A 288,358-nucleotide genomic window follows, 5' to 3' on the forward strand; every position below is an offset into this window, starting at 1 on the left:
CGTGGGATGATCGATTTACTCAACCAACTTCCACCCTAAGCCCAGAAAAGGATTCATTTATAATGTGATTATCAATTTTGGAAAATTTTTGAAAGTTTTTCTCAGATTTTACCCTTGATGTGTCATTGAAAAATCCAAACTTCCAAAGCATCATCTAAAGGACCAGAAGTGTCTCAGAAGGCATTCTTTCTGAGTAATGCCCTCAGAAGCATTCCTGCTCACATTACAGATGAGGAAACTGAGGCCCAGGGAGGGAAAGGGACTTGTCCAAGGTCACCCATAAGAATGATGGTAGCAACAATACAAACATTAACAATAGTTTGGAATTTATATAGTTCCAAATTAGAGTTTACAAAGTGATGTAAGTTATATTAACACATTTGTTCCTCACAACAACCTTAGGAGGTGGGCACTATTATTATCCCCATGTTAGAGATGAAGAAACTGAGAGACGAAAGTAGTTAAGTGACTTGTCCAGGATCTCATACAAGTAGCAAGTGTCTGAAACTGGATTTGAACTGAGGCTCTTGACTCAGTCAAGCTCCAGAGCTAGAAGGAACCTCAGAGCTCATCTCATCCCTGCCCCCTTGGTTTTACCAAGGAGGAAACTGAGCCCCAAAGAGTGGAAAGGACTTATCCAAGGTCATCCATAATAATGAGAACAATAGTTGCATTTTCATAGTGCTTTAAGATTTACAAAATGATTCATATTACATTAATTCATTTGATCCTCACAACAACCTTGGAATATGGGCACTAATATTAGCTCCATTTTCAAGATGAGAAAACTGAGAAAAAAACAAAAAAGAAACCCAAAGAGTTAAGTAATTTGCCCAAAGTCTCACACAGCTAATAAGCATCTGCAGTTGAATTTGATCTCAAGTTTTTCTGACTCAACTCTCTCCAAGTAAGATCCTAAGTCTAGCGGGAGAAGACTATCTAGCTCCACCATTCCACTTTACAGAAGGGAGGCCCAAGGAGAGGGAGGGACTTGTCTAAGGCTACACAGGTGGGAGAGACTGGATTTCAGCCCAGGTCCTCTGACTACAAATGCAGTACCTGAAGCACTAAATAAATTCGAGCTAGACCTCATTCTTTGCCCCACCCCACCTCTCAATACACTTTGGCAGCTTGGCCTAGTGGATAGAAAGTCAGCTGTGGGTTCAAGTCCTGACATCCTGGCTGTGTGACCCTAGGCAAGTCACTTAATCGAACAGTGCTTCAGGCACTTCTTTTTCTTTCTTTTTCTTTTTCTTTGTTTCTTTGCTCATGCTGAAGAAGTCAGCAAAGTTTCCTGTGATTCTTCCCTCACTCCTCCATGGACTACCTTTTGAGACCATAAATCTGATTCCGTTATGTTGCAGGTTAACTCATGTTCAAGTATTAAGGATGCAGCCTATTGTTGAATTTGAAGTTTCTTTAACGCCTTGGAAATTGGTAAACATTACATATCAAAGAGTGATTGATTGTGTTGAGTTGTCCAAATTTGAGAAAGGGATGGAGAAAATATGAATGATGCAGATGAAACTGAAAATGTATCAGGCATATATATATATATATATATGTATGTATGTATATGTTTATACACACACACATATATTTCCAGAGAGCTGGTTGTTAAATATTTTTGAATGAATGCCACATAGAAAGAACACTGGTGAAAAAGAAAAGTCAGGAGAAATGGTTCTAGTCCTGTATCTGACATGGAAGTGTTGTGTAACATTGAGCAATTCCCTCTCTTAGGGCTGCAATTTTCTTTCCTATTAGATGAAAATGCTAGATTTTATTTTCCCTAAGGTCTCCTTCAGCCATAATATTCTACATCCTAAAGTTGCTTCTGTCTTTTAATGTTCTGTGTTCTAAAGTCCTTTCCAAATTTACATTTCCTGTTCTAAGAACCCCACCAGCTCTGCTTTTTTCTGTAGTTATGTTCTAAGGTTGCATTGGTCTCTGACATTTTGTATTCTAGGTTCTAGGGTCTCCTCCAGCTCTGACATTCTGCGTTCTATATTCTAAGAGCCTCTCTAGTACTGATATTAGTAGGACACAAGCTCTTCCAGGATTGGGGCGGTGGTGGCGTATTGAAATGTTTCCTAAATGTTATTCAACATTCTTTGATTCTTTGATCTTGTCCTGGGTCTCCTGCCTGCCTTCTTCTTGGCTGAGGAGACGACTTTTTAAACTTCCAAATATCCAGAGGATTTTGAACTCCCATAGTCCCATTGTTATTCTAGCATCATCCCTCAGGACAGCAGACACTAGTGGCAGCATCTGCATCTGGATCGGAGAATGGGCTGGATGTGATTGGGGAAGACAGATTCACTGCTCCTCTAGGAGTCCAGTAGAAAAACTATACTCTGCCTAAGGGGAGCCCCTCGAGCACCTCAGACATCAGAGAAAAGGACTTTTATCAAAGCGTGAGCCCTCAAAGCCTGAACCCTCGCGCCCCAGTATATTCCCCTGAATATCCTAGTGGAAAAGTATACCACAGATTTTTCAGGGGATGATTGGTACCAATTTTTCTAACTGTTGCACCTTAGTAAATACCCCTTTCTGAAAGCTAAGTTATTGGTAATCAACTGACATTTATAACGGGAAGCACAATCATGAGGGTCCGATCTGAGTTCACAGAACCCCTGAAATCACAGATCCTGTCTTGTGTGTCCATGGATCCCAGATTAAGAACTCCTGGTCTAAAATATTTGATTGAATAAATGCTAAAGAAGGAAGTTCTTACCTTGTATCACTTTCTTTAAATGGAGACAGTTGACTGATTTGCTCAACAAGTCTCACCTTTACACCTATATAAGCAGTCCCCTATAAGATGATTCTTCAATCCTCTAACCAAAGGGGAGGGACTCTGAAACAGACTAAAAGTACACCTCTACTGATTCATTGAGAACTGAGACAATTTGTCTTTCTCATCTGCTGAGGGTTTTTCTTTCCATTGCATTTCTCAACTTATTACTGAAGCCTCGTTCTTTTAAAAAACTACCCCAAACCTTCATAAAGACAGAAATGAGGGGACTATACATGTATAACCTATATGAAACAGCTTGCCTTCTCAATGGGGGTGGGAGGTGGGGAGGGAGGAAGGGAGAGAATTTGGAACTTCAGGTTTTAAAAAGGAATGTTAAAAACTATTTTTACATGTAACTGGGGAAATTTCTTTAAAATAAATACATAAATAAATATATATTTTTTTTTAAAAAAAGTGAGATAAGCCCAGAAACCAGACTCCTAGACAGGGGCAGGCAGAGGCTGTCCATAGAAATCTCATGGCCAATATTTTCCAAAAGGGCAGCTCATTCTGCCTTTGATAGGTAGGGAGTTAAACTTTTCTTGTTCAGAAAAGACTGTAAGAATACTTATAAGAAGAGGGCCCTGAAATTCCTAGCAAAAATCTGTCACTCCAACTACATTACCCAGGCTCTGTAACTGGGTGAAGCTGGATTTTTGTGTAGGACATTTCTTGGTTCCACTAGTAACTAGATGTGGACAATGAGGGGATTGAAGTTCATTGCTTCCCTGTTTTAAGATTCCTCCCAGCTCTGATGACCTATATTGTAAAACGAGTGTTCAAGTCAATTAGAAACGGGGGCCACTAATAGCACATAAGGATCCCTTCCAGCCTTATATTGACTTAGAAAACCACATATTAACATTATCTATGTTCTATTATATTTTATTTATTTTCTTAAATATTTCCTATTTACATTTTCATCCGGTTTGGGTAGCACTCAGGAATGTTGTGGATCACTTATGGCCTCAGAGTATTTGCCACCATTGTTCTGAGGGCATTCTCAGCTCTGACACTCTGTTCTAAGAGTCATTCCCAGATCTGACATTCTACATTTGGAAGACCCTTTGAGTTCTGACATACTATGCTAAACAAGGTCCATTGTTCTAAGGTCCCACCCGTTTCTAATATTCTGTGTTCTAAGGTCTCTTCCTAGATCCATATTCTTGTTCTATTTTATGTTCTAAGGCCCTTCTCAGCTCTGAGATCTCATATTTTAAGAATCCACCCACCTCTGACATTCAGTTCTAATATCCTTCCCAGCTCTGACATTCTATGCTTTAAAGTCCCCACCAGTTCAGACATTCCATGTTCTAAGGTCCCTCCCATCTGGGAATTCCCTCTTCTAACATCTCTCCAGCTGTGACTTTCTAAAGCCTCTACCATGTTAATTTGAGGAACCAATCTTTTTTTTTTTCTTTTTCCAGAAACAACGCGAGAGAGGGTGGTGGTGGTTGTTTTCTCTTTTAGAAACAACAATTGGTAGCCTTGTTACCTGGGATTCATACTCTGCTCCAGACACTTCCCACTCTACCTTATCTAAAGTTGATGCTTTAATCTGTCATTCCCCTTCCGAAATAAAAGTGCCCCGTCTTTCCTACAAAGACGAAGTTCTGGGTGAGTTGTATACTACTGCATTCAATACGATTAGAGCAGATACTTTTAAGTGTGTGTGTGTGTGTGTGTGTGTGTGTGTGTGTGTGTGTGTAAAAAGGAGGGGTGAATAAATAAGCAAGGGCCTTTGTGCAAGTGTGTGGTGGGGATAACTTATTTTCAGGTCTAATTGGATGAGTTTGGGCAAAACACACAGACACAGACACAGACACATGAAGACAAGACACACATACTCACTTCACTTATTAAATGAAGCGGTTAGATTTCATGAGCACCAAGGCTCTTTCCTGGGTTCTTATAACATGGACAATGCTTTAGTGACCTGTCTGGCCCCAGTTGGGTTGAGATCTGAACCAAATTCTTTCTGGTTCTAAGGCAGTCAGAGCTCACAGAGCCATCTTACTCCTATCCCTCTCTGGCTCACCTTTGGCCCATAGTGGCTATTGCTTCTGGGCACGTACTTACCCTCTATAAGACAACCCTCTGAGACCAAACATTGCAGTAGTTACTTGTATTGGGGGTAGGAGTTTTCTCATCTGGGATTCCCTAGATAAGTGAAATGGTTGATCCAGTCCCCATTCAGGTCCAGTGTTCTACATTTTAAGGTCTCTTCCAGCTTGTTTCAACGTTCTTTTGAGTAGCTCCTTCCCCACTCTCATAGAGTTAAGGGACTAAGATTAATGGTCTGAGACCCAACAGACAGGGAAAATTGCAGTGAGGGTGGTGGTAGTTTCTAATGTGGCTATTAGCCAGACTATCAGTTACTTGAGGACTGACTGCTCACTTGATAGATTTCTCCTGACATTTTGCTTCTCCTCTAAGTCCCTTCAGCTCCCTGCTTGCACCACCTTTCTTTATTCTTGAGTACTCTACTGTGTTTGGGTGTATGTGCTAGTTGAGGGGAATGGGGAGGGAGAGGAGGGATGTAAAGGTAAAGATGTGAAACTCATTGCATTTGATGCAGTCCCCCATGGAGGTTTGCTGAAGAGAGAGGGTAAAATAAGTGTCCAAATAACATGCAAATCTTCTCTGTACTTCAGCTCCTCCTCCCTCCCTCACACACACACACACACACACACACACACACACACACACACACACACACACACACACACATACACACACTCCTCATCCTTCCGTGTCAGTGGATAACCGAGAATGTGGCTATATTATCATTTGTGTGACATCAAGATAAGCATATTGGGTTGGGAGCTCCAAGGCCTGGATCCAAATACAGCTTTGGCTCTTGACTGCCTGGCCTGGCCTAGCAAAGGCCTCTGATCCCACTAGGCTTTCCTCTTCTGGAAGAATGGATAGGTTTAAATCACTTATCTCTAACGTACCATGAAGCTGGCATCTCCTGCTGCCCCTAAATGAGGCTCTGTGAGGTTTTACCACACTAGATAGTGACAGTCCTTAACAACTGAAGGGATGTTCTCCCAAATCTACAGTCAGCCAGTAAACATTTGTTAAGAACCTACTGTGTGCCAGGCACTCTGCTAACTGTTAAGGATACAAAGAAAGGCAAAAGACAGTCCCTGTCAGAATGCTAAAAATAAATAATCATTAAAAAAATAAAGTCAGGTTCTGCCCTCAAAGGGGAGGGAAGCTCATTCCTTAGGACCTGAAAAGCCCCATGTAGTTTTTCCTCAATGTAATATGCAATATCAAACCACATATTTTATAGATTCCCATTGCTTAGGGAATGAATGATTCTAGCCTATGTAGTGCTAGGCTGGAGAACATTAACATAGATTCCAAATAATCTAGAAGTAATCCAACTGTGTGACCCTGGGCACCTGTTCACCTCTTTGTGCCTTAGTTTTGTTCCCTGTAAAATGACTAGGTGGCCTCTAACGTTCCTCCCACCTCTAGATCTGGGACCCCACGTGTGACTCTGGACAAGTTAACCTTTCTGGGCTTTAGTTTCCCCATTTGTAAAATGAAGAGGTTGGATCACATGACCTCTGAAGTGCTAATCCAGCTTTAAATCTACATCTACCACACTTCCTCCAAGCCAAAGTTCATCTATTTCTTGCTGTTTTCAAGCCTCGCTCAAATAAATGGTCTCTTCTTCTGGAAAGTCTTCCCAGATCCCCTCCTGTCACAAATGCCATCAGATACTCTTGTCTATTATGGTTATCTATCGAGTATCTTCCGGAAATACTTCACAATCTATGAGAGCAGGCGTTCAGTCTTGTCTAAATGGTTACATTCCCCTATTTTTCAGGGCTTTGAACAGAATAGGCTCTTCATAATGTTTGTTGAATTGAATTGACTGGTCCACCTCCACATAGCAATACAGGCAAATTCCCATGATGCCAGTCTTCTCCCCAGGCAATGGTCCAGGGGCGGCAGTCCAGTGCTCTCCCCTCCCCTTTGGAAAACTGCAAAAAGTGGAAAGTAGACCCTGGAACCAATGCCCAACTGCCCTGGGGCAGCCAGATCCTGCCTCCTTCAAGGAGATAAAGTGAGAGTAAAAGATAATGAAAATCAGGGCCCCCTGCTGGCTTAAAGGCTGGCTGTGCTTCCCTCCGCCATCCAATACACAGACGTCTTAGCCCCTAGAAAAAATGCATGGTAATTGGTACACCTTGGCTTTCGCCAAGTGTCACAGACAGGTTTTGGTCCCTAGAAGGGTCGTAATTAGTGAACTCAGTTTATACAAAAGCACTTTTTCGTTCTCATGCTCTGGCAAAACTCCTTTCTGAAATCGGCCGGCTAGCCCTGGTCGCAATCCTAGGGCTGGTCAATTTCTGATTTTGCTGTTTGTGAGAGCAGGACTCTCTTGGAACCCGGAGAGCCAAGTTCCAAAGCAGAGCATTAAGACAGTGACCCTGGAGAAAGCATCTTGCCCCTCTGAGCCTATCTCCTCACCTAGAAAATGGGAATAGTTAAAGGAAAGTCCTTTGGAAGAGGCAAAGCCCTATAGATAGGGAAATCATGATCATCAGTATCATTTACTCATCGGATCTTTACATGCTTCGCACTTACGGGCGTTTGTCTAAGCGGAGTTTGGAGGGGGGGATGGGGACTGCTCAAGAGTCTTATAGGTCTAGGCTCCTCAGGAGAGAAGGACTCCCCTCACTGAGGTTCAATCCAGCCATAAGTTGTGTATCTCACGGGTTCCAGGTAGAGCGTTGCACTTTGCTGCGCTTTCGTTTGCTTCCCCTCCTTCTCCCCCCTCCCCTCCCCCGCCCCATCTAAGTGCTACCCTAGCTGTCGCCGACCCAGCGCCGGCTCAGTTCAAACAACAAGGCCAAGGGCTTGCTCGCCTAGGGGTCATAGGGCGTGGGAGTCAGAGGTCCTGAGTGGAGCGGCCAGATTTGCGCTTCCAGACCCCCAGCCCCGGCCAAAGCAGAGGTTTCTCCTTGGGTCCTTCCGAGACTGCAGCACCCTCCCGGCACCACATCCCACCCCCCAACCTAGGAGGAAGGCTAGAGCTAAGAAGGTCAGAGGGCGAGCGGTCGCGGCTATCACTTGTTGCTCCCCTGTGTCTCAGTCTTTGTGCTCGGGAGAGGAGGGGAGACTAGAAGGAAGCGAGGGGAAGAGAGAAGAGGAGAGGGAGGCTGGCCTGGCGGGGGCTAGACCCAGCTAACAAACTGTTGCATTTGCTCCCAACCTCCCAGTTTCCCCTCTGAGCTCCTGCGGAGCCAGCTTGCCGGGTGACTAGAAGGAGAAGGAGAAAGAGGAAGAGGAAGAGGAGAAGGAGGAGGAATAGAAGGAAAAGAAGAAGAAGAAGAAGAAGAAGAAGAAGAAGAAGAAGAAGAAGAAGAAGAAGAAGAAGAAGAAGAAGAAGAAGAAGGAGGAGGAGGAGGAGGAGGAGGAGGAGGAGGAAGAGGAGGAGGAGGAGAAGAAGAAGAAGAAAGAGGAGAGGGAGGAGAAGGAGGGAGAAGAGGAGGAGGGAGAAGAGGAGGAGGGAGAAGAGGAGGAGGAAGAAACGGCAGCAGCTAGCAGAAAAGCAAACCTGGCGTGAGGCAGGCAGGCAGGCAGGCGGGCTCACCAGGCAGGAGCACCGGGGGCCACGGCCCGTGGAGTCTTCCACCCCCTCCCCCCTCCCCGCACTCCCGCCCGCCCCGTCCCCTCCCCTCCACCCAGCTCCGGTCTCGGCCAACGCCTCTTGCAGTGCAGCGGCGGCGGCAGGGGCGGCGGTGACGCCCGGGAGCTGCCCTTTCGTCTTCGGTGAAGTTTGAGCAAAGCGTCGGAGACCTCGGAGGAAGCGAGCAAAGTGCCGGGGAGGGAGGACCGACTGCAGGCTCGGTGCTCCCACTCACCAGCCGCCACCGCCTCCTAATCGCGGTGAGCGCCCGGTCGGTCACCTCTGCCGGCGGCCGCCCCCAGCCCGAGTTTGCAGAGAGGTAACTCCCTTTGGCTGCGAGAGAGGAGCGAGGGAAGGAAGGAAAGAAGGGAGGCAAGAAAGAAGGAAGGAAGGAAAGAAGGAAAGAAGGGAGGCAGAGCGAGTTAGCGCCGGGCAGGCGAGCTGCACGCAGGCAGCGCAGCCCGAGCCGAGTCGGAGCGGGAGCCGGGCTCCCGGACACCGCGAGCCTAACTGGGGGACCCGACCCGGGACTTGGCTAGCCAGCCAGCCAGCCCGCCGGCCGGCGCAGGGCGGGCCCCCTCCAGCTCATCCCCTCCCCCCGCCTTCCCCCGCGTCCTACCCCTCCTCCCCGCTCCTCGCCAGCGTCCCCCGGCCTCGCCTCGCCTGGCCTGGCCTCGCCTCCTCCCCGCCTCGCCTCCTCCCTCTGCCCCTTCACCCCGGGAGCTCGGGGCCAGAGATCAAAAGATGAGCCAGCAGCCGCAGCTCGCCCCAGTAGTGTAGAGAGCCAGCACCGGCTGGCACCTGCTTCCGTGGGCTCAGACTTTGCCAGGAGCCTGGGGGCCTTGGGGCTGTTGGGGGGTGCCTGTGTGTGCAGAGGGGGAGTGTTTTTGTTTTGCTTCTGCAACAACTGAGCATCTCTTGCACACAACCGAGTGCCCAGGGACTGTCAACTGAGGAGGGCAGACTCGGGAGTCCCCCGCGTGCGCCCGGGAGAAGAACCTCACAGACACACACATCTACACACATACACACACACACACACGCACGCACGCACACATACACACGCACACACACTCACACAGCCAGAGCTATTTCTGGCCGCTGAGCGGGCTCGTGCATGGTGGCCTCTGCAAGTTTCCTCCCCTGGAGGTTCCCGCAGGTGGGCAGTAGCCGCAACTGCCGCAGAGGCGCCCACTGAAGAACTCTGCGAACCGAGCCAGCCTCAGAGCAGCCGGACTGGGCCGGGGAAGGGACCGCTGAAGGAGTCCCAGAGCAGCGGAGACCATGGAAGTGCAGCTGGGCTTGGGGAGGGTCTATCCCCGGCCGCCGGCCAAAACCTTTCGGGGAGCGTTTCCAGAACCTGTTCCAGAGCGTGCGCGAAGTGATCCAGAACCCGGGCGCCCGGCACCCCGGTGCAGTCGCGGGCGCAGCACCCCCCGGCGCTCGTCTGCAGCAGCACCACCACCACCAGCAGCACCACCAGCACCACCAACAACAGCAGGCACCCCACCAGCCTCAGCATCAGCAAAGCAGCCCACGGCAGCCGCAGCCACCGGGACAGCATCAGGCGCCCGACGATGGCTCTCCCTGTACCCCGAGCCGAGGCCCGGCCGGCTACCTGGCTCTGGAGGAGGACTCTCCATCGCAACCTTCCCAGTCTTCGGCCGAGGGCTGCCCGGAGAACGGTTGCGTCCCGGAGCCTGGACCGACCGCGTCCGCCGGCAAGGGGCTGCAGCAGCAGGCAGTCGTGGTGGTGGCGGCGGCAGCGCCAGACGACGATGACTCAGCTGCCCCGTCCACTCTGTCCCTGCTGGGCCCCAGCTTTCCGGGCTTGAGCAGCTGCTCTGCCGACCTGAAGGACATCCTGGCGGAGGCCGGTACCATGCAGCTCCTGCAGCAGCAGCAGCAGGAGGCAGCGGTGGCGGCTGATGGAGGCAGCGGCATCCGGGCGCGGGAAGGAGTCGGGGGCTCCGCCTCCTCCAAAGACAACTACCTGGGGGTTACATCGACCATCTCGGACAGCGCCAAAGAGCTGTGCAAAGCCGTGTCCGCGTCCATGGGCTTAGGCGTGGAGGCTCTCGAACACCTGAGTGCCAGCGACCAACTGCGCGGAGACTGCATGTACGCCCAGCTGTTGGGGGGCCCGTCGGCGTCGCGCCCTGCGCCTCCCTGTGCCCCACTGACCGACTGCAAGGGCTCTCTGCTGGACGACTGCTCGGCTAAGGGCGCCGAAGAAGCCGCGGAGTACGCGGCTTTCAAGGGCACCTACGCCAAGGCACTGGACGGTGAGAGCCTGGGCTGCTGCGGGGGCAGCGGCGGCGGCGGCGGCGGTGGGGAGGTTGCGGGCGCCGGAGCGCTTGAGATGCAGTCCGCTCTGACCCTGTACAAAGCCGGCCCCCTCGACGAAGTGACCACCTACCAGAACCGTGATTACTTCAACTTTCAGCTGTCCCTGACCGGGCCGCCGCCCCCACCGCCGCCTCCACACCACCAGCACGCCCGCGTCAAGCTGGAGAACCCGCTGGACTATGGCAGCACCTGGGCCGCGGCCGCGGCTCAGTGCCGCTACGGGGACATGGCCAACCTGGGCCACAGTGGAGCCGCCGCCGCGGGCCCGGGTTCGGGCTCTCCGTCCGCTGCCGCAGCCGCTGCAGCAGCCGCTGCCGCCGCCGCAGCTGCAGCTGCCTCGTCTTCTTCCTCGTCTTCTTCCTCTTCCTCCTCCTGGCATAATCTCTTCGCCTCGGAGGAGAGTCAGATGTATGGGCAGTGCGGTGGCGCCTCCGCAGCCGGTGAGCCAGCCCCCGTAGCCCCCTACGGCTACCGGGCAGCTCAGGGGCTGGCGGGCCAAGAGGCCGACTTCCCTCCTGCGGAGGTGTGGTACCCCAGCGGCGTGGTGAGCAGGGTGCCCTATCCGGGCCCGGGCTGTGTCAAGAGCGAGCTGGGTCCTTGGATGGAGGGCTACTCGGGGGCTTACGGAGACATGCGGTAAGTGAAACTTGAGGGGCTCGCTCCCTTCCTTCCTTCCTTCCTTCCTTCCTTCCTTCCTTCCTTCCTTCCTTCCTTCCTTCCTTCCTTCCTTCCTTCCTTCCTTCCTTCCTTCCTTCATTCATTCTTTCCATCCTTTCCATCACCACCACCACCACCATCCCGCCCAGCCAGCAGGCCTCCTCCGGACTCTGTAGCAAACCCTCGGCTGTGCCTGTCTTCACCACCACACCCATGCCTCCCGCTCCCTCACTCACCCACATTCCAGCTGGCACATACAGTTTCCTCTCCCGGGGAAGAGGCTGTTGGTTGCAGGGTTTGCCTGGCACCCCAATCCTGTAGCTCCTTTCAAGCTCGAAGCTCTGATCTATCCATGTTACTGGGCAACTACGATTGTCCTCTCTACTCTGTGTTTGTGTGGGGTGGGGACAGAAGGGCACCAGTGCACACCCCTCACTTTCCGACCACCCAAAGCAGCCCCCTTCCCCAATTCAGAATCTCCTCAGGCTCCCACGGAGTGTCTGGCCCTTGTCCTTTCTTGCTTCAGGGGAAGCCTGGCTGGCTCCTCCGGATCCCCAAAGAAGCATGCTGAGACCTTGCCTGTGGTCTCGGGGGCCTGCAGAAATCCAGATTGGCAACTATGCCCTTTAGCGTCTCTCTCTCGTCCCTTCTTTCCTTAGCCCACAGCCTCCTCCTTGCCTGAAAAAGGTAAACAAAAGTGCTGGACTGGTAAGGGAAAAGTGTTATCTTCTCGCTCCCCCTTCGGGTTTCCCCCTGCAGCCTGCCAACGAAGCCTGGAGCCCATCCCATCGTAGCCCAAGCTGGCGGGGCTGGCCCCTCACCGAACTTGTCGAGTGGGAGTTGGAAGGGTTCGGCAGATGGTCAATGCCCAAATGTTCCCTCCTGCCTGGTGTACACCAGGTTTAAGGATGTGTGGGCCTCCCCAATAGAAAGAAGGGGTGAGGGAATTTTCCTAGGGCGTTTTGGGGTTTGGATTTGTTTTAAGAAAAGGCAGATTTGGGACTCAAAACAGGGGAAACTTTCGACACCCCCTCCCCAGATCAGTTAGAAGAAGTGGGTGACCCGCGGTGCCTGTCTGTGGAACGTATTTGTCTCCTCTGTCTATGCTTCGGATCTCTTCGAAAATCCCTGTTGGTCCTGGGTTTCCTTCATCCTGACAAAGAGAGAAATGGTCCTTTAGGATGACAATTGTTACTGTCTTCTTGATGGTGTCAGTGACTGATTCAGAGAAGGCTTTGTAATCTCTCCTCAATCACCTGTGAAGCCAGGCATCTCCTCTCCTCCCAAATGTTGCAGCTGCCACCCTCCCTCCACCCGAAGGTCGGAGAATTCCCTTCATTTCTTCATTACTTGAAGCTAGTAAGTGAAAAAGCCCCCCTGGGGGGTAAGGCAAGGGGACAGATTTAGGGGTGAGGGGAGCCCAAGTGTCTTAATGAGATTCCGTAGGGCATCCAACATTTGCCTCTAGGCTCCGATCACGGGAGAGTTGCCTTATTCCATGGTCTCTGTCTTCCCACCCCTTATTTCCTGCTGTATGGGGCATCAACCACATGGCTTTAGGAAATTACCTCGAAACCCCCAGTTTGTAAGGCCATGTCTGAAAAGACAAATGTGCACAAAGACAGAAAGAAGGAAATATGATGTGGGGAGCCTGGGGACCCCTGACGGAGTGGTTACTTGTAAGTTCTTGGTCCTTAGTGGGTCTTTGGGTCTCTAAAGCCTAATGTTGTTCTCGAGGCTTTCCTTATGGGTAGATCTCCCTTGGGCCTGAGTCTGACAATTTCAGCTTGGCCCTTTGCATTCTTGCTTTTTTGCTTTTGCTGGTGACTCTATTTGGAGGGCATTAAGGAAAAAAAGAATACAGTTGTTTCCCTAAAATGATTGCATTTCAGGGTGGGAAGCTACAGAGTGTTGACTAGGAAACAGTTTTCACTAGGCCTGACTTTGGACTGATACATTTCAAGACAATTCATTTATTTTGTAGCAAGAGACCTCACCAGTTAATTACAGGGAGCCTTGGATCATTTTTTTTGCCTTAAGGGTATAATTTCTTTCCCTTTAGAATTTCCCCCCCCCCCCCCCCCCCCAAGTCTTAATAAGAACAAATTTACTAGGTAAGGTTAGAATCTTTCTAGGATCATTTGTATCTGTTTTTAGCTCCAGGAAAACAAAATAAATCCAAACAAAATCTAAGATAAGTGGCTATTCTTGTAGCAACGATCCTAAAACTAAACTCTCCAGAGTCTGGGGCTTACAATGGCTCATGCCCTAGACTGGTTAGCTTTTTCTTTGATTTACACGGTTAATGGCAGGAAAGCAGTCGTCTATCCAGGCATTTGTTCGGCGATCTGTAGCTTTGCTCAGAACAAAAGCTCTTCCCACTAGGCATTGGGAAAGGACTGGGTTTGCCTATCCACCCTGTGCCCATCTTAGTCCTAATGGAGACAGGCTCTAGGTTAGAAAAAGTGTTACCTTGAACACTTTCCAGTGCCCAAGTTTAGTCAATATTCCCAGCCGTGAAGTGGAGACTGGAGGAGGATTTGGAGAAAGTTGCAGGAGGATTCTCACCATCCCCAAGATCTACTTTGTAGATCAGTGTTGAAGGGGGCAAGATCCCAGTCACTTTCGATAGACCTGACCATTTCCTAGAAATAGACTAAAATTTTCATCTCTAAATATACCCTGATCTCTCTCTTTCTCCTCTCTCTTCTTCTCTGCCTCTCTCTTTCCTTCTCTTTCTTCTCTCCTCTCCTCTTCTCCCCACCCAGAAGGGTTCAAATTGGCAGAAGACAAAGAGAGCTTCATCTCTTCTTTGGGACCTTTGGTGGCACTGAGGAAAATTGGGATGGGAGGTATTTGGGCTAAAAGTGGCAAGGTATCTCTCCCCCCCCCCCCCCCATGTTTGTTCTAGATCCATAGCTAGAGCTTAAAGCCCTGCAGTGATATGGGGTGGGAGGGGCAGGATTTTGGTAACTCAAGCAGTTTGGTCTAACTCTTTAGACCCATGAAGAGTGCCTCTCAAGATACTTTTTAAAACTGTCTCTGCAAAATAATGGAGGGAGGCTCAAGGTGACTGTACTCCAGCGAGCTCAGCATGTGGTTTTAATAGAAAGATAAAAAGCCCCAACAACACAAAACCAAAATGAAGGGCAGGGAGATTTGGCAGAGGGGCACTCTCTAGCTGACTTTGTTGATTTCCCTATGGTTCACCCAGGAGGACAACTCAGTCCAGGCAAGTAAAATCAGTAAGGGTAGGATGGGGTGATTTGACAGGTAGGGCTTTGGGTGGCGTCTTTGGAAATGTCTGTTTGGGATGGGGGCGGGGTCGGCTAGATGCCTTCGTGACTTAGCTTGATGTAAAAGATCGATTTTAACTCTTCTTGAAAATAAGCTATCATTGAAAGTTTAATTTTGCAAACTAGCTCAGCTGGGGACCTGGAAGGGTGAGAAGCAAGAAGAGCATTCTTCCCCCATATATATTAGTTATTCATAGAGAACCCCTTGACTGCCCCTCCCCTCTTCAGTCGACTACTAGGCTTTTTTTTTAACAGACAAGACTTTCCGAGTTTTTGTGGAAGCAAGACTCGATGAGCTCCTCCAGGCAAGGGGTTTGAATCCTCAGGAGCTGGGCAGTTCAACCTTGGCAGGTGAGCTGTCCTCCATTTTAACCTGTTGAAATGGTTCAGATCCGTCCAGGTCTCAGCACACAGGTGTTCTTTCCCTGTGATTCAAGGGGCAGTTTGGCATCCTCAAAGGATTGACTTCCAGCCTGGCTTCTCACTGTGGTCCTATGGTGCAGTCTAGGAGAAACTTGAAGCTTGTTTGTAGAGAAATATTCAACAACAACAAAAAAAAAATGTGCAAGATGGGATAGGGAGCTGCTACTTCCACCCTGTGGAAAATATACCTCCTACTGCTTCCCCATATGCATTACCCTTGGAATACAGGTTTTATTTTCCTGGCTAAATGCTTTTTTAACATAGATGCGACCTTTTGTTTGGAGGTGGTGGTCTGTGACTTTATCAATCTAAGGATCTCCTGGTGAGGAAACTCCTTTGCCTGAGACAGGTTACTAATTGGCTGAATCTTAGTTCCCAGTGAGGATGAGGGCCTAGGACCACCCCTCCCCAGCCAAATAGTATATGTGAGAGGCAGGTCTTCCTAGCCACCTGTCTACTGCTGATCATACATAATTGATATAAAAATCTATTTTCAAACCTTCGAAATAAATTGGCTGTTTCTGGATATCTTTCTGTGTGTTCTAGTTGATTATGATGGAGCTGGGATTTTGAGATCGGGTCACAATCATGTTCAATAGTCCTTCTGGGGACTGTAGCCTGTCAAATGACTGGGTTGGACTAGAGGATCCCCAATCTCCCACCAGTGTCAACATTATAAACTCTAAAGTCCTTCCTTTCAGCTCTCATACTCTGATTCTTTGCTGATCCATCTCAAGACCATCAGTTTCTGTTCCTAACTGATCCTAACCAAACAGAAAAAAGCTGACTGGGTGTGGCAGAGTCCACAGTTTTTTCTACAGGCCAGAAATCACAAGAGAAAACAATCATTTTCTCTTTTTTTCTTTCGTTCTTTCTTTCATTCTTTTCTTTTAAGAATGGAAAGAAGGAAAGGAGAGGTGAGCATCCACCCCACTCCTTCCGCCTCCCTTCTGTTGGTAATTTGTTCAGGTAAGCCTCTGCTGCTTTTCCTTATGTTTGCTCTTCTTTTGTGCTTTCGGGAGTTGAAATACAGACACTGCTTTCCATTTTGAAGGCTATTTTTCTCATTACATCTATCTGTGTCGCAGTTCTAAGCATTTTTTCCCTCTGAATAGCTGTGTATCAGATCAACCCTGGCATCTCTTGACAGATTAGTTGACTAACCTTGGGTCCGAACAGCCTGATTGGACTTAGCTGTTTAATGTTGCACATCCCAGGCTAATGGGGCATCTCCTCCTGGCTCTTGATCCGGGACAGGTGTCTGCTGTTCCAAGTGTGGGAACCTGTGAGGGGAGCCAGGAATGAGAGCAAGCTGCCTTCGTCTCACCTCGTCTCAGCAGCCAGCCTCACCCCACCAGGCTTGGAGAAGCTTCCCACCTCAGGTTATTTGCAAGTGAATGACGGAACTAAATTGGGTCTGGCTATTAGAGCATTTTGTCCCAAGACCAATTCACCAATTAAAATCGTTCAGTTATTTCTATTGTGTGTGTATACATAAATATATATATATACATATATATACACACACATACATACATATACACACACATGCACACAATGCACATATACATATATATGTAGATAAATATTTCTGTTGTATAAGGGTAGCCAGTCCCTTTATTTTCCTACTATTTTACTAAATGACAATAATAATAAAAATAAAGCATTAATATGGTGCTTTAAGGTTTGCAAAACACTTTATAAATATTTCACTTTATCCTTGCAACCTTTAAGAGGTGGATACTATTATTTTATAGATTGAGGAAACTGAGGCAGGCAGGTTAAGTATATGCCCAGGGTCACATGGCTAAGCTTCTGAGGTCACACTTGAACTCAGATCTTCCAGATTTCAAGTCCTGTTCTCTATCCACTCAGCTGATAGGGAAACTGAATTGCCAAGACAGGAAAGGACTTGCTCACGTTGTAAGGAACAGCATCTGGATGTGAACCCACATTCCCTGAAAGAGCTGTATTTGGCACCAGAGGACCCAGATCTGTCACTTACCACTTGGGTGACCCTGGGAAATCACTTCCCCTCCCTAGGCCCATGTTTCCTCATCTGTAAAATAAGAGCCTCTGAGGTCCCTTCCAGCTGGAGAGCAGAGAGATGATTTCAGATCCATTGTTCTTAGTGCAAGCTAGCCTTCTCATTATAATGGGAATAATAGTCTTTAATGAGGAGAGGCTTTTGATTTATTGACAGTTTGTCCCATCCTCATCAGTGGCTAGGATCTAGAACTTTTTTTAGAAATATTCATCTTTAATTTTTCCTTTCCTTCCCTCCCCCCTTCCTTCTCCTTTGTTTCTTTTTCTTTTCTTTCCTCCTTTCCTTCCTCCATCTCTTTCTCCTTCTTTCTTCCTTCCCTCCTTTTCTTTTTTCCTTTCTTTTTTCTTCCCTCCTTTCTTCCTTCCTCCCTTCCTTCCTTCTTTCCTTTCTTTATTCCTTTCCTTCCTTCCTTCCTTCCTTCCTTCCTTCCTTCCTTCCTTCCTTCCTTCCTTCTTTCTTTCTTTCTTTCTTTCTTTCTGTCTTTCTTTTTCTTTCTTTCTTTCTTCTTCTCTCTCCTCCTTCCTCCCTTCTCTCCTTCCTACTTTATTTCCTTTTCCTGAGGTCTCTTTATTATAGGGAATCCCTAGCATGGCAATTCCCTCCACAATTCAAGGCAACAAGTGCTACAAGTCTTGTAGCCTTGGAGAGCTGCCCAGGGTCACGGAGAGGGGAAATATAATCTGCTGTGTGTCAGAGGCAGGAACTGAACCTATGGCTTCCATAGTTTGGTCCCTCTATCTCTACCTAACCCTACCTAGACATAGGATATGTATCTACAATATAACATTTCATATCTATTCATTCTTATCTGAATATAGGTTTTCTTGGAGTCCCTACTTAACTATCTCCTTGTGGCTTCTTAAAGGTTGTGCTAACAGATTATAAACTCAAAAAGGCCATCGAATTTGACCTCTAAAGTTGTTTGGGACCTCGGAGGCCCATTTTACAGAAGAGGAAACTGTGGCCCAGAAAGGGAAAGTAACTTATCCAAGGTCATGTACAGGGTTTTAGATCTTGAGATGTATAGGGAGATCTCGGAGGCTTTTTAGTCTACCCCCTCGCTTTATAGAGGAGGAAACTGAGGCCCAAGGAGGGAAAGCAATTTAATAAATGCTTATGGATCAATTAAAGTTTTAATTTTGTCCTTAGTGATAGACTAGATTCCTATTGTTTAAGGACCATTCAAAACAGGATTTGGGCTCTTATTAGAGATCTCTGAAATGTGAATAATATGAACTATCTTGAACTATAAAAGTTGAAGGAGAGGGCCTCAGTCTTCCCATATGTGAAATGGGACTTGGAAGCCTATGTCTCTTCTGCTTCTCTTCTTGGGGAAGAGGTAGACAAGATGATGAACTCATGGAGTCACATCAGACAAGAAACATTAGGATTGAGCACTGAAAGTGCCTATCAAACTATCAAACAAAGAGTGCTGAGGAAAGAAGAATGAGTCATCCTGTAGAAATGCTAATTTTTTCAGACAACTAGAATGGAGAGACCACAGCCACATGACATGAGCCCTGAATTTGGAGTCCAAGGACTGGGTTCTGCCACTTACTACCTGTGGGACCTTGAGCAAGTCCTTTCCCCTTTGTGAACCTCAGTTCCATCTCTATAAAATGAGAGTGCTGAACTAGCTGACCTTGCAGTTCCAGATCTAGTTCTCTCTTTCTGACTCCATACTCTGGTGGGTGAGGGAAAACTGGAGTCAAGGCCTGGAATGATCCTAAATGGGCCCTACAGCCTTGACCTCACCAACAGCACTAATTAGCCGCAAACCATAATATTTGATACCAAAGGTGACATGCAAACCTGATCCTTGATATGCTTTCATAACCCCTGAGGGCTGCATCTTGGAGAGATGGAAATAGAATCTGTGAATTCAGTAAGCATTCACTAAACTCCTTGGATGAGGGAAAAAACAGAGTTTTGATATGAAAAAGTGGATCTTTGCCTAGAACTTTATGGTCTCCCAGGGAAAAAAAACCACACGCTCACCTAAGCAACAGGCATGAACAAGGTGCAATATTATATCATATAAATATATGATATATAAAGATGATATACAAATAATATCAATAAATACATAGGAGATGTATCCTAACAGGAGAACCAAAACCTGTACTAAGGCCTAAGAGCAGACTTCCTAGAGGAGGAGACATTTAAGGTAGATTTTTAAAATTTTATTCATTTTCAGTGGTCTATAATCACTACCATACAACTTAGATTTTTTTCCCCTCCTTCACTCCTTCCTCCCCCCTCCCTCCCCGAGACAGCATATAATTTTATATAGGTTCTACACATACATTTCTAAAATGAATGGGAGAAATCATATAACAAACCAAAACGTAATACACACAAAAAATGGTCTGCTACATTCTGCAATTGAATTCCATAGTTCTTTCTCTGGATGTGGAAGGCATTTTGCCTTAAAAGACAATTTTTTTAAGACCTTGCATTGCAATGAAGTTCCAAGTCTACCAGAAAAAACTCTCTCACACTGTAGTCGTTGCTGTGTACAAAATTCTCCTGGTTCTGCTCCTTTCACTCAGCATCAGATCATATAAGTCTTTCCAGGCCTCTCTGAAGTCTTCCTGTTCATCATTTCTTATAGCACAATAGTATTCCATTACATTCATATACCATAATTTATTCAGCCATTCCCCAATTGACAGGCATCCCCTTGATTTCCAGTTTTTGGCCACCACAAAGAGGGCTGCTATAAATATTTTTGCACATATGAGACCCTTTCCCATTTTTATGATCTCTTGGGAATACAGTCCTAGAAGCAGTGTTGCTGGGTCAAAGGGTATGCATATTTTTGTAGCCCTTTGGGCATAGTTCCAAATTGCTCTCCAGAAGGGTTGGCTCAGCTTGCAGTTCCACTAACAATGAATTAGTGTTCCAACTCTCCCATGTCCTCTCCAACATTTATCATCTTCCTGTTTTGTCATGTTAGCCAATCTGATAGGTGTGATATGGTACCTCAGAGTTGTTTTGATTTGCATCTCTCTAATCAATGGTGATTTAGAGCATTTTATCTTATGACTATAGATATCTTTAATTTCTTCCTCTGAAAACTGCCTGTTCATATCCTTTGACCATTTATCAATTGGGGAATGAGGAGGTAGATTTTAAGGATAAATAGGGGTTCCCCAGTCAGAAACCTGTGAGGGCCTTACCTTCTTTAGTATATGAATGAGGTCAGAGGAGAAGCATCATAGTCACTTTGAATAGACAAGAGGAGGCAAATATCTTAGATCTGGAACAGAAGGGACCTCAGAAAGCCAAAGAAGGAAACTGAGGCTGGGAGGGAGAGGCAAGTGACTTGGCCAAGGTCACAGGTATGATCATAATTTTAGAACTGGAGAAGACCCTCAAGGCTGGCTAGTCCAGTCCACTCATTTAATTTCATTCATTAATTAACTAATCAATTCTTTCTGTTTTAAAGTATTCATTGTATTGATTAGAGTTCTCAAGTCTTTTAAAGTTGCTGGTTTTCCCAACATGACTGTCCCTGTAGAAATTGTTCTGGATCTGCTTGCTTCACTTGGAGACAGTTTATATGACCCAGGATTCTCTCTTTCATCTTTTCTTATGATGCACTATTATTCCATTACATTCATATAGCACAATTTGTTCCTCAATTGAACGAACATCTTCATTTTAGAGGAAATGGATGGTCAAAAGGTGAAATGATTTGCCCATGGTCATGTAGCTGCTAAGTGTATAAGGCAGAATTCAAACCCTGGTTTTCCTGACTCCAAATCCAGTGCCCAATTCACTACAACAATTACACTGACAGAATTGGAGCCATGGGATCATCCTGGCTGCTTAAAAAAAAAAAGTTATTTTAAAATGCATTTACTTATTTTACATGCATTTGTAATCTGCACCTCGCACTCTCTCTAAAAAAAAAAATCCTCACCTTAAACTCTGGTCGTCTGGACAAATAAATTCCCTCATTGGCCATGCCCCCAAATATCTGTATGGAATATCCCCTTTCTGGCAGGTGGAGGATTAGTAGGTTTCCTCTTGGCTCCTCTGGCCTGCCAGCCTTATCTCAGTCTGGATCAGAGTTCTAAGATCTTCCAAAGTTGATTTTTTCTATAATGGAGTCATTGTATCAACTGATCTCCTATCTTTGTTCACTTAGTTCTGCATCCATTCAGAGGTCTTTTCAGTTTTTCTTGAAAGAAAAATTTCTTCATTTTTTTATGGCACAACAATATTCTATTACATTCACACCAGTAGAAGGGTACCCCTTAGTTCTAAATTCTGCCTATGCTGAAAAGAGCTGCTAGAAAAAAATATATAGGCCCTTTTCCTGTTTCTTTGTTCTCCTTGGGTATGGGCATACAAGTCTGGGTATGGGTCAAAGGATGCCCAAGACTTCCAGTGACTCAGTGACTTTTTGTCCATAATTTCCAATAGTTTTCCAGAATGGCTGGCCCAATGGTGGGTCAAGCTCCCCCCAGGATACCTGTTTTCTTGTCCCTCTCCTAACGTTTGCCATTTTCCTCTCTTGTCATCTTTATAACATGAATGCTTATACTAATCACCAGTCAAACTAAGTGACCTAGAGTTTTCATTTCTACACATCAGAAATGAAAATCCTCCTAGCACAAAACCCTTAGAAAACCCATCTAGTACACTCTGTCTCCCTGCCCAAACCTGAAACCAGGTATGGTAATGGAATGAAATTGTGAGGAAAAACCCAGAACAAATCACATGGTTGATTTCTAGGTGTTTTTTGGGTTCCTTTTATTGAGCTATGAAGTACTTTAATTCTTCTTGCCACCCCAAATACTTAGCAAACCAGGCTTATCCAGAACTTCTCCTCCTGGGGTCTCAGTTTCTCTATCTGTTAAAAGAAAGAGTTGAACTAGATAACTGACCTCTGAGGTCTCATCTGACCCTAGATTTAGAATCCTAGGATACTGACTGTGCCACTTACTAACTGCATAACCTTATTGAAGTCCCTGACTCATTTCAAACCTCAGTTGTCTGAGGGGAGATGTTGGCCCAGAGCAGGAGTTCCTAACTTTATTTTCTTGGACCATGGACCCTCTGAATAGTCAGTCTGGGGAAGTTTGTGGCCCACTTCTTAAAAATCATGTTTTTAGATGCATAAAATAAAATACATAGGAAAGACTATAAATATATATATATGTGTATATATATATATATATATATATATATATATATATATATATATATATAGCAAATGAAACACATGGCAAAGGAAATAAATTTTATTGAAATACAGTGATCAAAATAATTTTTAAAAATAGTAAAACTAAAAATAGTTTTAAAAAAACCCAAGTTTACAGACCCTAGGGTGGAGGGAATCTCTTGGTTTATAGACTACATTTAGGGTTCTTCTAGCTCTAAAATTTTCCATTTTAAGTAGCTCTAAAGGTATGCAAGCAATCATATAAACACTGCCTTCAGAGTTAAAAATCTTGGATTAAAATTAGAGTTAAAAATGAGAATTCAGTTTAGAATGGAAAGTCCTCTGTCTGGTCAAGTCATTTACCTTTATCAAGCTTCAGTTTTCTCCTATATAAAATGTAGGGTTGGATTAGATGGCTTCAAGGGTCCCCTAGACTAGTTTTTTGTTTCTGAAACTATCCATTTCTTTTGGAAAATAATGTTACATTACATTTTATTTGTCCATTCCCCAATAGAAGGGAACCCACCCACCCCCCTGCTTAGTTTTTAAATTCTGCCTAGAATGAACAGAGCTGCTATAGCTGTTTTTATCCTCTTTCTGGATCTCTGTGGTCCTTGGTCTATGGGTCCTCTATCTAGCTCTAACATTGTATATTCAAGATTTGAAGATCCTTCCCCCCACCACATTTTATATTCAAGATTCTCTGCTTGTCCAGCTCTGATATCTTTTTATCAGCTTTATATCTGGAAGGAACTTTAGAGGCTGTCTAGTTTAAGCTGTTCATTTTACAGAGGAGAAAACTGAGGCCCACAAGAGAATAAATGGCTTACCCTCCAGATTGTAAGGGGCTGAGCTTGGGTTGGAACTCATAGTCCTCTGCCACACTGCACTGCACCATGGTTAAATGGCTGACTCTAGGGTCCCTTCCAGTTCTGACACTCTGTGATGGAGGTGCTACTTTTTTGTAGAAGGGACTTCTCCACCTGCTAGAAGAGACGATCATCTTCATTATTTAAATAAAGCAGTTTCAGTGATCTAACACTCAGACAAACTGAGAAGAGATAACTATCCCAAAAATATTTCTTTTGAAGCCTGTAGGTCTCTTGAAGGTACTGTTTCCAAATTTGTCATTTCAGACCCTCTTTCTGAAACACTATCCCAGGCACTGTTATTTGGAGGAAACTGAGGGAGCTGGGAGTTTTTAGTAATTATGTAAATGGCTGAATTTTGGGGGGAGGCTCCAAGACTTGGTTGGAATTATTTTTACTCTGCCTATCCCCCTTTCCCCACCAAGTTTATTTTAAAATGCTCAGTGTTAGCCAGTAGGTGTTTTGGTTGGTCCATTTAATAATCAAGTTTGATCAATCAGGGTCCCATTTTCCCTAGGTAGTTACTATTTTTTTAAAAAAAAAGCTCAAATCTGCAGCAATATTTCAGTCACCAGCTATCTAATAATAGTCCATAAAGACCCAACCATGTTTATATTTTTGAGAAGTTCTGTTGTTTGCTTTGGAAACTTGCTGGTCCTCTCAGAAGGCCCAGGCTGGCCCTGACCCCATCAGGTCTAAAGCAGAATTGACCTCAATGGACCCTTTCCTGAGGACTTCTCTCCTTTCTACTTCCTGCTTTTCAGAGATCTCGGCATCCCAGGCAGGAAGAGTTCAAGCCCTAGATGTCTAGGAAATAGCTCAGCCAGAGGTCCTTTGGTCACGGTGGGCCAGTCAGGGCTAGAGTTTCTCACTCACACCTTCCACAATGTAGCTATGGTCAGTGGACCAGTTCAGGCTCTCAAGTACCTCCTGTTTAGTCTTCTTGCTTTCTGACTCTTAATAGGATCATAGGAACTTAGATTTAGAGCTGAAAGGGACCTTTGAGGCTAGCTACCAAGTCCAGCCCCCCAGTTTTACAGATGAGGAATCTGAGGCAGAGACAGAGGTTAAGGGACTTGCCCAGGGTCACACAGCTCATAAGTTTTTCAGACTGGCTTTGAACTAAGGTCTCCCTGACTCCAGGTCTAGCAATTGATCTCCTAGCACTTTCCTTAGAACAACCTTTTAAGCTGAGTAGTATTGAAGTTGCCACCCTCATTTTACAGATGATAAAACAAAGGCACAGAAATGGAACTTGATTTGCCCAGGACCCATAGCTAGCAAGTGTTGTTGTACCAGGACATTCCACTAAGAATACCCAATTTCCATCGATGCCTACTGAAATTCTACCCATTGCCTGAGGCCCAGCTCACATGCTACCTACTCTGACAAAACACTTGGTCCATGCCACAGAAATGTCACTTAGTTGATCCTGTGCTTTAATTATTTGTGTACATGTTTTCTTTCTCACTGTACAGTAAACTTCTTGATGGTTGGGGCTGTTGGATTGATCTTCTTGCTGTTCCTGAGTTGTTTTCAATCGCATCTGACTCTCTGTGACTCCATTCAGGGGTTTTCTTGGCAGAGATACTGGAGTGGTTTGCCATTTCCTTCCTCAGATCATTTTACAGGTGAGAAATCTGAGGCAGACAGAGGTTAAGTGACTTGCCCAGGGTCACACAGCTAGTAAGTATTTGAGGCTGGATTTGAACTCAGGCCTTCCTGACTCCAGACCTGGAACTTCATTCACTGCATCACTTAGCTGCCTCAGCATTCATCTTTACCCCTTCTTCAACACTCAGTGTACCATCTGGTAAGTAGTGACTGCTTAGTAAGTAGTGACTGCTCACGGCGTGATTGCACATGTATAGCCTAAGTCAAATACTAGTCTGCCATCTCAGAAAAAGGAGGGAGAGAATATGGAACTCAAAATTTTTAAAAAGCGAATTTAAAAAATTGTTTCTACATGCAATTGGAAAAAGATAAAGATTTTCTTCTGGAGACAAAGAAGATCTCTTGGTAAATTGTAAATTGCACTGGTTTTGGAAAGAGATGGTCTGGGCTGGAGTCAGGCTTTTTACCAGCTGTGTGACCTTTGGTGAGTTGTTTTTTCAACCTCAGTTTCCTCCTCTGTGGAATGAGGGACTTGGATGATATGGCCTCCAAAGTCCCCACTGGCTCTAAATCTCAGATCTTAGGAGCCTAGTCCCTCCAGTTTTGACTTCTCTGTTTTAAGGTCCTTCCCACCTGAAGTGTTCTGTGGTCCCTTCTAGCTCGGACATTCTACACTCTCCATTCTGTGGTCTGTTCTAATTTTGAGACTCAGTGTTCTGAGCTTTACAATCCATTCTAGCCCAGATATCCTGAATTCTTTGTTCCAAGTCCCATCCCACCTCCGATAATGCCCCTTATAGCTGAGATGTTCTCTGTTCTATCTTCTGTGGTCTCTGAGAGCTCCAACTTGGACCATTCTGTAGCTTAAACATCGTCACCACCCTGTGTGCTCTTTGCATGCGCTTTGATCAGAAAAGAATAAACACAGATTGTTGTCAGCCCTGGTCCTTGTCTATTTCTTTTTCCTCAGGGTCCACTAGGGAAACCTGGGAGCATTCTTGGTGGGCCATGCCACCTAGTTCCAAATACCAGGCACCAAAGCACTACATTGCAACATCCATGTGAGGGAATTGGAGATAATGGCTCATATCACTGACTTTAGTCATGGACATTCTTATTTCCCTTAGGACGGGCATGAAGTCTCTGCCAGTTGTTGCTTGTTTCAAAGAATTATGGTCAAAGCAAACCTGACCAAGTCTCAAGGGAGTTGAAGAAGCTAGAGACCCTTTTTTCTGGCTCTTCTTGGAAGGGAGTGGGCTACTCACCTCCATAACCAAAAATTACTTCTCTGCATCACTTTGAAAGCTCCCAGGAATGTGGGCCTCCGCTCTCTCTCCCATCGTGTCCAGGACTGTCAACCTGTCAGTTCTCTCTCTTTGTCTCTCTGTCTCTTTCTCTCCCTTCCTCTCTCTCTTCCCCCATCTCTCTCTGTCTCTGTCTATGTCTCTGTCTCTTTCTCTCTCTCCTCCATCTCTCTCTGTCTCTCTGTCTGTCTGTCTCTGTCTCTGTCTCCCTCCCTCTCTTTTCCTCCATCTCTATCTATATCTCTGTGTGTGTGTCTCTCTCTCCCCATCTCTCTGTCTCTCTGTGCATCTGTCTGTCTCTCTCTCTCTGTCTTTCTCTGTCTGTCTTGTCTGTGTCTCTTTCTCTCCCTCCGTCTTTTCTCCCTCTCTCTCTGTCTCTGTCTCTTTCCCTCCCTCTCTCTTCCTCCATCTGTGTGTGTGTCTGTCTCCTTCTGTTTTTCTGTCTTTCTTTGTCTGTCTCCTTCTCTCTCTCCCTCTTTTTCTTCTCTCTCTTTTTTCTCTCTCTCTCCCATCTCTTTCTATCTCTGTCTCTCTCTCTCTCTCCCATCTCTATCTTTCTCTCTGTCTCTCTTTCTCTTTTTGTCAATTTTCCTCTCCCTCTCTCTCTTTGTCTCTCCTTCCCTCCACCCCACCCCCCTCACTTTTGCCAAACAGGGCAGAACCTCTCTCACCCAATTGCAGCTTTGCCCCATGGCCTGTGATTCACCCAGATGGCAAAGGAAGAAGGCCTGGCCTCTTCCTCTGCAGTGAGAGTGTGTGGTTGTGATGGCAGCTGAGTTTTCCCAGGAACCTCCCATTAACAGAAGCCCTTCTGATCAGGCTTTAAACACCCCAAATTGAGCCCTCCCCATACCCCTTTTCCTTTTCGAAAGCAAGCCACATTTCAGAGCAGCTCCTTGCCTGGGTATATTTAAAGACGTGCTGAGTCATTTCAGGAGGCAGCGGCTACACCCCAGTCTAGGGGGGAGTAAGTTGATAGGTGAAATCTCCCTGGCTTCCTCTGGAGGGAACAGACAAGGTGACCCATTTCCAACCCCTGTGCCTCCCCAGCGCATTCTCTACAAACTCAATTCTCCTCTTTCCTGGATTTCTTCCCAGGCCATAAAGGAGGGATCTGTCATTGGACTGCGGGGTATTCATACCAGCTGGATTCCAGGGGATTGGAATGACCCCTCTCTTTCCTTCTCTCTACCTCTCTTTTTCCCACTCTTCCTTTCTCCTCTCCTTCCCTCTCTCTTCCTCTCCCCTTGTCTCCCTTTGTTTTCTTCTGTCTCCTCTCCTTTTCCCTCTCCTTCCCCTCTCTCTTTCTCTCTCTTCCTCTTTCCCTTTCTCATTCCTCTCTCCCTCCCTCTTTCTCTTCCTCTCCTCTCTCTCTCTTTCTTCCTTTCCTTCTTCTTCTCACCCCCACTCCCTCCATCTTTCCCTTTCTCTCTCCCTCCTTCTTTCCCTTTCTCTCTTCCTCCCTCCCTCTTTCCTTTTCTCTCTCCTCTCTCCCTCCTTCTCTTCCTATCCTCTCTCTTTCCTCATTTCCATCTTCCTCTCCCTCTCACTCCCTTTCTCTCTCCTCTCCCTCTCAGACTAAGTACCAGAGAGCAGAAGCAAAGTGGCAGCTCACTGAACGGTGCCCCCTCCTCCCTTTTCCAGTGGTCCATGTGACTTAAATTGTTACCATGGTACATACCAATTGCTGTAAAGTGATACCTATTTCTTTCTCTTCAAGGTACTTCTGCCTTTATTAGTGGGAAGTGAGCAGTCAGTAAGACCTATTCGGGTGTGTGCAGATAGAAGTTTCCTCATAGCCTGAATGTCAGCACTGGAAGGGGACTTTAGACATGGGCTAATCCAAAGTCTCCTTTTATAGCAGAAGAAACTGAGGCCATCCCACACATTCCTCCTTGGGCTCCTGGCCACATCCCACCCAAGCTATTTTCAGTTGCCTTTGAAACCCCAGCAGGCCCTGGGCCGGCTGGGCCCTTTCCCTGCCGGCCTTGGCTCTGCCTTCAACTCTGGCCCAGGCTAAGCTAAGCTTTTCTCCCTGTGCCTTCATCTTCCCCTCTCTCCCCCATTCAGAGATAGTGCTTTTCTCCTATTTCCACCTCCTTCCCTCCACTCTTACGTTGCCCATAATTTTCTACATCTTCCCTAAAATTGGAGCCAAAGTGGAGCATCCTCCCCTCCCCCCAATTCCCCAGAGGAAGGGAGCATGGGATTTAAGACATCAAGAGATGAGGACAGTAAGTGAAGGGAGCCTGGAAAATAAGCACAATCCACAGATTTATCATCAGAGCTAGAAGGAGTTGGAGAACACAGAACCTGGGAGGTCAGAGGTGGGAGGACCCTTAGAACAGGGACTGTCAGAGCTGGGAGGGGCTTTAGAATAGGGACTGTCAGTGCTAGAAGGAGCTAGAGAACATAGAACCCTGGAGGTCAGAACTGGGAGGGATCTTAGATTAGGGCATGTCAGAGCTCAGAGGGACCTTAGAACAGAGAACATCAGAGCTGGGAGGAGCCTTAGAACCCAGAATGTCAGAACTGGGAGGACCCTTAGAACACAGAATGTCAGAGCTGGGAGGGCCCTTAGAACACAGAATGTCAGAGCTGGGAGGGCCCTTAGAACACAGAATGGCTGAGCTGGGAGGGCCCTTAGAACACAGAATGTCAGAGCTGGGAGGGCCCTTAGAACACAGAATGTCAGAGCTGGGAGGGCCCTTAGAACACAGAATGGCTGAGCGGGCCTGTAAACATGTGAAGTTAGAGCTGAAGAGACTTTCAGTAAGAATCTAGGATGCCAGAGGTGGAAGGTGCCTGGCACATGGTAATCACTTACTAAATGCCTGTTTCCTTCCTTTAAAGTCTAGTCTAACATGCTCATTTTCCAGCTTGGGTGAGTGAGCCTCAGGAAGTTTAGGGGACTTGGCCCAGCCACCCAGCTTGGATCTCCTGTTTCCCAATGGGACCAGAATCCAGGGCTCCTACCTGGTGAGGCCCCTCCCTCAGCAGCTCTGGCCCCCAGGGCCCTCATTTTCCAACCCCAAATAGCCACTTTCCCTCAGACCTCCTCCAAATGGGGCATGCCAAGGGTAATCCAAGTGAGTCAGGTAGCAGACATAATTATGAGCAGTCGGCGGCCAAGTCTCCACCTCCTACACATTTCAAGCTTGTGATTTAGCACTGGTAATCTGGGTGGGGATTGGAGTAGTGACAACCATAGGAAAAGCAACTCATGTATATCTATTGCTTAGAGGCTTGCTCTGGCCTCCTGGCAGAGTAAGTGTCATGATTATGATGGCGATTTCACAGAAGAGGAAACTGAGGCTGGGGAGGTAGGAAATTGAGTGACTTTTCCAAGGTCACCCAAGGAGCAAGTATCAGAACTGGGACTCAGACCTCAGTTGCTCCCCAGTTCTCTGTCATGTTCTAGGTTGGGATTCATCCCATGCAAATGAGAATGAGACTGAGGTGAAAGGAGAGGAGTCTGGGTACATGCTCTGGAAAGAAGGGACCTCAGAGGTTCTGTGGCTTATGGGACTTTGAAGGAGGCCTTCCACTGAGTCTGACTGCCTCATTTCCCAAGTGAGAAAACTGAGGCACAAAGAACTTGCTCCATGCCACACAGGTAGTGCTTTAGAGAGGCAGGCTTGGAACCCAACCATTGAGCTTTTGTACCATTCAGGCTTGGGTTTCTTTGCCCATGCTCCCTCTCCTACCCAGCACTTGGCTTTTTTATTGACGTTATCAGTGGAGAAAAAGTCAGGGTACCTCGCTGGGTCATTGTTGCCAGGCCCAGCAAACGGAGTCGCTATCTTGTATTGGAGGCCAGGAGGGAAGTGGAGGTGAGTGAGGAATTAAATAGGCATTCAGACTGGTTCTTCCTTATTCATAACAGAAGTGAAAGGTTTTAACTGATGTATGTGTGAGTGTGTGTTTGCACGTGTGTGTACATATATGTATGCATTGTGTGAGTGTGTGTTGTGTACATGTATGTATGCACATTGTGTATGTGTGAGTATGTATGTGCGTGCGTGTGTTTACATGTGTGTGCAATGTGAGCGTGCACGTACATCTGTGTGCATTCATGTGCATGTGTGCTGCATGGCATGTGTGCGCATTCATGTGTGTGCTGTGTGTGTGTGTGTGTGTGTGTGTGTGTGTGTGTGTGTGTGTGTGTGTGTGTAGAGGAAAGATAATTCCAGGTAGAGCTCTGCTGAGGCCTTCCTGGGGAGTTCCAAGCCCATACCCAACATTCTCAAGCATCTCCCTTCCATTTACTTAGCGGGGTGTCTGGCCCTGGCTGAGAGCAGACTGAGCCCTGATTCTCCTTCCTCTTAGGAACCCAGTAGTTGAACAGGGGCATCTGTGGTGGTGTGGCAAGAACTTTGGCTTTGGGGTTGGGGTATCTGCTGCCTTCCTACCTGTGAGACCTTGGAAAAATCACTTCCTCTCTAGGCCTCAGTTTCCTTTTCTGTAAAAGGACTAAATCTTGAAGGTCCCTTCTAGTTCTGAGATGGTTCTTATAATCTTCTTAGCTCTGACCCTTTGAGGCTAAGAGGCTGTCTAGGACCATTTATAGGTTTCATAAAACTTCAAGCTCGGAAGTCCTGTTAAAACCTAGGCTCCAAGTATGTTTGAGCTGACAGAAGCCACAGAGAGTTGAGCAGGGACTTTGATGACCCCCTCATTTTAAAAGTGGTCCCCTGCCTGGTACAGTAGAAAAGGGTACCATATGTCAAGAAACCCTAGGTTCAAATTCAGCCTCATATACTTACTAGCTGTGTGACTGTGGACCAATCACTTATCCTTTCTGAGCCTCAGTTTCCTCTTCTGTAAAATGGGGATAATAATAACGTCTACTTCACAAGGTTGTTTTTGTAAAGTGCTTAACAGAATCTTAGAGCAGTATATATATTACAGGCTAGATGAGGAAACGGGCTCCAAAAGAGAAAGTAACTTGCTCAACTTTTTCCACCCAAGCCAATTCCCCCTTTACCTACCCAAAGATATGGTGGGAGTCAGGATACCTTGTGTTCTAGGTATTTCTAGGTTTCTCTGCCATCCATGAGCTATGTGACCTTCAGCAAGTCACCCCTCTTCCTCCCTTTCCTCCAGCCTCAGTTTCCTCATCTGTAAAATGATGACCAGAAGAATTTGGAATTCTCTGGCATTATTACCTTAATCTTTGGAGATGTTGCCCATTTCTTTGGTACCCCATTTTTTTAGCCTCAGATTCTGGATCAGGGGTGGGGAACATTTGGCCTCAAGGCCACCTGTGGCCCTCTAGGTCTTCAAGTGCAGCCCTTTGACTGAATCCAAACTTCATAAAACCAATCCGTTCTAGGTCCTCAAGTGCAGCCTTTTGAATCCAAACTTCGCAGAACAATTCTGTTTTAGGTCCTCAAGTATGGCCCTTTGACTGAATTCAAACTTCATAGAACAAATCCCCTCTAGGTCCTCAAGTGCAGTCCTTTGACTGAGTCCAAACTTCTCAGAACAAATCCCCTTAAGAAAAGGATTGGTTCTGTAAAACTTGGACTCAGTCAATAGGCTGCACCCAAGGACTTAGAAGGCCTCCAGGCCACAGGTTCCCCATTCTTGGTCTAGATGCTGCCAAAGGTTGAGATCTTTCTTCTATAGACATAGTCACTCCACTTGACCTCCCTCTGTCTCTGCCTCTGTCTCTCTGTCCCCCCTCCCTCATAGCTGAGGGGTTCCAATGAATTTTTCAAAACATTTCCTAATTGTCAGATGATCTCAGGCTAAGTGAATGCTACTCTGTTCTCTGCCAAGGGCCATGTGTCTTACAGGACAAGAAGGAGGTTCCTGATCTTTTCACCCAGTTCAGGGGCTAGGCTTCTAAGCGTAGCCCAGCTCTTATCATTTGGCAGAGGGGTTTGTGGTCACTGAGCTGCTGAGGGGGCTGCATTCTGGGTGAGCTCCCAGACTTACCAAGGCTTGACCCTAGAGCTCCCTCCGAAGCCAGCATGGCTCTCTATGGACTTTGGTTTCTCATGTTGCACCTGAGTTATTTGTTGTCTTGGTAAAAAGTCCCACTCACTTCATTTCCCATGCTCAGTCATGGCTCTTCTCCCTGCCTCTCTGCTCTCTTGGTGTAGCTAGACCACATCCTTTGGCTTTTAGCCCGGAGCCATGGTTTAAGATTAAGCAAGCTTACATCAGGAACTCAGAGAATGGTAGAGCCTCAAGGGACCCCCAAATGTACTGTGTGAGGATGTATAGTATCAGAACTGGAAGGAACTCGAGATATAGAATGTTAGGACAAAAAACCTCAGAGCTGGTGGGTAGGGGGGTTGGGGAGAGGAGGTACTTAGAACCAAGAATGTCAGGCTGGGAAGAGCCTTAGAACAGAGAATATCAGAGCTGGGAGGGGCCTTAGAACAGGGAATGTCAGAGTTGGGAGAGGCCTTAGAACAGGGAATGTCAGAACTGGGAGGGGCCTTAGAACCCAGACTGTAACACCTGGAAGGTACCTCAAAGCACAGAATGGCAGAGCTGGAAGGAATCTTCACACATGACATGTTACAACTATGAAGGCCCTTAGACCTATTATCACTTAGGCTGAGCCGGAAAGGACCCCAGATGCTACCTGGTCAAACTTCATTATTTCAGGTGACGTGGCATGACTTTTGCCCAGGGCCACACATGAGATCGTAAGGTTGTAAAATTCCAGTTCTCCAGCTGAAGGGAATTCCAGAGAAGGTCATCAAGTCCAGTGCCCTCTTTTTCCAGAAGGTTAATCTGGCCATCCATGCCAAGGCCCTCCAATAAGTAAATATCTATCTGAAGCAGGATCCAGACTTTACTCTTTCTGACTTCAAGTTCAGCCCTTAGCACCATACTGCGAAACCACAACAAACCTATATTAACATATATCATATGTAGTGTATGCGGAACACTTTGCTAGACTCTAGGAGACAGTGGAGCAGCTAGGTGGCACTGCAGTGGATCGGATGCTGAGCCTGGAATTAGGAGGGCTCATCTTCCTGAGTTTAAATCTGGCTTCAGACACTAGCTGTGTGACCCTAAGCAAGTCACTTCACCCTGTTTGCCTCAGTTTCCTCATCTGTAAAATGAGTTGGAGAAGAAAATGGCAAACCACTCCACTACCTTTGACAAGAAAACCCCAAATGGGGTCACAAAAAATCAGACATGACTGAATAACAACAAGGAAAGATAAGAAGCTTATAAAGGTCCCAGCCCTGGTGAAATTTAAAATCTAGTATAGCGTAGGCCCAAATACTAGCAGTATATGATCATATATGCTAATGGCATCAGAAACATGTGAGCAAAGTACTATAGAAATTCAACAGGGAAGGTGAATGCTGTGGAAGGTCTGAATTAGATTTTCTAATACATAAGAAGAAGGAGGAGGAAGAGGAAAGAATATGTGGCAGGCCCAGAGAATAAAGGCATGTGGTTAGGAAAACTCAAGGATGGTAGTGAGGCCAGTTGGGCTGCGACCCAAAGGGAGCTGAGGTTTGAGACATGAGCTGAAGCTGCAGAGGAAGGTTGGGTAGCACCACATGGTACAGGGTCTTGGATGCCAGGTGGAAGAAATGGAGCCTTCCTCTGTGGTTCTCTAGCTCCCCTCAGAGATCCTCCTCTTTTGTCTCCTTCAGCTTCCTGTAGCCCTGATGTCCACCGCCCATGCTCCAGTTTCCTAGATTTAAACTATAGTGGCCAGTTCCAAAATTTAGAGCCAGGAAGGACTTTGGAGGCCAGATCTCATAACTGATCGAAGATGAAACTCAGGTTCAAGAGGGAAAGTAACTTATCTGAGATCACCCATAAGATACTAGATATAGGACTGGAAGAATAGGACCACAGAGGCTGATTCCAAACCTCTCATTTGACTGATAAGGGACCTGAGTTTCAGAGAGATGAAAACACTTATTCCAATTCCCATAGGTAGTTAATTGTCAGAGGTGTGATTTTGAAGTCAAGTTCAAGGTTTTTCATCTTTCCATGGTAACACTTTGCTTCCCACATCCCTTATGCATCTCAAACTCAACATGTCCCAAATGGAACTCCTGTCTCTCTCAATGCCTAGATCTCTCTATGTCGGTTGAGGGCACTGCCATCTTTGTATTCACCTGCCTTTTTGTCATCCTCAATTCCTCACTCCCTCAACTCCCTAAGCTAATCAGTTACCAAGGCTTGTTGTTCCTACTTCTACCCTAACATCTCTCCTCTCACCCAGATTCTAGCTTGGAGTCCTTATCACCTTTGTCTAATGTATGGCGATCATTTTCTCATTGGTCTCCTGGCCACCAGTCTAATTCCTCTCCAATCCAGCTTCCACACAATTGCCCTAGTGATGTTCCTAAAGCACATGTGACCACATAACCCCCTGCTCAGAAGTTTTCAATGATTCATGATTCCCACTGCTCCCAACATCAAATATGAATTCTTTATCTTGGCATTGACAGCCTTCCCAGTCTGGCTCCCACCTACCTTTCTTGGCTTACTATACAGTGCTCACTTCAGGAGCTCTCCATTCTGGTCAAGCTGGCCCATTGGCTATTCCCTGCATGTGCTGTTCCTTCTCCTGGACCCACGCTCTCTTCTCCCCACCTCCACCCTGTGGAATTCCTAGCTTTCTTCAGGCCTCAGCTTGAGTGCCATCCAATTCCCACACTGCCTCCATTCCTAGCTATTATTCAGTACTCTCTCCCTCATGAAATTATTCTGTATTTCTTTGTTCATATATTGCATTTGTGTGTGTGTGTGTGTGTGTGTGTGTGTGTGTGGTATTCCCCTATAGAATGTGGCTCAGTAGATAAGAGTGCTGGGCCTGACCTCAGTTCAAATATGGCCTCAGACACTCACTAACTCTGTGACCCTGGGCAAGTCCCTTCACCTCTGTTTGCCTTAATCCATTGGAGAAGGAAATAGCAAACTACTCCAGTATCTTTGCCAAAAACATCCCATTGGGTTATGGTCCATGGGGTCAAAAAGAGTGGGACATGATAACCACTGAATGACTGGATAACAACAACATAGAATGTAAACTCTTGATGAGAACAGGGACTGTTTTGGTTTGGACTCTGTATCCCTGGTAGTTACTTCAAATTTCTTAATTGCATTCGGTTGAATCTATTCCTTTATCCAAGTTATTATTGGAACTTTCAACAGAACAGGGCCAATCAGATTTATGTATCACTCCGAGAGAGACTGTCTAACCTCACTTGGGTCCCATCATTCAGCCAATTTGAAGTCCATCAAATAGGGTAATCTCCTAGTCCATGATTCTCCATCTTTTCTACAAGTGGTACATAAGAGCCATTGTCAAATAATTGGCTATAACCTAGCTAAATTATACATATTGAGAGCATTTTCCTGAATCACAGTCTAGTAACCCCTTCTAGAAGAAGAAATGAGGCTACTCTAATGTGACCTGTGCTTAACAAAGCCAGGCTGATTCTTCATGATTATCACTAACCATCTCTCTGATACTTCATTCTGGACCATTTCCAGGAAATCGAGTCAGGCTCACTATCGGATGTCTATTTTCTTCCCTGTTTTCAGGGAAGGAAACTTCAGGAAGGGTAGTTGTCCATCTTCAGCTTCTGCCATTCTCTCCTCCTCTCCACTACCTTTCTGAGGTCACCAATAGCAGTCATGACCCGTTTCTAGTTCTTGCAGTTCACTAGGGTAGGGTTCATCTGAACATAGCGACTTGAACTTTTCAAGGATAGCAAAGGAATCTTTGACTATTACCCTGCTTGCTGTGGGGGATAGTAACTCCCTAGTAGCCTTCATTCTCTTGGGTGGATGAAACAAGCAAGAGAAGAATTGGGCCTCTCTGGCTTCTCTCCATTATTCCCCTTCTAGCCTTTCCTTGAGTCTTCTCTTTGACCCTGTGTAGTCACTCCCATCACCCTCCTTAGCTTACCTCCACAGCCTCAGATCACTCAAAGTTTTAGCCCTGAATAGCCCAATATGCCAATACAGCCAGGTCTAGACTGTGTTTTATATTCATCCTTATCTATGCATCCTTCCTTCCATCTCCTGTACATATTTTTCCAAAATCCCTGAGTTAGTTGGGCAGTTCTCTGCATGTCTACATTGGTCTCTGGAGAGCCTGGCCCAGTGGCTACAGTGCTAAGCAGGAAATCAGGCAGACCTAGACTCAAACCGATTGATTGTGTTGCTGTGCGGTCAACTCTCTGAGCCTCAGTTTTCTTATCTGAAAAAACAGGGGTAATAACACCTCCATTTCCCACCTCACTGAATGGCTGTAAGGCTCAAATATGATAAGGTATATAAAGTACCTTGCAAAGCATTATATAAAGGTCAGTTGGTACTAGAATTATAGATTTGGAGCAGGTTATCGTTCAGTCGTGTTTGACTCTCTGTAACCCAATTTGGGGTTTTGGCTTGCCATTTCCTTTTCCAGCTCATTTTACAAATAATGAGGCAAATAGGGTTAAGCGACTTGCCCAGAGTCACACAGCTACTAAGTGTCTAAGCCCAGATTTGAACTTATGAAACTGAGTCTTCCAGATTCCAATCCGAGAGCTCTATCCACTTTGCCAGCTAGCTGGCCCCTAGAAAGGGACTTTAGAGGCCATCAAATAGCCTGCATTTTACAAATGAGGAAACAGACTGAAAGAAGTTAAGTGACTCACTTAGAGTCACACAGGTAATAAGTGTCAGAGCCAGGATTTGAACTCAGGTCTTCTCAGCTCCATGATGCATATCCTCACCATACCAGCTAGCCACCTATTGCCTGCTTTTCCTCCTTACTGGAATTATGTGTGTGTGTGTGTGTGTGTGTGTGTCTTCAAATTTTACTCTTGAAAGCTTTTCATTCCTCCGGCACTGCCTGCTTTTCTCTATAGAATTTTAGTTTTTCTCCAAACCCTTCAAAATCTATTTTCTCCAAGTCAAGGCTGCATGTCAGACTTCCCTCCCCTCTACCATAAATTCCATGTCAAGATGGAGTGTGGTCATTTCCCCATGGTGTCCAAAGAGCCTCACCATTTCTATTTCAGTAATCAGTTCTGCCTTTTTGTTGAGAGTTAGGGACAGAATACTGATCTTCCCCAATTCTCCGCTGTTCTGTCTCCACCCTCTTCCTTCCCTCTCCCCTTTTGAAGAAAAGGAAGCCCCAAGCAGGTGTCTGAAAGTCTCAAATCTCTTCATCATTATTGTAACTTGTCTTCTATACAAGATAGTAATGTATCTTACAACGTCTACCAAATTATTTCCTGTTTCTGTCCAGGTCAGCCTAAGCAAACTCTAATTGTCAACAAGCATTTACTGAGCCTGCAAAGCACTATGGATACAGTGAAAGAAAATAACACAGTTTCCAGCCTCAAGTAGGAGAAATACATTTCACTGTTCAAATGTTGCTCAATCATGTCCGACTCTTTGTGACTCCATTTGAGGTTTTCTTGCCAGACATACCGGAGTGGTTTGCCATTTCCTTCTCCAGCTCATTTGCCAGATGAGGAAATTGAGGCAAACAGGGTGAAGTGACTTGCCCAGAGTCACACAGCTAGTCAGTGTCTGAGGCTGGATTTGAACTCAGGGAGAATGTTTCTACCCCCCTTGATTATTATATTGCTTCTACTCTCTCGAATTTGTTCACATGAGCATTCTACAGTGTTCCTCCACCCTCCCCTTTTACCTCTTCTATTTGCCTTTGAATCCTGAGCCACATTCCAGCTGTGGCTCCCATCTCACTCATTCTCAGAAATACTTCCGAAGTCCTATTTGCCTCCTTACATCGGGGACTGCTGTGTGTCTTTCTTGTTACCTGGATTTTGTGCTTTTGGGGGTATAGACTCTTGCAGCTTTGACTTTAATTACTGACTCTCCTGTGAATTTCTGGGTATCTCTCGCTGTTTTTCTTCCTCCTTTGTGGTTCCTTTCTAGCTTGGTTCATCTATGTAGGCAGTTTTCTCTCCCCTCTTCCTTTGCAGATGAAAGCCTTTTGATCAAATCTGTCAGATTCGAAACAAATACGTCATCTTCCTTTTGTCTCATTTTTATTGATATCTTTTGTTTTTATATCCCCTTCATTTCTGAATACATGCCTGTCCCCCCACCCCTCCCCCACTTAGCGAACCATCCCTCCTAACGAAGATTTAAATAGAAAAGAGGGGAGAGGAACAGTTCAAAACATAACAGCCATGTCTGACCAAGCATGCAATATTAAATGCCCATAGTCCCCTACCACCAAAGGAGGAAGTGCTTCCCTCCAGGCCAAGCTTGGTCATTATAATTATATAACAATTGTCGTCTTCTTCTTCTTCTTCTTCTTCTTCTTCTTCTTCTTCTTCTTCTCCTTCTCCTTCTCCTTCTCCTTTTTTCTTCTCCTTGTTCTTCTTCTCCTTTTCTTTTTTCTTCTCCTCTTTCTCTTCCTCTCCTCCTCCTCCTCCATCTTCATCATCATCATCTTCTTCATCTCTTTCTTCTTCTTCTCCTTCTTCTTCATTCTTATCATGTACATTGTTTAGGCGTTATATATATTGTTTTTCTGGTTCCGTTTGATTTGCTGCATGCCAATTTATTGAAATTTAACCATGTTTCTCTGACTTCTTCATATTCATATTTTCTTAAGGCTCAGTAATATTCCATTATATTCACATGCCACATTTTGTTTGGCTCTTCTCCAATCGATGGACATTCATTTTGTTTCCAGTTCTTTGTAACCACAAAAAGTGCTGCTATAAATATCTCTGTGCATATAGGGCCTTTCTTTTAATCATTGATTTCCTTGGGGTAGACACCTAGCAGTAGGATCCTTGGGTCAAATGGTAGGGGCATTTTAGTCACTTTCTTTGCATAATTCCAAATTGCTTTACAGAATGGCTAGACCAATTCACAGTGTACGATTGCTTTCCCGTTAGGATCTCCACCACCTAGCCCCTCACATTCTTCCACATGGATGATTTCTGTCTTTTGTCACCTTTTACCAATTTTTCTGGGTGTATGGTGAAACCCTAGAAATACTTTGACTGGATTTTCTCTTAACGGTAATTTGGAACGGTGTTTCACATGGTCATTAGTACTTTTGTCCTTTAGAATTGTTTGATCATATCTTTGCTATCAGACTCTTGTCAAAGATATTTGATATAAATATTTTCTTCCGGTTGACATATCTCCTTCTTATTCTTATTTTAGCTGCATTGATTTTGTTGGTACAAATGCTTTGCAATTTCATATACTTGAAATTGTGTATTTTATCTATTGTGACTGGCTCTAGGCAAATACATTTTGATCAACCCCTTGTTGAATGCCTGTCACCCCTGCACAGAAGGCTGTAATTTCTATATTTGAAACCGTGGCTTCGATTCTGAGACACTGTCATTTCAACCAGCTGTTTGCTTCCCAATTCTGTCTTTCTCCTCTCAATCCCTTTCTTTCTATGAGTGGCAGTAATAAAAATATCTCTTGGTTTCAGTTTCTTGCCTAGGACTCAATTATCTTTAGCAATGCTTTTCATATTCTTTCTGGCAATAGCACTTGTGCCCAGGTGAATCGCCAGAGGTGGGTAAAGTCTTATTTACCACCAGGCTTTCTAGAGCACGCTGACCTGGCTCCCTTGCCCTGAAGACAGCTGGCAGAGATTCACACTTAGTGTTCTTTCATTTTCGGGTTACAGCCTGTACACATCCTCTGTGTTTATGTGTGGCCTTGTCTGAGTTTCTGTCTTGTTCTGTGTCCCTTTCTCTCTGAATTCCCATGTCTCTGTTCACTGGAGTTGCTGGCATCATTTGTGGCCATTTGTGTTTCTGGACCTGCCCAAAGTCTCTTGGTAAGTTCCCTTCTTCTGTTGAGACCACTGCCGCTTCAGAAACTGCCACTTCCAGAAACCCACGTTCCCAATTTTGGAGTGACTCTTGCTTTTCAGTTCTGCCTGGGACACATCTCTGCTCACACCACAACCACTCCGATCTCTCTCCTCTCTCCCATCTGTCCTCCACACAGCTGCCAAATTGTTATTCCTAAAGTCCAAGTCTTACCATGTCACTCTCTCACTCCAGAAGGTAGCTGCAGGGCCACCCCATGCCTGTAGGTTCAGATAGAAACTTTTAAAGCCCTTTCCAATCTGGCCTTTGTCTGCCTTTCCAGGATGATTGCATATTTTCCTTCCTCCTCTTCTCTACACTCTAACCAAACTGGTTTACTTGTTGCTCTTTGTACATGATGTTTCATGTCCAGACTCCATACTTTTGCCTGGGCTGTCCCTCATGCCTAAAATGCCCTCCCTTCTCACTTTCCCATCTTGGAACCCCAAACTCCCTTCAAGGCTCAGCTCATGTGCCATGAATTCTTTTTTTTTTTTCTTGAGAGGAAAACTGAAGCCCAGGGAAAGGAAGTGACTATTCTAAGGTTAACCACAGGCTTCTAGAGCTAGAGCTGGGTGGGTCCTCAAGTACACCTAGTCCAACCCCTCTCACTTTACAGAAAAGGAAACTGAGGCCCAGGGAGAACTGACTTGCTCAAAGTCATACAGAATAGTCAGTCAAATTGCTAAGACTTCCAGTTTATATTTGGCCTGTGGGTGCCTTGAAGGCCATAATGTTGGTAGGTAAAGATGCCTATGCAGCCATAATCTTAACTCATATGCCATGACTGAGCTTAAAAAGTGAGCTCTTCATTTCTAAATGCTCTCTGACTTCCACAGTAGGTGAGACCTTTCCTCTTGATCTAGTAAGGCCTGGAATCTGCCAGTGTTAGAGCAGGGGAGAAAGAGAGACTGAGACATAACAAGAGATGTGCTTTGCTCTCAGCTCCCCTTGATCTGCTTCTTCAATCAGCTCTCCCTTCTCTTAGCCCCTCCTTTCTCCTCTTTTTCTTCTCCCCATCTTGTGTTCTCTCTTTTCATCATTCCCACCCCTCCATCTTATGCATTCTTCTCTCTCCTTCTTCCCCTGGCCTTTAACCCTATCCAAACACTAGAAGGGATGCCCATCGCATTTCTCCCTTCTTCCCTATCCCTCAGCATATTCCTGGGCCTCAGTTTCCCTACCTATAAAATGTGCAGATTGCACAGTGACAAGATGACCACAGAGGTCCCTTACAGCTATAAATTTATGAATGTATGATCTTATATGTGACCTTAGGGAAGTCACTTCTTTCAGGGCCTCAGTTTCCTCCCCTGTAAGTGAAGCATTGGGCCTAGGTGACCTTGGAGGTACCTGAGCTCCAGGTTATGGAAACATCAATTTAACACTGGCCCAGCCCCGTTGGTTTTATAGTTTATAGTTTCATAGTATGTATACATACATATATGTACATGTATGTGTATGTATATATTCTTTATACATATCCATTTATAGTTTATATATATATGTATTATATATACAGTTTATAGGTAGAAAGAAATATAGATGGATAGATAGATAATGGCGTTACAATATAATTAGTTTCCCCTGTGTCTTATTTTATGCATTTATGCATTTAAAGCCATGATTCTGATAAGGGGTTCATAGACCTCCCCACAATGCCAGTGGCATGTGTCCATGACACAAGAAAGGTTAAGAACCCCTGGGCCTAGGGCAGCATCCCCTCCCTCCCCCCTCCTCTAGTCCTGCATCACTCTGCCACCCAGCTTCTGGGAAGGGTTGGGTAGACTAATTCCTGCCAAGGTGTTCATTCCTACCACTACCCAGCTCTTTGACCATCCTCAGGAGGATTTGTCTTCCACAGAGTCAGTGGCTGTTTTTGAGTTCCAACTCTTCGTGACCTTATTTGGGGTTTTCTATTTGGGCTTTGCCATTGCCTTCTCCAGTTCATTTTGCAGATGTGGAAACTGAGGCAAATGAGGTAAGTGACTTGCCCAGGGTCACACAGCTAATAAATGTTTGAGGTCAGATTGGAATCTTCATATGTGACAAAAGTGGACCTCTGATTTCACTGATATAGGAAAGTTCCTCTATTAATGTACCTTCTATTCAGCTTAGAGTCTGAAAGACTTGCCTGGGGGCATTGAGATGCTAAGTGACTTGCCCAAAGTCATAGGCAGTCTATGTCAGAGGCAGAAATTGAAGACGGGTCTTCCTGAGTTGGAGGCTGAAATACTAATAATAGTATTATTATTATAATGAAAATAAGAAATCAAATTTCTTTAGAAAGCAATCTTTCCCCATTTCATAGGTAAGGAAACTAAGGCCCAGGGAAGATAAATGCTCTTGTCCAAAGTCACACAGCTAGGAAGTACAGCAGTCCAGGCTGGCTCTGCTTCAACCAGGCTTCCAGGCCCACTTAGCTGGGCCCTCCTGGGCCATCACTCCCATACCCAACCATCTGCTCCTCTGAAGAGCCATCAGCCCTGTAGATGTCAAAGGCTAAGTGAACAATAACAAATCCAAGGCTGGGTCAGGTAGAAGGGCCTTGGGAGAGGGACAGACAGTCAGCCCTGGAGAACATGGCCATGTCAAAGTAATCTTTTAGGGTAGAGGAAGACTGCAGAACCTGTTCTGACTTGGGCGGAGATTTGTTTGTCTTGCAACTCTGGAGTTCCAGCCAACATCCCGAATGCTTTTGAATGGCTCTAAATATTTCCCCACTTTGGGGCAGGTCATAGTGGCCCAAATGGATCTGTCTTGTGTTAAGGACTGGCAACCTCATAAAGATGACCCAAAGCTGGTCACTCTCAGTGGGCTGTATGGTCTCAGAGAAGGACGAGAGCTGGAAGGGACGTTAGAACATTGCACATGGACCATTTGAGCTGGAACATGGCTAAGAATGTAGAACACTGACCATCTGAGCTAAAATGGACCTTAGAACATAGAATGCTGACCATCTGAGCTGGAAGGGGTCTCACCCCAGCTAAGGCTTCATTTTTCTCCTTTTCAAATCTTGACCCACTAAAACAGGGGTTATTACCTTTTGGGAGGTCCTAGACCCCTTAAGGATGGACAACCTGTGGCCCCCAAGGCCACATGTGGCTTTCTAGGTCCTTGGGTATGGCCTTTTGACTGAGTCCAAGTTTTACAGACCAAATCCTTTTATTAAGGCGATTTGTTCTGTGAAGTTTAGATTCAGTCAAAGGGCCATACTTGAAGCCCTAGAGGGGATTTGTTCTGTGAAATTTGGATTCAGTCAAAGAGCTGCACTTGAGGACCTAGAGGAGATTTGTTCTGTGAAGTTTGGATTCAGTCAAAGGGCCACATTTGAGGTCCTAGAGGGCCACATGTGGCCCCTGAGACTGCAGGTTCCCCACACCTGCTCTATGCCCACTGCCTTCACCTTTTCTCCTCTCATTGTCTTCCAAACCCTCTGCAATCCAGCTTCTGATCTCATCATTCCACCAAAAGTGTGGTCTCCAAAGTCACCAAGTATCTCTTAACCTCCCAATCCAATGGGCTTTCTCAGTCTTCATGCTTGCCCTTTCTGGACCAGCTGACGACATTGACTGAACTCTCCCCTTGAACACTTTTTCTTCTCTGGGTTTTCATAACATCACCCCTTCTTGGTTCTCCTCCTACCTTTCTGACCATTCCTTTGTTGGGTGATCATCTTTATGAGAGGTAATATGTTGCCTTGGTGCCAGAAAAACCTGGGCTGAAGTCACCGTCTCTGACACCTACTGGCTATATGATCTTGGGCAAGTCACTTAACTTCTGAGTGCTCTAGGCAACTCTCTTCAGACTCTAAGTGGCAAAGAGGGTGGTGATTTGCAGTGGTAGCAGGAGTTTCCTCCTCTAGGAGTTCTTTATACCAAGGAGATCACTGGTCTAGAAGCTATCCTTAACTGTGAGTGTTCCCCAGAGCTCTGACTTGGACCTTCTTCTCCCTTGGTGACCTCATCAACTCCCATGGACTCCATTTTGGAGTCATCCTTGACACCTCCCTTTCCTTTCTCCCCTCATAATTGATCATTTAATAATTGAACTACTCTTCTAGCTTAGGCCAGCATGGCTTCTTGCCTGGTCTATTGCGATAGATTCTTCCTTCATCTCTCTGCCTCCAGTGTTTCCCCCTTCCTAATCCATTTTCTGCTGGGCTACTAGAGTGATGTTCAATAAGCCTACTTCTGACCATGTCATTCCCCTGCTCAATAAACTCCAGTGGCTTCCTATTGCCTCTGGGATAAAATACAAACTCTTGCTTGGCATTTAAAGCCCTTCATAACCTGGTTCCTACTTACCTTTCCAGCCTTATTCCATGTTCCTCTCAATGCCACAATCTATGATTTCACCATAGTGGTCTTCTCACTGTTCCTCAACTTGATATTCCATCTCCCACTTCCGTGCCTTTGCCTAGGCTATACCTTACACCTCACCTCTCCCTCTAGAATCCCTAGCTCCTTTAAGGCTCAGCCAGCCTCCTAAGTGAGATCTTTCCTAATCCCCACAGTATTGAGCTCTCCCTCTGGGTTATTTTGTATTCTGCATTTTTCCTTTCTCTGTGAATATCTTTTCCTCCTAGAGAATATAAGATTCTTCAGGGCGGGGACTGTTTCCTTTGTCTTTGCGTCCTCAGTGCCAGACACAGTAATTCATTAATTCTCATCGATTGACTAATAGACCATGTCAGAAGTGGAAAGGGACTTTGGAGACCACCCAATACAGCTTGATTTTTCTAGGAAACTGAGGTCCCCCAAAGTGAGGTCACACACAATGTTAGTGGAAAACTTGGGCTTTCAGACCAGTCATTGCGCAAGTCTGGTTTGGTAAGAGTATTTGGGCCATTTACAATGTCATTGCCCTAATTACATCCAATAAGATCCCTCTTTGTCATGTGGGAGGGATTTTGCTAAAAGCAGAATTTTCTCTAGATCTCAGCATTTTTTGAAGCTTTTAAAATATATTTTCTTACTATTTCTTCATTCTTACATGGTCTGGGTTTCCCACGGTATTTTCCAAACCCCACCTTAGGTGCCTCTTATTAAAAAATGATTTTTTAAAGGAAAAAAAAGAGGAATAACAAGGGGAAAATCTTCACTAAAATCAATGGAAAAAAAATCTGATATCATATAGTGATTCATATCCATGGACCAGAAGCTATATATTTTTCACTTGGTAATTCTTTGGCATCAGTAATGCATGCCCATGGGCAGCTGTCTTTGGAAGATATTTGAAGCCAACCTCCTTCTTTTCCAATATTTGATCCTGGAGAGGGAAGTGAAGGGTTTGGAATGGGGTGGAGGCTCCCACCCTGGGAACCACATGAAGAAAGGTAGTTCCAGAAGTAACATGTTAGTGAGATTGAGGGAATGCCAGGGCCCCAGTGCATGTTCTGGATTGCTACAGGTCCATGGATCAAAGCAGAGGCCTGGCTTTCTAGAATTCTTTTAGGGACCTTTGGTCCTCCTCCCCTCCACCATCTTGTACAAAGGAGAGTGACAGAACCCATGTAGAAGCTTTTTCTCCATATTCATGTGGCAGCTTCTGGTTTAGAAAAACATTGACTTCCCAGTGAAGTAGGGAACACTAGAATTATCGTGCCCATTTTAAGGGATGAGAAAAGTGAGACTCAGAGGCAAGAAGAGACTTGGCCCCAGGCAACACAGTTAAATAAACAGCAGAACCTACCTAGGTTCTCTGACTCTAAATTCAGGGGTTTTTTTCTTTTCAGAACAATGTTTTAGTTTGCGCATCACCTTCATTTCTACCTTCCTTGACCTACCCAGTGAGCCATCCCTTGGAACAAAGAAGAAAAGAGGAAAGAATAGCTAAGCAAAATGAACATGTCAACTGAGTCCCACAGTCGTCCCCTCCCCATCTGGTGTAAAGAAGGGAGAGGGGGATGTTTTTGATCACTTTCATCTTTCTATCTGGCCCTTCTTGTCATTTACACTGTCGTAGTCATTGCATTGGGTATCTCCCTAGTCTTGCCTAATTCCCTAGGAATTAATCTTCTGGTTTATTTTCCACCCCACCATTCTATCTTCCAAAGGTGGACTCTAAGATTTTTGTAAGGAGACCTAGCACAAGGGCCCTGCCTTTTTTTTTGTAAGGAAAGAAGAGAGGGACAAGAGAGAGAGAGAGAAGAAGAGAGAGAGAGAGAGAGAGAGAGAGAGAGAGAGAGAGAGAGAGAGAAGGTAGAAAAGGAGGGAGGGAAGGAAGGAGGGAGGGAAGGAAGGGAGAAAGGAAGGGAAGAAAGAAGGAAGAAGGGAAGGAAAGCATAAAGGGGAAGAAGGAGAGATAGAAGGGAGGAAGGAAAGGAGGGAGGGAAGGAAGGGAGGAGGGAAGGAAGGATGAGGAAAGAAGGAGGAAAGAGAGGGCAAAAGCAAAGAAGAAACTCACAATGACATGTTTGTTAGTTCTTCCTTCTTTTCAGCTGCCTTGACTGAGCTCAAGTGATCTTGGGGGGAGCTCTGGTTAATCTTTTCACAAAGGTGATGCTAGTGGGAGGAGGGCTTAATTAAAGAAGTAGCCTGCTCATGGCAGGCTTTTGGAGGCTTTAGCCATTGACAACCAACATGATTTGGCAACCAAAGCCTGTCATCAGCCTGAATTCTTTGTGACGTTAATGTGAGATCACAGATTCAAAGACCAGCCAAACTGGAAGGTACTTTAGAACATTGCCTGGTGGGCCTGGAAGAAACATTAAGAAATCAAATGTCAGCACTGGTGATTTGGTTAGACTTTAAGACAGAGTGTCAGAATTGGTGGGACCATAGAACGTATCCTTCAGAGTTGGAAGGAGCTCACACAGAATGAATCTGGTACAACGGACCCTAACTTAAATCTTGACTTTCTAGCTGAGTGGCTTTGGACAAGTCTCTTCCCCTCTCCGAGTCTCATGTATTAAATGAAGGTGTTGGACTCCCTGGCCTCTGAGGGCCCTTACATCTCAACATCTAGAATCAGATCATCCTATCATGAATGTCAGAGCGGGGAGGGTCCTTTGAGCATAGAATGCCAGAGCCAGAAAGGGGTTTAAAACAAGCAACTTGCACCCCAGATTACTGGAGCTGGAGGTAACCTTAACGCTCATTTCTTAATATTAGAAGGAACTGATGGATGATATAATCTGGGGATTCTTAACATCTTTGCTATCATGGTGTCTTTAGTGATCAGTCTAGTGAAGTCCATGGGTCCCTTCATCGAATTAGAGTTCTAAATGCGTAAGCACAGGATCCCAAAGCAACCAATTATGTTGAATTGCAGTTATACTATTTCATTTAAATCTGGTTTAAGTCAAAAGCCCTTTCTCTGTGTTAAACTCTCTTATTTGTTCAATGGGGAAACTGAGGCCAAGAGAGGTTGGGCTTACTTTTCTATAATCATACATAGAATTCATGTCAGAAATGGGGTAAAACCCCAGCTCTCCTGATTTCTAGTTGTGTGTTCTTTGAGTTATCTCATAGTAACCCAGAAGACTATGCTAATATAAAGTAATATTTTAAGGCCACATAAAATAAATGAATGAAATCAAGAAAGTGTTTTTTTTCCTCTCCCCAAAAAAGAAACATAGTGAGCCAATCTGATCAATATCTTTCTTCCCTTTCATTTTTTTTTCCCCCGGTTCTGGGCCGGGCTGCAGAAGGGATGGAGGGGCCAATTGGGCTAAGAATGGTCATTTGTAGACAAGGCCACAAAATTCCCTACTCAGAAGTAGGGAGGATTGGCAGCCATTTGAAAAGGTGGAATAAGAAACAGGAAACAAAAGAGGAAAGACTAAATTATCCATCCCTTGAAAAAAACCTTGAAAAGGAGCCAGAAATCCTTAGAAATCTCTGACTCCCTTAAAGTAATGTGGGATTTGTTTGTTTGTTTGTTTGATTTCTTTTCTAGGGACAGTCACTGAAGGCCACAGAGTTGCCATTCTCTCTTGCAAAACATTAAGGAGGGAGAAGGAGGTAGCCAGGCCCTGGCACTGAGCCTGCCTTGGCACTGTGCCTTGGGAATATATAATACAGTCCCCTGCAGTCAAGATGCCATAAGTTAAAACCCTGTACCAGAGTTTGCATATCAGTAATGGATTTATTTTAAAAGCACCCTAGGTCTGTTTCTCTTTGAGATGTGATCTTGAGGCTTCTCCCTGGGCCTCAGTTTCTCCCTCTGTAAAATGGGGGCACTGGACTCAATCTCCATATTCCCTTCAAATTTGCAATCTTATGATCAAAGATCTATGCTCATTGCCAGGTTCAAGTTCAAGGAACCTACTCTGATGTTATAGACCCAGCCCAGTCAGCCAGTGAAGCCCTTGAAACAGCCTTAAAGAGACTTTCCTCTGGGCAGCTAGGTGGCACAGTGAGTAGAACACAGGCCCTGGAGTCACGAGGACCTGAGTTTAAATGTGACCTCAGACACTTGACACACTTACTAGCTGTGCAACCTTTGGCAAGTCACTTAACCCCGGTTGCCTTGTCTTCCCCCTCAAAAAAAAAAACAGCTTTGCTGGAAGAGACATGAGGTGCTCCAGTCACGTGAGGGCAACTGTGTTATCAGTGCATAAATGCCTACTTTGTGTCTTTTATTTTCATTTCTGCATTCACAACCCCTGAGCAGAGTGCTCTGAATCTGCCAAGTAAGCCTCTAATTAGGTCTTTGTTGAATTGAATAATATCGGATTTTACAACAACATCAACAACACTGGATATATCTGTAGTACTTTCCTACCGTTGGCCCATTTAAACCTCGCAGAAAAGCCTGTGAGGTAAAGAGTCCCAAGTCATCATGCCCATTTTGCAGAAGAGGAAAGTGAGGCTCCAAGGAGAGGGTTGGGGGCGGGAAGCAACTTGCCCAGTCAGATTAAGTCAAAGAAGCTGAACTTAAATACTTCAAGTCTTCTGTCCAGTGCTCTGTTCTCTTGGACTTTCCTGTTTGGAAAGTCTTTTTGGCACCCATCATTTTATTTGAATCTTCACAATAGCTTAAGTGGGAAGTAGAACAGGAACTTTTATCCACATTTGTGTGTGGGGGTGGAGGGAGGCAAACCAGACCTGTACTTTCCTTGGCTTAAGAAACTCCCAGTGTGGGAAGTCCTTGCACCACTGCTAATTGAAACCCACTCTAGAACTCAAAGTCTTAGGGAGTGTCCTAGGGGGGGCACTGAGAGATTGGGGGACTCACTCAGGGTCCCATAATCAATGTGTATCAGAGGAAGACCTTGAACGCAGGTCCTCCTCATCCTGTGGTCAGATGCCTCAGTCTAGCCAGATTGCCTGCATGGGGGCAGTAGAAAGAGCTAAATTTGGAGTCAGAAGACCTGGGTTCATATCTGAGCTCTGCTACTTACTGCCTTTGGTCCCTGAGGCAAAGGACTTCACTGCTCCAGGCAGCCAGTAAGTATCTGAGGTGGGATTTGAACTCAGGTCTTCCCAGATCTAGGTCTCTGTCCACTGTGCCACCTAGCTGACTATTGTATTCAGTTGTTTTTAGTTGTATATGCCTCTCTGTGACTCCATTTGTGGATTTTCTTGGCAAAGATAGTGAAGTGGTTAGCCATTTCCTTCTCCAGTGCTTATGCTGGCACACAGTAGGTGCCTACTAAATGTTTATTGGTGGATCGATTGATTAAATTGTGGTTTTCTATGTCAGCATGTGGCTGTAAGGTTTGGTGGCCCATGTTTCTAGTCAAGCCTTTAGACTGTGCAGTGTTAGAGCTGAGAAGACAATAGAGGAGTTAAAAGAAAACTTGGACATCATTGAGTTTAGTACTCATTTGTCAAAGGAGGAGACTGGAATTTCCAAACAGGAAGTGACTTACTTAAGGTCACCAATTCATCACTTCCAGAGTGGGTAGTACAAGCTAGTCAAGAAAGTTTCCATGTGAGCCCTTCATATTGCTGCCTTGGTGAATGGAAGTCTTCATTGATTCCAAACCAAGTCATTCTTTGAGAGCCTGTCTTTCAGAGGGAGGGGAGCACCATCAGATTCCCTGGAGCTCAGGGTCCTAGGGGAACCTCGTTGGGCCCTCAGAGCTAATGTAAAGACTTCACCTATTGAAGCCCAGTTCCTGGGGCACTTTCCTCCTTATCACCCATCTTGCCATTCCCTCTAAGTTTTTTTTTAACACTTTTGTTCTTTCTTAGAGAAAAGGGGAGCAAGCTCTTCACCCATATAAGGCCTGTTGTTGCCTTTGGAAGGGTAATAATGCTCTCTCCCATTATCTGATGTTTTCCAGCAAACACTTCAACAGTCTGGCTGGGGGTTACATAGTTTAGCTCTATTGGCTTGCCGGGCCTGGTGTGAATGCCAGAAAAAAATTGCAGTGACCTTGGCTTCCCTGCTAAGAAATCAGTTGTGGGAGAGATTGGTTTATATCAGTAATTTACCATGCAAAGCCCCCCTCCCCATCCTGACCCCACTCCCATTCCCCTCTGTCTCCCCTTTATCTGCAACAGAGAGATTTAGAATTTCCATGTGTTCTCAATTTTGGCCAGCTCCAGTTTGGGACAAAATGGGACTTCGACTCAGTGATGTGTGTGTGTGTGTGTGTGTGTGTATGTGTGTGTGTGTGTGTGTGTGTCTATGGGGCCTACATCCACCTACAAATAGAAAGACACCTTAGTTTCGATCATTGATATAATTGACCCTCAGAGATGGACAAGCAAGGGCCAGAGAAATTCCTTCCTTAAGAGCCCTATATAGACACAGATATGTGGGGGGGAGGGGGTTTGTGATTAAAATTGGTTGTCTTGAACTAAATTGTTGTTATTATTTTAGTTGTGTCTGACCCTTCACGACTCCATATAGGTTTTTCTTGGCAGAGATACTGGAATGGGTTGCCATTTCCTTCTCCAGTTCATTTGATCAATGAGGAAACTGAGCAAACAGCATTGAGTGACTTGCCCAGGATCACACAGCTAGTAAGTGTCTGAGATGGGGTTTGAATGTAGGTTTTCCCGTCTCCAAGCCCAGCCCTCTATTCACTGCAGTGCCACCTAGCTGCCCCTTGAATTAAATATAAGGAGTCTAAAAACCTGTGTTCAATCAATAAATAAGCACCTATTGTGCTTATTTCCCCTACTAGGGGAAATGAACATCAACCAACTAATATCCATGAGCATTTATTAAGCACCTATTGTATATCAAACCCTATACTAGGTGCTTGGTAAGCCAGTCAATAAGCATTTATTAAGCACTTATTATGTGCTTAGTAAATGCACTGGTTGGGGCAGCTAGAATGGCTCAGTGGATAGCATGCTGGGCCTTATCATGAAGACTTGAGTTCAAATCCAACCTCAGCTACTTACTAGCTGTGTGACTCTGGGCAAGTCACTTAACCTGTTTGCTTTAATCCAGTGGAGAAGGACATGGCAAACCACTCTAGTGTCTTGGCAAGAAAACCCCACAGATGGCATTGGTGTGATAATGTCCACAGGGTCACAAAGAATTGGACGGGACAGAACAACTGAACACAACAGCAGCACACTGTCCCAGGCCCTGTGCTAAGTGCTGCAAATTCAGAGCAAGATGCAAGATAGTCCCTGCTCTTAAGTAGCTCCCAGTGTAATAGTGAACCCGAAGGCAAAGAAAGCAGCAATCCCTACCTTCAAGGTTATTACCTCCTAATGGCTGACTGCTTCTCCCTAGCAATGGCTGACATGAATCTTAACCATCATAGGTAGTAAGTGTTGGGTAAGTCTAGAATTGGAGGGCTTAGAATCATAGAACATGGGATGCAAATAATTGAAGTTTCCCTCATGATCACCTAGTTCCACCCCCACATTCTGCAAAGAAGAAATTACTTCACCAAGGTCATATAGCTAGGCCCCAAAAGTACCCTTGAGCTTTTCTCTAGCCCCCCAATTTTGTTTTGTTTTTTTTACAGAGGAAGAGAACTTAGGGATGGACTCAACCCCCACTGGCCTCACTCCTGTCTGATGTGCTGGCCAACACACTGGAGCACTGTCCTGTCTGGCTGTCTTCATTCCTATGGGGCTAGGACTGGGGGCCAGAAGCCTTAATTGTGAGCACAAGAAGTAGAACTCAGAGGAAATTTCTTATAGCACTTTTTTACATATTACACAGTGCTTAAGATCTTCAAAACCTTTACTCATTCATTATCCCAATGGATTGTCCCAAAAGCCTCACGAAGCAAGTAAGGTTGGTTGCCTTCTGTCCATTCTTTCCCCATTTTGCACATGAGAGAACTGAGTGAGGCTCAGTAAGGTACAAACTGGTCAGAGCTGGACTGACATACAGCACATGACAGATTGGAGTTCTTTCTTTTCATAACAAAAATGCCATTTTGTTCACATATGTACATATATACATATATGTGTGTGTGTGTGTGTGTATATATATATATATAATATGCACACATACAATTTATTTATTTTCAGTTTTTAACATTCACTTCCACAAGATTTTGAATTTCAGATTTTTTCTCCATCTGTCCCTTCCCCCTAACACAGGACAGCATGTACCCCAACCACCCCTTTCCCCAATCTGCCCTCCCTTCTATCACCCCGCCTTCTCCCATCCCCCTCTCCTCTATTTTTCTGTAGGGCAGGATAGATTTCTATACCTCATTGCCTGCCATTTTGTTCTTTCAAAGTTATTATTTCTTTCTCTTGTTTATTTCATCACCTTCCAAGGAGGTTGATTCTAATCCTGGACCTGACACTTCCTCCCATAGAGTAGTCAGGCAAGCTGCTTCCCTCTCTTCATCCGTAATATGAGGAAGGGCTTTGGTCTAGAAGGTTCCTCTAGGGTGCTATGGTCCTTCCTCCACCCAGTGAGCCATCCTTTGCTTCACCCAGGATGATACTGAGGCCATCACACAGCTAATAAATGACAGAGCTGAAGAGACCTAGTTATGTGAGAGGCACATGACTAAATAGGAGACAGAGAGCAGGCCTTGGAGTGAGGAAGACCTGGGTTCAAGTCCTGCCCCTGCATATACTGTGTCCCAGGGCAGTAAGAAAGTAGAGCAGGTATTGATCTTAACAGAATACCCAGTGCCTAGCACTGTGCCTGGCACGTAGGAAACACTTAATACATGTTCATTGACTTTACTTCATCTCCCATTGGTAAGAGGAGTTTGTTCACTATGGAGTGCCCTCTACCCAAAACAATTCCTTGTATATATTTACATATGCATGTGTTTGATAGAACAGAAACCCCTTGAGGGCAAGGACTCTATTCATTTTTGTCTTTGTAGCCCCAGTGCCTGACACATGGTAGCCATTTTTAAAATGCTTGTGGATTGATTCTAGATAATTCTAGAATGATTCTGGAAGCGTGGGCTGGCCTGAGGAGTCTTTGGTCCATAGTGAAAAGTGGGGGCTGAAGAGACTTCCTTCTGAATCAGTTTTTGATTTCAGAGAGAGCCCATTTCTTGGGGAATCTAGAGAGTAGAAGGCACTGAGAAGGGCTGTAGGAACTTCTCAGGAAAAAAAGAGGCAGTCGATGAGTTGCTTGGATTATTTTTCCTTAACATCCAGAACGCCATCCTTGAAATGCCATTTGAACAGGCTCGGCCTAATGTGGGAGATACTATTACAGATTTCCAGCAAGAAGCTCATAAATCTGTGGTCCGCTGTCGTCCTGGGCACATGAAGGACAATTTATGAGCATCAGGTTTCTATGTAACCATGAAACAAAGTGCCGTTTTTGGGGCTCTGCGCAAAAGGACGTTTGTTTTTCTGCTGATGTAATTCCGATGGCAATTCAGCCACTGGTAGAACAAAATGGAAGCATGGGGTGGGGTGGAGGGGGGGGAGGCTCGAGGGCTGGTACAATAGACAGGTTGGGTCTCTGTGCATTACCACCAACTTGGCCCTTCCCCTTCCCGTGGCTTGGCACCTGATCCTGACACGGAGACACCTGTGCCATCTCGCTCTTTACTCCAATCTTTCCTTGACCCAACCCTGGAAGGTCTCGATCCCCACTGTTCATGGGGCCCTCTTTCCTCCCTTCTTACCCCTCAGAGCCCGTGGTCCCAGCCTAGGACGATCACTGGCCAACTGAGTCATAAAGATTGCTCCTCCCCCCACCCTGGGGTGGAGTCTCTGGGAACTCTCAATCATGCCAGTCAGGAACTCCTTTCTGCTGGCTCCTTCCCCCTCTTTGCCTTTTATCCTATTCTCAGAACATAACAGTAGCCATAATCACACAAGTAGTAATAGCTCTGTCCAAATAAATCCCCAGACCTGGAGTTGTCCTCGTTACGGTATAGCTACTCTTAACTGTGACACAAAGGGGAAAGAGGGAGAACTAATTTTCTAATATTAGGCCTTTTGTTACTGATGGGATTTGGGCAAAAGGTATATAGATGGTTACAGGTGACTTAGGTCACTTTGAAATAATGTTGGAAAGGTATAAGATGGACTCTCAGAAGCTGGGGTGCCCTGGAGAATGTAAGAACGCAATGGCACAGTGGGGTGGGTTGGCACCTAGAGCTGGAAGGGATCTTTGAGGCCAAGTTCAAGCCTCTCATTTTACAGAGGAGGAAACTGAGGCCCAGAAGCAGTTAAGGGACTTCCCTTAGGTTCAACAGGTGGTAAGTGACAACAACAAGAGATCTTAATAGAAGGTCCAGAGGTGGGGAACCTGTGACCTCAAGGCCACATGTGATCCTCTAGGTCCTCAAGGGTAGCCCTTTGACTGAATCTCAACTTCACAGAACAAATCCCCTCTAGGAACTCAAGTGTGGTCCTTTGACTGAATCCTAACTTCACAGAACAAATCCCCTTAATAAAAACATTTGTTCTGTAAAACTTGGACTCAGTCAAAAAGCCACACCCGAGGACCTAGAGGGCCATATGTGGCCTCGAGGCTGCAAGTTCCCCACCCTTGGTAGACCATAGTCTTACCAGGAAGAAAATTTGGAGATAATCCAATTCAATCTCCTCGGTCTTATTGCAGAGGAAGATGCTAAAATTCAGGAAAGGGAAGGGAAGAGACTTGTCCAAGAATATGCCAGTGATTAGTGACTGAGCACAGATTTGAAGCCAGGACCTTTCACTCTAAACTCCATGCTCCTTCTGCTAAAATAATACTTGTTATAATATTATCTCCTAGGGTTGGGATGAGGAAAATGCTACAGATCTCAGAGCACAATGAGGATGGGTGGAGGTGGTATTATTAGCAGCAGTATGCTGGCAGGTGAAAAGAGAGAGAGTCAGATTCGGATCCTACCTCACATTCTGGTCCTGGGTAAATCATTCTGGGCCTCAGTTTCCTTATGTGTATAATTGGGATAATATCTCTGATACTTCATAAGATTGTTAGGATCAGATGAGATAATACCCGGCAAATCCCTTGCAAACCCGAAAGGATTATAGAAATGTCAGATTTAATTAGAGTCTTGGACTAGAAGTCAAGACTTGGGACCTAGCCAATACTTACTAGCTATATGAGCTGTGGCAGAACTCGTTGCCTCTCTGACCTTTTGCTTCCTCATCTGCAAAATGGGGAAGTACACTATTGTCCATCACCAGGAGGTTGACTGTGAGGTGATGCTTTTGGGAGGAGAGGCTGAAACACAGGTGCTACCTTCTACGGGAAACCTACCCTGACCCCTCCCCCCATGCTAATGCTTCCCCTCTTCTCCAGAAATGACCCCATTTATATTCTATATTAATTTATCTGTGCACACATGGTTTTCCCCAGTAGGAGGGAATCATCTTGTTTCATTTTTTTTTGTCTTTGCATCCCAGTACCTAGCCCAGTGTTGGACACATAAGGCAGTGGGAATCTCTGAGAATCTCTTCTGACCTCTTGAGTTGGATTCTGAATGCTGGAGAAGTTCTACTCTTAGATAGATAATGATTGAGTTAAACTCATCCCTCCTCAGGCCTACCCCAGACACACCTGATAATGCTTCCCTGAGAGCTCAAGGTTGCTACGGAGCTTAGAATGAAGGACAAAGAATGAGGAAGGACTTTAGAATACGCAATGTCAGAGCTGGGAAGGGCCCTTAGAGCAAGGGATGTCAGAGCTGGGGGGAGGGCAGGGCCCTTAGAACAGGCAATGTCAGAGCTGGGAGGGCCCTTAAGACAGGGAATGTCAGAACTGGGAGACAATTTAGAGAAGACCCTCATTTTAGAATTCTTATACTTCAGGAAAAGCTTTGTGAGACGTCATCCCATCTCTGCAGAGGTGGGAGGTTATGACTGTGGAGGACTGTATATAGCATCAGATTCAGTTGATGATTGGTTGGTTTTACTGAGTTGGGCTTTTTTCTCTCTTTAAAAAAATTGTTATAAGGGATATATTTGGAAATTAAAATGAAGTAATAAAGCTATTAACTGTTTAAGAGGAAAGTGGCCTTTTTAAGAAAGAAAAAGAGCCTACTCTGTGAGATCTTTGACTAGGTACAGTGAGAATCCAAAGGACACAGAAGGGAACAGCCCTGTCTTCAGAGAGCTCTGTTGGAGATGAAAGGCCCTGGTCATGGACAGTTTTTTGTGCTCCTCTTTCTGAGTTAGGGAACTCATTCCTGAATTGGCCAGAAAATGTTGGAACTACGTAAGATTTGACTTTTGGAGGGAGAGGAGAGAATGGGTGGTGGGGAGAAAAACCTATTAATTTGGTCAAGGAACAAAAGTCCAAGAGGTCTCCCATTCTACAAATGAGGAGACCGAGGCAAAAAGTATAGAAGTGATTTCCCCAAGGACAACGTTGCTAAGGGCCAGAGCCAGACCCCAAGTCCAAGAACTCTTAGCTCACAAGCCACAGTGTCCTGTTGTCTTCAAAGGAGGCAGTTTGATTCAAGCCAACAAATTTTTTGTTTTTTTTTTTAAAGCTCCTCCCACCTCCCAGTCTGTGTTCTAAGGCCCTTCCCATTGTCTATTGTAAGGCCTTTCCTTCTGCTGCCATTCTCTGTTCTAAAATCTCTCCCAGCTCTTACATTCCCTGTTCTAAGGCTCTTCCCAGTTTTGACATTCCCTGTTCTAAAGCCCTTCCATCTCTGACATTCTATGTTCTAAAGCCCCTTCTAGTGCCAACATTCTTGGTTCTAAGTTCTCTTCCAGCTCAGACATTCTGTGTTCCAAGTTCTCTCATACATTTTCTGTTCTATGGTCCTTTCCAGTTCTGATACCTCTGTTCTAAGGGTTCTCCTAGTTCTACATCCTTTGTTCTAAGCCCTGTAGCATCCTTGAATTCTTTGAAAAGCACTATCAGGTGCCTCTGGAATAAGCTGTGGGAGGAACAGGGTTATCTCAATCAATCACTGTCTACCTATGAGTAGAACATCCCACCATTCAAAATGCAACTCCAGAATCCAAAAGGGATTTGGAGAGATTCTCCGCTACCTTAAGCATAGATCTTTAGTCATCTAGATTTTATTTCTTTAGAAATGTCCTGAATTGTTGTTCAGACGGTGCTGTATGTGCTATAAGTGACCTGCGAGTTAGCTGGGCCATACTGGTCAATGAGTATCAGTTACTCAGACAGTTCTCCTTGCTGCTGGGGGCAGCCAACTGCAAAGAAATTCATTCTCCAGATAACCCACCAATCTCCTTTCCTCATAGTCTACTCCCACACTCCCATGCTTCCTAGAGCTAGTAACACATAAGCAAGATAAAGTGATAGCAGGGCCTACTTGCCTCTCTCCCACTTCTCATGTTTTGGCACAGCTGCTAGACTGAATTGAAGCTCTCTTATGTGAACTGCAGGGAAGGACCTTGAACATTAGCCAAGGGGATAGCAAACAATTCATGATCCCTAGTCCCATCACAAGGTGGCTGTGTGCTTGTCAGAATGGGGCAGTGTTGCCAAAAAAGGGGAGCAGACTTTGCTGAGAGGGCATATACCTCAAATGACAGTTAAAAGTACCAGAGAACCTGGGCTCTCCGAGGTCTAGTCATTTGCTCTGTCCATCCATGAGACATAATTGAGATGGACTTCACCTCCTTCTTCCGCCCACCCCCTACCATTTTGGACAAGGCCAGGGAGCTGGTCCTCAGCATGATCTCAGTCCATTTGCTGGGCCCCTAGGCACTGAGAGTCAGGACATCTGAATCAGAAGGAGCACCTGAGGCCTTCTAGGCAATATGTAAGTGCTATAGAGTTCAGTCTCTGATATAGAAAGGATCACGGCGTACATGGTGGTAGGGAAAGAAGGCCCACACCACTTTGGGACAACTCTGCCCAACATCCAACTAAATTGGCCACTTTTGCAATTCCCTTCTCTTTTCCCATTGCTCCTGGCTCTGCTCTCAGGGGGTGAATGGTACAGAACTCATCTGTCTTCCGTATGCCAGCCCTGCCAAACTTTGGAAGTCCAATCCTGTTCCCATGATGCTCCAAGCCACTAGTAGAACTCACCTCACTGGCCCCATTAATTTTTTTCTTGGGGACTCCCATTCTCTTCCTTGGCTGGGCCAAATCTTCAGGTCACTCCTTAAGTAGATACCACCTTATCTCTATCTCAGTAGATCATTTTGTTTCCTACTTTACTGAGAAAATTGAGGCTACCACTCATTTCCTTTACTCCACACCTTCCAATCTATGCATATGCAGCGATTTCACAGGTAGCAAGCAATAGGACTGGGAACATTTAAGTGGAGGGCCACTGACTCTGAATCCAGTGGGCTTTGCCATTGTACCACACTGCCTCAGTGAGCCGATGTGCTTACTCTGGAATCTAGGTGATCTCTAAGCATCCTTCCAGCTCTCAATTCTCAAAGGATGCAGGTGCCAATCCTGCTGTTTACTCTGGAGTCTAGGTGATCTCTAAGCATCTTCCTGGCTCTCAATTCTCAAAGGATGCTGATGCCAATCTTGCCATGATTTCCATTGCTACTTCTCATGACTCCATTTTCTCCACTGTGACCAAGCTTACCCACTTAGTTTATTTGCTGTGCCCTAGATGAGTCTTGTGCATTCCTTTCTCTGGGTCTCACCTCCATCCATACCTTTGCCCAAGCTCTTCCAGCAGTTAACACTTTGACATATCCCTGTGCCTTCCAAGAAGCCTTTTGTTGCCAACTCGGTCCACAATCCACTTTCCTGTTTTGAGGTCTTTAGCACTGACTGACTGAGGTTTCCATTGGGACCTTCTCTTAGAACAAGGTCCCTTGTTTGGTATCTGATCTGCCTCTGTGCCTTAACCCCTTGCTGTGATTGAAATCAACTTGAGGGCAGATACTAGGCCTCCTCCTCCTCCTCCAATGACAGCTAAAAGAAAAGCTCCAAAACTATAGGTTGTTTACAAACACTTTTTCTATTTTGATTCTTTTGATTGACCACAGAAGGCAGGTGATACAAGTATAATTGTCAATATCCAGTGGACTAAGAATAAAGAAAGACCAGCTGAGAATTTTGTTATTGTGGTTTCTGTCATTCAACCACGTGCTGCTGTTTGTGACATCTTGGACCCTACTGTCCATGGGGTTTTCTTGGCAAAGGTACGGGAGTTGTTTGCCATTTCCTTCAGTGGATTAAGGCGAACAGGGTTAAGCGACTTACCCAGTTGCACAGAGCTAGTAAAAGTCTGAGGCTGGATTTGAACTCAGGTCTTCCTGATTCCAAGCCTAAGGCTCTATCCACTGAGCCACCTAGCTGCCATCTGAGCTGCCTCCTGCCAGCTGAGAATAGTAGGTTCCTAATTAATGCTGGTTGGAAATGAAATGAAGAAAATTAGTCTTTAAAAATTAACTTATTAAAATTAATCTCTCAATTCCATCCTAGAGAGATAATACAGTATAGTTTAAAAAAAAAAAAGGCCAGGATTTGGAATCAGAGGAACCAGGGTTTTTCAGCTCTGCTATTTATAAGCCATATCATGTTGGGCAGTGCATTTAGAATCTTCCCTGGGTCTTCGTTTCATCTGTAAAGTGAAGGAATTAGAATAGGTCAAGGTTTCTTAATCTTTTTTGTGTGTGTCATGGACCCCTTCTCGAAGGAATGATTTGAAATGCATAAAATACACAGGACTATGAAAGATACTGATTATATTGAAATATAGTTATTAAAATAGTAAACAAAATCATGGATCCCAAGGTTAAGACCCTCTGAATTGGATAATCTCTAAGATCACTTACTTTCAGCACTAAATCCTCTCATGCATTCAGCTCTGATATTGTGTCCCCTGCCTCTGCTATTCTGTGAAGTTGTTCAGTTGTTTTTCAGTCATGTCTGACTCTCTGTGACTCCATTTGGGGTTTTCTTGACAGAGATATTGGAGCAGCTTACCATTTCCTTCTCCAGCTCATTTTACAGATGAGGAAACTGAGACAAGCAGGGTTAAGTGACTTGCCCAGAGTCACACAGCTAGAAAGCATCTGAGGGCGGATTTGAACTCAGGTCTTTCTGAGTCCAGGCCCAACACCCTATCAACTGCAGTGCCACCTAGCTGCTAAGAAGTACAGAGAAATTGATTGACAGAATCTTTAATACACTGTAAGGTTCATGAGGTCAGGGACAGGAGCTTTTCTTTCCAAATTTTACATCTCCCTTGTACTTTTCTCAGTTCTCTATTCACAGTATTTGTTGAAGGTAATGGAAAGGGCCTGAGACATCACCTTACCTAATCCTCTTGAGAAAAAAAACTAAAGCCAAGAGAAGAAGTGTACTGTCTAGGGTCACACACAGAGTCAGGTGGCAGGGTCAGAACTCCATTCTAGATCTTCAGACTCCAAGTAGAATACTGTTTTCATCGGTTCTCATTAGCCCTCATTAAATACACATTGATTAAATGGAAAAGAGAGATAACATTCATTTTCTCCACTTGGGGACAGGTGAATCTACATGGCTTGTGGGACATTCAGTGAGAAACAGAAAGCAACTGATAATCATGTCATAAACATGAAGGGTACGAGACTAATAGCCATGGCTCTGAGCTAAGCTAAGCCTCAACCAACTGACTCAGCCAGGATTTCAGAAGTAGGGATGAGGGTCCCCTAACTTACAAGACACGCACATCCCGAGTCACATAGCCACAGTATGGAGCTGTGCTATAAAGCTGCTCACCAGTATGCTTTTCCCTAGTCTCACTGGCAACTGGAAGACACCATCAATGAATGACTCGAAATGCTTTCACGTACTACTCAAGCCCTAATTAGCTTCTTTGTGGTTGGAAAATCAATTTGGTGTCTCCCATGTTTCTTCCACAAAGTACATAGGGAATTGAATAGCAGCCTGCATTAGGGGAAAAAAAACCCACCTAAGAAGAAAGAACAGGTTAGTTAGCAGAACAAGCCTGTGAAACCACCAGTCTAAAATAGCCACTTGATTAGACAATGCAACCCTCTCTCTAAGGTCCTGCAATTAGAAGGATGAAAGGCTCTTTCTTAAAGAACAAAGGACAAAACTTAAGATTCAGAGGGAAGCTCTGACATCCGCTCATTTTACAGATGAAAAAATTGACTCTAGAGGTTAAGTGACTTTCCCAAGGTTACTAGGGACTAAATAACTGAGCTAAGATTTGAAGATGGGTCATTTGACCTACTTCATTTCACCTACTTTATGCTCTACTCATACCCAGCAGTGACAGAAGCCCCTGCAAACAGCAGCCTTACCATATGGTTGGTCTCCTGACCTTTACCACCATGTTTTCTTATTTTTTTATATAATGATTAGTCTTGGTAATCATTCTGAAGACTCGTAGCATTTAGTTTTTGTTCTGAACTTTTTTAAAAAAGAAATTTTTATCAATATCTGTTTTTCCTTCCCCCTCTTAGCATAAAGAATTTTAAAAGAGGAAGAAGATGTAAAATAGCAGTTCAGCGAAATTAACTAGTATATTGAAAAAGTCTGACAGTATATGCGATGACCCACAACTATTTCTCCTGGCTTCTGCCAGAGGTGGAGAAGTGCCTTCTATCTCTTCTTTGGGTCATTATAATCTCATAGTGTTCAGTTTCAATTGGTTTGCTGTTTTCCTTCCATTTCCAATATATATTCTCTTTGTTCTGTTTACTTGGTTTTGCATCATAGGGTCGTAAATTAAGAGCTTGAAGAAATCTTTAGAGGTCTCTGAGTCCAACTCTCTCATTTTACGGAGGCTCAGAGATAAGAAATTATTTGCTCAGGGTCACATAGCTCCTAAGTGTCTGAGGCAGGATTCAAACCTAGTTCTTTCTGATTTCAAGTTTAGTGCTCCACTATGCCATCCTCCTCTGGTTAGTATAATTTATATCTTTCTCTGTTCTGAACTTTCACAAAGGAATGTCCCATCTCTTATCTTGGTTGAGTTCTCATTGCTATAATATAGCAAAGGAAATCAAAAAACTCATGGGAAGAACTTCTTCTTTAACTGTTGTTCACAGCTTTTCACTCTCTCTTATCAAGGCAGAAAGGCACAAAGGACTTGGAAAGAGAGGACAAGTTTCAGACCCTGACTCTGACCTTAAAACGTATGTGGTCTTTAGCAATTCACTTCACTTCCCTGGATTTCAGTTTCTTCTTGAACTAGATAGTTTTTAAGGTCCCTTTCAGCTCTAAGTTCAGCCCCCAAGTAGCCTCTGAGGAATCTGTATAAGTTAGAATGAAAGTACAAATTCTTAAGTAGGATATAGTCCATTCAGAAAAAAAGCCGATGCTTGCAGAAACCAGCAAGGACTCTCCTTTAAGTCCAGCATCCTCCCCTCTCTCCAATCCCTTAGATCTCTAGAAATCAGACAACAGGAAATGACCTTAAGAGCCTCCCTCCTCCATTGCTAGCTATAGTCATAGAATAGCAAAGTCAGAAGTGATGTTAAAAAATAGAATGTGGCTTCTGCGCTGAATGGTACCATGAGGATCATCTCTAGTCTGTTCTGCAAAATCGCTGAAGCTCAGTGTGGAAAGAGACCCTGGTGCTTAGCTAGGTTGATGTGAAGCTAAAAAAGAATTCCCTCCACATTTCCTCCTCTCCATATTGTGGACAGTCTCTGTTTGAAGACCTCCAGTGAGGGGAAACCCACCGCCTCCCGAGTCACACTTGGACAACTCCCATTGTGGTGAAAGTTTTTCCTGACATCAAGCCTCAGTTTACCTCTTTGCAACCTTATGGAAGATATCCACAGGTTCATGAAGTTTGACATCCCTAAAAGGGGGTGACTAGGGTCAGGAGGGGCATCTTCTGGAAGAGACAGAAAGAGATGGGACCGCCTCAGAGTAAGGGAGGGGAATAGTGGGGCACAAGGTCAAGGAGTTTTGAAATGTCAGGTAAAGAGAAAGAGGACGCTTGAGGCAAATGGCTCAGATTTTCTCAGTAAAATAAGAGGGGAGGTCCTCTGAGAACAAAGCGGGACAAGGGTGGTTTGGGAAGGGGAAGAGAAAGCTGACTTCTCTGCCCATTATACTTAAGCTATTGTAAACAGAAGATTCTCTTATTCTTAAGCGTCTTTTAAGATGGAGAGTTCATAACAGACTGTGGTGTTTGGACCTAAACACCGTCAAAGGCAAGGAATTCCTTATGTCCCAGCAAATTTTGGGGGGAAGTCAAGCCAATTTCCTTTCTCTGTTCTCTCTCAAAATGGAGTACCCAGGGTGCAACTTGTAATAACAACAGGCTGTCCATCTTGGGCTAGGGGAAGAATTCAAGGTTTCGATTCTAGAAGGCAAGTTCATGAAACACAAATCGAGAGTTGTTAGAGAAGACCTTCAAGATCATATTTCCTTTTTGACAGAGGTGGAAACTGAGACACAAGTACATAATAAGTAGCAGAGTGGGGGTTTGGAATCATGTTTTCTGACACTGAATCCAGTATTCTGTACCAACTTCATTGGTTCTCTGAAATGTTCTAGGTTCTAGGTTCTAGGCAGGGAATTGATTCTCTCTCTGTCTCTTAGCCCATGGAATCCAACAATTTGATTGCCTTGAAATTATTTTTGACCTTCTCTTCCTACCCAGTAACTAGTGATGGAAGGTAGGGGTATGACAAAAGGCAAAACCAAGAATCTGATTTCTTCTCTTGTTCTTGGAGAGCCACGTAGTAGGTACGGTGGAAAGAGCTCTGGACGTGAAGCCAAGGCCTGGACTTGAGGGCTAGCTCTGCCACTGACTAACTTTATGGTCCTGGGTAAGCCTCAGAACCAGTTCTGGTTTCAGTTTCCTTAATTATGAAGGGGTAGGTTTGGGAGGGAAACACTTGCATTCCTTATATCAGTGGTATCAAACTCAAGTAGAAGAAATAAGGACCACCAAATGGTACATAAGGCTCTTCACAGGCTCCATATTGACTTAGAAAATCACAGATGAACATTATCTATATTCTATTGTATTTTTATTTGTTTTGTTAAATATTTTCCAATTACATTTGAATCTGCTTCTGGCCTCACTCTAGAGTGATCAGCTGGCCATGCCAGGGCATTGTTTGACACCTCTGTCCCACACTACAGGGGAGTTCTTTGGACATCCTAGAGCATGAAAGAAATGTCCTAACTAGGATAACAATGAATGAAACAAATGGTGGCCTAGGAAGGCAGGAGGCCTGGGTTCTGAGCCAGGCCTTGTCACTGACCTGTTGAGTGATTTAACCTTGGCCTTTGTTCCCTCCTCCGTAAAAATGAGAAGATTGGACTACAGGATTTCTAAGGGTTAGTTTGTTCCTAATATCCCATGTTCAATGTTCTAAGTACCCTCCCAGCTCTCACCTTCCAAGTTCTAAGGCCCCTCACAGATCTGACATTCTGGGTTCTAAGGGTCCTCCCAGACTTGGGAACTCTGCTCATCATGTTTTCTTCCTTCTTCATCTTTTGTCTGTAAGGCTGGGTTATCCCTTTCTTTAAAGATGAAACAGCTCAGATCTCAATTATTAAACAACAAGCTAGGTGTTAGGCAAAGACAAAGGTGAAACGATCCCTGACCTCAGAGAGCTTATGTTCTAATGGGGGAGCCACCATCCAAACACACACACACATATGTAAATGTACATATATACATACACATTCACACATATATATACACCTACACACAGACATACACACACATATGTGTGTGTGTGCACATACATTACACATACGCACAATATATACATACAAAGGAGATACTTTGTAGCAGCCTTGGCCAGGAAGGCACTGGCTGGGAGAGACCTTGTACTCAGACAGAAGGTAGATTTTAGGTGAGTTCCGAAGGAAGGAGGGGAGGGAGAGCAGATAGCTTCCACAAAGGAATGGAGACAGGAGATGGGTAAGAAGTGTAAGAAGGCCCCTTTGGCCAGACTGCAGAGCTTCTGGCAGGGGATAAAGTGTCATAAGGTCAGAAAGGTGGGATGGGGCCAGATTCTGTGTCAAAGAGAGCAATCCTGGAGATAACAGGGAACCCCTGCAGCTTATGAAGTAGAGGAGGCAGGAAAGAGAGGGAGGAGGAGATGACAGGGTCAGATCTATGTTTTAGGATGATGACTTTGGCAGTTGAGGGGACGATGAGCTAGAATGGGAAGAGACTAGAGAGAAGGGGTCTAATTGGGAGATTGTTGTAATTGTCCATAGAAAGGTCTGAACTAGGGTTTATGTCTGCATGGATGGAGAGAAGGATGGGAGAGAAGTAAAGGTAGAAATTCTTTTTTAAATTTTCTTTTATATATATATATATATATTCATTTTATTTATTTTTAATGTTCTACAATCACTGCCATAAAACTTAGATTTTTTCCCCTACCTATCCCCCACCACCCCATCCCTTCCCAAGACAACATACAATTCTATATAAGTTCTACACATACATTCCTATTGAATACATTTTCACTATAGTCATGCTGTGTAGAAGAACTAAAATAAATGGGAGAAATCATATAAGAAACCAAAACATAATGTACACACACACACACACAAAAATGACCTGCTACATTATGCGATTGAATTCCATAGTTCTTTCTCTGGATGTGGAAGGCATTTTGCCTTAGAAGACTATTGAGAATTTTTTTTTGATGTCCTTGAATTGCTATGAAGATCCAAGTCTACCAGAAAAAACTCTCGCACACTGTGGTCGTTGCTGTGCACAAAGTTCTCCTGGTTCTGCTCCTTTCGCTCAGCATCAGATCATATAAGTCTTTCCAGGCCTCTCTGAAGTCTTCCTGTTCATCATTTCTTATGGCACAATAGTACTCCATTACATTCATATACCACAATTTATTCAGCCATTCCCCAATTGATGGGCATCCCCTTGATTTCCAGTTTTGGCCACCACAAAGAGGGCTGCTGTAAATATTTTTGTACATGTGAGATCCTTTCCCATTTCTATAATCTCTTGGGGATACAGTGCCAGAAGCGATATTGCTGAGCCAAAGGGTATGCACATTTTTGTAGCCCTTTGGGCATAGTTCCAAATTGCTCTCCAGAATGGTTGCATGAGCTCACAGCTCCACCAACAATGAATTAGTGTTCCAACTCTCCCACATCTTCTCCAGCATTTATCATTTTCTTGTTCTGTCATGTTTGCCAATCTGATAGGTGTGATGTGGTACCTCAGAGTTGTTTTGATTTGCATCTCTCTAATAAAAAGTGATTTAGAGCATTTTTTCATATTATTATAGATATCTTTAATTTCTTCCTCTGAAAATTGCCTGTTCATATCCTTTGACCATTTATCAGTTGGAGAATGACTTGTATTGCTGTACATTTGACTCAGTTCTCTATATATTCCAGAAATGAGGCCTTAATCCCTGAGATTAGCTGTCAAAATTCTTTCCCAGTATGCTACATCTCTCTGAATTTTGGCTGCATTGGGTAAAGGTAGAAATTCTAAGATCTGGCAACTGATTGGATCTGGAAAGGGGCAGAGGAGGGGAAGGAGTTGAGGATGACACTCAAGGTGGAAACTGGGTGGTGGCATCTGAAAGAATCCCAGTACCTTGTACAGTAATAAAGGGGGACATGTTTTCAGGGAAAGCTGGCGAATTTCCTTTCTTTCTTTCTGGCCCCTGCTGCTGGTGGGGAGCTCCTTCTCCTCCCTCTCTCTCCCTTTGTAATGACTGGAGTATTTTCTGGAGCTCGTCAGGTATGGGTGAGTGTTTGCTGGAGCATATGGCAGATAATCATCTCTCCTTTCTGGGATCTGACATTTATCTATATAAAATCCTTTTAAAACTGCAGTCACTGAAATCAGACAGCTAGGAATTTAGGGAAATCCAAAAGGAATGCTCCGGATAGAGGACAGAGTTTCACACTGGGCACTAGGAGACCTGGGTTCGGTTTCTGGTTTCACTGACTTACTCCTGAACTGGGGTTTCCTCCTATACTATTTAGAGCTCACTCTATCCATCGCATCTCACTTTAGACATTTATTAGCCATGTGACCCTGGACAAGTTACTTTACCACCCTGGGCCTCAATTCCTTTATTTGTCTAATGATGAGGTTGAAGATTTTTAATGAAGAGCCTCCAGTTCTAGATCTGTGAACCTAGAGGAAAAGAGATGTTTTGTGGAGGCTGGGAAGGTGATCACCAAGTTCATTATCACCCCAGGTCTTGCTGGCCCACCCCAGGTAACACAGTTGTTTCTGGAGTGTGCTGTGTGGCTGGGATGGAAGGTTTGCTGTGCATAGCCCTATTATCTTTAGGCTGATTTGCATGAGCATTGAGATAGAAACCAATGCTTGACAAGTGGAGAAGGGCACAGCTGTAGCAGGGCAGGAAACTCAGGCTTTTCTTCTTTTGTGAGAGTTAGTGGATGCTGTTGGTGCACTGACCAGAACTGAAAATAGATTATGCATGAACCTAGTATGCCAGGGCCAGGTCAGGGAGCAGGTGGAGCCAGGGGTTGATCCAGGCCTCCAAGCCCTCCAAAGGGATAGCTAGCACTTGGAAGGGAGAGAATCAGGTGTCCTGTAGGGTCATTTCCACTCAGGGGAGGCCAAATATCTCAAAAAAGCAAACTGAGATTTCAGCTGAGCCTACTGCTGTTTTGTCAGTGAAAACCTCAGACTACTCCCCATAATCTTGAGGAAAGCTTTATAAACTCAGACAGATCTTCTGAACCACTGGTAACCACAAAGAAGATGACGTACTGAGTCCAGACGACACTGAAGGAGGTGGTCAGTAGGGTGAAAAAGAAACTCTTGACTCCGAGGAACTGGGTTCAAGTTCTGCTTCCAAAACTTATTACCTATGTCACTTTGGACAAGTTACTGTACCTCCCTAGGGCCTCAGTTCCTCTTCTGTAAATAGAAAGGCTTAAACTAGATAGCCTCTGTCTACACTGGCAATTCTATATGTGACCTTAGGTAAGTCATTTTTTCCCCTCCCTGGTCTTCAGTTTCTTCATCTGTAAAATGAGAGAATTGTACTAACTGGCCTCTGACATCCTTTCCAGCCCTAGATCTGAGATCCTAGAGTTCATACAAGTAATTGAAGGAACTAGGGGTATTTAGTTTGTAATACAAAAGATTTGAGGGGAAGGGCAACTGTCTGCAAGTAATTAAAGGGCTATCCTGTGGGAAAGAGATTAGACTTGCCCTGAGAAGCAGGAGCAAGGAGAAAGCTCCGAGGGGTTAACTGAGGCAGATGTCAGATCCCGAAGTGGGATAGGCTACTTCAGGAATTTCCCCCAACCCAGTTTCACCAAAGGCTGGAGGCCCACCTCTGCCATTCTCCATGGCTGAACTGGCTATCTGACAATCAGAATTAATAAATAATAAAGTCAAGTGGACAGTTCATTTCCTATTTAGAGATCATCAGCCAAGAGTGTGGTGGTGGTTGGTTAATATAGTGATGAAGAGATGAAGCTGACATATGGGCCAGTTGGCTCTTTCTTTCCCCTGAGCCAAAGTCTATCTTCCTGTAACATTCTCCCTACCACCTCCACCATGGCCTTGGCTTCCAGAGCCCTGAGCTGCAAAGTTCTTTAGCCATTGGACAAGAGGAAGCCTTGGCCCCACCCCTTGAGTTGGACTTTAAGCTGGCAGGGTCAAGTGATGATGACCTGGCAAAAGGAAAAGGGACAGTTAAGAAGCAAAGATCAGAGAGAAAGGACTGGGCAGGAGGGAAAGCTAGGGCATTGCCATGTGAGGCTGGTCACACTTGTTTGCTGGAAGGAAACAAGGAAGGGAGGGGAAGGGAAGGGAAGGGAGGAAGGAAGGAAGGAAGGAAGGAAGGAAGGAAGGAAGGAAGGAAGGAAGGAAGGAAGGAAGGAAGGAAGGAAAAAAGGAAGGAAGGAAAAAAGGAAGGAAGGAAAAAAGGAAGCAAGCAAATGAGAATTTATTGCGTTCCTGTTGTCAGACACTACACTGAGCACTGTAAAAATGTTATCTCAGTTGATCTTCACAACAACCCTGGGAGATAGGGAGATAGGATAATAATATATTATCGTCATTTCAGAGTTGAGGAAACTAAGACAGACAGTTAAAGTGACTTGCCCAGGGTCACAAAACTAGTAAATGTCTGAGGCTGGATTGGAACCCAGGATCTCTAAGTTGTTCAAATCCTGTGTGACCTCCTCTCTTGGAGCCCCAGTTTATTCATCCCTCAAATGAAGGGGCTAACCTAGGGGATCACAAAAATCTCTTTTGGCTCTGGCATTCTATGACCATAACAGTAATAGCTACCAGGTACTGCTCAGCACTTTATGAATATGATCTCATTGGATCCTCACAACAGTCCTGGGAAGTAGGTGTCACTGTGATCCCCATTTGACAGTCGAGGAAGCAAATGGAGGTGATAGTAACTGTCTGAAGTTGGATTTAGATTCAAGTCTTCCTGACTCCAGAAGACTGTGCACTGGGTCCGGTCACTGCCAAACCCTTACATTTTATTTGTAGAATGAGTACCCACCTCAGACTGGGGGGATCAGGGAAACATTTGGGAATTCAGATTGTTTATGTTTGTCTTTTGAGAGAGCAGCGAGATTTGGAATCTGTGTCTCTTTTCAGTAGCTTCCTCCAGGCCCCTTTCCCCCAGCCTCCAGGCCCCTTTATCCAGGCCCCTTTCCCCCAGCCTCCAGGCCCCTTTATCCAGGCTCCTTTCCCCCAGCCTCCAGGCCCCTTTATCCAGGCCCCTTTCCCCCAGCCTCCAGGCTGCTTGTGATTTTGCCTTCCTAATATTTTGCATACCCATCTCTGGTAGCAGATCAAAACATCTGCCTTCTCCCTTACCTTTCCTAATTTATCTGGGGAACACAGAATATCAGAGCCCGGAGGGATTCTAGAACATGGAATCTAGGAGCTGTAATAGATCTCAGAGCATAGAATGGTAAAGCCAGAAGGAGTCCTAGAACATAGAACATTACATAAGAAGGCAATATTAGAACATAACACCATAGAACCTTACACCTAGAAAGGCCATTAGAACACAGGATATCCAAATTCCATTGATTCCAGTATCTTCCATTGATTCTCTCATTTGACAAGTGTAATAACCAAGGCCCACAGAGGGAAAATTACTTAGCCAAGGTCACACAGTTGAATCAAAACCAGAACCAAGGTCCCCTGAGCCCTGGTGTAGCACTGTGGGGTGAGAGGGGCCCCAGCATCCATCTGTTGACTTCTTCCTCACCTTGAGTATAAGGAGTGAAATGCAGTTTGCGGGGTGGAGGGGAACAGCATGAGCCTGCGTCCTTGCTCAGGGCCAGTAATGATTTATCCTGGACAAGCACTCAATAATGTCAGTTCCATTTGTTCGACTCTCTATATACATCCTAAGGGGGAGAGCAAGCTAGAACAAGTCGGGACAAACGCCTACAAGGTTCGGATACTTCCTTTCTGGGTCCATCCATCTGTTTGACTCTGTATTTCTTGCTATCAGAAGATTACGCTTTGCCATCAATTGCCTTCTGAAGATAACTGGGTATTTCTCACCATTTACTTGGCTGATCCTGGTGACATAGGAGCAGGGGCATCCTCTAGAGAAATCTTTCCCCTTCTTCTGGGGTGGGTGAGATCCCCTGTCCAGATATGTTTCCAAACCAAGCCCTGGCCTTTATCCTAAAATGCAGTCTTGGACTGAAAGACCCATTCTGAGGGGTTCCTGGGATCATCCATTTGAAGTGGGAAAGGATCTCAGTGGGCATCTGGACCAACCCCTTTATTTTACTGATGGGGAGATAGAGGCCCAGGGGTGGAGGTGACTTAGAGCGAGGGAGTATACAAGGCTTAATTTGAATCCAGACCTTACGGATTCCCAGTTCAAAGCTCCTTCACTATTCTAAGCCATGGGAAGGTCTGGGCTGTTCCACCGAACATCAGAAGCCATTGCATCAGTATACCAGGACATTTTCAGGATGGCTCCTTGTATGTGTTCTCTACCCAGCCCGAGTCTGGGTCTGCAAGCCCACGTGTGCATCATGCATTCATTGGAACTTGTACCCGGATCCATCTCAAGGGGCAGGAAGCCAGGCTCAGACTTGCCCAGGAAGCACATTACCCTTCCCCCTTACCCTTTCAAAAAGTTTTAAAAAAAACCATAAACCAACCACACTTTGGGAGACCGGCTTTACATAGACTTGCAGGTAACTGGGTGTTTGCAAGTCCCTCCTATCCACCAGGTATCACTGAATCCTTACTTTGCTGAGCTGCGTGACAAATACTGGGGCTATAGAGGCTAAGGAGGCAGCTGCCACCCTAGGCAGTTGGGCCTGCCCAGCCTGGGCTCATGGCCTGTTTTTATTGGAAGGGAGGGAATGTTGGCTGCTGTTTCCCCCATATACCCTTTGTGAAAGTGCCCTGGGCTCTTCTACATGCACCTGAAAAACCAGTTCTAGGCTGAGCCTGAGAAGGGCCCTGCTGATCTGGGATTCTCCCAGAAGCCAGACTTGATGGTATGGAGTTGACATTTGGCTGAGGTACCCAAAGTTAGGGGTCACAGAGTCAGCCTTTGCCTGGCCCTTCTCCCTCTTTCCATTCCCAAGCTCCACTGTGATCCTTGAAGAGAAAGTTCAGCTGCAAGATGGGATAACATTTCAGAGCAGCTGGCCCATTCAGCTCATCTAGGCTCAGCCTTCAGGCCTTAAGGCCACCTGAGAGAGGAAGTCTTTAAAGTAGAGCCATCTGGAAGTCCATTCAGCCAACATTTACCAGGCCACCTACCACATGCGAGGCACTGAGTTAGGCAGTGGGAATCCAGGCATGGATGACTTGATCCCTGTCCTGAAGAAGCTTTTAGTGTAGTACTGGGACTAAAACAAGGGCCCAATTAACTATGATACACATTAGAATATGGTAATACATCCCATTTCTGAGTTTACATAATGATCTTGCAATGATACTTTGGGGGGCAGTTATAAGTTATATAAGGGGTGCAAGTGACTATTGTCCCCATTATACAGATGAAGGAACAGTCTCAGTGAAATGAAGTGACTCGCTGAGAGTTGCATGACTTGGAAGTGGCTGAACTAGGCTCACTGGCCTCCCATTAGGGTATTGCCTGAATGGTCAAGGGAGAGGGACAAAGTGCCACAAGATGAGATGGGGGAGGGGTTGACTCCGGATGAGTGAGGATCAGGGCAAAAATAAGGAAGGAACTAACTTCGCGAAGCTAGCACCTGATTCAGGCCTTCAAAGGATTTATAGGATGATTCCAACAGGTGGCAATGGGGATGGGTTAGGACTGGGGTCCCATGATAAGACGGGCACAAAGACAAGAGGAAAGTGTTCTATGGCCAGGTATGGAGTTCCATCTGTGATACTTCCTAATCTCCACATCCCCCTCAGCCTCCTCCTAGAACTTGCTTAGAAACTGGGGCCTCCTACTTAAAGGATTATATTTTTATATAAACATTACAAATTATGGGATTTGAAGCTAGAAAGAATTTAGGAATTGAGTAGCCTAAGTCATCACCTTTGGAGAGGAAGTGGTGAGTCAGAGGTAGTAGCCTGGCCAAGTGGAGGGGTTGCAGCCTTTTCTCCGGAGCCCACACCAATGCCATTTGTACACTTGGATTCCAGAATTGCCGAACAGAACGTCAGAGCTGAGAGAACATAGGAGAACCTTCCTTCTGAGAGGCAGTATAGTATAATACAGAGGGTGCTAGCCTTGGAGTCAGGAAGACCTGGGTTCAAATTTTACCTCCTATGAACTGTGTAACCACAGGTAGGCCATTTAATATCCCTGTGCCTTACTTTCCTCCTTTGTCCAGTGAGGCCATTGGCCTAGCTAGTGGGTGAGGCCCCTGCCAGTCCAGATTTATGTTCCTGTGAATGAATGAAAGCATTCAGGATCCTCTAAACATAGGGGATGTCTGAGCTGGCAGGACACTTAGAACATGGAATACAAAATGTCCAAACTGGAAGGTCCCTTCGAGAAAGTATCTATTCCAATTCTCCCCCCTTGCCCCAATTTTTTATTTTGTCATTTTTGTTGGTTTTCATTTTTCTTAGCATACTGCATTTTTAAATCTCCTTTATTTCCAAGTATATCCCTCCCTCTCTCTCCTTGACCCTTGTAACACTTGATACAAAAGGCAGAAAGAGGGAAAAGAATAAAACAAATTGATCAAAATGAATCAAGCCACACCTCCACAGTCTGCCAGTGTGGGCAATGGGTCATGGCTATAGTGGCTTACCTTGGGAAAGAAAGGAAAGAGATTTATTTTCTCCCCTCTTCTTCAGGGTCAGATTTTGTTATTATTATTGTTTTCCATGCTCATTTTACGGTACGCTGAGACCTGATGACCTCGAAGGGCCCTCCCAGCTCTGATTCAGTGGTGTCCTCTTGGGGGAGGTACAGGGCCTAACAACCTTCAGTGTGAGCTTTGGATTTGGGTGGCCCCAGCTTCCTCAGGGTATAGAAGAGGCCGATCTGGTGTTAGTCTAAGGGTTATGTGTCTGGTTTATCTTTACATGCCAAGCCAGTATCCTGATTTGGAAAAAAAAAATCCTCCCAACTCCACTTCAGGACTTGCCCTCTGGTGTGCCTCTATTAATGGCTTTGCTTTCTGGGGTCAATTCCCAGCTCCTTGCTAAAAGGGAATGCTCCAGGCAGGGAGGGCTAAAATTAGCGAGAGCAGCTGGGTTTCTGTGTGCAGGCAGGCAGCCTCAGCAGATGGGCTGCTCAGCTCTCCCCTCGCTTATCCACAAGGCCAAAGGAGCCATCTCTCAAATGAAGGCTGCCACCTTGGCCCATGAGGCAGCCCCCAGACTGTCCTGTCATGCACACAGGGTCATATCTCCAGCCATGGGGCTGAGCACTTACTACAGGTTTGGAAGGGGTTAAATCTAGAAAGGATTCTAGAACTTAGAACACCAGAGCTAGATAGGGGACCTTGGAGATCAGGTGATCTCTAGGAAGAATGATAATAGATTGTTAACATTTGAGAATCTGCTAGCATTTTAAGGTTTCTAAAGCACTTCACAGACATTATCTCATTTGTTGCTGAAAACAGCCCTATCATGTAGTAGGTACATTTTAGAGATGAGAAAACTGAGGCACAGCAAGATCCCATGATTTGACCAGAGACCTGCAGAGCTTAATGTCTGACTTAGCATGGAAAGCAAGATCTCCTAATTCCAGTGACAGTATTTTATCCATTATACAAGAAGATTCAGTAAAGGGCCGCACTTGAAGACCTAGAGGGCCATATGTGGCCTCAAGGCCACAGGTTCCCCACCCCTGCACTATACTCTATACTGTGCCTCGAGTTCCCTCATTTTACGGTTAAGAACTTTGGATTTCATAGAACTTTAGTGACTTTCTCAAAGCCACAGGACAAGAATTCTGATCCAGGGCTTCTGACTCAAAAGCCAATATTTCTTCTCTTGCACCATGTTGCCACCCTTATTTAAAGCCAGAAGGGACTTGAAAACATAAGCAGCAGAATTGGGAGGGCCCTTAGAACCCAGAATATTGGAGCTGGGAGGGGCCTTAGAACACTGAATGCCAGAAGTGAAAGAGACCTCCGGTGGACTAATTTGACCCAAGAAGGAATGTCTGGTTCTTGAGCTCTCATACTAAGTTAGGGGCAGAGTTGTGGTACTGGTAGAGTCCAGGCCTCTCTGCTCAGGTGGCAGTGCCAACCCAGAGATTGGAAGGTGCTTGTGGGCACAGTCCCTGCCTTCCATCAGTCCGCATTGTCCTCGTTATTGACTCCCTCTGCCTTCAGAGCATTCCCACTATGGCCCCGGGGCACATTTGGACAAGATGCCTGGGCAAGCTTCCTCCCAACCTTGGATCCTGCAAGTTCCGCCTTTCCCAGATTATCTAAGGGAAGAAAAGCACCCTTTAAGACCAAGTAGAAATCTGGAACTCATCAGCCATGGTGATGTCTCTTAAAATGTAACCGGAGATAGTGTTCCTCCACTAAGTGCTGGCATCTGATTGTTGTTCAAATAAATAGTAAAAACGAATGGGATGGGAAATTGGCTGAGCCCCGCATCCTATTTTTGCTTAGGGGTAACAATATGTCAGCGATGATCAGTGTGGCCTTGGATTTGTGGCTTCGGCAACCCTATGGGGGCCCTTTTCTTGTGTGGGGTAGGGGAGAGAGGCAATTAGTGCCTGGTAGCAGCAGGGTCTTTGTGTGCCTCAGGCCCAGGTCTTTTGGGTCCCTATGATCCTTCCTTGGAACCCTTAGGCCTTCACTGGCCTTGAGCAAGGATAGTCTCTGCTGTGCTAATAAGTCACTTTGTGACCTTGGACAAATCACTTCACTCTTTGTTCCTCAGTTTCCTCCTCTGTCAAATGAGGCAGATGAACCAGATGATCACTAAGGTCCATGTAGTCATTCATTCGGGAATTCATTCATTCACCATCTGCACTGTGCAGGGAACCCTGTGCTAGGCTCTTGACAGACACCATCAATCAGCAATCAGCAAGTGTTTAAGTACTTAGCATGTGCTAAAGGATGGGGATACAAAGGCAAGATAAAGCCTTACCAAGGTAAAGCAAGCCCTGTCAACAGAGAGCTTATATTCTATCAGAGACATTTCTATTCTACTGAATATCTAACATATCTTGAGTTGGCAGGGCCCTCAGGGGCCAGCTAGTCTAAATCCCTCATTTTACAGAGTGGGAAACTGAGGCCCAGGGAGAGACAGTGACTTGCCCCAGGGTGTTCAAAGATAATATGCATCAGAGATGGGACTCAATCCTAGGTCCTCCAGGGCTCTTGACATAATTATAAAACCCAGTGGCTGGAGGTGGGGAGTGGAGTGGGAAGATTCCTATTGACAGATGAGGGAATTGGCTGAAATGAGGCCCACAGAAGGAAGAGGCTGGCTTGTGGGCACAGAGCTCCTGAACAGGTCTCCCAATTCCAAGGTTGGTATTCTTTCCACTGAGGAGGTGTTTCATCATTTGGGCTTTGAAGGATAGACAGAGGTAACAACATTCTCCAGTCTCATCCCCTCAAAATATATTCTGCTGGCAAGCTGCACTTTGTGTCATGAGAAACGTGGTCCTCCTTTGATCCGTCAGCCATTGAAATCGATTGTTTTCCCTCTGTGCCTTTTTTGTCCTTGTAAAAAAAAAAACCCCTATGGTTGGATTAAATGAACTAGGTCCCCTCTGGTTCTAAAGTCTATGCTTTTCTGACTCAGAAATCTCTTGAAGGCGGGGGCTGGCTGTTTCCCTGCTGTCTTCACCTCAGCACCTAGGACAGTGCCTGGCATATTGTTGTTCAGTCCTGTCTGACTCTTTGTGACCCTGCGGACCATTTCTTTCTCCAGGGGATTAAGGCAAAGAGAAGTGAAGTGACTTGCCCAGGGTCACACAGCTAGTAAGTGTTTGAGGTCAGATTTGAACTCAGGTCTTCTGACTACAGGGCCAGCTCTCTATTCACTGAACCACCCAGCTGCCTGGCATATACTTGATGCTTAATCAATACTTGATGATTAATGGATATTCATGAAATATTAAAAGACCATGAAATATTTAACAGCGCCTGGCACTGTATAATTTATTTAAGCTCCAGCAGTAGGAGTTTAATAAGTGATTGGTGATGAAGATTTTATTAAGCTCCAACTATAGGCCAGGTAGTGTCTAACATTTAATTAACAATAATGTTTTTAAATATTTGATATTTCATAAATAGCAATTAAACATCAAGGAGTTAAGTCCCTCTTATATGTGAAGCACCATTTAATATATCATGGATATCACTCATTCTTAAGCACATACAGTATGCCAGGTGCTGTTCCAGGACAAAAAGACAAAAAAGCAGTGAATATGGAGTCAGGAAGACTTGTTTGAGCTGCACTTCCAACAATCCCTAGTTGTGTGACTGAGCAAATTGCTTTCTCTCTATATAAAATGGAATCCCTTCAAGCTGCACATTTAGGATCATGGGCCTATGAGACTGGGCCGGCCCTCAAGGAGTTTATATTCCATTGGCATAAGACTAGAGCATTCAGACAACCTGTCTTAGAATGGGAGCACAGGATTTAGAGGTGTCGAGAGCCTTTGAATTTGTCTCGTCCAGCCCTGTTAGATTGCAGGTGAGAAAAAGTGAACCCAGAGAAGCCCAGTTAAAAACTCCAAACAACAATAATGACAATCGGCATAACTGTTTTCTGTAGCAAAATGCTTTCTTTACAGAAACCCTGGGAATCAGGGTTTCTTACTCTGATTTGTACAAATGAGAAAACAGACTCCCAAAGAGATGAAATTATTTACCCAGTATTGACCAGCTAATAAATGTTTGAGTCAGTCTTTGAACCTAGGTCTACTGCAAACATAGTGACATGGCAGAAAGTTAGGAAGGAAGGAAGGAAGGAAGGAAGGAAGGAAGGAAGGAAGGAAGGAAGGAAGGAAGGAAGGAAGGAAGGAAGGAAGGAAGGAAGGAAGAAAGGAAGGAAGGAAGGAAGGAAGGAAGGAAGGAAGGAAGGAAGGAAGGAAGGAAGGAAGGAAGGAAGAAAGAAAGGAAGAAGAAAGAAAGAAGAAAGAAAGAAAGAAAGAAAGAAAGAAAGAAAGAAAGAAAGAAAGAAAGAAAGAAAGAAAGAAAGGAAGGAAGGAAGGAAGGAAGGAAGGAAGAAAGAAAGAAAGAATCTCTGGAATCAGAGATAATAGGATCAAGAGATCTCTCTGCAAGACTCAAAAAGGAAAACAACCTGTGATCACTGGAAACCAGAAATGCATTTAGAAATAACAAGATTGCCACATGTTATAGGCTCAGAAAGAAACATGGACTCTTGACCTCCCTTAGTGCTGTTTTGATTAAAGCCTCGATCTCGGTGGACTTGGAATTTGGAGCATGTTTGTTTTGGTTTTTCCCCTTCTGAAGAATAGAAGAAAGTTGAATCCTAAAGATGGCTTTGGCCAGCTGGATAGCCCAAGCCTGTTTGAGGAGGGAGTTTTCTTTGAATCCCTGTTATACAAAAGAGGCAACCTCACACAGCAGTTAACAAGATGGCCTCAGAATTAGGGAGACCTGGGTTTGAGCTTTACGTCTGACACATTCTGGTTGTTTGACCCTGGCCAGTTACTCATCTCTTAATCTCTTAGACTCCAGAGTCTACGCCACAGAGAAAGTGCCCATCTGTATTGTCAGAGAGAATTTGTTCATGAGGATGAAGGTAGGTAGAGTATTAAAGTGCTTAGAGTCAGGAAAACCTGAGTTCGAATCCTGCCTAAATGACTAGGTGTTTGACTCCAGATATGTCACTTCATTTCTCTCAGCCTCAGTTTCCTCATCTGTAAGATGGGAATCATAACAGTACCTACATCCCAGAGTTGGTATGAGGCTCAAATGACATAATATAAAGAAAGCACTTCACAAACTTGAGAATGCTAGAGAAATTTGAGTTATTATTGTTATTATTATCAGTCATCATCATCAGTCAGTGAAATCTATTCCAGCTTTTGTTTTGGCCAAATAAAAGAGAGAAAATGAGACAGAGGAAGATCTTTCCCCCACCACCAGCCCCTTGACTGACCTGCTCCCCAGGATCACGCCTTGAGGGAATGCTAGAAACAAGACCAGGAATGGAGTCTCTTGACTCCCAAATCCATGGCTTGTTGTATGCACCTATGAGGATTCTCACTCCACACCCTGGGTGTTCATCCCCTAGCCTCAAACAATGCTGGCCTTGTACTTAGCGATTTTCTGTCAGGAGAAAGCAAGAAAGGGATCTCCATGGGTCCAAAGAGCAGACAGAAGAGAGGGCAATGCTATACCAGAAGTCAAGTGTAAACACCTCAAGAGAACTCAGTCTATGAGCAGCCAGATTTCCTCCAAAGCTCTGTTAAGGGCTCCTCCTCCTCTTCCTCCTTCTCCTTCTTCTCCTCCTTCTTCTCCTTCTTCTCCTCCTCCTTTTCTTCTCCTCCTTCTTCTTCTCCTCCTTCTTTTCTTCTTCTCCTTCTTCTTTTCCTTCTCCTCCTCCTCCTTCTTCTTTTCCTTCTCATCCTTCTCCTCCTCCTCTTCTTTTTCCCCTTCTTTTCTTTCTTCTCCTTCTTCTCCTAATTCTTCTTCTTCTTCTTTTTCTTCTTCTCTTCCTCCTCTTCCTCCTTTTTCTTTTGAAAATAACTTTATTGTTTAACATTTTTTCTTTCTGTATTTTGAGTTTTAAATTCTGTCCTTCCCTCCCCCATCTGCTGAAAAGGCAAGCAAAGTGATATCAGTTATACACATTATATCATGTAAAATAGATTTCCATATTAGCCATAGCTAAGGGTAATTCTTAAGAAAAGGCACTAAGGACAGCATTTTGTATTTGGAGCTTGTTGATATGAGATGTAGTGGAAAGGAAACTTGAATGAGATTCTGGTGTCCCAAATTTCAACCCACACCATTAACTTGTTGTGTGATCTTGGGCAAGTTCTTTCCATTCTCTGGACCCCAGTTGGGGAACCTTAGGAACCTCTTAGGCACCTCTCCCATCACTGACATTTTTTGAGTCTACAACATAAGGACAACTTTAAGGGATTATCTCTGCAGCGTGTAATAAAGCAGGATTGCCTTGACACTGGACCTGATCTTGCAAAGAACAGGAAAATATAGGCCTCTCTCACTTTATGTGTTAGATTATTTTTAAATGCATAATTTGAAAAAATACATATTTTATTGATGCCTTTTGTCTTCACATGTCATTTCCCACATTCCACTGCCTTAGATTGAACTCACCCTTGTGACAAAGAAAAATATTAAAGACAAATATCCAATAGAGAAACCTGGCTTGACGATGTTAATATAGTTATTCCTCTTCTCTCTGGTTGGGGTGGGAGGAGGAAATATGTCTAATTATCTCTCTTCCAGTATTTTTTGTGGCTTTGTCATTACTCATCATTCAAATTCCTTGCATCATATTCTCTTGGTCCCACTCCTTTGCTCTGTATCAGTTGATACAAATCTTTCCGTGTTTCTCCAAATTCCTCATATTTGTCATTTCTTGCTGCACCATTTGCTACATTCTTGAAAGGTATGCAAAGTGGATGTTTGTATAGCAAATGGTCTTTTCGTGTTTCTAATCCCAAAGAAAACACATTGGCCTGGGCGAGGATGGATTAGTCAGTTTAAATGATGACATAAATCATGAGGCAGAAAGGTTCTCATCACATCCCCAGTGTTCTTAAGATGGAGGTTGGTTCAGAAGGGAATGGGTAGTTCTTAGCTGGATTTCTGAGTGGAAAAGGTCAAAAGTGGCCATGGAACCTTAACTCACACTTGCCAAGCAATGCTCTAGCTTCTACTTAAGACCTCCAGGGAGTGGGGGGACCCATAGCCTCCCTGGGTAGCCCTTCCATTTAGAGACAGCTCTAATTAACTAGTAGGAAGTTTTCTCTGTCATTAATATTAGATTTATTCTGTTATGACTTGTCCCCATTCATTGCTTCTAGTTCTGCCCCTTGAGGCCAAACTGAATGAGTCTACTCCCTTCTTAACATGCTTAGTGACAGCTCTCAGGGGTCTTCTCTTCCCTGGGCTAAGCATCCCCTCTTCCTTCAGCCAGTCTTCAGATGGCCTAAATTGAAGGCCCATCCTTGCTGCCTTCTTCCTCTTCTTGAATGGTGGGGCACAGCTCAGCTGTACCCAGGCACGTTACAGAGGGAGCGTCACCTCCGTATTCCTGGAAGCTAGACCATTGAACCACAGCCCCATCACACTTCACCTTACCTCAGTGTGCTTCTACCATGTTTAGCTATTTTGGGTCTTGGGTAGGTTAAGGACCTATATTAGTTTCACTAAAGTATATTAGTTTCACTAAAGAAACAGCAATATAGTTATTATGAAAAATCACCATGGAGATAAGATATAGAGAACTAAACATTTGTAATTGACTTTCACTATGACTTCACTTCTGTCACGTCCCAACAGAAAGACGAGAGGGAAAAAAGAGAGCTATTAAGTACAGAAAAGGTAAACTGTATAACTTTCACTCTGATATCTGGGTTCCAGCTTCAGGCTTCCCCCAGTTGGCCTAAGATTTGATGAGAAGCATCATTTTATAGTGGGAGAGAGACAGAGATCCAGGGATGGAGAAAGGGAGAGAGGGAGGAGGGAGGGGTGAGACTGGGAGAGATAGGGAAAAAAAGATACAGAGACAGAAACAAACAGAGAGACAGAGATTCAGAGAGAAATAGGGAGACTGAGACAAACAGAGAGAGAGAGAGAGATGGGGGACAAGGAGAGAAACAGAGACAAGAGAGAAAGAGGCAGACAGAGAGACAGATTCAGAGAGGGAGGAGGAGACAGAGACAGACAGAGACAGAGACAAACAGAGAGACAGAGATTCAGAGAGGGAGAGGGAGGGAGACATACAGATACAGAGAGAAAGAGAGAAAGACAGATTCAGAGAGGCAAGGGGAGAGAGAGAGGGGAAGGGGGCAGCATATTAAAGCCATTTTAAAGCCAAAGAACACTGGATTGGGGGCCTGAGGACTTGGAACTGTATGAGGCAAAGAACAACTGCTGAGGAGGCAAGCCTGGATCAGCCTCCACTTGCTTCCGTCTTTGAGCTCCAGTGCTGCCACATGAGCCTGGGTTTTGTCACCAAGTAGACGTCTCAAGCACTCACCTTCTGACTCACTTAGCTCAGAAGGGGCTCGATCTCCTGCCCTCTGGATCCTCAGCTTGCTCCTCCTTGGGAGCCTCAGCGCCTCATGCCAGAAACATGCTCTTCTTTGCAGTGCTCCCTCATTGGAATAGTTGGGCTGCCTTTACTGCTGATATTCTAAGATGTCATTGGGCTGGCCACAGCTGGTTCCATTTAACAGGCTATCTCTAAGGAAAGGTTATAGGATTGTAGGATTTAGAGTTGGAAGAGGCCTGAGACCAACTTGTGCAACCCCCTCATTTTACTGGGGGGAAACTGAGGACCAGGGAAGGGAAGGGACTGACACAAAATTGAACATAGGACCCTAGGTCCAGCTCCCTCATTTTACAGAGGGGGAAAATGAGGCCTAGGGAAGGAAAGGGACTTTTCCAAGGTCACAAATAGGATCCCAGACCTAGAACTGACAGGGACCTCAGAGACCATGGAGTTCAATCTCTTCATTTCACAGAGGGAGAAACTGAGGCCCAGGGAGGGGAAGGGACTTGTTCAAGGTCACACATAGCACCCTAAATCTAGAGTGGGAAGGGTCTTCAGAGACCATGGCATCCAATCTCCTCATTTTACAGAGGGGGAAATTGAGGCCATGGAGGTGAAGGGCCTTGCCTAAGGTGTGTGGTAGAAGCAGGACTCAGACCGGGTGCCTACCTCCCAGGCTCATGATCTTGTCTATTGCATTGGAGCTGCTTCTCCTTTGTACAGGTTCTGAAAGATTTGCCAAGGCCCAGTCAAGTTTGAAAAGAATTTTTTCCCAGTTATTGATTTTTAAAAATCCACTTTGGTGCTCTCTTCTGCAATTAAAATTAAAAAACAAAAAAAAAACCTGACCATACACTTTGGAATGCTAATGTTTCCTTCGAGTAGTACTGGGCTCTTACCAAGCTGGATGTGTGTACAATTCCTTTCTTGGCCCTCATTCCCAGAAGACTCATCTCCCACCACTCTCCATCACCAGAGCTCTCACGCATTAGCTTCCACCGCACATTAAATTCCTTTTCATTGAGCAGTCTTATCCCCTCCCCACTTTACCCCACCCTTGGCCCCCTCCAGTCTTTCCATGTTGGAGCAGCTGCTCTGGCCATGGCATTCATTGCCCCGCATTTTCAGCAGAGCTTAATACCTGGTGTGGGTGCTGGACTTGAAGTCACAGAATCAAAGACGGAGAGCTAGAAGGGGCCTCAAAGGCCATCAGGTCAGATCCCATCATTTTACATAGAGGGAAACTGAGGCCCAGGGAGGGGAAAGGACTTGCCTGAGGTTGCATAGAGCATCATAGATCTAAAGCTAGAAGTGACCTCAGAGTCCAACTGCCTGATTTTACAGATAAGGAAACTGATACCCAGGAAACGAAAGGGATTTCTAGCCCTACACAATGTGGAGAAGTTGGATGTATAAGTTGTGGCCTTCTGTTCAAAGGGGCTGGACTTACCCAAAATTCCAAGACAAATCCAAAGAATTTCATTTATAAGCATGTCAATATCAAACTGTTGCTACTAGTCACAATATCTGTAGCAACTTAGAATCTATATTGAAGGAGCTTCCCAGAAGGGAATGAAGAAAGCTCCTAGTTACAGTGTGGCATGCTGGGAAAGGGGCTAGTTCCAACATTAATGGGCTCTGTGGACTTAAGGCAGATCATTTCTACTCTTTGGGCCTCATTTCCTCATCTCTCAAGCAAGGGCTTTGACCTAGAAGACCTCAGCAGGCCCTGCCAACTCCAGGCTACAAAGTTCAGTGTCATTGTTCCTGCAGGAAAGCAAACTTGTAGCCAATCCAGAAAGATCAGATTGGGCAGGCCCTGAGCTTCCTCATGGAGTCCTGGGTTATTGCTTCAAATCCCAGTATACCTCCTCCCCTCCAGGGGGTTAGCCTTAAAGGAGCTGTCACTTTGAAACAGTAGCAAATCTAACCTTACAACTTGGCCTTCTAGACATCTTAGCAGCAGGACTGCCTAATATGTCTGCTTGTCCCAATGAGCACTGGATGTGAACTTAAAGGACCTGACTTTGAATCCTCGGTCTGCTGCTTTGGGACCTTGGGCTACAGTTCCCTCAATTGTAAAATGAGCCTGTTGAACTACATTATCTTTTATGGCCTTTCCAGCCCTTTGGCTTGTGAACTTCTCCTCTGAACCCGCCTCCTCCCCTCCAGCCTCCAAAGCTGGCAGATTTCTGAAATGGATCAATTCACTCATTCACCAAGCATTTACTAAAGTACCAGGCACTATGCGAAGTTCTAAGGATACAAAGAAAGGCAAAAAAATGCTCCCTGCCCTCAGGGAAAACAAGGGGGTTAGATCAAAAAGGTGACCCTCCCCACCCCCCTCTTAAGAGAGAGGCACCTTCCCATCCCCTTCCAGACTATTCTAATGGGAAAAGACAACCTGAGAATATTTGACATGCAAGATAGATTTAAGTGTAAATGGGAGCTGATCTCAGAGGGAAGGTGGTGGGGGGAGTGGTGACCAGGAAAGGCCTCCTCCAGAAGGTAGGATTGAGAGAACCTTGAAGGAATCCAGAAGGCAGAGGGGAGGAGTGAAAGCATTCCAGGTGTGGGCACCCACCAGGGTAAAAGTGTCTAGTTAGGGGATGCTGAGCTGCGTTCAAGAAATGTAAAGGTCAGTGAGCTGGAGCATGGAGTACATAGATGAGAGCTGAGGGTAAGAAGACTAGAAAGGTAGCAATGAGACAACTGTGAATGGCTTTATGCCAAAGAAAGAACTTTCTATTGAGCAGGGATTGACACAGTATGTAGGCAGCTAAGCAGAGGATGAATTGGAATGGGAAAACATTTGAGGCAGGGAGGCCAATTGGGAGGCTATTGTAATAGTTTTGTCCAGAATCACAGAACAAACAACTTTATATCAAATCATTGAATGTCAGATCTGTAGGGAACCACAGATCATTTGTTACTACATTTGGAACATTAAGACTTGTCCCAAATCACTCTCAGAAATGGGGAAACTGAGGCCTAGTAAGTCAAACAATTGGCCCAAGATCATATAGCTAGTGGGAGACAGAGCCAGGATTCAAACCCAGAGCCTCTTATTCTAAATCCAATACTCTTCCCTCTGCCACTCTTGCATTCAAAATGTCTATACCTATAGAGGGGGGAATCCTCCTGTGGAGCTGAGTATCATCTAGTCAGGACAGAATTTAGATAGTGACTAGCTGGGTGTCCTGTCTGGCACTGGGAAAGCAGCTTGGAATATTCAGTCAATTAGGGCAGAGGGCGTATCATAGGTCTGAATAATTCTAAATAGACAAATACCCCATTCTGACCCTAGGAGAAAAACCAAACGTAACTGAAACTCAGTCTTTCCTTTTTGGAGTTCTCAGTCAAGTAAGGGTGTTAAGACACAGACCCAAGAACCTATCATAATCAGTGAGCATGAAAGTAGGTAAATGACAATTACTGTTTGAGGTTCAGGGATGAACTGATCTGGCTGAGGGGCCTCAAGGAGACTTCATGAAGAAGGTAGTAGCATTAGAACTGGGCCAGGAAAGGGGGAAGTGGGTGGAGAGGACAGGCCAGCTTTGAGTGAACAAAGATGAGGAGAGCGTTTCAGGAATACAGAATGGTGTGAAGAAATGGGGCAGAGGCAGCCAAGCTTGGGATGTACCTGGTGAACCACAAGTAATCCATCTCGGGTCCAGTATAGGCAGAAAGTGACAGGGATATCATCATGGAGGGATTTGTGGTCATGTACAGGTTAGGACTGAGCATGCTTTTTCTGAAGTTCCTTCCAATTCTGAGATTCTCTGATCCAGGAAGTCCTGGAAGTGCCAGTGATTGCTTTTGTGACACTAGGCAAGTCATATTCTCTTGATGGGTCTGTTTCCTCATCTGCAAAAATGGGAACAGGGAAAAGAGGGCTGGCTCTGGAGCAATGGGATTTGGGTCCAAATCCTACCTTTATCATTTGCTCCATGAGTGATCTTGAACAAATCTATTCTGCTGTTAAATAAGGCAGTGGTACTCAGTATAGAATCTTGGAGTTCCCTTCCATCTCTAAATCTCTAGGACCATATGTAGAAGAAAGTAGCTTGGAGCCCAGGGTCAGGAGACCTTTGTGTTAATTGATTAGTTTGAAGCCTAGTTTTGCTCCTTCCTGTCTGGCTGACCTTCTTCCAAATCCAGGCCTCAGCTTCCCTTTTGAAAATCAGACTTCCTGGGTGGCTCCCAACATCCCTTCTAGCTCGAAAGCCTATGAACAGATTAGATAATAAGCTTGAAAACTCGGTAACACATTTTATAAAAAGCTCCTTAGTTGGCATCATCATCATTAATAATATTAATAATTAGACAGCTCCCAATTCCCTTGCCTCCTCCTTTTGGCAGCTTACAGTTTGTCTGTCTTTCTCTTTCCTCACCCCCATCCACTCTTCAAAGACCAGAACTGCTTCTCTCCCTTCCTCCTTCCTCTCTCCCCCCCATCCCCCATTTCTTCCTTTCCCCTAATGTCCTGGGCCCCTCTCTCCTTTGTTGAGCTAGGCTTATCGTCAGACTTGGATTTTCCCTTTATGAGAACAGAGATGAAAACAACAGGAGTCTCAGTGCTGTAAAGGCCCTGAGTGTTGGGGAACAACAAAAGAAAAATAGATCTTTGGAAGGTGGGGGACTTGAAGTCAGAGGACTGGGTTTGAATCACTCATCTGCCATTTTCTAGCTGTGTGATCTTGGACAAGTCACTTCTCCATCTCTAAATTTTTAGGACCATATGTAGAAGAAAGTTGCTTGGAGTCCAGGGTCAGCAGACCTTTGTGTTGATGTTTCCTCATCTGTAAAATCAAGTGATTGACCTTCCCTAAGTACCTTGAAGCTGTAAGTCAATAACCCACTGAATTTCATGGAGCATTGTCCAAAGGATTTAACTCCTTTAGAAGGGAACAGGTCAAGCTGCTATTCCCTAACCAGCCCCTCTTTAAAGGGGCAGAATCTTTTACTCTGAAGCTGCCACTCATCAAGAATGGGTATGTAGCGAGATACCCGTCAATGAGGGTGCTCCAGGAGACCATTTGTCAGAGATGTAGAGACAGTCTTTCACATGGGGGATGAATTCAGTCCTTTCTAAGTTCCCATCTAGCTCTGAAATGGTATTATTGCGTGACCTTGCTACCAAGTATTGAAAATTTTGGCAAGAAGATCTAGAGATAGGACTTGGCCTGCTGTGACCTATTTATATGACTTCTTCAGAAGGATTCCATGATTGGGTTGTCTACAAATACTATATAATTAGAAGGTACGCCTATTGTCTTTTTATATCTTTGCGCTTTGGTATAGCTTAAAACTATCTTTTTGTAGATTTTTCACATTTTAATAGAACGTATCCAATTTGACTAAAATTTTTAAACAACAATTTTTATAAAGTTTGTTTAAGCCTGCCGAAACTTGATCCTCATTCCAAGAGGCACTGTCCTCTTAGTGGAGCATACAATGAATTTGCTATCAGAGGGGCTGGGATTTGAATCTGAGGTCTCTTGCTTACCTGCTATGTGACTTTGAGTACCTCATCTGACCTCTCTGACTTGTGTTTTCCTCTGTAAAATGATACTGTTGGGCTAGAACAGAAGTTCCCACCTTTTTTGGTGACATGGCCCCTTTGGGATAGCCATGATACCTATGACAATCTCAGAATCATATTTGAAAATGTGCAAAATAAAAATGCATAAGATTAACAAAGGAATCCAATCATATATAAATAAAGGTGGGAGAACACATTTAAAAATAAGTTCATGAACCTCTGAGATAGATGATCCATTCCAGCTCTGAACCCCGATGATCTTCTAATTTTTCTGTCCCTCCTTTGACTGGTTTGGGCTTTGACCAGCGACTAGGGTAATTCTGTGCCTCAGTTTTTCCATTAGCTAAATATTTCCTGGGAAATTAGAGTTATCATATATCTGTGAAGTGTTCTGCAGGTATCACATAAATGCATAATATTATATAATGTTATAATGCCCAGGTTATGAAGGCAAACTGAGAGTCCCTCCCTGCCTCCAAGGCACTGCTGTTCTGGCAGGGGGGACAACATTTTATAAAGTGAGACATCAGTTCTCCAACCACCATTTATTAAAGGCCTACTAAGTGCCCTGAACTATGCTAAGTGCTGGGCATACAAAGAAACAACCCTTGACCTCAGGGGACTCATGGGGGAGACACTGTGTGCATAAGTAAATAAGGTAATGCATATCTACATAAGCATTCTTGTCCCAAGCACTCTCTATCCTGTTCTTGTCCCAAGCACTGGCTATCTGTAGACAAGCCCTGTCAGCCCTGATACATAAGGGTTCAGTCTGCTCACTGGCCATTACTGAGAACTATGGAGTGATTACTGGGAGCGTAATATGGGCACTGGAGCTGGGAACCAGGAGGCTTGCAGGGCCTGCCTGACAACAGAGTGCACAAGGATGGAGCAGGAAGGGACCACCTGTCATACATAGTTACACACATGTATGTATTTATAGTATATACTCCATATGTATATGTGTATGAGTATATATATTTTTATATATACACACAAGCTATGCAAATCACAACAAAGCATTTAGAAGGCCTTTACTCTTAATGTTTGAGGGACCTCTCAGGCCCAGGAGAGAGCAAGAACCCCCACACAGAGAGTGCGGCCCCAACCTGTAGGTGTGGACAGCAAGCAGACTGAGCTCTTCCGTGTCTGAGCTGCAGATTGACCACATAGCAGCAGGGGGTGGTTTGGGGGTGGGGGGAGTGGAGCAGCTGCTTGTCTCCAAGTGCTTGGTACTGGAATGGGATAGAGGGTGGGTGAAAATCCCTGCTGTTTACACCTTCAACTGGGAATTCAAGCTGAGGACCAGGAGGCTTTGCCAGGCCTGCCTGACAACAGAATGGACAGGGGTGGGGCAGGAAGAAATCATTTGTCATTCCCAATCCCCGCCCAACCACCCCCTCCACCCAGGTTTGTGCAGCTACCCCCTGGAGTCACCGCCAGGGTCAGGATCCACTGTGTGGGCAATGACAGATCAGAGGGGTGTTTCCTAAGATGAGGCTAAACCCTGGCCTATCATAGGAGCTCATAGCCCCTTCCTGCTCATATGACATGAGCTGGAAAAGGAAGGTGAGAGGTGGAGGGGGAAGGTCCCTAATACTACAGTAAGCTGTCTCTCCAAGTCGGGTAGGAAATACAGAAAGGTTTCAGATAGGCCTGCCCCCAAAGGAGAGCTACAAACAGACACAGCCTCCTGCTTCTTTGCAGAGGTGGGGGGCCATGGGTGTAGAGTACTGCATAGAGCATCAAATGTTTCCAGTATCTCAGTTTTGCTCAACATTTTTGTACTTTCCTCTTTTTTTATTTCTTGTTAAAAGTGATGACTCCCTGGGAGGGGCTGCTTGAGCAAGCTGGTATAATGGACCCTAATGGGAACTCTGGGTGATATGAGAACAAAAAATAGCAATGAAAAGTTGTTCTTTAAAACGTCTGTCAGCCTGCTTCGATGCTGAAGACGGTGACTAAATTCTTTTCCGTTCTTTTCTATCTTGGTGAGGATTTTATATTTATCAAGGAGTTTAGCTTCCAGGTGGCCATGTTCATCCATGTTGTGTCTACCTGAAGAGGAGGGCCCACTATAATAGTGTTCAAACTGCATCGGATGGATTGGGGAACATTTTAGACACTCCTATTATTCTTTTTAAAATTGTCTTCTGTTTTATATCACTTTCATTTCCAAATGTTTCTCCCCCCTCCCCCTAGTGAGCTATCCCTTGTAACAAAAAAGGTGGGGGAACAGTTTATCAAACTGAAATTTGAAATTGAACCAACAAGGCAGTTGAGTCTGACAGTGCATGTAGTGATCTGTATCCACAGGCTATCACCTTTGCAGAGAAGGGAAAGAGGCATTTTCTCGTCTCTTTCCCCAGACCAAGATTAGCCATTATAATCATACCACGTTCAGTTAAAAAAAAAAACAAAAAACTTTTCATTTACATCATAAGTCAGTTAGCATGTATTTATTAAGTGTTTGCTGTATTTATTAAGTGTCTTGGAGATCATCTAGTCTAGTCCCCTCATTTTATAGAGGAGGAACCTGAAGAAACCCCCAAAAGTGAAATGTTTCAACAAAGGTCACACCGTTGGCTGAGTCATGACTTGAACACAGGTCCTCTGACTCCAAATACAGCTCTCTTTCTACAGATACATGGTCTGACACTGCCTAGGGGCAGTCAGAAGAGTTATTCCAGATAATCTTCCAAGACTGTAGTTTATTATTATTATTGTTTTTATTTCCTCTCAAGTTTAGTCTAAACCTGGACTCTTCAGGAAGCAAATGGGACCTCTAGTTGGCTGTTGGGAGGCAGGACTGTGTGCTGAGTGGATAGGTCAGGGCGGCAGCTTATATCTAGTGAACAGAGAGCTGACTTTGAAATCTGGAGACCTCTGTGGTCAGGAGCAAGTCATTTCTACTTCCTCACCTCTAAAGCAGAGCTGATCTTTAGAAAATTTGGCCCACAGCATTATGGGAAGTAAAGCTTTTAAAACCTTAATGCCCCATAGAAAAGGGGAGATAGCATCATTGTTGTTTCCATTCATGGACCATTAATGGGCTGGCGGTCATCACTGATTGAACAAGGACTGAGCCAGGTTCTATTTCCACAACAACACTTCTAGACTGATAAAGTCATTGTCTCATCTGGATATATTTATTTCATTACATTATTTCAACCATCCAAATGTGGATGGCACATAGATATCCCTCTATTAATTTTTCCTAATTAAAATTAGAGTTTTATTGGACTCTTACCAATCTCGGTGAATATCAAAAAAGGGTAGACCAAAGTCTAGTGTAATCAGAATGTTTTATGCTAAAAAGAAAATGCCTCTCCCTCTTATTGAAGGAGACCTATTGAAGGTCTCCAAGTAGCAGCTCAATGAATGATCACTTGTTGATTATTTTACAGTAGGACTTCCTTTGCAAAGTGTAAGAATTGGATCATTGACTGACAGAGGTTCCTAACAACTCTCAAATTCAGGGATAAATGTTTTTGCAAAATAGTAATTATTATTGCTACCAGCTTCCTAGGTTCTCCTGTCTCTCTGATCTCTCTTCTATCAACAGATAGGTATGGTTTTGTTTTGTTTTGTTTTGTTTTTTATGATCACTATTCCTCTAGTTAAATATTCTGCCCTGGGCATTATTCGATCCATCTTTTCATATGACTACCTATTTGCTATTCAGTAAGGTCATGATGCATCATACAGGTGTTTAGCTATTCTCTGGCCATTGGACAACACTGTTTTGTTTCTCAGTTTTCATTGTTACAAATAAGAAGCCTGTTTACTATCTGTTTACCCAAACAGATAAATTTGAGGGGAGGGGACATTTAAATGATATTCTTAGTGTACACTCCTAGGAAAATCTCATTTAATTTTTCCAGGTTGGTCTACAGATATGTAGCAGAAGCAAATGCTTGGTGGGTCTGATTCTTTTTTTTTTTTTAATGTGGCCCTTTTGTAGTTTTCTAAACTGTTATAAAGAGGAATTTGGAGTAGCTTATTCCCCAGGGCCTTTCTATCTCAAATAGTCTATGTTTTAGGATTCTTTGCAGTTCTGACTTCTTCTATCCCCTTGAGAGCTAGCTCCCTCCCAGTTCTGATATCCCAGGTTCTGGAGGGCCACATGTGGACTGAATCCCAACTTCATAGAACAAATCCCCTTAATAAAAGAATTTGTTTTGTATAACTTGGATTCAGCCAAAAAGCCACACTTGAGGACCTAGAAGGCCCTCCCAGATCTGACATTGTGTGTTCTAAGGCCCCTTCTAAAGGTCTCTCCCATTCCTGGAGGTCTGTTCCCTAAAGTCCTGGCCTATTTTATCCCTTGGTTCTTTGGTCCCTTCTAGCCCTGGCATTCCATGAATCTGATCTTAGATCCACTGAAACCTGCTGCTGCGGCCTGAGCACTGCACATGGCGTCCAGGACCTTGGTTTGACTCCTGGTTCTGCCACTTACTCCCCTGTATGACCCTGGGCAAGTCACCTTTTCTGTCTGGGCCTTAGCTTCATATTTTGTAAAATGAGAGGAATGAGATAGAGGCTCCCTAAGGTCTCTTTCAACTCTGGTCCTGGTATTCTTATGACCCATAGCTTTTAAGGTATAGATGGTTCTGCCTCATATGTGATAGTAGGGTCTATGTATGGTCTAGCACACAACTCTCCCAGGAACCCCCAGGTCCCCTTCATGCTAGCTAAATGGGTCAGCCCATGAGACCTGCACTCAGGAGAAACAGAATTTTCATGGCCTGAAACCAGCAGGAAACCAACAGTGAACTGTGAGACTTGTTTCTTACCATTTGTGGTTTATGAACCAACCAAACATAGACAGCTACCATGAGCAACTGATTTGGACTGAACCATTATTTATCTTTTGTGGTTGGATTCTTCAGCCATGGGAAGCTCCAAGCCTCCTCAGTGGAACTTATAATTCAACAAACACCTCCTCAAGCACCCACTGTGTACCAGATAATCTGTTAGGTGCTGGGGATACAGAAACTAAAATGAAATAGTCCCTGCCCTCAAGGAGCTTATATTCTGCTGTACAAAGATAAGATAACAATTTTATGTTGAGAAGGAACCTTACTAGACACTTACTAGCTGGGCATGTCATTTCACCCTGTTTACCTCACTTTCCTCATCTATAAAATGGGTTAGAGAAGGAAATGGCAAACCACTCCAATATCTTTGCCAAGAAAACCCCAAATGGGGTCATGAAGAGTCAGACATGAATGAAAATGACTAAACAATAATATATTTACAAGTATTCACAGTTAGCATGAAGACTCACTGGAAAATCATACCAAACAGATCTGTCATTAAAAAAAATAAGACCCAAGTTCTGCTGAGTATTATAAATACAGCATTGTAAATAATCAGCTACAAAGGACCTATGAAGGAAAATGCTATCTACCTCCAGAGAAACAACTGATAAATAGAAGTATGCCTAGTATGGTTGTGTGTATCTGTGTGTGTCTGTGTGTATTTGTGTCAAATGGTGGTCTTCTCTAGTGCCATGTGGAGAGTGAGAGGAAGAATATTTGGAACTTAAAATGTGAACAACAGCAAAAGAAATTAAATTTTTAAAAATGAAAAAAAGAGAAGGAACCTTAGGGGCCTCCAAATCCAACCTCCTTATTTTACACGTGAGAAAACTGAGGTACAGAGAGGGAAAGTACCTCGCCTAGGCTGTCCACAGCTAGTACATGTCTGAGATGAGTCTAGAACTGAGGTTTTCCTGACTCTAAGTAAAGTACTCTACCCACTACCAGGGGTGGGGAGCTTACAACCCTGAGGCCACATGTGGCCTTCTAGGCGCTCAAGTGCAACCTTTTGGCTGAATCCCAACTTCACAGAACAAATCCCCTTAATAAAAGGATTTGTTCTGTCAAACTTGGACTCAGTCAAAAGGCCACAACTGAGGTCCTAGAAGGCCACATGTGGCCTCAAAGCCAAGATGACATGACATGGCTCAGATTTGTATTTCAGGAATATCACTTTCACAGTAATCTTTGGAGAATGGAGTGGGAAGGGAAGAGATCAGAGCAAAGGCAAATGATTCGAAGGCTGATTAGAAGGTAAGAGGTGATTAGTGTTTGAATTAGCAAATTGGTTCTTAAGGGGGAAAAAAGGGATAGAAGTTAGAGATGTAGAAATAGAGCTGGACCATTCTTGGCAAGTGATTGGAGTGGGGGTTTGTGGGAGAGGAAGAATCAGAGCCATTCTGAGATTTCAGGCCTTGGCCTGTCCCAGGAGCAGCACGACAGTTTGAAGGAGGGGTAGGTTTGGGGGAAATAAGCATCATGACTTTTTAATGCTTATTGGAGAAGGCCAGCAGGCAGTTGGGAATATGTCTGGAGTTTGAGAGAGGAATTAGAGTTGAATATATTAGTAAAGGAGTCACCTTTATGGAAATATTATGTGAACTAATGATATCAGGTGAGATTTCCAAAGATGGGGATATAGAGATAGAAGAGAAGGGGAAAAAGTTGTAAAAAAAATCATAAAAAAGACTCTCTAGCTTTGACATTCTCTGTTCTAAGGTCCCTCTCCGTTCTGACAATCTGGCCTCTTCTTTTAGTTTTAAAATTTATTTATATTTAACTTTAGACATTCATTTCCACAAGATTTTGAGTTCCAAATTTTCTCCCCATCTCTCCCCTCCCTCACCCCAAAACACCGTGCATTCTGTTTACCACTCTTCCCAATCTGCCCTCCCATCTATCACACCCCTCCCTTCCCTCATCCCCATCTTCTCTCTTTTCTTGTAGAGCAAGATACATCTCTATATCCCATTACCTGTATTTCTTATTTCCCAGTTGCATGCAAAAACAATTCTCAACATTCATTCCTAAAATTTTGAGTTCCAACTTCTCTCCCTTCCTCCCTCCCCACCCATCCTCACTGTGAAGGCAAGCAATTCAATACAGGCTATATATGTGTAGTTTTGCAAATGACTTCCGTAATAGTCATGTTGTGTAAGACTAACTACATTTCCCTCCATCTTATCCTGCCCCCCATTTATTCTGTTCTCTCTTTTCTCCTTCCCCAAAAGTGTTTACTTCTAACTACTCCCACCTCCCATTTGCCTTCCCTTCTATCATCCCCCCATACCCCACTTATCCACTTCTCCCTTACTTTCCTGTAGTATAAGATAGATTTTCAATCATTGAGTGTGCATGTTATTCTCTCCTTAAGCCAAATGTGATGAGAGTAAGCTTCACTTTTTCCCTCTCACCTCTTTCCATTTCCCCTCCATTGAAAAAGCTTTTTCTTGCTTCTTTTATGAGAGATAGTTTGCCCCATTCCATTTCTCACTTTCTCCTCCCAATATATTTTTCTCTCACTGCTTAATTTTATTTTTTTAGATATCATTCCTTCCTATTCAACTTACCTTGTGCTTTCTGTTTATATATACATATATATGTATGTATATATATATATATATATATATATATATATATATATATATATATATATATATATATATATATACATGTGTGTGTGTGTGTGTGTGTGTGTGTGTGTGTGTGTAATCCCTCCAACTACCCAAATACTGAGAAAAATTTCAAGAATCACAAATATTACCTTTCCATGCAGGAATGTAAACAGTTCAACTTTAGTCAGTTCCTTATGATTTCTCTTTCCTGTTTACCTTTTCATGCTTCTCTCGATTCTTGTGTTTGAAAGTCAAATTTTTCTATTCAGTTCTGGTCTTTGCATCAAGAATTCTTGAAAGCTTTCTATTTCATTGAAAGACGATTTTTTTTCCCTGAAGTATTATACTCAGTTTTTCTGGATAGGTGATTCTTGGTTTTAATCCTAGTTTCTTTGACTTCTGGAATACCATATTCTAAGCCCTTCAATCTCTTAATATAGAAGCTGTTAGATCTTACTTTATCCTTATTGTATTTCCACAATACTCGAATTGCTTCTTTCTAGCTGTTTGCAATATTTTCTCCTTAACCTAGGACCTCTGGAACTTGGCTACAATATTCCTAGGAGTTTTTCTTTTCAGATCACTTTCAGGAGGTGATCAGTGGATTCTTTCAATATTTATTTTTCCCTCAGCTTCTAGAATATCAGAGCAGTTTTCCTTCATAATTTTCACAAAAGATGATATCTAAGCTCTTTTTTTTTGATCATGGCTTTCAGGTAGTGCCATAATTTTTAAATTGTTTCTCTTGCATCTACTTTCCAGGTCAGTTGTTTTTCCAGTGAGATATTTCACATTATCTCCTACATTTTCATTCTTTTGGTTTTGTCTTGTAATTTCTTGGTTTCTCATAAAGTCATTAGCTTCGATTTGATCCATTCTAATTTTTAAAGAACTATTTTCTTCAGTGAGCTTTTGAACCTCCTTTTCCATTTAGCTAATTCTGCTTTTTAAAACATTCTTCTCCTCATTGGCTTTTTGGACCTCTTTTGCCAATTGAGTTAGCCCATTTTTAAAGGTGTTATTTTCTTCAGTATTTTTTGGGTCTCCTTTAGCAAGCTGTTTCCTTGCTTTTCATGATTTTCTTGCATTGCTCTCATTTCTCTTCCCAATTTTTCCTCCACCTCTCTAAGTTGATTTTCAAAATCCTTTTTGAGCTCTTCCACAGCCTGAGACCATTGCATATTTATTTTGGAGGTTATGGATGGAGAAGCCTTGACTTTTAGGTCTTCCTCTGATGGTATATATTGTTCTTCCTCATCCAAAAGGATGGAAGAAAATACTTGTTCACCAAGAAAGAAGCTTTCTATCATCTTATTTTTTCCCCTTTTTTGGGCATTTTCCCAGCCAGTTACTTGAATTTTGAGTCCTTTGTCAAGAGGAGAGTATACTCTGAGGACCTGTAAGTTCTCAGTTCCTCCAAGTTGGCACAATCAAGGGAGAGGAGTTTACTCCTCTCCTGGCCTGTGCTCTGGTCTGGCAGCAACCACAAGCACTCTTCTGTCCAGGATCTGTGAGTAGGATTCCCTCTCCAGAGCCTCCACCAGTTCCACCATGCCAGTCAGTGCTCCTCCTTCACCCCAGTTTGGCCACTCAGGGCTGAGACTCTGATCAGCCATGAGATTCCCCCAGAGGATTTAGGCATAGGGCTCCAAAAATGGACGCTGTAGCTACAGTGACTGCTGCTGGCAGGTCCAGACCGTGTTCCCTTTTCACCCAGGTGAAAGAGCTTTCTCACTGACCTTTGAAGCTGTCTTTGGCGTTTGTAATTTGAGCAATCTTGGAACCTCTGCTGCTGTTGGTGCCCTGAAGCTTGTTCTGGTCCTGTCCCTTCCCGAGCCACATGACCAAGGCCAGGCTGCTCTCTGCTCCATGCCTGGTCCAATAGAACTTTCCTGTCATCCTTCCAGGCTCTCTTGGGCTGGAAATCTCTTTTATTCTGCCCTTTTGTGGCTTCTGCTGCTCTAGAATTTGTTTAGAGTCATTTTCTACAAGTGATTTCTGGGCTATGGGGGTGGGGAACTTCTATAAGTCTGTCTTTCTACTCTGCCATCTTGGCTCTGCCCTCCACTCTGGCCTCTTCTAACCCTAATTTCCCTATTATCTGTTCTAAGGTCTCTCCCAGCTCTGATATTCTAGATTCTAAGGTCTCTATCAGCTCTCGTCTGAGTTCTAAGATCCTTCTCAGCTCTGATATTCTGGGTTCTAAAGGTCCCTCTCAGCTCTGATACTCTGGGTTCTAAGGTTCCTCCCAGCTTGGATATCCTGCATCTTTAAGATCCAGTCTTTCATTCTCTAACATTTATTTATGGTCAGGGCAGCTGTGCTGAAGGACCCTGGGTATCCTGTGCTCCCTGAACCAAGTCTGACTGCAAACACTCACACTATCATTTGGAGTTTGGTTTCATTCAGGACAGGGTCATGAGCACAGAATTGAATCATCAGGCTTATTGCTAATTCATTCATTAAATAAACATTTGCCAAGTACTTGCAACATGTAAGGGATATTGGAGATCCCAAGATGAAGGTTTATTTCTTGCTCTCAAAAAGTTTGGAAAGCAGGAATTCTCAAATTTTGGAGTTCCTGGTCCCTTTTTGGTAGACTGGTGAAAGAGACAAACCCCTTCTTAGAATTATGATTTTAAGTAATTTGAAGGAAATGCCAACTTTCAATTAGATATCAATGAAAATGAAGATGTTTATCCCATCAAAGTTAATGAATTGCCTGAAACCCGGACCCTTTCATGGTGTAGGCATCCAGGTTAAGATTTAGAAGGAAGGACAGGACATCGTTTTTTTAAAAAAATCATTCAGCATGCAGACCAAATTCATTTGCAAAAATTGTCTGTCTACTGACAATTCATATAGCCAAAACCTAATCCCATTCATTTTAGTGGCAAACGTGATGATATGTTTTGGGATTCTCTCTCCTATCCCGCTCTGGGTTTTCAGGTCCTGGATTTTAGTGCTGACTTTACCACTTGTTACTGGCTTTGTCTGTTTAGGTGAGTCACCCAAGGCACTGAACTTTACTCTCCTCTGTAGAATGAGGGTCTTGGAGAGATTTCTCTAAGGCCCCTCCTTCCTGCAGCTCTAAATGTCAGATCCTCAGAACACTTACTGAAAAGAAGAAGAGACAGCATGTGGGTGCTGAGGTGGTGGGAGAAAGGTCATTTCATTTAAATCAGCACTGTTCAAATCACTTTGCACAAAGATTAGTTTCTGCTATTTAAAAAAAAAATAAAAGCACCAAAGGTTTTCTTTTTATCCGTTGTAACTGTAACACTTGGAATGATGGAGTTTCAGGGCAGGGACTAGAATCAATCAATAAGCAGTTACTAAAGCACCTACTGTGTGCCAGACCACCTACTCTGTGCTAGGTGCTGGATGACACAAAGACAAGAGAGAAACCTTTGCTGGCCTCCAAGAGCTTATATTCTATAGAATCCTAGAATATCGATTAGAAATGGGGTGGGGGTGGCCCTGAGACCTTCCAGTCCAACCAGGCATGAGGTAGTCAATGCAAAGGTATGGAGATGGGAGATGAAATATTATGCATGAGCAACAAAACAGTCAATGTCACTAGTCCAACCTAGATATCTGCTTGAGGACATCTACTGATAGAGAATTCCCCACCTCAGTTCCACTTTTCCAAGCTCCACATGATCGATTTTCAAGCAATGAAATCTTTTAATATTTATTGAGAATAATTGTGACTTTACTGCACAGAATTGATGATATGATTATTGTTCTATTAACTAAAGCTAATCATTGCTAAGAGGCCCTGGGTGGCCTAGTGGAGAAGCAAATGTGTCTTTAGTCAGGAAGGCCTTAGTTTAAATCCTGCCACTGACACTTACTAACTGTGTGACCCTGGGCAAGTCGCTGAACCTCTCTGTGCCTCAGTTTCCTCATCTATTAAATGGGACTCATAGAAGCACTCACCTCTTAGAATTGTTGTGAAGATTAAGTGAGATAATATTTCTACAGTACTCTACAAACCATAAAACACTAAATGAATACTTATTATTATTAATAATAATAATTCTGAGCTATGACTAGTTCAGTTGGTGATTCACAGGCTTAGGGATTATTTCTGCCATATTTACTAGTTGGAAAATAATGTCACCCCCAAAAGACCAAGGATTTGGCATTCGAGAGCTTAGGATGTCATTAAGACTGTACTTTAGAACATAGCCAGAGCTGGGATGGACCTTACACCCTAAACCATTAGCAAGTATTTGTTAAGTACAGTTATCTTGTCCATATTGTGACTTTTCTCATCATGGTTTTGATATATCATGGGTCAGCATAAGAAATTAAATGGGAATTTGAGGAAGCCACAGACAACCTGCAAAGACCAGCAGACAACACTGAAAAAGGTTAGAAACTCAGAAATGCATAAAACATATGTACAGTATTGCATAATACCAATAGACTTCTTCTTTGTATGAAGGGAGTGTCAGATGGATTTTCTACATCGTGGGGATGCTGCACACCTAACCCCTACATTGTGGAAAGGATAACTGTACTTACTGTGTGCCAGGAGCAGGAAACACTAGGATTACAAAAAAAAACCAAAAGACAGCCCCTACCCACAAGGAAGTCTAATGGGAAAGACACATGCAGACAGCTACTATTATGCAGATGACACATGAGTAGATAGGAGGTCATCTCAGAGAAGGGTGAAGAGTGGGTGCTGAGAAAGACCTCCTGCAGAAGGTGAGATTTGAATTGAGTCTTGAGGGAAGCCAAGAGGCAGAGGCAAGGAGAGAGAGCATTCCAGGCATGAGGCACAGTCAGTGCAAAACTATGGAGAGGGGAGATGGAATATCATGCATGAGGAACAAAAAGGTCAACGTTACTAGATCCTAGATTGCACAGGATGTGGAAGGGAGTGAAAGGATTGAAAAAGATAGGAAAGGGCCAGATTGGGCAGCACTTTAAAAGAGAGGATTTGATGTGTGTTCGTCCTTCGTTGCCAAAGAAGACAATGCCATCAGAGAGATAATGACATGACTTGCACTTGACTTTGTTTTGAGTGAGGAAGGGCTGTGCAGGTCACCAGCCTCACTTCTCCTCCAGAGCCATCTGAATCCTGTGACCAGATATTCCTCAGGATAACTGGAGATGACCCAGGATGAGGTATTTATTCCTAGAGGTAATAGGGAGCCACTATAATGAGCAAGCTGGAAGAGACCCTTTCAAATCTAGATGATCAGAGCTGAGGTTATCAGGAGAGAGACAATTGAAAGAAAACTACCTCTTCTCCACATTTCTCTACTGCTTTTAGAATTACAAAGGACTTTTCCTCACTACCAGCCCTTCGAGGGTTGGAGGGTCAACAGGGAAGCATGACTTTACTGAGCATCAAAGCCAGGATTTAGAATTCTAGTCTCCAAGCATAGACCCAAGTGTTAAAGGTTCTTATAAAGTAGAACATCAACCATTGGAGCTCAAGAAGCCTTCATCTTACAGAGAAGATAGCTGAGGCCTAGCAGGAGGTAAGTGGCCCTTGGTTGGTCTCATGATGGCACAGATCAGACTTAAAGTGGTTCCCATTCACCCACATGGTCCTAGAGTCCGTGTTCCATTACACATATTAATCTGTACCAACAAACCTCTAATTATATTAACCAAACAAGCATACGTATTTTTGAATCTATTTTAGAATGTGAATTTTTTTGGCTTTTGAAAGGACAAATTAAATAGACTTTTGGCCCTGGGAGAATTTTTTTATAATAGATTTCACTTTCTCTGTTTATTCACAACCTAAAAAAGGAAAGATGAGATTTTTTGCATTTAAAAAAAAATTCTGAAACTATTTCTCAATTTAGACCAGGGGCAGAAAACCTTCTTTACACCTGCTGATGAAATGAGATTCATATTTTTTGCTTCCAAAGAAACTAGATGCTAAGTGATACCCACCGGATCACTGACTATAGTTTCTTTGAAAGAAGATCTACTCTTGGCCTTAAATCTTCTTAGAGCTGTGATCATAAGAGGCTATCAGTGGGCAACACTTGCCAGAGACTGGGTTCCTCCCGCAGTGGAGAAGAATGCCCAGGCACCCACAATGGAGAAGAGCAAGAAAAGGCTTATCTGGAAATTTTCCCCTAAAAGATGTATTATTTCTGACACCAGAAAATCCAAGGGTATGATTCCTGCCCCAAAGGGAGACTAAAAACTGCTCCATGTGTTGTTTCTGAGGTTGATTGGAGGATCAAATGAGATCATTGTAAAGCACTTAGTACACAGAAAGTCCTAGCTATGATAATGCCAGCATTTCCCACCTCCTTACCTTTTCTCACACCTTATCCTCCCAGTTCCAGGGAATCCTGGCCCTTTTCCATGTTCCCTGGTTGAAATTCTGCCTGACACTTCAAAGCCCAGGTCAAGTACCATCTCCATCCCAGATACTCATTGCTTCACCCCACCGCCTACTAAATGATCTTTCTCCCTCCTCAGAACATCTTGCTCTATTTGGTACTGTAGTGTGTGTATCTGTAATTTGGTACTCAGCTAGATTGAAAACTCCTGGAGCCCAGATTCCATCTCCAGGACATAAGGCCTGTTGAGCAGAATAAGTGCTTAATTGATGCTGTATTGAATAAATGAATGAAGTATGGAAGAATTACACTGGGTGTTCTTTCTACCAAGGTGACCTGGGATGTGGGGCATTTAAGCTCTCTTGGCCTTTCTTTTCTTATTTATAAATTGAAGAGTTTAGACTAGATGGGTACCAAGGGCTCCTCTGGGTACCAACAGTTAATGCTCTCTGAGATTTCTTCTCTCTCTAATACCTGATACTCTTAGCTTCCTTCCACCTCTGATAGTCTATGTTCTAAGGTTCTTTCCACTCCTGAACACACACAGAGCTTATATTTTGGTGGGGGAATTGGGGGATGGAGTTAGAGACCCAGTGTGCTTTCAATATAGGTAAATACAATGTCATTATAAGACTAGTACACCTTAAGTTCTTTGGTGGCAGAATGATCTCCTTTACTTCTGCCTTTTTATCCCCCAGTGGCCCAACACAATATTTGCCTGATACACAGTTGGTGTTCAATTTGTGCTTGTTGATTGAGGAGAAGAGAAATAAGCATTTATTAAGTGCCTACTCTGTGGCCAGGCACTGTTGGTGCTAAAGCACTTTACAAATGTTATCTCCTTTGATCCTCACAGTAACCCTATAGATACTGTAATTATGCCCATTTTTATAGTTGAAGAAATGGAGGCAGCTAGAGGTTGTGACCTGTTGAGTGTCACACAACTAGTAAATTTCTGAGGTTGGATTTGAACTCAGATCCTCCTGATTTTAGGCCCAGACCTCTATCTACTGCTTGAAACAATTGGGAGGTCAGAGGAGGCTTTTACACAGGAGATGGAATGGGAGCTAGGAAGGTAGGAGTCTGAGAAGCAGAGGGGATGGGGGGCCTCAGTTTTGCTCAGGGTTATGTGAGTAGAGAAGGGGGGGGTGGAGCCAAGATGGCAGAGTAGAAGGACACACTTCTAGAAGCTCTGCTACCACAACCTATAAAATAACTGCAAAAAATGACTCTAAACAAATCCTAGAGCAGCAGAAGCCACAAAATGACAAAGTGAAAAAGATTTCTAGCCTAAGGCAGCCTGGAAGGCTGACAGGAAAGGTCTGTCACACCGGGCCTGGAGCAGAATGCAGCCCAGCCTTGGCCACATGGCAGGGACAGGACTGGAATAGGCTTCAAGGCACCACCAGCAGCAGCTGTGGGTCCCAGATTCCTCAACTCACAAATGCCAAAGACAACTTCAATGGCCAGTGACAAAGCTCTTTGTCCTCCTGGGTGAGAAGGAAACACAGTGGTTTAACCCTGGCCCCAGGCAGTGACGGCTTCCATTTTTGGAGTCCTGGCCTAAAGACCCTGGGGGAATTGAGCAGCTGATCTGAATCTCAGCCCTGAGTGGCACCCCTGGGGTGAGGAGGAGCGAGGAGTGCTGGCTGGCGTGGTAGAGCTGGTGGAGACTCTGGAGAGGGAATTCTACTCACAGAAAAGAGTGCTTGTAGTTGCTCCCAGACCAAAGAGCAGGTCAGGAGAGGAGTAAACTCCTCTCCCTTGATTGTGCCACCTTGGAGGAACTGAGAACTTACAAGTTCCCAGAGTATGTGCTCCTCTTGATGAAGGACTCAAAAGTCAAGTAACTGGCTGGGAAAATGCCAAAAAAAGAAAAAGAGGATAACTCTTGGTGAGCAGGTATCTTCTTCCATCCTTTTGGATGAGGAAGAATAATGCATACCATCAGAGGAAGACCTAAAAGTCAAGGCTTCTGCATCAGAAAATTTCAAAATAAATATGAAATGGTCTCAGGTCATGGAAGTGCTCAAAAAGGATTTTGAAAATCAAGTAAGAGAGGTGGAGGAAAAATTGGGAAGAGAAATGAGAGAGATGCAAGAAAATAGTGAAAAGTCAGTCAACAGCTTGCTAAAGGAGAGCCAAAAAAATGCTGAAGAAATTAACACCTTTAAAAATAGACTAACAAACTGCAAAAGAGGCCCAAAATACCAATGAGGAAAAGAATATTTTAAAAAGCAGAATTAGCAAAATGGAAAAGGAGGTTCAAAAGTTCACTGAAGAAAATAGTTCTTTAAAAATTAGAATGGAGCAGATAGAAGCTAATGACTTTATGAGAAACCAAGAAATTACAAAATAAAATCAAAAGAATGAAAAAGTAGAAGACAATGTGAAATATCTCATTGGAAAAACAACTGACCTGCAAGATAGATCCAGGAGAGACAATTTAAAAATTATGGGACTACTTGAAAGCCACGATCAAAAAAAGAGCCTAGACATCATCTTTCATGAAATTATCAAGGAAAACTGCCCTGATATTCTGGAACCAGAGGGTAAAATAAATATTGAAAGAATTCACCAATCACCTCCTGAAAGTGATCTGAAAAGAAAAATTCCAAGGAATATTGTAGCCAAATTCCAGAGTTCCTAGGACAAGGAGAAAATATTGCAAGCAGCCAGAAAGAAACAATTCGAGTATTGTGGAAATACAATAAGGATAAAACGAGATCTAGCAGCTTCTATATATTAAGAGATTGAAGGGCTTGGAATATGATATTTCAGAAGTCAAAGAAACTAGGATCCAAGCCAAGAATCACCTACCCAGCAAAACTGAATATAATACTTCAGGGGAAAAAATGGTCATTCAGTGAAATAGAGGACTTTCAAACATTCATGATGAAAAGGCCAGAACTGAATAGAAAATTTGACTTTCAAACAAATTATCTCTCATAAAAAGTCAAGAAAAAGCTCTTTCAATGGAGGGGAAAAGGGGAAAGTGAGAGGGAAAAAGTGAAGCTTACTCCCATGACATTTAGCTTAAGGAGGGAATAACATGCACACTCCATTTGGTATGAAAATCTATCTTACACTACAGGAAAGCAGGGGAGAAGGGGAGAAGTAGGGTGTGGGGGGAATGATAGAAGGGAGGGCAAATGAGAGGTGGGGGTAATTAGAAGTAAACACTTTTGAGGAGGGTCAAAAGAGAGAATAGAATAAATGGGAGTGGCAGGATAGGATTGAGGGAAATATAGTTAGTCTTTCACAGCGTAACTATTATGAAAATATTTAGCAAAACTACACATATATAGCCTGTATTGAATTGCTTGCCTTTTCAGTGGGGATGGTTGGGGAGGGAGGAAGGGAGGGAAGTTGGAACTCAAGGAACGAATGTTGAGAATTGCTTTTGCATGTAATTGGGAAATAAATACAGATAATGGGGTATAGAAATGTATCTTGCCCTACAAGAAAAGAGAGAAGATGGGGATAAGGGAAGGGAGGGGGGTGATAGATGGGAGGGCAGATTGGGAGGAGTGGTAAACAGAATGCACAGTGTTGTGGGGTGAGGGAGGGGAGAGATGGGGAGAAAATTTGGAACTCAAAATTTGTGGAAATGAATATTGAAAACTAAAAATAAATAAATAAAATTTAAAAAGTATAAAAAGAAGCAAAAAAACGAGAAAAGAGGTGACCCATTTGGGGGTGCTTTTGGAGGTAGCTTTGACAGGTCCTGGCATAGTTGCTAATCTCTTGGATTGGATTGGGGTGTGTGTGAAGGAGAAAGAAGAGGCAAGAGTGCCTCTGGGGTCATAGCTGGTTGAACTTCAGGGGAGGAGGATGAACATCTCAACTGGAATAAGCAAGTCTGGAGGAGGGTCAGGTTTGGGAGAGATGGGAGCAGAGATCCAAGATAATGAGTTTTCTTTCAGATATGTTGAGTCTGAGATACCAGCGGGACATGTGAGCTAAATGGACATCTAACCAGTCTTGGATGCAGTTCTGGAGCTCAAGAGAGAGACTGGGCCAGGGACGAGGAACCTGCAGACTCGAGGCCATATGTGGCCTTCTAGGTCCTCAAGTGCAGCCCTTTGACTGAATCCCAACATTACAGAACAAATCCCTTCTAGGTCCTCAAGACCAGTCCTTTGACTGAATCCCAACATTACAGAACAAATCCCTTCTAGGTCCTCAAATACAGTCCTTTGACCAAATCCTAACTTCACAGAACAAATCCCCTCTAGGTCCTCAAGTGCAGCCCTTTGACTGAATCCCAACATCATAGAACAAATCCCCTCTAGTCCCTCAAGTGCAGCCCTTTGACTGAATCCCAACATCATAGAACAAATCCCCTCTAGGTCCTCAAGACCAGTCCTTTGACTGAATCCCAACATTACAGAACAAATCCCTTCTAGGTCCTCAAATATAGTCCTTTGACCAAATCCCAACTTCACAGAACAAATCCCCTCTAGGTCCTCAAGTACAGCCCTTTGACCGAACCCCAACTTCACAGAACAAATCCCCTTAATAAAAGGATTTATTCTGTCAAACTTGGACTCAGTCAAAAGGTTACACTGAGGACTTGGAAGGTCACCTGTGGCCTAGAGACCACAGGTTCCCCACTCCCAGACTATGCCTTAACTGTGAAGTCAGCTGAGTGGAGATGGCCATTTGAACCCATGGAAACCAATGAACTCATAAAGGAAGAATGCAGAAAGAAAGCCTAGGACAGAGACTCTTAGGACGTGGTTGATACTCAGTCCAGAGCAGTAGTTCTTAGCCTGGGGGTCCATGAGCTGGTTTTTAAAACTATTTTGATAACTTTTTACAATAGCATTATTTTACTTTAGAATCTTCTCTCTTTGGTTTTGTGCATTTTTTACAAAGCAGGATTCTGAGAAAGGGTCCATGGGCTTTCCCAGTGTGCCAAAGGGAGAGGTCATACCACATCAAAGGCTAAGAATCCCTCCTCTAGGCTGAGGGGTGAAGAAGGCTCAGTTCCTTTCTATTCCCTCTTTTACGTTCGAAAGGCCCATCCTGCTCCACTAGTCTGGGAGTCTGTGAATGAATATATCATAGGATTATGTGGAAACTTTCTCATCTCTTAAATTAAAGTGAGCCTAATCTCGATCTTTCTTTTTCACCAAAAGTATGCAAACAATTCAAAACATTCATTTTCATGCAGTTTTTATTGATCTTTGCAGGGCTGTGCATGTAGATTATTGGCTAAGTAGTCCAAGCTGGCCACTGCTCACAGATAGGGCCAAAGAGGTTTACGATCAAGTGTTGGCCTACTGATGATCGGTTACTGGCCTAGGGTAATCCAGTGGGTGACAAAGGGTGGGTAGTTAGGAATAATCTCCAAAATCCATGTCATGTGTACGAATCAGGCAATATGCTTTTAGCAGCCAGTAGGTGTGGATTTGGGGAAATCAAAGGGATAAAACAGGGTAGCTTGTGCTGTTTTCAAAAGACTGTGGACTTGGACTATCCTTGTGAAGACATCTTAGGCCAAGGCAAGTCCTGGGACCCAGACTAGCAGCTGCCTAGTGCTTGTGTTTCCCTGGAGATAGCTTCTTCCTTCATTTGGTTGTTCAAGGGTTAATATAAGGCCTATTCATGCCCTAGGCCTGTGGTCCTGCTCTAACATGCTTGGTGCCTTTCCACAGCTCATCCATATCACTTTGCAAAGGAAACTGATTTCTGGAAAGGTTTATTGACTTGCCCAAGGTCACACAGCCCTGCCATTAGTTTCTGGTGGGGACCTGAGATTTGTAGGTAGATTCATAGAATGTTAGAGCTGGAAGGGACTTTTGAGATGGACCCTACTCAGTTTTACAGAGGAGTAAACTGAGTCTCATAGAGGTGACCTAGTCTTCTAGTCTTGTATTCTTATGTGTACCTGTCAGTTAACCTCTCCCTGCTCTCTTATCTGAGGACCTAGTATGTGGCGAGCCATTTCATACACACTTTAGATGCCCTGAAATTCATACTACTAGAGTTATAAATGAAGAGATGGTATGGATTCATAGCTGGAGAGCTACCCTCCAAGTCAGGAAGACCTAAGTTAGGGGTTTTTAATCTGGACTCTGGGAATCTTCATGGCTTATTTCCAATATTATGAGAACTGTGTTTCAGTATCATTAGAATCCTTGGTAATCTTGTTGTATTGAATTGTGTGCCTTTAAAACCATGATTCTGAAAAGAAATCCCTAGGTTTCACCCTAAGGCTGAAGGACTTCAGGCCACATAACAAAAGGTGATGAGTCTCCCCAACCTATAGTTTTTGAAGAAATGATGAATCTACAAACCTGAGTTTCCTTGTGTGTAAAATGAAGGCAAGGACATAGACTCCTTGCCCCTCAGGTTGTTTGAAGGAAAGTGCTTTGTGTATCATGAGAGGCCTCCTCAAATTTAGCCTTGAGTGACAAAAGTCCCAGTCCTGTGGACCATTTCCATAAGGAGCCTCCCTGAGCCAATGGCTTGCTAGTTGCCTCAGATCTCTGTGTAATAGTCACCTGCCCCCCTCCCTTAGGCCCCCACCAGCTGGGGCAGCTCAGAGAGCAGTGTCTTCCCATATACGAGTTACAATTGTATAAAAGTTGAGTTTTATGAGGATGCGAGTGTCCTTTTGGCTAAGCTGAAGGAAACATCTCTGGGTTTGCTCTCCTGATCAATGGCAGTTCTGGGGGTGACCCTAGGGCCACCAATGCTTCAGTGTGCCTCATATAAAACAATCACAGCTGGGCTGTTGTTCATCAAGGAGAACATACTCTGTCAAGCAGTCCAAAAGGGGTCAAAAATAAAAACTACACCGAACTTCAGATGTTGTCACTAGACCCAGCTGTTATAGGGAAACGAGTGATAAAGAAAGAGAAAAAAATCTGATCACTGCCACAGGATTTGCACCACCCCTTTTCCCAAAGGCCAGGTTTCTTTAGGCCTCAAGAGCTTGAAGACCATCTCATCCATTTTATTTTGCAAAGAAAGAAACCAAGGCCTAGAGGGATTCGGTGACTTGCCCAAGGTCTCGAAGCTAACAAGTAACAGAGTCAAGATTTGAAGCCAGGGCTTGTGACTCCAAATCTAGCACTCTTTCCATTGCACTGCATTCTCTCATGATGGTGAAGAGGGAGAAGCCAAAGCAGTGCCTTTCTGAGCCCCAGTTTCCTCATCCGAAAAATGAAAATGATCCTGGGGCCATTTAACTTATCAAAGTTCAAAGGCTCAGATGAGAGACTGGATATACCCATGGCTCCAGCAACCAAAATGGGCATCAGAACCGCAGCAGTTCCCTTATTCCTTGTTGTGACCAGAGGAGCTTATGCTGCACCAGCTCTGGATGCCCACGAGCCCCCACTTGGGCCTCCTAGGCCCTGCTGAAAAAGATAAGACTGTCCAGGGCATAAGCATACCACGTAGCACACAGCACCAAGCAGATATCTTGGGCCTTAGGAACCCTGGGAAGGGTACTTGAAGGGTGACATGAACCAAGATCTCAGTGAAAGCAACCTGATTAGAACCTTTGAAATTAACCTAATAGCTATTCGTTTGGAGGGAAGAGTTGCAGATTTGCCCACTGAATGTCAGAGCTGAGAGGGAACTTAGAATATGGAACAATAGAACTGGGAAGTGCCTTGACAACATAGAACGTTGGCCAAGGAAGGGACCTTAGAACATTGTGAAAAAGAGATGGAGTCCTTCAAGAGCATCTAATTTAATCCTCTCATTTTACAGAGTTGGAAACTGAGGGCAGAACCCCAGGTCACATGGTAGTAGATGGCAGAGTAGGCCCATCTGACTCAGAACCAGTGCTCTTTGCACTAAATCCTAAGGCAAGCAGTGAATTATCCACCTCTACAAAAGACGTCAAAAGGACTAGTCATAAAGCAGACTCTGTAAAACATGGTCCATGTGTTGGTTTGTTTTGCTTAATTGCTTCTCTTCTTTACATAAGGAGGGCTGAAGGGGAGAGGCAGGAGTGGGAGGTCAAAAATGACATGCCCAACGAGGGCTCAGATACCCAGCCTCTCACCACTAGCTTTCTACATCACTGGGACTAGCCTGGTTGCCAGAGACTGCCCCTCATCCTCCATTTGCTCAGAGAATTAAAGCAGCCACTGAGCTTGGACTCCCATGACCTACTATCTCTTGCTGATGAGAGAGGGTGAAGAAATTGTGCCTACTTCAGCCTTCCATAGTCATCTAGACCCCTCTCCACCAGATCACCTCCTGGGACACAGACCAGTCCAAGTCTAGAGCTCTCCTCTTCCCCACTTTTCTGTCTCCTTCTATTTCCCCAATCTGGGTACCCTCAACTTCTCCCCATCTCCTTTCCCCCCATATGTCCTCTTCTAGCATCCTGTCTGATGCCCTGGGCCTCATTGGTCCCAGGAAGGGCATGACAACCTACTGTCCTCATTGTTCTCACACACTTTAAGGGCTTTCCTCTGTCTCTGTCTCTCTCTTCTCTTGTCCCTCTGTCTCTCTCTGTCTTTCAGTCTCTCATCTCTCTCGTCTCTCTTGTCTCTCTTGTCTCTCTCTGTGTCTTTCTCTCTCTTCTCTTGTCTCTCTGTCTCTCTCTGTCTTTCAGTCTCTCATCTCTCTTGTCTCTCTTGTCTCTCTGTCTCTTTCTCTCACTCTCTCTCATCTCTAGTCTCTCGTCTCTCTCTGTCTCTCTCATCTCTCTTGTCTCTTTCTGTCTCTGTCTCTGTCTGAAAGTTGTTAGGATGTCATAGTAAAAATTCTCTTCCCCTGATAGCATGCCTGTTTCATTCCCATTCTCTTGAGCCCTATCCCTCCTATTCTATTTACCCTTCTATAACCTGCTTCTATTTTTAACTGCCTTCCACCTTCTTACACTCACAGAAACTTGGTTCTCTCAGAACAACCCTGCATCTCTGGGCCACCACTGCAGCCCCGGGGGTTCTCCCCTTCCCCCAACCCAGTGAGCCAGTAAGAGACATCAGAATCCTTCTTGTCATGAGGAAGCCCCTTCCATGCCCCTTTTGGGCCTCCATCCCTCTCTCTGGCTTATCCAGGTCCCAATTGCTCTTCTCAGCTGGCCCTCAAATCTGTCTCCTTTGTTCCAGTCTCTGAGGAGAAGGTGGCCCTTCTCCTTGCCATGGATAGCTCTCCCCCAGATTCCCCTCTCCCTTTCTATCTCTTCCAAGAACTTGCACCTTTGATCAACATCTTTGACTTTCTCATCTTCAATCTCTCTTTATCCACTGCCTCCTTCCACATGGCCATAAACATTCTGAGGCCTCCCTGATCATTAAAAAGACCCCTTTCACATGACCTTCCTATTCCCTCAAATTTATCCTATTTTTCTCCAGTCTTTGATAACCAACCCCACCCCCCAAAAGCTGCCTCCATTCGTTGCCTCCACTTCCCCATATACTTTTGACTACTCATTCTTGTAGTCTGGTTTCATACCCTACCACTTGAAACACCAAGGCTGCCATTGATCTCAAGTGTGAAATCCAATGATCTTTTCAGACTCACACAATCACACGCCTTTTAGTTATAAGGGACATCAGAGACCATCTAGTCAAAGGCAGTTTCTTTCTTCCCAACTCCTTTGCTGTCTCTTGGCAGCTCGCCCAATACACACAAACACTGCCTCCCACTTCTGATGATCCCTTGTCTCTGCCTTCTCCATCTACTTATCAGAATGTTCTTTCTCAGTAACCTCTGCTGAATCAGTATCCATGCCCTGTGATCTCATCAACTTCCATGGGTTCCATTCTCATCTGTTTGCAAATGACTCCCAGCCTCCTTCCTGCTAGGTATTTGTGTCCTTTCGATCTGTCATATACAAAACTCAGCTCCATCACCTTTACCTCCCCTACCACCTGTCAGGCTCCTCCCTACTCCTCGGTTTTCCTTTTCCTGTAGAGGATACCACAAGCCTTCAATCACTCAGTTTTGTGATCTAAAGGTCATCCTCATCTCTTTTCTCTCCTTTGCCCCACAATCCAGTCAGTGGCCACAACTTCTTACTCTCGCTCTACAACACATCTCACATCTATCCTTTTCTCTTCCTTCATACTGCCAATTCAGATTCTCCTCCTCCCTCACTTCAGCTATTACTGTGGTCTTCCATTGAGTCTCTCTGCCACCAGTCTCTCCCCTTTCCAAACCATCCTTCACATGGTTGCTAGTTTCATATTCCTAAAGCAAACATCTGACCATGCTACTCCCTTGCTTAAGAAGCTTTGGAGTAGTTTCCTCTAGGGTAGAAAACAAACTTCTCCATTTGGCAATTAGAACTGGCTCCAACCTATCTTGGAATGGCATAGTGGAAAGAATGCTGAGTTTGGGCACATGCAGAGATCTGAGTTAGAATCTCACCTCACGTGTGGACATCAGCACACTGTACCATCATAGGTGGAAAATTACAGATGGAAATTTGGACATATTTAGCCTGGAGAAGAATCAGTGAGATTGTGATAGCTGTGTTTGAGTATCTGAAGGGTTCTCCTGTGGAAGGACAATAACACTTGTTCTGTTTGGTCTGGGAGGGTGGAACCAGGAACCAGGGATAGAACATAGAACGTCAAAACTGGGAGGGATCGTAAAATAGAGACTGTCAGAGCTGGAAGACACCTTAGAACAGAAAATGTTGGAGCTAGAAGAAACCTCAGAAAACAGAATGTCAGAGCTGAGAAAGACCTTAGAACAAAGTCAGATCTGAGAGGAGACCTTAGAATAGAGACTATCAGACTTGGGAATGACTTTAGAATATAGAATGTCAGAGCTGGAAGGGATCTTAGAACAAAAAATATCAAAAATGGAAAGAACCTAGAACAGAGAATTCCAGGACTCGTAACAGAAAATGTCAGAGCTAGGATGAACTTTAGAACAGAGAATGCCAGAGCTTGGATGGACCTCAGAATAGAGAATGTCAGGGCTGGGAGGGATCTTAGAACAGAGAATGTCAGAACTAAATGGAACCTTAGTATAGAGAATATCAGAGCTGGAGGAGACCTTGGAATACAGAGTACTGAAATTACCATCTGGGAGAGAAATGCCCAGATCATTAGTCCAACCCGTTCTCCTCTTAGAAGGTGACTCTCCTGTCAGACTTACCCATAGGCCCCTGTAGATCTTTATAAGGGGAGCACCAGAGGTTCATGGTCTCAGATTGTGTGGTGGCACTTAGGCCTCAGGGTCAGCCTGCATCAGAAAAAATCAGAGCAGGACTGAGCCCCTCCCTGCCTAGGCCCTGAATCTGTTTGTTTTTCTCATCTGTCTTCCTGCTCTAACCTTGGCCTCCTGGTCCTGAATCAGGCCTGGAATCTCTGGAGCACGTCAGCACTCACCAAGTTGTGTCTGCTCATACTTTGCTATCTTCCTTCTTTGGGTTTGGGGGGCTGTAGGACACTTGCCTTAGCATTTTTCACATTTCTTGAGTGGGACCGTGTGCTTTCTTGTGCAGACTTGGAGGCTGAAAGACTGGAAAGGAATTTAAGATTTGCACGTGTTTGCAGAATCCTGGAAGCACAGGTTTTCTATGTTGGAAGAGATCATCGTGGCCCACCACTATGACAATTCATTTTCTTTTTCTTGGACCACTGAATTAATCAGTATAGGAAATTCCCAGTGAAAAAATTGCCTCTGCCAGTGGAGATCAGCACCAGCTCTTCATTTTCTAGTCTCACAGAGAAGCTACCAGTATAGATCAAAAGGCAGACCTTGCACTTGGGTCTTCCTATTTCCAAGGCTAATTCTGTAACTGCTGGGCCACACTGCTTCTCTGTGGTGCCAGTAATAGTTCATAAAATATGTGTTTTGAAATTCACAAGATACTTTCATCAAGATGGCTCTCAGGTAAATAATATAAATGTCATTGGCCCCATTTTACAAATGAGAAAACTGAGGCACTGAGAAGTTAACTGATTTGCCCCTGAGCGCACAGGTCTGAAATGTCCAAGGTGGGATACCAGCCCACTTCTTTCACATTCCTATCTCTCTCCATTTCGTGCTGCCTATATCGGGCCTGCTTTGTATTGACTAAATTAAAAGCACGATGGGTTTTGAGTCAGGATACTTGGGTTCCAGTCCCATATCTGACCCTTAGGAATAGCCTTGTAACTTTGACTAAGCCACTGTCCTTTCCTGAGCCTTAGTTTCCTTATTTGTAAAACAGAGAGGGAAACATTTAGTGCCACTCAGATCATGGGGCCCTGTTGAAGAATTGGCCTCTGCCAGTGATTGCCATTGTTTGCAGAAGTCTGAGAGCCCCAGGTGGACTCAGTTCTGGGCTGTGCTAGCGGCTTCCGAGGGCTGTGAGTTCCAAACAACTCTGTGTGCCAAGGTATCAGTGGGAGCATCACATAATTTGCACACAGCAAACAAGCTCCATGGTACTTGACCATTTTCCCTGGGGCTGCTTGGGTGTAACTAAGCCAAAGTTCTGTGGCCACAGCTGTCCAGATGGTCAGGATCATAGAGTGTTAGAGACAAAACAGATCTTAGAACATAGAACATTAGTGCTGGAAAGAGCCTCAGATCATGAAACATAGAACGTCAGATCTGGAGGGGACCTCCGGATTATTCTAGGCTAACCTTATCATTTTATGGAAGAGGAAATGAAGGTTCAAATTGGGATAGTGACTTGGATTTGTTATTGTTCAGTCGATTTCAGTCATGTATGTGACTCTTTGTGACCCCATTTGGGATTTTCTTGGCAAAGAGAATGAAATGATTTACAATTTCCTCCTCTAGCTCATTTTACAGATGGGGAAACTGAGACAAACGGAAATTAAGTCACACAGCTAGTAAATGTTTGGGGCCTGGGGCAGCTAGGTGACTCAATGGATAGAATGCCAGTCCTGGAGTCAGAAGGACCTGAGTTCAAATCCTGCCTCAGATACTTAATAGCTATGTGATCCTGGATAAGTCACTTAACCCCAATTGCCTTAAAAAAATAATAAGTGTCTGAGACCAGATTTGAATTCAGGTTTCCTTGACTGAGCTAATGGCTCTATCCACTGTGCTACCCAGCTGCTGACTTGGATTTAAGTGATATTTATCTCAGCTTTCAAAGCCCATGGATAGCTGGGGGTAGGGGATATGTAGACCTGACTTTTTAAAAAATCATTTTAAATTACATTATTTAGATTTTTATTTAAAATTAAAAATGAAACTATATCTGATTGCTTATCTTTCAAGAAGAGGGGAGAGAGAAATAGAATTTGGAACTCAAAACTTTAAAAAAAAGTTATAAGATGTTTTACCATGTAATTAGGAGGAAAATTTATAATATACATATATATAAATTAAATCTTTATTTTATTTTATAAAATGAAATAAATTTAGATAAGAATATATAATATAAAATATAGTATAATTTTATATTTTATAATAAAATACAATAATATAAAATAAAATATTTTATTTAATATTTAATCTAAATATTTATTTTTATTTAAAAATTATATATGTATACATATATGAATTAAGTCTTTATTTTTATTTAAAGGATTACAAAGTTTTAATTATGGTTAGGGTTAGGACATCTCCATATGGCAGCTTCAGTCTCATGACACTTTGACCCCATAGAGCCAGATTGGGAGTGAGCAGATCCACGTTCTATTCCTAGCCTTGTCACTAACTTGCGGTGTGGTCTTCAGTGAGTAACTTGCCCTCTCTGAGCTTCAACTCCCCCTCTTCCCCCACCCCGGTCCTGGAAAATGAGGGATTTGGACAGCTTTAAAGGCATTTTCTATGATTCCCTGTCCTCGCTGCAGGGAGGGTCAAAGGTGGAATGGTGGAGAGAGCAAGATTTCCCTTTGGCCTCCAGCAGACTAGTTTGAGCAGGTAGGAAAAATCGATTTATTTTCTCCTTTCCTCCTTAGATGGCAGGGGTTCCTGGATGTTGGAAGGATGGAAAAAGCTTTCTGTCCACATTTCTGATGATGCTGTACCAAAGAATGCTACTTGGCCTTCCTTTGACTTTGGCCAGAATGAGCAGGCAGCCATAGTAGGGAGTTTGGCCAGCCCAGCTGAGCAGATGTGATCTGGGTGATGCAGAGATGTGAGCAGTCAGCTGAACTCATTCCCAGGCTGTTCTGCCCCATTTTCTAAAGTTGTTCCAGTTAAATCCAGTTATATGAATGCACCAGTTAACACTTTGTCCATTTTGTGGGCAAAGAGCATGAAGCTTGGAGTCAGGAAACTGGCCTTCAAATCTTGACTGTTTGACATTGGGCTCCTCCCTCCCCTTTACCAGCACTCACTTTCCCCATCTGTAAGACAAAGGGGTTGGATGAAATGATCCTTAAGTTGCCTTGCATCTCCCATGTCATGGGAATCCATAATCATGTTGTCATGGCTAGAAAGTGGAAACCCATGATAGGGTTATGATCCCACCTGATGATAGCTAAGCAAAGTTAGGTTGCCTACTTAGGTATTTTTGCTCTCCCATTATGCAAAAGAAATAATAATAATAAAATCCCGACATGTCAGACTTGGAACTTAAGTGTTCAGGAGAGGAGAAGTGAGGCTGAGAGATGAAAAGTGCCTGGCCCAAAGTTTGGTTCATTCCTTCATGATGAAGCTGGGGCCTGTACTCCCATCTTTTAGCTCCAAGCTGAACATTTTTGCCCAAGCTATGACTGTAGGACTACTGTAAGTGTTTTGATTAGCATAAGTGGGGGGAGGGGGACTGTTTGAATTTCGTTCTTCTTTTGTTTTTTCCTCCATATTTGAATATGTTACATTAGAAGGATGGGGATTTCCCTTCACATTTTGAACCAGTTTCACTTTCTGGATTGGTGCTTCTAGTACTTTAGTAGACAAGAATTGAAACAGATTTGTAAAGGGAACAGGGCTTTGGGGGAGCTGGACGGTTTGTGGTTTGGGGGTTGTTGTTTGCATATTTTAAAAGGTGACTAGACAAATAAAATGTTTGAGTTGGAGAAGAGCTTAGAAAGTATACTGGAAGGATTCTTTCAATACAGAATATCAGAGATGAGAGGGACTTTAGAAAAAAAAAAAGTTACATCTAGGTGGGCCCTTAGAACCTAGAACATTGAAAATAGAATGTTATAATTGGGAGGAAACTTAGAACACAGAATGTCAGAACTGGGAGGGACCTTAAGACAGGGGATATCAGAGCTGGAAGGGGCCTTAGAACAAGGGATATCAGAGCTGGGAGGGGGGCTTAGAACAGAGAATGTCAAGGCTGAGGGTGATGCTTAGAACCCAGAATGCCCCATTCTCTAAGAAGCTTTAGAGGTTACCTAGTCCCACCACCTCATGTTACAAATTGGGAAACAGACTCAGAGAGAAGTCATTTGTCCAAGGTCAAGCATCTGAGACTGCAACTGAGGCCTCCCGACCACTAGTCCAGAGGGATTTCCCTACAGTTGTGATTAATTAAAGGAGGCGGCCCAGTTCTGGCAACTTCGGATTGAGCCTCTTTTATCTTTCCCCCACTTGTTGGTCTGACCAAATTTGCAGGCACACAGCTTGTAATAATCTATTTTATATAATTAATTATGAAACTGCTGTAGAATAGAAAATAAAATTATGGGTCTAGAGCTCTCCTCTATTCTCCATTACAGTACATTTACTCCAGAATTATAAAACAACATACCTTACTGAGGCAGGGTGGGTGGAGAGAGGGGAGGAAGAGAGAGGAAGATGAAGAGGAAAAGAATGAGAGACAGAGAAAGGGGGGAGGGAGAGGGAGAGAAACAGGCAGGAACTGAGTCATGTCACGCACACTAATGCCACTCTCCCATTTTCTCCCTAGTCAGTCTTTGCCATGTGAATGATTAGGATTTTCATCCTCAGCACTGCTAGACCCATTCATGAATCAACAATATATCCCAGCCCAGCTTTGTGATCTGCTCTTGGTCCACACTGGGTCAGAGCTTCTAAGAAGGTTGCATTTGGAGTCAGAGGCACTGCTATTTAATAATTGTGTGACTTTGAATGGGTCACTATCTTTTTCTACATTTCAGTTTCCTCTATAAAACTGAGGGGATTGGATCCTTTGACTTCCAAGGTCCCTTCTGGCTCTAAAACTATCATCCTATTATCCTATGAAGACCTTTTGCCTTCCTGTGCCTCAGTTTCTTCATCTGCAAAATGAAAGAATTGAATTAGATGGCCCCTAAGGTCTCTTCCAGCCCTATATCTAAGATCCTATGAAGTTATTTAACCTTGCTAGGCCTAGTTTCCTCCTTTTTAAGATAAGGAGGTTAGACAAGATGACCCTGCTAACTCTTGACCTGTTACTCTACTTATACAACCATGAGCAAATCATTTCCCTTCTCTAGGCCTCAGTTGTCTTGCCCATAAAATTGATGGAATGACCCTATGACCTGGTTGGACTAGACTTAGCTTGAGACAGATGACCACAGGAGACCTCAGTGAGGCCCCAGGGAGAATGAAGGAACTTTGAGAGTTGGCAGTAAAGCAATATGGTGGAATGGGACAGACCTTAGCCTGGCAGTGGAAAAAGTCTTAGTTCAAGTCCCAGCCTCATCCGTTAAATGAGAAGCTTGATTTAAATGATATCTAAGACCCTTCCAGTGCCATCATTTTATGAGTGTAACTCTTGATCTTAGAATGTTTGAGTGGCAAGGGATCATGGGATATAAGACTGAAAGAGAGACCAAAACATCATAATGCTTGAGTTGATATAGCCTTTGGCCATGATCTTATCCAACTGCCTCATTTTTTGGAGGAGGAAACTGAAGCCCAGAAAAGGAAAGCAGCTATCCCAAGATCATTGAAAGCCAGGAAAGTGACCAGAGTAAAGTATAGAACCCAGGTCTTCCTGATCACCAGTTTTCCCATACCATAGTACTGACTCCTAAGCATGCAAAGCTCCATGTTTTGCATGTTCTTATCAAAAGTCTCCTTCATTGGCTTCCTCCCAATTTTCATTGTGCTTCTTGTCAGGTAACTTTCTTGTACTCATACATATGTAGCTTTGTTAAGAGCATTACAGAATACACAGAAAGAATGACCTCCTTGAAAATAGTACAGATAAAGATATGATAATAGACACATTATGCTCCATCCCCTCTTCTCTCCCAAGCCCAATTAGAGTTCTTAAGGGGAGGGACCCAGTCCAACATGGAAGCCAATATATTTCCCCTCAAAGGACATTAATATGATCATGTTAGCTTTCCTTTGGCCAAAGACCAGACTTTACCTCAGTAGATATGCCCAGTCACCAACCACTCACTAGATCCGAGTGACCCCTCTACTCCAATTGGCCTACTTTGGATCCCAGGCAATAGACATGACATTATAGAACCTCATAATTCTTGATCACCTAATGTTCTCGATGGAAGTGACTAGAGCACTTGACCTGGAGTCGGGAAGACCTGAATTCAATATTCAGACACTTACTAGCTGCGTGACCCTTGGCAAGTTACTTTCCTTCTGTCTGCTTCAGTTTTCTCAACTGTAAATTGAGGATAATAGCAGCATCTACCTCCCAATGTTGTTGTGCAGATCAAATTTGTAAACCTTCAAATGATATATAACTGCTGCTTATTATTCTTATTACCTGATCATCTGAGAGTCATTTTGAAACCTTTCTTCTTCCTCAAGTTTGGTTATCCTTGAATTAGATACTCCTTTGCCTAAGGGTTGAGGCCATTCCTCAAAGTCTCACACCTTTGTCCTTTGTCTCACTTCTGCTGAGTACCTGCTAAGGGCAGAATCAGATTTGGTTTTTTGACCTGGGCAAAAATTGTCAGGGTTGTTAATGAGTTGATAGACTTGGGAGGGACCTTAGAGCATAGAATGACTTAGAACATAGAATGTCAGAGGTGGGAGAGGCCTTAGAATACACAGTGCCAGAGCTGGGAGGGGTCTTAGCTCACAGAATGTCAGAGCTGGGAGGAAACTCAGATCATGGAATGTCAGAACTGAGAGGAACCTTAGAACATGCAATGCCAGAGCTGGGAGGGACCTTAGATCATGCAATGTCTTAGAACAGAGACTAGAATGGAGAATATAACAGAAATGGTTGGAACCTTAGAACACACAATGTCAGAGCTGGGAGGGCCCTTAGACATCATCTTGTGTGGGAGCTCTTAGCCTGGGGTCTGTGAATGGTTTCTTAATATTCTGATAACTTTGAATATAATTGGTTTCTTTTGTAATCCTGGATACTTTGTGTTATGCATTTAAACCCATGATTGTGAGAAGGGGGTCCATAGGCTTCCCTAGACTGCTCAGTGCCCTGCATTGTCCAAAATGCAAAAAGCAAAAAAAAAAAAAGTCAGGAACTCTTGATTTAGTGCACCGACTCTTTACGGAGGAGAAAACTGAGGCACGGAATATGAGAGTGACTTATGGGCAGTTAGAGTAGCCTCAAGACTCACTCCTGGTTCTGGTTCTCCTAGTTCTTACTGCCTTTGCAATTGACGAAGCCAACCAGAGCTTCAAAAAGAGAAGGGAAAATCCTGAGCCAGTGAACTTAGGAAGGGGTGTGTGTGTGTGTGTGTGTGTGTGTGTGTGTGTGTGTGTGTGTGTGTGTGTGTGTGTGTGTGTGTGTGTGTGTGTGTGTGCGCGCGCGCACAAAGCACTTATGTGCTTGCATGTGTGTACATATACATAAAACCAGGATGGAACCAGTATGGTCCTATACTGTTTGCCATTTGCCTGGCAGTCCCCAGACCCTGGGCTCTAGATCAGGCTCTGGTATATAGTCATGTTCCCAGAGTATCTAAGGCCACGCTGAAGCTCTGCCTGTCTGTCTGTTGGGTGGTCTGTGCTTCCTGGGAAGGGATCCCTGCCAGAATACTTCTCCACCATTGCATTCTGGCCTTTGGCCAGAGCATTGAGCCCAACATGGTGAAAGTGAAATGGGATAAGGAGACTGGTTTGGTTTTCTCTTTTTCTTAATTTTTGTGGGGGAGGGGTGGGATAGTGATTATTTGATGTCAGGTTCGAGGTCCTTCCTGCTTTATCCCTGCCATTGCTAGTACCTAGTATTGTCACTAAAGATATTGATCAAGCCCGTATCGATTCCCCAGGTTGTGCCTGGATAACTTGGCATAACCAACTGAGTCAAACCAACATGGGATCTGACCTCTAAGGCAGAATGAGACAACCAAGTGAATTCCAAAAGAGACCGTATTGTCTCATCTCATCCAAATCTTTCATTTATACTGAAAAGCAGCTGAGCCCAGAAAGAAGGTAAGTCCTTAGGGAAGACCACTGATTCTGGAGTCACAGAATGTCAGTTCAAATCTTGCCTCTGCAATTTATCCATGTGACCTTGGGCCAGTCATTTCCCTTCCCTGGGCCTCAGTTTCTACCTTTTTAAAATGAAGGGCCTCTGAGGACTCTTCTAGTTCAAGATCTATAATGCTAGTTGTAACCATGAGCAAATCATTTCCCCTCCTTCAGGTCACAGTTTCCTCCTCTGTAAAATAAAGGGGAGGCTTGGACTCCATGAGCTTTGAAGTCTTTTCTAGATCTAGATTTAGGATCTTATGTGTGACCAAGGGCAAATCCCTCCCCCCCCTCCACTGTGCCTTGGTTTCCTGAGAGGTCAAATTAAATGGCCTCTAATATTACTGACATTCTATGCTCCTGTGATCTCTTCTCCTCCCCCAATTCAGCCCCTTCTATATCAGCATCACTTGATTTGTCACCCAGGGAAGGATTCAGTCATACCTGGTTTTGATCTTCAAGGTAAAGTCAACAAATAAGATGATTTGGATTTTCCATTGAGTTCTGACCCTCATCAACTCTCACTTAGACTACTACGATAGTCTCCTACTTGGTCCTTCCTACACATACACACACACACACACACACACACACACACACACACACACACGCCTCCGATCTTTCCATTCTCCAATCCATCCTCCATATAGCTGCCAAATGAAAGCCCAGGTCTGAGCATGCCACCTTCCTGCTCCAGAAATCTCACTGGCGCCCTTTTGCCTCTGGGAGAACATACAGACTCCTCTGCTTGGCATTTTGAACCCTTCATGCTCTGGTTCCATCTTCTCTTTCTGGTCTGACTACATATTCTTCTTTTTGATGCATTCTTTTGCTCCAGTCAAGGAGGCCTCCTTGATCATGACTCATGCCTTTAATACTCTCCCTCCTCATGGCTACTTCTGAGAACCCCTAGGTCCCTTCAAGGCTCAACTCCAGTCCCATCTCCTTCACAAGGCCTTTCTTGACTATTACTCTGTCCCATTCCCCATCCCTCTGGCCTTATTTCATTTATAACTCCTTTTTTCACTTTTTTGTGCATTGGTTATGTCTTTCCCAATGGAATGTGTACTCTTTGAGGACAGGAACTGTCTCCCTTAGTTCTTTGTATCATTGTGCCTGGCACATGAATAGTGGGTACTTTGTAAATGCTTGGTTGTTGAGTCTTGTCCAACTCTCTCATTTTACACATGAATAAGCCATTTAGTTGAAAAAAGTTTTAAGACATTTGAGTTCAGGAAGACCTAGAAAGATATTTGGCCCATGCCTCTTGGGCACAGTACAACTCTAATCGTTTCTTAGATACCTCCCAGAAAGGTCACAGATAGAAAAGTATGGGCCTGGGAGTGATCGGGTGGCTCCCTCTAGACCAGACATGGCTCCTCCTGTTGATCTTTATACTGAACTTGGAGCATTCACCTGGGTGATTGCTTGCCAGGAGTGCCAATTCTGAGGTATGTGAGAGAAGAGGGTGCTTAAACAACCTGATTGGAGAGGGTACCTGGGAGGAAGCATGTGAAGGTTTTGGAGCTAAAAGTTGAGTTCCAGATAATACATTTCTGGCAGGGCTGCCTTCCTCAGAGTCATCTTGACTTTGAGGACTATGCTCCACCCCCACCAGCCCTCACAGTAAGTATGGAAAATGGGGGAGCCAAGTGAAAACCAACTTTGGTCAGGAAGCCTTATTTTAACATGTTGTTATTGATAGATTTTGGTTTTCTGTCACCTACATTTCCCATTTTATCTCCTTCTCCTCTTCCTCACAGAGACCCATTGCTCATTACAGGAATTTGAAAAAGGGAAGGGAAGGGAGAAATAGTTCAGTAAAACTAACCACTGTTTTGGGAAAAGTCCAACTTTCTATGCAGTTCTCCACACCCAGAGTCTGAAAAAAAAATAGGAAGAAAGGTGTCTTCTCATAGATATTCCTTGGAGCCAAGAGTGGCCATTGTAATTTTATAGCATTCTGTTACTCTTTTCGTTTCCATGGTGGTTGTTATTGTTTATGCTGCCAAATTTCTGTCTGGATCACTTGATTTGATCAGGCAGCTCATCTCCAAATCCTTAACATTTGTCATCTCTTGTATTGCAGTAATCTTTCATTTACTTTCATAGACCACAATTATTTAGCCATTCTCCAATCGATGGGTATCTACTTTGACCTTCACAACCACAGAAAATACTGTTGTATTTGGATGCTTTTTGAGCTTTTCTTTTTGTCACTGAATTCCTTGGAAGGAAGTGTAAGGAAGTCTTTTCTCACATCATCATCATCACCATCATCAGACTTACAGTGTACTCTGTGTATGTATGTGTATGTACATGCATGTATGTATACACATGTGTGTATACATGTGTGCATATATACATATGTGTGTAAACACACATATGTTTATATGTGTATATAAATTTTATATTTATAATATAAAGATTTATATGTATATATATACATAAATATATATATATTTCCCACAATAACCCTACCTATAAAGGGTAGGGCTATTATTAACTCTGTTTTGTAGATGAGAAAACTGAGATGATTTGTTCAGATCACCCAGCCAGTAATTATCTGAGACAGGATTTGAATCAGGTCTTCCTGATTCCAAGGCTAAGGCTCTTGTCTATGCACTTGACCATTCAGATAGGGATAGTGATTTCATTTGTATGGGGGACTCCTAAATGTAGCAACCATCTCTCCCATGCAAAGGTCAGCATCTTCTCTGCAACTCAGCCTTAGAGATCTTCCTGGGACAACGCTATGAAGATAACAACAAAAATATAATAATAAAAGCATTTATATAGCACTTATTATGTTCCAGGTGCTGTGCTGTACTAAATGCTTTCCTGGGAGGCAGGTGGCATTATAATCACCATTTTACAGATGAGGAAACTGAGGCACCCAGCGGTTAAGTGACTCACCTAGGGCCACTTAGCTAGTTAGTGTTTGAAGCTGGATTTAGACTCAGACCTTCCTGATCCCAGACCCAGCCTGGGATCATGCAGCCAGAGTGTGTCACATTTGAACTCAGGTCTTCCTGATTCCTAAACCAGTTCTCCCATTACTACTCCATGTCACCACATTTTCAAATATAATTGGAGAGAATTAATACTTTTGGTTCCTGTGGTTGGCAAGATGGCAACTCAAGTTGTTTTTGGCATAATTCCCTTACCTCACAGCTTCCAAATGGCATGAAATTTGCCACATTTGTAGTCGGTAACTTTGCAACAAATAGAGAAGATGCAAAATACTTCCATACAAGTAACATCTTCTGAAATAACAGCGGAGGGTTGATGTGCTTGTAGCTTTTGCTCACCCTAACCGCTGGAGCCCACACATGAGCCACATCTTCAGAGTAAACAACCTGACAGGCTTGTGTTTCACACTCTGGTTGTGGTGGCCTTTCCCCATCTCCTTATACTAGTGATTCAGTCTGATCTTCTGGAACTTTAGTTTTTCAATGAACTAGTGATCTTATCAACTCCGATGCAGATTGCGACCCATCCATATCTGTCCATCCCATGCAACTGTCTCTCATCCATGTTCTCCCATAAGTTTGCCACAAGAGATCTGCTAACTTAGGCCTTCTTCATGTTCCTTTGACATTGAATAGATACCAAGGAAGAACTCTGACTATTCATAAGTTGTTTTTCACTCTTCTCTACGTCACACCACCCCCCTCCCCATATTTTTTCTAATCATCTCTTTCTCTGATGACAATGTAAGCTCCATCACTTCCCTCATGTCCTTCTTTGTTTGTCATGTATTGTAGCCTGCTTATGCCCACTATGTATCTCTTCATGGCCTATCGAATGAGCCTCAGGTTCAGTCTGGGCCTGTTGGTAGTGTTCATACCAGATAGATGGAAATACAGTCTAGCAGTCAGAATATTGGACTTGGAGGCAGGAAGTCTTGGCTTCAAATCTTTCCTCAGAAATTATCTAGCTCTGTGACTCTGGCAATGTCATTTAACTTCTCCAAGACTTACTTTCTTCATCTGTAAAATTGAGATAAGAATAGTACCTTCCTCACAGTCTTTTTTGAAGATTAAATAAGATAATATATATGTAAGATACTTTGGAAATTCTTAAAATGCTATATAAGTATGTTATTGTTATCATTATTGTTGATGATGAACTCTATGTGTTGTCCACATCACTATTTATTTTAGTCTAGACAATAGGGATTCTTCATCCACTTGATTTTTCCTGTGTGGATGGTTAAGCTAATCACTTAAGTGATTTTAAGATGCAATTTAGGAGGTTCTGCAGTGTTCAGACCTGAACATAACGGGCACAATGTCATCCACAGGCAGGAGCATCTTAAGGATCCAGCCATCCACAGGGATTCATTCCCCCATTATGAGCTTGTTGCCTTTCCTCCTCCATTGTAGGGGGAAATTGTTTTTTGTTGAGTATACAGCCAAGACCTAATTAATGCAGATAATGAATCCCTTAATGTGATACCCTTACTTGAACTCACACTGCATATTTCCACTGAGCTGAAACCAATGACCCTATTTTGCATCATTAAAATGTCAAATAGTGTGAAATGAAATACATGTGACTACTTCACAGGATTAATTATTTACACTAATTGGGTCCTAGTGGTACATCGCCCTGTTTTATGCTTCACTGGATTTTAATAATCAGAGAATGAGTTGTATAATGCAAACTAGAAAATACATAAAATACCTACCAAGATGTATCAGTGATTCCTTATTACAAACACAAACACCCCTCTCAGACATTTAAATCCTTTCCCAACCTGACTCCAACTTGCCTTTTCAGCCTTATCACACACCCGTACATTATTCCACTTCACATACTCTACAATCCAACTAGAAAGACTTTCTTGCTGTTCCTTACACATGACACTCCATCTCTCATCTCCAGGCCTTTGCATAGGCTGTACCCCATGCCTGTAATGCCCTCTCTCCTCACCTTCACCTCTTAGAATCCCCAGTTACCTTCAAAGTTCAGCTCATGTGCTACCTCCTCCATGAGGCCTTTCCCCATCCCCCAGTTAATAGCTTTTTTCCATACAAAAAATGCTTTCAATATATTTGTGGACATGTCATTTGCATATGGCAATTCCTCCTAATAGAATGAAAGTTTCTAGAGGTCAGAAACTATCTTTTTCATTGCTTGTTCTTTGCCACTCAGTACCTAGCAACATATCCTGTGTCTAGTAAATATCTGTTGAATTAAATTGAATAATGAGGCAACATGGTATAGCAAATAGGCCTCAGAGCCAGAAAACCAGGGTTCAGTCTCTCCTCTGACACCTATGGTCTGTATGACCCTAGGCAAGTCACTATCTCCTTTAGGGCCCCCAGTCAACTAGCCTAAATCAGAAACTGTAGCACATGTGCCAGTCTCCATTGGTGGAGGGAGTTTACATACTGGGAGTTCCCTGTCCAGATGAAAGAACAGGTCCAGACCAATGTATGTAAATAGGTCCAGAAAGTTTTTGGTAACAGTTCAGATTGCTCATTCAGTTCTCAAAGGCGTTTCCATAGGGAGATTAGAAAAGACCTTGCTTTGAAGATTTGAGGATTCACTCTCTTCTCTAGATACCTCCAGAGCAGGACTTCTTAACTTAGAGTTTGTGAACTTGATTCTTAAAAATAATTCTGATTAGTGTGTTTCAATGTAATTAGTAGTCCTCTGTACTTTATTTTGTGCATTTAAAAATGTTCTTCTGAGAAGGCATCCACAGGCTTCCTCAGACTTCCCTACGTGTCCGTGGGTACCCAAAAGATGAAGAACCCTACATCTGGAATCTTTTAAATTCGATCTTCTGGAGTACAGGCACTCGGACCAAGGGACCATTAGAGCACAAGAACCCTATTCTGTGCTCCAAAAAACAACACCATGATGTGACCTTTCTGGTTCCCAGAATGGCGGCCACTAAGACCAGAGGTTCTTGACAGTTTTGGTCTAAGATCCCATAGAACATAGTCAGTCTGGTGAAGCCTTTGGTTCTTTTCTCAAAATCATGTTTTTCAATGTATGAATTAAAATATATAGAAATACAAAGGAAATCAATTATGTCAAAAAAAGTTATGCAAATATTTTAAAAACAAATTCAACATGGACTATTCCTATTCTTTGTCATCTGTTGCAATTTGTTGAGTGTGAGGTGAATCTTCAGAGTTGTTTCAATTTACCTTTCTCTTGCTGTTAGTAATTTGGAGCATTTTTCATATAATCACTTATGTTTCTTTCGAAAACGTTGTTCTTATATTCTTTGGTTAGTTACTGGGGAATGGATTTGGGGCATCCTATATATGCATCAGTTCACTATATTATGGGTTTCATCAGTGTTTTTTGATATTTTCCCCCTCTGCTATTTCATTTCTAGTTCTGTCTTCATTTTATTTGTGCAAAAGCTTTATATTTCATGTAATCAAAATTGTCTTTTTATCTTTTTGTAATTTTCTGTATTCCTTTTTAGTTAATAATTCTCCCCCTAAACATATAATGACAAGTACCTGATCTCATTCTCTTCTAATTTTTTTAGTGGTGTTACCTTTTGCATTCAAATCCCATATCCATTTTGAGATTATTGTGGTATATGGTGGAAGATGATGAACTAAATCTAATTTCTGCCAAACTGCTTTCTAGTTTTCCCAGAACTTCTTGTCAAAAAAGGAGTCCTTGCTCTAGTAATTTATGTTCTTGAGTCTATGAAACACTCCCTTTCACTCTTGCAAATGAGGTGTCAACTGACCTTGTAATGCTGTTCAGTATTCCAAAACCCAATCCAGCCCTTTGCATGAGCAAATTGCCTGGTTCCTTCATGGCCCACTCCCCTGAGCAGAGAGGAGTGGTCAGGTCATGAAGAGATCCTGGGAGTATTCTGTCTTGACCTTTTTGATTCTGCCATTTTCTGATGTATATCTCCTTGTCTGTGTCCTTCCTTTCCAGACTGGATGCTGCCAGGGATCATGTGTTGCCCATTGACTATTACTTTCCACCACAAAAGACCTGCCTGATCTGTGGCGATGAAGCTTCAGGCTGTCACTATGGGGCACTCACCTGTGGCAGCTGCAAAGTATTCTTCAAGCGAGCAGCAGAAGGTAAAAGGGGCTTCCATCTTTCCCATGTCTTCCTTTTCCATTACTGGTACTGATAGTGACCCTCCTGCTCCAGAATTCTCTGGGTTTCTGAGACCTTGACTGGACCTCTGCTGGAAAGTCACGTCCTCCCAGAACATGGAGGGGTCTCCAGCACTGCTTCACTTGGAGTTGATGGTTGTGGCAGCAGTGGCTTTTCCCTGGCCCAGGCAGAACCCTGTGAAGTACATAGAGAGTTGGAGAAACATACATGGTCCCAGCTACCCTTTTGTACTCTATCACTGAGATGAAAGACAATGGAGGATTGAAAAAGATTTTAATTCCTTTCCACTTGAATTTCTTTCCAGAGCCTTGAGGAAGAAGTCTACTTGTTGGCAGGGTCTGTAGATAGGCTTCTAAGAAGGTTCCCCACCTTCTTCCTCTGATCACGATACACTATCAGGGCCCATATCAATAGCATTGCAAGTTTATAAACATTTTCCTCACCCGTGATTTGGGGTAGTAACCCCATTTTGACAGAGGAGGGAACTGAGGCCCAGGGGGACGAAAGGGACTTGTCCAAGGTCACACATAGGGTCCTTCCTAGATCCAGAGCTAGAAGAGACCTTGGTAGTCATCTGGTCTGGTTCTCTCATGCTACAGAGGGAGAAACTGATGCTCAGAGGTCTTTGGTCCTCAATACATCCTGCTTTTATCATACTAGGCCACATCTCCCTGGTGTCCCAGACTGAGCTTGCAGTCCACTAAGGTCCCCAGGATCTTTTTTTACCATTTGGCTTTTGAGCCAATACAAAGTGCTTTGTCTTTCTATATCTAGCTGGTCTCTGGTTGCTTGAAGGTATTCACTCAAAAAGAATGCTGAGGAAGGAATAGTGGTCCTGTCTTATTAGAGGCTTCTCTATGGAAGAGATAATGGGAGAGGTGGGCTCTGCTTTCTCACTGTCCTCCTCTAAGCTGAGAACCTTCTTCAAAAAGAAGCACAGTTGGCTATCTTCCCAAAAAAGGGAGCCTTCCCTGGGCCCCAACCCAGGTGCCTGATCCAGTCCTTCCTTGGCTTGGCCCAGGCCATTGAGCCTAGAGCCAGAGACAGGGCTTATGTAAGGGTCATAAACAACACTGGTGGGTTCCTGGAATCTGGGACAGAGGCGAGAAGGAGAGATGATGCTCAGCCAGCTCTCTTATGCCCAATGGAAATGCAGAACGGAGACCCAATCTTGCTCCTGAACCACTTTGGTTTTACTTGGTTCACTCAGTGAACACTGTTTCAGTAATCTCTGACTTGAGGTAGCTGTGGTGTAAGGAAAGCCCATCAGGCCTGGAATTGGGAGACCTGGCATCCAGTGCTGACCCTGCCTCTTTCCAAGGGTATCATTTGATCTCTCACATTGGAAAAATGAAACTTAGCTTCCTTAGGTTCTCCCCATCCCAGGACTGCTGGGAAAGTTAAATGGGATGATCAGACCCTAGACCTAGACCTCAGAAGCCAGCTGGTCCAGTTCCCTCATTATACAGGAGAAGAAACTGAGGCCCAGAGAGGGGAAGAAACTTGCCCAAAATTGCACATGGGATCCCAGGTAGAAACCTGAAAGGGATCTCAGAAGCTAGCTAGTCCCCCCTCCCATTTTATAGAGGGGAAAACTGAGGCCCAGGGAAGGGAAGTGTATTGCCCACAATCACACATAGAATCCTAGAGGTAGGCCAAAAGAGATTTCACAGGTCAGTTAGTCCAATTCCTTCATTTTACAGAGGAGGAAACTGAGGCCCAGGGAAGGAAGTGACTTGCCTAAGGTCATATAGAGGATCCTAGTTCTAGAGCTGGAAGGGACCTCAGAAAATTCACAAACACACACCCCATTTAAAAAAGTATATTTACTTATTTATTTTTAGTTTTCAACATTCACTTTTATAAGATTTTGAGTTTTAAATTTTCTCCCTCCCCAAGACAGCATGCAATCTGACAGAGACTAAACAATCATATTAAACATATTTCCACATTAGTTATGTTGTAAAGAAGAATTAGAACTAAAGGGAAAAACCACGAGAAAGAAAAAACAAACAAACAAAAAAAGAAAATAATATGCTTCAATCTGCATTCAGACTCCACAGTTGTTTCTCTGGATGTGGATAACATTTTCCATCATGAGTCTTTCGGAATTAATTGTCTTAGATCCTTGTATTGCTGAGAAGGGCTGTCTATCAAAGTCAGTCATCGCACAATGTAGCTGTTACCGTGTCCAATATTCTACTTATTCTTCTGCTTACTTCACTCAGCATCAGTTTATGTAAGTCTTTCTAGGTTTTTCTGAGGTCTGCCTGCTCATCTTTTCTTATGGAACAATAGTATTCCATTGCACACATATACCACATCTTGTTCAGCCATTCCCCAAGTGATGGGCATCTCCTCAATTTCCAGTTCTTGACCATCACAAAAAGAGCTGCTATAAATATTTTTGCATATGTGGGTTCTTTTCCCATTTTTATGATCCCTTTGGGATACAGACCTAGAAGAAGTCTTTGCTGGGTCGAAGGGTATGCACAGTTTGGTTGCCCTTTGGTCATAGTTCCAAATTGCTCTCCAAAATGATTGGATCCATTCACAACTCCACCAACAATGCATTAGTGTTCTAATCTTCCCACATCTTCTCCAACATTTATCATTTTCCTGTTTTGTCATATTAGCCAATCTGCTGGCATACCCCTGATTTTACAGAGGAGGAAACTGAGGACTTCACTCCAACAATGGACCTCTTAGAAGGAGCTTCAAGGACCTCAAGCTCAGAGGCACCTTAATGTCATTAGCAGACTCTCAGGTGCCTGCTCAGGTCTACTGACCATGTCCCCAGAGTTTTACTTCATGTTCAGGAGCAGCTGTCCCACATACTCATCACACCCTGGCCTCAGCCTTGTTATCAAACAATCAGCTCTCTGGGGGCACAGACTAGATCATGCCTTCTGTAACTTTGAGGCTTGGCCATACCTGATACTGGGGTCCTGAAGAGGCAATGACATACATGTAGGAAGGATGCAGCAGACAACAGCAGCCTCACACCCTGACTAGCTGTGTGACCCTGGGCAAGTCTCTTCGCCCTATTTGCCTCAGTTTCCTCTTCTGTCAAGTGATCTGAGGAAGGCAATGGCAAACCACTCCAGTATCTCTGCCAAGATAAACCCCAGATTGGGTCACAGAGTCATACAGAACTGAAAAACTACTGAACTGAAATGGTCCAGTGTGGGCAGTACTGCCTCTGGAATCAGGGAAGTTGAGTCCAATCCTGTCTCTACCTATGTGGCTTTGTGTAAGTCACTGCTCTTCCCTGGGCTAAGGTTTGGGCTCAGAACCTGGGGTACTCAGGGGGAGCCTCCCATCCTGCCCAGAGGCAGGGTGCCCACCTTTGAGAGAGGCTGAATGAGAGCTTCAGACCAAGCCTATCAAACTTACAAGCTTTATGACCTCAGGTCAGTTGCTTAACCTCTGTGAGCCTCAGTTTCCTCATCTGTAAAATGGGAATAGCAATAGAACCTACCTCATTGCAAGCTAGCTGTATGACCTCAGGCCAGTTGCTTAACTTCTGTAAGAACTTTCCTTGCGAGGTGGTTGTCAAGAAATGCACACTGTAGGAGTCACACTGTTATATTCTTAATCTTTATTATTGTGACAATTTATTGTAATATCACAGATGTGATGGAATGTCCTCCTGGAAGTTTCCTATATTAGGGAAATCACTAATTATAATAACGATAATAAAAAACAAATAATGGAATGGGACTGTTTCTGTGATTTCTTTGGTATAAGGAACTCCCAGATAAGGGAACTCCATCTACCGATGCAGGTTGCCGCCTTCTCTGTCTCTGCTAGTCTTAAAGTAACACCGGGAAGAGTGAGGAGTTGAATATTATATTAATAACAATAATCACAGCTAGCATTTATATAGTGCTTACTACATGACAGTCATTGTGCTAGACACTTTATAAATATTCTTTTTTTTCTTTTTACCCTCACAATAACCCTCACAAACAAGTAATATTATCCCCACTTTGCAGATGAGAAAACTGAGGCAGGCAGATTCAGTAAGTTGCCCAGAGCCCCTGAAACCAGCCTGAGTCAGAAGTAGAGCTTGACCTCAGACCTTTCTGGCTGGCTTTGTGCCAATAAGGCTAAGGATGACTTATGTTTGCTGAGATGTGGTGGGCTTCACTTCCCACTACTCTCTTTCCCTGGTCCCTCTGTCCTGGGCATAGCAGTTATAGAGATCAGACCACCAGGGAGAAAGAGAGCAGGAGGAAACCAGGGAGCGAATTCAAAGGACAGAGACATGAGCAGACCTCCAGGAAGTTTTACAGATCTGGATCAACAAATTGTTGTTTTTGGAAAACAGGGGAAATGATCTCCTGGGCTGGGAAAGCAGAAGACTATCCTGCTGCCCAACTCTGTGCAGGGGAGTTCTCCTGATGGAGAAACTGAGCCAGAGCCAAGGGCAGGGAAGGGGGGGGGGTGAGCCCACAGAGGAGTGTTCACACTAGGCCCTTGGCAGTGAGGACTTTCAAATATGGGGAGAAGTGGTGATTTGGGGATCATCCTTCTTCATGGTGCCTTTGGACGGGGAGTCCCTGGGTGATTCCAGCCCCAGCTGGCCCCAGGTTCCTAAATCGCGACTTGGAAAGGCCTCCAGCAGCTTCATTTTACAGATGAAAAAACTGAGGCCCAAAGAGATGAGGAGATTTGCCAATGACCACATAGAATCATAGATTTCAATCTGGAAAGAACCTCAAGAGCCATCTGGGCTGCCCCACTCCTGTTACAAATGAGAGATCGTGACTTGTCCAAATCCAGGGCTGTTTATGTTGCAGTACAAGTCCCAGAGAGCTACATTAGGGTCCCAACTCTGATCCCAAGCAAGCCATGGGCCCTCTCTGGGTCTCAGTCTCCATATCTGAAAAATGAGAACTATTATTGCATGTCTTCTAGGGATGGTGGAAGGAAAGTAACAGGAACTATCATTATCTTTGTTGTTTTTCTCTTTCCTTCTCCCCCTCCCCCTTCTCCCTTTCCCTCCCCCCTACTTTGCCTCTCCTTTCTCCTCCTCTTCCTCTTCCTCCTCCTCCTCCTTCTTCTCCCTTCTGCTTTCCTCCTTCTATGGAGATAGCACAGGTTCTGGAGTCAGAGTACCTAGGTTCAAATCCCACTTCTAATATTTATGGTCTGTGAGACTTTGAGCAAGTCACTTGCCCTCCCTAGGCCTCAGTTTCCCCTTCTGGAAAAAGAGGAGATTGAACTGAATGGTTTATGAGGGCCCTCCCAGCTCTACATCTCTGATCTAACCAATTTGGGGAACTCCCTTGTGTGGAAACTACCTTCACCGATGCAGATTGCTATCTCTCTCCTCTCTCATCTGTCAGTCTTGGGGAGTTTCTGGGGCACAGAGAGGTTATGTAATCCATTAATCAGTAAACATGTATTCAATGCCTACTGGGTGCCAGGCACTGTACTAGGAACCTAGTAACCTAGCTACTCTCAGTTGGTCTGAAATCCAGACCTTCCTGAATCCAAAACTGTCTACATACCATCCTGCCTCTCCTTCTGTTATTAGCTTTTATCAAATGACGATATTGAACTACATGGTTTCTAAGTCTCTTTCCAGCTTTGAGATTTGCTGTGATTCCTGGGGTGGGGGCAGGTAGAGGACTGGCCATTAAGAAAGCTGGGTTTTACTTGGCTCACTTTTCTTTGTAACCTTGGATAAGTTCCACTCTCTGAACATCACTGAAAAAATAAGGATAGCAACAGGTACTCACAAATGGGATGTGTGAGTATTGAAAGTTAACCCAGTACCTTTGAGGTGGTCATAAAAATGACACTTCACAGATTACAAATGTTATCTTATTCAATACTCATAACAACCCTGGGTGGCTATTATTAGCCTCATTTTATAGTTGAGGAAACTGAGGCAGGTAGACAGGAAGTGACTCGCTTAGGGTCACACAGCTCGTAAAAGTCTAAAGCCAGATTTGAACTTCCTGAGTCCAGGTCCAGCTTTCTATCCACTATGTCACCACAGGTCCAGCCTCGGATCACTATTACATAATATTTTCTATGGCTGCCCTACATTTATATATTATATCATCTCATAATTTGTTTGTTGTGGAAGGCTCCATCTTGGATCTGGGCCTCATTTCCTAGCAGAGGAGCTCAGACACGAAGAGGGAAGTGATTTGTATGCTCTCACCCCACTGATGATAAGGGGCTGAGCTGGGCCTTAAGCCCAGTCTCCAGATTCTGGGCACAGTGTCTGATCTGTTGCTCATCCCACCCACCTACCCCCCACCCCCATCTACCAGATCTGTAAGCTTTATAAGACCAGGCCCAGCCCAGGTTCTCAACTAAACCTGTGTTGCCCCCAGGCTGTAACATACAGTGGGCTCTTAAATCATTGTTTGTAGAAAGGAGAGGAGAGAGGCTGCCAGAACCCTACTAGGTCTATGTCCACCTACCCCCTCCTCAGGCGTGCTGAATCTGGCCCCCAGGCAGCTGCATTTAGGCCTTCAGCTGAAGGGGCTGGGGGAGGAATATGGCTTTGGAAAAAATCGTTATTGGTGTTTTCTTTCTCCTCCCATCTGTAAAGCTGTGTGACTTGTTTTACAGCTCTCATCAGCCCAGCTTGAAAGTGGGGGGGGGCCCTTATTACCTGCCTTGAGCATTTATTGATTTGTTTTTCCCATTTTTACAATATATCTTTTACTACCTGAGAGATTCCGCTGCTGAGGTGCACCGAATTGACTGTCTTGAGATCTTTGAATCCCACCAATTGGAGAAGTAAGAGCCCACCCTCCCACCACCATCTCTCTTCTCTGTCTCTCTCTGTCTTGATATCTCTCTCACTATCTCTCTCTGTCTTTCTTCTTCAATTTCTCTCTCCCTCTCTCCCTAAATATCTCTCTCACTAACTCTTCTTCGACTCTCTCTCCCCCTCAATTTCTCTCTCTCTCTCTCTCTCTCCCTCTCTCTCTCTCTCTCTCTCTCTTTCTCTCTCTCTATCTCCCTCCCTTTTCCTCTCTCCCTCTTCTCTGTCTCCCACTCCATCTCAACTCCTTCCTTGGTCTCCCCATCTTCCTTCCCCTCTTTTCCATGTGTCACCTTCTCTGTCTCCTTGGCTCCTCCCTCTCTCCCTATCTGTCTCCCTCTCCTCACTTTATTCCATCTCATAATAGAAGGTGGTCTTAAATCCCATCCAGCCTCGTTGGAGAAGGAATCCTCTCTTTAGCCTCCCCAACAAAGGGCCATCCAGCTTTGCCTGGGAGCCCATCCCAGCTCAGGACTCTTCTCCCTGGAACAAGTCTGTCCTGCTTCTTCTCCCTTCCACTTGAATTCCCTTTGACATACTCAAACAGTGACCACATCCTCCCCATTCCCAGCCTTCTCTTCCTCATATGGCAGGGCCTCAGTGCCCTTCACTGTGCTGGTCACCCTCCCCTGAGCACTCTGCAGCTCACCAATGATGGGGATAGGGATGTCACCACACTCTGATGCTGCTTGGCGTCTTACAGTCCTGGAGAGTTGCTCAGAGAACGGAGAGGTTCTATCATTTGGCCAGGGTCACCTGACCAGGATGCATCAGATACAGGCCTTGTGCCTCAGTCTAGCTGGCCTGAAAGGCAGCTTTCCAGCTAATTTGCTGCTATTGTCTCCTTCTTGAACTCAGTGGCCCAGATGTGACCCTTGTCCCTCGTCTCTTGGCTTGTCGCCTCCCCGTCTTCTCTGTCTCCCCTTCTGGAAATCTCAAGTGTTGATTACCATTTTACTCATAGTTTCATAGCTGGCAGACTCAACCTGGAATCTCAAATGAGTCTGCTTTTCCACATCCCTTAGAAACTACCCAGGTTTTCCTGTGGAGAGTGAAGGAGGAGGGAGCCCCACATATGATACTGCCTTTATTTCTGTTTGGGGGATCAGAAGGAAGCTACACATTGTGTGGGGGGGAGCATGATACAAGGGCTTGGATGTAAGATTGGCTAATGAAATAGCTTTGATAGAGAAGGAGTCCTGGGTCAAAGAAAACCCTGTCATCAACAAGCCACGTTCTAGTGTCTCCACTTAAGAGCTGGGAAGACTCCTTCAGGTTTCTGAACCTCAGTTTTTTCACCTGTGAAATGGAGATAATAATGCCTGTTCTTACCCAGTCACCAAGGCTTTGTGAAGAAAGCACTTTGGAAGCCATCAATCACTTAACAAGCACATGGACTTCTCTGTGTCCGAGGCATGATGCCCAGGGTTGGGAAGGACAAAGAACAAAACAGTCCCTACCCACAAGGAGATGACATTTTAATGGGGGAGACAACGAAGACATATAGAAGTATATTGATCCGAAGTAGTTCAATACAAGGCAGTTTGGGAGGGAGGGAGGGAGGGAACTAGCAGATGGGGGAATCAGGGAATGCCTTCATATTTCAGTTGCATCTTGAATGAAGACAGGGAGTGTATGAGGCAGAGAAGAGGAGTGATTGCATTCTCAGCATACACTGTGGTCTGAGTAAAGTCAGAGAAATTGGAGATGAAGTCTCACATGTGAGGTACTAAGAAAAGTCCAGTTTGACTGGATCAGAGAGTTAGGACAGATCTCTTCAGCTTGGACATGTGCCACATGCAGCATGGCATAGGCGTCCAAGGACCTGAGTTTAAATCCCACCACTCATACTTACTTACCTGTGCTACCTTGGACAGATCCCTTTGGAATCTCCATTTCCTCTCTGTAAAATGACAGGGTTGGATCTGATAGCCTGTGGGGGTCCTTGCAAATCTAGATTATAATACTCTGGGTGACCTCAAGTAAGTCACTTTAACCTACTTGGGCCTCAGTTTCCTCCTCTGTAAAATCACAGGGTTGAACTAGAGGTCTTCTGAGGTGCCCTTCTGGACTATAGTTCTATGTCCCAAGATTCCTTTGGGCTCTAGCACTCTTGGATTGCCAGGTCTGGATGTCTGTGACCTGGGCTCACTGGGTTTTTCACTGGTGTGCACCATGGCCCTCTTGGAGTAGTGGGCCTAACCCTGCCATTTCCTCTCCTCTACAATGGGTCCAGTGATCCTCCATCCTGATTTCCCTAGGTGAGCTCATCAAATCCATAAGGGGCCCAAGGATTGACTGTCTTTTAAGCATTTACTAGCAAAACGTTGAAGATTTAGTTATTTGCTTATTTTGTACCCAGCTTGGTCCATTTGGGGCACATAATAAAAATGGAACTCTAGCTTGCATGCAGAACTCAGAGGATGACACCATCCTCCCTGGTGTTTCCAGAGCATCCTGAGTTAGTGTTCCTGGCAACTTGCAAGTGTTCCTTTGTCCTTCATTTCCTTCCATCCCCCTCCCCCAAAGACGTAAATGCACATGTCTGTAGTCAAACACCTCTGACCCCTTCATTTCATTCCCTTGGCATGCCACATTCCTGCTTGTCTGGGGCCTTGCAGAGAGCACACGTTGCTGCTTTGGGAATGTCAACTCTTTAGCAAGAGCCATTGGCGAGAAGCTGCTAAGAAAGGGGCCCAGAGCCTCCCAAACATTCCTAGCAGCTTGGCAGCTTAGTGGTTCTTCAGACAGGAATGTAGTTCTGATGGCTTCTCTTACCCAAAATGTACTAGGCTAAGAATGAGGAGACCTCAGTCCTCACTCTGGTTCTGCCACTGAGGAGCAGCCTGACCCGATCCATTCTTCTTGGGGTCTGATATTCTCCTCCATAAAACAAAGGGTTGAACTGAGCTCCTACAGTGGTCATCCAACTCTGCCATTCCATCATTCAGAGCTTGAGATGGAGTTCTGGAAGCCACTGTTCTTTTGCCCCTGTTACTCTCAGTTTCCTGATCTTGAAAATGCAATTCATAATGCCTGTCATCCTACCTAAGAGAGCCAGTAGCAGCAGAGGTGGCCCTAGAGCCCTGAGGACCTGACACTTTCTGGCTGTATGACCCTGGGCAAGTCACTTTATCTCTTAGCACTTCAGGAAATTCTGTAGAGCCACAAGTGGTGGATCTACATTGTTAAAGGAAGTTCCCCAGACGTGAAATCGTATGCTCAATCTGTGACCTTCTGGTCTTTCTTGCTGCCACAGCGTTGCTGTGAAGTGCAAAAGAGAATGAGTAGAGAAAGCTCTTCTATCCCTGAAAGTGCCATATCAAGAGCTACTGCTCTTTTTGTCAATTGTTAATTTTTTTCTGTTGTCCCATGGCCCTGTCTAGTTCTAACATGATGTGAGTTTTTTTCTGGTTTCCTGATGTTTTTCCTACTTATCTGGTCTCTTCCCCACTTTGTCCAAGTTATCCCTCTTTCTAGATTTACAACTTTTGGATAGAAGGGTATGTCTGGCCTAGTGACCTCCCAACCTTGTGCTTTTCTACTAAGATAGAGGATGATCTACACCGATAATTTCACTGGCATAGGGAAATCTCTGGGGAAGAAAAACTCCTTTTACCAATTCAGGTCAATACTTTCTGTGCACCTGACGGTCTCAGGGAATTTCCTGAGATACTAAGAGGCTAAGTGGTTTGCCCATTTGATGCATTGCTAGCATGTGTCAACGGCAGGACTTGAACCTGGGTCTTCTGACTCCAAGGTTGGTCCTCTAAGCCACTGTGCCATTCCCCAACATCTCAGAGAAATGTGGGTTTGGTAGTACAGACTTTTCATCTCCCAAGACCCATTACCTTGATGGTCAATCCATCCCTTGAGTTGGAAGGAGACCTCAGGGATCACCTAGTCAAATCCTTTCATTTTCCAAAGAAGGCTGATAACTCTTTGTCACTTGCTAAGAGCCAAATAAACCCTCCCTTGCTGGTTAACCTTCTGTTGCTAAGTCCCTTCCAGCTCAGCTGAGCTGCTTCTCCAAAGATAGGCACACAAGGCTGGCACTCAGGGTCCCCATTGATGAACATCAGAGATTTCATTGGCTAAAGAGAAACATCTGGAAATGCCGGGAAAAGGTCACTTCCTCTTCTGACGGTGTCAGTCATTGGCCCTAGGAATGTCGCAGTAAAGATACTCAAGACAAATCTCACATATTTTCCAGTCATTTAGTGATCTAAGGATTACAGATTTAGAGTTCGAAGGTACCTGAGAAGTCATCAAATCTAATGTCTTTACAAGTGAGTAAACTGAGACCAAGTGAGGCAGAGTGCCTTTATAGGACCACAGGACCATAGAATTTGAGCTGAACAGGACTTCAGAAGCCAGTAGGTTCAAACCCTTTATTCTACAGATGAGGAAACTGAGACCCGGGGAGGGGGAGGTAACCTGCCCAAGATTGCACATGGGATCATAGCTCTAGAGCTAGAAGGGACCTTGTAAGTCATTTTACAGATCAAGTAACTGAGGATGGGAGAAATAAAGCGACTTGCTTGAGGCCATCCTGGTAGCAAGTGGCCGAATTCAAGACTTGGGAGTCCAAATCAAATATTCTTTCCCAATCCCATTCTACATGCTTGCATAACACTCTAAGGTACATAAAGAAATCACTTTGCTCAGAACTCAGCCCTAAGAAGTAGCCATTTGGACCCAATCTAGAATGTTCTCTGGTATCGATAACTTCAGGTCATAGAGATTTAGTTGCCTAGAGAACTAAGCAGATAAACGATCTGCTGATGGTCACACTGTCGGTAAATGTTTCAGGTGGAATTTGAGACTCAGGAAGAGTCCTAGTGTCCCAGTGTCCCAGCCTCCCTCTCTTCTGTGATCTTTGGTGAATGTGGATAATTATTAAACATGGGAGAATATAGAACATCAGGCACATTTATTTCTATTCAGCAAGCAGGTCTCTGTCCTCTAGGGCCTTACATTCCTATAACAGATGGTGATTAAAACTTGGAGCTCTATTCTTATGAAGCCCTCACTGACTTGTGGCAGGCAGGACCCTATGGGTAGCTGAGTTACAAACCTGACATCTTCTGCTTTCTGCTCTTCTCCACCTCTACATGGGCCACAAGTTTGGGGCTCCATGTACCAAGCCCAGATCAAAGGTCTGTAGAATCTTGCTCATCAATGAGAAAACTGTAATTCACAGTTGGTCCCAACTTTGTCATTTCAGGAGCCATGCCAGGGATGATGTACAAGAAGTCACTGTTAGGAGACATTTAGAAAGGCTCTGTCTGGGTCACTCACAGCATGAGACTCATCCAAACCTATACTTTGACTTGCTAAAAACCCTAGTTACTGTTCTTGACATGGTAGGGAAAGCACTAGATTGAAATCAAAAGGCTTGGGTTTAATTTAATGAAATTCAGTTCAGCAAACATTAGCAAACAGCTACCCCTGAGGCAACTAGGTGGGGCTGCAGTGGATAGACAACTGGGCCTGGAGTCAGGAAGACCTGACTTCAAATAGGGCCTCACACACTTACTAGCTGCTTGACCCTGGGTAAGTCACTTAATCTCTATTTGCCTAAATCCACTGGAGAAGGAAATAGCAAACCACTCGAGTTTCCTTGCCAAGAAAACCCCATGGACAGTAGGATCCACAGACTGATGAGGAGTCAGGCATGACTGAACAACTCTGGGCTAATAAGCCCAGTGAAGTACTTAACTGGGTGGCCCTGGGCAACTCATAGCACTTCCTTAGGACTCAGTTTCTTTACCTGTAAAATGAAGGCATCAAATAAAATTACCTTTAATAGCCCCTTCCAGACCTTGATCACATGATCTTATTGAATTGTGGGTCCTTAAAATATTAAAAAAAAATAAATCAGGGCTGTAAAAGTATCCTTCATTTCCTTTTTTTCTGTTTTTCCCTTCAGAGCAGAAAAAGAGAGGAACAGAGGAGCAGCCTGGAGGCAGCTTCTGCCTTAGCTCAGACTTAAGATTTGTGTGGCCCATTAGTAGAGTTTCCACTCATGTTTCATTTCTCTCAAGGGGAAGTTCATTTTTGGATCCTGAATTTGACTTCATTGTGGTATCTGGACTGCTGCCTAGAAGCTTGTGGGTATCAGACAGATTTGTAAGACAGAGAAAGACATAGAAGTTGCTTTGCACTTGTCTGGGTATGGGTAAAGCCAAAGCCTGGACTAGAGGGGATTGCTATTGGCCCTCCCAAAGGAGTGAGAGCCCCAGACCAGATGATCATAGGCTCACAGATTCAGAACCAAAAGGGATCTTGTAGGTTGTCTTATTCACCCTTCTCATTTAAATCAGGAGAACACTGTGACCCAGAGAGGTTCGAGTCAGTAACTTACCTAAGGTCACACAGGGAGTACATAGCAGATGCAGACACTAAACCCAGGGCCTCTGACCCCAAATCCACATCACTTTCCACTGCCATACTGGTGCATGTAATTCCTGATCGGGATTATGGGAAAACAGTGACCATGATAATATACTATGTTAATATAATGCCTTCTCATCTCTTACTTGTTTGAGCCTGTGCAGACAGTGCAAATAACATCTTCATGTGAGACAGCCAGTGCAAATAACATCTTCATTCTTGCAGATGAGGGAAACCAAGGCCTCTAAGAAGGTTTCCCAAGACTGAGAGACTGTTGAAGTATAGTTCTATTCCAGGTTTTGTCACCTTTCTAGCCTAGCTGAGCTGCTTTTAAAGAAATGAGATCAAGGCTTGAATTGTACCAGGTGCCCAGACAAGTGAACATCATCTTTCACCTTTCTTTGGTCTCTTGGCAGCCATCATGTTCAATTTCTCTCTCTTCCAAAGCATTTCATTAATTGGATCATAGATTTAGAGGTAGAAGATCATCCAGTCAAACCTCATTTTACAGAGGAGGAAATTAAGGTCCCAGGGAGGGGAAGGGACTTGTGATGGTTCCATCATGATTAAGGGAGGAAAGTAGTTTTTAATAGAAATATTGAGGCTATGTTCTCAATTTTTGATCTGTTGTCCTGCTTCATTCTTCAGTGTCTCAGGACAGTCTGATTTAGTTGGGTCTCTCTCCAAATTTTCTGTAAATTTGTTTTTCCCTTTACCGCTTCTTGTTTTTGTGAAGAGACTCCTCATAATTTCCTATTTTCCTCCTATCCAACTGATATTGCCCTAGGCAACCATCTCTCTTCTTTTGGCTAGCTCAAGTATTTTCTGGCTGAGGTGGTTTCTAGACTTTCTGACCTCCTTATTGTGGTGATTGACTTCCATTAGTAAAACTTCCTTTGGGAGTGCTAATAGTCTATGAGTCTATTCTTTTATGCTTTTGAGTAGGTCATGTGAGAAGTACCTTTCTTATATACTGCATCTCTGCATTTTTATACCTTCTTCTGAGTTGGGACTAATTTTGATCTTTGCTCTAAACCCCATTTATGGGCTGATTATCTACAAAGAGCTGATTCAGAAATAACTCTCATATAGGTAACCAGTTATTTCCTGCCTGTTAGAGTATCAATTTAATCACCTGGTAGCACTGAGGATCCTAACCTCATCCCGTTCACAGCATTTAGGAGTCCCATGAAGCCAAAATTTTCTTCTCTGCATGTCAAATTTCACATCATTCATGATATAGATGCATGGTCTTGCTTCTCCCTCCCCCTAAACCGTGGTGGTAGTGTGTTCATGGCTGTGGTTGTGGTGGTGATTTTGTTGTTTAACGATTGAGCCTCCTCATCTTACCTGGGCTAGAAGTGCAGGGACTATCTGTGGGTTCATTCCCAATACTAAATGGCACCTACTCCATTTTTCAATCTGAGGAAACTTACCCCTCCTTACACAGCCTGATGGTTTTCCATAATGGTGCTGAATTTAGCTTGTACAGCTGGCACATATAGCCCACTGCAGCTCAGAACTCCTGTGCTCAACAGATCTGTCAGCCTTAGCCTACCTGGTAGCTGAGATTACAGCCGTGTGCATCCCATACCCGGTTTAAACCATATTTGCCAACACACTTGTCACAGTCCTCCCTTAGCCTCATTGGAGTCAATGAGTATTAAAGTTTATGTTGATTTCATCAAGAAAGTCTTATCAGTTTCTTTATAGAATCTGCTTTCTCATCATCTACGACAAATGTAGGCAATTCATTATAGCTGTCTTTATGCTGGACTTCTACTTATCCCAAGCAATACAATCGGAGATGACCTAAGTTTTCCAAGGAACAATGTTTCTTGTTACAATTACAGCTGGAATGTCAAGGTTGATGTGATTCTGTTTCACCCATAGTATGCCCCATTCTTTAGTCTTTTGAAAAGGGTTCAACATTTAGAACACCATTAATTTAACTAACATATATAAATGGCAAACAAAACCAAACCCCTAGGTGATCTTAATACATCCACCCCTCTCAGCCTCTACCTTTATTCCCTAAGGAATGGGAGCTGATCTCACCAGCTACTCTGGGTTCCCTGATCATCTGTTTGCAGATGCTTCCCAAATCTATGTCTTCGGCCCTCTCCTAAACCCCTCTTTTCTTCATTTTTCCACCTGGATATCCTATAGGCATGGCAAATGCAGCATGTTAAAAATGGAACCCAGACAAGCAGTAAGCATTTATTAAGTGCCAGAAAACCCCTCATTCCTTTCAACTTCTCCATTTCTGCACAGAGTACCACCATCCTAACAGTCACTGAGGTTTGGTACCTTGGATTCATCCTTGACTTCTCCCTTTCTGTCTATTCCCTGTAGCCAATTACTTGCTGCATCTTGTCAATGTCACCTCTACATATCCCATCGATCCCCTTCTTTCCATGAATAGAGCCTCCAATTGCTATTTCTGCCTCTAACCCCTTCCATCCATCCCCCATGGGGCTGCCAAATTTATATTCTTAAAACTCAGATTATGTTATCCCCCTCCTCACAAATTTTTAGTGACTCCCGATGACATCTAGGAGAAAATACTGAATCCTTGACCAGGCATTTAAAGAATTCAGCATGTTGGCTCCCACCCCTCTTTCCACTCTCCTTTCTCATCCCTCCCCCCAGCTAGTCAAGCTGTCCTGCTGGGTATTCCCTATAAAAATATTCCCTCTCTCACTTCCCAGTCTTTGTGTCAATGATCCTTCATGTCTAGAGGCGGCCCCTCTTTAGTACACTCTGGCTTCTAGGCCAGCAGGAAAGCTTTCTTGTGCCCTCCGCCTTGGGGGAGTTAATCATAAACTGGAGTAAGCCCTGGGGTACAACTCAAGTGGCTGAGGATTGGAAGGTGGATACCTTAGATGTACCTTACCCCTCCATAACCAGCTAGCTCCAAACCTACAGTTTGGAAATATGATATATACGTTTCTCCTCCTCCACTCTGCTCCACTTTTGACCTCTTTCTCAGGGACTGATAATCAAGTCAGCTTTACTTTTACGTAAATGGCCGTCTCTTGCCCAATGACTGCATTCAGAATCTGATTTATAGACTGTCTGTAGCTGAACTCTCTTCACTGACTACCATTCCCTGGTACTTTATGACCATCCATTGTTGTCAAATTCTTCTTTCCCGCTATACCTTCTGGAGCCCCTATCCCAAACCCTGTTAATTCCTGGTCAACAAACCACCCTTCAAACAACAAACCCAATAAACCAGTAAGCCTGAACCATCCCGCAGAAACTACTTTGTGAGTATTTTACATTTTTTGATATGTTCATATAATATCTTCCTTATAGAATGGAAGAGCATTGAGGGCAGGAACATTTTTCCGGGACCATAGACTGACATATAAATGCTCAATAAATGTGCTTATTGAATTTCACTGAATTCACAAAGGTGTTGCAAAGGACAGAAGATAATTTTATATTTTCCTTTTTTCTGTCTCTTGGAGTGGCCAAAGAATAAATCAGCAAGAAGTTAGCCCATTGGTGATGAGCTTCTCTGTACTTAGCTGGCTAGAATTTTGCCATATTAGCCCTGTTGTGTGACCTTGGGCAAGTACCTTCTCTTCCTGGGGCCTTGGTTCCCACTTCTGTAAAATGAGCGGTAGGGCCTCTAAGATCCTTTCCAGCTCTGGAGCTATGACTGTGTACATACTGTGATTTGATGTTGCCCTCTAGCCAGAGAGAAGGGAAATATGCTTGGGGCACCAGCCTCTGTCTGCTCCCAGTCACCTGGGGAGCAGGGGAGGGCCGCTGACTGTTGTCTGACCTCCTGCCTCTGCTCCAGGTTATCTAGTTAGTGACCATGAAGATGAATTTTGTTTGTGCCAGCTGCTGAGGAAAAGGTTGACCTCCTCCCCTTAGTATCCCAAAGCATCATGGGTAGTTTGTTTTCAAGTTGTTAAAAATGTTGCCTTCCCGGGAAGCTGTGGATTCTTTGAGGGCTTTCCTGTCCTGACTTTGTCTTCCATCTGTCTCTCTCTGTCTCTGGTGGATGGTGGCACTGGGCCTTCCACAGGCTTTCTGGGCTCTGGTTCTTAAGTCTGTCTTCTTCACCTTGGGAGTCAAGCACTCCTTTTCTCCCCCCTCTCACCCTTCTCCCCAACCCCGACCAAGTTATAGGCTGAAAGACTAGTCTTGGGCGCTAATCAGCCAATGGCCTCCCTTGCCTGGCTGGGGGAGTGTTCTTATGTGTGCTGGAGGCCAGATTCAATAGAAATCTGACCCAACACCTGTGTAAATAGATTTTTTTAAGGCTTCTTTTCCTGGAGTTGGATGGAGATTTTTTTTTAACTGGTTACATTTTATCCAGAATGATGTTTCCTGCATTCCTCTTGTTCAGGAATCCAGAATATTGGGGAGGGGGCACTTTTTTCTGTGTGTGTGTGTGTGTGTGTGTGTGTGTGTGTGTGTGCGCGCGTGCGTGTGTGTGTGTGTGTGTGTGTGTGTGTGTGTGTGTGTGTGTGTGTATGGAAGGATGGATGGATGGATGGGCTTTTTTGGAGACAGGGTGCTTAGATGGGAAAAGCTGCTTTAGAAGTTGGTTTCCATCTTGATTCAGCTTATTAGGATCTTAGGCATTCTCTCTGGAAGGGCTCTAGAGATCAGCTCATCCAATCCACTCTCTTGGAGGATAAGGCAACTGAGGCCCAGAGGAAGAGTTTACTACCCAGGGTCATTGGCTCATAGCTTGAGAGCCAAATGGGCCAACCCCTTCATTTTGTAGATGAGGAAACTGAGGCCCAGAGAGGTTCAGTAACTTGCCTAAACTCATAGCAGTAGAGCTGGAAGACCCTCAGGGGTCCTCTAATCCAAACCTCTCATTTTACAGAAGAGGAAACTGAGGCCCAGAGAATTGAAGTGACTTGCTCATGACCACACAGCTGGTAAAATCCAAGGTGGGATAGAATTCGGAGTTAGGTCTTGTTGACTCCCAAGTCCAGCCTTCTGTCCACTCACCACGCTATGCTTCCATCCAGCTAATTAATGACAGAAGATTTGTACAGGGATTTTCTGACCCCTAATTCAGGTTGCTTTCCATGACCCCTCTTCTCTTGGACTATTGAATGATCTGAAAATAAAATTCCCACAATGCACAAGAATGATTACATATGGGATTTTCTTTTGTGGTTTGGTAGACTTGGAATCTGAAGCCCTGGGCTTGAATTCTGGTTTTGTGTTCCATTTATTACCTATGTTACCTTAGGGAACCTTCCGATCTCCTTTTCTTAATCTACAAATGGTTTAGAAGTGGATAGTTGCTCAGGTACCTCTCAGTGATAATGTTCTATGATTCTCTGAAATCCTGAGAGTTTGGTAGTAGCTCCCCCTACTCAGACCCCCTTAAATAAAATGCAAGTCTCCTTGCATGTAATGGCAGATGCCAATTCTGTGGTGCTCTGAGTTGTACAAAGCACGTTCTTGGCACCAGTCTTGAAAGCTGATGCGTGTCACTTTTCAGATGGTAAAACTGAGGTTTATAGACATGAAGTGACTCCTCCAACACAAATTGGACCAGTAAGCATTCAAGTAATCATTAGAACCCGGGACTCTGGATTTCAAACCCTGCTTAGAAACACTCACTCCACTACCCCACCTTTTCATCCCTTTAATTATCTGAGACTCTCTTCACAGAATGTCAGGCTCCACCAGGCCATTTTTTAGTTTTGTGTCTACCGTGGCACACTGTACCGGGCTTTGCACTTACATCCAGGACCTAGGATTTTGCTAGTATAGGCATTCTCAATATGGGAACTCTGTCTACCCTGTCTCTAACCTTTAACCTTAGAGAGTTGCCCAAAAATTTTTGAGGGACTTGGTTGCTACTATGAGTCAAGAGCAGTATTTCAACCCAGGTATTACTGCCTCTAAGCCCAGTACTACATCAGAGCCATGATGCCTCTCCTTGATATCTATGTAGTAGGCAGCTAATATGTGTTTGTTAAGTGAATAGACCACTAAGAAATGCATGCAAGAGTTGCCTTTCTCTCTCTTCTGGGAAATGGTTAGTGTTCAGATCCTAAGAATGCTCGAAGGGTGAGGAAAAATGGTAAGAGGTGGTAGGGATTTGAGCCCTGTCTCTGCAGGAGAAATAAGGAGGTGAGATAGTATCTCCAGACACAGACTGTAACCTAGGCAACTGCACAGAGGCAGGGCTGATCAGCCATCCCCAAATAGGTGAGCAGACCTTCTGGCCCAGCTCAGAGCTCTGTCCATCCAGGAGGAGCTTGATCTGAGAAGGAGGCCAGATGGGAAATCAGTCCTGCCTCAAAGCTTGTGTCAGGGGGTTCTTGTTGACACCACCATGGAGATGCCAGGGAGAGAGCAAGAACAGATTGCTGTTTGCTCTGAAAATTTCAGGATGATTAGTAATGTAATGGTACAGATGAACCTATTCCCAAATGCCAAGGTCCTGAAGGCAATAAGAGAGGGGGAGACCAGGCAGTGCAACTTCTCTGACTCTGCCCATTGGGCCAGGAGGCAGCAGGGTTTAAGGCAGACAGCCCTGAAGTAAGAATTGGAAAGCCTGTGTCCCCAGCTCAGCTCTGTCATCAACTCCCTGGGTGCCTCTGGCTAAAGGACTTAGTTTTAGCGAGTCACCGTGTCCTCATCCCCAAAATGGGGGATGAATTGGACATGTAAGATTCAGAGATGGAAGAGATCAACCACCACTTTACACGGAGAGATCATTTTTTCCTAATGCTTTAAGCTCATGGACCAAAAGCCCATGGAGTCATGCCAACAGTATTATTGTCTCCATGGACAAACTGGGAAACATGAGCATTAAGAGACTTCCTTGGGTGATACACTCAGGACAGTGGAGCTCTTCCAGAGTGATATGGGCTGCCTGGGCAAGTGGCAGCTTCCCCTCCTTGGAGACTGGATGACAATTTGTCAGCAACGGTATAGAAAGGGTTGTTTTTTTTCCCTGGGCATAGGTTGGACTGGATGGCTACTGAGGCCCTTTCCAATTAAAAAAAAGAAGAAAAGTGTGATTTGAACTCAAGTCTTGCCCAATTCCTAATCAGACTCGCTGATGTGCTAGAAATGTAACTCTTCCTTGTAAACTGACTCTGTTCTTTATCCAAACGCTTTGAGACATTCCTTATGTTTGGCAAAATAGTCATTTGATTTGGGATAGAGACTAGACCAGTGATCCCAATGGTATAAGGAATTCACAGATAAGGAAACTTCTCTCCCATTACAGACCTGTGGTCTTAGAATGTTGCCTAGAGCAAGAGAGGGGATTAGAGACTTTGTCAGGGTCCTGAGTCAGCTTGTGTCCAAGGAGGCACCAGGTCTTCTTGGCCCCAAAGCAGGCTCTCAATCCACTCAGCCACCCTTCCTCTTGCTTTGATTTGAAATAAGTCACGTTCCGCTTGGGTAGTTCTCCGTCTCTGGTGAGCTTCACTTTTGAAGTTGAACTGGTTAGATCATCTGTCCTACCGATTTTTTTTACAACTTCTACTCTTGGCTAGATCTCCCCCTTCTCTGTTTGCCTTTTTAATTTCCTGCAGCTGCCATGGAAGGTAGGATTTTCCAACCTTTATCCTTGTGCAGACTTACATGAATTTTCCAAAGAGACCTGGAACCTCATCATTTGGAAGGCCTCTCCAGTGATTTGGCATACAGCCCATCCATCCCTACCTATCCTGGGCCATTCTTGTCCATGTCATCCCATAAGTGTGCCATGGGGAGGAAGGGGTGGATCTATATCCAGCAAACTGGAGGCCATCCTTGCTTTCCCCCCAACATCATGAGGACAGCCACTGAACACTCAGTTACCTACCTGACATCTTTCATCCTTACAGTGTATGAACCCAAGTCTATCTCCTCTCCCTACTATTTATTTCCTGATCCTCATTGGTTCTGTGTATTGACCTGTTCATACCCAACATGCATTGCCATTGCCCTTTGGGTGATATAGAATGTTTAAGGTAGGACACATTAGGGTTCATCTAGTCATTGATCATAGGACTGAGTGCCATAAGGGTACTTAGATACCATAGGTTGATAGACTCAGATATCTGGAAGGTATATTTAGAAAACAGAACGGGGAGAGATTTCAAAAACCATCTGATCCAACCCCCTTCATTTTGAAAAGGAAGAATTAGAAGCCAATGAAGGGGAAGTGACTTACCCAAGGTCACACATAGAGTCTTAGATCTAGATCTGTAAGGAAAATCAGAAGTCGACTAGTCTAGCTCCCTCATTTTACAGATGAGGAAACTGAGGCCCAGGGAAGGGAGAAGACTTGCCCCAGGTCATGTAGATAGTAGGCATCAGAAGCAGGATTTGGACCCAGGCCCCTCAGACTTCAGAGTCAATGCTCTTTCTATCATGCCCGCCAAGGTGAGCAGCTTTGCTTAGAGTGACATAAGAAATTAGCAGCAGAGCTGAGGCTTAAACCCAGTTCCCCTGCCTCTCCTTCCAGATCAGTCCATGGCTGAACCAAGGGTTAATAACTGATTTGCCAAGGGTCAGAGGCTAGAGAGAAGAGCATTCTCAGGGATGGAGATTGGTGTCAGATATGTCAAATATGGTGACAGGGAATTCACCCAAGGAAGGATTTGAGACCTGTTGCAAAGCTCTCCCCACCCAAGAGTATCTCTTCCACCAATATGCCAGGGTCTCCAATTTTCTCGCTCACAGAAGCAGCTAAATGATACAATGAATAGAGTTCTGTAACTGGAGGCCATAATTCAAATCCTACCTCAGACGTTCCATAGCTGTATTATCCTGCTTAAGTCACTTAACTTGCCTCTGTTTCCTTATTGAGATTTCTTTATTGATAAAATGATAGTAATTATAATAATGGTAACAGCTACCTCCCAGGGTTATTGTGAATTACATGACTCTAAGGTACCTAATTCCATTTGAATGGATCAAATGGATCAAAATCCATGTCTTGATCACTTCATCATGATCATAGAAGTCATGAACTCTCTGCATCAGTTTCCTCATCTGTAAAGTGGGTCCAATAACACTTATTCTACCACCCTCTCAGGTTTTATGTGAGTAAAATCCAAGTCCTATGAAAACTCCAACTACTGGTGATGGTAGTAGTAGTAGTAGTAGTAGTAGTAGTAGTAGTAGTAGTAGTAGTAGTAGCAGTGGTGATAGTGGTAGTGATAGTGGTGGTATTGGTAGTGGTAGTGGTAGTGGTGGTAGTAGTAGTAGTAGTAGTAGTAGTAGTAGTAGTAGTAGTAGTAGTAGTAGTAGTATGGCCCAGGTAGCTTTGCCCCACTTTTCCCTTCTAATGATATTCACCCAACTCTTAGATGTGCCACTATTGGCTATGAGAACTGAGTCAGAGTAAAAATGCTTCAGTACTGGAGATGCAACTTGGCGTGCACTTGATTGGATGGGTCAGTATTGGCATCCAAGGGGCTAAGTACAGTGTCTGTAATTAGTTGCCTGCCTTGGTGTTTGGCTTCCAAGGAAAATAAAGGAATTCCAAGAATCCCCACTGCTGCCTGAGACTTCGGAGTCAACCTAATGATTTGATGTAGCCTCGATTTCAAACCAAAACCCTCTTGTAAATTCTCAGCTAAAGAACACTTGTGGTTCTTTCCCCTCCATATAGCATCATGCTACCATCAGTCAGTCAATAAGCATACAGTAAGTGCCTGATAAGTGCATACTTCTCTTGCCCATTCTAATGTAAGGTCCTTGCAAACAGGATTGCTTTTGCTTTTACTTTATATCCCCCAGTGTTTAGCACAATGCCTGGCACATTGTAGGTGTTTGATGAATTCATTAATTTTAGTTTATTAATGAATGCTTGATTGATTGATGATTAATTTGAGCTGCCCTTTTGGTTCTGTTGGTATCTCAGGAATACCAACATAACACTTGGGGAGTTGATGGAATTGTGGACTCTAGCTCTGAGAGCACCTTGTTCAGCCTTTTCTTCACTGTTGGGAACACCCAAGGCAGCCCGTTTCACTGTTAGGCAGCTCTAACCACTGGGACATTTCTTCACACAAAAGCAGCCCAATGCTACTTTTTATGTAACTTCTACCTTGCTCAGTCTCCTGGAGCCGGGCAGAGTGGGGCATATCCCTCTTCTGTCTCACCTGCCTCAGGTCTTGTTTATTCTCACCAAAAAGCCTTCTATGATGCAGTCCCCTGTCCCCTCCTCCTTTTGAGTATGGTCCTCATGCTCTGGAAGCTCCAGCTTGTCAATCTCCTTCCTAGAATGTGCTGCTTAGAACTGAACCCAGTCCTCCAGGTGTCATCCAGCTGGGGCAGCACTCTCCTCATTCTGCAGATTCTGTTTCTGGCCTTTTGTATCAGCAGGGGACTTTTATTTTGGAAAACCTCTCAAGACAGACACCCTTGCTTCTAGGGTACCATTTGGGGCCAATATAGTACTTCATTCCAACTTGTCTTCTGGCGATGTCATGTGGGAGTTTGTCTCCCCTCCCTCCTTCACTCCCTCCCTCTCTTTCCAGTGAAACTGTCCTCCTTTGCCCCTGTTCTGCCTTCCGTGGTTGGAAGGAGTGACCCACACCCACCCAGCCAACTGACCTAGGATGCCCTTCAAACATCTGCATGCACAGAATTGAACAGAGAGTGGATGTGGAAAAGAATAAGGAAGGATTTGGCCGAACTTGAAGGGAGGAGGTCTATACTAGTCATTCTCACTGGCGTGGCCAAAGACTGGTTTCCTGTGGTATAAATATCCCAGGTCAACTGTCAACTGGCTGTATGACCTTAGGTAAGTCAGTTTCCCTTGCTGGCCTCAACTTCCCTCCTCTGGAAAGTGAGTGATTTGGGTGCCATGGTCTCTGAGGTCCCTCTCTTATTAGCATTCTGTGTTCCAGCTCTGACCTTCTGGGAATCTATTCTAGGATTCTGTAAGCTAATATTCAGCCTACTCTGATGTTCTTTATCTCTCAGAGTTAAAATTGCAAATTCCATGACATCCTTCTCAATAACAGAAGACATTTCTATGGAGAACCAGGTTTGACTGTGCCTGGGACAAGACATTGGGAATGCCCAGAGGTGAGCTCTGGGTTCTGAGGGGAGACTGAGGCAGAGATTAAGTTAACTTGCCCAGGGTCACATAGCTAGCAAATGTCTGAGGTTGGATTTGAATTTAGGGCTTCCTGAATCTAGTGATGCACTGGATAGAACTATCCAATGTACCATCTCGCTTCCTGAAAGAGGGGAAGGAAGGAAGGAAGGAGATAGTGTGTGTGTACACATGTGGTATAAAAAAGTTTATAATAAATAATGTGTGTATATAAGAAGTTATATATAATAAATATATATGTATAATGTATATAATATAATACCTCATATTATATAATAATATATAAGCACATATATAAATATAAATATATTTATAAAAATAAATAATAAGCCTATAAAAAAATACACAATGTATAAAATAGGGATAATAATATTATCTCCCAAAGTTGGGTCAAATAAGATAATGTTCCCAAAGTACTTCTTACAGTGCCTAGCATGCAATGGGTGCTTAATACATTCTGGCTACCTTGCTGCCATCCTGCACTCCATCTTCTTTTTCAATTGGTTGGTGAATTCATTGTATGCATTCCCACTGGTGTCTTTAGGTCACACCAGTCTTTTCCTTTTCACTAGAATGATTTCTCTTTGTTTCTTTGTGCTGCTGCTGCTTCCTCTGGAATGACTGGGCCTTGCCATCCAGTCAGCAGCCACACTCTCCTCTGGGTATTGTCTCTCCCAATTAAATGTGAACTCCTGGAGAATAGGGACCATCAGACTTTACTGTTTTCTACTTGCATAGATCTTGACACATGGTAAGCACTCAACAAATGGCTTTCTGTTCCCTTCAGAACTCTGGAGAGTGGCCCAGCTCACTAGAGTCCCTGCAGGACTTCAGTCTATGAGATATTCCCTAGCCTCCATCTGAACACTCTAAAATCTGTTCTTCTACAATCGATCGTGCATGCCAGACTCCTCCTGGCACAAATGATCTGATAGAATATGTCATTTTCTCCCAAGGTTCCTATCATCTCCATCCCAGCACTCAGTTCCTACTTTTTAGTGAGAATCAGATACAGAATTAAAGCATGCTGATTTCTTCCTTCATCTTTGGAAGGATGGAATTAGTATTAGGGAAAGTCAAGAAATGATTCCCCACTCTGCCTTGATGTCATTGAGAAATGTTTTGTTGACTAACTTTGATGTTTAGGAAAATTTTTTAGCAAAGAGACCTGTCCCAGAGTGGAAGGGACTACTTGAGGGAGTGGCGAGCTCTCTGACCATTTTGAGGAGATGTTTAGAAGGAATTCTTTTCCAGATAGGAGAGTCATAAAGTCAACAAGTGCTTCTCTGTGTCAGGGATCGTGCTAAGCACTGGGAATTCAAAGAAAGGCAAAAGACAGCCCCTGCATGCCCACAATTCTGAATAAACAAGAACTAGACAGGGCAGAGTGGAGATGATGGATAGAGAGAAGATGCTGGCCTTAAGGGGGATCAATGGGGAAAGGTTTCCTGGAGAAGGGGGAACTTGAGCTGGAACTTGAGGGAAGCTAGGAGGTAGAAGTGGAGAGGGAGAGGCCTCTGGGCATGAGAGACAGTTGGTGAAAATGATGGAAGATGGAGGGTTGTGTCTAAACAACAGCTAAGAGGCCAGTGTCAGTAGGTCACAAAATACATGGGGTAGGTGCAATGGGGTGGGGTCAGGTGGGAGTGGGGGAAAGATGTAAGAAGACTGAAAAAGGTAGGAAGGAACCAGGCTATGAAAGACTTTACAAGTCAAACAGTGGATTTTATATTTGACCCTGGAGGCAGTAGGCAGGCATTAGAGTTGATTGAGTGGGGGAGGAAGTGACAGGGTCAGACTTGCACTTTCAGAGGATGAACCCAAGGAGGGAGAGCTTTGTGGCAGGCAGACCCACCAACAGGCTGTTACAATAGTCCAGGCACAAAGTGACAAGGACCTGAACCAGGATGAAGACGGTGTCAGAGGAGATAAGGGAGTGCATAGGAGACACATTACAAAGATAGATTGGATGAGATTTGGCAATTGATTGGATATGAGACAAGTAGATGATGATACATCCTTTTGAAGCCTGAGTGACCTGAAGCATAGTGGTACCCTTGACCAGGGTTGGAGAACCTGCAGTCTTGAGGCCTGATGTGGCCTTTTAGGCTCTCAAGTGCGGCCCTTTTACTGAATCCAATCTTCAGAGAACAACTCCCTTTAATGAAGGGATTTGTTCTATAAAACTTGGACTTAATCAAAAGGCCACATCCGAGGACCTAGAAGGCCACATGTAGCCTCAAGGCCACAGGTTCCCAATCCCTGTACTTGACAATAATAGGAAAGTTAGGAAGAGGGGAGGATTTGTGGGGAAAGACATTGAGTTTGATTTTAGACATAATGACGTTAAGATGCTTATGGGACATCCAGTTAGAAGCAATTATTAGTTAGAGAAGCGATACTAGAAGTTAGGAGAGATGTTAGCACTGGATAAATAGGTCTAAGAATCACTTGCACAGAACTGATCCATGGAAGCTAATAGAATCACCAAAGGAAATATTATGGAAAGAGAAGACAAGAAGGACCAGGACAGAACTGTAAGGGATCCCCACAATTCGTGGGCGTGACCTGGATGAAGATCCAACAAAGGAGGCTGAGAAGAAGCAATCAGATAGGTAGAAGGAGAACTAGGAGAGAGGGATGTCCCAAAACCCTAGAAGGAAGAGAACATCAAGGAAGAGAGAATGATCAACAATGTCCAAGGTAACAGAGAAGTCGAGGAGAATGAGGATCAAGTAAAAGCCATTAGGATGGACAATTAAAAGACCATTGGAACTTTGGGAAGAGTAGTTTCAGTAGAATGATGAAGTCAGAAGCCAGACTGCAGAGACTTAAGTAAAGGGTGAGCAGAGAGCAAGTGGAGGCTGATGTTCCTTTGCCCTCAGAAATTCTGTGATTCTTCTGTATTGCTTTTTAAAAATTCCACTTTTTTCTCATTAGCCCTCCTCACCCCATACTAAAATCCTCTTAAAAGAAAGCAAAACCAATTGATGGCAGCAGCTACATCTCATGGCTTATTCTGCACCCATAGGTCACCATTTCCCTAGTGATAAAAGGGCAGTGTATTTCATCCTCTCTTCTTTGCAGTCAAGGTCAATCATTTCATTTGCTCTGAATTCTGACATCTTCTTGTGTTGTTTTCATTTACATTGTTGTAGTCAGTGTGTAGATTCAGGGACCTGAATCTGGCTCTACTATCCCTCTTCCCTTTACAATGCCTGAGTTCATGCAGATTTTCACAGATTTCTCTAAACTTTTCAAGTTTTCTGTTTCTTAAGATTTCTTAAGACATAATATTCTGTTATAATCATAGAGAGCCCATTGTGTTTAACCAAAGGTCTCTCTACCAATAAAGTTGTATGTCCAGCACCACCCTTCGCACGGTTTTGTTGGTAATAGGTTTGTTTGGATACATATGGCATCCCCTGCCAAGTGGCTATAAACTTTTGGAGAGCAGGAACTTTTTCACTTTGGCCTGGATATCCTGAGCACCTTACACATAGTAGGTTCTAAATAAATGTTTGCTGACTTGAACTGACTTTTCTTGACAGGTAGTCCATCTATAGTAGACTCTAATGACAGATACTGCTTCTCTTTTCTGCCTCTGCTCCCTCCTTCCCCTCATCCTGTCCTATATTTCATTCCCTGGGTATGAGATGGTTTTGGATGTATGACATTCTTGGTATAGGGACCACCTGAAGAGGTCATTCTTTCTGCTTGTGCAGATCAGCATCTCTAATCCTTAGAAAGTTGCCTAAGGGGATATAGAGGCAAAGTGACTTGCCCAGAGTCACACAGCCAGTATGGGTCATTGGTAGGATTTGAACCTAGGACTTCTTTCTGAATTCAAGACCAGATCTCTACCCCCTCTACCACATTGCCTCTCGATAAATGAGTATATCATTTTACTATGCAATGCTAACCTGCCTCTCCTTATATCCACCCTGCTTCTTTTAAATAAGGAAAAACTATTCTTTCTGAGCTAGGATCTGTGTCCCATCCCACAATGTCTTAATGATACCCAGGAAGTTGGATTGGGTACTACTCCCTTGGGTTGGGAGTAGTACCTTACCTCTCCATCCTTTGAACATTTTTGCTCAGCCAGCTGATGATATGGAGGAGGGATTATTTTCCTCATTTTAGAGATGAGAAGACTGAGACTAGAGAGAATAAATTATTTGCCCAAGGCCATATTAAGTGGAAGAACCCAGATATAAAGGCCTGAAAGCTCCTTTCCACACCTGCCTCTCCCTACATTGGAGACTATCATCAATCCATCCCATGCCTGAGGATTGGTCTGAGCCAGAAGCTTTGCATTTTGCTGTGAGCAGTACAGGTGAAGGAGGATTCTGGGGAGAGAACATTGATCCCGGTGAGAGGCATGAGAAAAGGAAGGTGAAGACTGAAGAAAATGGACTCCAGTAAGATAGGCCAGGATCAAAGACCAAGGCATCAGGCTCATTAGTAAGATCAGACCTGTAACTGGTCCCATACAAGGAGATTGTACCCAATGCTCTAGACTCTGCGCGGGCATTCTGGGCCACACCAGTAACACAGCAGTGATGGTCTTTGCTCCTGCCCATATCTTAGGCACATCTTGCTGTTTGTGGTTAAAAGAGGATTGGTGGGAGTGATACTAGAAACCACATCAAAATGTGGAGAGACCTTCCTTTGAACATAGATACAGCTGAAAAGGTGTGTGTTCATCCTTCGTTGCCAAAGAAGACCATGCCATCAGAGAAATAATGACATGACTTGCACTTGACTTTGTTTTGAGTGAGGGAGGGCTGTGCAGGTCACCAGCCTCACTACTCCTCCAGAGCCATCTGAATCTAGTGACAGATATTCATCAGGATGACTGGAGATGTCCCAGGATGAGGCAACTGAGGTTAAGTGACTTGCCCAAGGTCACACAGCTAGTGAGTGTCAAGTGTCTGAGGTGAAATTTGAACTCAAGTCCTCCTGACCGCTGCTCTATCCACTGTACCACCTAGCTACCCTACTAAAAAGGTACTTAGAATGTCAAAGCTGGAAGGGACCTTAGAACAAAGAATGTCACAGCTGAAAGGAACCTTAGAAACACAGAATGCTAGAGCTAAAACAAACTTGACAACATACTGTGTTTGCACTGAAAAGGGCGTTGAATGGGACGTCTGGATGGGATGAGGCCTTGGAACACAGAACCTAGAATGAAAAAGACTTTAGACTTCGTCAGCTTTTGTCCCCTCATTTGACAGAGAAAGAACTGAGACACTAAGTGCCCAAGGTGGTTACTGCAGAAGGGTTAAATTGACCTAACAAAATATGGTAGTTGTAGAATTTGTTACTTTGGGATCTTTTTAATTATTCTGAAGAACTGAGAGTTGTCTCTGTAGAGGGATAGAATCCATGCTTTCTAGCAGGGTTTTCCGCAGACCTCCCCAGAGTCCATGGGGAGAAGCCAGTAAGTGACCTCCAGCTTGCTTCGTGATTTCCCTTGTGGAAGCCCTGGATATCCAAGGTTACCTAATGTTGCTGCTAGCTGCCTCAAAGCAGGGATTATGTGCAGGCAGGGGAGGCTTAAGTGAAATCTCCAAGCTCTAGGCTTTAGCAAGTCTATGTTGGCCATCTGCACTGTGTCCCTGAAGGTTATCTGAGAAGCTACCTTTGTTTCTAGTTTTCTTTTGCCCATACTCTATGGCCCATGAAAATCCCATTTATAAGCAGCATGTGCTATTGGTTAAATACTCATCAGGAGCTTGGTGTGCTAAGCCAGCTCCGTGGATATACCACATACAAATTAGGACCTCATATACCCTTTAAGGGGACCAAATACAGCTTCCAAAGTCTGGCCTTTCCCATCTCATGATGTGGAAACAGCAGCTGAAAAGGCATTACTACCAATGGCAAAAGGCACTTTGCACTTCCATGAAAGTTCTCTCTGCTGTCTTATTTCTTTTACACTAAATCCAGTTTCTTGGCCTACTTTCACAACATAGCTATTGCCTAGGGGCCTGCTAGAAATAAGAGGCAGCTTTGGGCAGTGTGGTGAGTACTAGATGAGAAAGTAGGGGACCTGAGTTCTCGTCCTAGTTCTCCCATTAACTTGCAGTGCTGTGGGTTCACTGTGCCTCAATATCCCCATCTGTCAAATGAGGCTCCTGGACCAGATGATGCCCAGCTTCTAATCTCCAATGTTCTACATGCTAGAATGTAGAATCCAGCTGTGACATTCTGTGTTCCAAAGTTCCTTCCAGTTGCTAAGGTTCAGGTCTCTACCTCAGGATTGCATCCAACCTGTAATTGACTTTCAACAAATGTTTGTTGAAATGCCTTCTAGAAGCCAGCCTTCTCAAACAGCCAGACAGATCATCCTTGTTCTGGGCCCTTGTTTGTACATAACTGCGGCTTTGCTATGCTGTGTACTGAGATGCCTGTCCAAACACAGGCATGAATACATCAGCCATTGTATCGCAGATAGTGTGATGGAAAGAGTCAAGGGGATGATGGTTCAAACCCTGACTCTGCTGCTTCCTAATAATAACTGTGATTTTGAATGGGTCCCTTCCCCCTTCCTGGGCCTCAGATTTTTTTCCTCTCAATGTTATGGACCCCTCTGGTGGTCTGGTAAAGCCAGGGGAGATATGTTCTCAGAATCATGTTTTTAAGCACATGAAATAAAATATATCATCAGATTAAAAGGAAACCAATTATATTAAAAGTCTGTTATCAAAACAAATTTTTACAAAAACAAGTTCATGGGCCCCTTGACTAGATCATATCTCCAGGTCTTTTTGCCTCTACAGCCTTTGGTCCTGTTCTATTGGATGGCATTTCTTAATTGCCAACAAATATGATACTTTGACCTGACATTTGCCAATGTGGCCAAGGTTCCCAAATGACTATGTTTGATTCCAGTCAGAAGGGTGATAGTCACTGAATGTAGAGGTTGTTTTTCCAGAGGATTAATAGCTGGCCCTGAAGGGGCAGGGAGTTAATCCTGTGCCCTTCAATCCTCTGCCCACCGTTAAGGGCTCACGCTTGGCTGACACATGAGCCTTGTGATAGATATCTTTCCCAAGGTTCTTTTCCTTTGATTCTCCCCAGGCTTTTTGACTTGATCCAGTGTCATCGTGGCCCTGGTGGGCTCAGGCCAACCATGGATCCCAAGCTTTATCTAGGAGACTTGATCCTACTACAGTTGACAAAAATCAGCCTCACCAATTTCCCATGGGCCAGATGGGAAGCCCAATTAGAACTGCTTGGTTTCAGGAAGTGGGGATGGGGGGTGAGCTCCATGCTCTAGCTCATGCCTTCTCTCTCCACGAAGGCATTACTTTGACTCAATTCAGTTGAACAAATATTTATAAAGACTACCATACGTAGGCAACTCTGCTGGTTGTTGGGGACAAAAAGATGAAAAAATGACACATACTTTCCTTTCGGGGAGCCATACCCTTATTTTAATTGCATTTTTCAATAGGGAGGGAAGGGATATAAGACCAATGCCAATAACTATAATACAAGTAAAGACATGGTAATACATACTTGAAAAGCCAGCCCAATCTGACCATGTCTAGGATAAGGAGATCACTCTTTCCTTAGGGGGACTAACTGAAGATGCTGAGACTTCTAAGAGAAAGATGTTAATGGGGAGGGCATCCCACTCTAAGCAAGTCCAAATGCACAGAGACAGGAGAGGTCAGGATAGGATTGGGGAATGGCTAGGAGTCCAGTCTGACAAGGTTCTAGAGTATATGAAGGGGAATAGAATTACATTAGGCTGGAAAGGTTAAATGGAAGATAGTTTATAGAGGACCTTGAATTCTGATTCAAATGGTTGGTTTGTATTTTATCGAGGAGGCAATGGTTAGTCACAGAAGATTTTTGAACAAGGATTCAGTGCTACAGGACTTTCCATTTAAAGGACTATTGCAGAGCTACTTGTCAAAATTTACCCCCTTCTGGTGATTCATGTGGCACAGATGACACTGTCCAAGGGAACCTAGAAAGGATCACCCAAGATTATGAAATCTTAGGCAAGAAACTGAAGGTCGCAGGGCACAGGTTGTGTTTTCCTCCCTGTTGCCCAATGAAAATAAGGGGTGTAGAAGAGAAAAAATGATTTGGGAAGTAGATTGTTAAGAAGGTTGCATCTGAAAGTGGGATTTTGATTTCTAGACCACATCTCAAAACATAGGGCTGACAGGCTCCAGGCAAGAGATGAAGGGCACCTAACAAAGGCTTATAACTGTGTATTTGTAGAATACCTTACAAATCTAATCAGAAATGCTTTAAAAGAAAAAGAGCGAGGGGGAGGGAGAAAGCTATGCATATCCACCATACTAGATACCTAGGAGATTACAATGAAGGGAGAATAATAGCTATTGAGACACTTACAAATTCAGAGGAGACAAAACCCAAGAAAGGAGCCAATAGTAAAACCAATGGCCTCAAATGGCTCTATACAAAAGCCCAAGGTTTAGATTATATGCTAAAGAAACTAGAAGCTCCAATGCAAGTGGGTAAATTTGACCTCATAAATGTCACTGAGACTTTGTGGGATGAAACTCGGGGCCAGACTATAGCTCTAGATGTATATACCTAATTCAGAAGAAATACGATAGCTAAGGGAGGCAGCATTTTATTATAATATTATATAAATAGAAAATCAACATATTCATTATATTATAGAATTTATATTATCGTATTATATTATACAATATATTATAGAAAATTTATTTAAAATATATTAATAAGATAGATGGGAAAACATAGTGTAAAGCATATGGGTAAAGCTAAACAGAGGGAGAAACCGAAGTGATTTTGTCATCGAAGTATACTACAGGCCACCTAGAGAAAAAGAGTAAAACAATGAATAGTTTAGGGAAAAGTTCATAAGCCATTAGAAGACTTCAATTATCCAGATCTCTTCCTCTCTCTCTCTCTGCCTAAAACAGCACAGCTAATATCTTAATTTGCCCTAATGATAATTTAGTCTTTCAAAAGGTAGAGGAATCAAAAAAGAAAGTTCTATTCTGGATCTGATTTCTCCATAGAAAGAGGAAAGTCAGCCATAGTCTGCCATGTAACCTACTCGTAAAAAAAACAGATTTCAGAGGATTCAGTGGAAAAGTAGATAAGGTCCCCAGGACCCAAATTCTACTGAGGAAGTCAGTGCCGGGAGGCATGACAGATACACATAAGTGAAATTCAGAAGACACAAAGGTTAACCATTCCAATAAGGAAGATAAATGGGAGTTGTCTGAAGAGATCAGTGGGGGCTGAACAGGAAACTAAGTCAACCACTGAGATTTTAGCAAGATATATAGATGATGGAATCAGGGGGAGAATGATGAATGTATCCCAAAACAATAGTACCAAGACTTAAAGAATATGCTGAGATTGGTGAGAAAAGCTAAGAAGGAGGAAACGAAAAGGGTGAGGTTTTGTTGTTGTTTTCTTTAAGTTAAATTGGGCTAAAGAGGGGGATTAAAGAAGGAATAGGCCCTTCACTTAGCAGGGTGGGGTGAGTGTTTGTGACAGTATTAACAAGACAAGGCAGAACTACTCAATTTCCATTTTTCTGTTTTCTCCATCTAGGAGAATGGTCTTTGGACTAGAAATGAGAGAACAAAAATGACTAACAAGGAACTGCCATTTGAAGTAAATAAGGAGATAGCTTCTAGCTTCCCCTGGGGAATTTGAGTCACCTGACCCAGAAAAACTACATCTTTGAGTCCTGAAAGAACTGGTATAGTACATGTATTTGTAGAGCCCCTCTGCCAGTGATACTTGAAAGATTCTGAGAACAGAAAGACGCTACAAGATACATATCCCAATTTTCTGAAAAGGGAAGATAAGTATCCTTAACTGCAGAATAGAGAAGTGGACTTTGGTTCCTGACAAAAAGTTAAAAAAAAAGGATGGTTAGTCAACCTCTAGAAAGCTAGGTGGCTCAGTGGAAAGAAGGCATGTTTAGCCTTTAGGTGACCAGTCCCAGAGGGGACATGAAGCTGTCATCAAGTATTTCAAGGACTGTCATATGGGGGAGGGATCATTCAGCTTGGGTGGCCCCAGAGGTCAACAACTCACAGTCAATGGTAGAAGCAATACATTTTAGGCTTCATGTGAGGAAAACTTCCTAACAGATCCAACTGTCTCAGAATGGAAGGGTTCTTCTTTCTGGTAGGTCTTTGGCAGAGACTGGATGATCCTTTCTGGCAGATTAAAATGTGGATTCCCTTTAGCTGTTATTTCTACTAGTTGATCACTGAGGTGTCCATTCTAACTCTCAGTTTCTGGGATTGTGTGAGCTTTCTGGCTGGGCAGACCTTGGACAAAGATTTTAGTCCATCCTTCTACCTCTTGAAGTGACTCAGTGGTCCAGTAGGTAGGAATGATGGATTCATGAAGACTTGGATTCAGATCTGACCACAGATAGCTGTGTAAGCTGGGTAAGTCTCCAGCAGACAGCTGTCTGCCTCACTTTGATTATCTGTAAAATGGGGATAATAAGAGCACTGAGTTCCCAGGATTGAGATGAGGATGAAATGAGGTAATATTCGCAAAGTACTTTGCAGACTTTAAAGTGATATAGCGATGTTTACTAATCTTGGCAGGAGAGTACTTCAATCATTCCAGGCATATATTTTAATGTCTCTGGTGAAGAAAATACTACAGTTATCCCTGAAAACCTATTCTAGATGATCAAAAGCTTTGAATGAGAAATTCCTTGGTCCTGTTAACTTAAAGCACCACCACCCTCCAATTTCAGCCTCTGTCCTGGTCTAAAAAGAGGGGCAGAAAATCATTATCCTCCAAGCCTAGATCTCTTCATATTAGCAACCCCTAATCTCATTAGGCCTAGTTTATCAATCCTTCAGTAGTTAACATTCCTTAAATTGGCTTTGCTTTGGGTAGCTCTGACTGACGCCATCTACTTCCCTGAGATATTCTCTACACAGCCCTCCAAATTCAGATATTCAGAACCCTCTGGACAATCATTTCCTCTTTTCATCCAGATCACAGGAGACTGGAAGTGACTTTGGCAGTCATATAGGCCCCACCCCCTCATTTGATGGATTTGGGAGGCTAGGGAGGGGAAATGACTTTGCCAGTGTTACAAGGTTGGGACTGGACCTGTTCATGGAAATGTTTTTCTTAGTGGCCTTGGAGGCCTGACCTGCCTTCGGGACTGTTCTTTTTTTCAAAAATGTAGAAAGCCCAAAATGTTGTGGTGGCCTTGGCTCTTGGGCCAGGGAAGTGTTATTGTGTTTATCCTTCGTTCTTGAAGAGGACGTCTGGGAAGTGTAAAGTCCTTCAGCAAAGCTCTTAATGCTTATAGGTCATGTCCCATCTAGCACCTCTTCTCTCCCCTTAGACTACATTGATTCACTTGCTCCATCTCTCTGGGTCTTTCTGTCTCTCTCTGTGTCTGTCTGTCTCTCTCCCCTTTTCTGGCTCCCTGTCTCTCTATCTCTGTCTCTGCTTTAATCTCTGTCTCTATCTGTCCATCTTTGTCTCTCTTTATCTTTCTCTGTCTCTTTTTGTCTCTATCTCTCTTTGTTTCTTTCTGTCTGTCTCTGTCTCCCCATCTCTCTGTCTTTGTCTCTCTGACTCTGACTCTCTGTCTCTATCTCTGTGTCTTTCTTTATTTCTCTGTCTCTGTCTTTCTCTCTTTTACTCTCTCTCACTCTGTATCTCTGTCTCTTTATCTTTCTATCCCTGTCTCCATCTTTGTCTCTCCATCTTTCTGTCTCTGTCCCCCTTATCCTGTCTCTCTGTTTCTGTCTGCCTCCTTCTCTTTCTGTCTCCCCATCTCTCTCTCTCTCTGTCATTGTCTCCGACTCTCTTTAACTCTCTCTATCTCTATATCTCTCTGTCTCTCCTCTCTCCCTATATATCAGATGAATCATCCTAAAGCACATACCTGACCACATCCCCCACTCTCTGCCTGCAATCTTCAGTAACTCTCCATTGCCTTTCAGATCAATTGTAGCCCATCTTCCCAGAACAATGCCAGGTTCCTCCCCCTGACACACTCCTTGTTCCAGCCAGACTGATCTTGCCATTCCCTATTGACCACATTCTGTCTACCACCTCCATGCCTTTGTACAGGCTGTGCACATCCCTAGTTTCTCACCTCCACTTCGTAGAACCTCAAGGGCTATCTCCTACAAGAAGCCCTTCCTGACTCTCTGGATTAGTTCTCCCTTCCCCTCCCCAAATTATTTCCTTTTTATTTGTATTTACTTATCTATTCACACATTGTTTCCTCTCCATAGAAGGTAAGATTTTTGAAGGCAGGCATTATCTCCTTTTTGACTTTCCATCCATACAACCCAACATTGTATCTGGCACACAGTAGTTACTTTAAAAATGCTTATACATTCCTTGATTGATAGATATCTGTATTCTTGACTTGGCACATAGTAGATACTTAATAAATGCTTGTTGATTGGTGTTGTTGAGGGGTGGGGGTGTATGTGTTATGCTCCTCGTCCAGTAGAATATAAGTTCTTGTGGACAGGAACATATTTTTTGTTTGTCTGTGTCCCTAGCACCTAAGCCCAGTGCCTAGCACACAATAGGCGCTTTGAATGAGCCAGCAAACAGAAAGTAAAGCCAAGCTAAGGGGCATGGAAAGAAATCCTTCACAGAGATGTTTAGGAAGTTAGACAGTGGCTGCTTGGCAGGAGAAGGGAGTAGGCCAAGCCTTGGCCTTGTAGCAAAGCCTAGTTGTGTGACTTTTGGCAACTTACTATGGGCTTCCATTGTGTCTCGTGTATAGACTGTGTTCTCGACCAGACTGGATGCTCTTTGAGGGCAGAGACTGGGTCCTTTTTCCTCTCAGTTTCCCTCATGCCAAGCTTAGATGTCCCCGGCCTCCCGGGGTAACCTCTACAACATTCCCCCACTTTGGCCATGACACCCAAAGGAAAAAGGGCCCCAGTGCCAATGGGTAGAGACTCCATTGCTGACAGGCAGGCCCCAGCTACCACCCCCCAGCACTTCCTCAGGCTTTTGGTGTCTTCACCCCACCCCACCCCCACATTGGCCATCGAACATCACTGGAGATTTAGCACTGCTTGTCTCCTGAGATTCTTTAGTCTGCAAGGCCCCACCAGCCTCTGCTTCCCAAGGTCCATTTCCTCCTCCTTGCCTTATTTTCCTGGCTCTCTGCTGAATCTGCCCTGTTAGTGGCATCCCTCCTGTCAGCAGCTTTGTGCACATCTTGCTAGGTCTGCCAGGAGGCCAGCCCCTAGATCAGATGGTAGCTGGGGTTGTATGTGGGCCTTGGCATCTGGCAGGAGGAGCCTCAGACACCCTGAAGGGAGAAATCCTGGCAAGAAACAGAGTCGAGCAGCTGCCTCTTAACGACAAAGCCTAAACAGGTGGGGGGGGGGGAGACACCCACAAAGGAGAAAGCACAGCTGCAGTGGTGGCTACATTCCTAGCACCCTCTCGTAGAGAGCAGATAGGGTGCAGGGGAAGGAGTATGAGACGTAGTCCAGAGACCCGGGTTCAAAACCCAACCTTGACACTAACTTGCTTTATCTCCCAGGACCTCAGTTTCCTCCTCTGTAAAGTGAGGGGGTTAAATTAGATGACCTCTGAAGGCCTTTCCCTACTCTAGAACTAGGGTCTTGATGAATAATTGTAGCTTACTACCTATTCTCTGTGTGACCTCAAGCAAGTCACTTTGACTCTCTGAGCATCCATTTTTTTATCTGTTGAAGTTTGACTGGATGTCCTCTAGGGTCCCTTGAAGCTCCAGAGCTAGGACACTTGGGCAAGATTATTGTCATTTATATAGAAAGAGGAGCAGCTAGGTGGCACAGTAGATAGAACACCCGACCTAGAGTCAGGAAAACCTGAATTCAAATCCAGCCTCAGGCACTTAGTAGCTGTGTGATCCTGGGCAAGTCACTTCACCCTGTTTGCCTCAGTTTCCTCATCGGTAAAATGAGCTAGGGAAGGAAATGGCAAACCACTCCAGGATCTTAGCCCAAAAAGGGGTCACAAAGACTTGGACACAATTGGAAATGAGTATACAACAATGTAGTCAGAACTACAGCAAGATGGGTCAGGAATGGTTTCATTTTGGTTTTTATATCCAAGTACCTAACACAGGGCCTGACACATAGTAGGAGCTTATTAAATGTTTGTTGATTGACTTGTTGGTATACCTGTTATATAGTGGAAAGAGCTTTGGATTTCATGTTAGAGGATCTTGGCCCTGAATACAGTGGACATGGAGTTAGGAAGACAAGTTTAAATTCTGACACTTACTAGTTATGTGATCCTGAGCATGTCTGCCCAATTTTTGCCTGCCTCAGTTTCCTTACCTGCAAAATGGGGATAAGAATAACATCTGCTTCCTAGGGGTGTTGTAAAGATCAAATACAATAATATTAGCAAGTGTTTTGAAAACTTTAAGGTGTTATATGAGTATATTAATATCATTGTTACTATTTTGTAACCTTGGACATTATTACTCAGGTCATTTCATTTCTCTTGGCATCAGTTTCCTCATCTGTAAAATGGAAAATCCCTGTCCTTGCCCACTTACCAGCAGAGTTGTTAGGAGAATGAAACAGGATGTAAAGTACTCTAATGATAGGGGCAGAGTGCATTTGGGCCTTTGAGATTATCTCATACACCCTTCTTAAATGGCTCAGAAGGGGCAATGAGTTGCCCAAGGCCATGATTTCTGACCAGGAAGTCTCCATTCCACTGTACATTGGGCAGCTCTCTAACTCCTTCCTTGCTGGCCTGGTGTTCTGGAATCCTAATGGGAGGGTGGGGGCAGGGTATCCCCCTGACCCATTCACCTCTGCTCTGGAGCTGTAGTCAGGAAACGCGTAGGTGTTTTCAAACAACTCTAGAAAGTAAGCATCTTGATAAGGCTTTTTTTCAGAAGCCAGGAAATCCCATCCGAGGAGCCCTGGGTGTGCATATGTGTGTATTTGCCTTCGTAAATGAGCCTCACAGATTGGCATCTGCATCTCCCACCTTCATCTAAAGTAACTTTATGCTGTTTATTACTTGGAGAAAGCCAGAGATGGACAATTATGATTAAAAAATGAGTTGATGAAGAGATACTCTGACATACAACTGTTTTGTCCTCCAGATACCAGCTTTAATGACATCGCCTTAATTCATCTTCTGCTGCGTTAGATGTCCCTGTGGTTATATAACAGGCGACAGCCAGCTGTAAGCAAACAGGGCCCCAGGGCTGTGAGACTAGAGGCCAGTGAGACTTAGACTTCAGGGTTCCTCCAGCTTCGCCTTCTCACCCTTGGGCAAAAAGAGCATTCCCCATGCCTAATTGCACCTCTGGAGACTAGGCCCCCAAAGGTTGACTCCCAGGAAAATGACAAGTTTTATTATCTCCGTTTTACAGGTGAGACAATCAAGGCTTAGAAAGCTCAATCAACTTTTCTATAATCCCAAAGCTTGTAAATGTCAAAGTCAAGATCTGAACTCACCTGGGCCAGGGATCCTTCCAAGACACTATGATACCTTGCCTTTCACCAGGATTCCTCCATTCAACAGTCTTCGCTGGCTCCCTCTCCCCTAACCGAGTCAAATTCAGACTTCTTTGCCCAATGTGTAAGGCCTGCCATGTTCAAGCACTTTCCCATTTTATCCTCACAGAACTCCAGTACTCACTCTACACCATTCCCTGATTCCTAAGCAAACCCTGTACTTTGCCATCTACATGCCTTTGCTTAGTTGTTTCTTATGCCTGGAACATCCTTTCTTCTTTTCTTACCCATCCTTTAGGGGCAGCTAGGTGGTGCAGTGGATAGAGCACCAGTACAGGAGTCAGGAGGACCTGAGTTCAAATCTCACCTCACACACTTGACATTCACTAGTGTGGGACCTTGGGCATTTGCCTCATCCTGGATCATCTCCAGTCATCCTGATGAATGTCTGGTCGCTTGATTCTGATGGCTGTGGAGAAGTGAGGCTGGTGACCTGTATAGCCCTCCCTCACCCAAAACAAAGTCAACTGCAAGTCATGTCATTATTTCTCTGATGGCATGGTCTTCTTCGGCAACAGAGGACGAACACACACCCATCCTTTAAGTCCAATTCCAATGTCACCTCCTCCAGGAAGCCCCATTTTGTAACAGCCTTTCTCCTCAGATCTCAAAGAAAGCTGTGGCTCTGACCTTATTATCAAGTAGTTATTGTGTATATGTGTTACACCCTCCTACTAGGCTCCATGAAGGCAAGAACTATATGTCATCTAAACTTTATAACTCCTCCCATGCCCCATAGCACAAGGTTGTGCACAAAAAGGAACAGAAGTGTCTGTTGACCCAGTGGTTGAATGACCTTGAGCACACACGAAATAACAGCAATACAGTTTATCTAGCTAGAGTCATAAAATCTCAGGGCTGGCAAGGGCCTCAGAAGGTACCTAGTCTAACTGGTACCTGAACAGGAATCCTCTCTACAGCATCCTAACAAGTAGTGGTTCGGCCTTTGCTTGAACCCTTCCAATGACAGAGAGCTCACTACCCACCATGACATTGTATTCCACAATGACTAGGAAGTTCACACTTGTTACCTTCTGTAACTCCTCCCCATTGCTCCTAGTTCTGCCCTTGGGAGCCCCTTTATATATCCCAGACCTCCTTGGCCCACCCTCTTATGTGTCCTTTACTCTGGACTAAACAACCTTCAGTTTCTTTGACCAGACTGTAAGCTCCTCAGAAGCAGGGATTATGTGTTCTACTTCTGTGTCTGCTGAGTCCCCCAAGTGTAACCCCAAGCACATCCTTGGGTGGGGGCTGTGACATAGGGAAAAGAGCTTTGGACATACAAATCAGAAGACTTACATTCCTGTCACAAATACCACTTACTCATATACTTGTTGGGTTCTATGAAGGAATGCAAGGACTTGGGTTGAAATCCTGGTTCTTCTCCTGTGTAACCATGAACAAGTTACTTTCCTTCTTAGGGACAATCAATCAAAAGCATTTTTAAATCTCCTACTGTGTTCCAGGCCTGGCACTAAGCACTGGGGATACCAGAAGAGGCAAAAAGATGGTGCCTGACCTCCAGGCACTTACAATCTAACACATACAATGGGGGGATTGAAGTGAAGAAACTCTCTGGCGTGTTCCAGCTCCCAGGCTTTGACTTGCTGCCTGCAAGCTATGGTTTCCTCCAACTCTGACATACTTTCATTTCTTTTTCTATGACTAATAGAACGCTGTACTTGCTTAGTGTAGATTTGTTGATGATGATGTGGTAGAAAAAATGCCAAAATTAGAGTCAGGAGACCTGGATTTCAGCCACTGCCCAGCTCCACAGGCGGGGCAGGGCTGGTTTTGTGCCTGTAGAGGGACTAAACTCAGATCCCACTTCTGACACCTGCATAATCTTAAGCAAGTTACTTCCCTCAGCCATAAAATGAGGATGTTAGACTGGACCAGGGCTTCTTAAACTTTTTTCCACTCTTGACCCCACGGTACTTCTTAAACTGTGGGTCATGACTAAAGAGACGGGGGTGGAGAGAGAGTGAGAGTGAGAGTGAGCTAGACTAAATGACCTCTTGAGTTCCTTCCAGATATAGACTTGTGATCCTGTGAATTATCTTAGAAAAATAATTTCTCCTCCTTGGGCCTCTGTTTCCTCATCTGTAAAATGAGAATCAGGGAGTAGAAGGGAAGACAATTAGATAGCCTTTGAAAAATCTCTAGATTTAGGACAGAGGTTCCAGTGGGAAAGCTTGTTATCTTCCCTTGGAACAGACATCTCATTTTGAATCCTCATGGGGGACTGAGGGGAACTCCTCTCATGGGGAAAAAAGTGACCTTCCAGACCCAAGAGACAAGGCCCAGTCAAGAAGCAGGCCTGAGCAGTACCAACTTTGAAGGGCAAACACCCGTTTGAAGCAGAGATGAATCCCCAAGGGGGCCAAATAGATCCCAGGATAGGTTTGAAAGATCATGAGTTGAACTCAGTCAGCCTTCAGCATGAAAGATTTAAAGTGGAAGGGTGGGGGAGAGGGCAGGGGGGAGGCCCCCAGATCAGTAAAATGAATGTCTTCTCTGTTACAGTCATGCCCTTTGGCTTCCCTGGGTTGGCAGAGCTGGAAGGTGGCAACTGTACTACTCAAGGGTTGCCCACTAGGGAGGAATTTGAACCCCCACTGTTCCCCACCCCCATGTCAGCAGAGGGGACACACATATACAGGACCCTTTTTCATTCTTGGCGAATGTTGCTGGCCAGTACTCCAGCATTTGACAAATATCTTGTGGTAAATCAGCTAAGGATCTAGGAAATGGCGGAAAATGCCCTTTCTGGTTTCCCTGTGGGGATATCTATCAGGTAAGGCTCAAGCAATCACCCAACAAGCATTGGAGGATAGTAGACGAGGCCCTGAATTTCAAGTCATGAGGAACTGGGTTCAAATCCCTCCTAAGATACTTAGCAAGGATGACTCTGCACAAGGCTCTTAACCTCTCTGAGTGTGGAATGTGGGGATTGGACTCAATGGTTTTTAAGGTCTCCTCTCAGTTATCAAAAGCTATGATCCATGGAACATCTATTAAGCACCTATGGCATGCCTCAAACATGCTAGGCACTGAGAATACAAAGACAAAATCACAAACAGTCCCTGCCCTCAGGGCACTTTATAAGCTGGAAAAACAACTGGTACAAGTGGACAAACAGAGACGAAGCTAATGGGGGGAAAGGGTGCTAGAATCTGAGAGGGCAGAAAAGGAGAGGGGGGAGGGAGAGAGAGAGAGACAGAGAGACAGAGGGAAGAGAGGAGAGGAAGGGAGGGGAGGGGAAGAGATGGGAGGGGAGGGAGGGGGAGAGAGAGAGATAGAGAGACAAAGAGATGGGGGGGAGAGAGGGAGAGGGAGGGGAGGGGAGGGGAGGGGAGGGGAGATAGAGAGATAGAGAGAGAGATGGAGAGAGGGGGAGAGAGAAGAGAGAGAGAGAAGGGAGAGAGAGAGAGAGAAAGTTGTACTGAAGCTGAGCCGTGAAGGGAACAAGGGATTCCACCCATGGGAGGTGAGGATGGAGAACATTGCACAGTAGGGGGAGACCAGCCAGTGCAAAGACACTGAGGCAGGAGATGCCGTATTGTAAAGAAGGCCAGTTGGACCTTCCCGTGCAGGAAAGAGAACAATTGTAGTTGGGCTGGAAAGGTAAGCTACGACTACGCTTCCCTCTGAGAGCACCAAACATCTCCTCTCTACATACCTTCTGTATGTACAGAGTTGTTTGTCCGTTGTCTCTCCCATTAGAAGGTGGGTTCTGTGAGGGCAGGGACCCTCTTTATGTCTTTGCGTTTCTCTGTATTCCCAAAGTTTAGCATATAGTGAGTGGGTACTTAGTAAGTCCCAGTTGACAAACCATCCATCAAAGGAATGGGTTGCTCTGAACAGAAGTAAGCTGCCCATCAGTGAAGATATTACAATGTGAGTTTGTCAGAGGTGTTGAGGGAAGTTCTTGAGTGGACCTGATGACTCCTAAGAGTCCTTTCAACTTGCATGACCCTGATGATACTACCAGCTCCTCCCCCAGGCCTAAACACAGAAAATCCTCAGACTTACAGATCAAACCCAACCTTGTCATTTGGTAGATGAGAAAAATAAGGCCTTGAGACTAGCCCAAGGTCACCCAACCAGTAAGTTGCCAAATGGTGATTTGAACTGAGACCCTCTGTCTCCACATCAGGAGCTCCTTGCCTTATACCCATGCCCCTTGATTGGTTCTCCTGATATGCAGATACAATGCACTCTGCCACAGTGGTGGCTAGCAAGGAAATCTTGAGGCCTCTTGAGAGAAGGTCAGCAGTGTGCTAAACATGGTGACAGGGATGCCCACGATGATTCAGGTGGACTCTTCAGTAAACATGAACCTGAGAAACCTTATTAGCAAGGTTGATTCACTTTCAAAGGACTGATTTTTTCTGTTTGAAAGGATGCTACACAAGGTACCTTCAAATAGCCAGTTCCCCTTGGGCATTTCAGACCAAATTTGATTTGCCCTGAGTTTTCAGGAACACATCTGTTGCATGAATCACAATTAAAAGGGCAATATTTTCACAATACAATTGACCTTCCTCAAGGAGCAGCCATTCACACAGGCCTCCATTGTATTAGTAAACCCCATGGGGTGCTGTGGAACTGATGGTGAGATGTGTGCAGATGTTACGAGACAGGTAGGAGTGAACACACACACACACACACACACACACACACACACACACAATCTCCTACTATACCCTTTTTTGGGCAATTGGTGAAGGTCGGAGTATTTCCCAGAAAGGGAAACTGAGGTTTTGAAGGTTGAAGGAACAAGGCCAAAGTTATAAAGCTAGGAAAGGGTTGTGTGAAGGGGTGGTATAAATAGGTAGCTCATTATAGTAGATTCAGAACACCTGAGTTTATAGCCTGACTCAACTCCCTCACTTTTACAGAAGAGAAAACTGAATCCCAGGAAGGTTAAACAGGATTTGAACTTGGGTTTGATGGACATTTTAAATCCCCAGAGTGATGTGGAAATGGAAGCTCTTATTCAATTCACTTCAATAAACATGAAGTATTTATCATGCAGCACATTGAACATACAAAGACATAAGTTCAGCAGTCCCCACCCTGGAGCAGCTTATATTCTGACTGTAAGGGCAGGGGGGAGGGGAGGGGACAGGAGGAATGGTGTGAAAATACAACATGTAAAGAGATAAGTAAATACAAAATCATTTGGGGATGGAGGAGCTATTTAAAGGAAGTTGGGGATACTATGAGATAGAGGTGATGAGGGCCATTATTCCAGACATGGTAGGTATTCTGGGTAAAGGTGTGGGACTGGGAGATGACATCAAGTTCAGAGAACAGGTCAGTTTGGCTGGAACATCAGAGTGTGAAGTGAAAGGTCTGAAAAAGTAGACCAGAGCCAGAGTATGGAAACTGTACCAAGGAGTTAATATTTTATTTTGGCAATAATAGGGAACCACAGCTGTCTGGTTGGTTTTGATTTCTTTTGTTTTGAAGCAGGGAAATGAGATGATCAGCCCTGTATTACTTAGGACAACTCATGGCAGCTGTGTTCAGGATGGATTGGCTATGGGAGAAGCCAAGGACTAGGAGACCCATTGGGAGACCAGCTCAAATGTGAGCCCTGATGGGCCAAGCAAAAATGATGACTGTATGAGTGGGGGACAGAGTCCAGATGTGTTATGGAGGTGAAATTGTCAAGGCTTGGAAAATGATTAGGAATGAGGGGTGAGGGAGAAAAGAGTCAAAGGGTGCCATTGAGGTCACAGACCTGAGTGACTGGAACATTGGCTGAGAAGTATGGAGGAGGGGTGGCAGTGGGGATGAATAATGAATTCTGTTTTAGATGGATTGTGTTTGATTTGTCTCTAGCACATCAAGGTAGGGATGACCATCAGGATACTGTTACTATTCAGTAGAGAAAGAGAAAGACAAAGGGGTCCTCAGTGAGGTAGGAGGAGAATCAAGAAAGAATAGTTTCTGAGAAGCAAAGTGAGGAGAGAATGAGTGGATGAATGAATGAATGAAGTGCTTACTGTGTTCCAAGTACCATGCTAAGTGGTAAGGAATCAAATACAAAAGGAACACGGTCCCTACTCCTAAAGAGCTTACATTCTCATGGGGGAGACAACACATACAGGGAATGGGAGCCCAGGAAGGGAGTTGGAGTGTGAGAAGTCATGAGGATGGTGAGTGGAACCACTAGGAATTCTATAGGCATTCCCCCCTCCAGAGGCAATGATAACAATGATATGATGGCAGTTCTTAGAGTAAGCTGTAGAGATCAGGGGGAGGGGGAAGATGTCCTAGATGGCAGGATAGGAAATGACCCAGAGAAGATGAGGCCGCATGGTCCTAGGCTGTGCATTACTCAGAGGTCTAGCTCCTCCCACACATATTCCCTAGTGGTCCTGTGTAGAGGCTAAAGCATCAGCAGCTGCAATACTTGGCCAGGGCAAAGGTGAGGGGATACATGGTCCCCAGGGAGGACAGAGAGTATTCAGAAAGAAGAGATTTCATAAGGTCTAAGATTTTGAGCTTAGAGGTCATCGAAAATGGGAGAGATACCACAAGATTTGACAAAGGCAAATGTCCCCATTTTCAAAAAAGAGAGAAAAGAAGAGAACTCTCAACTCTGATTCCTGGGAAAATTCTACAACTGCCCATTAAAGAGATGGCTGGCAAACATCTGGAAAAGGCAGTTAGGATCAAGAATAGGTCATGCCAGACTAACCTTATTCCTTCTTTTGACAGGATGTCTAAACTAGCAGATGAGGAGAATGCTGGGTATATAGATTCTCTGGATTATAGCAAAGCTTTTGAGCAAATGTTTCATCTCTTCTTGTGGAAAAGATGGAAAGATATGGATTTGATGACAATGCAATCTGACGAATTCCAAACTGGTTGGATAATCAGACCCAAAGAGAAAATAGTTGTTAATGGTTCAATTATACTATGGCAGGATGTCTCCAGTAAAAAGTCCCCAGAGATCTATCTGTATGTGATCCTAGGCTGTTTAACTTTTTTTGCAATGATTTGGATAAGGTCAGCTTCCCATGTGACCCAAAGCTGGGAGAAATAGCTGGTATCCTCCCACTGGATGACAGAGTCAAGATCCAAAAAGCTTTAGATTGGCTTAGACACTGGGCTGTATCTGATCAAATGTAGATCAGCAGGTATCAATGTAAAGTCTTGCACTTGAGAACAAAAAAAAATCACTGTCACCAATATAAGATGTGCTGAGGCATTGATAAGCAACAGTCTTAACTGAAAAGAACTTGGAGATTTTAGTGGTCTGCAAAATCATCATGAGTCAGCAGTGTGATAGAGCAGCCCAAATAGTTCATGGTATCATGGGCTCCCTTTCAAACGAAGCACAACTTTCAGGAATATGGAAGCAGTAGTTTGTCTGTACTCAGGCCTCATTGAGAGTACTGTGCTGAGTTTTGGGCACCGTGGTTTAAGGACACTAATAAGCTAGAGAGGGTATCCAGAGGAGGTCAGCCAGGATGTGGGAAGGCCCTTGAGTTTAAGACATATGAAGAGCTGTTGAAAGAACTGGGTATGGCTAGCTTGGAGAAAAGAATATCCAAGTGTCTGAAAGGCTGTATGTGGAAGAGGTACCAGTCTTGTGCTGTTGGCACCAGAGGGCAGAACGAGGACTAATAGAAAGGAGGAGAATGAGGAAAAAGGAGGAGGTGGAAGATGACCAAACTTCCCAACGATGAGAATTGTGGCTGCTTCCAGAGGTGATGGGTTCCCCTTCCTTGAAGGTCTGCAAGAAGAGTCTGGATAACCACTTGGCCGGTCTTAGTGGGGGTCTCTTTCACGTATGAGTTAAACTAGATGGCTGTTGAGGTCCCAGCCAACTCTCAACTTCTGTGATTCTGAGTCCAACCCTTTTGTTTCCATTTGAGGAAACTGAGGCCCAGACAAGTTAAGTTACTTGCCCAGCTCACGTAGGTAGTCAAGTGAAGCAAGAATCAAACACAAATCTTCCTGACTCCCAAGTTAAGATCTCAGTATCTCTTAGTATCCCAAGTGGCAGAGAGGTCAACTCAGATGATTGCGATGACTCCTTCTCTGGGGGTGAGGTTGGGCCCTTGGAGACAGCTAGCCTGTTTTGCTAGCTTGGGGCCCTTCAGCTCAGCCAGCAGAACAGCCCTCTGGGAAAAAGAAGAACCAAACTCATTAAGACCTACTCTGAAGAATTTGTCCTCTATGGGCACCTGTGATTAGCATCGTGTCAAATTTGCTGGAGCCTAGGAGACAGGTATCAACCCCAGAGCAGCCTTCTGCTGCCATATGGCTTATCTCCCTTCATGTCTCCATCAAACTCACTCAAGAGAGAGATACTTGACCTCCCATGTTGGTGACATGGTATATGCGTGTTTAATTTAATGTGTGCTACTAGAGCCAAGATAGAGGAGAGCAGGAAAACGAAACCTTGTTGGAGAGGAATCCTGGCAATACTGGAGAAGACATTAAAGTGTCTAAAAGCATCCAACTTGACCCCATGTCCCTTCACTCAAATCTGACGTTCTCTCAGCTGCACCATGGTAGCTATTTTCTTGTCGGTAAAGGAAGATTATGGGATCGCTGATTGAGAGCTGGAAGGAACCTTAGGGACCATCAAAATCTAATAACCCCCTCATTTTACAGATGAGGAGACTGAGGCTAGCTCAAAGAGGTCAAAATAACTTGGGGGTCACACAACTTGTGTGAGAGGCAGTATTCAGATCCAGGACTTCTGAACTGTTGTCAAGTTGGCAGCTGGTAGCACAATGGATGGAGAGCGGAGCTTTGAGTTAGGAAGACCTGAGCTCAAATCCCACCTCAGATAGTTACTAGCTGTGTGACCCTGGGCAAGTCATTTAACCTGTCTGCCTCCATTCCCTCATCTGTAAAATGGAAATCATAATAGCACCTACTTCCCGGAGTTGTTGTGAGACTTGGATGAGATGATAATTGTAAAGCACTTAGCACAGTGCCTGGCACTTAGTAGGTATATAGAAATGGAACTTAGTGTTATTAATTATTACTCACTCCCAGCTTGAAATGCTCTGACTGTGAGTCTAAACTCGGTGTTCCTCAGCATGCCCACATGTCATAAACCAAGACCGTTGAACCAATCCTGGTTTGTAGGTGATTCCTCACCCCTAGCCTGCATCCTCCCCATCACCACCATTGAATTGGTCCTTGGTTAGACTTCCTCTGCCTGGTCCCAGAATTCAATCTGAATATTAAAGGAAAAGGCTTCCTACCAATCAGAGTTGTTCAGCCAATTGGCTGCCTTGAGAGATGGTAAGTCCCCCGTCACTGGAGGCTGGATGTCTGTTCTTCAGGATCTCTGCTAAGACACAGGTTGGACTAGATGCCCCCTTGGATTTTTCTGCATTGAAATTTCTGTAATTGTGACCTGCATGGTGAACAAAGTGAAGAAACCTCAGTAGTCCCAGGGTCTCAGCACTTATCTGTGTGGGAGCAGCCATCAGGCCTACTAGAACTTTCTAGCACCACTAGAATCAGAGCCTCCTAGACCTAGAACTGGAAAGAACCATTGAGAACATCCATTTCATTTAACAGATGGGAAAACTGATCCTCACGGGAAGCAGGATGACTCGTCTACGATCATATCTAAGATTATAGAGCTAGAACGAGAAGAGACCTCAGATGGCATCAAGCCTACAACCTTACTTTACGTATGGGGAAACTGAGGCCCTGTCCAAGGCCACCCAGAATAAACATCAGAGGAAGGATTCGAACCAAGGTTGTCTGACTCCAGAGTCCCTGTTATATATATTTGTCTCTAAGGCTCTTCCAGGGGAAACTTCAGTGCCTCCTTAAGGCTGCCAGCTCTAAAGGACCTGCTGGTAAATAGGGATGAGAAAAGGCAGGGGATCATGGGCAATACAGAGCTCTTGCACCAGCTCCCTCTGAAAGGGCCTCCTCCCTGGTCTCTGTGCAATCATTCTTCATTCTCAAAGTGTCTGGGGCATTCTGATCTGTTTCTAATGAGCAAAAATGACCAGGCATTTCAATGTGTGCTTGGTTTTTCAGGGCCACACCGTGACCTCCTCTCCTGCAGCCAAAGAGAGGGGATTATTTTTTTCCACGAGAGCTCAGTGATTTAGACCTTGATTATAGGATGTTGATGTAATTTGGCTGATGGAGGTCAATGGTGTCAAACAAAGAGCATGGCCGTGTAACATTAGTAACCCCCAAGGATGGAGAGTTGAAGAAGAGTGGGTGTTAGCACTGTTGACTCTCTGGTCACCTAGGAGACAGCAGGAGAACTAGGGGCTTCAGGGTAGCCAGCAGCCTGCAAGCTGGCCTCTACCAGGAGGGTAAGGGCTCAAATGGCTGCCATGGGACATGGGCCATTCAACTGAGAACAGAGTTGGCCTCTGCCCTTGGACAGCTTTCCTTCTGATACCTCCCAGCTGCCTGGTCCTCCATGATATCAGAAATAGCTCTTGAAATCCTGCGCCTGACACTCTCATTACCTGTCTGACTTTGGTGAAATCATCTGCATATTAAGTCATCTGTAAAATTGGGGGGGGAGGGATGGGGACTAGATGGTTTCTAAGAGATCATTTCACCTCCCTGAGCCTCAGTTTCCCTTTCTATAAAATGAAGAAGTTGGACTCTGTAGCCTCCTAGGTCCCTTCCAGTTATAGAGCTCTGATTGTATGATCTTCTGTCTTTTGACACGGATGGTTGGGAACAGGAAAACAGGGTGAGAATTCCCATTTCCTGGTCTTTACCACCATGCTCTCTTTCTGGTGGGACCAAATAAAGAAGATAAACAAATGGCCACTGGCCCAAATCTGTTTCCATAATAGCAGGAGCTGCCAGGCACTGGCTCAGAGTACCTGAGCAGACAGTCAAAGTCTTAGGCACTGTCCCAGAATGCACTGCACTCTACCTTGTCGAGGAGCTGGCATCCCAGGGCAATACAAAACACACAGCACACATATCATTGTATGGATATTAGAGCCCTTAGCAGAAATGAAAGAAGGAAGATGACTACTAGTCATCTTAATTACTAGTCAAAAGTTCTGTTTATATAGCTCCACTAACGTTGAAGCTAATGGCACTACCGAGTGGGAGAGAGACCAAAGTTCTTGCCACAGACTGACTGGTGGTCCCTGGAAGGCACAATGACTACATTTGGCACCACATGTCCCAATCTGATGGATAGATACCTTCACTATCTCTGAGTTGGGACTCTATTATGAACAAAGAAAGGGAAAAGAAAACTGAGCTCTCAGTAATCTGGAAAAATGAGTTGCACTAAATGAGTTTCTGTTCTAAAGTCTTCTTTGTTCTAAGCTCCCTTCTGCTTCTGATATTTTATAATCTTTGTTCCACCCAGCTCTGCCATTCCATATTCTAAAGCTCCCCCCACCCCCAGCTCCGATCTGCTCTGTCCTAAAATCCCTCTCACCAGCCCTTCTAGCTCTGACAATCTTTGTTTGAAATTCTCCTTCCTTCTAGCTTAAAATTTTATGTACTTTCATCCAGCTCTCAAATTCCTTGTGCTATGTGTTAATGTCCCTCCCAGATCACCTATAATATTTCCTTCATCTTGCCTGTAGGTATTGATTTCCATTAAATCTCCCTTCTTCTCTCTCTACCTCAAGGTATACCAAACCCCCTACCAAAAAGGGTCCACATTACTCTTACCCTATCCACCCAAGCAAAAGTAATCATTCACCAAAGAGAAAAGGAAAGGGGGAAGGAGCAGAATGTGTACCTTTTAGACTAAAAGCATTTAGCACAATGTCAGGCACTTGTAAGGCCAACAATGATAAATGCTTTGTTGACTTGTTGGCTACCTGATATCTTCCTCCATCCTCTAGAAGCTTCAAGGAGGTTAGGCTGTTGATCATTAGAGCTGAAAGAGACCTTAAAGGTTATCTAATGAATACCACCTCCACTTTCACAAACCCCAACCCTTCGCCCTCCACCCCAACACACCCCATCCTTCTTCCCTTTTTGTTGGTCCATTACAAGAAGTCTGAGTTTCCCCTTCCTTTCATCCCTATGTCTTCCATACTGAGAAGCGATTCCTAGCAATCACCAAACCATTTGTTGATCCCTGTGGAGTTGTTTATTATAGGTTCTGACCTGTACTGTAATTGTGAAAAAGCATCAGGAAGACACTGAGCTTTCATTACTGGTGTCAATATGGGGGAATGTTGGCTGCGTCTGAGTCCTTGCTGTGAAATGACGGAAAAGTGGTCATTTTCAATTGTGATCATTTACTCATGGTTACTAGTGGTTTTAATGATGAGCAAGCATCTTTCAAGTGATTACTTTAGCCTTGATAGTAACAGTGACAGTGGCACCTGATTTAATACATTTGTTCATTGTTCTGGCCTTCCTTGCCTTGGATGTTTATATAGTTCCCACCAATGCTCTAACAATCCGTTTTAATCATTGGTTTGGATTTCAGTTTTTTTTTCCTTGCTGGTCTTTTGTCTCCTTCACTCATCAGGGAAAATTTATCTTTCTGCTCCTCTTGCCTAGAAAAAACTTAAGGAGAGACTCTGAAGACACATTAACAGATTCAGCTTCTTCTCTCTTTTGTTCTTCTAGGGAAACAGAAGTACCTGTGTGCCAGCAGGAATGACTGCACCATCGATAAATTCAGAAGGAAAAATTGCCCATCATGTCGGCTCCGAAAGTGCTATGAAGCAGGGATGACCCTTGGAGGTGCGTGCAGACTCTTTGTTTTTAGAGCGGATTTACCTGTCACATAATCCTGAGAAAGAATCAGGGTTCTAGACACAGGCCATCTCACATGTCCTGGGAAACTTTACCTCCTTGCATCCCCACTGAGTCTGTCGGGAGCCCCCAAACATGCCATAGAACCCTCTGTGGTTGGGTAGACCAATTGAGTAGTGATAAGAGGTCATCACTAGGAAATTTTAGGATTATTTGCTTAAGTGGGTCAAAGGACTGAGCGACACAGTTCTGCTCTAGGCCCTGCCCCAATTTTGAAGAATGTATAGAAGCTGACACCTTTGACCCAGGCACAGTGGAGGGAATAGGCAAGGGTTTAAAAGTTGTCATGGATGCAACCATCCCTGATCCACCTTAATACAGTCTTATCCCTCGCTGCCTGACCCTTTAGGTATTCAAGACCTAAAACCTGAGGCAGCTCAAATTATAACCCACTATACAAGACTTACTTCTCTAGGGCAACAGAAAATATAAAGAAACGCAAAGATACATAGTCTACTAGGAACAGCCCTAGATGTGGAGTCAGAAAACCTGGATTTGTATTCAGGCTCTATCACTCATTCCCCTCAGTTTTCTCATCTGTAAAATGAGAGGGTTATACTAAATGGCCTTTAAGATTCCACCCAGGTCAGAATCCATGCTTCTGAGATCTGGTGCTTAGGGGCAAGCCACACATATAGCTAGGTCCCCATAGCTACACTCTGCTAGCCAGTCAGCTTTCCCTTCTCTCAAGGCCCTGAGCTTTTCCAGAAGAGAGCTGAGTTCTTCGGGCTTTGAACAGCTGCCAGCTATATGTAAGGCTCAGAGCAGAGGAGAGGTTGGAACCCTTGTTAGGGTTTGGGGCAAGAGCTGCCTCTTTCCTGCTCCCCTTGGGTTCCACGCTGCTCATCTCAGCCCCAACCTGCACAGAGCCAAATCTAACCAGTAAATTTCCTACTCTACATTACCCAGAGATGAGCAGGAATTGTCGTATTTTTCTCTCTCAAGCCATTCAGGCAACATCATTTTCCAAGGGGCTCTGTTGCAGGTCTGTGGCTGGCTGGCTGCAGAAAGGAGCCTAACTCTTTCACAGGAGTCTCTCCCTTTGCCTTTCCATGGCCCTTAGCCCAGTGTTTTGCCCCCAGCCCCTAGCCTGGTACCCTCCTATTCTCTGGCCCAAGCACCAAGCCAGAAGGTTCCAGTCCAGTTTGTCGATGCTCTGGCCAATGGCCAGGAAGGAGAGTTGCTTCAAGGGTCAGGCCTCCTTTCTCTGTGTTTACATCTACCTAGAACCAGTATCCCTTCCCTCCCCTCCCTTCCTCCTTTCCCACCTTCTCCCCCCACTCCCAGAATGCTGTTTCCTTCAAGGACTTGCATTTTTCATGAGAAAAACAGGCTCGTTAGTCCACTCTGATTTAGAAATCAGAATGGGAGAAAGGCAAACCTATTCCCACAACCCTGGTACCTTATTAGAGGTGATCATCCCAGCAAACACAAGGAGCAGAGTGCACAAAGCCTGGCCCTCTCCTCTCCCTCCCTGGGCCTAATTTATAGCAATTATATCCCTGTGGCTATTCCCTCACCCTCTTTCAGAGAGATGCCCCATGGCTTGTGTGCCCATGGGACTAATGGCCAGAGCTGCCTGTTTCCCATCTGCTTCCCATCTCTTCCCCTGTCCTTTCCCCATTCCCACCCTGTTGGCACCCACCAAGGCTTTTCAATAATGATGACCCATCACACTCTCACTAAGATGACCAGAAGGAGTTTGTCCAACTGGCCAGGCCCTCCCTCAGAGACCCTCATGAATGGGGTCCCACCCTGCTGGTTCCCTCACAACCTGCAGGTCTCAGCAAATAACTAGGAACTCAACTCCTGTTGACATGTCCAGCTACTCCTTAGATCCTCGTGACATCTGTGGCTCTAGCCTAGCAAAGAGCCTTCCCTACCAACCTCCCTGGGTAAAAGTAGGGGCAGAGAATTACTATCCCCATCTTCCAGATGGGAAAGTGGAGGCCCAGAGAGGGGAGGAGACACAATTAGGAGAGAAGAGTCAGCCTTCTGACTCCTGCTGCATGGATCTTTGTGCTACAATCAGCCGCCCGTGAGAACTTATGAGACAGAATGTCAAAGGTAGAAGGAACCTTAGAACTTTGAACAGGACACTTATCCAGTGCAGAGAAGGTCTTTGTCTGCATCATAGTCTGCCCTCCCCACACTTTGGCATACTGGGGAAGCAAAAGGGACTCCCTTCTCAGAGTCATGTTTTTAAATACATAAAATACAGTAGAGGATTATAAGGGAAACCAATTGTAATGAGACAGAACCACCAATAGTTTTTTCATTTTAATTTTTTTTGATGGAACATGAAATAACATCCTCCCTTTAATGAGCCTTTTAACACAGAAAGAGAACCAGAAATACAAATGCTTAGTGGGAATTTAAGTTGAGATGTCAATTTTTTTCAAACCAAGTCTTTAAGCTAGTTAAGGGTGAGAGTATAGAGGGTATAGAGCTTTATGTTTTCTGACTTTTGACTCAAGGATCCTCCCAATAACCCTCAAGGAATCCAAAGCTGAGAGACCCTTTAGAAACAGAATTCATTGCTTCACTAATGCACAGGGATAGAATGCTATTGAGATCTTTTGTTTCCACATCTCCTTCATTCCTGAATTAAGTTTCCTTTCCCCAGCCATTCAGCCCTCCTAACAAAAACTGCTGTTTGGATCTGAACCTGTGGTTTCATTGTTACAGGGAAGGCCCAGTGAGGAAATGGCTTTGACAGTCTGAGAAAACCCTGTGGTTGTGTGTGTTTTCTGTTCTCAAAGAGGACCGTGACATTAAGATGATGACATGACTTGCAGTTGATTTTGATTTGACATCTTTGATTCACTCTGGAGCTCAAATATAGAGCCCTGAGAGAGGGAAGGAAGGAAGGGAGAGAAGAAAGAAAAGAGGGAAGGAAGGAGGGAGGAAAAAGAGAAAGAAGGAAGGTGGGTGGGAGGGAGGGAAAGAAGGAAAGAAGGAAGGAAGAGAAGGAAGAAAGAAAGAAAGGGAAGAAAGGAAGGGAGGTAGGAAAAAGGGAAGGAAGGAAAGAGGAAGGGAAGGAGGGAGGAAAAGAAGGAAGGAAAGAAAATAGGGGGAGAGAGGGAATGAAAGAGGAAAGGAAAGGAAGGGAAGGAAGGAAAGAGGGAAGAAAGGAAGAAAGAGAGGAAGGGAGGGAGGAAAAAATATTTACTATCTCCTGTGTGCCAGGTACTGTGCTAAGTGATTTATAATAATTAGCTCATTTGATCCTCACAACAACTCTTTGAGATTAGGTACCATTATCATCTCCATTTTACAAAAGAGAAAACTGAGACAGAGGTTAAATGACTTATCCAGGCTCACACAGCCATTCATTGTGGAGTAAAACTTCCAAGGCCAGCTCTCCATTCACCATCCCATGCTACTTCCAGTGATGAGGATGATGGTGAGATCTGTGATGCCATTGGTATAGGGAAGTCCCAGTGAGGAAATTCCCTCCACCAGTGCAGCCCTGCCTCTGTCTTGGTTGCATTTTTGAGTTTTATACAGTTGACCAGGGCCCTGAGCCACTAAAGTGACAGCCAGCCAGTTTGTGTCAAAGGCTTGAAGTCTTTCTGACTTCCGAGGTTGGCTCTCTATCTAATATAATCATATCAGATGCCTCATAACAAGGAATTTTTTTGAAAATAACAGTTTAACAAAACCAACACATCAGCCTTCTATCACAGTCCATGCAACGTTTTGTATCCATAGGCCCCCACCTTGGCAAGGAGGAAAGGATGGTGCTTTTCTCTACCTGTAGAGGTGAAGGTTAAAGAACTACAGTTGCACAGCTTAATAAGTGTGCGTGGCAGGATCTGAATTTGGGGAGACCTCCTTACTGAATTCCTTCTTCTATAGAACCCTTCTTAGCTAGAGCCCCTCTAGTTGGACCCCCTCATTTGGGGGATGAGAAAACTCATCATAAGATCATTGAGCTAGAAAAAACCTTAGACGTCTTCAGGTCCCACCAGTTCATCTTACAGCTGAGAAAACTGAGGCCAGAAGCCATGAAGTGATTTACCCAAGTGGGATTGGTCATTCATAGCCCTTCCAGACTTCCTTGGCATCCCTTCCCCACTGCTATCAGCTAGAGACCAAAAGACCCCTATATGCCCCCAAACCACAGAAAGGTCACCAAGAATCTCCTCTGAAGAATACACCCATGTTACAAAGAATTCACACGCTTAGAACTTACTTACCTTCTTGCAGCCAAACATCCCACCTTCCACAGCCTCCTCTGTCTCCCCCGCCCCAGTTCAGTTTATTATTATTTGCACACTCAGTGTACATCAAACATTTACTCCATGTAAACAAGTAAGAAACAAATAGCCAATAGGATATCCCCTTGGACGCTAAAGCAACCAGCTTCCAGCTTCATGAGGTTTGAATACAGCCTAGTCATTTTGACCATTCTCCAAGCTCATTAAAATGATATGCTATATAATTGTCTGCTGGCCCCCGCCCCATGCACTCCAGGGTCAGATCAAAATGACTTTAGGGTTTTCCCATGTCCTAGAGAATCCAGTTCAATGGTATCCCATAGTGATAAGGGTGCTGAATTTGGAGTCATCTGAGGTCAGCTTGTAACCCCCAGGTGACTTTAGAGTAGGGAGTACTGAATCTGAATTCAGAAATAACCTCCCTTGAAGCCAATTATGTGACCCTGGGTAAGTCCCTTCCTCTCCCTTGGCCTCAGTTTCCTCCTCTGTAAAATGAGAGGGATGAACTTGGTGGCTTCTGTAGAACCTTTTAGCTTGAGACATAGGACTCTATATGTGACCTTGGGCCAGTCCCTCTCTGGGCCTTAGGGGCAGATGACTATTTTTTCATGAAGCCCAGATAAAGTATAGACTGGTGGACTTAGAGGTGAGTGGCTTGGTTTCCAGGTCTGGAGACATTAATCTTTGCTCCTTCTTCCTTCCTGGTCTGTTTTGGAGACAGACACTTTGCCCTGGTGGGCTAGGGAACTCCCTGCAAGGAAATTCCCTCTACTCTGTGGAACCAGTAGGCGCAGACTCTTATCTGGAGCATTGGGAAATGAAATGACCTGCCCAGGGTCACACAGCTAGCATATGTCAGAGGACAGATTTGAGTCAATTAGCAAGTACTTAAGTGATTGGCCCCATGCTGGCTGAGACACAGCTATAAAAAGAACCAGTCCTGGCCTCAGGTCATCAGATCATAGATTTAGAGATAGAACAGACCTCAGAGGAGGCAACATGTGCACCGATGGATATGTATAACATGTAATCCAAGGTAACTAGGGCCAGGAGGGTGGATTAGGAAAGACCTCAGACAGAAGAAGACTCTCAAATGGAGATCTGAAAAAATCCTGGGCTTTCCAGAGGTGGCAGTGAAAAGGGAAGGCATGCCAGGTGTCAGGAATCACCAGTGCAAAGGCAGAGATAAGGATCTTCCTGACTTTGAGGCACACCCAGTTCCAAAGCCATTTCCTCAAAATAAGCCTTTGAGGTAGCTGGTAAAAGTGTTGTCTTGTCTTGTGTCCCACTCTTTGTGCCCCTGTGGACCACAGCATGCCAATACTGTCTATGGGGTTTTCTTGGCCAAGATACTGGAGGGGTGTGCCATTTCCTTCTCCAGCTCATTTTACAGATGAGGAACTGAGGCAAACAAGGTGAAGTGACTTGCCCAGGATCACACAGCTAGTGAGTATCTGAGGTGGGGTTTGAACTCAGGTCTTCCTGATTGCCACCTCCAGTAAAAGCATCACTCCCATTTTACAGATGAGTAAACTGAGTCTTCAAGGTGATATGCTCAGAGTCACAGAGCTTTTCACTAAAAATCCAGTGCTTCCGTGTTGCCTCATTCATCATAATAATTAAGTCCTATTACTTAGCAAGATTGGGCACTTGGGAGAGAGAATGAGATGACTAACCAGCCTCTGACCTCGAAGAGCTAAGACATGTCAATAACCCTAGGAGCCAAAATCTAGACGCTTCTAGTTGATAGAGACACCTGTGAGTCCAGCTAGTCTAATCCTCTCACTTTAGAGAGGTGGAAACTGAGGCCTAGAGAGAAGGGGCTGGCCCAGTGCCATACAGGCTATAAATGGAAAAGCCAGGATTTTAATGGAGGCCCCCTGGTTCTAAGTTTCATATCCTATATTCATCTCTCTTTGCATTATACCATACCATCTCCCCCACAATACACATTGGAATAGCACAAGTGCTTGAGAATATGTTGAGAATTCAGAGTTTACCCCAGGCCCAGGGTGGCAGAGGAAGACTTTTCAGGGTAAAAAGTATAATCTGGACCTTGAAGGATGGTCAGAAATGGATTGGATGGGGGGAGGGGTTGGTGAAAGCAGGGAGCAGGAGAGGACATTCCAGATGTAGGGAATGCTATAAGCAAAGGCAGGAGGGGAGAAAGCATGGGACTGGGCTCTGACTTTGGCTGAACAAGAAAAGGAGTAGCTCAAAAGCTCAAATGCGGAATTACCTCCAACGTGACTGAGAATTGCTAGCATGTTTATAGGGCACTGACATTCACCAAACACTTTACATATGTTCTCTTATTTGACGAGTGTCCAGCCAAAAAACCTGACCTTCCAGCCATTACCCTTTTCTCCATCCCCATTTCCAGGCTGGGTATCAGCAAAGGGGGGCCATGGACAGTTGGCAGTTCCTTGAAGGCCTGGTTGTCAGGAAGGACCTTCTCTTGGGCATGGTATATTTCTGGTTGCTTTTGGAAAACAACATATTGCTAATTGCTTCAGGAATTTCAATCCTTTACCCACTTTGCACTTGAGAAAACAGTTATAAATATCCCAGCCTCAATCAAGGGCCTTCCCTCTTCTCCTGAGTTATAACTTTTTCACAGCCCATAATCAGAATAAATACACAGATGTTTCTCACTTTTCCCTATCAAGTCCTCAAGGATGAATTCTGTTTCTCAAAGCTGAAGTGAAAGAAAAAAATGGCCCCTTTCTGGTAGTGTGTGTGTGTGTGTGTGTGTGTGTGTTATTGCTGTTGTTGTTGCTGCTGTTGCTTAGTTGTATCCATCATGGCTGACTCTCTATGACCCCATTTAGGTTTTTCTTGCCAGAGCTCCTGGGGTGGTTTGCCATTTCGTTCTCCAGATCATTTTACATATGAGGAAACTGAGACAAACAGGCTTAAGTGACTTTCCCAGGGTCACACAGCTAGGAAGTATCTGAGGTCAAATTTGAACTCGGGTCTTCTGACTCTAGGCATGGCATTCTATCCACTGCAGCGCCACCTAGCTGCCATGTGTATGTGTTTTCTAAAGAGTAATCTTTGTGCTGCACATATCTTGCTAAAGTCCATATAAGGACAGAGCCATAAGGGACCTTAGACATCATCTTGTTTTACAGAAGAAGAAACTAAGGCCTCGAGAGTGGAAATGATTTGCCCAAAGTAAGACAGGTTAGAGATGGAAAGGACCTTAAAAATCATCTAGTCTGATTCCCTTCTATTTGTGGGTTTCTTTCTTTTACAGAGGGGAAAACTGAGGGTTACCCAAGGGAAGGAAAGTGACTTACCCAAGGTCACACATAGGACTCTAGATCCCAAGCTGCAGGGACCCTCAGGGACTATCTAGGCCATCCTCCTCATTTTACAGAGGGAGAACCTGAGGCCCAGGGAGGGAGAGTGACTCACTCAGGGTCACACTTAGAGTCTTAGATCTAGAGCTGGAAGGGACTTCAGGGGCCAGCTAGTACAAGATCTTCATTTTAAAGAGGGGGAAACTGAGGCTTAGCCAAGGTAATAAGCTGCAGAGGCAGCAGTGGTACCCAGGACCTCTGCCTCGAAATGCAGTGCCCTTCCCTACTGCATCCTGTGACTCTGAGCTCCTGCTTGCTCCCCCCTTCACTTTGCATAGACTCCAGGAGCTAGTCGGCTCCTTTCTTCCCTGGTGGAGAGCAGCCAGCCTGCCAGTTACCCAGAGGACTTTCCCACGCCTCAGGCAGCACCCCTTGTCTCCCCCACCCCCAAACTTCCTTCACTACATCTCCTTCAAGTGATTGATGACAGCTCCCATCTCGTTGGCATTCTCTCCTTTCCAAAAGGCTTTGCTTAAACCTGCCCAGGGCCCTGAGGACACCAAGGGCAGGGAGTGGGGTGCCTGCAGCAGCCTCCATGCTGACTCCAGGAGCCACGCGCATCGGGCTCCCGTTGTTCCTTCCCTGTGGCCAGTGCGTGCAGGGCTTGCCCTGACCCTTTGGGGCTCTCCAGCCTGGGACCCGGTACTGCCTTCTGCTCTTTCCCCAGCCCATTGGATCTGGCTTACCCATGAACTCTGGTTTGACTTGGCCTGAAGTCAAACCAATTGTGATCTTGGATCACAATTTGGACTACGCCTTTTTTCCCTTGGCAGGGTTCTTTCTCTTGCATTGACCCATTCCTCTCCCTAAGGGGGTGAGGATTGGGGAGGGGGGCAGAATACTCTAAAAGCTAGGGTAGGGCAAATATTCTTCTTCCCATTTTACAGATGAGGAAACTGACACCCAGAGAAATCACTTGCCCACAGTCACATGACAGATTAGTAAGGGACTGGGCTGGGACTGGAAGCCAGCCTTCCTAACTGCCTCCTCCCACAACATCCAAAGAGCCAGCCCCCTAAATGCAGTTCCTTAGTTTGAGCTCCAACCTAAGATCTGGGGCCATCGTGGCTTTTAATAGACCTACAGGACATGATACCAGATCACACAAAATTCCATAATGTCCCAACTGAAAAGACTCTAGAAAATCTATTTCAGATTTTACATGTGGAGAAACTGAGGCTCAGAAAGGGGAAATATCTGTAACTCGCTTGGTGTATATATGCTAATAATGAAGCTGATTGTATGGCTCCTAGGGATCCTTGAATGAGTGCACTGAAAAGTAAGTTGCATCGGAAATCAGAGATTTTGCTATTTATTATTTATGTGTGGGATCTTGGGCTAGTCGCTTATCTGAGCCTCAGTTTACCCATCTTTAAAATAGAAGTGTTAGACTCCATAGCCTCTGAGTTTCCTTCCTGCACTAAGTCTACAATTCTAGAGTTGGAGCATCTGGGTTCTCCTTAAGCCTCTGCCAATGACTAGCAGGGAAAGTAAGTCACTGAAAGGCCTGGTAAAAGTAATTTCTGAGCCCTCCCAACTCTGACATTCCCAGTTCTAAGGGCCTTCCCAGCTCTGACTTTCCAAGTTCTAAAGCCCCTCCCAGATCTGTCATTCTCAATTCTAAGCACCCTCCCAACTCTGACATTCTGGGTTCTAAGACCCCTCCAGCTCTGACATTCCCAGTTCTAAAGCACCTCCCAGCTCTGGCATGGAGGAGGAAACTGACTTTTTTCCTAAGACTGTAATCTTTGAGGAGAATCCTGACCGTGAAGGGACCTGTCACCAGCAGTGCCATTTGCAATTCCCCCCAGGAACCCTCCAGACAGGGCACTCCCCCATTCAATTTTGCCTTTAATGAGCTATAGTTAGAGATAAGGGAGACTTTTCGATCTTTGAAGCATGACGATGATATTACAATTCCAGTTCTTGAGTAACAATGTCTTTTTTTTTAAGTTTCCCTTGAAATCTTCAGTGATTAAAAAAAAAACCCTGACCATAGCAGAAACCTTTCCTTTTTCTTTATTTCTGCTATGAGCATGCCTACATCCCTTGGGGTCCTTTGGTAGAAGGGAGAGAGGTTTAAAACATTGAAATAAGCAATGTATTTATAGGTATCATTTATTTTGGGACCTTGGAGGATCTCTTAATCTAACCCCCACCCTCATTTTAAAGAGAAAACTAAGCCCCAGGAAGGGGAAGGGACTTGCCCAAGATCACACCTGTGGTATTTTCAGAGCCAGGATATGAATCCTAGTCGTGTGACCAAGATTAAAACTGTACTAGAGCATACACATCAACATGAATTGACTGCTTAGACCTCATGTAGCATTTGCTTTCTACCTATCACATGCATCATTTAAAAATCATAGTTATGTATGAGAATAAGATTAATATTTGTACTCTCCACTCTCCCTCTTCTGTCTCCCAGCACAGTGCGCTGCACATAATAGATTCTTAATAAATGTTTACTGAAAGCTGAGTTAGGAAATCTGGGGTCAAAGGTTGTTGGGCTGATGCGCCACATCTAGGTAGGCAAGTATTTTCTAAACATAATACTTGACTTAGTAAACAAAAATTTCATTTGAGCTGTTGAGACAGCCAATTTTAAAATGCTTTTGGGTTTCAATTTTCAAAGAAGATTGCTGCCACCTAGTGGGAATAATTGAAGGATTTCAAGTGGTTAAGCCCCTATTAGAATATTCTAAACTCTTAGCATGCATGATCAGTGATTACTTAGGTGTTAGAGCTTGTTGAGTTCAGTTAGTCTAACACACACACGCGCACACACACACACACACACACACACACACACACACACACACACACACACACACACACACACACACACACCCCTACTTTGCTTTACATTTGAGCCAGTTGAAGTCCAGAGAAATAAAATTCTTTACCTCCAATGATAAATGCTAGTTGGGGGCCAAGCCAGGACTACAATCAAGGCTGGATACTCTCCGTTCCCCATGTGTCTATAGCATTTGAATGTTTCCATCCCTTAACACCATCTGAGGTGGGTAGATCAAGTGTTCATATTCCCATTTTACAGAAGGAAGTAAAGCTCAGAGAGGCCAGGACTTACCTAGAGGCACATTGTTCATAAGTGTCTTGAGCCAAGGATTCAGAGTCTCAGACAGAAAGAATCTTAGAGGCCATCTTTAGATACCCAAAGAATCCCCAAGACTTAAAGTACCAGCAAGTGATCACCCATCCCCTACTTACAGATCTATACCGAGGAGGAAGCCACTCTCTCTCAAGGCCAACCATTCCACTTTCAGGACCTTTCCCCCACCAATCAAACCTCATTTGTAATTTCTACCCAGTGCTTCTAGGCCTGCCCTCCAGGGCCAAGAGAAATAAATCTAATCACTTCTACTTGACATACCTTTAAACATCTGAAGATACCTAGTTATTCTGCTCCTCACCAACCCACCAGGATTGCTCCAGTCTTAAACAGCCCCAGGTCCTTTAACCAGTACTCATATGTATGGCATGTCCAAAAGACTCTTCGCCATCTGGTTGCCTTCCTTTGGACCCTTCCTAAAATGTGGTACCCAGAACTGAACATAGTACTCCAGAGTAGGCCAGGGCAACTATCATTGAATTGTCAGAATTGGAATAGACCTCCAAAGCCATCTCAAACAACCTCATACTCCCTCTACAACATGTCTGATAAGAGTCTTCCACTGAGGAGAAAGCAGCCCATTCCTCTCAAAGCAGTGACTTCCACTTGAACAGCTCTAGTGATCTTGCCATCCAGCCTCCATTGGTCTCTTTGTCCCTTCCCTCCATTGCTCCAGGTTCTGCTCCCTAGGGCTAAACGGAACCAGGCTAATCCCTCCTCTCTGTGAGAGCCCTTCAGATAGCTGAAACCAGTTATCATGTGTCCTCTGAGTCTTCTCTTTTCCATGCCCAACTTGTAGCTTGAAGCCCCCATCACCATCCTGGAAACCCACCTCTGGAACACTCTTCGGCCAAGCAGTGTTGTTCCTAATTTGTGGGGTTCAGAACTGAACACAGAGGCATGATCCCCTCCTTCTTCCCTGACTCTGGGCTTCTCTACACGGTCCAAGACAGCATCCACTTTCTTGGCTGCCCTGGTACTCTGCTGATTCCTCTTACATTGGGCTTGTAGTGCACTAGAAGCCCCTATCTTCTTCTGCTGATCCACACCTAGTCCATCTCTTACTTACCAGGCTTAGGTTTTGGAAATCAAGTGTAAGACTTTATATTTGTCTCCGTTCAATTTAAACAAGTTCAAAAACAATTAATGCAGCGTGCGTGAGCAGGAAAAGACATGCGCTAATTACAGCAGGAAGGACATGGAATCTAGGATGGAAACAAACGTGGAGCGAATCTTCTTTAGTCCTGATTGTCCTCCAGTAGGGTTGATAATACTCCCAGCTCCAGGTCATCCACAGATTTGATAAGTGTACCATGCGTGCCCTTATCCAAGTCAATGGTAAAAATGTTCAGCAACACAAATCCCTAAGGTACTCCACTGAAGACCTCCTGCAAACAGACAGAGGACCATTGATGAGTACTGGCTGTTCACCCAGTTCTAGGCCCACCTAACTGTGCTAGCTAGCATTTAACCCCCATATCAGCATCCTGTCCATGACAATAGCATGAGAGACTTTTATCAAACAAGCTAGAGAAACAATACCTCTAGCAAAACACACACAAGAGAATGTGAGGTTTGTCAGACATAACCTGCTCTTGAGCTGGCTCTTTGGTATAATAACTGTTTCCTTTCCTCTGCTCGCTGACCATCTCTTTCCTAAAACATCCTCAAACGTTGTCTAGATTGTAAATTAAGTTTACTGCCTTTGGGGTTTGCAAACCCCATTCTCCTCCCCTTTGTGAAATATGCAGATTGTTGCAATGGCTAAAGCCCTGGGCCTGGAATCAGAAAGACCGGAGTTCAAATACGGCTGCAGATAACATATTAATTGTATGATCCTGGGCAAGTCACTTCACCCCTGTCTGCCTCAGTTTCCTCATTTGTAAAATGGGAATAATAATAGCACCTCCCTGCCAACGTCACTGTGAGGACCAAAGCCGATAATGACTGTCAAGTGCTTTAGAAACCTTGGGATGCTGTCCAAGTATAAGCTAGTTTTTATCTTAGCAAATCCAGACTCGGCCTTCTCAGATTCTGGGGTACCTCACCCTCTCTACGGCATCCCATTCTTTCTGAAGCTGTTGCTCACATGGGTCCGATGACTGAAACTTATCAGGCAGAACTGGATGTTCACTCACTCTCTCCTTCCTCATCTTGGCCACTAGCTCCCTATTAGCCACTTCCCTATTGTACTTCAGTTCAAAGGTCATTCTTCTTGGCAAAGAAGAGAGAAGTATGATACCAATTGATCAGCCCTGCCTTTGTCATATCTTTTTGTCATTCTGTCCATCATCCCCCTAGTCCTGGCCAATATGCTTCTCTTAGTGCCACTGAATATTGCATTAGGTTGGAGGGGGCTGATGCATCACAAGGTTGACTTGCATTGAAACTTACTGTCCAAAACCCCCACAACTTTGCTCACATGAGGTACTCTCTGGCCGCAAGGTATCTTGGACATAGGATGTTGATTTTTTGCACCAAAGTGTAGCATTTTACATTTCTCTCTATTAAATTGTCATTTTGGTAGATTTGATCCAACAATCTGACCCATCATGACTTCTTTTGGATCCTGGCTTGGTCATCCATTGGGTTAGCCATCCTTGCCCCCAATCTCCCACAACCTTGTGTCCTCGGCACATTTTATAGGCTTTTCTCTTCACATCCAGGCCTCCTGACTCCCAACACCATTGCCTTTTTCCAATCTTCCATACTGCTGCCCATACCAGAATAAAAAAATATATATACATTTATGCATATATGTACCCATATGAACATACATATATATGTACAAGTGTTCTTTTTTCTTTTCACATCCTTTATGCAACTTACTCATGTTGTCCATTCACAAGTTACTGAGTGGACCTAAGAAGAAAAGACAGAGACATCAAGACAGAACAGAGTCTTTAGATCACCTAACACTGCTAGTGTCCCTATAGCAACAAAAGTCTTAAGAAAACTATGGGAAAACTATGTCCTTCTGGTCCCCTCACTGAGAATCAGGCCCTTTTTATCTTGCCCTGCAAGGTTTGAGGGTGGGAGATGCCTTCTTCCCCCCCCCCCCACATCCCTCCCTTTCTTTAGCTATTGCACTGTTAGAGCCAAGGCTAGGGATCATGGGATCGTAGAGCTAGAGGGAATTTAAGGACCCCATCGCCTTTATTTTACAGATGAGGAAACTGAGACCTGAGGGCATCTAAGGAGTAGAGTTGGGCTTTGAAGCCAGCTGTGCCCTTTTCAGCCACATCACACTAGATCATAATTGAACTGCTCTGGGCTATGGTGAACTTTGGAGCACATGGAATCGCTGAGGAGGGCACTGAGTTCCATTGGGAAAGCATGATTGGTCAGATGCTTTTAGAAAGACAGAGCTGGGACTGAGTCCAATCATCTGACTAAACTATATTGTCTGCCTCTTTATGGGGCAAGAAATATGGAAGGAGAGTTGGCTGGGCTCTGCAGAGATGTGCTGAGGCTCCTTGGGATCCGAGCTCTGGAGACCGACTATTCCAGTGTCTTCATTTTACAGAGGAGGAAACTGAGGCCCGGGGAAAAGGACCTTGGCTAAATCACACATAGGATCTTAGATCTAGAGCTGAAAAGGGCCAACCTTTTTATTTTACGGAGAAGCAAATTGAGATCCAGGGAAGTTGGGTGACTTACCTAAGGTCACACAGGTACTAAATGGCAGAACCTGGATTTTAAATTCAGGTCTTATGATTCAGTGTTCAGAATTCTTTCAACTGCCCCCCCTTTCTGCTGTCTCTTCCCTTTTCTCTTCTTCTCTCCCCTCCTCTTCTCTCCTCTCTTTTTCTCCTCTCCTTCTTTCCTCTTTTCTCCTCTCCCCTCCCCTCTTCTCCTCTCTTTCTTTACCCTTTTCTCCTCTCCTCCCCTTCTCTTCCCTCCTCTCCTCTCTTCTCTTTCCTTCCCCTTTTCTCCTCTCCTCTGCTTCTCTCCTCTCCCCTCCCCACCTCTCTTCTCCTTCCCCATTTTCTCCTGTCTTCCTCTCCTCTCCTTCTTTCCTCTTTTCTCCTCTCCTTTTCTCCCCACCCCTCCTCTCCCCACCAACCCCTCCTCTCCCCGCCATTCCCCCCTCTCCTCCACACCTCTCTTCTCCTTCCCCATTTTCTCCTATCTTCCTCTTCTCTCCTTCTTTCCTCTTTTCTCCTCTCCTTTTCTCCCCACCCCTCCTCTCCCCGCCATTCCCCCCCTCTCCTTGCCCCTTTTCTTCACCTACTCACCTCATGCTCTACCTCTAGCTAATTGTGCATGACCCATAATGTTCTTGAACAGGGACCCTAAATGTAAATGTCCTGAACAGGGCTTTCTATTGTAAGGCAGTATTTATAAAGAAAGTCAAAATCACATACTCCCCACCCCAGCATGTACACACAAAGCCCTCTTCCTTACCAACTGTTTCTAAGTATTATTGTTATTAATAATTATTATTGTTATTAATAATTATTGTTATTAATACAATCATATTAGCTGACATTGATATAAGTACTTTACAGATATAATCTCATTTTTTCCTCACAACCACCCTGGGAGGTAGGTACTTTTCTTATCCCCATGCTACAGTTGAGGAAACTAAAGCAGACAGAAGTTAAGTGACTTGCCCAGGATCACACAGCTAAGATGTGTCTGAGGCTAGATTTGAACTCAGGTCTTCTTGACTCCAGGCCCAGTGTTCTATGCACTATGGCACCCACTAGCTATGATTGGAAAAAATACACCCAACTCCCCAGATGGCCCTGTCTCCTTGGCACACTGTGTTCAGGTGAGCCCCAACGCCTAGCAGTGGGTTCTGTGAGCTAGGAAAGCTTGCCTTCTCCCTCCCCATCTTCCAACCCCATATTTCATTCAATGGTCTCTCTCTTCTGTATCAAAGAAATTCCACACGGGTTATTACAAGTACTACAAAAGAACCAGGGACTGAAAATGAGCTGTCTTTCCTCATTCAGACCAAGGACTCTAGCGGAGAGCTCCAAGAGGCAGAAGCTGCCTTCTCTGTCAGTGACTGGGGTCAGTGGAGGGCAAGGGTAGGACAGGAGACACTTTTCTGGTGAAAGGCTTCCATATGAGCCTACCTCACAGGGTTGTTGTGAGGAATTTTCAGAGGACAAATCGGAGGAAACATCCACCTTAAATCTTGAGCCACCATCTTCCCTGTGACGTGCATTGGCTTAGCCACCTAACTGTCCTCAATACCCAATTCTGGGTGTGCCACCTGAGGTGGATAGAGATGAGGTGTGGTCCCAACCATTGTAAGAGTTTGAAGGAAACTCTGTTGAATCATAGGCCCACAGAACCTCAGCAATGCCCAGGAACCCCTAGAGCGAATGCCATTAAACCTCTTTGTGGCCTGAGGCCCCTTTAGCTGCTAGTGAAGCCCATGGACCTCTCCTCAGAATATTGTTTTTTAAATAATTGCAGAATGTACTAAATTTCTAGACATTAGTTAAAGTAAAGGTGCAGATTTTTCCTGTCTAGATGCACAGAACCCCTGAAATCTACCCCTAGACCCTAGGCTAAGAACCCTTAAAGATGGCTCCCTGCCCAAAATGTGAATTCCCACATAGTCAAAGACTGACCAGGCTTTTCGAGCTGGGAGGAAGCTTGGAGATCATCTAATTAGAGCCTTTCTTTTCAGCCTCAGGTGAAATCACTTCAGGGATGAGAAACTCACTACCTCACAAATTGTTAGAGTTTCCTTCTATCATAAGCTGACCTCTCCCTGAACTGTACCTTTCCCAGGAATAAGGCAAATGCCCCTTCCATATACACATTTACCCCTTTGAAGAGCTCATTTGAAGACAGCTGTGCTCCCCTTGAAAATTGATTGTGGCCCTTTCCAACTAGCCAGTAAGGAAACTCGGTGGGGGAAAGTGGGGTCTGTCCCCTTCTTGCTCTGCCAGGGACCTGGTTTATCCATATCTATGTGACCCCTTAACCTTGGTAGTCATTCTCAGGCCTCGGCTGGGGATCCTCAAAATCGGCCACACTAATTCAATCAGAACCAGAGGGCAGACCTCCTTTGGGCAGAAAATATCTTCACTGCTCTTCAAAAGAAACATAGGCATAGACAATGACTGACATCATAGACTACCAGCTATGAAGACTTATCTGGGCCTCCCTTATGGGCAGGGGAAGCCACTTGTCCAAGAGGACCACAGATCCAGAGCTGACAGAGCCTTAGAGACCAGCTAATCCAACCCCCTTGTTTTACGTAGGAGGAAACTGAGGCTGGGGGATGGAAAGGGACTTGCGCAAGATCACCCATAGATCTAGGGCTAGAAGGGACCTCAGAGACGATCCAGTCACAAAAGTAGAAACTGAGGCCCAGAAAGGTGGAGCAGCTTGCCCAAAATGACACAAATCTTAAGCCCAGTATTTGAGTCATAATGACAATCTAGGTCTTTGGCTTCCAATACAGTGTTCTTTCTACAAAGCAACTGCTTTATTGGTAGTCACATAAGTAGGAAGTAACCAGTCAAGGCTCTCCAGCTCACTCCCTTTCTCCTTTGCTATACCTACTTGTCCACAGTCATCCAGAGTTTAAGCAACAGGTCCAAGTGGCTTCTGACTCAACTTTCTCCTTGCCCAATGTTGGGATCCCAGGGCAGCCTCAGCAAGTGGGGGAGACAAGACTGTGCCTTAGGGAACATGACATTTGTTCTCTCAACTTTCAGGGACCTGAACCCCAACATCTCAGCAGCCACCATATACTCCCCTTCCTTAGTGATGCTAGGAGGACAGAGCCCAGCTCAGGGCATTATATGGCCCTTTCTGGCCTTGGGCCTTCTTGCCTCATCTACCCATTTGTTCCTGCATTGTCCCATCCCCTGCATCTTCCACATATCCACTTTTCTTGGCAGTCAAACCACAGAGGCACGTAACTGTGGGAACATGGCAGGCCCTGGGTCCCCCTGCTTTCCCTATGTCCTGGCCTCCTTCTTGTTCTCCAGCCCCAGCCCCAGACACATTTCCCTCACCTTCTGGTCCTCTGAGACCTTCCTTCTGGAGAGAAGCCAGTCAGGGATTCCAGACTAGGGTCTCCTCTCTGCTTGGGGCACAGCCATAATCTCTAGGCCGACAACAGGCCCCCTATGTGTTTTGGAAGGCTAACATGCTTTCTCTTTGTTGGAATGTGACATTTCTGCTAGTGATTTTTCCTTTAATAAAGCCGTTAATATACCAATGGTATTTTATTATTTACGGCAGACTGACAAAAATAATGCTGTTAACATTCCCCCCCCCGCCCCCGCCACCCTTTTCTCTTTTTCCTTTTTTTTTTCTCATTTGCTTTCCAGGTCATCCTGACCTGTTCAGCTCGGACTGTCTAACATTTGTTTTTAATGTCAGTTGAAAAGTAATTGTAAAAACATGTATGCTCTAAATTACTCCAAACCTTTTTTTTTTTAATTTCTGCTCCTCCTCCCCTTTGCCAAGGGAAAATCCTGGCATTAGAGCCTATCTGCCAGGCCTGGCGTTTCCTAGGAGCAGGTTTTCTGTAAGTTTGGAGGGTCCTGCGCTCAGGATGGCATTTGGACAGTGAACTCCTTGCTGTTGGCACGATGGTTATTAACAGCCCAGAGAGAGGAGACTTGGAGAACAGCCCTGGCCTCATTCCACAGCTTTCTATATCATTCCTTTTCCTCTGACATGAGCTAGACTCCATTAGACTCAATCTTTTTTTAATAAGTTTTATAGACGCCTTTGTTTCTATATGATAATGCCATCCACACACGCGCACACACACACCCTCAGGAATTAGACCCTCCCTTGGAACAAAGTGAAAGGCTTAAGCAGAAGCAGCAGCCAGTGACCACATCTAACAGCGGAGGCCAAATTCAGCCCCCATAGGCCTCTGCTTCTCTGCTGAGCACAGGGAGAAGGCTTTCATTATCTGTCCATTAGACTAAATATTCCCACATAAACCTTGAAAGATAAAGTGTGATATTTGTCTTTTTAGCCAAGCGTTCCATTGGCCCAGGAGGGCGGGGTGGGAGGGGGCATCTGAAAAGAGAAATGCATGGTCTAGTGAGAAAAGCAACCAAATGGCAGGGAGGCAGGCAATGAAAGGAGGGAAGGAGTCCTGGCCTCGAGTCACTGCTCTGCCTCTTACTGGCTTTGTGGTCTCATCCTCTCTCTTCAAATTGAACAGATTACATGAGTTCTGAGACCCTTTCTGGCTCTACTAGTCTATGTTCCCAAGGCATTTCTAACTCCATGACCCTGGGAGGAAACTGAGGTTTAGTTACCTGTATGCCTGTATAGCCATCCTCCTAATTAGCTGGGCATTCAATGGCTCAGCCCCAGCTAGCTGTGACACACACACACACACACACATACACACACACACACACACACACAGGCCTTCTGTCAGTCAACATGCATTTATTAAGCACTTACTGTATGTACTCCACTAGGCCCTGAAAACGCAAAGATGAACCAGTAAGCTCCTGAGGGAACTTCCATTCTGTCAGGGGAGCAAAGTGTACATATAAAAGTGTGGACCAGTTAAATCCAGGGGGATTGCAGGAAGGGAAATATTATCCCATGTAGGAGGTATCCCTCCAGCTGAGTCTGTGGACAATACTAGCCTTTTCATTCTCTTGCCCTTCTCCCCTCACTCCCATTTCTCTAGTCTTTGGTGGCCCCAGGGCCCCACTTCAGGCCTCCTCCTCAATGGAGTTAGTTAGTGTCCTTAGGAACCAACCCTTTAGTAGGGGTATGATAACTGAGTGGGCAAGAACCCTGGCATCCAGCAACAGATGATCCGCTGATCAAGAAGGCTTTAGGAAAGGGCCTAGGGCCCACTGGGGAGCATTCCCAGGTGGGCCATGCAGCCAGACCAGATCAGAATGTCACTAGGAAATATGTCATAAAATAAATAAAAATACAACAAAACACAGACCACATGACATTTTAAAACTAAGTTGATCTGTGCAGCTGCCCCCCTCCCTGGAACCTTTCGGTGTGGTTTGGAAGTCCCTGTTTCTACTTGAGTTAGGACTAGAGTAGCCATTCTTGACTTTTGTTATGTCCCAGCTCTCTTGGGTAGTCAGGCTGATGAAGCTTCCAGAAACCTTCTGAGAATTATGTCTTTTAAATGCATAAAATAAAATTCATCAAAATCTTTCAAAAACCACCTCACAGACCTCAGGTTAAGAACTCCTGGTCTATATTCTTCAGACTTAAAGATCTCTGAACAATGGTTCTTAGAGTCATAAAGTACAAGGGACCGAGTAGAGAGAACTCTGGACTTTCCCTCAGAAGACCCGAGTTCGGATCCTACTTCTGGTACTCCAGCATTGTGACCATGGGCAAGTCACTTCACGCCACTGAGCCTCACTTCCTTTCTCTGTAAAATGGGAATAAACATCTATTTCACAGAAATAATGATTGCTAGCATTTATGTAAGTTCTTTTAGATTTGCAGTGTGTTTGAATATATGATCTCAATCCTCACAACAACCTTGGTGCTATTAGCATACTCATTTTACAGGTGAGGAAACTGAGACTGAAAGAGGTTAAATGACTGTCCCAGGGTCACATGGAGACTTAAGTGACTGAGGTAGGGTTCAAACTCAAGTCTCTCAGGTCTTTCCAACTCCGACATTAACTACTGCATATCAAGGGTGGGCAACTTAGGGCCTCAAAGACACAGGTTCCCCACCCCTGCCCAAGCTTTGACATATATCAATCACTTCAGACACCCCTTAGCCTTCTGGGTAAGAAATCTAAAGCTTCTCATATACTCCCTTTATCTATTTCCATCCTGCAGCTGTGGAGGTCAGCCCTCTGCTCTGACAGATTTTCTGAGAATGAATTATTATCGGTTGTTACAATTACAAACTCAAATTACAACCAAAAACAAATTATAATTACAGACCTCTGCAGCTTCCCAGAAACTTTCCCCCAAGAGTCCAGTAATTCCAAGCTTAGCTCTTCTACGTAGCAGCTGTGTGACCTTAGACAAGTCATGGCCCCTTCTTATCTCAGGCCTTCCCGATAAAATGAAGGTGGTGACCCAGCTGATTTCCAGAGCCTCCAGAAGGCAAAAGATTATAAGCAGGATTGTCCTCGGTTCAGATATAAGGATCAACCTGTGATTTTCCTTGGCATAGGTAGTTTGGCCAGTGAAGAAATTCCCTCTACTCATAGGGAATAGTCAATTTCTAGCGAGAGAGCTGCTCAGAGAAATGGGAAGTTAAGGGACTAGTCCAGGGGCACATAGGATAGAGGAAGGACTTCTTAGCCTTCCCAGTTTCAAGGTCAGAGACTACTCTGCTTCACTGTGTTTAGAGATAAGAAACCTAAATTTCAGTAAGATTATAGTCAGCCAGTGTGTGAAAAACAGCACTAAAATCCACAACTTCCTGACTCTGGGGCAATTAAGGTAAACATCAGAGGTGGGATTAGAGAGGTTCAGTGACTGGTCCATGGTCACACAACTAGGAGACATTAAGGGGGATCAGAGAGGTTCAGTGACTGGTTCATAGTCACACAGCTAGGAGATGTAAGAGGTGGGATCAGAGAAATTTGGTGACCAGTCTGCTATGTCACATCTAAGAGACATCAGAGGTGGAATTAGGAAGGTTCAGTGACCAGTCTCTGGTCACACTTTGGAGTCACCAGAGGTGGGATCAGAGAGGCTCAGTGACTGGTTTTCTGTCACACAGCTAACAAGACATCAGAGGTGGAATCAGAGAGGTTCAGTTACCGGTCCATGGTCACAAAGCTATGAGACATCCGAGGAGGAATCAGAGACATTCGGTGACTGGTCTGCAGTTACATAGCTAGGAGACATCAGAAGTGGGATCAGAGTGGTTTGGTGACCTGTCCACAGTCATACAGCTAGGAGACATAAAAGGTGGAATAAGAGAGATTTGGTGATCAGTCTGCAGACACACCTCAGAGACACCAGAGGTGGAATCAGAAAGATTTGGTGATTGGTTTTTCAGTCACACAACTAAGGAGACATCAGAGGTTGGATCAGGGATGTTCAGTGACCAGTCCGCAGTTACAATGCTAGAAGACATCAAAGGTGGGATCAGAGATATTCAGTGACTGGTCCAAGGTCACACAGGTAGGAGACATCAGAAGTGGGAACAGAGAGGTTCAGTGACTGGTTTTCATTCACAAGGCTAGGAGACATCAGAAGTTGATGATCAGGCTGTGTTTATACAATTAAGAGACATCAGAGGTCTGCGGTCATACAGCTGGGAGACATCTGATATGTGATTAGAGAGGCTCAGTGACCCATCCACAGTCACACAGCTAGGAGACATCAGAGGTAGGATCAGAGAGGTTCACTGACCATTCCACATTCACACAGCTAGGAGACATCAGAGGAGGGATCAGAGAGTTTCAGTGACTGGTCTCCAGTCACACAGCTAGAAGATATAAGAGTTAGGATCAGCCAGGTTTGGTGGCTGGTCTTCCATAAAACAGTTAGGAGACATAAAAGGTAGGATCAGGGAGACTCAATGACCAATCTGTGGTCACACAGCTAGGGGACATCAGAGGTCGAATCAGAGAGCTTCAGTGACCAGGCTGCAGTCAGACAGCAACATGATATCAGAGTTGGAATCAGAAAGGTTCAGTGGCAGGTCCACGGTCACACAGCTAGGAGTCATCAGAGGTGGAATCATAGAGGTTCAGTGATCAGTTGAGGGTCACACAGCTAGGTGATATCAGAGGTTGGATCAGAGAGGTTATGCGACCCCTCCACAGTCACAAAGCTAGACGTCATTAGAAGTGGGATCAGAGTGTTTCACTAACTGGTCCATGATCACACAGCTAGGAGACAACAGAGGTGGGATCAGAGAGGTTCAGTGGCTGGTGCATGGTCACACAGCTAGAAGACAAAAAGGTGGGATCAGAGAGATTCGGTGATCAGTCTGCGGTCACAAAGCTAGGAAATACCCGAGCTGCATTCAGAGCGGTTTGGTGACCACTCTGTGGTCACATCTGAAGGACACCCGAGGTGGGATCAGAGAGGTTCGGTGAATGGTTTTCAGTCACACAGGCAAGGAGACATGAGAAGTTGTTTCAGAGAGGTTCAGTGTCTAGTCTGTGGTTACACAGCTAGTAGATATCAGAGTTGGGATCAGAGATGTTCGGTGACCTGTCCACTTTCACACAGATAGAAGACATCAAAGGTGGAATCACAGAGGTTCAATGACTGATCCATGGTCACGCAGATAAGAGATGTCACAAGAGGGATCAGAGAGGTTTGGTGACCTGTGTGTGGTCACACAGCAAGGGGACATCCAAGGTGGAATTAGAGAGGTTCAGTGATTGCTCGACAGTCACACAGAACATATCAGAGGTGGGATCAGAGAAGTTCATTGATCAGTCCATGTTCACACAGGTAGGAGACATCAGAGTTGGGATCAGAGAGGTTCAGTGACTGGTCCATAGGCATACAGCTAGGAGACATCAGAGGAGGAATCAGAGTGATTCGGTGACCAGTGTGTGGTCACACAGCAAGGGGACATCAAGAGGTGGGATCAGAGAGGTTCATTGACTGGTTTTCAGTCACGCAGTTGGGAGACATCAAAGATGGGATCAGGGTGATTCAGTGACCAGTGTGTGGTCACACAGCATGGGGACATCAGAGGAGTGATGAGAGAGGTTCAGTGACTGGTCTGTAGTGAGAAAGCTAGGAGATAACCGAAGTAGGATCAGAGAGGCTCATTGACCAGTCCATGGTCACACAGGAAGGAGACATCATTTGGGATCAGAGAGGTTCACTGATTTCTCTTAAGTCTCTGCAGTCACAGTTAGAATCTATCAGAGGTAGGATCAGAAAAGTTCTGTAACCGGTCTGCAGTCACACAGCTCAGAGACATCAGAGGTGGTATCCGAGAAGTTAAGTAACTGGTGATGCTCACACAGCTAGGAGACATCCAAGGTAGAATGAGAGAGCTTCAGTGATTTGTCCACTCTCACACAGCTAGGAGACATCAGAGGTATTTTCAGAGTGGTTTTGGTAACCAGTATGGAGTAGTACAACTAGGGGACATCAGAGGTGGGATCAGAGAGGTACGGTGACCAGCCTGCTAGTCACTGATCACACAACTAGGGTACATCAGAGTTAGATCAGAGAGGTTCAGTGACCCATCCGTTGTCACACAGCTAGAATATATCAGAGGTGTGATCAGAGAGGTTTGGTGACTGGTATGTGGTCACACAGCTATGAGACATCAGAGGTGGGATCAGAGAAGTTCATTGACTGGTTTTGAGTCACATAGCTAAGGAGACATCAGAGGTAGGATGGGAGAGCTTCAGTGACTTGCCCACAGTCACACAGTTAGGAGACATCAGAGGTGAGATCAGAGAGGTTCATTGACTGGTTCCTAGTCACACTGCTAAAAGACATCAAGGGTTGCAACAGAAAGGTTTGGTGACTGGTTTTCAGTCATCCAGCTAAGGACACATCAGAAGTGTGATCACAGAAGTTCTGTAAATGGTCTGTGGTCACACAGCTAGGAGATATCAAAGGTGGGATCAAAGGGGTTTGGTGTCTGGTCCATGATCACACAGCTAAGAGGCACCGGAGGTTGCATCCAAGAGGTTCAGTGACTGCTCTGAGGTCACACAGCTAAGTGACACCAGAAGTGAGATCAGGGTTTCAATTACTGTTCTGCAATCACACAGCTAGAACACATCAGAGATGAGCTATAAGTTCGGCTCTCCTGACTTCCATTTCCAGAGCTCATTAACCTACATCAACAGCTCATCCCAGTATCTTATCAAAATCTTATTGAAAATAATTTACTTCTCTGGGTTCCAGTTAACATAGCTTAATTGCTGATGCTTTTGAATCAGGGGAATAATGTACTGAACTGCTTTATCCAGAGACTGAGAAAGTGGGATGACATTTTACTCCATCCCACCTCAATTCAGCCACCCCCATTTAAACTCTGTTTCCCATTCCCCTCTTCAGTGAAGACTGAAAGCAGCTGACATTCTGCCCAGTAGAGGAAGGAAATGGCACACCCCTTGGCTGTTCTGCCTTGACGAATTCTAGTTGTGTGACCCTGGACAAGTCATTTTTCTTCACACTTTTCTGGTCTGCACTTTTGGGCTCTGAGCGACAGAAAAGGTCCCAGCTCACATCAGTCATGGAATTTCCTCATTGGAAGCGGCCTACACCGATGAAATCCCAAATCCAATCTCATCCCAACCTTCTTAGGAGTGAGAGACTTGTAAATGTCCCCCCCCCCACCTTTCCACAGGCTTCCCTTTTCTAGCTACAAGTCTTTATATGTCCCTTTGTTCATTCATTCATTCATTCATTCATTCATTCATTCATTCATTCAGTAATCCTATGTTTACAGGGCTTAGAGTGAGCAAGTACATCCAGAGACAATCTAGCCCAGTCTCATCTTCTTACAAAGGAGGAAATTGAGGCCCGGAGGGGGACAATGAAACTGCAAGGACAGGGCTCCATTGTGTGAAGGCCAGAGCCCATGTGAGGCTGCCATGGGGGAAGGGTTGCCCCACCACGCTTTGCCTGTGCCTTTTGGCCCATATAGAAAGAGCACCCTGGAGTCTTCAGCAACAGAAAGCTGATTTCCATAATTTAAGCATTCGAATGCATACCCACATAGAGTCCAGGTTAGTTTGCAGAAGAATTTTCCACCCTGAATAAAAACACCTTTATATTTGTTTCATATTCCATTAAAGTCTCCTCCCTGTAGCATGGAGGTGGCCCTGGCATCGCAAAGGCTAGGCCAAGGAGGAGAGCACAAGAGAAATGTTTGAGGATGAGCTTGTGACTGAGCTGCATGGTTTTCATTTAGTGGACCAGGCAGAGGAGAAGGGGGTGACTGTGACCACAGGGTTAGTAACTAAGATTTTTTGGCCATGACTCCAGGAGGGTGACACCTAAGACCTATAGGGCCTGAGACCTGCAGTGCCCAGCCCATGTGCTGACAAGGTTATGTGGATAGAGTGCTAGATTAGGAGGGAGGAAGGAAGGAAGGAAGGAAGGAAGGAAGGAAGGAAGGAAGGAAGGAAGGAAGGAAGGAAGGAAGAAACAGAAAGAAAGAGCAGCATTTATATAGTGCTTACTACATGCTAGGCACTGTGCTAAACACTTTACAGATATCCCATTTTATCTCCAGAATAACCCTAGGAGGTAAGTACTATTTTTATCCCCATTTGACAGTTGAGAACACAGAAGCAGAGGTTAAGTGACTTGACCAGAGTCACACAGCTAGTGTCTGATGCTGGATTTGAACTCAGGTCTTCCTCACTCCAGGCCCGGTGCTTTATCTGCTGCAGCACCTCTAGACACACATACAAGCTATATAACCCCCAAGAAATTACCTGGGGGCCTCAGTTTTCTCATCTGTAAAGTAGCGAGTAATGAAAGCACCCACTTCACTGGACTGTTTTGAGGATGAATGATGCCTCTAAAGGACTTGGCAAACAGAGTACTATGTAAATGCCAGGTGCTGTTATTGTTCATCCAGGCCCCTACCCCACCTCCAATCCCCCAGATTACCCTGCCTCTTGAATGCCATCTCTGAGTCATCCATTCCAACTCTTGAAGAATGGTGGCCATATTGAATTTTGAATTCTGTGGTTAGTCATGAGAGATGAAGGGATCTTCCCAAGGTCCCACAGAGAATCTAGCTCTAGAACTGAAAGGAACATTCTGTGCCATCAAATCCCATCTCCTCATTTTACAGAGGAGGAAACTGAGGCCCAAGAAGGGGAATGGACTTACTCAAGGGAGTAAGCAAGAGAGGCATGATTTGAACACAGTTTCTCTGATTCCAGAGCCAATTCTTTCCACTGTAGTCCAGTGTCTCCTTATAAGCACAGCCTTGACCCAAGAGAGATCACTTCAAACCTTTAAGACCTTCTGCTGTTGCCATAATGTGGGGTCCTAGACTATGGAATGTTTGAGAAAGAAAATGAAGAAGCTACCATTTTTCTAGTACCTACTATGTGCCAGGCTCTGTGCTAAGCCCTTTGCAAGGATTATGTCACTGGATCCTCACATCAGCCCTGAGAGGGATGCTCAAAGGACCATGAGATAACAGATCACACTTTCTCCTCGAGAGAATATCAGGTCTTTGAGGACAAGGGTTGCTTTGCTTGTGCTTCGGTGTCCCCAGCACAGAGTAGGTGCTTAATAAGATCTTGTTGATGGGTTGATTGATTCACTGAGCCCTTGAGATGCATCATGGAACCTTAACCTTGTGTTTCATGCAAAAACCCTGATTTCCTTAGTGTGAGGGGATGCCTTCTACCAACAGAAATCACAACCAACTGTGACTTGGTAAATAAGGCCTAGAGATTTGTCTGAAGTGTATGGAGGTTTGGTGACTTGCCTAGGATCATGTCGCTCTTGGGTTCAAATTCAGCCTTACTTACAACTGTGTGTTCCTGGACAAGTCATTTCCCCTTGGGGGGCTCAGTCTGCTCATCTATAAAATGAAGGGGAGAGATTTGATAATCACCAATGTCCCTTCCAGCTCAAAGTCCTTTGACCCTATGAACTCACATGTTTTCTCCACCCCATGCTGGAAGCGTGCATTGGTTGGTTCCTGGATAGGGAAATGCCTGACCAGCAATCTCCTTACAATGGTACCCCTGGCAGCCAAGGCTCAAAAGTAAGGAAAGAGAGAGTTACATGGGTATCCCTTCTCCCCTTGGCCTTCACCCATATAACGGACAAGAACCTGATTTTAGCAAGGAAATGAGGGAGGAAGTTTGATGCAGAGAGACAGGAACCCTGATTGGGGTCCCTGACCTGGCTCTAGGCCCTGTGTGACCGAGAACTGGGAGACACTTGGACTCGAGCAGGTCTTCTCAACCTGGAGTCTGTGGATTTGTTGTTTGTTCAAAATTATTCTGAGAACCCTATTCCAATATCGTTGGTTTCTTTTGTAATCTTGCATATTGTGTGTGATTTTGAGAAGGGATACTTAGGCTTCCCCAGACTGACTGTCAGAGGTAGAATCCAGGACACAAATCAAAGCCAGGAAACTCTGAACTAAAGGATCTATTAAGTCTCAGTTCTGACAATCTCTTAGTATCTTTTCAGGTCTCACATTTCCTGTTCTAAGGCCCTCCTAGCTCTGACATCCCCTGTTCTAAGGGTCCTCCCAGCTCTGACAGTCCATATACTTAGGGCCCTCTTATTGCTTGGCTCTAGCTAGCTCTGGATGCAGGTCCATGATGTTGGGTCCCAGCTGTATGGCTAGGACAAGCAATTTGTGTGTTCCCACAGAACAGCTGAAGCTAGCAGGAAAGCCTCTTCTCAACCCTTCCTTCCAAGTAGTCTGTCAACACAGCTGGGTCTGCTCCAGTCAGAGAACAATGGACACCGACCCCACCCCCACCCTCCAGTCCCTGCCTCACCACCTCCTCAGTGAAATCAGTCTGATTTTGACTCTGGTGTGGCCACCTTCCTGGGCAAAGTGGCAGCAACACCTAGCCCCATTTGGACCTGGAATGGACCCTTTGGGCCTTTTGTGGTAGAGAGCTGGTGATTAGCCACTTCTTGGAAGCAATTGGGAGAGCCTTCCATGAAGTATTAATTATTAGTATTAACAAAAGATGAGACTTGTCATCTTGACCTTCCAGGGCAAATAGGAGAGCAGCACTTTGAAGACCAGAAGGTCTATTGAAAGGGGAGCATATTTTTTATTTTTACTATAGTGACCTCTGATTTTACCTGTATTAATAGTCTCTCCAGAGAACTGCCCTTTTAAGGGAATCCCTCAAAATCCTTTTATTGGAGGAAAAGGAGGTTCTGTACATGGCAGTAGTCAGAGTTTGCATGTAACAGAGAGATATGAACAGTCATTGAGAGAAGCGTACCCCTCCACAGGGTAGGAGGGCTCTGGTTAGCAGTCTGGGAACATATGAGAGGCAAGGCATCAAGACATGCTCAGTATCTCTACCCTCTGAGGACAGGGCCCAAAGGAGATCTGTTCTTGTATTCAGTACTCCAAAGACCCACCCAAGGCTTCCTTTCATGGATGCAGCACAATCATAATGACCATGGATGAGGCTTGAACTGGGTCAACTAGAAGGAACACAGAATCATAGATGGAAGTAAAATCAAGAGACCTCATGGAGTGATGGACAAAGGACAGTGAATCTGGATTCAAGCTGCTGGGCACCTTTGAGATGGGTCAGGCTAGGCCATGTGCAAGGCCAGGAAACAGCAATTCAAAGATGGAGACTTGACTGGTGCTCTGTCACCCAGGTAGCAGAGACTGGGATTACAGGTTTACAAGTCCAGTCCCTCTGCACCCATGCCCTTCTGTGCCAGCAAATCTTGGGCTCTGGAGCAGGCAAGGAGGAGATAATCATAGTTGTTTTCCATGTCCATATTGATGGGTGCTTCCTTGTAGCATTCCTCAAAACCTGCTCCCAGCAGGCACTTCTGTGGGGGCCCAGCCTAAGTCTATGGTCCAAACAGGAAGGAGGGCATCCCCCTCCTGTAGCCTGGTCATGCCAGAGGGTTTCCCTCCCTGCCCCCTCCCCAAAGCAAATAAGCCAGCAACTCAGGCTCAGCTCAAAGCCCATAGTGGGCCAGGCAGCAAGGGGTGGGAGTTGGCACCAGCCTTGCATAGCTTCTTATTACTGGCTGTGCCTGAGAACTGCATAAATAATTATTGGACGAGGTCAGCCTGCACTTTGGATTCACTTCCCAGTGTCCCTTGTTATTTTCATCAGCGTTCTTCCACAGCTCCATCAATCATCAGTGTAGTCATGTCTTTTCCCTCACCCCTACTCTTCCAACATCAAACCCAGGGATGCACATTCACTTTGCTTTCCCGAGCTGCTCCATGACAGACTTGGCATGGCTGGCAGGGCCCTGGAATGGACATGAGCAGCAGGCCTCAGAGTGTTTTTCTGCTGAATTGAGTAATTGGCATCCTTCTGGGGTTCAGGACTTCCTTCCTCCGTGGGGCTTTTCGATTATTTCCTGATGATGCCATCCATCAGTTAATCAACAAGTAATTCTTAAATGCTCTCTCTGAACTGAAAGCCAGGAAGACCTCATTTAAGTCCTGCCTAGGATAGTTGCAGAGTAGGTGCCAACATGCATCAGTAAAGGGAGTTCCCTATATTAATGAAATTATAGGTGCTACCCCTGTCCCTGTCCCTTGTGCCAGACACTGGGCTACTAGGGACTAGGGGTGCAAATCAAAAGAATCAAGCATCCTTTCCCACAGGGAGCTAACATTTTAATGAGGGAGAGAGTAGAGACACATGTGTGTATGTATGCATGTATATGTGTATGTATATATGTATACACACACACATGTACTATATAGAGAATAAAACTAAAGAGAAGCAATCTGAATCTATACAATGTACTTAAATACAAGATAGCTTGGGCAGGAGGAAAGAAGGTGAGCTGCAGTTGGGGGCACACAAGAACAGACTTTGTGTCATCTTGGCATCAGTGTGGAGGATAGATTTGAAGGAACAGAGCCAAAATGCACGTTTGTCACAGTAGTAAAGGTGAGAGGTGACCAAGATGGCTGGCTTGTGAGTAGAGAGAAAGGATTGCATGCTGGAGATATTTGTGGAGGTAGAAATGGTGACACTGGATCACTGATCAGATAAGTGGAGTGAGGAAGAGGAAGGAGTAAGGATGATGCCAGCTTACCAACCCAAAAGACTAAGGGACCTGTACTAATGTACACAGAGTCACCAGGTCAGGAGTGTTGCAGATGCCATTGGGATCAAGAAGACAGCCAAATAGGGGCGTATTGTTTGAAGGATTGTTTTATTCATGGCTGGCTGTCATGAGTAGGGAGGGCCTACTGGGACATGGGACAGCCTGGATTCAGAAGCTAGGTAGCCTCACTCAGGAGAGCCAGATGGTCCAGGGAGATCCCAACAGTAGAAGGTGAAAGGAAGTCTGGATAGAAGATTGCAGTGTTTGAAAAATTGAGGAATAGTCATTAGGGAGAGCTCAATCAATCGACAAGTACCCTCTAAGTACTAGGTGCTGAGAGTACAAAAACAAACATACAAATAATCCCTACTCTCAAGGAGCTGCCAATCAAGCAAGACCTCAAGCAGGGAGGCTATTGATGCCAGGGAAGACTAGCAGTGGGCAGTAGAGTGATATCTGGATGGTTTCCTGGATAGCCCAGTCAGTATGAGTGGACAGAGTGATACGGTAATGAGTGATTTGGACTTTAGACACTAAAACAAACATGGCTTCCAGAAATAGGGAGATTGTTTCTCTGTCCTCTGCCCTGGTTGGGCACAGCTAGAGGGCTGGCTTTAGAGTTCTGGGCATCCCATTTTAGGAAAGATAAATGCCCTAAGCTATAAAGAATCCAGAGGAGGAAGGTAGCCAGGCCTTGAGTTTATGCCTCGTAAAGATCGTGTAGGGGAATTAATGATGTCAACCTTGAGGTGTAAAGGCTTTGTGGGAATATGGCAGCTGGGTTTGAGTATTTAAAGGGCCCTCATATGGAAAAAGAATTAACCATGTTCTACTTGATGCCAAGAGGCTGAACCAGGAACAGCAGGGAGAAGCTGAAACAGGCAAATTTAGGCCTGAAGTCAGAGTACCTTCAGGGATGGTGGATCTCCTCCACTGCTAGCCTTCAAGTAAAGACTAGATGACCATGTGTCAAATATGGTAGAAAAGGCAACTTTTGTTCAGATGTGACTTGGTCTTGGTGGCCCAGGAGGTCCCTTCCAACTCAGACTTTGTAATTCTGGCCAAGCAAGATGAAGTGTGTAGGGAGATGAGCACTGGGCAAGATGCAGAGACATAACAAATGTCAATGAATATTAAATGCCTGCTGCATACAGAGCATTGTGCTTGGTGCTGGAGGAGGCAAGAGTTTAGAGAAGTATAAGCTCTATATTGAAAGGTCAAGTAGTATGATACTGAGCTGACCTTGAAGCCAGAAAGTTCTGGGTTCTAGTCCTACCTCTGACATATACTGAGCAAGTCACTTATGCATTCACTGCCCAGGCTCCTGTCTAAGACTAAGGTGCAGAGCAAGTGCCAATTGGCATTGAAGGTGTTTATTCACTGCAATGACTTTCAATAAGTAATGAAATCACAGGTTTCATAAGTAATGAAATCCTATCGTCATTGCTGTTGTAGTAGTAGTGATAGTAGTAGTGGTAGTGGTAGCAATAGTGGTAGTAGTAGTAGTGGTGGTAGTGGTAGTAGGAGTAGCAGTAGGAGGAGGAGGAGGTGGTAATGGTATCAGTAGTAAGTAGTAGTATTGGGGGGGTTATGGTGGTGGTGGTGGTGATAGTAGTAGTGATGATAGTAGTAGAAGTAGGTGGTGGTGGTGGTAGTAGTAGTAGTAGTAAGTAGTAGTATGGAGGGGTGGTAGTGGTGGTGGTGGTAGTAGTAGTAGTAGTAGTAGTAGTAGTAGTAGTAGTAGTAGTATTGACATGTAGTGGTTAGAGAGTTGGTTTCAAAAGTCAGGAGGACCTATTTCTAAGAACCTTGAATGCCAGACAGAGAAAAGAATGATTATATAGGCAACAGGGAATCACTGAAAGACAGAAAGAGGAGGGTGAAAAGAGACCCAGGTAGACAGGGATTAGTATGATGGGGGGTGGTGGCAGGTAGGAGGGCAAGCAGGTGGCCCCAGGGAGCAAGGAGGCCCTCAGGATTCAGGAGGCATGGAAAGAAGGAGCAGGACCTAACCCCAGGTCCTGGGGTATAAGGCAAGGCCCTAATCTGAGAGAACTGAAGGTCTAGAGCTTAGAAGAGCCCTTCAGGGCAATGGACACCAATCCCTGCATTTTATATTTAGGGTAACTGAGGGATGAAGGGATTTGCCCAGGGACACAGTGCCAGCATGTCAGATTTGGACCCAAATCTTTATGATTTCAAGTCTAGTGTCCTATCTAGAATGTCACACTGTCTATCATAGTAATGGAGATAAGGTCTGAAAACAAGATAATGACCTGGACATAGGAGAGGGTTTGGGCGTGCATGATACTTCCATCCATCCCTCAGTCATCTTCTACTATGTGTCAGGCACTGGATTCAGATGGCTCTGGAGGAGAAGTGAGGATGGTGACCTGCACAGCCCTCCCTCACTCAAAACAAAGTCAAGTGCAAGTCATGTCATCTTCAGCAACGAAGGATGAACACACACACTGTGCCAGGAGCTGAGGACAGGCTAGAAGCCAGTCACTAGCCCAGCAGGGTCAGAGGAAGACTGCCAACAAAACTAGGTTCTACTGAGGTTGCAATATGCCTCACTGGCCATATAAGTCTCCTCTCTTCCTAACCTAGACTCAGGGTGAGTCAAAGACTGTAAATCAGGGGGCAGTGATCCTGTTGGGAAGGGATTCCTTGGGCAGGGTCCAATCCAGGCCTTCCTTCTCCAGGCTTCTAGGCAAGTTTGCAGTTCAGGCCCCAGGAGTCTGTGTATGGTGCCAGGTAACCAGCCTCACAGCTCCATGTAGCTTGACACTCAAGAGGCCCTGTCAGGCAGGGGAGAGCAGCAGGTCTGGTCTGACAAGGGAGGATGTGTCACCCTCAGCCCTGGAACAGAGTTCCCAGACCTTAAAACCAGGCCCCACAGTGACAGCGAACACATAGGCCCAGCCCTTCCTGGACTGGGACAAACTGTTGAGCCCATTGAAGTGGTGGGCAGCTAAGCCCCTATGTAGCCTAGGCTACTAGGAGACGCAGTGTACCTGGAGTCAGGGAGAGCTGAGTTCAAATCTCATCTCAAATACCTTCTAACTGTGTGGCCCTGGTCACACTTCACAGCTCTCTGCCTCAGTTTCCCCAGCCATAAAATGATGATAATAATAGCTCCTCCCTCCTAGGATTGTTGAGAGGATCAAATGAGATTATATACTTATGACACTTTGCAACCTTAAGATACTACGTAAATTATTGTTATTAGTGTACTTTGGAGAGGCTGTTGAATCTTATCTCAATTATCCTAACTCTTGCCCCTTCCCTCAACCTAAGCATGCAGCTCAAAAACAGGAACTTCTTATCCACAGGCTCCTAGACCTGGAGATGACAAGACCTCAGAGACTGTGCCTCTAATCCCCTCCTGTTACTGTAGGGGAAACGGAGGCCAGAGGACCGAAAGAACTCCTGTGAGATCACTCCTAGGATCCTAAGCCTTCAGGGCCCTCAGAGACTATGGAGTTGGCCCCCTTCTGTTACTGAGGAGGAAACTGAGACCTAGAGAACTTTAGGCTCCTATATTCATGGATGATAGGGCCCTCAAAGACCAGGTAGGGTACAGAGGGGGATATTGAGGCCCAAGGAGAAGAGCTTGCCTAAGGTCACACCTAGCATCCTAGAGCAAGAGTTAGAAGGGATATTAGAGGCCCTTTAGTCCTCAATTTACAGGAAACTGAGGTCCTGTGTCTCAACCCTACTATTCAGCCCCATTTCGGGTGCTTCCCCTCCACCGTTGCTCACAACAGCCACTCAGGACAAGGATTTCCTCCACCTGGAACATACTCTGAGTCCCTTAAAAACAGGAGCCAGTGCCCTCAGTCCCCCTCATTGCATATGTATTTTAGATACAGTCAGTGCCTAATTAGTGTGTGTGAGTGAATGCATTCTCAAGTTGTCCTATAACCCTTAAAGGAGCATTCCAGACCCTCTCCAGTTGAGTCCAAAGCTGCCTCACTCAGTTCCTTTCCTCCACTCACATGAGTGCACCTTTCCTTAGTATCCCTGCATTCCCCACTCTGGCTGCTGCCAACTGCCCTCCCTGGACTCTAACCCATGCTCACCGCCTCCCACTGCCACCCCCAAACTTTGGCCTCATTTGTACTTTATTCTACCTCTCCAACAACTGCTCCAACTTCTTTTATTTAATTCTTTTATTTAATAGTATTTTATTTTTTCCAATTTCATGTAAAGACAATTTTCAACACTCATTTTTTGAAAGATTTCGAGTTCTAAATTTTTCTCTCTCCTTCCTTCCTTCCCCTCTCCTCTCCCTAAGACTGCAAGCAATCCAATACAGGTTATACATGTGCAGTCATGTAAAACATATTTCCACATTAGTTGTGTTGTGAAAGGAGAAACAGAAAAAAAGGGGAAAAACTACCAAAAAAAGATGAGAATAGTGTGCTTTGATCTGCATTCAGATTTTATAGTTCTTTCTGTGGATGTGGATAGCATTTTCCATCTTCCGTCTTTTAGAATTGTCTTAGATCCTTGCATTGCTGAAAAAAGCTAAGTCATCATAGTTGACCATCACACAATGTTGCTATTACTGTATACAATGTTCTCCTGGTTCTGCTCACTTCACTCAGCATCAGTTTATATAAGTCTTTCCAGGTTTTTCTGAAGACCACCTGCTTCTCATTTCTTACAGCACAATAGTATTCCATTACATTTATATACCACAACTTGTTCAGTCTTTCCCCAATTAATGAGTGTCCCCTCAATTTCCAATTCTTTGCCACCACAAAAAGCTGCTATAAATATTTTTATATGTAGTTCCTTTTCCCTTTTTTATGATCTTTTTGGGATACCGACCTAGTAGTGATATTGCTAGATGAAAGTGTAAGCATAGTTTGATTGCCCTTTGGGCAAAGTTTCAAATTGCTCTCCAGATCAGTTCACAACTCCACCAAAAATGCATTAGTGTTCCAATTTTCCCACATCTTCTCCAATATTTATCATTTTCCTTTTCTGTCATATTAGCCAATCTGATCACTGTGAGGTGGTATCTCAGAGTTATTTCAATTTGCATTTCTCTAGTCAATAGTGACTTAGAACTGCTCCAGCTTTAAAGCTCACTCAGCTATCCCAGCTCCCAGAACTGACTGGGAGGACTATTCACTTGGTAATTAATCAAAGTCATGAAGGACATCAGCACTAGGTTGGAACTTTATTGATCTCTCCACTTGTTGAACTTTGCCTAGGTTTAGGTCATGCATATGGACAAGGACCAGATAGTGTTCTTGAAACATAAAATATCAGAGCTTGGAGGGGCCTCTGAACATGGAACGCCAGATCTATGAGAGGCCTTAGAACCCAGAATGTCAGAGCTGGGAAGGGCCTCAGAACCTAGCAGCAAACTTTAATGGGAGATTGAAAGGTTAACAATTTTTCTGATTACCATTACAAATAGGACAAATCAAGGCCTGGGAGAGAGACAGTGCATTTCCCCCGGCTCTCCCACATAATTAGAAGCAGAGGTGGCAGGATTAGCCCATGTGTAGTTTGCCTATGGCTCTTGTCTGCCTTCCCTGGTGCCAAGCCACAGCACCATGCCCACCACAGAAGCCAAGGCTTCAGCTCCCATTACTTCTCTGTCCCTTCCCCCTCTGGCTCAGCCCTCCTTGGCTTGTGTTTCAGAATCTTCTTTGCTCCAGATGTGACTTATAGGTCCAGCAAGGTTCTCAGCAAATCAAACTCAAGTGCGGGTCATGTCATCATCTTGATGTCATGGTCCTCTTCGACCATGTTCTTTGAGAACAAAGGACAAACACAATAACAGTGACAGCAGCAGTGTGCCCACTACCCTTCCATGCTCAAGAGCCCTCTTCTCTGGCTAGCACTCTCCTTTTGAGTTGCAGTGTGGCTACAACAGTTGGCTGTTGATGGGAACAGTAATGAGTCCGCACGATCTGTAATTTCCCTATGCAAGTATAATCATCTTCCTTTTTTTACAGAGAAAAAATTTTTAACTGAGATTCAAAGAGGGGAAATCAATCAGCAAGCATTTATGAAGTGCCTACTATGTGCTGAGTGCTATGCTTGACAATGGGGGAAGTCACAAGATTGTCATTTGGAAGCAGATACACAAATACACAAAATGAAACTAATCCCTCCCCTTTAAGGAGTTGACTTTATTTTTCCCATGAGGCAATTGGGGTTAAGCGACTTGTCCAGAGTCACACAGCTACTAAGTGTCAAAGGCTGGATTTGAACTCAGGTCCTCCTGACTCCAGGGCAGTTGCTCTATCCACTGAGTTACCTAGCTGCGCTAGGATCTGAGGTTCTTGGCTATGGTTCCCCAGCTAGGAAGTGGCAAAATCAGGCCTTGAACCCAGGTTTTCTGACTCCAGGTTAGATGGGTACAGGCTGAAGTGTGGCTTTGAGCAATGAGCCCCTGCCCTACCTGGAGATTTTCTTTACAGGTCCCACTGCCAGCTGTTTGAAGCTCTGCCTTTTCCTTCCCCCACAGCCCGGAAGCTAAAGAAACTTGGAAATCTGAAGCTGCAGGAGGAAGGCGATGCCTCCAGCTCCACTAGCCCCAATGATGATCAGGGGCAGAAGCTCACAGTTTCCCACATTGAAGGATATGAGTGCCAACCCATTTTCCTGAATGTCCTGGAGGCCATCGAGCCAGGTGTAGTGTGTGCTGGCCATGACAACAACCAGCCTGACTCCTTCGCTGCTCTGCTCTCAAGCCTGAACGAGCTGGGCGAGAGACAGCTGGTGCACGTGGTCAAGTGGGCCAAGGCACTGCCTGGTAAGGGGGATGGGAAGATGAAGGAGGACAACCTGGCAGGGTAGCAGGTGGGACTTCCCCACAGACAACACCATAGGGGAGACCTTTAGAGCTGAGAGGGGCCTGAGAACGTGGAATGTCAGAGCTGGGAGGAATCGGAACATAGGATGTCATAGCCATCAAATCGTATCCAATTCCTTATTTTAGAGATGAGGAAACTCAGACCTAGAGAGGTGAAGGGACTTGCCCAGAGTCCCACACCTAGCATCCCAGGTGAGATTTGAACCTTGACTTTTCTTGACCCTGCCCCAAGTTCAGTGCTCCAAAAGACCCTGGGAGACCTAGGTTTAAGTCTTGGCACTGTAGCTTACTTATTGCTATGCTAGCTCTGTGACCTGGGACAAGTAGCTTTCCTTCACTGGGCCTCAGTTTCCTCTTCTGTAAATGGAGGGCTTTGGGATCAATGGCCTCTGAGGCCCCTTCTGAACTCTCAAGCTATGATCTTCCTGTCCTGTCTTCCTTTCCAAGCCTCAGCTCAAAGAACTCTAACCCCTGTTCCTGACTTCTTCTTAGGTTTCCGGAACTTACATGTGGATGACCAGATGGCTGTTATTCAGTACTCCTGGATGGGACTTATGGTGTTTGCCATGGGCTGGAGATCTTTCACCAATGTCAATTCCAGGATGCTCTACTTCGCTCCTGACCTGGTGTTCAATGAGTAAGTGTCCCTGGAGGCAAGGGCCCTCTTCCTTCTTGTCCTCTTCCTGCAGCCATGGGCTGCCTCTGATTTTTTTATATGTGAATTAGGAACCTAGCTCTCTCATTTCCCCTCTCTAGACCTCAGTTTCCTCCTCTGTAAGGTAATGAGAGATGGGGATTAGAAGTCCTCTAAGATCCCTTGGAGTTCCAGATCCTAAGTGTTGGGTGAAGGAGTCACCCTGGGCTGAGGAGAGTGGCAGCTTATGTTCCCTCACACCAACCCCAAAGTCTGAGGGGACAGTGGATGAATCTGTCTGGGGAGAGCCCAGCTGTCCATACTGAGTGTCAGAGCCAAAATTTTCTCCTCCACGTTGAGGCTTAAGAGCAATCCTTCAGCAAAGTAGGACATGACATGGAAGAGCATGGGGGGTAAGCCCCTCCAAGCAACTTCCCCCACCAGTAGCCAGCTCACCATCATCTGTGGTCAAGTTCAGCCCTAACTTGCAACAGACTTCATCCGGTTTCCTGGGCCTGCCTTCTCGTTTTTCCTTGGCATTTAAAGAGTTACTTAGAATGCCACATTCTGGATCAGAGTAGTGGGAAGGGCCAGTTAAGTTTGGGGTTTGGTAATTTAATACTCTCCCTAGGAATTATTCTTTAAGCCTTCCCAGAGTGAGTAGCATCTTGCAGGGTGTCTGCCTTTGAGGTTTTGTTTTTTTTTCCATTGTCATTATTCTCTGCTTCCTATGAGTAGACCTGCAGGCACTTTCTGGGGTTTCTGGGAGTGGTCTTATCCCGTGCTACCCAAAGCCTGCATAGACTGGAGGTTCTGGAGATGGTTTGTGAGAGACCAAAAATGGATTTCAGAGGGGCACAGTGGACTGCCCTTGCGAACTTTTTCAAGAATCTGCCATCTTTCTTGTATGGTGAAGGGACATTTTGGCACCAAGGCAGGGGCACGCAGTAAATCTTCCCATTTTGGATTGGTCAACCACTGAGCAGAAGGACATCAGATGTACAAAGACTCTGGCAATTGTGGTCACAGGAGCTAGGCCTAGGCTGGGCCTAGGAGCCCATGTGGTCTTCCTTTGGTTTCATATGATTCTACTTCATGTCTTCCTCCCAGGAAGCAGGAAAGGGCCTTCAAAATTCCTTTTTTTCCATCAGCAAAGAGAAGGATATCAATTAAGATTTGGAAGGTCCTGCCTCCAACCTGCTCAGATTTAATTGGATAGTAGGGAATGGGGGTGGGGAGAAACACAACAGGCTTTGGACCCATCGGTGTCTGTGGCTCAGGAGAAGAAAGTGAGGTTGGTAACCTTACACAGCCCTATGTCCCTCAAATCAAAGTCAACTGCAAGTCATGTCATCATCTCCCTGATGTCATGGTCCTCTTCGAGAACGAGGGTCAAACACAACAACCCATCTGTGGCATATCTCACCCCCTCACATCCTCTGCCTCTCCCAGATACCGGATGCACAAGTCAAGGATGTACAGTCAGTGTGTCCGGATGAGACATCTCTCCCAGGAGTTTGGCTGGCTCCAGATCACACCCCAGGAGTTTCTGTGCATGAAGGCCCTGCTGCTCTTCAGTATTAGTGAGTGCTCCCTTCTTTCCCCCACCCTCCAGCATGTTCCCCTTTATAATGTGGACCTCAGAAGGTTTTTGTCCATCAAGAGGAAGCAAAAGAGCAGGTGGTGCTGAAGCACCCATGGTCACCACCATTTTGGTCCATGTCACTGGGTGAACCCATTTCACCAAGGTCAGAACTAGAAGAAAGACTTAGGTACCCCAAAAAAGAGTGTGGTGTTGTGGTAAGAGCTCTGAACTCAGAGTCATGGGAGTCAAAGCCCAGTTCTGACATTATGACAATGCACAAACCACTTAACCACTATGTACCTCAGTTTCCTCCTCTGTAAAATGGAGAGTTTGGTTTAACTGGCTTCTGATGTCCCTTCCAGCTCTAGACCTAGGATCCTATGTGTGGCCTTGGACAAGTCCTTTCTCCTCCCTGGGCATCAGTTTCTTCCTCTGTAAAATGAAGAGGTTGGACTAGAGGGCCTCCAAGGCTCCTGCCCCAACTCCCATCTACCTCTGTCCTTGCCATATATCACTGATGAGTATATCAACGATGATGATGAAAGTGACAGTAATAACTGACATGAATAGAATGCTTTCAGTTTTACAAAGTGCTTTGCCAATGCTCTCATTTGTTCCACAAGTGCTCTGAGAGACAGCTAGAGCAGGTGTGATCATCCCCATTTGACAGATGGAGAAACTGAGACTCAGAGAACCGAAGTGTGACTTACTCAAGATCACAAGCTAATGAACAGCAGAGGCAGGACTGGAAGCCAGGTTTTTTGACTCTGGGTCCAAAGTTCTTCCCACTGTGAAAAGAGCAACAGGCAGGGTGGTCGGAGCCTGCCAGGCATAAGCCAGTGGGCTCCATTTTGATTCCTGGCAAAATTCTAGAGCAGGGGTGGGGAACTTGCAGGCCTCAAGGCCACATGTGGCCCTCTAGGTCCTCAAGTGTGGCCCTTGGACTGAATCTAAACTTCACAGAACCAAACCCCTTAATAAAAGGATTTGTTCCATAAAACTTGGACTCAGTCAAAGGGCTGCACTTCAGGACCTAGAGGGCCACATGTGGCTTTCTGGTTCCTTGGGTGCAGCCCTTTGACTGAATCCTAACTTCCACAGGACGAAACCTCTTAATAAAAGAATTGGTTTTGTAAAACTTCGACTCAGTCAAAAAGCCACACCTACCCTCCAGGAGCTTACAGTCAAACAGAGGAGACAAACATCTACAAGGCAAGATCTATACAGTTTAAGTAGGAAATAATTAACAGGAAGAAGACACTAGAATGAGGAGGGCTTGGGGAGAGCATCCTGTAGGACATGAGATTTTAGGTGGAACTTAAAGGAAGCCAGGGAGATCAGTAGTCCAAGTGGAGGAGGAAGAACATTCCAGGCTGAAGAACAGACACAGAAAATACCCAGAGCCCAGAAATGGAGCATCTTGTTTGAGGAAAGGCAGAAATCATCTGTGGGATGCGGGGATTGGACGAGCTGGCCTCCGAGGTCACTTTAGCCCCTAAATCTGGAATCCAATGAATTTTAGAAAATGGTGGCAGATACACTGGGGTCAACCACCCTTGCCCATTCCACCCTCACCCCCAGAAAGCATCTGAAGTTCCCACCAAACTTTTAAATAATAAGACGCAGAATCTTTGGTTTCCCAGCAATAGCAAGTTGCTCTGAACCAACCCCTCCCCACGCTGCTACCTTAATTACGTTACTGTGTCCACACTCCTCTAACAGTCCCTTGTCTTTCTCTTCCTCCCACTTTGAATTCATCTTGAATCAGTTCCGGTGGATGGACTGAAGAATCAGAAATTTTTTGATGAACTTCGAATGAACTACATCAAAGAGCTTGATCGGATAATTGCCTGCAAGAGAAAAAATCCAACCTCTTGCTCCCGGCGCTTTTACCAACTCACCAAACTCCTGGATTCTGTGCAGCCTGTAAGTTGTCAGATCTAGCTGGGCTGGGGGAGAGGAAGAGGAGGAGAGGAAGAGGGAGGGGAAGTGACAGGGAGATAGTGGGGGAGATGATGGGGGAAGATGCGAGAGGCAGAGAAAGGGAGGCAAAAAATGGAGAGAGAGATACAGGAAGAGAGAGAGGGAGGGATGGAGAAAGACAGAAAGATACAGAGACAAGAAGAGTCAGAGGGAGAGAAGGAGATAGAGGCAGAAATGGCAAGTCAGATGAAGGTATGGAGAGAGAGAGAAAGATAAAGCAACACAAATTAAGAGAATTGGAAGGCAAGAGAGAAAGAAAGAGACAGAGACAGAGAGACACAGAGAGACATAGACAGAGACAGCAAGAGAGAGAGAGAGAGGGAGAGAGAGAGAGAGAGAGAGAGAGAGAGAGAGAGAGAGAGAGAGAGAGAGAGAGAGAGAGAGACATAGAGATGTTTTGGCCAAATGGTCAAAACAGAAATACAAGCAGACCAGGGCCTCCTAGTTGAGCATCATTCAGGCAAAGAAATGCAAATGGCTGAATTTCCCAGAGTGCTTGTATCTGGATTTCCTCCCTTTCTCAATACTCCTAAATATTGGCTAAGGCAGGATACAGGATGCCACCTGGTAGAAGTTGGGGGAGGGGGGTACTGGTCCTAGAACTGAGGAACTTCCAAAAGCACAAGGGATTCCAAGAGAGTCTTTGGAAGTTCAAGGTAGAACGTTCCACACCTATCAGCCCTTAGACCCTGAGAGAAAGGGAAGTAAGGACTGAGATGTTTCTGGCATGACCAGTAACAAGGGTCCTTGAGGGACAGGAGCCCAGCCCTTTCCTAAAGGCCAGCCTGGCTGCCTGCCTGCTCGTGCCCCCGTAGGGAGTTGCTCTGAGGAGAATGAATGAAGGTGGGGCCTCATATGCCAACCTCCCTTTCCTCTCCTCTTCCCATTACAGATTGCCAGAGAACTGCACCAGTTCACCTTCGACCTATTAATCAAGTCACACATGGTGAGTGTGGACTTTCCCGAGATGATGGCTGAGATCATCTCCGTACAAGTGCCCAAGATCCTTTCTGGAAAAGTCAAGCCCATCTACTTCCACACACAGTGATACTTTGCAAGCCCTTCCTTCCCCCTTTTCTGCCGTGTTCTACGTGTTGTAATTCTGCACTACTGTTCTGCAGTGCCTTGGGGAATTCCCTCTATTGATGTACAGTGTGTCCTGGAGGATAGTCCTAACTCCTTACTACCTTCTAAGCTTCTCTTCCCTTCTGCCTTGTCCTCCCTCACTGCCATCCTCTCTTCCACAGCCTCCTTTTTGCCTCACTCCTTCTAACTTCCCACCTACCTTAGCACCTTCTGATTCTGCTGAGTCTAAATAGTGCCATATCTCTTTAAATACTTGCCGCTAGTCCTATGGCCATGCCCAGGCTAGTCATGTCTTTCTGATAGCCACATGGCCATTTTCTGTACCTACCGCCATGACAAATCTTGGGTATTTAAGGGGACAGGAAGTAAAAAACCAACTCACTGCAGTTCCCCTCCCTTAAAAGACAAACACGCAAACACCCACACACAAACCAACAACCCCAAGTATTCCCCTGGAGATGTGTGGGTGTATGTGTGTGCTAGCATTTCTCACCTGGAGCACCCACTCTGCCACCAGTGGCTTTCAGGACCTGGGGAGGGGAAAGAAGAAAAGCCCCACTCACTGAACGTACACACACACACACACACATGTGCACGCACGTGTGTGTGTGTGTGTGTGTGTGTGTGTGTGCGCACCTGCACATGTGTGCATACCCATTCATCCAGTTTTGGTCTTTGGATGATCAGAAAGTCCCACTGCAGTGCACTCAAATGGTACCGAATCTGCTTTTTGTCCGCAACTTTGCTCTGATGTTCTTGTCTGCTCTGTGCATGTGCCCTCCCCAAATCCTCCCTGCACCTTATCCTCTTTCCTCCCTTCTCCCCTTTTCTCACTGCCCCAGCCCTCAGGAGAGGAGACCATTCCACATTGGCTTTCAGCAGCTACTGAGAGCGTTGGACATTCCCTCACGCTAAGACTTTAACCTAAGCAGACGTGGAAGAGGCTGAAACAAGGTTAGCCCAGTGGGAACCTCTCTGCTCTCCAGCTCTGCCTTGCCTTGGGTGGGCCGAGAACAAATGGGGTCATCCCTGGGGATAAGAAATGGAGCCCAGGGTAAACATAGGTGCCACTGGGCATCCCCCCTGCTCAAGGCTTATGCCCGTCCTTGTTTTCCCACCTCCTTCAAAGACCCAATGAAGTTCTTCACCTCACCAAGACCCCAGGACCCCCTTTCTCTTTCTTTCTCCTCTGGGTCTGGTCACTAGATTCCACTTTGCTTATGGGATGTGGCTTACTCCCTGCCCCAGCATCTTTACCCAGACTTTCTGATGAGAGTTACAACCAAGAAGACCAGCAGGCTTTTAGTACTCTCTTTGCCCACCCTGAGGCATAGGGGCTCCCAACAATGGCCAATTGGCACCAACAGTCTCAGATCCAGAGCATCTTTTGATCAACTGGAAAGAGTTAGAGTAGCTAGCCATATTGCTGAAACTGGCCATCATCAGACAACATGGACACCTGATCAGGCTCTGTACTGGCCAAAGGCAGGGAAGTTGGTGGACAAGAGAAGATCCCATTGTCCACCTCCTGTAGAGGACTTTAGGAACTGGAGCAAACTCTCCCTGATAATGGAATCAAGTCAGTGAGGGGCCAGGGCACAATTTGAGAACAAAAAGTGGGTATGCCAGGCCCAAGACCACTGGTAGAAACTGGCACTTGGCAGTGAACATCCCCCAGATGGCTTCTTCAGCCCAGATCATCACTCACAGTCTGCAGCAAAAGAGGACATGCCAGGAGGAGGCTGGTCTTCAGGATGAGCTGAGCAGGGTGAAGACAAAAGCCAGGAGGGGCAATACCCTGGCATAAGACTCACTACCTGCTTATGCCTGGTCCTGGTATTGGCTACTGGCCAGGAGGATTGGGGGATGTAGAGGGAGCTCTCCTTTTAAGGACAGACTCTCTGTTTCATTCTGCTCATCTGGGGTTTGCGGGAGCCATTAAGACTTCCTCTGAAACCAGTGCCTCTTTTGCAAAGGGTGACCACCTTGCACAGCCCTCCCTCACTCAGAACAAAGTCAAGTGCAAGTCATGTCATCATTTCTCTGATGTCATGGTCTTCTTTGAAAACAAAGGACGAACGCAACAACAACTTTGCAACCACCTGCACAGTCAGGGTTCCCAGATGGGATGGTGCCCTTCAAAGGACCCCCCCCCATTCTGATGACTTTTGTGTATCCCTCAGCCCTGTACCTTATTGCTTCAGGGGAGCTTTTCCACCTCCCCTTCTGAGCCCCTGTTGCTTACTCCACCTGTTAAGTTCCAGATGTGGGAACCATCAAACTGCCAGACTTGACAGACCTATTATCACATTAATGGAAAAGATAGCTCCAAAAAACTCGAACCAGCAAGGGTGTCCTAACCTGATTTCTGAAGTTTACCTATAGCCCATTAAACTCACAGAATGGCTTCTTCTGAATATGGAGAGAGAATGGAGCCTGAGATTAGTTGTGCTACTCCAGCAAGTCCAGCTGGGAAAATGTAAGAGGATGGGCTCCCTTTCTGTGGGAGAATAGGCAGATCCCAGTTTTCTTTCTCACAGTAAACATCTGGTTTATGTAAACTCACAGCATCATTTTTAGCTGTTTTTAATAGAAAACAAACCAAAAACAACCCCGCAAAAAAACAGAGTCATTCACCGCTCTTTTCAGTTAAGCTAGGTTACATTTTAATAGTTTCCTTTACAACTGTTTCCAAAAAGATCTTCATCTTTTGGCTTGATTTCATCCCTTGCAAATGCTAGAAATGTTCCTCTTCATTTCTGAGTACCAGTTTTTTTATTTCTGTGGATTTCCTGGTTAAATTTTGTCTATGTGAACATATATATATGTATATATATATATATATATATATACATATATATACATATATATGTGTGTGTGTGTGTGTGTGTGTGTGTGTGTGTGTGTGTGTATATATATATATATATATATATATATATATTATATATATATATACACATATAACTTTTTAAAGCCAAAAATACAAGAAATGGCAGTATAAGTAACAAGCAACTACAACTGGATGACTCTGACTTAAGAAATGGCACCAAGTCCAGTTTGAGTAAAGCCGTACACACTGAAATCCATTTCCTTGAACTTTGCTTTGGGAATAAAGAGCTCCCAAAGCTACAGGGAAAGTCTGCTTTGGCTTCTCCCCCTCCCTACCCTCTCCTCCTTCCCCCCCTTAGGTCAAAGGGGGATGGTTTTGCTTGGGGGGAGGAATGTTTTTGTTTTTGTTGTTTTGGGTCATTGTTGGAGTTGTGGCAGTTGTCTTTGGGAAGGAAGACTTTCATTTGGTATGTGCTCGACATGATACAAAGGGCTGAGAGCTGGCATGCTCTCTAGTGGCTGAGATCCACTCCACTCGAGGGGCAAGAAGCTGTGAGGCCAGCCTTACCTTCCTCCATGGCATTGCCCTGCCAAGCAGAGACCCCTAAGAGTGAGCCAGGGGGTGCGAAAGAAAGGTCCAATAAGAAGGGACTGCCCAGGATAGACAACGGGCATCCCCTGTACCTGTGCATTTTGGCCAGTGTGGCAAACTCAGTGTCAAGCAAGACAGATCCTCTTTCCTGTCTTAGCCACTGCCTGCATGGTACCCAAGTGTGGTGCCAGGCCAGCCTCTGATCTGGGGCAAGGCTCAGCTTTTTGGCTGGCAGGCTTTCCTGTGCCCTCCAGTAGTCATCAACACTTGGAATAGCTCAATTGTTTTTTTTTTCTTTTTTTTTTAAATTACATTACTCAAGAAAAAAAATTTTTGAAGGATCATATCATTTATCAGCAGTACATATATCTTTTCTGTATGTTCACTGGGATTCTAAAAAGAGTAGAAAAAAAGTTCTCCAACTTGCCCATTTGGCAGTTGCTGAGGTAACCGGCAAGCTTGGGAAACACCATTGCCCTGATGCTGCCCTGGCCTACGCTCTGTCCGTCCAGCCACACAGACATGCACACAGACCTCTAGATGGAGTCTTCTGGGCCTTCGGAGGCAAGAACTGTCCTCAGCCCACACGGACATGACATGATTTCAGTGGCCTTACTTTGAGTTGGTCCTGTGAGCGGTCCACAGATGGACACTGTCATAGCCTCCTAATTCTGCTCAAGGCCTGTGGCACCTAAGGTCGTGGTCCTCTCCTTCCTTCTTTGCCCAAACCCTAGCACTCTGTTGTCACCATCGACATTCCTAGTTATTCTCTCCAACTGTCTCTCTCCCCCTCCCTCTGTCTTTCCTCCTCTTATCTATCTTCTTTCCCTCCCTCTCCCTTTTGCCCTCCTCTTGCCCTTTCTCCCCTCCCCTCCATCTCCCTCCCTCTGCTTTTCCCTGTACCCTGCAACCCCACCCTCATCACCCATATGACCCAGCCCCCTACACCCCCACCCAGAAGAGAGACTCATGCCTTCCATACCATGTTTCCCCCTCTAAGAGACTCTTGGCCCTATTGGGCTCCCATCCTGCCTTGTCCCACTGCCTTAGGAGGAAGGGGTGCACAGGAATGTTCAAGCATAGTCTGAGAATCCAAAGCTGTGCACTCACCATAATCATGGTAGATGTGTGGTTTCTGGTGAAAGACAGCTGAACTGTTGTTATTGATCTCTTTGAAGGTAGTTTCAAGCAGGAGAGAGCAGGAGAAATGGATGCACCATTCTATGTAACCAAAGACAACAAATGTATTTGCTAAGATACCAAAACTGAGAGAGAGAGAGAGAGAGAGAGAGAGAGAGAGAGAGAGAGAGAGAAGAGAGAGAGAGAGAGAGAGAGAGAGAGAGAGAGAGAGGGAGGCAGGGAGGGAGAGAGAGAGAGAGAGAGAGAGAGAGAGAGAGAGAGAGAGAGAGAGAGAGAGAGAGAGAGAGGGAGAGAGAGAGACCGCTCTTTGGTAAGGCAGCCAAAGCCAAAAGGAATTGGCTAATGATTCATTTACAAGATATTTTTTTCTTTCACAATTTACACATTTAGAGAAGTTGAATATAATTTGGAGAAAAAAAAAACTGGGTTTCTGGGTCCTTTGATGCGTGATTTTTTTTTTTCAAATTAGCAGAATTAGCTTTTGTTTTTCTTTTAGTAGCTGCTGAGCAAATCCCCAAAGCTCCATCCTTGCATGTTTGGAAATGGAGCTGGGTTTGGCTTTTGCATCTTCTGGCGTCAGTGTCTAGCATAGATAAAGATGTGAAGCCCTGCTGAGAGAAGGGTGCACTCAAAAGGACAAGATTTGCACTAGAGGGACAGACGGCGGGTGGAATTTCCCATTTCTGCCCACTGAGACGGCGCACCAAATTCTCTGCAGTTTGCCGCAGAGGGTTGAAATATATTGTAAATGAGTATTTGTATCCATGTTTCAGAAATCAAATTTTATATATAGATATAATGTGTTCTGCTTCTTGTGCCTTTTGCTTTGCCATCTACGTTTGGTTCCAGGGTAATACCTGATGCTATGTACTAGCAAGAGGTCTCGGCCTTGTTTCAGAGATCCTCTCAAGGGCTTGAGTTGTCTGGCCCAGCGGTTCAGGGAAGACAGTGGAGGAGGGAAGGAAGGAGGAGGGATGAAGGGGAAGAGAGTTGTTCATGCACCTTGTGGATCCTTCTATCTACAGCAGGTGTGGTGCGGACTCATTGAAACCTCAGGGAGATTTGGTAGGGATGTGGGGAGAGGAGAAGGCTGAGGGTTACTCCAGTCTTCCCTGAATCACAGGCCAGCTCCAGCCTCAGCCTCTGTCCAAGTTGGAGAGTGGGTGTAGGGGAGGATCAGGAAGAAGAAAAGGGAGAGGGCCAGGGGGTTCCCTTGGCCTCTCCATGCCACCAGTCCCGTGGAGTGCTGGGGCACAGGGGCACGAACAGGGAATTCAAACACCGTTGAGTTACTCTTGTTATATATTAGATGTCTTGTGCTTTTAATTCTGGTTTTGGAGACTTTCTGTAAAGATTATGGCAAATGAAATTGTGTCTTCTCTGTTAACCTGTCTCTGTAATAAAGCTTTTCTTCTGTAGGTAGAAGGGACTCCTCTGCCTATGGGGATTTTCACTTGTATTAATTTCTTGCTGGAGCCTGTGGCCCAGAGTCACTCGACCCACTCCCATTTCTAGAGGAAGGCAGAATAATTCCCCATTGATCATTTGTCTCAAAGACCTTGTTCTAGTCATGAAAGCAGCAAAACAATGAGCAGCCCCCAGAGGGCGGACTTTCAAATAGAATGAGGCAGGGTTTTGGTTTGGGGGGGGGGGTTTAGATTATTTCCCCCCTCGCATAATTTCGTTGAAATAATAAATAAATTAGCATGAATCGGTGGCTCCCCAGTTCAGTTGAGGGGGGAGGCCAGTTCCAGTCTGACTTCTCTCTGCATTTGGTATTCGTGGAGCCCACCCCACCCCACCCCACCCCAAAAAAGGAAAACAAGAAACTTTTTTCTGGAGACACAGGAACAAGAGTAAACCTCTGGGCCCCCAAACTGACTGCTATCCCCCCCCCCAGGGTCCTTAAAAAGCACCAAGCAAATGCTAACCCTGAGTGCCAACTGCCCTTCAAAGACGTGCTTCTAGGGCCTTCCTGTCTGTCCCATAACCCCCTGGGCCCCCAAAAGCCTGCTTTGGGTATCACCACTTGGAATCCTCCTGCCAACCCCAAGAATGAAGCTTTGGGAATGGCCCGACGATACTGGATTTGAATTTGATTGGGGGGAGAGGGGTAATCTACTGAATTAAGAATTTCTGCTGTCAAAAACACCTTTTCAAAATGTAGGAATGGGGGTGGGGAAGAGAACAGAAACAGAGTGATTCTCCTTTAAACCTTCTCTCGGTGGGGCCTCAGTTCTCACGAAGCCTCCTCCTGGGCCTCTCCGTCCCCAGCTCTCTCGTGTTCAGCTCTTTTGTAATCTTGGAATATTTTGTTGCTCTGAATACAATAAAAATAATTTTAAAAAAACCAGCAGAAGCTCATTTCTTGGGTGTCCGCCTGCTTACCCACCCTCCTGAGGTTTGTCTCCCTCTGCATGGTCTCCTTGGGCAGTGACCCCCAGCAGGCCTGCTGGCCAATAGTAACTAGAGGTCAAGCTTTTGCCCACGTTGAGGCCTGAGGAAGGCTGTCTAATGGCCCTTTATCATAATTGTTCATATTTTTAAACATAAAAATACTTAAAAATCACAGATAAATGTCTTCAGGTTTTTTTTTTAATTCACTCTTTTCCCTGGCTATTTTCATTGAAGCCAAGAGCTGGTATGATGCCCAGTGACCTTTCTTGTTATTTTCATTTTTTTAGAATTCTTTACTGGGGGAGAGAGGTTATAAACTCCCCCCTGCTCTGACTTCATTATGAGGTTGACCTGGGACCTTTGGATAATCAAAGGCTCAGGGCTGAGGGAGCCCACCTCTGAGTTGAAAGGCCTAGATGGAACTTGGCCCAGCTTCATGACTTTCCATTGGGAAACTGAAGTCTTGTAAACCAATAGGAAAAAGGACACTGCAGTAATTTTCCTGATGGAGGGGGGTGGGGGGAAAGACAGCAGGGGCTCTGCCAGGTCCCCTGGGAGAGCCAGCCCTGGAGGCGGTGAGGCCATTCCTTACCTCAAAGGCTTCCAGCCATCACTGTCCTAACTCACTGGCGAAATCTCCACTCACCAGAGTGAAGTTACTTCTGCCACCACCCAAAGAGTCTTAAAGCCTGAGGGAGGGTCCCTTTCCCTCTCTAAGCCTCAGTTGCCCATCTGTAAAATGAAAGAGTTGGACCAACCGAGATCTAAGGAACAAGGGCCAGCTTTATGCAGAGAAGGCTACCCATGTGGTAGAATTTCAAACCAGAATTCTACCCTTAAAGCTAATTTCATTCCTTTAGCTTGAGTTTGTCCTATTAAACATACCACTCCTATTTTCCAGGTTGACATATAAGGTGTTTTCAGAGGCAGACAGGAACACAGTGGGGAATGCTGCGCTGGACCTGAAGTCTGGAAACTGGCAGTTCAAATCCAGCCTCAGATATTTAGCAAGTCACTTCACTTCTGTCTGCCTCAATTTCCTCACCCATAAAACAGTAATCGTAATAGCACCTACCTTCCTGGGTTGTTGTAAGGATTAAATATTTGTTTTGTTTTGGAGGGGAGCAGGCAAGGCAATTGGGATTAAATCACTTGCCCAAGGTCACACAGTGTCTGAGGCCAAATTTGAACTCAGGTCCTCCTGACTCTATGGTCAGTACTCTGTTCACTGTGCCATCTAGCTGCCCCTAAATGAGATATTTGTAAAGGGCTTTGCTAGCCTTAAACTGCTAGCTCTTTTTACTTTCAGTCATTGACATCTCGGTACAGTTGAGTTTCTTAGACTCTTGTTAAGAGTTCAGTTTTGGTAAGGAAAGTCTGGGGTGAGCAGCAGGGAGAGGGAGACCCTAAGCACACCAATGATGACTTTGTGGACTTTATATCTCTTTACCTGACCCTCCCCCCATCCCCAGCTGCCACTCATTCCTAGTGTTCTGATCTCCTGCCTATGACTCTCAATGAACAAGAGGCCCATGAGCCAAGAAAGGGCATTTTCAATCCTGGTTCCACCTTGGGCTGCCTGAACAGATAGGGGCAGCTAGTTTTCCTTATCTGAGCTCAGTTACTCAGGCTGAAAGGCTAAGAACTTCCCCTCTGATATTCTGTGTTTTAAGGTCCCTCGTGGCCCCAACATTCTTTGTTCTAAGATCTCAGCTCTGACATTCTGTGTTCAAAGGTCCTCAGCCCCCTGCATTCTAGTTCCAATCATCCCCTACGAGCTCTAGAACTGGGTTCTCTCATCTTGGGAAAAAGAATTCACCCCTTATCTCCTCTAGGGCTTCCCACGTCATGTCCCCTGGGCCATATTGATGCCATAAGGAGGAATGGAAGGGGAAGTAATGAAGCTAGTGAAAACCACCTACAAAATGTTGAAAAAGTTGGGTTAAGTTCATCGTTCCACGGATACAAAAGACAAAGCTGGATCCTTACAATCTGTAGGTTCTACGTTAAGTGTCTTGGGACCACGGTGCCAATGAAGGGGTGGGCTGGTAGATGTTTAACAGCCAGCTTTCCTCAAAAAATGTGTATAGGGTCCACTTTTCCATTTCATTTGCATAATTACCATTATTCTCTATCACTTTCTTAAGTCTAGGCTATCAACAAAACAATCCACCAAGCCTATTTTTATTATGTCTGCAGATTTCTCACCAGGTTCACCATGGAAACTGATCAATCAGCACTTAGAGCTGGCTGTGCCATTCTCCTCTCAAAGCTGATGATGAGGCATGACTAGCAGGAAATATCTGCCATCATCATCATCAAGAATCTAGGGATAGGGCTACAGGGAGGAGGGAGATGAGACCGCTTTGGGGTCAATGAATAAACCTTATTAAGTGTCTAATAGGTCTGACTGTACCTACTCTCAAGGAGTTTACAATCTGAAAGGATAATAAGACAGCTGTTGCTGTTGTGTTCGTCCTTCGTTGCCGAAGAAGACCACGCCATCAGAGAAATGATGACATGACTTGCACTTGACTTTGTTTTGAGTGAGGGAGGGCTGTGTAAGGTCACCAGTCTCACTTCTTCCTCCTGAGCCGTCTGGATCCAGTGACCAAGATGACTGGAGATGACCCAGGATGCAGTGAGAGACCTTGACCCCTTTAGACAACTAGCAGACAAGGAAGACTGCAACAATTCATACAGTCATAGGAACCTTCACCTCATGCTAAAAGGCACCTTTAGAAATCATTGGGTCCCACCTCAGTTTATGGAGGAGGCAACAGGCCCTAGGGAAGGGAAAGTGACCAACGGCTGGAAGAGCCCTCAGACGCCTCCTTATTTTACAGATGAGGAGACTGACTCTCAAGAAAGTGAAGAGACCTGTCCAAAGTAGTAAATGAGGACAGAATTTGGACCCAGATTTGGGGAGGAGGACACAGTGTGTACAGCAATAAGTAAGGTTGCTGCTATTTCCACAGGCATGGTAGTAATAACCATATGGTATAGTGGATAGAGAGCCACCCTCAAAAATGTGTAGACCTGGGTTCAAATCTGCCTTCTGGAATACCAAGTTATTTCACATCTCAGTGCTCCCCAGGCAACTCTCTTAAGACTAAGTTTGAAGAGCAGTCTGCATTGGTAAAGGGAGTTTCCTCACTGGGAGCTCCTTACAGATTACATGACAATTCCTAGGACTCAAAACCCAGTATAGTTCTCCCTTCCACATCTCGCCTTTTCCCATCTCAGTTTTGATATATCACAGCTTGGCATAAGAAATTAAACAGGAATTTGGGAGGAATTTTGGGGAAGCTGTAGATGACATACAAAAGTCAGCAGATGACATAAAAACTTTTAGAAACTCAGAAATACATCAAATATATGTAGAGTATTGTATAATAGCAACATATTTTATCTTTTAATATCATAATAATTCAGATTTCTTTTCTGGTATGAAAGGAGGGACAAAATTTTTTTTGAGGATTTCCAGATACTGTACCCCTGACCCCCCTGGAAGGGATATTCCATCGTACTATAATGTCTCTCAGTCTCCCCTTTGTCCTGAAAGTTTCCTTTCAGATGTATTCTGGTCTCTCAATTGCTTTCCTAAAACATGGTTCCCGAAACTGAAAACAATCCTCCACATGAAGCCTGACCAAGACCAGTGGAGGACTGGGGCCTCCCTTGATTTGACACATATGCTTCCATTAATGCAGTCCAAGATTACATAGTTTTCCTTGTTTCTATGTCCCACTGTTGATTCTTACGGTACTCAAATCCACACTGGCTGATAAGAACCTTATAAATGAGGACATGAGCCATCCTATGAATTATTTTCTTTCCAATAAACCACCCAACACAGAAGGTGCAGCCAAGAGTCAATTACCCAGAGACCTCTGGGCTCTCCCCACCCTCTTCATTTATTCCTTTGCTTTTCAGCTCAGTCACCACTCCTTTACTGGAGCATCTGGGCTAGCACTAGGTCATGGCATGGAGGGTTTGATGTTTTCAAAGACTCTGCCAGCTGAGCACAAGCATGAGGTGGGCCCACCAAGTTGCAAAGAAACCTGGCCCTAGTGATGGGCCTCATGTCTATTGGCCAACATAACTGAGTTCATGGGACTAGAGATTTAGAGTTGGAAGGGACCTCAGATGTCATCTCCATTTCTATGATTTTCATCTCTGTCATCTCAAGTTCAACTCCCTTATTTTTGAGATGGGATGACTGAGGCCCAGGGAAGTTAAGTGATCTATCCACAGTCATACAACAGGTGGGTGAGTCAGGACTTGAACCCAAAGCTTCATGATTCCCAATTCCAGCACCCTTTCCACTACATAGGTTCAGAAAGGCTCCCTATCAGTTGGTCCCAGGATGAAAAATTAGGCCACAGCAACTATCAAAGACTAAAGGTTGGTGGAAAAACCATCCTCTACCAATGAAACCACAAATCCCTGAAGTTGTGTGTGTGTATACATGTATGTGTATGTGTGTGTGTCTGCGTTGATGCAGGGTGGATTGAAGCCCGTGCCATGGAACTAGCATAGTGCTAAGCCTAGATCCTGGATACTTTCCAAAGAGACCCTTAACCCCTTGATAAAGAGCATACATGAGCAGAGGTTTCTGGCTACTCCCTGAGGAAGGAAGTGGGGGTTGCTGTAGTGAAGATGATAGATAACTGACTTGAAAAGTATCCACAATTTCCACTCCACTTTTCAGTATGGGGCTTAGGGTTCAAATAAGCCTGCCTTGAACTTTTCTTGGTGGCCAGTGAAGGAGAGGAGGGATGGGTCTTAAGCTGGGCCTTGAAGGCTGCATGGGACTCAGATGAGAGGAGATGGGTATGGCATCCCAGAACCCAGGATTCTGGACACAAACTCCAGAACTAGCTGCACATAGTAGTAGATCAACTTGATGGGAGTGGGGCACTTGCCTACCCCTCCCCCATCCCCAGGGAGACGAGACTGGCAGAGACAGGCTGTGACAGCCATTATTGATTAAGGGAGAGAGGTGGGAATGTTAACAGTGAAGACGCAGACAGGGAAGATGCTGGGCAGTTCTACTGAAGATCTGGATTTCAACCCTAACTGGATCTTCTTACCCAGGATGGCTCAACTTGAATAAGCCCCATAGCAACAACTATTTCTTCAGAATTTCAGGAAGGCAGAATTTCCCAAGTATGGTCCTTCCCTGCCTTGGTATGAATTGCTACCTGCTATATCCCCTCAAGTCATTCCCTGAGGGAACTCTGCAGCCTTCACTATGTTGGTCCTAAGATGAAAGTCCATGACTGAGCTAACATTTTGAAGCCTTTAATGTTTATCAAAGGAGTCAGAAGGCTACAGTATCTGATCCAACCTCCTCATGAATGATTGAATGAATGAATGAATGAATGAATGAATGAATGAAAAAGAATTTATTGATTTTGGGCCAAGCACATACATTTAGAAATACAAAATGCAAAGAGAGCCTATGTACTTACAAGCTTACAAGCTAATGGGATAGTAGCCAGAGAGGGGCATTTGATCTGGAAAGTTACAGGCATGATCAGACTCACAGATTCACAGAGGAATAGGTTGACACATCTCATCCAAGAATAATAAAAGAGTTGATTTGTTCATAGTTTATAGAGCCAGAACTAGGGAGGGTAGGGATTGTAGAGGAAAAGGAGAAGGTCAGGGGTTGGGAGTGAACTACAGCTTTTTCTGACACGGTGGTCTGGGAGAGGCATTCACAAATCAGGAGAGCAGGCTTCATTGGACAGATAAGGAAACTGAGGCACAATGAAGTGAAAGAACTTGCCTAAAATCAACTAGAAAGAACTTGAGAGGCATTCTAGTCCAACCATTTTATTTTATGAAAGTCCTAGAGGCAATAAAGGGCAGAGTTGAGGGTCCAACCCAGGTCCTCTCACTCAAAATCTAGTTCTCTGGTCGTTGTCCCTTGTTGCCTTTTCTGGCTTGGTAGGAGCTGCTAGAGAAGATTTACTTCCATCACCTTCAGGAACCCAGGGTCATCCCCATTCCTCAAGGAGGCATTGCAGAAGGCCTACAGATGATAATACCAGTTTACTAAAGGTTACAAAGCATTTACCTTTTGAGGTAAATAGTATTATCCACATTTTATGATGGGGAAATTGAGGCTCAGAGCAAGAGTCTTATGGAACTGATACTCAAACCCAGGCTTTCTAAGTCTTCTTCCAGTGTTTCCACCACCACACTAGGTTAGAGAAAAGAGGGTATCAGAGTTGGCGGATTCCTCTGTTCTTAAAAGGAAGGGCCACAGTTTAGAACAAATCCCCTTACTAAAAAGATTTGTCCTATAAAACTTGACCTCGGTCAAAAGGCCTCACCTGAGGACCTAGAAGGTCACATGTGGCCTCAACGTGACAGGTTCCCCACCCCTGGGCTGGATGGATTAATGTCAACCTAAAGGAGAATTTCCCAAACTGCCTTAGGGGTAGGAGTAAAGGTTCCTGTGAAACCTTCATAGGGAAGGGCACAAAGAAATGGCCCAAATTATTGGCTGTGTGGTCATCTCACATTGTAATACTTAAGATGAATATTTGCAAAAAGACCATCAGCAAAATAATTATTGCCCATGTATCAGCCATCCAGATTCAGCAGCCCATGCTTTTATACTCTGTGAATTCAATGCAAATTTGCCAGCTTGTAAGGGTCCTGAAAAATCTGTTGGAAGCTACTGATCAGGAGTAATCAATATGCATTTACTAAACACTGTGTGAGAGTGTGTGACCGGACGTTGTGCTACTCACTGGGTATACAAAGACAGAAGTCTCTACCATCAGGGATCTTATACTCTATCCAAGGAGAACATACTGAATCAACTTTTTGAAAATACCAAGAGGTTAGGGAAGGAGACAGCTAGCAGTTGGGGAGGGCTCAGGAAAGGTTTCACATAAAAGTTGGTGCTAATTTGTCCAAAAAGTTGAGTTTGGGGAGGAGAGTGACATATAATCAGGCTGGAAAGACAAGTTGGAGGAGAACTGTGAAGAACTTTAAAAGCCAGAAGGATCCTAGAGTTAATGGCGTAATGGAGTCACATGATCAGAATGATGCTTAAAGAAAATCCTTTTGACAGCTATGTGAAACTGAAGTGGGGAGACACTTCAGGGAGGAAGGACACTTAGGAAGCCATTGCAATAATGCAAACAACAGGTGATGGGAGCTCAAACTACAAGAGTAGACAGGAGGGATCAGATACAAGAGATGTGTAAGATAAGTGAGGAATGAGCAGAGCAGAAGACTTGGAAATTACAATATAAATTATAAAAATTTCTACTTTATTATATAAAATTATAAATAAAAATATAATATAAAACAGTTACCTAGTCAATATCTCCAACAGTGGAACCAAAGGCATCCAGATTCATAAACTAAGAGTCATCACTGACTCTTCCTTCTTTCTCCCTCACGCCACACATTCAAACAGTTGCCCGATATTGATGATTTTGCCTCCAAAAGAGATCTTGAATCCATCCCCTTCTATCTACCCCTACAGCCATCACCCTAGTCCAGACCCTCATCACCTCTGACATGGACCATTGTAATAGCCTCCCAATTGGTCTTTCTCTATAAATCTCTCCCTTGTTCAATACTTAACTACGAAACCAATATTCCTAAGGAACACATCTGCCTGTGTTACTCCTCCGCTCAAGGAACTCCAATGGCTCCCTTCTTGTCTCTTGGATAAAATACCAGCTCAACTGCCCCTGGCTTTTAAAGCCCTTCACAATCTGACTCCAGTCTTCTTCTCCAGGTTTATTGTTCATTATTCTCCTTACTCGGCATTCCATCCCAAATGACTTACCATCCTCATTTAAGGATTCTATCTCTTCACCATTACATAGGCCGTCCCCACCTCCATCCATGGACTGGAATATACTCTTTCTTCACTTCTGCCTCATAGGCTCCCTAGCTTCCTTCAAAAGTCATCTCAAGTACCATCTCCTACAAAAATACAACCCTATCTTGATCTCTGACCCAATTGCTAGTGCCCTTCCCTCAGAAATCACTTTTTATACCTATTTTGTATTTCATTTTCTCTGTCCATATTGTACTTCCCTTTCTTTTGGTCCCCAAGAGAATGTAATATCCTTGAAGACAAGTACTGTTTTGATTTTTATCTTGGTATCCTCAACATCTAGCAATTGTGCGTGGTTGGCCCAATGGGTCTATAATGAATGCTTGTTCTATTGAATTACACAGAAAGCTTGTGCCTGTTCAGCATTAATGCTCAGAGAAAATTATTTGAAAGTGATGGACAGTAGAAACAAATGAAATTTAATTAATTAAACTAATTAGCTATTAAATTAATTAACTATTTTAATCGACAGGAATCAATGTGGATATGATTCCTGAATTAGCCACCTTTGTACATTCAGGCTACCATTTTTTTAGAATAAAGATCAAAAGTAGCACAAAGCTAGAAAAAAAATAAAAATGCAACAAAAAATAGTGTGCAGTTCAGCTCTCCATACTTATTTCAGTTGACTACAAAAAAAAATTTGATTCGGTAGACTAAAATGACATCTTGAATGTTTTCTTCCAACAAGGTTTCCCCCGTACATATGCTATGAGGAAAGAGCTCTTCAAGGATATAACCACTGAGTGAAGGAGCCATGTTTACTGATCCTTTGATCATTAATATTGGGCTATTGTCATGTAAGGGATCCAGGAGAGATACCAAACAGGAGAGGAATTTCCTGTGGATGGTGAGATGCTCCAGATGCTCTCACATCTGGATGGCTTCCTGGATGATGTGCTAATCTCATCAAATCCTGAAACTTTTTCAGAGCCTTCTTGGCAACATCCATAACCACTCCAAAGAGCTGAGTCTAACAACATGAGAAAAAAAAGAGAGGAAGACATTAAGGTATGCATATAGATGGAAAATTTAAGGAGTTCTTCACCTATTTAATAATACTAATAATGAGTTGGGTTCTTATAACACTTGAGGGCTGTGAAGTGCTGGATACATTATCTTATTTGATCCTCATGGAAAACTCTAAGAAATTCACACAACTACTCATCAAAACTAGTATTTCCTACTCAGGTACCCTGATTCAGATCTCAGAATCTCCCAAGCATGGAGATAGGCACTATTATTATCCCCAGTTTACAGATGAGGAAATTGAGGCTCAGAGAGGTTAATTGACTTCTCCAGGGTCACACAACTTGTAACATGTCCAAAGTGGAATTTGAACTCAGGTCTTCCTGACATCAAGTCCAACCTTATCCATTATACTGCCTTATTGCTTGTCCATCTATTCATCCATCTGTCCATCCATCATCTATCTAAACACACATATATTATATATGCTCCATATCTATCTATAGGTCTAGATATGTCTTGGTCAGACTCTGAAAATAGACAATGAGTTGGGCCTAGAGTTAAACAGGAGGAGGGGTGTAGATTGGATCACCTTTGAGAATTATAAAGCTCTTCTGATGACCCGAACTTTCTTCTAGAACAAAAGCTCATCTTTTTTTAAAGCAATGATGATGCCAGTGTTGCTTTTAACTGGGAGTCATCAAACTCTACAATTTCTAAAGAAAGAAAAATGAAAATAAATATTTTTACAAGAATGAAAAATGAGTATAATAAGAGGGTGTCAAATTTTGGGGAACATCATCAAACATTTGATACCAACACACATCCAAGTCACACAATGGGTATCAGCACACAGTGGGTATCAGCAGGCCATGGCACTTTATTTAAACAACTGCAAAGAAAGATTTGATTAAAGAAATGTATGAAGGTAATGACATGGCAAGAGTGAGAACTAGTTAATGGACAGCCTATGTGTTCCATTATGCTCTTCATGGAAGGATATAGACAAGAGATTCAAAGAATGAGCCGTATAGATGGGTTCAAATCTGAATCTTTGGAGGAAATGTCCACAGTGGTGACCTCATACATCCACTGGAGTACTTGAGTTAACAGTATGATGGGTCAGTCAAGAAAATTGATATGATCTTAAGCTTTATTAATAGAGGGAGTTGATGATCCTGTTGAACTTTGCCCAGCCTAGACACCATTTGGAGTATTATGTTCATTTTCAACAGGAGAGTGACCAGAATGCGAAAAAAGGAAATGGCAAACCACTCCAGTATCTTTGCCAACAAGACCCTAAATGGGGTCATGAAGAGCCAGACATGACCAAAACATGACTGAACTAAATCAACAATGAACAGAATCATAAGAATACTCAAAACTATGTCACTTAAGAGTCAGGTGAGGAAACAGGGTGCTCAACATGGGGAAAAGAAAATTTGGGGGCAATATGAGAGTGATCTTCTGATATGAAGGAATCTTTCAAATAGAAGGAATGTTCTGTGGAAGAGTTGTGTTTGTGCCAAGAGGACAGAGCAAGGAGCAGCTTTAGAGGAAGCATGCTGTAATGGGAAGAATCCTGGGCTTAGACTCAAAGACCCCAGCTTTAGATTCTGGCTCTACCATTTATTATTCCTAAGATATTAAGCAAGCAGCTGTCCATCTCTGGACTAGAGCTGCCTTATTTATAAAAAGTGGGGGCCATATTAGGGCATTGCTAAGGCCCCTTTTACAGCTCTAAGACCTATGAACCTATAAAATTAAAGGGAGGCATATTTTGGCTTAGTATAAGTAAAAACTGCTTAAAATAGAAAATTATCTCAACTTTCCAATTCTAAGACTCTGACTCTCTGGTTCTTTGTACGCTTGGTCATGGATGGGTCAAAGGCCTATTTTTGCTACACATGCGAGGTGAATTGGCCATTGGTATGGTCTCCTGTTCCACACTCTCCCTATCCACTGACTCCAGGGGAGTATATTGACACAGGTAAGATCTCCACCCATAGTAGCTTTGGCCAGCCAGACCAAAAACACACCTATGGTCTGACATGTTGCAGACAATTTCTTTTTTAAAAAATGAGACTATCTGGAGGGCCAGAAGCAACCTGGGGCATGATTTGAAGAAGTGATCTGTGACTACAGGCAACATCCTTAAAACTTCAGCAGGTCAGTGATGACTCAGAGGACAATCCATTTGATAATCATAATGAATATCTCTCCCAACAACCGTGTGAGGTAGGTAGTATTATGAAGCTGAGGTACATTAGAGCTAATATGTGATGGGGAACCTGAGGCTTTGAAGCCACATGTGACCCTCTAGGTCCTCAAGTGCCTTCCTTTGAATCCAAACTAAATCTAAAGCACTTGAGGATCTAGAAGACCTAGAGGGTCATATGTAGTCTCAAGGCTGCAGGTTTCCCATCCCTGAGTTAGCAAATATCTGAGGCAGGATTCAAACTCAGGACCTCCTGACTCCAAATTTAGAAGTCTATCCACTATACCAGTTAGTTGCCTTGCACAGAGAAGAATCTTTAGAACAGAAAAGAGGCCTTAGGGATCAATTAATTGCAGCACATACTCTAGAGTTGTTTTCACAAACTCATATTCACACTGGTAGGCTGGATCCCCAAAACATGGCTACTATGTCCCCTCAAGCCTCTAGGGGTAGATTTTAAGAATTGGAGGTTGTCTTTCTAATACTATGGGACACAAACCCCCACTGGTGTGCTTCTTGACATAACTGTCAATCGATTATCAATTAATCAGAATTCATTCACTTTTAGAGAAGGGTATTTATTAAGGTGATACATCAAGCACAGTTGGTATAAAACATCATTGTAGCTCCTCAAAATTCTTTTGTTGGAGGCCTCATTCAGTATGATGTAGTTTTTCTGTGGGCCTTTTTTTAAGATACTTGATGTTATAGCCCTTCTGCCTTTGGCTTTTGATGTATACACCACCATTAGCTATTCCTGAAGTGTTGCTAGGACACTGATGGAAAGATTGGAAGTCCTCTTGATCTTCAAAGTTCATGAGATCCTCTTCCTATAAGGGAGAGGGGACACTGAGGCAGAGACCAAGGCCCAGAATTCTGTTCCTTTCCTGCAATAGACTCCTTCTCAGGGGTTTAGTTAAAAGACTTTCTTCTCTCTGCTTGCTCAGATTGCTCCAGTTTTGAAATAGCTTCCTCTAGCTCTCTGATGTTATGCAGCGTCCCACAGGGTATTACCAAATTTCCTTAGTCATGAAACATTGTTCGGTTGATAGGCTCCCAGCCTATGGTTGATCAGTTGATTGAGACTTGTTCTCACCTAGTTAAGGAATCAGTTTATCATCTTTAATCACTTACTTTAAGTGGAGTAGTTTGATTGATTTATTGTCAACTCCCCCACTTACACTCTCCCACCCCCGTTGCACAGAAGAGGAAGCCAAGGTCCAGAGTGGTTAAGAAATTTGTCCAAAGTCACACCAGAAGACCAAATTTTGAACCCATGTTGATTGATACCAAATTTGGCAGTCTTTCTACTGGACCATGTTGTTTCACAGTCTACCTGTGCCCTGTGCCATGGCAAGGTGGTAATGGAAGGGGCTGCACTAGGACCCACAGCCTTCCTCCAGGTCACATGGTATGGAGGCACCACTGGTGTCCTGGCAAGCAACATCATACATCATTGACCCATATGGGTCACCAGTAATGCAGTCAAATGTCTTAACAGTAGCAAAACAATTTTGCATGCCCTCAATGATCTTTCATACTGATTGTTGTTATATGGTCATTAAATAACAAGGGCCATGACAGGTCCTTGGATACCAACACACATCCAAGAAAAGACAAGGTTGTGAAATTCACATCTTGTGACTTTGCAGTGGAGGCTATAGACCAGCAACTACTGTAGAATGTCCCCTGTCTCTTGCATGTGTTGGGTAAGCCCTGGGGAAAAATTAAAATGTCAGTAAGATAAGCCACTATATATTTGAAATCAGGTCTGCCAAAATCTTGCTCACTACATGTTGAAATGAGCAGAGGCATTTTAAGTTAGGATAGCTCCAGATGCCTGGACACAGGCATGCCCACAGCTGGCGTGAAAGGGCATTTCTCATGCATCTCCACAAATGTTGCTTAGCAGGTTACACACCCCACAGAGACCTAACTTGGCATACATATTAATGCCCTGTGTTGTTCATGGACATCATGAATGACAGAGGCTGAATAACGACTTCAGACCATGATTTCATTTAATCTTCAGCAGCTCCTGCATCCCACTGTAGCCAAAACCAATTATCATCTGGCAGCCAATTGATGACAAATCACTCTGTAATTGACTAGGCTGGTCCTTGGACAGAAGATATAGTCCTTCAGAAGACCTGAACTGGGAGATGTTCTACAAGAATGACCTTCAAGAACCATAAAGTGGTGATGGGTGTGACGTTAGTGGAGTAACCAGGGAATACAAAAAGATAGAAGGAGTACCCATGCCAAGGAACAACACTCAAATCCTGCCTACTCTTGAAGTGTATCTGTCACTTCATGGTTCCATCTTCCCCAACCTCTTGAGGCACAGAAAGATCAAGGTGCAGGGTGGGAGGAGAGACATAGATAGACCCCTTCTCCAAACTGTCCTTTAATGTCCTGAAAGTGCTTGGGACTCACTTTTATTTATCACAGCCCATGAGGATGTGGTGTACTGAGGAACAGTTCAATTATCGCTTCTGAAGATCTCCCATAAATCCTCACAGTCTTCGAGTATGTCAAGGAGGGAAGCTTGAAGGGCCACTACAACAGACAGAAGGGGCTTTCTAGGGGACGTTCTTCATGGTCAGGAAGATCAAGACAGTAGCCATTAGCACTCGGTTCAAGTCAACACACCTCTATCAATCAATTATTCCTTTCTGTCTATTTTTCTATAAAATTTATTTATTTAATCTTTCTATAAGTTTTTATTATATGTTTATATATATCATATAAATATAAATTCTATTTAAAAAATTATTAGTTAAATAGATAATTATATTTAATATATAGTTAATATATAAATTATATAAATATAATTGCAGTCAAATAATAATATATTTCTATTTGCTTATTTATTTTATGCTTCTATAAATTTTATTTATTGGTTAAGTACCTACTATTTGACAAGCACGTCAATGGTGCTTGGAGATACAAAGAGAAAAGTGAGACTGTTCCTGCACTAAAAAGAACTTAGATTCTAACAGGGGGAGATGACAGATATAAGGAGTAGTAGTGAGGAATAAATTAGATTATAATTAAAGATTGATTATCATTAATTAATTAGTATTAAGGAAAGAAATTGAGAAAAGCATTATGTCCTCAGTTGTCACAGGGATGGTGAGTGGATCCAAAAGGCAGTCACACCTCTTTCAGTAGAAAAGGAAGCAGTGTTTTGATCCTTGTTCTCCTAAGCAATAGCAAAGGGTGGAAAGGGGAAGGAGAGTACTCATACACCATGTTCACATTTGGCTAAGTCCTAAGGCCCCCTCTTCTCTTCTCTCTCTATACTATTCATTTGGTGATCCCATCAACTTCCATAGATTGAATTATCTTCTCTGTGATGATGGTTTTCAAATATATTTATCCATCCCTACCTTGTCTCCTGACCTTTAGTCTCTCATCTTCAACTGCCTATTGCACATCTCAAAGTATGTATGTATGTGTTCGTCCTTCGTTGCCAAAGAAGACCATTCCAGCAGAGAAATAATGACATGACTTGCACTTGATTTTGTTTTGAGTGAGGGAGAGCTGTGCAAGGTCACTAGCCTCACTTCTCCTCCAGAGTCATCTGAATCCAGTGACCAGATATTCATCAGAATGACTGGAGATAACCCAGGATGAGGCAATTGGGGTTGAGTGACTTGCCCAAGGTCACACAGCTAGTGAGTGTCAAGTGTCTGAGGTGAGATTTGAACTCAGGCCCTCCTGACTCCTGCACTGGTGCTCTATCCATTGCACCACCTAGCTGCCCAACATCTCAAACCAGAAGTTCTATAGATATCTTTAAGCTGACATGTCCAAAATTGAACTCATTATCTTCTCCAACAAACCCTCTCCTTTTCTGAATTTCCCTGTTACTATTGAGAAGGGCAACACCATCTTCCCAGTCACTTGGGATCACGAGCCAAGTGTCATCCTCAACTCCTCAGCTCTCACTTCCCACAATCATTTACTGTATCATCATCACATTTCACATGCATATCTTCTTTCCTCTTCTGACCCTGCTATCACTCTGGTTTCACCACCATCACCTCATGCCTAGACTACTACAATAGCCTTCTGGTTGGTCTTTCTGCCTCAAGTCTCTCCCCCCTCTCCACTCCAGTTCATCCTCCACTCAACTGTCAGACTGATCATCACAAGGCACAAATCTAAACAGGTGACATCCCTACTTAGTAAACTCCAGTGACTCCCTATTACCTCCAAGATCAAATATAAAATCCTCCCTTTGGTTTCAAAAACACTTTATAACCTGGCCCCTTCCTACTTTTTCAGTATTCTTCCATCATCACTGGTCTTCTCCAAAAATTAAGGATCAACAACCACAACAAAAAACACAACCACAACTACTACTACTACACTACTACTACTGCTGCTGCTGCTGCTGCTGCTGCTGCTGCTGCTGCTGCTGCTGCTGCTACTACTACTACTACTACTACTACTACTACTACTACTACTAAAATAACAACAATATTTTACTCTCCTTGATGAGAGTAAAAGTGAGACTCTTATCCATGTCCTCCCATAAGTGCTACACAGGAAGTTCACCCAATTTGTGGGGACCTTCCACATGTTCACTTGATACCAACAGAATGTGCAAGTTCTCCACTTTTCTGTCTCACTCATACAACATGACCAGTTCATCTTCCTTTTCAATCTTATATTTCTATTGCCTTTATATCATTTCCCGGAATAATTCCTTATTGGGCATATGTCACAGGCTGATCACACTCACCATGCAGCTCCACAATTGTTAAGAGATTGTAATATTGTGTGGTTGATTCTCAACCACACAACAGCACTGGAAGGACGCTTGTATTAATAAATGGACCTTTGCTTCATAGAGAAGTTTGGGATCAAAGAATTTATCAATTTTCCAAAGGCCTCTCCTCCTCTTCAATTCTGGGCACAGCTGGTTCCATGTGTTGTGTCTAAACAAGATATATTACTGATGCATGTGCTTTAAGGCTGGTCCATCCAACTGTTTTTAGAGATTGGACAATAGTCATTCATCATCTGCTTGGTTTTTCCTGTGTGGACAATTAAGTTGAAATCATTTGAGTGATTGTGGATCTCATTTATGAGGCTTTGTAGTGTTCCAGGGCTCGATGCAATCAGCACAATGATATCCATGAGCAGAAACATCTGGAAAACTTCACCATCTAGAAGAAATTTTGGACTCTGTTGGATCTCCTCCATGACAGTGGTGAATCTCTTTGGCAAGTACATGACTCCCCATTTTATGCTTCACTTGATACAAGTAATTAGATACTCATCACATAAGGTTATCTCTGTTGTTATATCTTTTGGGTGATCTTATGTGATTTTGACATCTGTAAGACAAATGCCTTGTGGGAGGAGAGCCTTTATGATGCCATTTTGCACTACTGAATGAAATGTTTTTTTGTGCTAACCAACAATAAGCACAGTGTTTTCTAAATCTTTCAGCCAATCATGTGGTGGTAAAAATGTGGTCTACTGTAGAATCCTATAGGCTTGCAAAAGCCTCTCTGTTCCCTAATAATGCCTTCTACAAGAATGCCTTCGATATATGTGTAGATTATTCCCATAAAAATTTTATAGAGATGGAAAAGTAGACATACAGTTTGCTGTTCCCTCCATTATCTTTATTTGGTAATAATGAGGTTTTCCCCCCTCTTTTAGATCCCCTGAGAATGGATTCCTCAAGGTTCTGAAAAACTGCACCTTATCCAACATGTACTTCCCCTGGGTACACTTGGTTGAATCCAACTGCTTTTCCCATCTCTATTCTCAAATGCTGTTTTTACCTTCTCAAAGAACACATCCACAATTGCGCTACTGAACTCCAAATATGGTGACTTCACTCTCCGTGGTAGTGAAAAGAATTCTTTATAAAAACTCTTACAGATCTTTTCCATCTTTCATCTGTTTCTTGTCCTCCTTCCACTTTCATCCTTAAATGTCCTTGGAGTGACTACTTAATTGGGTCACTTGCCAAGCTCTTTCTAAATTTGTTTTTCCTTCCACCACTTCTCACTATTTTATGAGGTGATGTAGCTCATAATCTTCCTCTGCTCTTTTCCATAAGATTCTACAAATCCATTTATATTCTAAACTGACCTTGCCCTTGGCTTCTATCTCTCTCTGCTTGCCAAGTAGCTCAAGGGTTTTCTTACTGAGGTGGTTTTTAGTATCTTCTGGTTTTTCCATAATAGCAATTGATTTACCTTAATCAGATCTCTACAAAATTGTTATAACTAGTATCAATGTCCTTTCCTCCATCCATTTTTTCATTTGCAGTGTCAAGTTGAAGCTGTTTTAATTGCATGTCATACTTTTTTCTCATTTTTACTCTTTTTTCTAGCTTTATAATTTTGATCTTTCCTCCAACATGTCAGTGGTCAGATGGTATATAGACAAATGATTCAGGAATTACTCAAATCAATAATAAACACTTTTCATGTTAACCTGTCCCTTTCTTTTTTGTGATGTTATTTGGTGTTTACTATGTCCACCATCCTCCAAATGAGTTTCTTGAAAAAGGTATTCATTATGCATAGGTCCAAGGCTTTTGTGTATTCTCAAATCTTTACTATTTCTCAATTCTTACTTCTGAATCATGCTTTGCAGTGTCCTCATCTATGTTCACCTTTGCATTGAAGCTACTGACCATCGAAGTATATATGCTGATGTAACTTCTGGGTATTTTAGTGATTTCCTCATAGAACTTCTTTATCTCTCCATCCTCAGATGCCTCAGAGCCTAGATGCTGATATTTAGTTGTACTCAGTGAATAAACTCAGTGACTCAGCCATCATTCTTTCTGGCTAGCCCAGATCACTTACAGATCACTTATTGTTCACCTCTTGGTGGGAATGTTTTCATGCTCATATTCTAGAGAACACAGCAGCAGTTATCAGCTTCTATCCATGGACCACTCTCATGGAGTTCAAAGACCTTGTTCCCCATGTATTCCACCCTGAAATCTTCTCCCTAGAATCAATGGAATTAATGGGGAAAAGATATTGATGAAAGTGTGTTAGATTTTTTGTCAAGTATCTTATTAGTTCACCTTAGAAACAAAGTACTTAGGATGAGAACTAGAAGGAGCCTGAGGACATATAATTGGAAGGATCTTAAGATTCATCTTCTCTAAATTTTAAGGAGGAATTCTAAATCTAAATCTATAATCCTAAAATATAATCCTAAATCTATAATCCTACAATCCTTCATTTTCATAGATGAGGAAATTGAGGCTCAGAGATGTGATATGATTTGTCCAAGGTTGACACAGCTAATGAAGGAGAACTCAGATCTGCAAAATATCAGGCCACTGGAGTGGACCAGGCCTTCCACTACTCCAAACTTTCCCCCATATTATAAGTTTAAATATATATGGGCACTGCTTGTGTCTATTTGTTCATAAGGGCCAGGGGTTGGTATTCCCCATTCATGCTGGTGTTCTTAAGTAATTCATCCAATACTAGAAAGCATTTAAGGGGAAATGCCAAGCTCTCTATACTTCTCAAGGAGCTAGTAACCTCTATCTTCTAGCTCCATCTCCAACCCCCTTTCTATGAATGGTAATGCTGATGTAGTGGTGTGGTCTGTGTGGATTTACCTAATCAGTCTCTTGGCTTAGCTCACACCTACCAAGCAAATTCTGCCCTCTTATATTCATGCTGCATTTGGTGAAATCATACTGAAGTAACACAATGGAAATGATGACCCAAGGATGGTTTAACTGTATATAATTTTTGATTCATATAGTGGAAGCATAAGAAATCAAATCAAATAAACATGTATCTGGTCTGGTCTCCCAAAGACCAGCAAGGATTGGACATCTATTTTTTAGACAAAGTAATGGAAGTTCTTGCCTAGTTGTCTTTGGTCTTGGAAGAGTAAGAACATTTTCCCTGCTGAGCAGGTAAGGGGACTTTGACCTGAAAGACAGTGAACAGCAGCAATGATGTGAGACTAGCTCGGGGTCAGGAGGGGCCCTGACCAGGGTCCTGATGCTGAATTTTCCAATGACTGGTTGAACTGAGAGGTGATCATCAGCGCTTCCTCTTGTGTGGCAAAAACCATCTAACCTCTGCACTGGGGATATTGTGATATAGAAAAGGGCAGTTCAAAGAAGTCTACTAGTGCCCACTGGACAGGAAGAAATGGGTGCTGAGTTAGTGTGACTAGTTTGGATTTCCTAGAGAGAAGAATGACCCTCCCTTTTATCTACCATTATCTACTTCCTGCTTTCATCCATCCCTGCTGGAGAAGGAGGCAAGGGGAGAGAAAGCTCTTCCTATCTGTAGACTGAGAGACCAACAGTAGAATTGTTATCTTTTTCATCAGTATTTTTGCATTTTCCTGTTATGTATTTGAAACTGTATTACAATTAGATAGCTATCAAAGTTGTGCCAGTTTTACTTACTTAAATCTATGCAAGGAGATTGGGAAGGAAGTAGGGACAACTCAGAAAGGAGGAGCTTTAAATTACTAAGCTTTAGTAACTCGGTGTGATTTTTTTTTTGCACCAGGGAATACTGGCTAGGGAATTTGAGAGCCGCACATGTGGTGAGAGTTTATGAGAGAAAGAGAGAGACAACAGGAGGGAGGTAGAAGAAAAGAGAGGAGAGGGAGGGAGAGACAGGAGAGGAGAGGAGGGGAGAGGAAAGGAGGGGAAGGAAAGTTGGAAGGGAGAGAAAGGAAAAGAAGGGAAGGGAGGGAAAGGAGAAAAGAGGAGAGGAAGGGAAGAAAAAGGAAGATTAGAGAGAGAGGAGAGGAGGGGAGGAGACAAGAGGGAGGAGAGGAGAGGAGAGGAGAGGAGAGGAGAATTCTTGCTATGCCATACTCCTGGTAAACACAAGTCATTTGCCATAAGGGAAGTTAAACAAGGAGGCCCAGGCAGCCAATTTTTGCATACTGATTTGGAAAAGAAAGCCATACTCCAGAAGAGCAGCGAGTTGCTAGGGAAACTCTCCCCACATGAAAGGAGGGGGAGAGAGTTCTTCAGTCATGTACAGTCTGAGCCTCAAGCTCAGGGGGAAATTGGTATCTTGGCCTGCCTTGCTCACCAGCATCACCTGGTCAGTTATATATTAAAATAATGACCACATGACTTGTGGCCTTGTGGCCCCCTCTTCCCAAACCTAGGTAGCCCTTAACCAGACATGTCTCAATCCCAGAAACTCCAGAGACATTATTCAAGTACTCAGACTTAGACTTCCCTGTCTGAATGCCAGTTCTGTTCCACTAATGGCCTCCAGCGGGTCAGCGTCCACTCGGTTGAGGGAATTTGGGAGCCAGGTCAACACTACATTTTCCAGTTCCTTTTCCTTGTTCATTGCTATGGTGCTGGCTGGGACCCCTGTTCCTGTCTCCAATGGCTTCCTGGATCACTGGCTGGCACATGTTAGGCTCTGCTTACCTCTCATGGCATTTGCATTATGAGCAGAGGCTTTAGGGCAAGGTACAGCCCAGGAATCTATGGCTCCTGCCTCCAAAAGTCTTCCAATTTATCTTTTTACTCCCTGTGCTTGGCCAGTTTCTCATCAATCCCTTTTCATCTCTGGTTCTTTTTAAATCCGCCACTGAAACTTGGTTACTGCCTCCAACTCCCTAGTTTGTCTCCATCTTGCTGACCCTGGACCCTTTCCTGCAAATAGGAGTGGGCTGAGCAAAGATTGAGGAGGAGGGGTTCAGCATAAATGCTGGAGACCAGGCTGCAGGTTACTATTGCAGAGTAACAGAAGGCAATATTTTTTTTAATAATTCATCAGCAAACGCTGTGTCCAGCAGCATAAACTTCTGTAAAATAAAGGTTAGTTCCTTCACCAATTAAAGGAGTACCATCTTCAAGAGATCGTGGAGGGAGGAATGGAATTTTACAGCCCTTAGATCCAGGTCAACAGCTGCAGGAACACAGCTAGTCAAAGATGTCATGTCCTGTCTATATGTGCTCCCTGCTCGGCCACATCTGCATAGCTGTAGACCCAGACAAGTCAGTAAATACAGCACTATGAGGATAATAGCTCACATTTGTAAAGCATTTTATGCTTTACCTTACACATCTTCTCTCATTTGAATTTCACTCATTCCTTTGCAGTCTTTTCCTTGTTCAGTAATTTCAGTCAGGTCCAATTCTTTGTGACATTATTTTAAGGTTTTTTTGGCAAAGATACTGGAGTGGTTTGCCATTTTCTTCTCCAGTTCATTTAATACATGAGGACACTGAGGCAAACAAGGTTAAGTGACTTTCCCAGAGTCACACAGCTAGTAAGTATCTTAGGCTCGATTTGAGTCTTCTTGACCCTAGGTCTGGCACTCTATCCACTGCACCATCCTTTCTTTGTGGTAGGTACTGTAAATATTGTTCCCATTTTACAGATAAGGAAACTGAGGGTCAGAGAGGTTTTGTGACTTGCCTAAGGTCACACATCTAGTAAATGATCACCCAGATTTGAACCCAGGTGTTTTTGCCCTAATCAATCAATCAATTGATCAAAAAGGTTTTATTAATATGTCACTGTGTGACAGACATATGTTAGGTGATGGGGGATACAAGGAAAAAAATGACTTTCCCTGCCCTGAAAGAGCTTCCATTCAAGCATCAACTATTAACTCCTCTCTCTGGCAGGTTAAGCCTTTTACATACTGCCCCCAGCCTAGCTTTCTAGTCTCATTTTCTATCACTGTACTTCAAGTATAGTATGGTCCAGACAAAATGACCTTCCTACTATTCCTCAGATTCCACACATTTGCACTGCCTGTCCTCCATGTATGGCATCTGTTTCCTCCTCATCTCCCTTTCTTAGAATCTCTACTTTCCTCTAAGGCTTAACCAAAACACTACTTTTTTTTTCTAATTAAGCTTTTGTCAATTATCGAAAAAAAACCATCTAGTTTCTCTCTTCTCACCAATCCCTTCGGAAAAACAAAACAAAACAAAATCTCTGTACCAAATGTGCATAACCAAGGAAAACAAAGAACATATTGGCTGTGCCCAAACAATATATGTCTCATTTTGCACCCTTAGTCCCTTACTTCTTTGTCAGAGTTGATGAGTATGCTTCATCATGGGTCCTCTGATTAGTCATTGGGTCTCTAGGTGGTGTTGCAGTGGATAGTGTGCCTGTCCTAGAGTCAGGAGGACTCATCTTCCCGAGTTCAAATCTAGCCTTAGACTTACTAGCTATATGACCCTGGGCAAGTCACTTGACCCTGTTTGCCTGAGTTTCCTCATCTGCAAAATGAGCTGGAGAAGGAAATGGAAAACCACTCCAGTGTTTTTGCCCAGAAAATCCCAAATGGGGTCACGGAGAGTTGGACATGACTGAAAAAATGACTAAACAAACAACAAACTGTTCAGTCATTGCCCTGATCAGTTTATTTGCCTTTCAAAGTTGTTACAATTTCGTTAGAGTAAGCATTGTTCTCTTGCTTCTGTTCATTTCACTCTGCATCAGTTTGTACAAGTTTCCTCATAGTTCTCTGAAACTATCTGCTTCATTATTTTTTTAGGGCACAGTACTACTCCATGACTTACATATGCCATGATTTGTTCAGCCATTCCCCAACTGATGCCCGCTCCCTTGCCTTCCAATTCTTCTCCACCACAAAAAAAGAGCAGCTACAAATATTTTTGCATAAATGGATTCTTTTTCCTTTTCTTTGATCTCTTTGGGGTACAAGTCTAGTAGAAGTATCACTAAGTCAAGAGGAATGCCTAGGTTAGTAACTTTGGGACTCTAAGTCCAAATTGCTTTTCAGAAAGGCTGGACAATTCACAAGTTTGCCAGCAGCACATTAGTATACCTGTTTTCCCACAGCTCCTCCTGCATTTGTAATTTTTCTCTTTTGTCAACTTTGTCAATCTGATGGGTGTGAGGTAGAACTTCAGAGTTGCTTTAATTTGTATTTCTCTAATTATTAGTGATTTGGAACATTTTTTCATATGGATATAGATAGCTTGGATTTTTTTTTCCTTGGAAAACTGCCTATTACCGTCCTTTGACCATTTATCAATTATGCAATGGCTCTTGTTCTCATAGATTTGAATCAGTTCTTTATATATGTTGGAAATGATACCAGAGTCAGAGAAACATGCTACAAAACTTCCTCCACCCCACTTCTATTTCCCTTCTAATTTTAGCTGCAATGGCTTTGTTTATACAAAAACTTTGGTTTGTTTTTTTTTTAATTTTAGGTAATCAAAATTCATTTCATCTTCTGTGATCTTCTTTATTTCTTATTCCTATCCTACCTTCCCCTATCCCTTATCTGAAAGATAATTTCTTTCTTATTCCTCTAATTTGTTTATGATGCCACCCTTTAAGTCCAAGTCATGTATCCATTCAGAATTCATCTTGGTATACAATGGGAGATATTGATCTATACCTAATTTCTGCCAGACTGCTTTCTACTTTTCCCAGCAGTTTTCTCAAATAGCATGTTCTTACCCTCAGTAGCTGGGGTATTTGGATTTATCAAACATTAATCTACCAGTTTTCTACAGGAAGACTTTCCTTCTCCTTACAGACACTAGTGCCTTCTGGCAATTTCCTCCCCCATCTCTACAGACACACAAGTTATGGTATCAAGGGAACATACATGGAATGTGGCAACATTGTTAGAGATTAGGGAAAGGAAGAAAGCATGAGAGAATGATTCCAGGGGTTCTAAGATTAAAAAAAAGAAGAAGGGGGAAGAAGGATCTTACAGTCAAATGACTTCAATGTTCTCAGTAAAACGAGAGACGAGGTCCTCAGCTGAAAGAGAGAGAGGGTTAGGGTTTAGATAGAGGAGAGACAAAGAAGAAAGAGACAGAAACAGAGACAGAAAGAGAGAGAAGAGATTGCAGGAGGGAATGGAAGGTTTGGGATAGCTTTTGTGGGGAGTGAAATGGGCAAAATATTTTGTCTCCCTCAACAGAGTGTAATTTCCCTAAGAGCAAAGACTGTTTCATATTTTGTCTTTGCAATAGCAGCACCAAGAACAACGACTGACAAAGAGTAGGTGCTTAACGAATGTTTGTTGACTGAGCGATTGTTTAGGGTAGTGGTGTACTGGCAAATGTTTAGCAACTAACTCTATGGGAAAATGTACACAGGATGCACTTTTTGGATTAATCTGCACTGACATTTTCAGCATTGCTTTCTTAAGTCTAAGACAATCAATAAAAGAAGAGATCAAGCCATGATTTGTAACCTTGCATCAGCTAGGTGTAAATGTTTCCCCTGAACGTTTGACAGCTGCTCTTAGGAGCCTAGATAAGCTGGTTGTGGCACAGTGTTAGATTAGGGTAAAAAGACCTAGGTTCCATTCCAGAATCTGTTACAGTATAGTAAGATGAGTGATGGGCATGAGAAAATAGTTCTTGCCCTCCTGGAGCTCATAGTAAAGCAAAAATAGATATAAGGTAACATGAGGAAGGAGGACACCAGTTAACATAGGGGAAAAGCACCAGCCTGGGGCAGAATACCTAGGTCTAAGTCCAGGCACTGCAAACGATTTCATCCCCCTTGACCTAAACTTCCTACTCTGTGAAATGAGCTCCCTTCCAGCTATGATAACAGGCTACGATCTCAATCTCAAAAGCTTAACCGAGTCAAAAAGTTAAAAAAAAAATTCAGGTGACCTGAAGAATTCCACCTGAAACTTTTCTTATTTCACATCTATTCACATCAGGGGACTGGTTGTACAGAACCAGTCAGTGACAAAGCAGGAGACGTGAGGAGAAGGCCTGGGGCCACTCTCTCAGGAGAGTATCCAGGCCCAGAAAGGTCAGGGTAGCCAAAGGGTAGTACAATGTGGCAACCCAAGAAGCTGTTGACACAATTCAGCAAGAGGTGACAGTTAACTCTTTCAGACCCTTGTAACTCATCAGCTCTTATTAGACTTAAGCCCAAAGAGGCGGAGAATCAATGACTGTCAATTAGCAGAATCCCCAGACACAAAGTCTGGATCTGAGGCAGGGCACCAAATGGCCCCAGGACACCTGTGCATTTGAATGGGATTTCAGTGCCCAGCTTGAAGTAGGGGACCTGGGTTTAAATCCTGATTCTTCCATTTACTTATGTGTGCAACCTTGGGAAAGTTGCACTGGTCCTAGTTTTCTTTATCTGTAAAAAGAGTTGGGAGATAAACAAGATGACTTTTAACATCCGTTCTAAACCCTGTGACTATAGTGCAATGGAAAGACTGATGGATTTAGAGTCAAAGGTTAGAATTCTGTCTCTGCCGATCACTACCTGCATGACACTGGCAGGGCTTCAGATCCTTTATCTATAAAATGAAAGAGTTGGACTGGAGGGCCTCTTAGATTTCTTCCAGCCCTAAATCTTTGATCTTGTGACCCTGTAATTGCAACCGGTGTTGCCATGACCTTCCTTGCCACACCCAGGAGGCAAAGGTAAGCCCATGTTCCAGGTCAAGCTGACATCGGAGAAGCTCTGTTGGACTAGAAGTGAGCAACAAGAACAGGCATGACCCTTGTGGTTTGTCTCCCTCCAGACACCTGCTTGTGGTGGATGTTTCAACTCTTCACATTTTTTCCAGGCACCAATCTGTCCTGAATAGAATTCCGGGTTGTATTTGTCAGCCTGGTCTTGACCTGGGGGAGGCAACAGATTCTGTTGATGACAAGTCATCATTCTGTCTCTTAAAATCATTGGCTCCAAATATTGTGCTGAGTAAAAAAAAAAAATGGGGACAAAACCCAGAAGACCCAGGATCAAGTCCCGTTTTGTGTCCCTGGGTCTCAGTTTCCTTTCTGTAAGAATGAAGGTGGTTACATGATCAATAAAATCCTTTCCAGTTCTAATGCTTCCATGGAAAAATAAATAGCAAACCACTCCAGTGTTTTTGCCAAGAAAACCCCAAATAAGGTCATGAAGAGTTGGATACAACTGAAACAAATGAACAACAAAATTTCGTGTATAAATAATACCAACAAAAATGTTACACCTTGCAGTTTGTATTGTTTCACCATTTTAAATTTTCACCAAAAAATAACAACTCTAAGTGATCGCTTAGAAAGACAGATTTGAAATAATTCTAGTTCTGTTTCATGGACTTTATAGTTGCTGCACTATTATTGTTTATTTTAAATCTATTCTCAGATTGAATGTGCATAGCTGACGGTCAGGAGTGGACTATATAATTGGAAATTCTCAAAATGAACTTCCACCTAGAAGACAGCATGTATTGTTTTAAAATTCTCGACAGATAATGTACCCCCATATCCTTATTGTCAGTGCAGGGATATGGAAGGTAGCCTCATTGTCAGAGACTGGGGAAAGGAAGAAAACATGAAAGAATGATTCCAGGGGTTCTGAGATTAAAAAAAGAAGGGGGAAGAAGGATCTGACAGTCAAATGGCTTCAATGTTCTCAGTAAAGTGAGAGTCAAGGTCTTGATACACCAGAGATATCCTCAATTACTCACTCTTCCTCACCTCGCATATCCAATCAGTTGCCAAATCTTATTTCTTTCTCCATAATATCTCTCACATCTATCCCATTCTCTATTCACTCATTTGCCAAAAGAAATTCTCAATTACCCAATGTCCAAAAATGTGTGCTTCTTTCTGCCTTTGAAGTTTATCATCTCTTTACCAGGAGGTGATTCTTTTGGCCTCCTGGTTTACCATGACATTTCTTAGAGTTCTGAAGTCTTTCTGAAGTTCTCTCACAGTGTTATCATTGGATACGTTGTTCTCCTAGTTCTGTTCACTTCACCCTGTGCCAGTTCACAAAGATCTCCATTTCATCATCTTTTATGGCATGATAATATTCCATTACATCCACATACCACCTTTGTTTAGATATTCTCCAGTAGAGTTTTCGCTTGCTTGTGTGTTTTGGTGGTACTTTGCCAAATAAGTACCTCATAGTGAAATATCTGTGTTTTTTCTAATACTTGGGGATTCAAAGAAGATTATAACTTTTAAGGTGAAACTCATATCTGGATATATACATATATATGTATATATACACACACACACACACACACATATGTGAATGAAGAGATCAACAAACTACAAAATAATTTATAGAGATCTAGACTCAAGTATTGGGAAAAATGCATATATTTCACCATGAGGTCCTTATTTGGCAAGTTCTATCAAAACAAACCAAAAAAAACCCTCAAAAGACTTTTACTCTCAAAAGATTATATATGCCAATTTTTTTCTCTGCACATTCACTTATCACTAACAAGCACTTAAAAGATTTGTCAAGCTTGAGGATGCTATTTTTCTTTTCGAAAAATTGTATCCCACATTAGCAGATCTTTTCTGGTACAAGTGTCCATGACCTAGCAGATGTTTTTGAAAAATAAAAAATAAACACACTTAGTCTACCTCTTCAAGCTAACAGTGACATTTACAGATTTTATTGATATTTTTGGTTTTGCCTTCATTTTCCAATTCATACTCAGGAAATTTATAATCAATGTCTTACTCTCCCCAGTCAAGAGAAATTTCCCTTAAGACAAAGAATAAAAAAGAAAGAAAAATAAAACAGTTCAGCAAAAGTAAGCAAACCTCCTATGTATCTGACAGTATATGCAACGTTCCACTGCCATAATCACACTTTCTAATATTTCCCCCTCAAGGCCAAGTTTGGTCATTATAACCATGGTGCTCAGTCTTAATTTTCTTGTTGTCTTACATCGTGCATACTGTTTACTTGACTTTCCTTACTTCACTTTGCTTTACTTAATGTGGCTTTCATACAAGTCTTCGCATATCTCCCTCCCTGCATTCTTCACATTCGTCATTACTATGCAATAATGTTTCGTCACATTCATGTACCAAAATCTGTTTTATTTCTTAATTGATAAACACTTACTTTGTTTCCAGATTTTGGTATAAAAAGGACTACATAAATATTTTGGTTTGACCTCTTTGAGGTGAATTTCTAGGATCTCTGGGGTGAAGCCAAAGGTGTACTGAAGCCAGCTCAAATTGGCTGGAAAGAACTGTTAAATTTCCTATCAGTATTTGCACCTTGGAAATCAGCAGAGCTACAAATCAAGACTTGGTTTACTGTTTTGTTGATTGTCTGGAAAGCAATGGAGAAAATTTTAATAATGCAGGTTAAACTTAAAATTGTGTTGGGAGTACTTTCTTTTGGAGAGTCAGTTGTTGAACATTTACCAATGAATCCCTGGGTGAAGGATATGGACATTTTACTCACTTTTTTAGAATAATTGCAAATTTCTTTTCAGAATGGTTGCACCAATTGACCAATAGTGTGTGTATTAGTGTGCCTGTCTTTCCACAGCCCTTCCAACACTGACTACATTGACTGTTGTCACCATCATCTTTGCCAATTTGCTGGGTGTGGGGTGAAACCTCAGAACTATTTTGTTATGCATTTCTTTTATTATAAGAGATTTGAAGCAATCTTTCATATGGTTGTTAATAGTTTGCAGATGAAGGAGACATTTTTACAATGAGTGACAATATAACTGTTCTTTGAAAGAAACTAGTGTTAAAGAGAGAGTTCTTTGAAAAAAGATGTTTGGAAATGTTTCCATAGTTAAGTGATTTTGTTTCTGAAAATGTGTTACATATAACAACTTCCAGATCTGCACACTTTAAAAATTCTGAAATGGAATTTTCTAAACTGTTAAAAAAAATCTTCTAAAGTGGTTCAGTGGGTTTGGAAGCTGTTTGTTAAAAATATCAAAAAATATAACACTTTAAGAGTAGTTTATAAATTTTACATTTCCAACCGAGACTGGGAATTTCCTAGCTGAATTTCAGCAAAAATATTTGCATAGTTTGTGGATGTGATTGAGACAAGGCAGCCAATGATGACTTCCTTCCATTTGGAGCTTTCTGAGGTATCTTTTACATCTGTTGCAACCCTAAGAATCAACTATAACATTCCTTTTGAATGTGACCTCCCCAACTTCCACTCACATCAGTGGGGCCTGGTCAACTGAGAGTGGTTGACTGCTTCTCCCCTTAGGGTTGTTGGGATGGCCCTGAAGGACTGCAGGCTTTGTTACTATGCCTCCTGAGCTACACACACACACACACACACACACACACACACACACACACACACACACACACACACACACATGCATGTGTGCATTTTCTCCATCATCAATCATCCTGTTGATGCCATCAATTTTTCAAAAAATGGATTTATTAAGTATAACAGGAACAGTTGGTACAAAAGATTCCCCCTAAAGTCTTCATCTCACTCTCCCACAAATACACTCAGAGAAGTCAGGGTCTTTTAATTCTTAGTAATACTGTGGAGGCAATTAGGTCAAGAGCTTGTGAAGTTAGCATCATAAATATTATTTGTGTCTCAGTAGGTTAATGTTTACAAAAAACTTCTTTTGTGGTCCATATTGTAAATGCTTTAAAAAGAAGTATCACCTGACCAAAAGTTTGAATTGCTTTATCTGTTATAAACTGTGTTAAAAATGAATAAAAAAAAACAAATACCCTCAGAGTCCATGGGGATATGTGTGTGTACTAACTGAAGGTAAAATAGTAGTGGAAGCATATATGTAGAAAATCTATACCAAAGGGGCACCTCCTGATTCCTGAGAAGTCTCCCTTTCTCAATTCCTCATGAAATTCACCTTTGAACATGGCATTGGTGTAGGGCTTGTCCATATGCCAGGGTATGGCATCTCTGCTGGGTGGGCCACTCTTTTGCTAGGTCACATTGCTTTGCTATTGGATTGGATTTTGCTGATGCTTATAATCTCTTCTCTGATTTTTTATTATAAATACATTTTAATTGGTATCTTTTGCTTTTATATCACCTAGATTCCCCTCTTTATCTTCCCCCCTTCCAAACAGCCATTCCTATAACAAAGTATTTTAAAAAGAGAAAGAGGAAGAAAAGTAAAAAAAAAAATTAACAAAATCAATAGGTCAAAAAAGTATGACATTATTTGCAATGTTGCACACTCATGACTCTCCCCCATGCCCCTGACAGATACATACCTCTATAAAGAAATAAGGGGAAGTGTCTTCTTGTATTTCTTTTTGGGGGTCAAGTTTATTTATAATTTTGCGATATTAATTTTTTGTTTATTTTTGTTCATTCAATATTCATTTTTTGCTCTTTCCATTTATATTTACTTCTCTTTGCATCAGTTTATATAAATTTTTCCATGCTTCTGTATATTTATCATTTCTTATGGTATAGTAATGTTTCTTTATATTCATAGACCACAGTTGTGCCATTCCTGAATCTTTGAGAGTCAACTTTACTTTCAATTCTTTGCTATCATGAGAAGTGCTGTTGTAAGTATTTTGGTGTATCTGGAGCCTTTCTTTTTGTCAGTGACCTTGGGATATATGAGTGGCAGTGAAATCTCTAAGGTAGGGACATTTTGGCCACTTTTTTTGCATCATTCTAAATCATTTTCCAGAATTGTTTTACTAAGTCACAACTCTACTAACAACGTATTAGTATCTCCAACCATTTCCATTTTTTTGGGTCATCTTTGTCAATTTGCAGGGTGTTGTTTTGGTCTGGATTTCTCTTATTATTAATGAATTAGCCATTATTTCATGTGGTAGTTAATAGTTTGTGATTCTTTTGACAAGTGTTTGTTTTTATCCTTTGACTACTTACCTACTGGAGAATGGTTTTTAATTTTTTATATTTCTGTTGTCTATATCTTCAGTACTAAATCCTTATCAGAAATATTTGATACAAAGATTTTATCCCTAGTGGACCCTTGTTCTTCTTAACCTAGATGATGAATTAATTTTGTTTGTGCAAAAGTTTTTTAATTTCACATAGTCAAAATTATCTATTTTATATTCTTTAATTATTCTATTTCTTGTTTGATTAATAATACATCTCCTATCCATAGCTACGAAAGGACTACGATCTGTTTCTCTTCTAATTTTTTGATAGTATCATCTTTAATATTCAAATCATATATCCATTTTAATTTGGTGTAGACTGTGATATAAGATTTTGATCTAAGCCTAATTCAGTTCTCCAAGCAATTCTTATCAAGTAGAGCATTCCTTTCAAAGTATTTTATGTTTGCGGGGGAGGAGTTGGGGAACACTGAGTTATTGAGTTCTTTATTTCTGATTCTCTCTTGTCAAGTAAGTTCCATTATTTGACTTTTCTGGTTTTTTGACCAATACCAAATGGCTTTGATGCTTGTTGCTTTACAACATAGTTTGAGGTCTGGAAGTGCTACTGACCTTTCATTCCTACCTTTCTTTTTATTAATTTGTTATCATTTGTTGTAATATACTCCTAATTATTTTTCAATGATTCTGCTGCTTTTTTACCCAGCTCTGTAAAGTATCCCCTTGGTAGTTTGATCACTATGGCATTAGAGCTGTATTTTACTTGCTTCTAACTGGGGAGGGGGAGGGGAACACCATCTATCACCCCGCAATCTTTCCAGCCCTTGAAATGCTCACGGGGTTGCTGCTACTTGTGCCTATGCATTTCCGGGTTGCTGCTTCATCACCTAATCTGGGAAACAGACACAAAAAGACAGAGGTGGCCATGCACTCATAGCTGATGTTGGCCAAGTGGGGAACAAGGCAGACTTTCACAAGCCTTATAGACACGAAGGAAAAGACATAGGCAGTTCAGCAACCACTGAGTCCTTGGTTTTTCTTGTTCAGTAAATAATCAGAAGACTTTTCAACATCACACTTTATCAATCCCTCAATCACACAAAGGTTAGAAACTGATTCCCTTGAATTCTCTCATGTTTGCTTGAGATGAAACCAGTCAGGTAGCCAGTCAATAAGTGTTTACGATCTTTCAGGCACCATACGAAGCTCTAGGGATACAAAGAAAGGTGAAAACACAGCCTCTGCCCTCAAGGAGCTCATATTTTAATGGAGGAGAAAACAGGTAAATGACCAGGCACATAGGAGATATATCCACAGTAGATGGAAAGCAACCTGAGAGGAGAAGGCATTAGCAGTTGAGAGGACCAGGAAAGGCTTCCAGAAGAAGGTCAGACTTGAGCTAAGTCTTGAGGAGAAGCAAAGAAAACTAAGTGGTGGAAGCAAAGGGGTAGAACCTTCCAGGCATGGGGAACAGCCAGTGCAAAGGCGTGGAGGTAGGAGATGGCATTTCATGTTGGAAGAACAGTAAATTGGCTAGTGGAGCTGGATTGTAGAGATTGTGGAGGGGAGGGAAGTATAAGAAGACTGGAAAGGTAGGAAGGAATCAGGTGATGGATAGCTTTGAATGGAAACAGAGTATTTTCAATTTCATCCCAGAGATAATAGGAAGTCACTGTTGTTCACTGAGCAGAGATAGCCAAATAGAGGCTTTAGAAAATCTTCTTGCCAGCTGAGTGGAGAGCAGATTGAAGGAGAGACAGACATGAGGCAGGGAGAAGGATTTGAGATTAGAGTGATGAGGGTGAGAAGGAAGGTGATGACTAGGGGAGTTCAGAGAAAGGGGTGTAGATAGATATCAGAAAGGTAGGTGGCAAGAGTTGGTGATAGGTTAATTAGGAGGGTGGAAGTGAGAAACAACTGGGGGAAGGGGTGAAAATAACTGGAGCACTTTGTAGACTGGCCTTTAGGGTCCAGTTCACGTATGTTACATCAGTGTTGAAATAAATTAAACTTAGAACCAGGCACATCTATAAAATTTATAAATAAATTAATATACATGTTGGGGTTATGTGCTCAATTTTTTTTAATTGATAGGGGTGCATCATCCAAAACAAAACTGTAGACCACTGCCTTAATTTACAGGGTGTCCCAAAAGTCTCAGTGCAGCAGAGCTCACAGCTGCACTAAGACTTTTGGGACACTCTATATGAAAAGTATTTTACATGCATTCTGTACTCATCATTCTAACCCTATTTTAACCCTTGCCTTGTAACCATGGGCAAGTCCTTTCCTTTGTCATCCTCAATCTACCAAGTAGGAATCATACTACCAGACTCCCAACACTTGCAGGGTTTAGCTTTGGAAGAGGCCTTCACTATCACTTAGTCTGACCAGCTCACTCCGTTTTGAGAGGAATGGGTTTTTCCAAACCTCAGAAAACAATAGAAATGGAAGCTCTTATTGTCTTTATTTTGTTTTCTCATTCCTGTTCTTGTCATCACTGTTATCCTGTGGGACTGAGATTTTAGGGTGCCCTTTCGTCACTAAATCCAGGTCAATCCCAGGGTCTATGTGGCTCCCCAGACCAATAAATGAGCTGAGGTGGTAACAGGAAAGGAAAGAGATTATCCTGGAGACTGAAAGAAGAGGAGACCAAAGAATAGCTTTGTGGTAGAGGTATGTGCCTCTGAGTGTGGGGCTAGTGTTCCTAAGTAGCTTTCCATGTGTGTTTCTCAGGTGTGCCTAGGTCAAAGGGCACAATTCCAATGGAAATGGAGATTTGGATCATTGCCAGGTGATAGGTACCAATCCATTGGGGTCAAGGGGAAAGGTGGGAAAAAAGGAGTCAGAGACTACAGCAGGCCCTGGATGACTTAAGTACATAGGAGCTTCAGATAGTTTTACAGGCTCACCTAGGAGAGCTAGCTTCCTCATGACAATCTGCATATAAGTATATCCATGTAAAACTCAGCCCTCTGAATATGAAGGATGAAAGAGAACATAACACATCTCAAAAATCACATACAGATCCTCTGAAATTTATCCCTGGTTCCAAGCATAACATGGGTCAGCATCTGTTCAAGGCCTCACTGACATGTTTCCTGGGATTGGGGCTGGTAGGGATCTCAGTGGGAGACTGAGAGTCAGGAAGAACTGAATTTAAATCTGCCTTCAGATACTTGCTAACTGTGTGACCCTGGGCTTACCTCTGTCTGCCTCAGTCTCCTCAACTATAAAATGGGGATGATAATAGCACCAATCTCACAGAGTTGTCCAAAGGATTAACTAAGATAATTGTGAAAAGCACCTCACCCACGGCCTGTCACATGAAGGCAGGTGCTTTACAAATGCTGATTCGTTTCTGTGCTCCCCAGTCTTGTCATTCTGATGCTCACGATCTGAATTTTGGTCTGACACTTCCTTTTCGTTCCTTTCATGCCTTTGAATGTGGAGAGTAGATCCTGATACCTCAACTGAGCAAAACTGGAAAGGAGCTGGAAGACGTGTTGAAAAGATTCTTTTTGGGGGAGAGGAGCCAAGATGGCGGAGTAGAAAGACACACATATGCTACATCCTGACCCACAGCCCATAAAATACCTGTAAAGAAGAACTCTCAACAAATTCTGGAGCAGCAGAAGCCACAGAACAACGGAGCAGAGGAGATTTCTGTTCTAGAGAGCCCTGAAAAACCAACACCAAAGGTCTCTTGCTCCCTGGACCTGGAGCACAGCCCAGCCCTGCCTTGGCCACACAGCACCAAGAGGAGCAGATCTGAGCACGCTTCAGGGACAGAATCTCCAGCAGCCATGCAGGTCCCTCCACCCACAGGCACCAAAGGTCAGAGAGAGAGCCTTTTTGGCTCACCGAGAGAGGAGCAGGGTGTCTCCATAACTTAGGCCCCCTCGGGAGGCAGCACCAGAGGCAGCAGCACACAAGGGCTCCCAAAGCAGGCAGGAGCTCAGATCCATTGTTAAAGGTCTCAGCATAAACCCCCTGAGGGAACTGAGCCCCATGTGGTGGCCCTGACCCCACCTGAACACCTGAACTTAATCTCACACTGAATAGCAGCCCCATCCCCGATGAAAGCCCTGAGGCTGGGGAGCAGCATTTGAATCTCAGAACCCAAGCACTAGCTGGGCAGATCTGGAGGAGTGGTGGGTATGGAAAGGAAACTCAGAAGTCAAGTAACCAACTGGGGAAATGCCCAGAAAAGGGAAAAAATAAGACCATAGAAGGTTACTTTCTTGGTGAACAGATATCTCCTCCCATCCTTTCTGATGAGGAAGAACAATGCTTATAATCAGGGAAGTTTATAGAATTCAAGGCTTCTGTATCCCAAACATCCAAAATAAATATTCAATGGGCTCAGGCCATGGAAGAGCTCAAAAAGGATTTTGAAAATCAAGTAAGAGAGGTGGAGGAAAAACTGGGAAGAGAAATGAGAGAGATGCAAGAAAAGCATGAAAAGCAGGTCAACGCCCTGCTAAAGGAGACCCAAAAAAATGCTGAAGAAAATAACACCTTGAAAAATAGGCTAACTCAATTGGCAAAAGAGGTTCAAAAAGCCAATGAGGAGAAGAATGCTTTCAAAAGCAGAATTAGTCAAATGGAAAAGGAGGTTCAAAAGCTCACTGAAGAAAATAGTTCTTTCAAAATTAGAATGGAACAGATGGAGGCTAATGACTTTATGAGAAACCAAGAAACCACAAAACAAAACCAAAAGAATGAAAAAATGGAAGATAATGTGAAATATCTCATTGGAAAAACAACTGACCTGGAAAGTAGATCCAGGAGAGACAATTTAAAAATTATGGGACTACCTGAAAGCCAAGATCAAAAAAAGAGCCTAGACATCATCTTTCATGAAATTGTCAAGGAAAACTGCCCTGAGATTCTAGAACCAGAGGGCAAAATAAGTATTAAAGGAATCTACCAATCACTGCCTGAAAGAGATCCAAAAAGAGAAACCCCTAGGAACATTGTGGTCAAATTCCAGAGTTCCCTGGTCAAGGAGAAAATATTGCAAGCAGCTAGAAAGAAACAATTCAAGTATTGTGGAAATACAATCAGGATAACACAAGACCTAGCAGCTTCTACATTAAGGGATCAAAGGGCATGGAATATGATACTCCAGAAGTCAAAGAAACTAGGTCTAAAACCAAGAATCACCTACCCAGAAAAACTGAGTATAATACTTCAGGGGAAAAATGGTCTTTCAATGAAATTGAGGACTTTCAAGCATTCTTGATGAAAAGACCAGAGCTGAAAAGAAAATTTGACTTTCAAACACAAGAATGAAGAGAAGCATGAAAAGGTAAACAGCAAAGAGAAGTCATAAGGGACTTACTAAAATTGAAGTGTTTACATTCCTACATGGAAAGACAATATTTGTAACTCTTGAAACTTTTCAGTATCTTGGTAGTTGATGGGATTACATACACACACACACACACACACACACGTATGCATGCACACACACAGAGACAGAGAGCACAGAGTGAATGGAATAGGATGGGATCATATCTTAAAAAATGAAATTAAGCCGTGAGAGAGAAATATATTGGGAGGAGAAAGGGAAAAATGGAATGGGACAAATTATCTCTCATAAAAGAGGCAAGCAAGAGACTTTTTAGTAGCAGGAAAAAGAGGGGAGGTGAGAGAAAAATATGAAGTTTACTCATCACATTCGACTAAAGGAAGGAATAAAATGCACACTTATTTTGGTATGAAAACCTATCTTATAATACAGGAAAGTGGGAGAGAAGGGGATAAGCGGGGGGGGGGATGATGGAAAGGAGGGAAATGGGAGGAGGGTACAGTTTGAAGTCAACACTCTTGGGGAGGGACAGCATCAAAAGAGAGAATAGAAGCAATGGAGGGTAGGATAGGATGGAGGGAAATATAGTTAGTCTTATACAACACGACCATTATGGAAGTCATTTGCAAAACTACACAGATATGGCCTATATTGAATTGCTGGCCTTCCCAAAGGGAAGGGGTGGGGAGGGAGGGATGAAGAGAAGTTAGAACTCAAAGTTTTAGGATCAACTGTCGAGTACTGTTCTCACTACTAGGAAATAAGAAATACAGGTAAAGGGGTATAGAAAGTTATCTGGCCCTACAGGACAAAAGAGAAGATGGGGACAAGGGAAGTGAGGGATGATAGAAGAGAGGGCAGATTGGTGATAGGGGCAATTAGAGTGTTTTGGGGTGGGGGGAGGGGACAAATGGGGAGAAAATTTGGAACCCTAAATTTTGTGAAAATGAATGTTAAAAGTTAAAGAAGTAAATTTAAAAAAAAAAAGAAAAGATTCTTTTTGGGTCCCATTCTGACCCAGGTGAATGCAAATCAGCCCAGGGGCAAGATGGGAAAATGTCTCACAGAGCTGGTGAAGCTGAGGACCTTTGACCTCCTGCCCCCACCAGAACCTAAATGCTGGCAGAGATTGGAGGTTTTAGGGTGGTACAGCTGAAAAACAACCAAAGAGATCTTCTCATCCTATATCTCAATATTACATTTAGTACTTGAGGACCACAGGTAACCACAAGAAAAGTGATGCATATCCCAGATTGTAGAACAGAAAGGGAAGGGGAGAAACCTTAGAGGCCATTGAATCCAACTCCTCCATTTTACAGATGAAGAAACTGAGTCCCAGGGAGTAGAAGGTCTTGCCCAATATCACCCATGTAGCAAACCTTGGAGGTGGGATCAAGAGCCCAAGAGACTTGTCCAAAGTCACACAGCTAGTAGATAAAAGAGCCAGAATTCAAATTTAGGTCTGCTGACTCCAAATTCTATACCCATGATGGAACCATGACCTCTTTTTAAAGAGGATGTTTGAGGACAAAATTAAGACAACCACCATGGTTTCTCCCCCCAGTCATCTCTCAGGAGCCTATTTCTCAGGCCCTAACACATGACCCCAGTCCCCTTGATCTTATCCAGCCAGCGCGCTTTCAAACCCAGAAGACACAGGGAAGAGGGAAGCCCCTAGACTGACATCTAAGCCTTTGAGGAAGCCCAGCCCCCCAGACCTATCCCTCCCACCCAGAGAACATTCATCTTGTTTCTTCCTTCCCTAATCTAGCCTGCAATCAATTAGGAATTACACAGTTTTCAGGTACACTGTAACCTTTCCATGGGGAACTCTGACTGACAGATTCTAATTTATCAGCATTATTTAAGAGCTTAACCAAATATAATCATTCTTAGACTGTATCTTTTGAAGGTTATAGCATTTAGACCCCAAAGCTCTTAATTTTATTGGAAAAAGGGGGAAAATGTCATACAAATATTTCATTTCAAGGTCTAATGAGTGCTACACAGACTTCTCAACTGTGCTGTAATAATTACCATCCCTCAGTCCTTTGGGGAGGGCTCTGACAGGATCCAAAGGCCCCCTCTCCCATCTCCCCAGGGCTGGATGACTGGTTTATGTCTAAGACCAGTCTCTGTTCTCTGGTTTCCCAGGTCTACTGAACCAGAATGTGCCACTATCCCATCTCCAACTTGCTTGGGTTAACGACCCCCCACCCCAACCGTATTTTCTGGAGATATAACCCATGAAAGGTTTGCAGAAAAGTAGAAGGGAAAGTGGAACTTCCTACTAGAGCCATCCCCAAGTGGAACAGGTTACCTCAGAGATGTCTGGCACTGGAAGTCTTTGATGAGGAAAATTGTTTTGTAAGAGTGATATCTGTTCGGGGGTGGGTTGTAAAATGAGGGGATTGGCCATCATCATCTTTGCAACTCTTTCCAGCTCTAACGATCTGTGAATCTAAAGAAAGCTGTGAGAAATGGAGAAAAACTGGAGACAAAGCTAAGGCTGCCAGGGAGCTGTCCAGAGAGGAGGGGTACTACTTGAAGAATCCATCAGAATTAGTGGAAAGTCAACCCAAGGAGACCTCGATTGTTGTGACTTTGTAGGGCTTGGCATAAAGCAGGCCAGGACTAAAGGAAGAAGACACTTGGGCAGGATAGTTCATCTTAAGTGGTTGATGCTGACCCCAAAATAGTCAATGCTAAGTGATAGTCTTCCTCTGTGAAAAGAGTCTCTTCTGGTAAATTTCTCCATGGTTCTTTGGGATTTGGAGCCTGTTGCAATGGCTGGCCATGCAGAACCATTTCTGAGAAGGGCAATAGCCTGAATGATTGGAGGAAGCTGCTCTTTGCTTCCCCAGCTCACTTCTTCTGCCTTGGACTCATATTCTGTGGACTTTCATAGCCTAATTTTCCTTTGTAAGACCAAATCTTATCGACTTATAACACAATTCACTTCTATCAAGGTATGAGGTCTTTTTCTACTCTGTGTGTATGAGTGTAAGAAAGTATGGGTGTGGGTGTCTTGGAGGGACTGGAGGTAATTTCCATGGGATGAAAATAAAGTGAACAAAATGGTAAAAAGTAAATAAATAAATGGTAAAATATTGCATAGAGATATAGAGAAGATAGATTGATAAATAATAGGTACATAGATGATAAATCATAGAGACAGATGAATGGATGGATAGAAAACTAGATGGATGGATGATGGATGGATAGATAGACAGACAGATAGATAGACAATAGATGGATGGGTGATAGATGGATGGATGGATGATGGATGGATGGACAGATAAATGGATGGATGAATGATGGATGGATGGACAGACAGATGGATAGATGGATAGATGGATAAATGGTGGACAATGGATGGATGGATAGATAGGCAGATAGATAGATGATAGATAAATAGAGAGATAGATGATAGATAATGAATGGATGAATGATGGATGAGTGGAGAGATGGATGGACAGATAGATGGAAAGATGAGTGGATGGATGGATGGATGGATGAACAGATGGACAAATGGATAGATGGATGGACAGACAGATGGATGGATATATGGGTGGATGGATGAATGAATGGAAGGAAGGATGGGTGAATGCGTGAATGGATGGATAGAGGTTGGACTAGATGATCTAGATGATCTCTGAGGTCCCCTCAAGCTCTAAATCCTATGTCTTGCAATGAAGAGTCCAAAACTCTTGGTGGTCGGGGAACGGGGGGAGTAAGTATTCTTTCCCTCATTGGTGGGATCATACAGATCCCTTTTGGATGTGCTGTTATCTATAAAGATATTTTTGTTTAAGACCTGTGATTTTGTTAACATAGAGAACTTCCAGTGTGGCAACTCTTTCCCAATACGTATCTACATCAGCTCCTTGATGGTAGACAGTTGCCTGCGGCATAGAATATTTATACTGACTTGCTAGGTGCACTATCAGTTTGTGTCAGAGGCTGGATTTGAATCCAGGTCTCTGGTCTCCAAAGCCAGCTCTCCATCCACTACATCACATTGCTGCTCATCAATACAGGGAATGATAATAAAAACAACTCACATTGCCTTGTTTTGGGGTTTTGCTTTTATTTTTTTTTAACCTGTGAGAAAAATTAAATCTATGGTCACCCAGAAAGTGAAAGATCTGGTTTGAAGCCAATTCTTCTTCTACCATTCTGAACTTTCAGACCCTCTTCCACCTCCCACCCCCCACTCTCCATACCTTAGACCTAGCTCTTCTCAGACAGTCCTACCCACTGCCACCCAGCCTTGGTGGAAGGGAGAGACTACGAGAAGAAGGGAAGGGAGTGGTACAATTTCAGTGGCTTCTTGGAAGTCCGTGGTTTGAGAGCTGCTCCCCAGAGGAGGATGGGCAAGGACCACATGGTGGGGGCACCACCTGGCTGACTATAACATGTGTGTATGTGCCTCTGTTGGGGTGTGGGCTGAGAAATGAGCTTATGAATTGGAACAAAACTCTACATTTGGCTCTCCTTACCCTCCCTACATCCAGCTGGTCAAACTCGAGGTGGGGGGGAATCCACATCCTGGGGTCATTTTAGACTACTAAGGTACCAGCTGAGCCACAGCACAGACTTGTTTTAGGCAGAATCAGAGAATATCACTACTGGAAGTAACCTTAGGGATCACTGAAAGCAGGGACCCTTCGCAAGAATCTCAGTTCCCCACCTGCGAAATGGAGGGGGTGGACAACATGAGCTCTAAGAATCTGGTTCTAAGAATCCATGTGCTATGTCTGAAAGTTCCTTTCAATTCTAACAATCTATTAGACGATGGCTACCTCAACCTCAGCCTTGGCCTCCAACTTACTTTGCTAGACAAATAAATCCCCATAGAAGAGTAGGGTTTGGAAACCATGATCACCAGTAGAAAAAAATGGCAATGTTTGTCCATAGGGGAAACATGATGTGTTCTGGTATGTAAAGGGAAACATTGTAGTAGAGATAGTGTTGACATCCTAGGACCTCAGTTTGAATCTTGATGGGCAGCTGCATGGCCCTGAGCACCCCATTTAATATCTTTAAAGGCTTAGCTTCAGTTGCTGATCAGTAAAATGAGGGGATTGGACTAGTTGAATTCCCTTCCAGCTGTAGCTCTAGGATCCTATGGTGAAATTGGGCAAGTTTCTCACCCTCTCTGGGACTCAGTTTCCCTCTTTGTAAAATGAGAGGGTTGGACAAGCTGGCTTCTGAGGTGCCTTCCAGCTCCAGCTCTAGGAGTGTGTGTATGACTTTGGGCAAGTCCCTTTCATTCCCTGGGCCTCGGGTTTTCTCTTCTATAAAATAAGGGGGCTTCTGTGTGACCTGATGTGTCATCTTGGATAAATCACTTGGGCCGCAGTTTCTTCATCTACAAATCCATCCAGGAAGACTAAACATCTCCCAAGGTCCCTGCAGCAGACGAAAGGCTGCCCAGTAAAAGAGGGATTTGACTGGCATGGCCCCAGAGGGCTGAGTGGAAATTACTGAAAGGCAAATTTCAGCTTGAGGAAAAACCATCACTGCAGCTGTCCTAAAATGCTGAGGGGAGGGAGAGCTTCCCAAGCAGAGACCGGCTCCCCAGAGAGTGGCTGGGGGAGGTTCAGGGCTAGCCCACTATGTCGGATCAGATGCCCTCTTGGTCCCTCCAGGTTGGGATTCTGGGACCGAGGGGGCCCGCCGTTGTGGGAGCCCCCAGCGCGCGCCCGCCCAGCAATCTGGCCTCCCAGCTTTATTATCTTCATTCTTTCTCTGCTTTTCGCCCCGGAAAAGCAGCCAAAAGCAACATGCAGTCATGACAATCAAGGAACACAAGGTCATGACTCCCCCCGCCCTCCACTCCTCCCCCCGGAGTCCAGAGAAGGCTTCTCCAGCCTGGGGGAGGGAGGGAATGTGTTTCTCCAGAGCAGTCCTGAGAACCTCACTTCTCAGAGCCGCCTTTCCCTGAGCTATTCTCAGACACTGCAGCCTCCAATCTAGCTGTGAGACACATTCAGGGTCACCATAACCCAAGGAGCAGACGGAAAGGCAGAAGGAGGAGGAAGGGAGTGGGGGAAACCTATCCCACCCCAACCAAACGACTGTGCACCACAAAGCAGCCAATCAAGTCAAGGCTCCTCGAGCACTCCCTCCCAGTCCCCCCCCCGGGGGGGGAAACGGACCCCCGACATTCTCTCGAGCGCTGCAACCGGTTCCTCTAGCCAGCCTCCCCACACATGGAGCTCCAGTATATCCCACCTATCTCTTTCAGTCCCCTCATTGGCTCCAGCCCCCAGCTGGAGGAGAAGAAAAGGGAGAGCCTGGGTCCCTAGTTCGAATTCCACCCATGTCGTGGGATTACCCCATTCTCTTGGGGCTTCAATTTCCTCTCCCGGGAAACTGCTACCACCCTCCCCCGGATCAAATTCATGAATTTCAGCCAAACAAATCGGCTCAATGTCCATACCTAACAATGCATTGCACTTTCCGCACCAGTAATCCACCACTTTTCTGTCCTGAAGTCATGATGAGCATTCTATTATGTTGTTACTTTCTTTTACCTTATTGCAGCTGCTCATGTAATCTCCTGGTTCTGCTGATTTCACTTTGCATGAGTTCATACAAGTCTTCCCAAGTCTCTGAACTCTTCACATTTGCCACATTTTACAGCACAATTATAATTCATTACATTCATGAACTAAGTTTTCTTCACCGATTCCCTAAATCGAAGGGCACACACTTTTGTTTGGGGGGCACACTTTCAAAGGACTTTTCAGTTCTTTATCACTATGAAAAAGAGGGGTGCACTATAAATATATTTGTATAGGGTCCTTCTGTCTTTGACCTCCTTGTGGCATATGCCCAGTTACAGGATTGCTGGGTCACAGAGTTTATAAAATGTAATGACACTGGGGGTATCATTCGAAATTGTTTTCCAGCATGGCTGAGCAACTCTCAGCTCCACCAACAGAGCATAAGTGCGACCATTTCCCCACAACCCCAACCCAAGTGAGCATACTGAAGGCTAGAAAAGTGGCTGACTCAAAGTCACACAGTGACTCAGGAGCCAAAACAGGACTTGACCCTTTTCCTGTGACTTTGGAAACCCTGAGGTTTCCCACTATACCACTCTGTGCCCTAAAATGCACGGAGAAGGAGCAAGTCTGAGGTTAGAAGCAGTTACTCCCTCCCTCCCCTTTCTGGGATCTGGCCACCAAGCTCAGGAAAACGAATTAGGGAGAAAGGGTACTTTGGAAAACGCAAAGAGGGTGGTTGGCTCCCTTGCTTTTACATACAGGTATCTGCATCTCAGCACTGAGCAGGGGAAGGGGGAGGGTCCTAGGATGCTGAAATTTTCCTCCTTACTCTCAGTGAACTCAAGTACTGTCCCCTCCCCTTTCCAATTTTACCTTCATCTATGCTCAGAAAGATGTCATGGCTGGCTGGAGGTCACCCAGTTGGTGGTTCAAAACAAAATATAGCCCTAGACCCAATTCTGATCTTTGGATTCTGAGTCCAACACTTTCCCCACTCTCAGTTTTCCCCAGGTGCTAAGGAAACCCTTCCTTGGGGCAGTGGATTCTAAGAGATTGAAGGAATCTTCATTAAGGTATGAATCTCAGTTGCTCATTTGAATTGAAATATTTGCATGCCAAAGCCTGGAACTTTTGAATGTAAATTCAAATTGGTGGAATTTCTGGCCTGTGGGACAAAGGTGAAATGAAAAGAAGCAGCCTGGGGTTTGGCGGCATGGGGGAGGGATAGACAAGCCAAGAAAATATCTCTGTAAGGAAGTGGACCAACTCTAAAAGGGTTATTATGTTCAAAAAAGACAAATACAAGGTCTTATACTTTGGCTCTGAAAAAAGAAATTAACTGCCCAAGTACAGCATGGGAAAATGCAGTCCTAACTCAGTTTCCTCACCTGTAAAAAACAAAACAAAACAAAAACCCTCAGTTTCCTCATTTGTAAAGAGAACAGATCATGAGATCATCACAGAATCATAGATTTAGAATTGAGACCTTAGAGATGCTCCAGTCTAACCCCCTCATTTTGTAGATGGGGAAACTGAGGCCCAGAGATAGGAAGGGACTTCTCCAAAGTCTTTTGAACTCCAAATCCATTACTCTCTTCTTCACCTAACGTTGGTCCCATCTAATTCTAAATCCTATGAAACCCTTTATTTTACAAGTGAAGACACTGAAGGCCAGAGAGGACAAACCACTTATCCAGGGCCACACAGCTAGTGAATGGAAGAGCCAAGCTTCAAATCCTTGTCCTCTGTTCCTCAAACCAGTGCTTTCTTCCTGCTATCTCCCCACACTTATCTACTACAAATGGGGGTGGCATTTGCTGAAATATCATAAACAAGGTTGCTGAATCTGTGTCTGAGGAAAAAAATGTTCAGCCCCCAAATCGTAAGTTCTCCAATTTCCCAGCGAGGTTGTATCTCCCTACAGTGGAGACCTGAAGACACTGCCGAGTGACTCATGCTGGAGGAATGCCGAACTTTCTTCAATATGGGAATCTCAGCAGAACACTTTCATAGGTGACCCATATAGGGGATACCAGGATTCACCAATAACCTCATTTGAAATTCAGTCTTCACAGACTGGGAATTTCTTAATGTGGACAGGATCTGGGCTGAAATGTGCATCCATAAAAAAAAAAAAAATGATTTGCTAAGTAAATTCTTGTAAACAAGACTGTAAGGGGAAAGGAAGATTTACTGAAAGGAGAGAGAACAGACTGATTTCCCTTTTCAAGCATGATGGAGGCACTCAAGTAGTGGAAAACTAATGCCATAAGGGCTCCCCATTTCTATCATGCTTTGTATGCGATGCTATGAGGTTGTCAGGGGACAGCGAGGTGGTGCAGCAGTGGATAGAGTGTTGGATTTGGAATCAGGAACATTCCTCTTCCTAAATTCAAATCTGTCCTGGGACAAATACTAGCTGTGTGACCCTGGGTAAGTCACTTCACTCTGTTTGTCTCAGTTTCCTTATGTGTAAAATGAACTGGAGAAGGAAATGGCAAACCACTCCAGTATCTTCGCCAAGAAAACCCCAGATGAGGTGATGAAGAGTCAGCCATGACTGAAAATGATCATCATCAACAACAACGAGGTTGTCAAGTGGGACAATGATGACAGACTCCTAAGGGCAACATGGTCCAGGCAATGAATTCAGAATCCCTAAACCTTAGGTCAAAGACTGACTCCTCGACCTGGGGCAAGTTACCTTCCCTCTGTGGTCTTTGCTTTATTTATAAGATGAGTGGGTTGGACTATGTGAATCATCAAGGATTTTTGCAGCTCCAAAGATTATGGGCCTACTGCTAACAGGAATCTTCATGATCACAGAGTCTAGGACCATAGATCTGGAGAAGGGATCTGGAAACCTTCTGGTCCAACTTCCCCATTTTACAGAGGAGGAAACTGAGGCACAGGGAGAAGTACCAAGGGTGCACATAGGAAACTGGATCTGGAGCTGGAAGGGATCTCAGAGGCCAAATAGTCCAATATTCTCTTTGTACAAATGGGGAAACTGAGGGCAAAGCCATAGAGATAATTCTTGATTTTGAGTGGGTTACTGAAGAACCTTGATGCTCCAAGTCTTCTTAAGGTATCGTATGTGTTTCTTTTTTAATAAAGTGACTAAGGGTCATTCTGTACTTTCATCAGATTTGTTCATCCTCTCTAGAGGAATGCACAGAAATGTGCCCATGTTACAAATGACAACAGTGAAGAGCCTCTGCTTTAATAAGTGGAGGAGAAAAAACTGTGATGAACATTTCACAGAGTAATTGGCGTTGTAACTTAAAGTAACAAAAATACACTTCTTTATTAAACGTTCCAATTTACTTTGACCTCTTAATTATTCTTCATTAGTGAAGACTGATTAAATTATCTTAGAGAAAGTTCTGGATTTGGAGTCAAAAAACTCCAAAAAAGTTAGACTCCAGGGTTAAACTGCACCTCTGCTACTGATCACCTGGGCAAACTTAAGTGTGGCTTTCAGTTTCTTCATCTGTAAAATGGGAGGAAGGGGTGGACTCCATGGCGTTCCAGAACTAACCATAGGAGTTTATGCTCTACCATAGGTTCTGACCACCAGATACAAGGGCCTCCCACACAAGGAACTACAGTTTACTTACATGGAAAGATCCCTAGAGTCCAAGCAGTGTTCAATGAGTCCTATTTCTGACTGCCTCTTCCTAAATTGTGTGGCCTTGAGCAAGTCCTTTCCCCTCTCTGGGCCTTGGTTTCCTCCAATGTAAAAGGGGGATCAGGGGATCTTTCCCCTGCCCCCAACTGCCTGGAGCTAGAGAGAGTGAGGTTCAAAGGAGATAACGTCCTGCTAGGCAGAATGAGGATTTAGGAGCCACCCTGGCCTGCAAGGATTATACTGAGAGGGCCCCAGGAGGCTCGTTAAACTGTAGCACCACTAATTAGGCTCCACAAAGCCTCTCTTAAAATGGAAAATAAAAACCCACAACATTTTTAAGGAACTTGTTTGCTTTACTGAGTTGAGTGGCCCAAGCCCAGGAAGGGAGAGGAGACTGGAGGGATGGGGGCCGGGAGGGAGTGAAGGGGGGGGGGGGGCCTCCACACTCTCGTCATCCTTTCTCACTCTTAGACCTTCCCAGCATCTCCGAACTAAAAGGGAGCACAAAGCCCATCTGGTCTAACTTGTCCCAAAACAGGAAACTGACAATTTTACCATAATCCTGACAAGTCAGCGTTCAGCCCGAGCACAGAACTCCAGTGATGGGGAAATCCATTCACTTCTTCCCTCTGCAGCCTGTTCCATTTTCAGCCAGCTCTGATTATCAAGGAGTTGTTTATCAGAATAGGCAGACATCTACTTCCATGACCACCACTTTCTCTCCTGGAGTCCACGATCCAGAACAGTTCAAACAAATGTCCACATTTCAAGCTGTTACTGCCCACACCACCAGGCATCCTTCACCTTGCCCTTGAGGTAGGGCTAGGCATGGTGTTTGGTGTTCAGGGTACTTTGTGCCTGAGCCCTCCAAGGATCTGAGATTTCATTGGGTTGGTTGTTCTGGGTAGACTGTCTTCAACAGCAACTCAGGATGAATAGTCAATTTACCCTGTAGCCCGCCTGATAATGAGTTTCTGTGAACTAGTACTTAGATGGTGGGCTTCCAATTTTTGCCCCACCCATATCTGAAGCTTTTCCAGCTTGGTAGGACCTTCTAGAACTGGGGTTGGATTAGAATAACATTAGAAATACAGAATCACTGCCACAATGAAGCATCATTGAAGAACGATTTTGGAGGATGTGGGTATGTGCCTGTTTTTCAAAATAGCAGCAGTAGTAGTAGCACTGGCAGTAGTAGTAGTACTAGCAGTAGTAGAAGCAGTGGCAATAGTAGTAGTAGTAGGAGTGGCAGTAGTAATAGGAGGAAGAGGAGGAGGAGGAGTAGCAAAAGTGGCAGTAGTAGTAGTAATAGTAGTAGTAATGTAACCCTGGGCCCCCCCTTTCCCAGAGGAAACTTGAAGCATTAGAAATGCCAGTCTACAGGCAAATGTTTGCCCAGAGACTCCCAAGTACCTGTAACTTTGAATTTAATCTATTTCTGAGGAGGGCACCATACCGGAGAGACTCAAGACATTGGCTGACTGGTTCTAGTCCCACTTGTTGCCTTAAGCAAATCACTTCCCATCTCTTTACCTCAATTTTTTCCTCTTTAAAATGAGACTAAATTAAATGATCACTAATGTCCTGTCCTTCTCTGACATCCTCAGCTCCTAAACTCCCCATTCCCCTCTCTGTAGGGCTAAATTAAGGACCAGCTGAGATCCTAGGGGAAATGGGACACAGGATCTGGAGATAGGGAGGGGGATTCTGAAGGCTGGGAAAATAGGGCAGTCATGTCCCACAAACATCCTGCCCAATGGAACTGGCCAAGGCTTCAGACTTCCCTTGGGTTCCTTGAAGGGTCCCAGCACTCCTGAAAAGCCCCTAAGAACCTGGGGCTTGGGACCCAAGCAAGACCTAACTTAACCCCCGTCAGGGGCCAGTGATGCTGTCTCCACATCTTCCTTCCTTTCCTCCTTTCCTCCCTCCCTTCCTCCCCCTTCCCCATGTTGACATCTCTCCATGTTGTCTCATGCCTCAGGCCCCCATGTTCACATCCCCTCTGTGCCACCAGGGCGTGCCCCAAATGCTTCCCCCTCCCCAGCCTCCCAAGGGGTCCCTTTAAGAGGGCTGACTCAGAAACCTTTATGGGTTGCAGATGCCAAACGATTACTCATCACAAGGAGACCAGCTCCAGGCCAAGGCCAGCACACACGAACGAACTATTGTGGTTTCCAGGGGAAATATTCAGACTAAGATGGCTGGAAGCAGTCCAGGCCCTCTCTGACATCTTCCTGTCCCCTGGCATTGCCCTCCCCCAGCCTCATTTCTGGATCTCTGTCTATGAAAAGGTCCACTGAAGCTCACCAGCCCTGCCACACACATACTCTCCATATACATGCATGCCTGCATACATGCATGCACACCTACACAATGCATTCATATACACTTACACATGTACATGCCTGTGCACACACATGCATACACATACACACACACATGCACACATATACACACTGCTAGTTAAGAAAATATATTTTCAGGGTAACAAGGAAATACCAAAGAAAGGCATTCAAAAAGTAGGAGAAAGAGAGCCAGACCATTTACCCCAACCAGTAACTCACCCTTTTCTCCCAAGACCCTAACATAAAACCCCTGCAACCAATGTCTGAAAATTGTCCTTAGAATAGCACTTGGGGGAGAAGGCTCTGCTTAGTGACCACGGGGTTCATTTGTCAGTAGGCTTGATCTAATTGTCAGGCTGAGGGCCCAGGGACTCAAACCATTGCTGGTCCCTATACCTGGGACAGGTCCTCCTCTCAACCTTCCAGCCCCCACCCCCAGCCCAGGCCAAATTGACATGTATGTAAACATATAGACATTTATATTTCCAGTTTGAAATCAGCTGCAAGGATCTGGTCTGATATAGCCTGTGTAGATTGCTAGCAACTGAACAGTCAACTCAGAGTCAGGAAAACAGATTTTGAGTTTAGGCTCTTCTATTTATTAGCCCTAGTCCCCTAAGAGAAGTCATTTGACCTCTCTGAGCCTCAGTTTCCTCATCTATAAAATGGGGATATTAGACTCAAATAAAAAGATGCAGCATAGCGTAGTGGCTAGAAGGCAGGAAGACCCACATTCAAGTCCTTCTTCACACACACAGAAGGACCCTGGGCAAGTCATTTAACTTCCTAGTGGCCAAGTAATTAAGACTATAAGTGTGGGGCTGATATGCTTTGAAAAAGGGAGTTGACTCCACAATTCTCAAATCTAGACTCCCGCAAAAATGAATTTTCGAACTGAAATAGGATTTTAAACTTGAAAGAGGCCTCAGACATTATTTAGTTCAATGTCTTCATTTCCAAATCAAGTCAAATTGACAGCATTTATGTGTTAGGCGCTCTTATGTGGTAGGCGCTATGCTGAGTGATAAGGATATGAAGCAAAGAAAAAAATGAATATGTGGACATACACATACACACACACACACACACACACACACACACAAACTAGTCGCTACCCTCAAGGAGTTCACAATATAATGGTGGAGATAACATAAAACACACTTCCTCCTACCAACCTCCCAGGGAGCCAACTGGAAAGTTCTATTGAAATAAGAGTTGCTACTATTGTTCTAATCTAGATTTAATGGGGCAGCTGTCTTCCTGTCTATCTTCTCTGCTCAACTCATCATCTTAAACACTGAGCCTCATAAAATGTTACTTTCATAATGTCACTCCCCAATGGCTTGGATACTTTTCAAACTTATGGCCATGAAGTTAGAAGGGATAACCTCCATGTTGAATGCTACGACTGAGGCAAAAAACACTAAGATGAAATTTCACCAAGATAAATTCAGGAATTTGGGAGTAAGAAACAAAAGAGAAGTCAAAGACTTATAGACCATATAGAAGCTTCAAATCTACAAATCAAGAAAAGATTGGTATCTATTTTGTTGGACATAGTGAGCAGCAAATATATTTGTAAAAATATCAAAATTAATTATAATTTAACAGATAGAGAACAAGTGGTTACTGATATGAGAATCATTTTTAATAATATTTTATTTTTCCCCAATTACATGTTAAAGGAGATTTTTAATATTTTTTTTTAAAGTTTGGAGTTCCTAATTATATCCCTCTCTCTTCTCCCTTTCCCTGACATGGCAAGGAATCCAATATGGGTTAAACATATGCAGTCATGCAAAACATTTCCTAACATGAGAATCATTTACAATTGTGTACAATCAAGGCAACAAAGATCAAAATTTATATCAAACTAGAAGAAAGTATAAAAATGAAAAGATATGATGTACAATTGAAGTTACTTTAACCTGACTTATTAAACAAGCATCTAAAATGGAATGATGGGAAATAGATAGATAAACAGACATGGATATAGGATCTCACCCTTTCCTAAGAGATTTTGCTAATTGTTCCAATAGAGGAAACAAAAAAGCCTAGAAACCCTCTAAGCTAGAAGACAAGATCTCTTTTGCCAAGTGTGTGTGTGTGTGTCTGTGTGTCTGTGTGTGTGTGTGTCTGTGTCTGTGTCTGTGTGTACTGTTGCAAAATCTTACAAAGATGATGGATGCTTATGAGGGGAATTATGTTATTCAGTATAACAACAGTAATCAGCAAAAAGGAGAGAGCTTTTAAGGCAACATTTTGTTCTGCCAAGTCCAATTATTTTCATATTCAAAACCAACAGCAGAATCGTATTCTGTACATGCTTTAATCAATTGTTTTACTATAGAGAAAGCTGGTAGGTGGTACCATGGATAGAGTCCCAGACCTGGTGTCAGAAAGACCCAAGTTCAAATTTTACTTCAGATACTTCTTAGCTGTTTGACCCTGGGCAAGTCACTTCACCTTATTTATCTCAGTTTCTTCATCCGTAAAATGAGCTGGAGAAGGAAATGGCAAACTGCTCTGTTATCTTTGCCAAGAAAACCCCAAATGGGGAGGGGATGGAGCCAAGATTGTGGAGTGAGAACAAGTACTCACCTGAACTCTAAGACAAACTCCTTCACATATCTCTAAAAAGAGAATCTGAACAAATTTTAGAGTGTCAGAATCCAATAGGAGACAGAGTGCGAAAGATTTCCAACCCAAGACATCCTGGAAGGTCGATGGTAAGGGTCTGTTGCACAGGGCTGGAGGAGGACACAGTGCACAAGGCTGTACCAGCATAGGCCCTGCCATAGCGAAACTGAGCAGGAGGCACCTGGAAGTCTGAAGCAGAAGTAGTACTGCAGATTCTCAAACATATCAGCCCAGGATGGGAGTCCAGTGGAACAGAGCAAGAGAGAAGTATAGCACTCCAGGTAACAGCAACTCCTGACTATCAGCCTACAGAGTAAATGTCTATAAGTCACTTACTTGAACTTCTGGGAGCGAAGATGGCAGAGTGATCTGCAAATGCTTTCCCCCTCCCCTTGCTGACCTTGAAAAACCAATAGAAATGGGGAGTGGAGTCAAGATGGCAGAGTAGAAAGATGCACATACACTAGCTCTTCCCCCAAAGCTCATAAAATACCTGTAAAGAAAGATTTTCAACAAATTCTAGAGCAGCAGAAGCCACAGAACAACAGAGTGGAGGAGATTTCCAGCCCAGGGTGACCTGAAAGGTTTATGGGAAAGGTCTGTCACATAGGATGCAGAGCCCAGGCCAGCTTTGGCGGCACAGCACAGGTGCCCGGAGGAGGACCAGAGCAGGCCTCAGGGGCAGAATCCAAAGAGGGAGTAGTGGGGGTTTGCAGATCCCTCAACCCAAAGGTTGAGGAGCCAAAGGTCAGTGAGAGGGTTTTTTCAACTGGCCAAGAAGGGAGCAGGGTCTTCCCATAGCTCCAGCCTCAGGCGGCAGCGGCACAGGCCAAATCAGGCAGCAGTAGCTCCCACAGCAGCCCACATCTATTGTTGGATGGTAAAACCCCTGGGGGAACTGAGCAGCTGATCCTTACCTAAGCCCTGTGTGGCAGTCCTGCTCCCACCTAATGCTCCTGGAAGAATTGAGCACTTGATCTTTATCTCACACGAAATGGCAGGCCTGCCCCTGCAGCTTATCTGAATCTCTGCCCCCCAGTGCTAACTTGGCAGAACTGGAGGTGAGGTGGTTGTGAAGATGAAACTCTACTAAGATTCTGGGCACAAAAATCTCTTCTTGCTCCCAGACCAGTGTACATGCTTGATTGTGCCACCTTGGAGGAACTGAGGTCTTATAGATCCCCAGAGTATACCCTACTCTTGACAAAGGACCCAAAAGTCAAGTAACTGGTTGGGAAAATACCCCAAAAGGGGGAAAAAATAAGACTATAGAAGGTTACTTTCTTGGTGAACAGATACCTTCTCCCATCCTTTCAGATAAGGAAGAACAATGCTTACCATCAGGGAAAGATATAAAAGTCAAGGCTTCTGTATCCCAAACATCCAAAATAAATATTCAATGGGCTCAGGCCATGGAAGAGCTCAAAAAGGATTTTGAAAATCAAGTAAGAGAGGTGGAGGAAAAATTGGGAAGAGAAATGAGAGAGATGCAAGAAAAGCATGAAAAGCAGGTCAACACCTTGCTAAAGGAGACCCAAAAAAATGCTGAAGAAAATAACACCTTGAAAAATAGGCTAACTCAATTGGCAAAAGAGGTTCAAAAAGCCAATGAGGAGAAGAATGCTTTCAAAAGCAGAATTAGCTAAATGGAAAAGGAGGTTCAAAAGCTCACTGAAGAAAATGGTTCTTTCAAAATTAGAATAGAACAGATGGAGGCTAATGACTTTATGAGAAACCAAGAAATCACAAAACAAAACCAAAAGAATGAAAAAATGGAAGATAATGTAAAATATCTCATTGGAAAAGCAATTGATCTGAAGAATAGATCCAGGAGAGACAATTTAAAAATTATGGGACTACTTGAAAGCCATGATCAAAAAAAGAGCCTAGACATCATCTTTCATGAAATTATCAAGGAAAATTGCCTTTATATTCTAGAACCAGGGGGCAAAATAAGTATTGAAAGAATCTGCCAATCACCTCCTGAAAGAGATCCAAAAAGAGAAACTCCTAGGAACATTAAAGCCAAATTCCAGAGCTCCCAGGTCAAGGAAAAAATATTGCAAGCAGCTAGAAAGAAACAATTTGAGTATTGTGGAAATAATCAGGATAACACAAGATCTAGCAGCTTCTACATTAAGGGATCGAAGGGCGTGGAATAGGATATTCCAGAAGTGAAAAGAACTAGGACTAAAACCAAGAATCACCTACCCAGAAAAACTGAGTATAATACTTCAGGGGCAAAAATGGTCTTTCAATGAAATACAGGACTTTGAAGCATTCTTGATGAAAAGACCAGAGCTGAAAAGAAAATTTGACTTTCAAACACAAGAATCAAGAGAAGCATGAAAAGGCAAACAGGAAAGAGAAGTCATAAGGGACTTACTAATGAAAGACAATACTTGTAACTCTTGAAACTTTTTTCAGTATCTGGGTAGTTGGTGGGATTACATACATATATACATACACACACACACACACACACAGAAAGAGAGAGACAGAGACAGAGAGACAGAGACAGAGAGAGACAGAGAGCACAGGGTGAGTTGAATAGGATGGGATCATATCTAAAAAATGAAATTAAGGGGCGAGAGAGGAATATATTAGGAAGAGAAAGGGAGAAATGGAATGGGGCAAATTATCTCTCATAAAAGAGGCAAGTAAAAGACTTTTCTGTGGAGGGAAAAAGGGGGGAGGTAAGAGAGAAAACATGAAGCTTACTGTCATCACGTTTGACTAAAGGAAGGAATAAAATGCACACTCATTTTGGTATGAAAACCTATTTTACAATACAGGAAAATGCGGGAGAAGGGGATAAGCAGGGTGGAGGGATGACGGAAGGGAGGGCAATGGGAGGAGGGAGCAATTAGAAGTCAACACTCTTGGGGAGGGACAAGGTCAAAAGAGAGAATAGAAGAAATGGAGGGTAGGATAGGATGGAGGGAAATATAGTTAGTCTTGCACAACATGACTATTATCGAAGTTATTTGCAAAACTACACATATATGGCCTATATTAAATTGTTTGCCTTCCCAATGGGGATGGGTGGGGAGGGAGGAAGGAAGAGAAGTTGGAACTCAAAGTTTTAAGAACAATTGTTGAGTATTGTTCTTGCATACAACTGGGAAATAAGAAATACAGGTAATGGGGTATAGAAACTTACCTTGCGCTTCAGGACAAAAGAGAAGATGTGGATAAGGGGAAGGAGGGATGTTAGAAGGGAGGGCTGATTGGTGATAGGGTTAATTAGAATGCTTGCAGTTTTGGGGTGGGGGAGGGGAGAGATGGGGAGAAAATTTGGAACTCAAAATTTTGTGGAAATGAATGTTGAAAACTTAAATAAAAAAAAAAATTGAACAAGTCATCAATGAACTCCCTAGAAAAAAATCTCCAGGGCCAAATGAATGTACAGGTGAATTTTATCTAATATTGAAAGAACAGTTAATTCCAATACTGTAAAGACTCTTTGGAAAAATTGATGAAGAAGGAGTCTTACCAAATTCTTTTTATGATACAAATATGGTTCTGATACCTAAACCTGGAACATCCAAAACAGAGAAAAAGAATTATACAGCAATTTCTCTAATGAATATAGATGCAAAAATTTTAAATGAGGTATTAGCAAAAAGAACATAGCAACTTATCATGGGAATAATACATTACGATCAGGTAGGATTTATACCAGGAATGCAGGACTGGTTTAATATTAGGAAAATTATCAGCATTATTGATCATATCAACAACAAAACTAACAGAAACCATATCACTATCTCAACAGACACAGAAAAGATTTTGTACAAAATACAACACCCGTTCTTATTGAAAACACTGGAGAGCATAGGAATAAATGGAGCCTTCCATAAAATAATAAACAGTATCTACCTTAAACCTTCAGCAAACATGATATGCAATGGAGATAAGCTAGATGCATTTCCAATAAGATCAGGGGTGAAACAAGGATGTCCACTATCACCACTGTTATTCAATATGGTACTAGAAATTTTAACTTTAGCAGTAAGAGAAGAAAGAGAAATTGAAGGAATTAGAATAGGCAAAGAAGAAACTAAGTTATCACCCTTTGCAGATGATATGACGGTATACTTAGCGAATCCCAGAGAATCAAGTTAAACACTACTTGAAATAATAAACAAGATTATTTAAGGGGCAGAGACAGGATGACCGGGTACAAGGATGGACCTGCTTGAACTCTCCCCCCACAGCCCATAAAATACCTGTAAAAAACGACTCTAACCAAATTCTAGAGCAGCAAAAGCCACAAGTTGACAGAGTGAAACAGATTTATAGCCCAAGACAGCCTGGAAGGCTGACAGGAAAGGTCTGTCACACCTGGCTCAGAGCAGAGCACAGCCCAGCCTTGGCCACATGGCAGGGACAGGACTGGAGAAGGCCCCATGCCACAGAATCAAGGGTAGTAGCTGTGGTTCTCAGATTTCTCAACTCACAAAAGTCAAAGACAGCTTCAAAGATCAGTAAGAAAGCTCTTTCACCTGGATGAGAGGGGAGTATGGTCTGGCCCCAGCCCTGGCCCCAGGGTGGCAGCCACTGTGGCAGCAGCATCCACTTTTGGAGTTCTCAGCTTAATGATCCTGGGGGAATTGAGCAGCTGATCTGGATCTCGGTCCTGAGTGGTGGTCCTGGGATGAGGAGGAGTACTGGCATGGTGGAGGTGGAGGTGGCTGTGGAGAAGGAACCCTACTCGCAGTTTCAGGGCAGAAAAGAATGCTTGTGGCTGCTCATAGACCAGAGCACAGGTCAGGAGAGGAGTAAACTTCTCTCCCTTAATTGTGCTACCTTGGAAGAACTGAGGATTTAGTGAGTATATACTCCACTTGGCAAAGGACTCAGAAGTCAAGTAACTGGAAGGGAAAATAGTCAAAAAAGGGAAAAAATAAGACTATAGAAGATTGCTTTCTTGGTGAAAAGGTATTTTCTTACACTCTTTTCTATGAGGAAGAAAGTATACCATCAGATGAGTCATAAAAGTCAAGGCTTCTACGTCCAAAACCTCCAAAACAAATATTCAATGGTCTCAGTCCATGGAAGAACTCAAAAAGGATTGTGAAAATCAAGTTAGAGAGGTGGAGGAAAAACTGGAGAGAGAAATGAGAGTGATGCAAGAAAATCATGAAAAGCATGTCAGCTGCTTGTTTAAGGAGACCGAAAAAATGCTGAAGAAAATAATACCTTGAAAAATAGACTAACCCAAATGGCAAAAAGAGGTCCAAAAAGCCAATGAGGAGAAGAATGCTTTCAAAAGCAGAATTAGCCAAATGGAAAAGGAAGTTCAAAAGCCCACTGAAGAAAATAGTTCTTTCAAAATTAGAATGGAACACATGGAGGCTAATGACTTTATGAGAAACCAAGAAATCACAAAACAAAACCAAAAGAATGAAAAAATGGAAGATAATGTGAAATATCTCATTGGACAAACAACTGGCCTAGAAAATAGATCCAGGAGAGACAATTTAAAAATTATGGGACTACTTGAAAGCCATGATCACAAAAAGAGCCTAGACATCATCTTTCATGAAATTGTCAAGGAAAACTGCCCTGAGATTCTAGAACCAGAGGGCAAAATAAGTATTCAAGGAATCCACAGATCACTTCCTGAAAGAGATCCAAAAAGAGAAACTCCTAGGAACAATGCAGCCAAATTCCAGAGTTCCCAGGTCAAGGAGAAAATATTGCAAGCAGCTAGAAAGAAACAATTTGAGTATTGTGGAAATACAATCAGGATAACACAAGATCTAGCAGCTCCTACATTAAGGGATCGAAGGGCATGGAATATGATATTCCAGAAGTCAAAGGAACTAGGACTAAAACCAAGAATCACCTACCCAGAAAAACTGAGTATAATACTTCAGGGGAAAAATTGGTATTTCAATGAAATAGAGGACTTTCGAGGATTCTTGATGAAAAGACCAGAGCTGAAAAGAAAATTTGACTTTCAAACACAAGAATGAAGAGAAGCATGAAAAGGTAAACAGCAAAGAGAAGTCATAAGGGACTTTACTAAAGTTGAACTGTTTACATTCCTACATGGAAAGACAATATTTGTAACTCTTGAAACTATTCAGTATCTGGGTACTGGGTGGGATTACACACACACACATAGGGACAGAGTGCACAGAGTGAATTGAAGAGGATGGGATCATATCTTAAAAAAATGAAATCAAACAGTGAGAGAGAAATATATTGGGAGAAGAAAGGGAAAAATGGAATGGGGCAAATTATCTCTCACAAAAGAGGCAAGCAAAAGACTTATTAGTGGAGGGATAAGGAGGGGATGTGAGAGAAAAACATGAAGTTTACTCTCATCACATTCAACTAAAGGAAGGAATAAAATGCACACTCATTTTGGTATGAAAACCTATCATACAATACAGGAAAGTGGGGGAGAAGGGGATAAGCAGGGGTGGGGGATGATGGAAGGGAGGGCAATGGGAGGAGGGAGCAATTTGAAGTCAACACTCATGGGGAGGGACTGAATCAAAAGAGAGAATATAAGTAATGGGGGACAGGATAGGATGGAGGGAAATATAGTTAGTCTTATACAACACGACCATTATGGAAGTCATTTGCAAAACTACACAGATTTGGCCTATATTGAATTGCTTACCTTCCAAAGGGAAGGGGTGGGGAGGGAGGGAGGAAAAGAAGTTGGAACTCCAAGTTTTAGAAACAACTGTCGGGTATCGTTCTTGCCACTAGGAAATAAGGAATACAGGTAAAGGGGTATAGAAAGTTATTTGGCCCTACAAGACAAAAGAGAAGATGGAGACAAGGGCAGAGAGGGATGATAGAAGAGAGAGCAGATTGGTGATAGGGGCAATTAGAATGCTCGGTGTTTTGGGGTGGGGGGAGGGGACAAAAGGGGAGAAAATTTGGAACCCAAAATTTTGTTAAAATGAATGTTAAAAGTTAAATAAATAACTAAATAATAAAAAAATAAAAAAAATAGTTCTTTAAAAATTAGAATGGAGCAGATGAAAGCTAATGACTTGAAGAGAAACCAGGAAATTATAAAACAAAACAAAAAAATAAAAAAAAAGACAACATGAAATATCTCATTGGAAAAACAACTGACCTGGAAAATACATATAGGAGAGATGATTTAAAAATTATGGGTCTACCTGAAAACTGTGATCAAAAAAAGAACCTAGACATCATCTTCCAAGAAATTGTCAAGGAAAACTGTTCTGATATTCTAGACCCAGAGGGTAAAATAAAAATGGAAAGAATTCACTGATAACTTCCTGAAAGAGATTTCAAAGGGAAAACTCTTACTAACATTGTAGCCAAATTCCAGAGTTACCACCTCAAGGAGAAAGTATTACAAGCAGCCAGAAAGGAAGAATTCAAGTATTATGGAAATGCAATCAGGATAACACAGAATTTAGTAGCTTCTACACTAAGGGATCGAAGGGCTTGGAATATGCTCTTCCAGAGGTCAAAGGAGATAGGATTAAAACCAAGAATCACCTACCCAGCAAAACTTAGTATAATATTTCAGAGAAAAATGGAATTTCAATGAAATAGAGGACTTCCAAGCATTCTTTTTTCTTTTTTTAAAATTTATTTATTTAACTTTTAACATTCATTTCCACAAAATTTAGGGTTCCAAATTTTCTCCCCATTTCTCCCCTCTCCCCACCCCCAAACACCAAGCATTCTAATTGCCCCTATCACCAATCTGCTCTCT

The 288,358-nt window shown here is 44.1% G+C and overlaps 1 protein-coding gene across 1 annotated transcript; it reads left to right on the forward strand.

Annotated features, from left to right (window-relative positions):
- The first annotated feature begins 8,280 nt into the window (after window positions 1-8,280).
- Window positions 8,281-229,480, forward strand: AR (androgen receptor). The gene is given in 9 exon segments (XM_072626320.1): window positions 8,281-9,803; window positions 9,805-11,438; window positions 127,281-127,432; window positions 179,854-179,970; window positions 216,931-217,218; window positions 217,771-217,915; window positions 219,365-219,495; window positions 221,266-221,423; window positions 222,373-229,480. Coding segments are annotated over 9 exon segments (2,847 nt in total). The 5' UTR covers window positions 8,281-9,737; the 3' UTR covers window positions 222,529-229,480.
- The last annotated feature ends 58,878 nt before the right edge of the window (window positions 229,481-288,358 follow it).

The sequence above is a fragment of the Notamacropus eugenii genome, chromosome X (genome assembly GCF_028372415.1).
Source record: "Notamacropus eugenii isolate mMacEug1 chromosome X, mMacEug1.pri_v2, whole genome shotgun sequence".
NCBI classification, from domain to species: domain Eukaryota; kingdom Metazoa; phylum Chordata; class Mammalia; order Diprotodontia; family Macropodidae; genus Notamacropus; species Notamacropus eugenii.